At 37.0% G+C, this 288,358-nt stretch overlaps 4 protein-coding genes across 7 annotated transcripts; 1 reads left to right on the top strand and 3 right to left on the bottom strand.

Moving 5' to 3' along the window:
• The first annotated feature begins 101,951 nt into the window (after window positions 1–101,951).
• Window positions 101,952–229,131, top strand: LOC5577382. 4 transcript variants are annotated; one of them, XM_021850581.1, is made up of 8 exons: window positions 101,952–102,427; window positions 189,991–191,965; window positions 192,479–193,053; window positions 193,243–193,333; window positions 207,282–207,506; window positions 216,036–216,556; window positions 219,339–219,505; window positions 225,413–229,131. In XM_021850581.1, the coding sequence occupies exons 2-8, from the start codon at window positions 190,018–190,020 to the stop codon at window positions 227,694–227,696; spliced, it is 5,811 nt and encodes a 1,936-aa protein (XP_021706273.1). In that variant the 5' UTR covers window positions 101,952–102,427; window positions 189,991–190,017; the 3' UTR covers window positions 227,697–229,131. The 4 variants fall into 4 exon arrangements, with proteins under 4 accessions (XP_021706273.1, XP_021706270.1, XP_021706272.1 ...); XM_021850578.1 differs by having other exon boundaries at window positions 189,991–193,053; XM_021850580.1 differs by lacking the exon at window positions 101,952–102,427 and adding an exon at window positions 189,594–189,710 and having other exon boundaries at window positions 189,991–193,053.
• On the bottom strand, window positions 124,955–126,593 carry LOC5579019 (DNA ligase 1). Its single transcript, XM_001664150.2, has 2 exons — window positions 126,074–126,593; window positions 124,955–126,011 (listed from the first exon to the last, which is right to left on the bottom strand). Exons 1-2 carry the CDS (start codon window positions 126,486–126,488, stop codon window positions 125,602–125,604), a joined length of 825 nt encoding a protein of 274 aa, XP_001664200.2. The 5' UTR covers window positions 126,489–126,593; the 3' UTR covers window positions 124,955–125,601.
• LOC110678136 lies at window positions 126,572–128,211 on the bottom strand. The gene is made up of 3 exons (XM_021850744.1): window positions 127,356–128,211; window positions 126,641–127,291; window positions 126,572–126,585 (listed from the first exon to the last, which is right to left on the bottom strand). Exons 1-3 carry the CDS (start codon window positions 127,603–127,605, stop codon window positions 126,572–126,574), a joined length of 915 nt encoding a protein of 304 aa, XP_021706436.1. The 5' UTR covers window positions 127,606–128,211.
• A 20,278-nt stretch (window positions 229,132–249,409) lies between the features above and the next one.
• On the bottom strand, window positions 249,410–285,704 carry LOC5577381 (ATP-binding cassette sub-family B member 10, mitochondrial). The gene is made up of 7 exons (XM_001656414.2): window positions 285,168–285,704; window positions 284,898–285,104; window positions 251,045–251,529; window positions 250,567–250,985; window positions 250,152–250,251; window positions 249,869–250,093; window positions 249,410–249,806 (listed from the first exon to the last, which is right to left on the bottom strand). The coding sequence occupies exons 1-7, from the start codon at window positions 285,541–285,543 to the stop codon at window positions 249,537–249,539; spliced, it is 2,082 nt and encodes a 693-aa protein (XP_001656464.2). The 5' UTR covers window positions 285,544–285,704; the 3' UTR covers window positions 249,410–249,536.
• Window positions 285,705–288,358: the final 2,654 nt, after the last annotated feature.

Raw genomic sequence — 288,358 nt, 5'->3', positions numbered from 1 at the left:
GAAAAATAGTAAAAATTTACATATTCTCCAAAATTACACTTTAAATAATCTCCAAAAAAATTAAATTTGTTCACCTTAAACTGGCTAGACGCGTTCATTTTACTATCACTATAATCATAATTATCAAATTTATGAAATTATTTAACATTTCGAGGATATTCGAATTTTTTTATGGAAATATCGATTTAGAGAGGTAAACTTGCATCTGAAACTGAAACAGATCGCATCGAGCTAGGGTACATCGAGGTATCGACTTACAAAGGGATCAAAGTATGCTAAATTGAAGGGACCGTCCATTTCATCGAGTAAAGGGAAATATCGAGACACAGAATATCGAGTAAGGGAGAGTTGACTGTATATGATATGATGATGATGATGTAAATACTGGAATAAAAATAATATTTTATATTACAATCAAATATGACCCAGCATTTCATCGCTGCACCATATATGGTGTACAGGTATGTTTCGTTTTTGTCACGCTCCATTTCTGTCACGTTCCGATTTCTTCAACAAATTATTCCGTTTTTATCAACACAAAAATATTGAATATTTTTTATTTTTTTGAATGTTTAGAATATAGTCTGAAGACTTATTTTGAAGCAAGCCAAATGTTTTCAAATGTCTCAGGGTTGAATTTTCGACATAATGTTAGTGTTGAGCACATTTTTCGTAGGGGTCAAGTCCTTTACCATTCAATGAGGATTGCCCTTCTCGACAGGTATTCAAACAGAGTGTTCAAGCTTGACTAGGGCTGCTAGAAAATATTGAAACATCCTTTAACACTTGTCCGCCTAAGATATTCGTCACTTACACGGACGACGAAGCCTCAAAATCAGTTGGAACGCTAAATTCAACCCACTATATCTCGGCTGTCCTAAGTCCGATTTACAATATTTTGGCACCTACAGAAATGTATGGGCTTCTAGATTCATGTCAGAATAGATTTTTGGGAATTACTGTTTGATTTGTAGTACAAAACACCGGAGCAAGTCCCAAAAAAATCGAAAGTTTGCCAATGCCTGTACACAACTTGAAATTTTTCGCGATAACCTCTAGATTTTTTTATTCTATGATGATTTTATTAGCGTAACCAAACAATTGACATTGAATTTTTGATTGTTAGCCATTCAAAGAACTACAATATATTCACAAAACTGCGTAGAATACAGAAAAAATACATTTCAACTATAACTTGAAATTTATCGCGATGACCCAAACATTTTATGATCTTCAAATATACTCATATTTAAAACCATCAAATTCGCAGAACACTGATAATAAATTTCTGTAGCAAAATCTACAATATTTTCACAAAATAGTGATAAATACAGAAAAATACAGATTTGCTACAGTAATTTTATATTTATCGCAATGACTCATCAATTTTATAATTTTAAACTCTTTGTATGTTCATGAAAAACAAATTTGCTGAACATCGTTGATTGCTGTTTGTACAAAAAACTACAATACTTTTACAAAATCTTGTATAATACAGAAAATTCTTAAATTTCTTCTGCAATTGATTGCCTTCTAGATCAATTATAAGATCTGAAGTATTTTAAGTTATAAAAATAAATATATTCACAGAACATTTTTGATGTTTTTCAAAGAACTACAACAGTTTCACAAAACTATGAATAATACAAAGAATCTACGATCCTAACAACAGTTTGAAATTTATTGGAATGACCCATGGATTTTGGGATTTTAAAATATTCTCATATTTAGGCTTATCAAGTTTACACAACATAATCGATGACATTTTATTGAAAGAACTACAAATTAAAAACTACCGAAAAGCTAAACATTACATATAATTTGCAATTGGATTAGATGGACAAATTGATGTGAAGATTTGCGAAAAAGTTACACGTCTTCTCAGTGAGAATCGAACTCACGACTCCCCGATCTCTAGTTGGGGCGCGTTAACCACTACGCCATGAGAGGACTCATGAACGCAGAAGTTAACCTGAATTCGATTTCAGCTCAATAATCACGTGGTCCTCTTTCGCAAAGTGCACCTCTTTCGGAAGAATTAGATGCCCAATTCTTCCGAAAGAGGTGCACTTTGCGAAAGAGGACCACGTGATTATTGAGCTGAAATCGAATTCAGGTTAACTTCTGCGTTCATGAGTCCTCTCATGGCGTAGTGGTTAACGCGCCCCAACTAGAGATCGGGGAGTCGTGAGTTCGATTCTCACTGAGAAGACGTGTAACTTTTTCGCAAATCTTCACATCAATTTGTCCATCTAATCCAATTGCAAATTATATGTAATGTTTAGCTTTTCGGTAGTTGTTAAACTTCCACTCGGCTGGTTGGCCGTAAACCACGATTCATAATTAAAACAAGTACAAATTAAGGATGGTACACAAATTATGTCACGCTAAATTTTAACTTTTTAGACCCAGAATCAGAAATCAGAAGATTTCAAAATATTCTACCGGTGAATTTTTTCCCATACCTTTTGTATGGGCTGAAATGTGTAGGAAAACGTGATTTTTGTTGATTTTTATAGGCTGTATATGAAAAAAACAGCTAAAACAAGGAAAAAAATCAAAATTTCACCGATGGAATATTCTAAAACTTTCTGATTCTGAAAACATAACCCAATTATTAAAAAATAGCAGGATAAATAACGAAATTCTAATTATGTAATGCTTTTTATCCAGTGTGTTTGTCACGAAATCTGTTTATCGTGAGCGGAAATAGGAACACTTAGATGCAGTAACAATTTCAATTAAATATTTTTTATTATTTTTTTTTTCAAATAATTTCTATATTAACGCTGATCATCTATACATGGAGCTACATTGTGACATAAAACTAGTATTGATCGACTCAATAGTTATTTTAAAATGAACCTTCGAACACCTTACTTTCCTTAAATGTGCGGAATATGGTGCACAGATGGTACTCTTTTTCTTTTCCCTGCAATAAGGAAAACTATGGTGATTGTAAGCAGTACGATGTGGTTAAACAATAAAATATCTGTAAGTTTTCCATAGCAATAGAAAAAGAAAGTTTTTTACTGTATTCAACATTCTATTGTAGTTCTTTTAAGAATAAAATGATAGTATTTTGAAGCAGATTTTTTAAGATGTGTCTTGTTCAAACATTTATTAAGGTTAAGCTGGTTGAATCGATTCTTACTGTTTAACTTACTTCATGGTAGATAAAAGTATATGTCATCAGTACAAAATAAAAATGGATTAGAAAAACTAGCATGAAAATGGTTTTTCAATCAAGCCCTAGCTGAAGCAGTGATTAGGGATACTGCATATGTGAAATATTAATCTTTATATTTTTATTCTTATTTTTAGTTATAGGTTTTTAGAAAGATAGCATCAAAATTGTTATTGTTTTTTTTTATGAAAAAGTTTTGAACCATAAAATATAGGTCATTGCGAAAATTATTAAATTACAAAAGAGTTCTTAATTTTGAATAAATTATTTAATAAAAATATTTTAGTTCTTTGAACGTACCAATTTTCATTTATATTTTTTCTCCGGAACATGAAAATGGTTTGAATTAAAAAATCAATGCGTCATCGCAAAGAATATCAAACTACACTAGATACGAGAAAATTTATAATTTGTAAAATTCTTGGGTAATAGCGATTATTTTAAACTATAGCTGAAACTGTTTTTTTTTCTGCCATATGCTACGCAGTTCAATGGATATATTGTAATTCGTTAAATGTGCAAATTCCAATGAAAAATGTTTGGTAATATAAATTCGAACTTCATTGTTCGATAAGTTTTAAGTTATGTACAAACAAACGCTAAATTTAGTTTTTTAGACTAGCTCCAGTGTTTGTAGTACTACAAATCAAACAATAGATTCCAAGCACATTTCTATAAGGTACACCGGGGCAAATTGAAACGGCTGGAGTAAGATGAAATGATAAGGTATCGTGAAACATAATTTTGGTGAGAAATTTAATTACAGAAACACTAAGTTAAAAAATGGAGCAATCTTTTAGGGAAGAAAAATCTGCTTAAATTTAATGGCATCATATTCAAAACTCAAATTCATCACTGGGCTACTGGGTGTTTCGTGTTGTCCGTTGCCTAATGTTAGTGATCATTCAGTCTATGCAGCCTATGTGCTGAAGACGGTGTGAATTGTCTTTTTAAAACTGGGGAATTTCATCTTGCCCCACCCGGTTCAACTTGCCCCGGTTTACTTTAACCACACATGAATCTACAAATAAGGACAAACTAGGGTTGAAGCGATCCACTTTTTTTTTTAACACCGTCATCCAGGTAAGTAAAATATCATTCATTGCGTTATAATAAGTAAATTAAAAAGTAATGTCATTGCGACAATAATGGGTTAGCTACAATGTGTAGTTTAAAACCACAAAATCTATGGGTCGTTACGGTAAATATGAAGTAAGATTGTTGAAGGTATTTTTTCTGTATTATTTACAATTTTTTGAAAATGGTTGGAGAAACTATGAAATTTGCTCAGTTAATTTATGGTTTATAATATGAAAAAATAAAATAAAATCATGAAATTGATAACTCTTTGCAATAATAATTATATTGCAAAGGAAATCTGATATATTTCTGTTATAATAGATAATAATATATAGATATGATTTGAGCAAATATTATCAATCTTTGAGTCAATAAAATTTGTATACAGTATAAGCTCGTTATAACGACAACTTTTATAGCGTCAAAAGCTCTCTAGCGCGACCATTTTTGGTCCCTTGAAACATATTTTAATGCTATAACCATTCCCTATAACGACTTTTCTCTATTAAGACGGTCCCTTGCTATGACGTTAAAGTGTGATCCAAAAGGATATGGTCTTCTTCTTCTTTCTGGCATTAAGTCCCCAGTGGAACAGAGCCTCCTTCTCAGCTTAGTGTTCTTATGAGCACTTCCACAGTTATTAACTGAGAGCTTTCTTTGCCTAAGCTGTCATTTTCGCATTCGTATATCGTGTGGCAGGTGCGATGATACTCTATGCCCAGGGAAGTCAAGGAAATTTCCTTTGCGAAAAGATCCTGGACCGACCGGGACACCTTCAGCATGGTTTTGCTTTGTAGCCGCGCACTCTAACCACTCGGCTAAGGAAGGCCCCCATTATGGACTGGAGACAATCAGTGAATTGCAGTTGGCCTACAAAACGTCGAAAGGTGGGAATTGGAAGGGAACGAAATGATCTTGAAAGAATTATTCTCTTCCGAAAAATAAATAATTCGATTTTTTTTCTTTTCGATCTGTTATTTTTTTCGACGGTTTGGCATTCAACGTTTGTTGTTTTTTGATACGTTCTGTCAATTTATATATGAATCTGAAAAATTTTAAACCGTGGAGATTAAAAGCCAATGCGGCAATTTCAAAATTAATGGAGAAATACGTTTATTTGTATATCTAACAATTGAAGCATCTTTAAATTTATAAGATCTAGAGGCAATCAATAACTTGCAGAAGAAGTAATTATACAAGATTTTGTGAAAGTATTGTAGTTCTTTGAACAAACAGCTATCAACGATGTTCAGAAAATTTGTTTCTCATGGACATACAAAGAGTTTAAAATTATAAAACTGATGAGTCATTGCGATAAATATAGAATTACTATTGAAAATTTGTATTTTCCTGTATTTTTCACTATTTTGTGAAAATATTGTAGATTTTGCTACAGAAATTTAATGTCAGTGTTCTGCAAATTTGATGGCCTTAAATATGAGTATATTTGAAGATCATAAAATGTTTGGGTCATCGCGATAAATTTGAAGTTATAGTTGAAAATATATTTTTTTCTACGCAGTTTTGTGAATATATTGTAGTTTTTTGAATGGCTAACAATCAAAAATTCATTGCCAATTGTTTGGTTACACTAATACGATCATCATACAATAAAAAAATCTAGAGGTTATCGCGATAAATTTCAAGTTATTCACAAATAACTGCTGGTTAGAATTTTTTAGGACTTGCTCCGGTGTTTTAAGCAGAGCCGTAGCGTGGCCTCATGGCGCCCTTGGCGAACAACCTTTTGAGCGCCCCTTGTTCATAGCAAAGTTTACAATGTTTTCCTTTATCTCTTTTTTAACGGATTCTCTGCTGAAGGCATGTTCATCTAAGCAAAACATTGTATAAGTTAATGTTAAAAATTTCAGAAAAACATCAGATTTTGAAAGTCTATGGAGACTTAATGATAAAGCTAAGACTAAGAATTAGATAATCTAGAGAACCAGACAACCGTTTAATCAAATGATGACCAATCGATCAAGTTTCGAAAGGTTGAAGTTTTGAAGTATAGCTTTAAAACATTTTATCCTTTAATAAATAGCTAATAAAATTACCGTTTATATGGTCAGAAGTGAATTCGTAACAACTATTGTATTTTTATCATCGTTAAAATTTCGGTAAAACTTTTTTCCTTAAATAAATTATTGTAGATATTGCCAAACCATTTATTTTTCATAAGTATAATACATTTGGTCAATGTTCCAATTTATATGTTCAATAAATCACTTAATGTAATTTATTATCGACATTTTGTTGACATGAAAAAAAAACTACAAGAATATTTTCAATGAATTTCAACTTCTTGAAGAATGAACAATGAAAAAATTAATTCTAAATTAATTCCAAGATTTTGATTTTCATGAAAGTTGTTCAAAGAATTCTCGCGAAACATTATTAAAGGACCTATGTACAAATGAGAGGCTCTCTTTGTTTAGTTTCTCTTTGATCAAAAACTGAGTCACATTAACCTCTTCTGTTGCGTTTTTTGCATGAAACGCTAGTCAAAGAAATTGCTTTTCTATCTGTAGTGAAAAACTTCCCAAAAGCTTTAGAATTCCAATGTTATAATCGAAAGAGAGCGAGAGAAGAGAGAATCTCTCATTTGTACATAGGTCCTTTAGTAATGTTTCGCGAGAATTTGTGTAAAAAATATGAATGTTTTATATTCTACGAAACACTCATATTATCTAAATATTTCATTAAAAGTAGAAGCATGGAATTGAACAAAAAGTTTTGAAACTAATCAGTAAAACCTTTTTAAAATGTTAAAGAATTTAACTCTGATTACTAGAAAATTCTTGTTGAAACATTTTTATAAATTCGAACTGTTATCAGTAAAGCATTTGTTTGGAGAAACTTAAAATAATGATTGTTGTTACGAATAATAACCAACTTTATGTTCTTTCAATGGTAAACAATTCTCTAAAAATTATATTTACGATTTGTTTATAATTGTGCTCAGTATTTCATCTAAATTTTGGCTAAGACTATATGAGAATTTTGTACAAGTTCCATGAGAACACCGTCTAGTAATACTAAAACATCTTGTTTAAATTTATTATTTTTTCATTAGGGTTATGGATTATTTGACATGACTTTCAATGGGAAATGCGTCTCGGATTGTATGAAATTCAAGACAAGACTTCTGTGGCGTCCGCTGTATTAGCTTCGATTTGCCTGTTTTCTATACACTAATTTTTGACACAGGCACCATAAACTGATTTACAAATAATTGTCATGTAGAACTATTTAAGGAAATCTTTAATACATTTGAAATGATTTATCTGAAAATTCCTTTCAATTAAAGAATCTTTCAACATCTTGTGGGATGTTTACAATATATTATGTTATAATCGATTCAGAAATTGTAATGTTTATGTTTTCAAACATTGAATTTAAAGATGTTTTTCTTGTATATTGTGTATGTATTTCCAAAACATTGACCGTCCCGCATTTTGGCGCCCCCCTGATCGCTTGCGCCCTTGGCGGGCGCCAACCTGGCCAACCGCACGCTACGGCACTGGTTTTAAGTACTTCAAATCAAACAGTATTTCCCAAAAATATTTCAAAAATCTGACATGAATCTAGAAGCCCATACAGCTTGGTCATTGTGAAAAGCGGCGCGTTTACCGCTACGGCTATCTGGGCCTTTTTTTTATGATGCATAAATATTCAAGTTTTCTTCGAAAAAACTATCAAAGTTACCCCGTTTTACGGTACATGTAAACTTTAAAACGTCATATCCTTATAACAGCACGAAAAAAGTGCTTTTCTATGGAAAATAAGACATGCCTCGATATTTACCAATTTTTCAATAGTTTAGTCATGAAAATCAATAGTTTTCATTATTGGAGTAGATTCGTAGAAAGATTTCCAATCGATTGGTGCAAGAATCTCGAAAATCTAACCGGGCGTTAGTATGTTATTAACAGTCAAAATCTAACCACTTTTCGTGACGCGAGCGATTTTCGTTTTTCGAAATTGTACCGTAATCCGGGGTAACATTGATCAGTTTTTCGGATATTTCTTGATTTTTTCATTTGAAAATGCAAATGTCGCAAGTTTTATATTTTTAATACAAGTACTAGCACCCACCGCTCGTGACTGTGTACTGTATTTTGGTTTTCAAAAGATTTAAATCAGTTTAAATAATTGTTTTAAGTGATTTTTTGATTTAGTCGATATGGGGTAACATTGATCACCCATGTTAACAACGTTCGGTAATATTGAAAATGTCGTTGCTTACTTAAATCATGGCCCCTGAAGCCGAATAAAAAGATCAAACTCTTACAAGTCATTTACTTTTTGAGTTATTTCAAAAATAAAAACACTTTGAACCGCGGAATACGCCTAAATGTAGGCAATTTACTAAGGAAATTCTGCATTCTTGATAGTAGTTCGTTAATGTTGCTTAATTGAATAAACTTATGAAAGATTCGACAACGGAATCGTTTTCGGCGATGTCACTTTTAGTAACAATCGCATTTTCCTTACTCATACCATTTGCAGACCTCATGTGGGACATGAATCTTCGGTAGTGGGGGGGGGGGTTGTAGGTGGTCTAAAAAGTCGAAATTTAGCGTGACATAATTTGTGTACCATCCCTAATCAATTTTTTGTAGTAACAAAAGTATTATAAACTTCATTGATTCGCAAACATTAGCATCTAAAACATATATAAGGTACAGTGGGGTAAATGGATCATTCGTCAATATTAAGCATACATACTTGAAAATGTTGAATGTTTTCGCACCATTGCTTCGTTTTAGGTTATATTCTTACGCCCCCATTGATAATATTTAAATACTGGTACCGTAATCCGGGGTAATATTGATCATTTTTTTTTTTTAATATTTTTTAAATATTTCGTTTGAAAATGCAAATGTTGCAAATTTTATATTTTTAAAACAAGTACTGCCACCCATAGCTCGTGGCTACATACACTCCCGTGCATAAGTTTGGGTTCACCCCCTAAAAAACATACAAAAGTGTTCTGTCCATATCTCTGTGAATATACGTCCAATTGAAACTCTCTAAGCCGCATTCGAAAGGCAAAGAGTTATTCTTACTTCGTATGTATTTTTCCAAAAACAGTTTTTGAATTTTGTATACTCAATTTTTACTTAAGGTTGTGACATTTTTCAAAAAACACACTGAAAAATCATATCTAATTTTCTCAGCATTGGATCGACCAAAATTTTTAATCAAAGTGTCATTAGAAACGTAATCTTATATTCTTTGAAGAGCACTCACGAAATTTTTGCGGAAAAATCTGATAACTATTAAAAATCAATGAAACAGTCATTCAAGTCATCGTGCAAAAGTTTGGGTTCACCCCTCAGTATGGTGTATCGTGCAAAAGTTTGGGTTTACCTGAACATACTTTAACCATGAAAAATCTGTGAAATCTCAAACCAATCATTATTCGCGCTCGAAAAAGCTTTAAACTGTTAAAATCGGTTGAAAAATGGCAGAGATATTGACAAAAATGATGTGCATGCGGCTCAGGTGAACCCAAACTTTGCACAATTTGCATCATATTGAGGGGTGAACCCAAACTTTTGCACGATGACTTGACTGACTGTTTCATTGATTTTGAATACTTTCCAGATTTTTCCGCCAAAATTTCGTGGGGTCTCTTCAAAGAATATGAGATAACGATTCTAATGACACATCGATTTAAAATTTTGGTCGATGCAAAGCTGAGGAAATTAGATATGATTTTTTTTTTTCTTTCATTGGCACCCAGCTTTTTCATAGAAAAAAAAGAAGATTCGGTTGCACTCTTTCTTATAATTTCTCATGGTACAAATCATTTTAGAGACAAATTTTTCTTGGTGTAAGAATAAATACCCTTTTTATATATTGCATTGAAATATGAAATGAAAAACATACTGGATATTCATATGTTCAGTGTTTTTGGATTGAATAAAAAAAGTGTTCCCAGAAACGTCCAACATTTATTATACAAATTTTCTGAAAATTATTGCAGTCATTTTATGAATAAAAGATAAATCAGTATGTAATCCCCCAACTACGTCACAAGGCTATGCATATTTACACTGCTATTATAAATTGGAATATAGTAAATCATTCCTAATAGTTTTGGGATATAGATATTTAAGAAACGTACAGCACTTAATTTCATAAAATATTGAAATCACATATCAGGGGGGCGATTCCAGATAAATGTTGGCCTCAAGGGGGCGAAAGTTAAAAAAGTTTGGGAAGCACTGATCTAACAGATAGCAACTCTGACATCACTGCGCTCAACGATCGCGATGATTGTGCACACATGATAGACGGGTCCCGACGCATCCCGACGCATCGCACGTGGAGCTTTTCAATTATTTTGGGTGGTCCAAATTGATAAACACTTGGTATGGTTTTATACTTCGTAGAGATGGTTTCTGTAAGTTGAGAGAATCGAAAAACGAACAACGTATGAGTTTCAAGTTTCTATGCTTTTTCAACCTTTCCGCACTGAAAATTAATACAACAGAAAAAAAGTTGGATGTTTTAGACTATAAACACAGGTATGTCTTAGTGTGCGGTGGCGGCGTCGGTTCGCAACAAGTGAAAACCATCGCCATAGGGTGATGTGCTAGTATCCATCGCATTAAGCATTGATCAGTGACAACTGCAATTTTCCCAGTATTGCAGTTAATGATGCTGATACAAACCGATGCCAAACAATTCTTTCTCAAAACGGCTTTAGCATTGTACAATAACATTTTGATAAATCTTGATCTCTTTTTGGAAATAATGCAAAGAAAATGCATCTTACCGTATTCTCAGTCCGTCGTATCGTTTTCAACTCCGTCGCAATCAGTTTCCAGATTCGTCTCACAACTTACGGCTCACTGTGTGTATTGAGTGGTTAAAACACAACATATCAACGCTATAATAAAATGTTTTACTAGACTATATAGATCTACGGGCATCTCCCTCCATTCCTTCAGCATGATGGAATATACTAATTTCCTTTAAAATTAATTGTTCGTCATCAAAATTCAGCCCGAACATATGAACAAAATTCCTTTTGACCGTACAATTATGGCATTTGCTCACAGTACAGCAAAAACAACACAATCAAAGGAATCGTATTTTTACGTCGAGCGTCACACACACATTGATGCACACAAGCTTTTTTTTCTCAGTACGACGGATTGAACTTTGTTTACATTCTTAATTATACGCGGCGGTTGAGGAAATTTCGTAAATTTTGGTGATTTATTGAAGTTTTACGGCGTGTGATTGGAATGAAATCCTTCAGTGAAGAAGTACGAAGGTTTTCCATAGTGAAAATAAGTGCCCGGCGAAGTAAGTCACCCACGGGGGCGGGAAGAAACTTGTGTTGGAAAGTGGTGTGGCTCAGTCGATCGCTAAGCATTTCTCCCAAATCGTGTTCGTCCATGCGATTTCAGTAAAAAAGTGCAAAGTGGATGATTGAACTGAAGTTATTTACCAAAATACAGTAAATTTATTGCATTTTTGGTGTACAAGTGTACAAACCATAACAGCTTTCACAAAATTACACCTGGATAATGAATCTATGTTGCAGTTTGAATATCCGCCGTAGTGGAACATTTAAAATTTGATACGACGAATAGTAGCGCTTACGACGAAGAAGAACAAAACCCTAATAGTTTTGAGTGATGCGGTTGATAAAACTTTATAAATATTAAAATCCCGGTGGTAATGTGTTCCTTGTTGGGAAGTGAATAAAAGATTTGTCTAGTGAAAGTGTAGTGAACGCAATATGGAATCCAAAACACAAATGCTTGCCGCTGAATTGCAATCGAAAAGGTAAGCACCTTCTATTTACAAGTGTAGTTGTGTGAGGCAATGGAATGCGGCATAAAATCGGAGATTTTTTTTGAGAATATAAATCTCATGTATATTGTCGCTAAATTGATAATGCTGTATCTGAAAGTGTTGATTAAATATTGAAATACCACCTGAAGCATTTTTCTTCGCAGAAATTATCCATTAAATCAGGTGATCAGCAGTTACATTTCGTCGATGTTGCAAATACCAATACTATCATAACAATATGTTAATGATTTTGGAAGAAGCCATTTTGTGATGACGCACCAAAAGGCCTTAAGCTGATATGGGGTAACATTGATCACCTATGTAAACAACATTCGTTAATATTGAAAATGTCGTTACTTACTTAAATCATGACCCCTGAAGCCGAATATGAAGGCCAAATGCTTACAAGTCATTTACTTTTTGAGTTATTTTAAGATTAAAAACACCTCCAGCCACGGAATACGCCTAAATGTAGGCAATTTCCTTAGGGAATTTTATATTATTAACAGTAATTCGGTAATGTTGCCTAATTGAGCATACTCTTGAAAGTTTTGACAACGGAATCGTTTTCGGCGATGCCATTTTTAGTAGGAACCGCATTTTCCTTGCTCATATCGTTTGCACAACTTATGTGAGACATGAATCTTCGGTAGTGTTATCCTTAATCATTAAAATCATTGTTTCGAAAAGTTTCCAACTTTACGCATAAGGTAAACGCAATTTCCGCAAAAATCTTCGCTTTCATTAGATTATGAATATGAGAATGATTTGGAAATGTTCCATCAATAAATGATAATGCGAACTTTTTACGAGATGAATCATTCCGATCAATTTTACCCCGCTGATCAATGATACCCCGGATTACGGTACTACACGTACACAAGCAAACTAGTTAACTGCAAAAATTAATTACAGTCAACCCTCCATGAGTCGATATATACTCATAGAAATATCGAGTCATGGAACAGGAACCTTATGGAAAGCTGTTTCAAGGAACTATCAAAGTAAGCATGAAATTTGGTTTCTAGTATGGTTTCATCAGTCGATATGGAGTCATGGTACATCTACTCATGGAGGTTTAACTGTAATTTGAAACTCCATTGTATCTCTGTTCGACTAAACCGAAGTTTAGTTTTAAGTCATTTTTATTTTATTTGTTTGAAATCAGCCCTAAAACCCATTGTCGTTTTGTAAACCCAAAATCATTGCCCGTTTTCCCCACTTTCCATGTTAGTTTGTAAATCAGCCAGAATGACAGTAGGGGAACTGGGGGTAATATGCCCATAGGGTGCATAACGCGCCACCCTCAATTTGGACGAACGATGTGTTTTGGAATGCTTTTTTTCACCCTAGATCATAGAAAATGGATAAAAATGCTTCTATTAATGTACTTTTATGTGTTTTTCTCAAGAACATCGTTAAAAACGTATAAAAACGTTTTTCGCTGTTTTCGTTGCAATTTTGTGCGATTTTCAGGGTCATTTTTTAGGTCGATAAACAACTAAAATTTTGAAACTATCGCCGAGAGCCAATTTGTGCACTGTCAAAAAATATGTTAAATTTGTCCTAAAAAAGCTTATCGAAGGACCTAAACTTAAATCAACTCTGGGGGCAAAACGCCCACCCCTATTTCATAACACCAAAACAGCCGTTTGAATTCAAATTCTACCAAACGAGAGAGAAAGAGAGAGCGAGACAGCACTAACACACGGCGCACAGTAAAAGCCAAAAGAACAAAAGGATTTATGGCACGTACAGCGGCTCATGCAAAGATTGTAGCTATATAAGTAAAACAACCAACGCAATCAGTATCAGTATTTTTGTGAATTTAAGATCAAGTTATAAATCGCCAATCAAGAATAAATCGCCGAATAAAGTTGAAGCCAGCAGTTTATCTTCCTTCCACCGGAGAAAAGCATCCAGTTCCTGTTCTCCACTGCCAAGTCGAGCCGATCGCTGATGCTGCCGAAACCACCGATTACAATACAATACAATACAGTCCACCGTTTGTAACTGGCAAGTTGCGTTGGTCCGTTCGTTCCGGTCAACTAATTGATCCCTCCCGTGGTAGTCAATTGTGGATACGGTTCGATTGCACGCAGACAGCCAATTGTCCAGCAGTAATCGAATTCCGCCGCTTCTGGAACAGCAACAAGGGGTTTAATAGTAGTGTTTGTCCCCTCGATTCAATCCACGGTCAGACCATTCCGGTAATCTGCTGTGGACACCGTTTCGACTGCACACGGACAACCTACTAGCCCTGGCCGGTTGTTATTAGCCAGTCGCTGGAACCGATTGCGCACCCGCAACCTGTTTTGCCACTTTGTGCACCGCACAATCTCTGTCTAAAATCGAATACTATTAGATTTTTCGACACAACTCTGCATGCATTTTCAGTTCTAATTGAAAGAATAACAAAAAAATAATGTGATTTTTCTAAATAAATACCGTAAAACGGGGTAACTTTGATAGTTTTTTCGAAGAAAACTTGAATATTTATGCATGCTGTTTCAAAGAATAATACTTTATATTTTTAAAACAAGTACTGGCATCCTAGCTATCGATTGCAGTCGATAGATTTCCAAAAGATTTATTATGAATGGATATATAATTTTTCATATGATCGAAAGTTGGTTTTCTGTTTTGGGGTAACTTTGATAATGGAGTAGGAATCGAACAAAATTGAATGAATAACGAACATTTGTAGGGCATTGCATACCTCTAGGCGTTTAACGTTGTATGGAAATTTCTGACTTAGATTACAAAAATGGTCCCAGTTTGTGAAAATGCCATTCGCTAAGAGATTTGAGACCGTATTCAAGTTCTATGATAACTAGGCTATCAAAGATAAGTGGCCAACTATTCAAAACTACGTCAAATAGTGATCGTAGAACAGATTGTTTGTAAGCGTTTCGAAAATGATAAAATTGTGTCAATTTTTAATATTCTTATAAAAAGCCTCAAATGCACTTGATTGCAATGAAAATAGCTTTGACATGAAGTGTCATACTAATACTTTTTACTTTTGCATTCGTTTTGCTTAACTGATTAGCAGAAACTTCGTTATTTCGTTCAATATGTTGTGGGTCTCGCACTATCAAAGTTACCCGCATTATCAAAGTTACCCCGTTTTACGGTACAGATATATTGTACATGGTACACTTACCCCTACTTTGTAATCGGATTGGGTAAGTGGATCAAGTATTTTTATCATTTATTGGCAGACTTCTTACAAGAATTTTAATAAGTTTTAATATCCGCATATATTGTTTTCCTTTAACTTTTTTCATTCCCAGCTTAAATTTGTCAAATTGACCATAGAAAATTTGAAGTAATCTACTTAAAATTTTGTTTAACCTTTCTGGTATAAAAAATATATAAAAGAATATAAATTTCAAAATTTACACGATACTCTTCTTGGTTTATCTAAGCTGACTTGCACGACAAATACAAACAAGTGTATATTAGGCAATGAAAGCTCTTATTTGATCTGTTAAGTGTTCAAAAGAACACTTAGCTGTGAGGCATGCCTTCCCAGTTGGTATGTAATGCTATCATTTTAATATTCCATAACACATCTATTGACAATCTGACCGAAAGCAAGACTATAACTTTTAAGGATTTATCGCAAAATCATACTTATTAATTGCAGTCTCAATCAAACTCCATTACGAACCTATACGAATGAACAATTGAATGGTTCCTCACAGCCCCCAAATGTCAATACTATGCATGTATTTGACGAAGATGTGTATTTTCTTGTTAAAGTGGCATTTTATATACAGGTTTGTAAAATATTTTGTCTAAGAAAATTATTCCGTTTTTGTCACGGTTTCGTTTTTTTCAACTGAAAATCGCCGACAGTGTTGAAAAAGCGGAACATACCTGTATATATTTTTTATGTTAATGAAAGCACCTTATACACAGAATCCATTTTCTGCAAGCTTTGGTTAAGGTTATCAAAGAAATATTTTGGATCAAATTCAAGTTTTATTTGCTCATTGTCGCCTTGCTTGATTTTAAATATCCATAATATTGCATTGCAATGATACTTCCCTTTTTTTTTAAGTTTTTCAGAAGATCAATAAAATTTATTCAGATTGTGTTCAGCGTAAGCAGATGGAAGAGCAGTTAAGGGACGCTTTGTTTCTGTAATCCAGTCAAAAAGGAACTCGAGCACGAGCTCAACCCTCTTGATGCATTTCAAAGAAACTACAGAATTAAACTTAAACTTAATATGTTGACACTACTAATATCCTTTCAAGAATTGTGTTTGAAGCGGCATCGAATAACCCGCAAGTTGTTCAAACATGTGCCACAAAATTCGTTCTAAAAATGATAGTTCATATGACCCGTCAGAAAGAACTACGAAGAAATTATGATGCTAATAACGCTGGAGGAGAGTCACTAATTCCCCAGAAATTGAAAAGAACCATCGATGGACAACCTATCCATTTAACGGAAGATGCTGATGCAAAATCTAAAATTTTGATTTTTTGGACGACGTTTCAAAACATACAGCGGCTTCAAGCAGCCAAGTTCTGGCTGGTCTGTGGGACTTCTACATCAGCACCGTAGTAGTTTGCTCAACCCTTCTGTATCCATGCTCCTGTAGAGCAAGTTCTTCTTCTTCTTTTTCTTTCTGGCATTACGTCCCCACTGGGACAGAGCCTGCTTCTCAGCATAGTGTTCTAATGAGCACTTCCACAGTTATTAACCGAGAACTTACTGTGCCAATGACCATTTTTGCATGCGTATATCGTGTGGCAGGTACGAAGATACTCTATGCCCTGGAAAGTCGAGAAAATTTCCAACCCGAAAAGATCCTCGACCGGTGGGATTCGAACCCACGACCCTCAGCTTGGTCTTGCTGAATAGCTGCGCGTTTACCGCTACGGCTATCTGGGCCCCTGTAGAGCAAGTAATTAATCTGAATATCTCATGGAAAATCCTGCAAATGGTGTTTTTTTGCTGCGTACGTAGAAACAAGAAATCTATTCGGAAGCTTTTGAGGCGTTTTCTGATATTTCCGCCAAGAAGAGTACCATGCTTTTGAAACTGAAATGTGCTGTATTGAATTACGAAATAGCTGTCATAAATGCGGTGAGAGATGTGCCCAAAGTCTAATTCGCTAGCTTTTGGCCTACAAATGATTAATCAAATGATGTAAGTAACCATGTTTATTGCTATCAAAAAATAGCAAGCTTTCACTTTCCTGCCGACTAAACGAGCTTAGGCCAGCTTTGCCAAATTCATTTGCAAAATTTATTGATTATTTTTGGACAACTTACATCTTCGATAAAAATAGGAACGGACGGCTAACGCCAAGCTTATGGTCTAACTACAAACCAGTGATGAAAGGTATTCCACGGTCCATCAATTTTCTAGAAGCGTGGTCCATTTTGGAAGGTTGGAAGGTCTATTTTGGAAGGTTGCAATCACCTACGTTCCATAGGCCAATATATGAGTTGAGAAAGAAAAAGCGTGAAATTGAAGCCAAAATTCTAAACAACTGATCGGGGCCTGCCTGGAGATAATGCAATCGCCGAAAATGGATCGAAACATTTTCAAGCATTTCAACGCTGCTGTTTTCAACAACAGAATTTTTTTAGAGGAATGTCATTTTGTCTAGTTGCAAAAACAAAATCAACATGAAATAATTAATTGCACAAAAACATATAACACTGAATTGAAACATGATTTCAATTTAAGCTAATAATATCATCTATAATAAACTTTATACCTACTGATTAAAAAATGTTTCCGCTTCAATTTTGCTTATTGGGCCAAAGTCCTAGTTTATTGTGTAGACAGTGCATGCGAAAGTGAGAACCGAGCAAAAAATCATTTAAACTAATGTTTGATATAGTTCATTATTTATTTATAGAAAGAAAATCAAATATATTCATTTACAGTGACTCAATTTCATTTTCGTACGGGGTACTGTTTCCATATCAAGTTGGTATAGAACTATTAAATAGTGCATGGACTTCGATATACTTTATTCATAACGAAGGACATAGGTGTCATCTATTGTTTGGCAATGACAAACTGTTTTCATTTGCTCAAATCTTTGGATTAATGGAAAAGTATTGAGTTTGTGTCTTAGTTGACCTAATTCCATATTCGTGCACCTAACAAAAAATAAATCTACAACATTCAAAACTAATTTTTAATCGACTAGATGATTGCTTAAGTTCATCGTTGTGTTGTTCAGATGTAGTAGATTACATTTGGAAAATTTATTAGCGGACATATTTGAAACTTAGGTAAATTTAAGAAAAATACCACTTTTCCCATGGTTTTTGTTAAAATATTCGGTAAATCGAACAATAACTTACATTTTTTTTCAACATCACTTCCTTAAGAATGATTACTGCAAATATTGCACAAGTCTCAAAAAATTATAATCAGTTTTAGAGTAGCTAGGAATCGATATCGACAACTTATACTTTTGGATCTTAGGTAATACAACATTTATAACAAATCCAAAACCAAAATTTTTAGTCAATTTTTCTCAGTTTGGCTCCTAAATGGATATAAATAATCCATAGTTAATATTCCTATAAAAAAATGCGTACCGTAAAACGGGGTAACTTTGATAATGCGGGTAACTTTGATAGTGCGAGACCCACAACATATTAAACGAAATAACGAAGTTTCTGTTAATCAGTTAAGCAAAACGAATGCAAAAGTAAAGAGTATTAGTATGACACTTCATGTCAAAGCTATTTTCATTGGAATCAAGTGCATTTGAGGCTTTTTATACGAATATTAAAAATTGACACAATTTTAGCATTTTCGAAACGCTTTCAAACAATCTGTTCTACGATCACTATTTGATGTAGTTTTGAATAGTTGGCCACTTATCTTTGACAGCCTAGTTATCATAGAACTTAAATACGGTCTCAAATCTCTTGACGAATAGCATTTTCACAAAATGGGATCATTTTTGTAATCTAAGTCAGAAATTTCCATATAACGTTAAACGCCTAGAGGTATGCAATGCCCTACAAATGTTCGTTATTCATTCAATTTTGTTCGATTTATACTCCATTATCAAAGTTACCCCAAAGCAGAAAACCGACTTTCGATTATATGAAAAATTATATATCCATTCGTAATAAACCTTTTGGACATCTATCGACTGCAATCGATAGCTAGGATGCCAGTACTTGTTTTAAAAATATAAATTATTATTCTTTGAAACAGCATGCATAAATATTCAAGTTTTCTTCGAAAAAACTATCAAAGTTACCCCGTTTTACGGTAATTATCATTTTTCAGAACAAAATATGATTAAAACACATGGTGGCGCTGTACAAAACAAAACTACCTCCCTGGCACTACAAAATATAGTGTTTTTGGGAATACACCTAAAAACTTTAAGGATACATCCCTATGGGGTTGTACGAACTGGTGACGTAGGACCACGATGGTTAATTTAACTGAATTTGATGTCGTTCTTGTTGCTCGTTTTGACTTCATACTGTTTTCAGTGCTCGAAACTTTCGTAAATATTTATGCATATAACGATTTGCAGTCAAGTGTACGTTTTATCATGTCCTAAATATACATTATCTTTATCCGATAAATTCGTCACATTTATCAATGAAAATGTGAAATTTCACTTCAGGTTGTATGATCATTTTGACATTATATTAGTAACCTCCTATGAAATATATGGTAGCATTGGAAAGAACAGTAGTGGTTGAGGCATGTTCAGCATGCTGAAGCAAAATCTAAGTAATTCTAATTAAAGAATATTTAACAGCAATGTGTCTATAGGAAGTTATTCGAGGATTATAATGAAGGCTTCAGTCATCGCTTTGTTGATCTTATGGTTTGAGAGAAATATTATTCATTGCTTGGCAATGTGATAAATAAAGTCGGAAATATTACTCTGTTAACTCTCTTACACACATTTGGTGACCTTGAAAAGAGCCAAAGGCTTTGTTAGCTCGGATTCTGTCATAGATGAATCGCACTACAGGATGTTATCAGTTGATTGCCATGGTTAAACGAAGAATCGCCAACGCAAGTGTAGAAATTTGTATAAGTTCTCTGCTTAAGACGAACCAGTTGAATGTTTCGTGGTGTGGATGGCACACATTAGCAACAGGTATTAGATCACACGGCTGAAGTCGAAATCTGAAAACGTAGCAAGTTTGAAATTTTGAGCGATACCACAAGCCGGACGCTCGATTTGTCTACAAATAGTAGTAATGATGCCTAACGGGCTTGATTCTTGACTGCACCATAGATGAGTTTATCACGAGCCGAAATCTCATAAACCAGATGCTGATCAACAGCTCAGCAGGCTTCTGGCTACGAGGTGCTCCTCGCTAAGCAGGTTCGGAGGAGCTCTTACCAGCTCGAAAGCGAAAATGAAATGAAACCGAATCCGGCGAAGGAATCATGCTTTAAACTCTTAGATTAGCAGATGATGCTCCTCCCATTCGTGCTCTTCTCTTCTAGTCGACCAATCTGGAAAATGGGTTTGTGCCAATAATGTGTTGGGCTTAGAATTACTTGAAAATTGCGAAAAATGATAATGCGTGAGAAATTGATCAAACATGAATAGTTCGAATGCTTGACATTTACTAAATATTCTCTAGTTAGCTATTGATAATCAATAGTTTTCTTTAGTATGAAAATGAATTTCTGATTAATGGGTGCCAAAATGATGAAAATTGTTCAATCAGAATTTCTCTTGAAAACCATTCTAAATATGTCGCAATTTTGTTACATGTGATAATTTTCATAATCGAAGTGCTCCCATAAAATATGGCAAATCAAAGACACTGTTGGAAATGCCACTCTAGTTTACAATCGTTGTGAAATGTTGAGCACTCACCCCGACGGCACTGCAGCAGCGTCCAAGAATAATCTCAAATTGTCGTGCCATCAATTATTCATAACAAATTAAATTTTGTACGAAGCTGCGAGATTAATTGAGGAATATAAGATGTAGTAAGGTCGGAAATATTATTCCTTCAACTCTTTTCCACAAATTTGATGGCCCTGACAAGGGCCGATGGCTTTCTCAGCCTCGATACGGTCAGATAAATAGCACTACGGGATTGATCAGTTGATTGCCATGGTCCGTGGATGGCGCACGACAGCAACGGGTATTGGATCCCCGGGCACGAGTCGAAATCTGGAAACGATGCTCACTCTTGAAATCTTGAGCGATTTCACTAGTCCGACGTTTGATTAGCAGCAGCTCCTCGGATCAGAAACTCTGGGGGCTTCTGGTATCTGGTTCCAAACGGGCTTCATTCATGACCACCGATGCTAAATTTATCACGAGTCAAAATCTGGGAGCGCGGATAAATTTACGACGGCAATGACGATGGCTTGGAGCGCCCAAGCCATCGTCATTGCCGCCGCAAATCGATCTTGCGTCTTCCTCTTCCGACGACACCAATTGGACTGTGACGCGGGTGCAAAAGCAAAGCGAGAATGACTCGCCCGACCGTGTTCACAGTCCGACCACAAAAAGAAGACTGAGGGAAGAAGCAGGGACCCGTTTGCTTTTATAGTGGGAAGCGATACCGTCGAAAAATGCTCGAACGTGATTGGTTGGATAAGAAAGGGGTCGACATTTATCAAATTTTCAATAGTTAAACAACAAAATTCACTTATCGGATATATTACTAACGATGCGTAGATACATTTCTGATCGAATGATACTAAAATCGTAATAATTGGTTCATAAACAACGGAGTTATTAACGTTCAAAATCTCCCCTAATTTCGTTACATGTCTCATTTTCCGTACTTTTAAAGTGCACCCCAATATAGAAAACAAAGACGTAGTCCTACGTCAAAATTCCCGGTTATTTACGAAAAAGTGTCGATATCTATAGAAATCTCAAACGATGTCCACCCCACAGATGTGGATCAGTGGGATAGTAGGATCCCTATTATGGCACGCTATGTCTGAACCAGACGATTATACAAACCGAATGTACATCGGATTTTTTCTCGCTAGAGATCAGTATTTGATCTATATTTTCATTATCAGAAGGTTTTAAAATATTCTATCGGTGAAGCTGCAATGCATCGGTGCATTGAAAGCTTGATTTTCATGGGATTTAGTATGAAAAATGGCTAAAAAGTGGAAAAAATCAAAATTTCACCGATGGAATATTTTAAAACTTTCCGATTATGAAAATATAACTCAAATACTAAACTCTAAAGAGAAAAAATCCGATGTACATTCGATTTTTATAATCGTCTGGTTCTATGTCTGATGGATCTAATCGACTCATATTATGGATCAAAACACTATAACAGCAATTTATCTGCGAAGTAAACGAATGGTGTTCTAGTGGAAGCATACGTTTCGGCGTTTGTTTCGGAATCGTCTTATCTTTGATTCATAACTGTGGTATAGTTTTCAATGCCCCACAGTTATGAATCAACGCTTCTGGAAATACGTTTGACGTTTGATTTTCTACGGACGGAAAAAATATGCTAAGCATATTATAATTGATTGCGATGCTGTACAGACGTATGGTTCACGTAGGTAAAATGTGTTCTGCGTGATTGCAACTCTATTTGATGAATAAATCCCGTTTTGATCCATCTCTGATCCATATCTGTGTGCTATCCATAACTGTGGGTTGACTGTACTACCATGTATAATTAAAAAAAATTATAGAATAAAAATTATTGCCGTAACCGCAACACAAACGTTTTTTTTTTTTAATGTTGAAAACAATAGGATATAACAACAGAAAAGGATATCAATGCTCTCTGCTTATTCAAGTTATTTTGTAATTTTATTATAAAATCAATAAATTGCAAAATAGGGTGCTATTTTGAATATAATTTGAATATTAATTCAAAGATAATTGAATATTGCGATAACATCAATTATGTGGAAGTATGTACCGCGTAGTTTAGGGTACTTCATTGTAAAACGAAGTTCGTAGTTCAAGTTATTTTACAGACACGTTCACAATTAACCTTTACCTATTGTTTAGAATGAAAATATGGTTTACATTGATGAAAAATATCATTTAAGAAGAATTTTGAAGTGCAATAATTTTATGAACTCAAAGGGGATAAAAACTGTTTATGATATCTGTAAACTGTATACATTTTAACCAAGTTTCTATGAGAGCTCATGAATATAATTAATAGATTGAATCCAATGACAAAAATAAACGTTATTGTTCGAATTGCAAAAATCATTGGAAATTTGTCATTTCTCATAATTTTACCAAAATTTCAAATATGTCCGCAAAAATATTGTCCAAATGTATGTACTTCACTAGATCTGAACATCATAATAAAGCACATCAGCAATCAAATAGAGCTTATAAATTTAGTTTTGAATGTAGTACGTTTGAATTTTGCTAGTTGTACGAATATGGAATTGGGTGAATTTTAGACATAAATTCAATACTTTTCCATTAGTCCAAAAATGAATGTCAATGAAAACATTTTGTGATTGGCAAATAATAGATGACACCTATTGCCTTCAATGTGAATAAATTATTTTAAACTCAATACATCATTTAATAGTTTTTTTACTAACTTGATATGAGAACAGTATCTTGTACTAATATGAAATTGGGCCACTGTATACTGCTTCTACTGGCAACTGCTCCTAGAACGGTTTCTTCTCGTTCGATATTACGGGTGAAATAACTTACACCAGTGCTGCATTTCTGTCCGGTTCAATTCCTTTAGGATCCTTGTTTTACTTCAAACATTTCTTGAAGTTGAAGTCCACACTTTGAACCATCTTTTGTTGCTTCTTCGAAAGCAACGTGCATCGTTGAAACGTATTTCCCTCTGGCGGAAATCAACTATGCTGGAGCTCCCAGCTTCCTTTTTCTTTAACGATCTGACGAATATCATCGATGTATGGCCGTGGTCTCAATTTGTTCAACGCATACTGCGAAACCTCGAAAATACTTCTGAAAAAAAAATCAGGCTTCATGTTTTGTATTTCAACATTTTTCTTCGCTTTCAAAAGGACTTCCGTAAAATCCGAAAAAGTAACGGGTGGCGTTTGCTTCATTTGTTTTTCGACGGTAGCTATCAGATGCCATGAAAGTATGCCTAGATTCGAAATATTTCAAAACAAATTTCTCAACGTTTACAATTTCCGTATTCCATAATAGCATTGAATGGAGGAACATATTCCAGTTTTAGTTTTGCGCGGCACAATTATCTAGCCACAGGATGATCCCCTTCTTATCGCCAAACCGCTCACCTACTTGATGGAAGCAACTCAACATATCGTTGGATTATCGGCACTGGTCGATTCATCTTTTATTTAGTTAACATCTAGACAGATAACACTGAATCTGATTCTTGTCTGTAAAAACCAGGAGACAGCTGACTGGCTAAAAAGCATAGCCTCTACAATATCCGTCGTTGAAGATGTAGAGCTTACTGCTTTAGACGAGAAAAAGATTCCACGTCCTGAGATTATAATTGGATTTTTCCCAGTGAGTGCAGAAGACAGTACAGATGATATTCTGGAACTCCTGGAGAGTCAAAATGAAGGTCTGAATACGGATGAATGGCGAATCAAAGAGCGCAACATCATTAATCAGTTACATGTTGAGTTGATTTTTACCGTGGATGGAGCCTCGCTGGACGCAATCAAAAAGTGTGAATTCACTCTTGATTACAAGTTCGGAACAGCTCCACTCCGTCGTAAAATCCCTCCAAAAATAAAAATACCAAACCAAGGAGTTAATAACGACTTGGTTTCACCATCTGATAATTTGAATAATCGCAGAGTACTAGAGGAGCAGCAAACTACTCTGATTGGTTCTGGGGTTATTAGACATACGGCGACTTCAATTGAAAACCTGAAGACTACTGGTGATTCAAGCAGTGCTTCAAACCGCGATATCCAAAATATGCCAGGACTTAGTGGGATTAGGGATGCAAGCTTTAAAGGCGCACGTCTCAAACAAATCCTTGAAGGAACTAGCAACAGACTAGTGCGAAAAAATGATACTGCACCACAATCACCAGGATCTAATGGTACAATGGAGTCTAAACGAAATGTCAAACAAACGAGAATACTTCCCGTTAAGGATAAAAATCCTTTACACAAAAACAAGTACATTTCTAAATACATGAAAAATCTGGGTGATCGCGTAACCAACACAGAGGGAGGAAAACCACCTCGGGAAAGCGATACTACAATGAAACGTGAAAATGGCCAACATTAACCTAAATAAATCATGTAATATCCAAAACAGCAACCAAAACAATCATAGTTCTATCACAAATACCAACCCAAGTAATATTAATAGACAGAATAGGTTCATAAAATTCATTCAGATATATTTACATCATGCGAAGGGAGCAACAGCTGTACTTCAAAAAAACTTTGTACATAATAAAATGGATATCGCGCTCATTCAGGAACCGTGGGCTTATGACAAAAAAGTGTTGGGAATACCGACCTCTGCTGGTCAACTTATTTATGATGAAAATCAAATAGTTCAAAGAGCAGCTATTTTAATAAGTAACCGAATAAAGTTTTTACCAATTACGCAGTTCATTAGTAAAGATATTGCTGTTGTTTTGATGGAGGTTCCAACCACGCGAGGAATAGCAGAAATGCATGTTGCATCTGCGTATTTTCCTGGAGATTTGGAAGCGATTCCTCCTCCTGATGATGTCAATTTCGTTTCATATTGTAAGAAAAATAATAAACCGTTTATTTTAGGATGTGACGCAAACGCTCACCACACAGTATGGAACAGCTCTGACATCAACTATAGAGGTGAGTGTCTCTTAGAATATATAATAACTAATAATATTGATATTTGTAATCGAGGATGTGAACCGACCTTTTCTACTTCAACCAGAAAGCAAGTGTTGGATCTGACTCTATGTAGTACTAACATATCGGAAAATGTTAAGAATTGGCATGTATCTAATGAAACATCTCTGTCTGATCACAGACATATTTTATTTCAGTATCAAACAAATGAAATATTTACAAATGAATTTCGAAATCCCCGGAAGACAAACTGGGATTTATATTACCAAAATTTCTAAATGAATTTCACATTTCTGATGAAAAATTTAACTCCATAACAGAGCTAGAAAAAGCTTCTGTACAAGTATCAAATTTAATGCAGCATGCTTTTCAAGCAAGCTGTCCAACTACTGTACGTTCTACTAGTAGAGATGTGACGTGGTGGAATGACAACTTAGAAGCATTAAGGAAAAAACTAGAAAGTTATTCAATAGAGCAAAAAGAACCATGAAGTGGGAAAATTATAAAATTGCTCTAACAGAATATAATAAAGAGATAAGAAGATCAAAACGAATGGACTGGAGGCGTACATGTGAAAGCATTGAGAACACTCCTGTTGTCGCAAGACTACAAAAAGTCCTTTCAAAATATCATGTTAATGGCTTAGGAACGGTTAGAAAAAGTAACGACTGCCTTACTTCTAATGGACTTGAAACTTTAGAAGTAATGATGCAGACGCACTTTCCTTGTTCTACAGTTATGAATTACGATGAAAATGCTACAGAAGACAATACTAGTAACGAATTATCTAGGATGACTTTTCTGAGCGAAATTCATGATGGTGAGGATAACTTAGACTTACTACCAATCTTAAATATGGCTGCTCAAAAAGCTGATGAAATTTTTACAAAAAAAAAAAACAAAGTAGAATGGGCCATTAATTCATTCGATCCATTCAAATCTCCTGGTAAGGATGGAATATATCCTGCATTTTTACAAAAAAAGCAATGGAGTACTGACTTCAGCTCTTTCGAATATGTTTAAAGCAAGTATAGTTTTCGGTTATATTCCAAAGTCATGGCGTCAAGTGCGTGTTGTGTTTATTACGAAGGCTAACAAAAAAGATAAAACTTCTCCAAAATCGTTCAGACCCATAAGTCTATCATCAATAATGCTGAAAATTATTGAAAAGCTTATTGATCACTACATTAAAACAGCTTACTTAAAACAAAATCCTATAAGCATTCATCAGTTTGCTTATCAATCTGGAAAATCTACTACAACTGCGTTACACGCACTTGTTTCAAAAATAGAAAAAACATTTGAAGCAAAGGAAGTTTTGCTTGCAACTTCTCTTGATATAGAAGGAGCTTTGGATAATGCATCACATAAATCCATGACGAGGGCAATGATAAAACATGGTTTTGACATATGCATCGTAAAATGGATTAGTGAAATGTTATCAAAACGCGAAATAACAGCCGCCCTCGGTAGCGTATCTATATCCGTAAAAGCTGTAAAGGGGTGTCCACAAGGAGGCGTATTATCGCCTCTTCTGTGGTCGTTAGTGGTAGATGAACTACTGATAAACCTAGAATCACAAGGATTCGAAATAATAGGATTTGCTGATGATATTGTTATAATAGTCCGAGGTAAATACGATTCTGTCATCAGCAACAGAATGCAGCGAGCCTTAGACTACACGATTCAATGGTGTATTACAGAAGGATTAGACATAAATCCTCAAAAACGCATATTATTCCATTTATCAAAAGAAGAAAATTGGTTATTTCTGGACTTCATATGAAAGGAACTTTAATGACACTTTCTACAGAAGTTAAGTACCTAGGAATTATTTTAGATTGTTAATTAAACTGGAATTCACACCTGAAACAAATCATAGATAAAGCAACAAATGCGCTATGGTTAAGTAAACGTACTTTTGGTAATAAATGGGGTCTGAGGCCGATCATGATTCACTGGATATATACGACCATCATTAGACCCAGAATAACATATGCTTCTTTAGTGTGGTGGACCAAAACTAAGGAAAAATGCGCCATACAGAAGTTAGCAAAACTTCAAAGACTAGCAACAATGTGTACAACAGGCGCCATGCGCAGCGCACCCACAAAAGCTTTAGATGCGATTTTAAATCTTCTTCCACAACATCAGTTCATTCAATTAGAAGCCGAAAAAAGTGCTCTTCGATTTCAACAATGGAAACCTCTTCTTAGTGGTGACATCGAAGGACATTTAAGCATCTTAAATTATATCAAAATTAATCCATTAGTTACAGTCAACGCAGACTGGATGGAAATACAATTCAATTTCAACCGTATGTTCAATGTGGTAGAATCAGATCGTACTGCTTGGACCATGGGAGGACCACAAATTCGATCAGGATCTTTAATTTTTTACACCGATGGTTCAAAACAAAATGGTCAAGTAGGAGCTGGTGTAACAGGCCCTGGTGTTAACCTTTCAGTTTCAATGGGTAGATGGTCAACCGTCTTCCAGGCAGAAATACAAGCGATTTTGGAATGTGCTTCATTTTGCTTAGAAAGGAAATATAAACATTCTAACATATGTATATTCTCTGATAGTCAGGCAGCTTTGTCTGCTTTGAAATTGTATACGTGCACGTCAAAACTTGTATGGGAATGCTTCCTCTTGCTCCAACAACTTTGTATTAATAATACGGTAAATCTTTACTGGGTTCCTGGACATTGTGGAATCGATGGCAATGAAAAGGCTGATGAATTAGCCAGGATTGGATCAACCGAAAAATTTCTAGGTCCAGAGCCATTTTGTGGAGTTTCAACATGCTCCATAAAAATGGAACTAAGGAACTGGAAACAGTCGATGGTGATTACAAACTGGAATAAAACTGCTGTGGCTCGACAGTCAAAACAGTTCATAACGCCGCATACTTCGAATACACAAAAGTTATTATTTTTGTCAAAAAAAGACCTGTGCACATACACAGGACTGATTACAGGGAATTGTTCAGCCAAATATCACCTAAGACTGATGGGAAAGGTTGAAGATGATATTTGTCGTTTTTGTCAAGAGAGTTGTGAAACCTCTGAACATTTATTATGTAGTTGTGATGCTCTTTTTCAAAGAAGAGTAAAGTTTTTTGACAAGGGAGATATACAGCCCTTTGAAATATGGTCTCTGCCTCCCGGTAAGGTTGTGCGTTTCATACGTCACATTATACCTAACTGAAATGATACCTAAGTCATGCGCTGATAATTACTTTTATAGTAATTTATCACTTTGACAAGGTACATTACAAAGGGTTGTGTATCACAAAAGATCAATCAGTGGTCGCAGTGATAATATACCCAACAAACAAAAAAAAAAAACACTGAATCAACAATTTCACGCCACAATACTCGGTTCGTGGCCGCATCTCTCCATACTCGGTTCTGCCCCACACTCGCCAAATCGATACGCACTTGATCCGCCCACCTAGCTCGCTGCGCTCCATGCCTTCTTGTACCAACCGGAACCGAAGCGCACACCATCTTTACAGGATTGCTGTCCGGCATTCTTGCAACGTACCCTTCCAGCTTAGGCCACCTTATGGATACTGGGTTCGCCGTTGAGTTGGGCTAGCCCGTGGTTTATTCTTCGCCGCCACACACCGTTTTCCTGCACACCGCCGAACATCGTCCTAAGCATCTGACGTTCGAAGATGCTACCGGTCTTATGAGCGTTTTGTACATGATACATTTGGTGCGGGCGTGAATCTTTTTTGACCGCAGCTTCTTGTGGAGGCCATAGTAGGCCCGACTTCCACTGATGATGCGCCTCCGTATTTCACGGCTAACGTTATTGTCAGACGTCAGCAAGGATCCAATGTAGACGAACTCGTCGACCACTTCGAACATATCCCCGTCTATCGTAGCACTGCTACCTAGGCGAGCCCAGTCGCGCTTGGCCCCACCAGCTAGCATGTACATTGTCTTGGTCGCATGCACCAGCAGTCCAACTTTTGCTGCCTCGCGTTTCAGGTGGGTGTACAGGTCTGCCAGCTTTTCAAATGTTCGGCAAACGATGTATCATCATATCATATCATCCGCAAAGCAAACAAATTGACTGGATCTCGTAAAAATCGTACCCCGGCTGTTAATCCCGGCTCTCTGCAAAACGCATTCTAGCGCAATATTGAACAACAGGCATGAAAGTCCATCACGTAGTCCCCGGTGGGATACAAACGAACTGGAGTGTTCGCCTGATACCTTCACATAATTTTGCACACCTTCTGTTGCCAAAGGGTAGGGCGCCTGGTCGGGAACTGAGCTTCTTTAAGCAAATCAAGTTAACTCCGCAAATTGGTGGATAAGCTAAAGCTAAAAATACAGTTTTATTAGATCAATGTCTTCATGACTCATTTACCTCGCATTACAATTTTTCAGTGCAACCACTATCTGTGTCCTATCTTCCACTCAGCAAACATCTACTGGCATCGGCTTCGCCGGATCTTCTCAGTGTTAACTGTGATAAATTTAGACACTAGATTAATACATTTGCAAACACATTTCAACAGTTACTTACTTCTTTTATATAAACTATATAATCTAAACTATAAATCCCGATGAAGCGCTGTGACGGCTTTAGGGAATCCTTTCAACTTTCGTCTTCTTATGCTCTCTCTTATGAGAACTTTTACACTGAATCAATTTACAGTTCGCAATTCCAGTTAGCAGTTTCTCTGAAGTATTTGAATTAAATCTAAATGCAAAATACTATCGCAACATTCTCCCCCCCGTAACACAATTATTTCAAAGAATGTGTTACAAACTCTCCGCGATTATTTTGCTTTTCATTATCTCCTCGTGAATTTCCATAATAATACCAGCCTAAAGAACATTTACAAGCAATCATTTCATTATTTTTCGCTACATGAACTATCGATGGTACAACTAGTTGCGCATCTGACAAACCTATCAGTAAACGTGGTTTGGCACTTGCGTACCTAAACGGCGGTAAGTCTTTCAAGGAATCATCGAACAATAATGCTGAATTGAAATTTTGAATTGGTAAATCAAGGTTTTCCACTGTAAACACATCCCGCAATGAAAACCGTTTCGTGTGGTTTACCCCAGAAATTCCTACAGTCAAGGTCTTTGTCGTGTTAGTGTTTACTGTACCATCTATCCATTTTAGAGTCAGTGAATCAGGTTTCCCATCTATCTCGAGTTCTTCTGCAACCTGCGCCTCTAGCATGGTCCGCGACGACCCTTCGTCGATAAAAGCGAACGTATCAATTTGCTTGGACTTCCCATATAAGGTCACTGGGATGTATTTTAGCAAGGTACGATTGCAACTACCAACATCAATGGTACATCCACTTGTATGAGCTGTATCATTCGCTGAATGAAGCAATGGATGATGTTTCAATCGACATTCATTCACTCCGCAGTTCTTAACCGTTTTGCATGGCCACGGCAAGTGTCGATTCAAGCAACAGGGACATATCTTTAACTGGTTAACAAGCTCCCAACGTTTACTCACTGGCATATTAGCAACTACCGTACAACTAGAAACGCGGTGGTTGCTTTCTCCGCACACATAGCAGCATTTCCTCTTTTCCCGTCGGCTGTTGTTGCGATACGATCGGCTTGATCCTCTATCGTCATCACTATCGTCGCTGTGTTCATCTCGATCATCGTTCTGGTCCAGTACTATGGTGGATGTAACCAAACTCGCTGCTTCCACCAATTCAGACATGAATTTGCTAAACGTGGCTATAGTACTACTATCGTGATCTCGTTTATGAGCGGCCCATTGCAGCTTTAAATGTGTTGGAAGTTTGTTTATCATCTCCTGGAGGAGACACGGATTGTTTAGGTGTGATTTTAGTCCAGCAGCGATCATATGATCCGACAAGTTTTGAACGGCTAAGCCGTATGTGATCAACGAGTTCAGATCATCATCTCTCGGTGCTGGAGTATCACGCAGTTTGGAGATCAAAGTGGATATCAACAACTCGGGCCTTCCATACAACAATTTTAAAGTCTCGATGACTTGAGGCACGCATTCAGGGAGCAGTAGTTTACTATCAACGGCTCGTCGAGCAGAACCACGAAGACATCGCTGCAGTCTCATAAGGTTCTCTACATTGGTGAATTTGCATGCTTTCGTAGAGTTGTTGTAGCAGCTAATGAAAACGGGCCATTCTTCAGGTTTGCCCGTGAATATTGGTAAATCTGATGGGATGACCTGGCGAGCAAACATCTTTTGTAATCCGGACTCCAATACGCTACCGTTTTGAGTTATGTTCGTTTCGTCATCGGTAGATTCGCCTACATCGGATGCAAACAGCTGATTTACGATCGGATTAGTTGGTGTAGGTGACTTTTCAATTTGTGCTCTCAATGCGTTAAGGTGCTTCTGCAGACGATCAAATCGCTTATCGATAGCTTCTCTCTCAGATGATAGCGCGTCTTGTAGTCGTTGTAAACCTGAAGCTATTGGATTGCCTTGGGTTGATGACACACACTCGTTACATTTCCAATCGGATTTAGGTGAGGAATCGACCATGCCCAGACACTCGTGATGATAGTGATTCTCACATAGTGAGCAGGTTAGGCATCTCACTAATAAAGCTGGTGACTTGCATTTTTCACATTGGACCTCCATTTGGTCGGATATTATTGAAAAATTCTTTAGTGTTGCCAAAGGGTAGGGCGCCTGGTCGGGAACTGAGCTTCTTTAAGCAAATCAAGTTAACTCCGCAAATTGGTGGATAAGCTAAAGCTAAAAATACAGTTTTATTAGATCAATGTCTTCATGACTCATTTACCTCGCATTACAATTTTTCAGTGCAACCACTATCTGTGTCCTATCTTCCACTCAGCAAACATCTACTGGCATCGGCTTCGCCGGATCTTCTCAGTGTTAACTGTGATAAATTTAGACACTAGATTAATACATTTGCAAACACATTTCAACAGTTACTTACTTCTTTTATATAAACTATATAATCTAAACTATAAATCCCGATGAAGCGCTGTGACGGCTTTAGGGAATCCTTTCAACTTTCGTCTTCTTATGCTCTCTCTTATGAGAACTTTTACACTGAATCAATTTACAGTTCGCAATTCCAGTTAGCAGTTTCTCTGAAGTATTTGAATTAAATCTAAATGCAAAATACTATCGCAACACCTTCCATTGTCGCTCTTATCAGTCTCGTGAGCTTCTCGGGAAAACTGTTCTCGTCCATGATTTCCCACGCGGTCGATCCTGTCGTATGCCGCCTTGAAATCGATGAAAAGGTGATGCGTTGGGACCTGGTATTCACGACATTTTTGGAGGATTTGTCGTACGGTAAAGATCCGGTCCGTTGTCGATCGGCCGTCAACGAAGCCGGCTTGATAACTTCCCACGAACTCGTTTACTACAGGTGACAGACGACGGAAGATGATCTGGGATAATACTTTGTAGGCCGCATTTAGAATGGTGATCGCTCGAAAGTCGTCTTTCTCGTAGATGGGGTTTATTACCCCTTCCTTCCACTCCTCCGGTAGCTGTTCTGTTTCTCAGATTGTGCCTATCAGCCGGTGCAGACAAATGGCCAGCCTCTCCGGACCCATCTTTATAAGTTCAGCTCCGATACCATCCTTACCAGCAGCTTAATTGTTCTTGCGCTGGTGAATGACATCCTTAACCTCCCTCAAAGTGGGGGCTGGTTGGTTTTCATCCTCCGCAGTACTGACGAAGGCATTTCCCCCGTTGTCCCGTCCTTCATTGCTTGTGCTCCCAGCGTCATTCAGATGCTCGTCGAAGTGCTGCTTCCACCTTTCACCTCACGCTCGTTCGTCAAAATGCTCCTGTCCTTATCCCTGCACATCTTGGCTCGCGGCACGAAGCCGTTGCGGGATGCGTTGAGCTTCTGATAGAACTTACGCGTTTCTTGAGACCGGCACAGTTGTTCCATCTCCTCGCACTCCGTCTCCTCCAGGCGGCGTTTTTTCTCCCGAAAGAGGCGGGTCTGCTGTTGCCGTTGCCTGTTCCACGTTCTGCCGGGTTCCTTGCTGCAGCATGACCGCCCAAGTTGCATTCTTCTCCTCCAAAACCTCCTGGCACTCCTCGTCGAACCAATCGTTCCGTCGACTCCGTCCCACGTACCCGACGTTGCTCTCTACTGCATCGTTGATGTCTGCTTTTACTGTTCTCCAGTAGTCCTCAAGAGGGGCTTCATCCAGCTCACCCTCTTCCGGTATTGCAGCCTCGAGGTGCTGCGCGTATGCCGCTGCGACATCCGCACAGTGGGACGAAACTGAAAATTGACGGTCAAAACCTCTTAGAGGCGTTTTAGCCCATAGGTGTCTTCGAGACATTGTTTTGAAATAGCATCCCGAGCAATAATAAAAAAATATTTTTAAATTAGATTGAAAAGGGCACCCGAGCAAAAAACATTTTTTTGAAAATTTTTTGTTTGAGCGATCATTACTTCAGCAAAGTTTTAGTTATTTTTATTTTCAACATTTTTGCTGAACATACTTGATATTTTTGACTTCGTTTTCACGGTTAAATTTTTAAATTTAACCTATTTCACCATAAATATCAGTTTTTTTTACCATTTCTATGCTCAATGTGAAATTTATGACCATGACATGTTCTACAAGATTTTATATATTACAAAAATACACAACTTTGCCAAATATACCAAAGCTGTGAAATCATCACATCAAAAGATATAATGAAATTATGTTAAAATTTATAAAATTTTTGACCATTTTTCTAAGCAAGTTTCTCCTGAATCGGCACTTTTCGGCAGCATTATTTAGTACCGTAAAATGGGGTGTTAAGAACCCATGGGGTGTTGAGGGATTGAACTTCAAACCCAACTTTGACAAATCGCAGCATCGATCCTAAGTAAAATTTGTGGATTCTGGTTCGCGTTACATATTCGTTAAAGTTGTAGAATATTATGTAAGTGATCCCATGCAAATGTGAAATTCTATCTGGTTACTGGATTTCGAAAACAAATTACATTGCATACATTCGATTTTTTAAGGGTAAAAAGATTCATCTGAAAAATGATGAAATAATATTAAGAAAATTTTCTGACATATATACAAACACTGTAAAATCGATAGTTAACAAAATTTAAGCAAAATCTCCACGATATTTGAGCAGGATTTAGAGTATTGGCTTTTTAAGTGGTAAAAAGTCGTTTTTTCGAATACGTGGGGTGTTAAGGAATTTATTTTTTTTGTGTTCGTTTCAAGATAAAAAATCTCCCACATGATACATTTTTTTACATAACATAACTCAGATGGGATTCGATTAGAAATTATATCAGTAGACTCTGAGAACGATCAGCTCTATCAATACAACCAAACCTCTTGAATAGAAAAGCAGCCACACATACTTTAAGTACTGCGCTCCTGCAGTTGAATGTCATCGTTATCTTCAGTATATTTCATTCGCTAGCCTAGCTGGAGTATCGCCATAGTTGCTATTGTTACACCCAGATACGAAAACAGTTACTCAACGTAAAACACCGCTCTTCACCAATCAGCTTAAAAATACCGTTATTATCCTAGAGGAGCAAACCATCTGAAAATTTAAAAGTATGATATTGATCCGACTTTTTCACTTGTTGCCAATATGTGTTGTTTCAATCATATTTATTGTTTTTATCAGATGCCGCGAGTTTGGAAGAAAAAGACTGGAACACAACAAAGGAACAGAGTTGACAAAAAAACAGCTACAACGTGCACTTGAAGCTGTTCGGAAGGGAATGACGCAAGTTGAGGCATGTAAAACGTTCGGCATCGGTAAGACTGTTTTGAACCGAAGAATAGTCAAACCAAACACCGGCGAACATTCCGGGCCGATATCAGCGATTTCTCCTGAATTGGAAAAGCTCCTAGCAAGACGGCTTGTTACATGTGCTGACTGGGGTTATCCATTCGAAAAGAAAGAAATTCAAAAGATTATCGCCGATTATTTGAAAAACAATCAAATTGTAATTTCTCAGTTCATCAATAACACACCAGGTATCGACTATGTCCGTGGGTTTGTAAATCGGCACAAAGACTTGTCATACCGTATCGCAAACAATATCAAGCGAGCAAGAGCAGCTGTTGGCTATGATTGTTTGAAAACTTTTTTTTTGAGAATATCAAAAATGAATTGGTCGATGTTCCGGCTCAAAACATTTTCAACTAGGGCGTCTGTACCAGTGATAGTGGCAATAGTAACGGGTTGAGGAATAAAAAATCGCCAAAAAATAACGGAAACTCGTTTTTTATATCTGAATACGTCATTCGAAAGCTTTTTTATTATATTTCACGTAAAAAATAATCTTAGAATGATAAAATCATTAAATCTATCAAAAAAGCATTTCCTCCATTACTGGAACACGTTCCAGTAATAGTGGTATTTGCTAACTTTTGTTCCTTTGGTTTACATTGATTTCCCATTGAGACTCACTATTATAGGAACGCCCCACTATAACTGGTGCAAAGGAGCAAAAAAGTTAAGGATTTTAATTGGTTTCTACTATTTCCTTACTATTTCACAAGATTTTTTTTCACACATTCATATCATTTTGACAATGTCCATGTTAGAAAAATACACATAAAAATAAAAATTGGCTATAACACACTTAAAACGGCACTACCACTATTATTGGTACACACACTATGACTGGATCAGACACCCTACGACGAAACCAATTTCACAGACGATCCCGGTTTGAAGAAAGTCGTTTGCCGAAGAACTTCTAAATATACTGAACGCGTCATGAATACAACAAAAACATCAACATCAGTCATGTTTGCTGCAAGCGCTACTGGTCATTTATTGCCGCCAGGGGCGGTCCATTAATTACGTAAGGGGTTATGGGGGGAGCGGGGGTTTGAGTTTTCTTACGCGCCACACAAATTATTTTTAATTTTCATACAAAAAATCTTACCATGGGGGGTGGGGGGTCGAAAAAACGTCAAAATTGTCTTACGTAATTAATGTACCGCCCCTTACGTTGTTTACAAAGCCTCTCATTTGTACAACACTTGGGTTGTAGGTGGCCCCAAGGAGGCTCGGTACAACTGTTCAAAAAGTGGTTGGTTCGATAGCGTTTCGTTTAACGATTGGCTAGAAACTATCATCGTTCCGAATCTTCGAAGACTTGAAGGTATTCAAAAAACATAATTTCAATTATTTGAGCAATATATTCAATTCTATTATATTTTAACAGGCAAAAAATACATTATTGGCGATAACTTAGCGGCGCACGTGTCGGTAAAAGCGGTTGAAATTTGTGAAAAGTATGATATCCATTTCATTTTTTTGCCATCCAACTCGACGCATTTGTTACAACCACTCGATGTCGCAGTTTTCGCTTCTTTTAAGAAAAGTTGGCGTTGTGTTCTTGAAGAGTGGAAACATGGCGAAGGTCAAAATAAGCCATCTATTCCAAAAGGAAGATTCCCAACGTTGATGAATCAAATGCTACAGAAAATAGGTGATGAGCGAATGAGAGACAATATACAAAGTGGTTTTCGAAAATGTGGTATATTTCCATTCGACCCATCTGTTGTGTATGCTAGACTGCCCCCAGGATCATGCAGCACAACAGTGAATGAAGACTCCATAAACGATACACTAATTAATTATTTGAGAACTGTCCGTTTTTCTACACAAAACACTAGCAGTCGAAAAAAGAAATTGAACGTCGCACCAGGAAAGAGTGTGAGCCGAGAAGATATTCTGGGTAGTCAACAAGAACTTTCTCCTCAACCCGGGCCATCCCATATAGGTATTCAATCAACGAACGATTCTGCGCGTGAATTTTCACAGTCTGTAGCGTCTAATATAGACTTTCAACGTAAACGTCGAGGCCGTCCGAGGAAACAAACAACAGCATCATCAGCAGACATTCAAAACCCATCGCATGAAACTTCTAGCCAAATTGAGGTTTGTAAAACTACTAATCGAGTACACGGCCGTTCGAAAACGCAACCATCCACACATCCGGTGGTCCCTCGACGCAGAAATGCCAGACGAAGTTGCCGTACCGATCCGATCGTCGAATCGGATGACAGTGAGCCATTTCCTGCTTCGAATACGGATTAAGTTAGTTTTTGTTTGACATTTATTACGGTGCTTTAAGGACCTTTTCTTTAATAAATGTTTGTTTATTTCATACTGAAAACATTATAACTTTATTCAATTTTCCTTAAATCCCTTAACACCCCATTTTGGGTTTCTGGCAAAAATAGCATATTTTGATTAATATGGACGAATACTGTAAGAAAATCATAGAAAATATTTTCTGTAGCCAAAGTAGCCGTCAAGAGAATGGCTGGTCTCTCTTTTGCTGTTGTTGATACTCAACGGAAAACTTTGAAAATTGGAGTTGAATTTTTTTTATGCCTTAACACCCTATTTTACGGTATACTTTGATGCCTTATTATATCAGTTAAAGCCAAATGGCAACAGAATAATCGAACAGAATGAAGGCTTATTAATATCAACCATTTTTTTGACAGGCATGGCATTTTATTTTGACATCGGATAATTTTTTGATCTTTTGTATGCTCACAGTGCTCAAGTTTATTGATTAACTTGGGATATTCTGTTATCACAATTAATAAAATCATGCGTATGAAGGAAATGCATGGAATCTAATCGATTATACGACAATTTGCACAGATTCATGAAGGTGCTGTAATTTGGCAAGATTTGTCGTGTAATTTTGAGATTAGTCTGGTATTCTCGTTATGTGTATAATTACATGATGATCGTACATCAAAGAATTTTCTGGGTGGTTTTCGGTCTTTGTTAACGTCGACGAATTTTTGAACTTTAGCTTAAAACCTATGAAGATATCTTGAGATTACAGCTATCAAACTAGGAACCACATTTTTCCTAGCACCAGTACTGAGATTGTGGTAAACTTGCGGTATAATTTTGAGGCTCTCCGTGTGTTTTCTTAACGGCATGCTGAATTCCGGAAATGTTAAGTGTTTCTGTGATATTCTCGTTATTTCGGTGGGGTTTCTGATAGTATCCTTGGAATTTCTAGAATGTAGATTTTTTATGGGAATTGTAGGAACTCTGATGGTTGTTAAAATTCAATGAGGATCTCCCCTAAAACACCAGGGCGCACTTTGAAATTATGAAAATACTTATCGATCCGACAAAAAAAAAATTGGGGTGGGTAATATCTTTTACATTACCGCGGGGTTGACGTAGAACTACGATGATTAATAATTTGATTTGTCATGTGTATGAATTTGTAAGTGTACTAGTTTTGTGTTGTTATTGATCGGATGAAGTTTTCAGAAGTTAACTCTTTTTGGACTCATTTTGGTAGTCCTAAAAGCACCATTTGTCGTTCTGTGGTTCCGAGAACCAGTGTTTGGTGTTCCAGGAATAATGCCAGATGATTGAATTTGTTTGTTTGGTCGTTGCTTCCTTGTGTTGCTTGGTTGGGTGATCGGTTTCTGGCTCCAGCTGTAGTTCGCCAAACTCCTCCAGTAGATTAGATGTTTGATAGCTCGGGTGCTTCGATCGTTAGAATCGATAGAATCGGTCCAGTGCTTTGGTTTGTAGCAATATCCATTGCATGAGCATTTAGGCTCTGTACATTGATACTCATCAATATGCAGGACTGGCCGCTATGATCCAGTATTTCACGCAGTTCGTCTCAAAGCGTCACTAATCGATGATTGGTGACGCTGCAGCTCATTCCTCAAGTCAACCCTCTTGGGAGAATTGCTGCCTTTGGCATGATGGAACTTAAACATATTGGAAGAGTTTGTCAAAAATAGTCCTTGCAGTGAAGTAACCCGCGACAAACAAACATATACCAATTGCTGATCCTGGCTTTTGTCATAGTCGTACACGACCTCGGGGAAAGTTCCACCTTGCGACTTATGAACAGTAAAAGCACAGGCACTAACCATCGTGAACTGAATGCGTTTGCAGTTGATTATGCCGCACAGTTTGAAAGTAAAATAAAAATTCTCTATACAGGAGTGAAATTGGAATTTCAAAACCAAGAGCCTTACGTTGGCATGAAATATTTTGAACTCTTTTAACTGTTTGCTGGTTTAACGAAATTCCTTGAATGGCACCGCAATCGAAAGACAAGACATCAAAGGGTCATGTCGTCTACTTACTGAATCCCACATACCTGTCCAAATAGTTTAATTACTGTTTTAAAATAGAACGTTGATTTCAAGCAAATTTATAAATAGGGGTGCTAGAGAAAATTTGACGTCATTTGCTTTCCATTCTCCACTTGGATCGCATCTCAGCAGGCGACAGATCGGCTTGCTCTGACCGGGCGTGCTTCTCAGGCACAGACATCGATAGCGAAGGACCTCCCCGTTTGTCTTGCTTCGCTCAAATCAAACTGTCGAGCGAGCGAGAGAAGATGCCGTCCAAAGCCAAAGTCATCACCGCTGCCACCGCCAAGAAGAAGAAGAAGAAGAAGAGGAAGCAGTCCACAGGTGAATTTGCGGTCGAACTGTGAACACGGTCGGGCAAGTCATTCTCGCTTTGTGCTTCACCGCTTGTTTGCGTTCACCCAGCCATCGTCATTGCCGCCATCATCAGATTTCGACTTAAGCTCGGTGATCCACTACCTGTTACTGTTGTGCGCCATCCACGCCACGAAACTTTCGGTTCGTCGTATAAGCAAATATGCTCAAATTTATACATTTGAGTTGAGGATTCCCCGTTTGACCATGGCAATCAACTGATAACATCCCGCAGTGTCATTTATCTGTAAGAGCATCAAAGCTAACAAAGCCATCGGCCCTTTTCAGGGCCATTAAATTAGTGGAAAAGAGTTAAAAGAGAAATATTTCCGACATTATATATGACTTCTTATATTCCTAAATCAATTTCACAGGTACATACAAAATTCATAAAAGGGTTTATTGGATGATATTTACTGATTTATCTATAATGATCTAAATATCGCGGTATACTACAATTTGGTTCACATAATTTACCCCACATAATTACATGAATTTGAGAATTTACCGCTGCAGCGCCGTCGGACCGTAATAACATCATACTACTCAGCATTGTATGGTAGAAATACAGCATCGTTGATTTATTATATAATGGGGGAATATTTCCTAAATTCTCGAGTATGGATATTGGAAAATGCATTAAAATTGCTACAGATTTTAAATACTGTTCAACAAACTGTTTCCTGACCCATTGTAATGAGCAACTATTGATCTGAAACTTTTCTACATGTTAATCTATTGCAAATGTCATAGTATATAAATCAGAACACATTGAACATTGATCAGAAATATTTAAAATTTGCACGAAACCAAAACATGCGTGATTTTAATTAATTGTAAGCTATTAAAATAATGTTTTTACTGTCCATACGAACGCGCATGTGAATTTTCCAAGGTATGTAAATCTCTGACCAAGACATCAACTTCATGTATCTTATCCAAGATTGGTCAATCAGAAGAAGGCGAAGAATACGAAAGGGAGGAGCATATTCTGCAATTCAAATTATGTAAAACATACTATCTTCGACAGATTCGGTTCATTTAAGGGACGAATGACCTTCGGATTAAAATCCCTCTGTAACAACTGGATTCGGTTCATTTCATTTACACTTTCGAGCTAGTAAGAACTTCTCGTGATAAACCAAAAGTATTTAAAATTTGTCGCAATTTTAATACATTTTCCAATTTCCGTACTCGAGATTTTTGGAAGCGGGGGCCATGACTGGTCCTGGCTGGAAATATTCGTGGGGAGAAACTCGACCCTTTGCTGCAAGAATTTCATTAACAACTCTTTGGTAAAGCATACATTTTCCGAGGAAAAGTCTGCTAAAAGTGAACTTTTTCAAAACAACTCTTATTGATTGGAATATTTATCAACAACTCTTTGTTAAGTAAAATCATCCTAAATAACTCTTTGCTCCATCGCCAAACCAAACCATTTAATTGAATTCATCAAGTACAAGAATATGAATGGTAAGGAGAGGCAGATGATGTATATTTCGCTGGCGTTACTTTCCAACAGGTCGCCGGTTGGCGCTGACTACTAATCCGACCACTGAATGATTTTCAGTTGTTGCTTTCGCTTCGTTGCTCTCTGGTTCCGTCGTTACTCGCACACTGCTGTGGCTTTCACGCGCTCTTCTTTGCTGCTCCGCTGCTTGATCCGTTCGTTATGCCGTTCGATTTGTGAATGAGCTGGGAGCAGAACAACCAGTGGTTTTATTTGCTCGAGCTTCTTTCATCGATGGCGAGTGGTGGGGTTCTCGCTTAGTTGTTTCGTCACTCCGTTCGCTACTCGCACGCGATTGGTTATTGCTTTCGCGCTATTTTCGTTGATGATTCTTCGCTGAGAAAAAAAACTGCAACTCTTTTGATTTTTCATGCAAAATAACCAACTTCAATAAACCATATCTCAGTTATTTATGAACCGATTTGAATGAAATTTTCACAGAATATCAGACATAACTTAAATTTTAACATATATTTTCGAGTGATTTTTCCAATCACACGTTGAAAAGCAGTAACGGTTTGACTAAAGTGAATTTTTTGACGATTTTTTATAATTGACATAACTAAACAGCAAAGTTGTAGATTTTGACGAGATGAATAAGTTTGCTGAAGACAGTTTTTGTGTAAAGCTACCAAAATTTAAGATAAAAAGTTTTGAATTTTTCGTCGAAAATTATAGTTTTGTCAAACCGTTATTACTTAAAATCTTGTAATTGGAAAAATTATTCAAAAATATATGTTAAAACTCAAGTTACATATGATGTTCTGTGAATGTTTCATTCGACAATATTTCCATAAATAACTGAGATCTAACTTACCAAAGTTAATCATTTTGTATGGAAAATCGAAAAAGTTGCAAATGCATGTGAATAAGTTGGGGCCTTCCTTAGCCGAGTGGTTAGAGTCCGCGGCTACAAAGCAAAGCCATGCTGAAGATGTCTGGGTTCGATTCCCGGTCGGTCCAGGATCTTTTCGGGTTGGAAATTTTCTTGACTTTCTCTGGGCATAGAGTATAATTGTACCTGCCACATGATATACGATTGCAAAAATGGAAACTTTGGCAAAGAAAGCTCTCAGTTAATAACTGTGGAAGTATCATAAGAACACTAAGCTGAGAAGCAGGCTCTGTCCCAGTGAGGACGTTAATGCCAAGAAGAAAAAGTAAGAGGTTGTTTCCGAGATACGACCGCCAAGTTGACGTTGGATAACGTAGGCTTCTTCTATTTCCTGATTTAGGACCGTCACGAACTTATGAAAGATTTCTAGGTACTGACAAAAAATCTGATCAATTTTCAAACTATTTGTTGCATGTCAATTCTGATCTATTATGGACATTGAGTGTTATTATTTGGTTGGTTCGGTTAACACTTCAACACCGATAGAACCGGTCGATGGAAGATGAAGCATGAGCGGTATCTTTTGCTCTCCAAACAAATATACCGGTTGAACGTTAGGATTAATGATCCACTAAGATTGGTTGCTTTAGTGGATTCCGAAGCCAGTTTGAGGTTGAGGCTCTTGTCCATGAAGTCCGCTAACTCTGTGTTCTCCTCTTTGCTCAAATCGATGTTGAAGTTACCTGTCACGATGAATGGCATAACACGGTCTCCCGTGTCACCTTAAGACCGATCTGCGATTCCAGAGCGCGACCGTCATGGCCCTGAAGGAAGCGAGCGTGGCCTAACTGGTTGGTTTGTTTGAGGATACCAACCTGTTCGCGATCCACGCCAATCGTGTCACCATCATGCCGAAGGCGCTTAAATTGCATTGAAGCACAATTTCAAACAACAACCCTTTACAGGGCCACAATTGAATAATTAATATTTAGTTATCAATTGTAATTTCAAATGATAAGTTTTCAACGGAGATAAATGGCAAACAAAGTTTTATCTAGGTTCCCGTCGCTCGGGTCGGACTGCGGTAACATTTTTGCAGTCTTCTCTGTGTGTGTATTTCGATTCGATCGACAATTTCTTACCAAATCAAAACGTCAACAAAGCTGTTGCTGATAAGTTTTAGCTCTTTGTTCGCCAAGTTGATACTGATCGCTCTAGCATGCGACGACGACAACGGCATCATTCAATCATCACAAAATGCGAGGCAAACCGTGATGGATTCTTAATTCAAGTGCCGTTCGCGAATTACCTGACCGCGCGCGCAAAATGGGAATTTTATTTCTTGACACTGTGATTCTCGAGAAGCATTATTTAGCCGTGATAAATGATTGCATGCAAATTACTGACCAAAATCTGAATCAATCACATCCAATCACCAGTAATGTCACTCTTAACGGTAGAAAATTCTCACAACTCTTTCAAAATGAAATGGTCGTCCTGAAAAGGACGGTTGGGGCTAGTCACCGTCGATCGAACTGGGTTGTCAATCCATTGTAAGACAGAAACACACCAAAAGATTACCGAAAACGATTAAATCGAAATGCAGTCGGTAATTTTGTACTTCGTTGTTTTCGTTGGTTTGCTCACTCCTCCGACGGCAATTTTCAAGGTTTCTAGACGAGTTCTCCACGAATTTGATGGTGTAGCTGGATGCCCATGGCCATGATGAGCGATTTCACGGAACCTGCAGCATTCAGCTTGGGTTGGGAATAAACAACAGCAGAAGCAGCGGCAGCGACGAATGTGTAAAATTTATTCCGATAGGAGTCCTTCTCCAATTACTGGTCGACGATTGACTGATGTGCGCGGGGCTCATTGAATCTTGGTTGGCTTCGACTGAACACGACAGAATAAAGAGGAGTAAGAAGAAGACCGAAAGGGGCGTTTCCCTTTGCATGACGAAAGTGGCTAAGATATCGAGCAATGATGTCTGTGCTAGGAATACACAAGAAAAATGTGCTTTTCTATGGAAAATAAGACATGCCTTGATATTTATCGATTTTTTAATAGTTTATTCATGAAAATCAATAGTTTTAATTATTGGAGTCGATTCGTAGAAAGATTTGCAATATGCAATGGTTAGCTATTGATAATCAATAGTTTTCTTTTGTATGAAGGAAAATTTCTGATCCATGGGTGCCAAAATGATGAAAATTGTTCAATGGGAATTTCTTTTCAGAAGCATTCTAAATATGTCGCAATTTTGTTACATATGTTCTCATAAAATATGGCAAGTATAAGAAGCTGTTGGAAATGCCACTCTATTTTACAATCGTTGTGAAATGTTGTGACGGCACTGCAGCAGCGTCCACGAATACAGTATCAAATTGTCGTGCCATCAATTATTCCTGACAAATTAAATTTTGTATGAAGCTGTGAGATTGATTGAGAGATATAAGATGTAATAAGGTCGAAAATATTATTCTTTCAACTCTTTTCAACACATTTGATGGCCCTGAAAAGCGCCGATTTGCTTATACGACGAACCAGTCAAATGACGTGACGTGGATGGCGCACAAGAGCAATGGATTGTTGATTACCGGGCATAAGTCGAAATCTGCAAACGATGCTCACTTTTAAAATCTTGAACGATTTCACAAGTCCGACGCTCGATTAGAAGCAACTCAGAGGGCCTGTGGTATTTCGTTCCTAGCGGGCTTGCTTCTTGACCACCGATGCTGAATTCAAAGTCGAAGTCTGCAAGCGCGGATAAATTTGCGGCAGCGATGACGACGGCTTGGACGCTTTTCCGAGAGGCAGTAGTTCGCCGCTCGGAGAAGCGCCCCAGCCATCGTCATCACCGCCGCAAATCAACCTTGCGTCTTCCTCTTCCGACGACACAAATTGAACTGTGAAGCGGGTGCAAAGGCAAAGCTAAAATAACTCGCCCGACCGTTTTCACAGTCTGATGGCAAAAAGAAGACTGAGGGAAGAAGCAGGATCGGTGCGCTTTTATAGTGAGAAGCGGAACCCAAAAATGTGCTTGAACGTGATTGGTTAGATAAGAAAGGGGTCAACATTTTACGATTTTTCAATAGTTTGTTGCCAATAATCAATAGTGTCCTCCATTTGAGTCGACGCGTAGATAAATTTCCGATCGATTGATGTATAAATATTGAAAATCTATCGACAAATGGCTGAGTTATTAGCGGTCAAAACCTGACCATTTTTCGTTACATGCTCAATTTTTCGTTTTTCTGAATTGTACCCCCATATGTTGCCGAAGAACGTTATCCAACGTCAAAAAAAGAAGAAGAAGAATAAGAAGATGTGAATAAGTTCTCAGTTTATTCGACAAACCAGCTAAATATTTCATGGGTACACAACAGCAACAGGTTAGCGGATCACAGGGATTTAGTTGAAATCTGGAAACGTAGCTCAATAGTGAGCGATTTCACAAACCGGATTCTGGATTAACAGCTCAGCAGGCTTCTAGCAGCGAGGTACTTCTTGCTAAGCAAGTTCGGAGGAGCTCTTACTAGCTCGAAAGCGGAAATGGAATGAAACTGAATCCAACGAAGGCAGCATGTTTTATAACCTTGGAATAGCAGATGATGCTCTTCCCTTTTGTGCTCTTTCTGATCGCCCAGTCTGGGAAATGGGTATGTGCCAATAATGTGTTGGGCTTGGAATTACTTGAAAATTGTGGAGAATACTAATACGTGAGAAATTGGTCGAACATGAATTGTTGGAATGATTGGCATTCCCTAAATATTCAATACGAGCTATTGATAATAAATAGTTTTCTTTATTATGACGGTAAATTTCTGATTCATGGGTGCCAAAATTATTACAATTGTTCAATGAGAATGTCTTTTCAAAAGCATTCTAAACATGTCGCAATTTTGTTACATGGGATAATTTTCCTAATCAAAATGTTCCCATCAAATATGGAACATAAAAGGCGCTGTTGGAAAAGCCACTCTATTTTACAATCGTTGAGCACTCACCCCGACGGCACTGCAGCAGCGTCCGCGAGTACAATCTCAAATGGTTGAGTCATAAATTATTCATGACAAATGAAATTTTGTATGAAGCCGTGTGAAATTGATTTAGGAATATTGGATGTCATATATAAAGTCGGAAATATTTCTCTTTTAACTCTTTTCCACAAATTTGATGGCTCTGAAAAGAACCAATGGCTTTGTTAGCTTCGATGTTGTTACGGATAAATAACACTGCTCGGACCAGCAAATTTCAGGGGGCTTCTGGTATTTGCTCCTATCGGGATTGCTTCTTGACCACCAATGATGATTTCATCACGAGTCGAAATTTTGATGCGCGGGTCAACAGCTCCTCAGCCGATAATTTGCGGCGGCGATGACGATGGCTGGGCGAACGCAAACAAGCGGTGAACCACAAAGCGAGAATGACTCGCCCGACCGTGTTTACAGTTCGACCGCAAATTCACCTGTGGACTGCTTCCTCTTCTTCTTCTAGGCGGCGGCAGCGGTGATGGCTTTAGCTTCGGACTGCATCTTCTCTCGCTCGCTCGACAGTTTGATTTGAGCGAAGCAAGGCAAACGGGGGGGGCCCTCGCTATCGATGTCTGTGCCTGAGAAGCACGCCCGGTCAGAGCAAGCCGATCTGTCGCCTGCTGAGATGCGAGCCAATCGGAGAGCGAAAAGCAAATGACGTCAAATTTTCTCTAGCCACCCCTATTTATAGATTTGCTTGAAATCAACGTTCTATTTTAAAACAGTTATTAAACTATTTGGACAAGTATGTGGGATTCAGTAAGTAAACGACATGAAGCTTTGATGTCTTATCTTTCGATTGAGGTGCTAATCAAGAAATTTCGTTAAGCCAGCGAAAAGTTATAAACGTTTAAAATATTTCATGCCAGCGTAACGCTCTTGGTTTTGAAATTCCAATTTCACTCCTGTATAGAGAAGAAAGACGTACTTCTACGTCAAAAAACATTGGAACCTAGAATATATTTACCGACATTCAAAAGGTTTATAATTCTTCTTCTTCTTCTTTCTGGTGTTACGTTCCCACAGGGACAGAGCCTGCTTCTCAGCTTAGTGTTCTTATGAGCACTTCCACAGTTATTAACTGAGAGCTTACTATGCCAATGACCATTTTTGCATGCGTATATCGTGTGGCAGGTACGAAGATACTCTATGCCCTGGGAAGTCGAGAAAATTTCCAACCCGAAAAGACCCTCGACCGGTGGGATTCGAAGCCACGACCCTCATCTTGGTCTTGCTGAATAGCTGCGTGTTTACCGCTACGGCTATTTGGGCCCGTCTGGGTTTATAATTAAGCTTTGCTTTGAAATTCCAACGGAACTGGAAATCAACGGAATCTTAAAGGTTTTTACAATAATTCCAAAGATTGCTTTCAGAATTCCAAATATTCACACAATAATTCACAGGAATCCCACCGAAATCTCACAGATTTTTACAGAAATACCGTCTCAAAGATACCAACAGAATTCCAAAAGATTAATAACTGTTGCACTCTTAAAAATAATGAAAATTACAGTGGACGTTATTCTGGTTATGACTAAATGACACATGATGTAAGTGATGGAACGACACAAAACGTGTTCTTGAACAAAAAAATAATTTTACATGTTAAAGGACACGGAAACGATGGAACTGTGATCGACATTTTCCGAATCTGACACTAACTTATATACAATTCTACACAAATTAACGTCGTTCTTCTCGTTTCTTTTATGTGCATCCCAAAAGACGATAATCACATTTTTTGTAGTGTGTACATCATTTTTAAACTTTAATTTAAAAAATCCAAATTTCAACCTTGACATTTTTTATCATGCTTGACGTTCACTGAGTCGATAAAAATGCTACCGGGGCTCAACTTTTCAACACTGAGGTTGTTCCTATCTGACATTTCGGAAGGCATACGGCAAACAAAATTTGTGTGCATACCAAAGCGTGTGACAAAATCTTAAAAATCAGAAAAAATAGTTTTTTGGACGTAAAATTGGTACTGAAATTGGGACACGGCTTTGGGATTATTTTGTTGTATGGTTTCTTGGAAAAATATAGGAAACATATTTTTTTTCAACGACTCTAGAATTAACTTTGGGGAAGAACTCCTGTAGGATTTGTGGGTAATGTAGAAGTAATAACTGGACAAATCGCCGAAAGAACCACTGAAAACACATCTGAAGGGAATCTTGGACAATCGCTAGAAGTTCTTCAGAGTAATCTCTAGGAAAATTACTGGAGGTAGTAGCGTTGGTGTGGTCTAGGATTTTCTGGATCATTCTGAAGAAATTCCTCTAAACATAAGGCACCAGAAAGTATACTGCATCCCGTGGAGAAATGGCTTAACCAACGTGCGAAGTTAGATTTTTGACGAACTTCGCCGCGTCACGACTCGCTTTGCTATAGTGCGCATCTATGCCCCCTTGTTTTTTTTTTATTATAGACCTTTTAATCCCTTGTGTCTTGTACACAACCCCCACTGATTTTTTTAAGTATTTTACTTTGAAATCCGAAACTCTGAAAAAGCCTCCAAGCCAAATGACAGATCTCCCTCAAAACCATAACGTAATTGAATACCGTTATCCGAGGTAACATTGATCAGTTTTAGGGATATTTCTTGAATTTTTCATTTGAAAATGCAAATGTCGCAAGTTTTATATTTTAAATACAAGTACTAGCACCCACCGCTCGTGACTGTGTACTGTATTTTGGTTTTCAAAAGATTTAAATCAGTTTAAATAAATGTTTTAAGTGATTTTTTGATTTAGTCGGTATGGGGTAACATTGATCACCCATGTTAACAACGTTCGGTAATATTGAAAATGTCGTTGCTTACTTAAATCATGGCCCCTGAAGCCGAAAAAATAGATCAAACTCTTACAAATCATTTACTTTTTGAGTTATTTCAAAAATAAAAACACTTTGAACCGCGGAATACGCCTAAATGTAGGCAATTTACTAAGGAAATTCTGCATTCTTGATAGTAGTTCGTTAATGTTGCTTAATTGAATAAACTTATGAAAGATTCGACAACGGAATCGTTTTCGGCGATGTCACTTTTAGTAACAATCGCATTTTCCTTACTCATACCATTTGCAGACCTCATGTGGGACATGAATCTTCGGTAGTGCTATACATATTGACAAAAATCAATGTTTCAAAAAGTTGACAAATTTACGCATAAACGAAATGTAATTTTCGAAAAAACCTCGATTTTCATTAGCTTATGAATGTTAGAAAAAGAAGCACCATTCCAGCTTTGATAATATTCCATCAATAAATAGTAATTCGAACCTTTTACTAGAAGGGTCATACCGATCAATGTTTCCCCGCTGATCAATGTTACCCCGGATTACGGTACTCACAATCACAGCATCAAACATCCTATCGAAGTTGTGTCCATAGTAGTCCTGCGTCAACCCCGCGGTAATGTAACAGACATTACAATAGAAATATTAGTAGTAGAACGCTAGTGGCGCTGTTGTTACAAAACTGATTTATCTAATTATTAGCTTTAACTGTAATTTTTCATTAATTGATCGATCCCACGCAACAGAGAATGTTTTGTTTTGGCCTTTGACACTTTGAGGGCCGGTGCTCACGCTGTCACATCGCATCAAACTAGATGTTGGTCACACGAACAGCAGCGACATTAGCATTCTTAGGTTAATGCTTCTACTGACATTACCCACCCCATTTTTTATTCTCAAACCTGCCTGGCTGTACAACCATTTCGCCACGTGTAACATGTCTCACTCACTCACTTTTCCGAATTACTATCGGTTGAGAAAATTTGCTGATGCGATACTTCGCATGGGTCGGTGCTATAGCATTCTAAAATTTCCAAAATTTTGACATTTAACAGCACTGCCCATAACTGCATATTTGTAACATTAGACAAAAGTAGGCATTGAGTAAATGGAATACCAAGTGTGCATTTTAAGGCAGTATGGGATGACACTGAAATTTGTAAAAATTACCAGAAACTCAAAATTGCTTATTTAAGGCTGATATTTTGTACAACTCATATCGCATACCTGTTGAATAGTCAGAAAATAATTCTGATAGAAATTAAATGCTATTACATTACGAGGCTCATTTACAATCTCAATGTTACTGTTTTGCGGTTATAATTACCAATGTGACAAAACAACTTGGTATTTTTTTCGAATTTTATAGAACAATCTTACAGATTTCAGTAAGTTGATCGAAAGTATTTATCATTTGATGACTCTCCATGGTATTAAGGTGAAACTCCTTTGAATCCACTAATAACTGTATAAAAGTAGTGGTACACAAAAAATATTCTCCTATTTGTTGGTAATAGTGAAATTATAATTGATAAGACGTTGTTGCCAGTAATCGCTACTTCAATTTGAGTCTTCTCCCATTCGACTAAATAAGATTGCTTGATGTCGTACGTAACCATCAACGTATCTGACAACCCTGCAAGCGAGCAGCCGGCGTAAAATTAGAAAAATAAAAAAAGCGAAATGCTGTGATCAAGTGATTGTTTTTAGCACGGTTTGGTGAAATTTTAAGTTGTTTTCATCAGAAATCAACCAGTAATTGTTCAATTGTTTAATTACCAAGTAGTGAAAGTAAACTGTGTTGAAGGTTCTACGTTTAGCGAAAGTGGTAAAATTCGGCGAAAAGTGTTCTTCGTTCGCAGGCGGATAAGTGTAAACAATTGTAGCAAAGTTAAACGTCCGTGATGAAAATTAGCACGGTTCAAGAAGTTTCTACCAGCTACTAGTCTTAAAACTACGGAAATCGTAAGGTAATAGTGTTCTGATGTCTCGTTAGCAATTTGGGAGTGGACTTAGTGTAGGTAAGTGAAATATTTTGAGAAATAATGTGGACTTTCAGAAATGTGTTTGTATATGTGAGGAAGCTATTATCACTGCCATGACAGGGATTCCTTCCTATATGTCCTTAACTCCAATTTGTCAAAAATGTCGAATGTGACTGTTATGCAGTTATGGGCAGAGCACTGATAGGGAGAGAAAAATAACTCAAAAGTAAGTTAAAAGATATTATGGGTTTTCCGTTTTCTCCGTGTATTATCCAATTCATGGAACACGGGGACGGAATTGAACTCAATTTTGGGTTGTTTCAACGCAACTCCGTAGTTGAGCCCAATAACTCAATTTTGGCTAAATTTCCAAGGTCCCCACTAGGTAGTTTGGCCTTAATTCCATTAGAAAAATATACTCAATTTTGGGTTGATTTAACGCAAAATTGAGTTCTTTCGACCCAAACATAAGAAAAGTTGCATTTACCCAAATTCGGCTTATTGGGCCAAAGTACTCCCATTGGGTAGATGCAGCTCTCTCTATTTTTGACAACATTCGTGTGGGAGAAAGAAAAACCCGAGAGATTTTGGGTTGAAACTATAATTGATATTTAATTTTGGGTAAAGTAAACTCAAAAATTGGGTAAACATGTTTCTCCGTGAATATTCTGGGGCGTTTTAAAAGTTGACAAAATTAAACACTACAGCAGCATTTGAGGCTGTTATTTCAGATTATAACATTACAACAGCATTATGGACACGTGCTCGACATAGTATGGGCAATGCATAAATTTAAGTGATTTTACGGTCAATAATATCAAGCGCTTTAAAAGATTATAGGGTAATTTTCGGCTTCGGCACCATTCGACTATTATCATATTTTAGGACACCATCGGCGTTTTCATTCGATTGGAGACAAAGCCTAAGGCCGGAGCATAATAGCCCATTTTACAAGACGTTTTTGAACAGCTGATTGTTTATTTTATGAATGAAATTCTGACAGGAGGCGGTGTCGTAGCGTGTGAAAGTAACAGCAATATCATCAGTGTTGTCGTTTCGTAAAATGAACTATGGATCCGGTTGATGTTCCGGTTTTTTGACAGCTATTTCAAATGAATGGAAACATACGCGCCAACGCACAATGCTTCCGGAATGAGCTTACGGTATGGTACTAATCTGTACTAAACGCAAACTCCACCCTATAGTCGTCCGGAAGATTTCACAAATTTCAAAGCTAGCGCTTGACATTGCGGAAAGCGGGAAATTATGTTTCTTTTTGTTTACAGATTTACAGTGCAAATTTGGTGTTGTCGGATTGCTGACGTGCGTCGGTCCTGTTTAAAAGGTAATAAAGTTTATTTATGAAATTACTAACATGAATTTACCAAAGCGATAATTTATCCCTGGGTTAATTTTGTGTTTACTATCATTTCACAGGTATCATCACCTCGGTCTCGGCGCAAGAATGGACATCAACGAAACACAAAGTATTGTGAGTAAAATATTTTTTGATTATCCTAATAAAGTTTTCACTTCTTGCAAAAAAGAACGAAAAGAAGCCGGTTTTTGATTGCCTTTCAATTTTATCCCATCACCCCCACCACCACTAGTTCTCCACAACAATATTGTCGGCGCGGTAAAAAGTTAGAAGGATCCTCACCGAAGTTGGATTTTTCTCCGAACCTAGGCGAAATACCTAACTTCGGAAGTGATGCATTCGATTCACATCTGGATGCGATCGAATGCGTCCTGTAGAGATTGATTTTATATAGCAAGATATGTTTTAATTGAGTACTTAGCAACGATGAATAAACAAGCTAATTGAGGATTCCTACTCTTACCGTACTGGTGAACGGTCACACAGAAATACTGTATTTCATTCCGGAGAATTGGCCCGGATCTTGATCCCTAAGAATTACCCTTGAACCCTACAATCTGGCGACGAGATGAAAGCGGAAGGTATTTTATTTGGTTTTATTACATTAACATTACCGGTTTATTGAATTAATTCAAAATGTCGTTTTCGATGAAACAGTGAAAAATGAAGGTTCTGCCATTTGTGGTAGCGATTAAAATTTCAAGTCAGAAAATGGAGTTTCTACCTTTTTGGTAGCGATCGGATTATGCATTCAAAGTGGAGTTTCTACTATTTAAGTAGCGTTCGGATTTAGGATCCATAGAATAGAGTTTCTACCATTTCGGTAGCGATCGATTTAGAGCTCGAATTAAGAACGGAGATTCCACCTTGATGGTGGCGATAAAATCTTATATACTCGGAGTATCTGCACCTGAAACTCCGGAACCAATGGTAAGAAAAGAGATGCCTTCAGCGCCTTGGGAAGATGTTGCAGTTGATTTCCTTGGTCCATTGCCAGATGGTTTATATTTATTAGTAGTAGTTGATTATTATAGTCGCTATGTTGAAGTAAAGGAGATTATATATATCAATGTCCAAGATGTAATAGAAGAATTAAGCGTCATTTTTGGTCGTTATGGGCTTCCAGTATCTCTCAGAGCCGATAATGGACCCCAGTTGAGCGAGAACTGCAATGAATTGAAAATATTTTGTTTGGAGAATGGAATTAAATTGGTCAATACCATACCATATTGGCCTCAACAAAATGGAGAAGTGGAACGGCAAAATAGAACAATACTTAAAAGATTGCGGATTGCCCAGGAATCAGGAATAAGTTGGAGGAAGGAATTGAGTCAGAATTTGCTTGTATATCATTCAACTAATCATCCCACGACTGGAAAATCACCAACCGAGTTGATGTTTGGAAGACGTATCCGAAGTAAGTTACCACAAGTTCCAGTATACCACTCAAATGATGAAGAAGTTAGAGATATGGATCGATTACAAAAGGAAAAAGGAAGAGAATACAGTGATAAGAAACGGAAAGCAAATCACAGTAAGATTGAAGTTGGCGATGAAGAATGAAGAAAAATAATAAATTGGATACAGACTATATCAACGAGGAATTTGTTGTGGTGCGGAAAGAGGAAGCAGACTGCACATTGAAATCCATCAAAACCGGAAGAAAATATAGGCGTAATGTTGCTCATCTTAAGAAAATAGAAAAAAAAACTACAAGTAATGAGGGATCTGTGTCACAGTATGGCAATGAAGAAGGCGAAAGTAATGTAAATAATAACGAAGCACTAACAGAACAGAATAGAACAAACAGAACACACAAGGAGCCACATCATTTCAAAGACTATGTACTATATTAACATTATAATTAATTTTTAAATATAATGAATTTTGAACGTAACATAATTTCTATAAAAAAACAAGGAAGGATTGTAGAGATTGATTTTATATAGCAAGCTATGTTTTAATTGAGTACCGTAATCCGGGGTAACATTGATCAGCGGGGAAACATTGATAGGTATGACCCTTCTAGTAAAAGGTTCGAATTACTATTTATTGATGGAATATTATCAAAGCTGGAATGGTGCTTCTCTTTCTAACATTCATAAGCTAATGAAAATTGAGGTTTTTGCGCAAATTACATCTCGTTCATGCATAAATTTGACAACTTTTTGAAACATTGATTTTTGTCAATATGTATAGCACTACCGAAGATTCATGTCCCACATGAGGTCTGCAAATGGTATGAGTAAGGAAAATGCGACTGTTACTAAAAGTGGCATCGCCGAAAACGATTCCGTTGTCGAATCTTTCATAAGTTTATTCAATTAAGCAACATTAACGAACTACTATCAAGAATGCAGAATTTCCTTTGTAAATTGCCTACATTTAGACGTATTCCGCGGTTCAAAGTGTTTTTATTTTTGAAATAACTCAAAAAGTAAATGACTTGTAAGAGTTTGATCTATTTATTCGGCTTCAGGGGCCATGATTTAAGTAAGCAACGACATTTTCAATATTACCGAACGTTGTTAACATGGGTGATCAATGTTACCCCATATCGACTAAATCAAAAAATCACTTAAAACATTTATTTAAACTTATTTAAATCTTTTGAAACCCAAAATACAGTACACAGTCTCGAGCGGTGGGTGCTAGTACTTGTATTAAAAATATAAAACTTGCGACATTTGCATTTTCAAATGAAAAATTCAAGAAATATCCCAACAACGATGAATAAACAAGCTAAGTGAGGATTCCTACTCCTACCCTGAGAGAGACTCGCGAAGAGGAAAAATATCAACGTCATATGCAGCCCAGATTCCCCTCTCACGAAACGTCAAATGCAGCCCACCGTTTTTATGGCTGAAAAAGTGAAAAGTATTTTGTTCAAAGTAAACTGTTATTAAAAACCTCAGTCGGCGGAGCAGTTTTTTCCAAAGTTGCTGATAAATCTAAGCAGAAGATTAATTATTTCTAATGTCTGCTACGTTTGCTGGCATGAAATTTCACTCAAATAGCTATTTATGATTCGATGTGATGCAAACTCAAACATTTTTTGCTGAGAGGTTCATGTGAGGATTTGAACAACATGCGCATAGGTAATTGGTATAAACACAAAGTGGAATAAGAAAAAAACTCAGCAATCACAGAAAAAAAAGACCGTCTTCGCGAGTCTCGTCTCAGCTCCTACCGTACTGGTGAACGGTCACACAGAAATACTGTCTTTCATTCCGGAAAATTGGCCCGGATCTTGATCCCTAAGAATTACCCTTGAACCCTACACGTCCGAAGTAGGGTTTCTTACATGGATTACGAGAAAAATTCAACTTCGTCGAAATGCATTTTCTAACAATCATTGACCGAACTTACAATAGTTCTCTCACGACTAAGGTAGCGGCGATCTTGCCACTGGATGCACCCACGATGATGGTCCCAGTGTTGTAACTTCCGGTTAATTGGGTAGCGCTAACATGCCTGGTAGCTGCCAGCAACAGCCTTCACAGCAGGAGCTGCCTAGTGGCCATCGAATGCCGAAACACAAACTGCTTTATCCGAAGCAAAATGCAGTGATGGTGAAGTCGTCAGCAAAGCAGCTACGCGAGCGTGACGAAATCATGACCGTGCATTCCTAGGCATACTCAGATCATTTTTAAGGAAAATTTAGTTTGACAGCAGTCTGGCTGCTTGTTGATTTGCAATTCGCATCCCCCAGGTTATTTCTAACAAATTAGTGCCTTTGCTATTTCAAGCAAATTAATGCCATTAATGCCTTTTTAGCAAAAAAAATGTCCTAAAATTCAATATGTCTAGACGCCGCTGAGATAGAATTGATCTTTTTACCGCGAAAGAAAGATCATTTTATGGGCAAAACGATAGGGTGGTGAGAATTCACGGCACGTGATATTTTCGTATGGTTTTGACCTGGGAGGGAGGCACCGATACTACACATAAGAGACCATATAAGACACATATAAGACACCGTTATTTTGAACTGCAAGATAACTCCAGTATGCCAACAACAATCAAGGCAGGCTTCGAGAAAATCGGTAGTTTCCTTTTGTTGTGCACCTTCGATCTTTCCTGACAAACATGAAAAAAGGGCCACAGTTTTCTATGCACTAAATATTCATTTTCATTGGAAAAAGTAGAACGATGCGTTTTTCAATGCTTCATGTTCAATCAGATTAAATGGTGCTCACGTGACATTACTTGCATAATGTGCATGAATTGATTTTTATTCGATTTTTATCACTTTTGAAGAAATACGAAAATGTGTTTTAATCAGTTACGTGCTTTTTTCATGTTAGTCCAATGTTTGAGATCTGGGCTCACAGTGACAGTTCGTGACAGCGGAATCTCGGCTCACTATGACGTACAGAAATTTTGTATTGGTTTCTCCCTCCCAGGTTTTGACCAATTAAAGGTCATTTCACCCTATTTTAAATGGAATAGATATGTTCATAAATCAATATCTCTGGATTCCGCTGGGATAGAATCAATCTTTTTGCAGCAAAAGATAGATTTTTTTCATTGGCAAAACGATAATGATGTGAGTATTCATGACACGTGTAGTCCAGAAATACTGGTTTATGAATATATATTACAAAAAAAAGGGTTAAATGACCATCAATTGATCAAAACTATACGAATCAAAATCGTTTTGATCATGGAAAAATCTTTCTTTTGCTGTAAATAAATCTTTTCTATCCCAGCGGAATATATAGTTATTGATTTATGAAACTTAATCCCGTTTTTGGCAACAAAGTAGAAATTTTCAGTTGCCAAAAACTGAACCATGCCAAAATCAGAACCCATTTTTTAAACTTTAAACTTTAACAGTTTCCTATAGTATTGCACTATGCTATAATTCTATAGCCCCGTAATGTTAATTGTGACATACGTTCTACATAAGTTTAATCGCTTAAATGTGTGTAGTTGACCTGCTGTTTAAATAACTTGAGCAAAAGAAACGAAAATACTTACTAAAATTTGCTTATTTTAGTGGTGTTCAAAAATGTTGCCAAAAACGGATCCATTTTGTTGCTAAATCGGGGGGTACCAAAAACGGAGCATGCCATAAACGGAATCCCACTGTATTTCCAATGAAAATAAGGTAATCTAGCGGAATCTGGAGCGGAATTAATTAATTTAGAAATATATCATTTCCATTGAAAATAGGGTAAAAAACACCATTAATTGATCTAAATCGTAGGAAAAATACACGTGCCGTGAATGGTTACCTCACTTTCGTTTTGGCTTAGGAAAGATCTTTCTTTTGCGGTATAAAGATCATCCTAAGATATTGAATTTCGAGACATTTTTCTATAATACACTCCATTGTGTTATTGGGACACAAGTCGGCCTTTTTTTGATTGCAGAATGTTTCATATTAAATAGTAACCTAAAAGTACTCAGGAGCCCTCGAAGTTCTAATCTGAATATAGATATTGTTCTTTACTGAAGTCTATAACTTTGTCAAAAAATATAACAAGATTTTCCTCTATGAATTACTTAAGGATTCCTCTACGATTTTTGTTTTTTTTTTACGAATTAAGGAGTTTTTGTTAGGAATTACTCCAAAGACTCGGAGTTTTTCTAGACATTTATGCGCTATTTCTTTTTTAATAATTTCCTCATATTTCTGCAATAAATTCAACTGAAGATTTCTGCAGAATATTATTTTAGATTTGTCTCCAAGTGTATTCAGGAACTGCAACACTATCGGCCTAATTACTCATCTTCTTCATCAACGTTTATGTTTGGAATTCCTGCTTTACAAGAACTTACTACAAACGGGGTTCATTCAAAGAGCCTTTAGTATTTACCGCAGTTCCAGAAAGCTTTATGATTTTTTTTTTCTGGGTTTCTTACTAGGAAACCCATCATAGTTCTTCTAGAAGTTATTCTGTTATTCTCTGCAATATGACAATGGTACATATAATAGTGTACCTTAGAGAACACTAGTAAAATATACTTTAAAAATAATGATATGTGATTTCAAAGAACCAGTCAATAGATTTCAACTAATTCCATCCTTAAAATTTATGAGAATCTCAAATCATTCCAAATTTCCCTTCAAAAGTCCGACACTAATGCGCCCTTCTGGTATAGTGTCATAAAAACACAAACAATCAAACAACCCTTCAAAAACCCTTGCACTAATAATAGGAACAACGTTTCTGTAGCGGAGGTATGTTTTTGCATGACCTTCAAAGTTTTGGTGCATGTTTGGAATTTGGATTCCAAGCACCTTAGGCGCAATCCATTAAATTATTAAGCCTCCAGTATGGGTACTGATGTATCCCATTTTAACTGATTTTTTAGGAATCGCCTGTATTTTAACTAAAGAAAGGGTTATTGACGTCTTAGGCAGCTAGTGTATTTACGGTTGATATTTGTTTTTTCTCGGTCAAATTATCTGAAATTTGCTTTAGAAATTTATAAATATATATATCGCTGATCAATGATACCCCGGATTACGGTACCATAACATTCTGTCCTCTTCGTTTGAAGCAGTCTGGACTAGGGTTCGCTGGTAGATCTTTACCCCATAACGCACCGCGAAAAGGTGATCTACCCGCGTTATGGGCAAAACAAAAACACTGTCAGATTAATAAATAAACCTGTACCGTAAAATGGGGTGAAGCTGATCACTTTTGAGAGGTACTGATCATGATCAATAAGATCTGATAGGATGCATGTATTTTATCCAAAATATTTTTTAAACCAGTACTGCTTGAAAGTTTATCGAATGATGTAAAAGGAATTTCGACAAAATGGTATAATATTAACAAAAATATTTTTTAGAAATCAAAAAGTGAAGTTTTCCTGTTTTTCCATGGTACAGTCACCCCACAGTTATGGATCAACTAAGGATCATTTTTCAGAACAAACTTTGATTAAAAAACAAATTTACCTCCCTGGCACTGCAGAATATAGTTGTTTTGAGAATTCACATCAAAATTCCCGGTTATTTACGAAAAAGTGTCGATTTCAATAGAAATGTCAAACGAAGTCCACTCCACAGATGTGGGGAGTGGGAGTGGACTATCCCTATTATGGATCAAATCGACTCATAATATGGACATTATAACAGCAATTTATCTGCGAGGTAAACGAATGGTATTATAGTGAAAGCATACGTTTTGGCGTTTGTTTCGTAATCGTCTTTGATTCATAACTGTGGTATAGTTTTCAATGCCCCATAGTTATGAATCAACGCTTCTGGGAATACGTTTGACATTTTATTTCCTACGGACGGAAAAATATGCTCAAGCATATTATAATTGATTGCGATGCTGTACAGATGTATGGTTCACGTAGGTAAACTGTGTTCTGTGTAATTGCAACTCTATTTGATGAGATATTTCCGTTTTAAGGTGAAGATGCATCGAAGCCAAACCTTAAATTTTCAAGAGCGCAAATCTAGAGAATTAGACAACGATTTGAGCTAAAAATATAATTGATTGGTCACACGCTAGTGGTGACCAATCGATTAAGTTTTCAGCTTAAACGGTTGTTTAGTTCTCTAGTGCCAAGGACTGAAAATCTCACAAATAAAGATAACTAACTAACTAGTTCTCTAGATTTGAGGTTTGGCTTCGATGCATCTTCACCTTAATCCAACTCTGATCCATATCCGTGTGCTATCCATAACTGTGGGATGACTGTATAATTATTTTCAATGTCAATCCAAATCTAGGAAAATCAAGAACAGCAATCCGACAATGCGAAAACATGTATTTTATTTTTTAGTTTCAAATAAATGGTTTCAAGGTTCATCTAAAAATGTAAGGAGCATTGCATCCAAAATAAGCTATTATTGCTCGAATCGATAGTAAGTATCCATTCTTTTGGTCTAGGTAGACCAATTTCTTATTGGTTGTTTCCTTATTGGTCCTTCTCTTTCAGTTGACTGATATATAAAATGTGTGCCCATTAGTGCCATTTAGGTGATCTCCGAAGTAATACGTTTCCAGGCGGGTGTCCAAATAGCCGTAGCGGTAAGCGCGGAGCTATTTAGCAAGACCAAGCTGAGGTTCGTGGATTCGATTCCCACCGGTCGAGGATCTTTTCGTCAAGGCGCGTTTAATTCACTACAGAGTAAAATGCACACACCTGCTTTTCGTAAAGGAAATTTTATCGACTTCTCTGGGCATAGAGTATCTTCGTACCTGTCACACGATATACAAATGCACAAATGGTCAATTGGCATTGTAAGCTATCATTTAATAACTGTGGAAGTGCTAATAACAACATTGAGCTGCTCTGTCCCAGTTGGGACGTAATGCTATATAATAGAAGCCATTTCCAGGCGAAAAGGTCTCATTTAGTTCTTCAACTTTGTCGAAGACACCAACTTAATAAATAATAATAAATGAAAAACTTCGATTTTTTTGGATGTATGCCACTCTATTACTAATTTATGATAATTTATGGTAATTGCATTTTGATAGCATGCCATAAAACAGAATATATAGCAATGTTGAAAGATGTTTTTCAATTCCACTCAATATAGACGAAGATATTATAATTGTTTTCATTTCATGCTTTTACTACAGGTGCTTAAATTTACTTTTGATATAGACGTGTGTAATCTGAGTTAGACTTCATTAGCTAGACGTCAATCAATGAACTTCTTAGCATTTGTTTGCCCCTAATCCCCTTATATCACAAAAAAATAGATTGAAGCACTAATCATGCAAGACTAAATCCATGTTTTGCCCACATTTACTTTAAACTTATAATACCTATTTTTTATTTTTGATCTAAATATCATCTTTCAACAATGTACAATGTACAATCGATTTGAACACGTTTTGAGCAACGATTTATTTCTATTCGCGAATTTATAAATTTTGGGTTTTGGGTTTACTTATTTTTATTTTTGAACATCCCTATCATTTTCTATATACATTACTTTTGAAAATATGATTTTTTTTTTTATTTTCTGAAACATTTTTTATTTTCGGTGTATCTGACGAAAAAACAGTTTTGAAGTAAATTTAATTCAATCAAGCTCTACTTCTGTGATAGGTTGGTTGTAGAAAAATATAAAATACAATCCAACCTCTTTTTACGACGGTTCTTTTAACGACCACTTTTTAACGACCGTTTTTATAAATGATCAATATCTTAATCTTAATCGTTTCCATACAAATATTCAAAAATTTCCAAGAGATTGGAACATGTTTCGATCTCAATGATAATGATACATTTTTATGACACACGATGCAAAAATCTACAGTGGGACTGACATGCGTTTACTTTTCATTATGGGACAATTCGACTTGGTATTTTTTTTTCCTAATTTTACTGAACATAAAGTGATTTCCCGTTAGTGCAGCTGAAAGATCATTAGAAGATATAATGAAAACTGATATAAACTCAATTTTGACCAAAATGCAGATGGGGCTGGCTTGCGATTCACGGCAGTAAACTTCAGTCAATATTTTCAGTAATTAACTTTTAGCATGATCTACAATACCTTCAATGATCTTATATCGTTTCTTGTGTTCTAAAGTTTGTATGACTCTCCTAATGTTTAAAGCAAATTGCTTTAAAATTATGACTTAAATGTTTATCATACTTCCATTCATAAGTGATATAGAGAATTTGAAAAAAATCATAGCAAACTCGTAATTAGTCAAGCTAAGTCTTGATTTCTGTTAGCTTACTTCATCAGAATGTGATTTGGTATAATAACCATATTATTTTGAAAAAGTTCATTATCTGTTTATTTCATCTAAAAAATTGTATTGTTAAATTTGTACTTCCATTTCAACCGAAATGCTAATTTTATTGATAATTCGATAAATCCCGGGATTTCCCGGGACAAGCATAGATTTTTACCCCGAATCCCGGGACGAGTTAAAAGGCCGGGAAATGGACACTCTAGAAGCACCATATGAGGCAACGGATGCGTGCAACGCCCAGTGGTACAGTCGACATACGTTCCTGACGAAAAGCTTTCCGACTAAAGCGGATATCAAGCCCACACTTCTTGGAGCGATGCGGCTAAATGCTTGGTGACAAAAACCGGCCACGAAGCCTACATAAAAGAAAGTACCGTAATTTCGGGTGAAATTGATCATTTTTCATGGTTTTTCAAGTCTGTTTTCTATAATGTTAACAATCCCAAACAACTAAATGCAGGAAAACAAGTACGAAGGTGAGCCTTATCGACTTATGTACCGAAATTTTCTAACAAATGTCATTCTAGTATTAACAAATACCTCTAAAATAAAAAAAATCAGAGGATCTCATTTCGGGGTGAAATTGACTACTTGTCAATGCCATTATTGTTAGTTTCCAAAACAACTCTATATGATAAATTTGAGCTCTCTGAATCCGAATATGCTTGTAAAATTCTTATCAATGCAATATTTATATAAATAACGAATAATAATAAATTTCAAGAATTACGCGGAAAACGCCTAAATGTATGCAATTTCCTAAGGAATTCAATGATATCTAACAGAAATTCAATTATTTCAACCATATGAGCTAATTGGTACGAGTTTTGGTGATGAAATCTGGTTTGGGGATATATCTCAAGCATCCTCACAAACTTTCAGGTTTATACCATGTTCAAATCCTTGCTTATAAATAGATGTTCATAGGTGTTTGTCAATACTGCACCGTGCAAGATTTTGAAATTTTACGTTATTTTCATAGTAATAAACATTCTTTAACGCATATATCACAACACACAATTCGACAATAATTACGACAAGCAACGTTCATTTACTGCAGCTTACATTGATATTTGTGCTCCATTACGAATAAATGAAATCGAGTGATACGATGATCAATTTCACCCTTATGATCAATTACACCCGATTTTACGGTAACAAATAATGAGGTAATTAACGTACATTCCATGAAATAAAAATTAAAAACATTCCGGAGCGGAGAACCATGTCCATTAAAAAGCGTTCAAATTTTCAAAGTCGTTTATCTGAAAACGTCGATTCTCTAGCTATCTATTAGCATTAAGGGGACAAATATTACCCCACATTTTAGGGTCTGATTGTGCTCATTGGATTGTGTAATGGATAAATTTATGAAGTCATCTTTTACGATGATTTTTTGAAATAACCTTCAGAAAAAATACACTGATTTCTCCGTTGAATCGTGGGTAAATTCTTTGGATTATTCACTTCACAAGGTATTCTCGGAGGAATCCATTAAGGAATACCTGGAGAAACTCAAGAAAGTATCCTGCAGGTATTCCTGGTTTAATATCTTGAGGAATCTCTGAAGTATTTATTGGAGCAACTCCTGAAGGAAATTCAAAAGGAGTCAGTGAAAGACGTTTTGGATAAAACGTTGAAGGAATTACTTTAGAAAATCCTAAAACAATTTCTGGAGAAACTCCTCATAAACTTCCAGAAGGAAAAGAAAAAATGTCTATAAAAATGTACATAGAAACCTAGCGACATTCTTTTAGACGACTCTTCAAAAATTTATTTGTTACCGTAAAATCGGGTGTAATTGATCAGAAGGGTGAAATTGATCATCGTATCACTCGATTTCATTTATTCGTAATGGAGCACAAATATCAATGTAAGCTGCAGTAAATGAACGTTGCTTGTCGTAATTATTGTCGAATTGTGTGTTGTGATATATGCGTTAAAGAATGTTTATTACTATGAAAATAACGTAAAATTTCAAAATCTTGCACGGTGCAGTATTGACAAACACCTATGAACATCTATTTATAAGCAAGGATTTGAACATGGTATAAACCTGAAAGTTTGTGAGGATGCTTGAGATATATCCCCAAACCAGATTTCATCACCAAAACTCGTACCAATTAGCTCATATGGTTGAAATAATTGAATTTCTGTTAGATATCATTGAATTCCTTAGGAAATTGCATACATTTAGGCGTTTTCCGCGTAATTCTTGAAATTTATTATTATTCGTTATTTATATAAATATTGCCTTGATAAGAATTTTACAAGCATATTCGGATTCAGAGAGCTCAAATTTATCATATAGAGTTGTTTTGGAAACTAACAATAATGGCATTGACAAGTAGTCAATTTCACCCCGAAATGAGATCCTCTGATTTTTTTTATTTTAGAGGTATTTGTTAATACTAGAATGACATTTGTTAGAAAATTTCGGTACATAAGTCGATAAGGCTCACCTTCGTACTTGTTTTCCTGCATTTAGTTGTTTGGGATTGTTAACATTATAGAAAACAGACTTGAAAAACCATGAAAAATGATCAATTTCACCCGAAATTACGGTACTTTCTTTTATGTAGGCTTCGTGGCCGGTTTTTGTCACCAAGCATTTAGCCGCATCGCTCCAAGAAGTGTGGGCTTGATATCCGCTTTAGTCGGAAAGCTTTTCGTCAGGAACGTATGTCGACTGTACCACTGGGCGTTGCACGCATCCGTTGCCTCATATGGTGCTTCTAGAGTGTCCATTTCCCGGCCTTTTAACTCGTCCCGGGATTCGGGGTAAAAATCTATGCTTGTCCCGGGAAATCCCGGGATTTATCGAATTATCAATAAAATTAGCATTTCGGTTGAAATGGAAGTACAAATTTACCAATACAATTTTTTAGATGAAATAAACAGATAATGAACTTTTTCAAAATAATATGGTTATTATACCAAATCACATTCTGATGAAGTAAGCTAACAGAAATCAAGACTTAGCTTGACTAATTACGAGTTTGCTATGATTTTTTTTTCAAATTCTCTATATCACTTATGAATGGAAGTATGATAAACATTTAAGTCATAATTTTAAATCAATTTGCTTTAAACATTAGGAGAGTCATACAAACTTTAGAACACAAGAAACGATATAAGATCATTGAAGGTATTGTAGATCATGCTAAAAGTTAATTACTGAAAATATTGACTGAAGTTTACTGCCGTGAATCGCAAGCCAGCCCCATCTGCATTTTGGTCAAAATTGAGTTTATATCAGTTTTCATTATATCTTCTAATGATCTTTCAGCTGCACTAACGGGAAATCACTTTATGTTCAGTAAAATTAGGAAAAAAAATACCAAGTCGAATTGTCCCATAATGAAAAGTAAACGCATGTCAGTCCCACTGTAGATTTTTGCATCGTGTGTCATAAAAATGTATCATTATCATTGATATCGAAACATGTTCCAATCTCTTGGAAATTTTTGAATATTTGTATGGAAACGATTAAGATTAAGATATTGATCATTTATAAAAACGGTCGTTAAAAAGTGGTCGTTAAAAGAACCGTCGTAAAAAGAGGTTGGATTGTATTTTATATTTTTCTACAACCAACCTATCACAGAAGTAGAGCTTGATTGAATTAAATTTACTTCAAAACTCTTTTTTCGTCAGATACACCGAAAATAAAAAATGTTTCAGAAAATAAAAAAAAAATAATCATATTTTCAAAAGTAATGTATATAGAAAATGATAGGGATGTTCAAAAATAAAAATAAGTAAAACCAAAACCCAAAATTTATAAATTCGCGAATAGAAATAAATCGTTGCTCAAAACGTGTTCAAATCGATTGTACATTGTACATTGTTGAAAGATGATATTTAGATCAAAAATAAAAAATAGGTATTATAAGTTTAAAGTAAATGTGGGCAAAACATGGATTTAGTCTTGCATGATTAGTGCTTCAATCTATTTTTTTGTGATATAGGGGGATTAGGGGCAAACAAATGCTAAGAAGTTCATTGATTGACGTCTAGCTAATGAAGTCTAACTCAGATTACACACGTCTATATCAAAAGTGCTTAAATTTACCTGTAGTAAAAGCATGAAATGAAAACAATTATAATATCTTCGTCTATATTGAGTGGAATTGAAAAACATCTTTCAACATTGCTATATATTCTGTTTTATGGCATGCTATCAAAATGCAATTACCATAAATTATCATAAATTAGTAATAGAGTGGCATACATCCAAAAAAATCGAAGTTTTTCATTTATTATTATTTATTAAGTTGGTGTCTTCGACAAAGTTGAAGAACTAAATGAGACCTTTTCGCCTGGAAATGGCTTCTATTATATAGCATTACGTCCCAACTGGGACAGAGCAGCTCAATGTTGTTATTAGCACTTCCACAGTTATTAAATGATAGCTTACAATGCCAATTGACCATTTGTGCATTTGTATATCGTGTGACAGGTACGAAGATACTCTATGCCCAGAGAAGTCGATAAAATTTCCTTTACGAAAAGCAGGTGTGTGCATTTTACTCTGTAGTGAATTAAACGCGCCTTGACGAAAAGATCCTCGACCGGTGGGAATCGAATCCACGAACCTCAGCTTGGTCTTGCTAAATAGCTCCGCGCTTACCGCTACGGCTATTTGGACACCCGCCTGGAAACGTATTACTTCGGAGATCACCTAAATGGCACTAATGGGCACACATTTTATATATCAGTCAACTGAAAGAGAAGGACCAATAAGGAAACAACCAATAAGAAATTGGTCTACCTAGACCAAAAGAATGGATACTTACTATCGATTCGAGCAATAATAGCTTATTTTGGATGCAATGCTCCTTACATTTTTAGATGAACCTTGAAACCATTTATTTGAAACTAAAAAATAAAATACATGTTTTCGCATTGTCGGATTGCTGTTCTTGATTTTCCTAGATTTGGATTGACATTGAAAATAATTATACAGTCATCCCACAGTTATGGATAGCACACGGATATGGATCAGAGTTGGATTAAGGTGAAGATGCATCGAAGCCAAACCTCAAATCTAGAGAACTAGTTAGTTAGTTATCTTTATTTGTGAGATTTTCAGTCCTTGGCACTAGAGAACTAAACAACCGTTTAAGCTGAAAACTTAATCGATTGGTCACCACTAGCGTGTGACCAATCAATTATATTTTTAGCTCAAATCGTTGTCTAATTCTCTAGATTTGCGCTCTTGAAAATTTAAGGTTTGGCTTCGATGCATCTTCACCTTAAAACGGAAATATCTCATCAAATAGAGTTGCAATTACACAGAACACAGTTTACCTACGTGAACCATACATCTGTACAGCATCGCAATCAATTATAATATGCTTGAGCATATTTTTCCGTCCGTAGGAAATAAAATGTCAAACGTATTCCCAGAAGCGTTGATTCATAACTATGGGGCATTGAAAACTATACCACAGTTATGAATCAAAGACGATTACGAAACAAACGCCAAAACGTATGCTTTCACTATAATACCATTCGTTTACCTCGCAGATAAATTGCTGTTATAATGTCCATATTATGAGTCGATTTGATCCATAATAGGGATAGTCCACTCCCACTCCCCACATCTGTGGAGTGGACTTCGTTTGACATTTCTATTGAAATCGACACTTTTTCGTAAATAACCGGGAATTTTGATGTGAATTCTCAAAACAACTATATTCTGCAGTGCCAGGGAGGTAAATTTGTTTTTTAATCAAAGTTTGTTCTGAAAAATGATCCTTAGTTGATCCATAACTGTGGGGTGACTGTACCATGGAAAAACAGGAAAACTTCACTTTTTGATTTCTAAAAAATATTTTTGTTAATATTATACCATTTTGTCGAAATTCCTTTTACATCATTCGATAAACTTTCAAGCAGTACTGGTTTAAAAAATATTTTGGATAAAATACATGCATCCTATCAGATCTTATTGATCATGATCAGTACCTCTCAAAAGTGATCAGCTTCACCCCATTTTACGGTACAGGTTTATTTACTAATCTGACAGTGTTTTTGTTTTGCCCATAACGCGGGTAGATCACCTTTTCGCGGTGCGTTATGGGGTAAAGATCTACCAGCGAACCCTAGTCCAGACTGCTTCAAACGAAGAGGACAGAATGTTATGGTACCGTAATCCGGGGTATCATTGATCAGCGGGGTAACATTGATCGGAATGACTCATCTCGTAAAAAGTTCATATCATCATTTATTGATGGAACATTTCCAAATCATGAATGGTGTTTCTTTTTCTCATATTCATAAGCTAATGAAAGTAAAGATTTTTGCGAAAATTGGGTTTATCCCATGCGTAAATTTGTCAACTTTTCGAAACAATGATTTCAATGGGTAAGGATGACACTACCGAAAATTCATATCTCACATAAGTTCTGCAAACGATATGAGCAAGAAAAATGCGGTTCTTACTTAAAATGGCATCGCTGAAAACGATTCCGTTGTCAAAACTTTCATAAGTATGCTCAATTAGGCAACATTAACGAATTACTGAAAAGAACATATAATTCCCTTAGGAAAATGCCTACCTTTAGGCGTATTCCGTGATTCGAGGTGTTTTTAATTTTAAAATAACTTAAAAAGTAATTGACTTGTAAGCGTTTGGCCTTCACATTCGGCTTCAGGGGTAATGATTTAAGTAAGTAACGACATTTTCAATGTTACCGAACGTTGTCTACATAAGTGATCAAAGTTACCCCATATCAGCTTAATCAAAAAATCACTTTAAACATTTTTTTAAACATGCATAAATCTGTCAATAAAGAAAATGCAGTATATAGTGACGAGCTATGGTTGGCAGTACTTGTATTAAAAATATAAAATTTGCAACATTTGCATTTTCAAATGAAATATTTAAGAAATATTCAAAAAAATGATCAATGTTACCCCGGATTACGGTAATCAAAGGAACACTGTAAGTCCTTGTTACATTTTAAACCTTGTTGAAAGTGGCAAGTCTCTGTTTTCCAGTTTCCGAGAATGATCTTGAGACAAGGAAAAACATGAGTCGAAATCAACAATCTGTTTTCTAATCTTTTATTTATTTAGCACTCTAGTTTGAAGAAGTAAGGACTAGGATTCTGATGCATGGACAATATCGGTGTCATTTCTTGTCTTTATCAAGGGATCCGATTTTGACTAATAAAGCGGCGCATCTGCGAAGAGTGTACCCACCACACTCTTCGAAGGGTACAAAAAGCGGAAACTTTTTGTACCTTTTTTAGAATCTTCTCCTGTGATCAAGTTAGGAATGACAACTGTTAAAAAAAAATACTTTATTACTTCTCGATAGTGACAAAGTAACACGACATGCACTAAACAAAGGACACGGGATATACTACAATATATCAAATATTGGTCGCAGTGGTTTATGATCCGAATAAAAAAAATCTGAAAAAATAGACACTGAAGGATACAAAAAATATTCCAATGATTCATTTTTACAAGTTATCAAAAATTTTGGGCTCTATGAAATTAAAGGCATTTTTGAACAATTATATTTTACCCATTTCTTCATTGAATCACCATAAGTCTTTCGAAGATGAATCATCAACAGATAATCTAGTTAAATAAATTTACACCAAAAAAACATTTTGATTAAAAGAAGATAAAGGGGGGGGGGGGTGTTAAAATCGCAAAATGCTACGTCATTAATGGATGGTCTGTAAAACTAACACCTTAACGGACCTGAGACGAACCAGCTGCAAACTGAAAGTCTCGCAAATAAAGCTAATAATAATAATAATAACCTAAACGGACGACTGGTAGAATATTCTAAAGATGACTGAAAAAAAATGAAAGTTGAAATGTAAATTAGCTTTTAAGTAAAATATATCAACAAACAGAAAAAGATGATTGAATAATTAAAAAAAATCGTCGGAAGAATATTCGACAGAAGAAAATTATATACTTTCCGAGTTGCTTCTGTCCGAACTCTTCAAAATATGTTTGGAACTTTTAAATTGGAATAGACCGAATTTTAATGAAGAAAATGTGTATACGCCAAAATAGATGTATTAAAACTGATGGAATTATTGCTTTGGTCACTTGTTTCATAATTTGTGCACTGAACAATAGTTTATGGTTGAGCTCAAAACCAATGTTTTTGAAAATCAGCATAAAATTTAAAAAAAAAATCATCCATTAAATATTTAAAACCACACATATCTGCGAGATGGATCAAATAGGTTAATCGTCGTGCGTAGTTTGTATAAAAGTTACCCCAAAACTAATTTTACTGTCTTAGTTTTTTCTGTTTTAATGTTTGCTTGGTTCATGAACAAATCGAACTTCGTTTGTATTTCATCTGTCTTTGGGATAAAAATTCTTTGTGTTTTTGCTTCATTAGCCTTTTTTTAGAACGTTCCAATAAATATTATGCCCACATAGTTACGGATCACCCATAGTTATTGATCACTTTGCCGTTCAACGTAAAACATATTTTCTCTATTTGTTTCTAATACCGTCGGACGGGGCTACTTTTGATTCCAGGGGCTACTTTGGACAATCACCTTTTGTATTTATTAGCAGCGTAAATATTAATCTGAGCAATTTTGTGTCTTCAGCACTTTTATTAACCAATATATGCTCTGCCACTAGGCATGATTTTTTCTTGGAACAACATCAACAATAACAGGATAAACAAGAAAACATTTCAAAAAAGCCCGAATAAATATTCACAAGGTATAAAACATTGGCAATACAAACATTGTTTGAATTTTACCCATGTTTTGGAAACTTATTGGGAGCATCGTCATGTTTCATAAAAATCTTGTGATTTGTTTTGCTTAAAATTGTTGTTTTATTAAAATAATTGATCAAAGGTCTTATTTTTGCGACTTTTATTTTATTATAATGTTCTGGTTTGTGTATTTTACAACATAAAAAAAATAAAATAAATATTTGTAAAAGTGAATAGACATAAAACACATTTATTTCAATACGTACCAATGCCAAATTCACAACATAATCTCTAAAAAACTATTTTTCGTCATATTTTACATGAATTTGTAGTACAGAACAGTTGCATCCTTCAAATGCCTAAATTAAACTACTCATAAGCCAGCTCTAAACTGCTAAGAAGCTTAAAGAATATTACAAAAGCAAACTTACATCTTTACGATCTTGCTAAACTTTACTTCATAGATTGCGTTTTTAATGAAAAGTACTTACTGGTATTAAATTAGTTACCGGTATTAATGTGATCCTTCAACATATCGTTCATATAACAGTAAAAAAAAAGAGTTTTTATACATAACTCATTTATCATCGCAGTACCTAGTAGTTATGTCCCCGAGTAACACACATGTTATAATTGATGCATATTAACTCTTATAAGACAAAATCTAGTCATATAAGAGTTAATATGCATCAATTATAACATGTGTGTTCCTTGGGTCGTTCGTTTATGTCAACATGAAAATCGAGCATTCGTAATTGATAGTTACATTTAAGAGGAAGTTGAAAATTTAAGTTTCATACTGCAAACTGAGAATAGTGAATGGCATGTTTCGTTGAAATTTGTTATTTATGTGTAATTGATTCTAGCTTTGCAATTTTCTACATTAAGTTTATCAATGAAAAACGTTCCATAACATCACAGTGGACGAAAATCTATTGAATCAGTTTGAAAGTTATAAGGAAAAATCATTTCATTAGCAAATTGTGAAAATGTCCAAAGTAGCCCCTTTTTTGTCTTGAACGACACACTTTTTTCGCTATTCAAGCATTTTTGTTATTTCTTGATGGATTTGCCTCATATTTTGCACATTTGTTACGTACATATACAACTTAAATATAGGCAAAAATTTTCAACATCTATCCATAATTCTAAGAGTTACAAATCCTCAAAGTTAAAGAATGTGGAAATAATGTCGAAAGAAGCCCCGTTTGACGGTATATGATATTTGTTATGTTATTCATGACAATCAACTGCAATAATGTTTTTGACAAATGTTGAGTTCTTCTTTGCTGTAGGAACATGGGGGGGGTTGTTCCAAGAATCATCAATGACGCCCCTCTCCCATAATCTATATAAATAAAAATGGAATGGTGTTTGTATGTCACGAAATGGCTTACGAACGGGTCAGCGGATTTGGATAATTCTTTCTCCATTTTGTTCGTCAAGGGTTCCGACGTGTTTGTGTGTATAAAAGTTGCAGGATATTCACCGGGAAAGTCGGAATAACGAGAGTGAACGGAACTGTCATTTTGTATGGGACGATTCGTACTGGTTTTCAACAGCCTACTTGATGACAAGACGAAGTTTGCCGGGACCACTAGTGTTTAATAATAATGAAAATAAATTAAAAACAGCTAGAGTTGATGTTCCTTTAGTAGACAGTCCCCTAAAGTTGCACTAGTGGCTTTTCACAGCCGTTAGGCTATTACTTGTTGCAAAATCTTTTTGACATAAAGGACAGCAGCTATTTATATAAGTACCATTGATACACAGCTCGATTTTGTTCAAAAAATGATCGGAATAAATAGTTTCGCTTAAAATTTAAAACCTTCTGCACCTATAATAAACCTATTGTTCCTATAGTAGCACTACTAAAAGAAACTATTATTTTAACAAAATAGTTGATGAATTAAGAACTTATACCATTTGATTTGAATTTTGCCCACGCCGTGAAGCTAGTGCAAGGAACAGAAATAATAAATAGTGCTACTATTGGCGTATGTGTTCCTGGCACAAGCGATAACAAATACAAAAATATGAGTTTTCCTAGTTTTCATATTTTTTCTACAAAGCCCAGATAAAAAGCTTTCATATGATATAAAAATCATGTCGCTAGCTTTATTTTTAGATTTTATACGAATATTTGTTCTTAGCTATGCGACTATTGGTACATCTACCCTATACGATTCTAACGTGAAGAAAAATCTTCAGAATCAATTAACATGACTCTTATGATTGACAAAACATGTTTACTTCTTTTATTTTGTACAACAATAGTGGGAAAACCTCGCCTATCGCACATAGCATCAGCGTAAAGATTCTGACCTCGGTAAATCGCGCGAAAACCGAAAGATTAACCGTCCGGCTATCGCTCGATTGAATACTGCTATAATCAGCTTGCTGTTGTGTACTACAAGCGCAATTTTTTGACATCTTCTTCTTTCTGGCATTACGTCCCCACTAGGACAGAGACTGCTTCTCAGCTTAGTGTTCTTATTAGCACTTCCACAGTTATTAACTGAGGGCATACTGTGCCAATGACCATTTCTGCATGCGTATATCGTGTGGCAGATACTCTATGCCCTGGGAAGTCGAGAAAATTTCCAACCCGAAAAGATCCTCGACCGGTGGGATTCGAACCCACGACCCTCAGCTTGGTCTTGCTGAATAGCTGCGCGTTTACCGCTACGGCTATCTGGGCCCCAATTTTTTGACATCTCCTTTACATAAAATACCATGTTACACAAAAGTGTGAATATCCTGGAAATTCGATTCCCAAAATTCGTATTTTCTGAGTAATGTAAACTATGATGTTATGAAGGTTTTAGCGTAAAGTAGCATATTCACTGCATTCTAATTTTCCATGGTTTTGAAGGATGCCCTGCTAGATGATTTCACTTATAATAATTCATGAGAAAAATCCATATTGGCAACATTGGCATTGTTCAGCCCGACAAAATGAATTGAAAATTAGGTAAATTGCCAAACGAATTTGTTGGACAATGTGTAGCAGAAATTTTTAGCGAAATCTTCTTCTTCTTGGCACTACGTCCTCACTGGGAGCCTGTTTCTCAGCTTGGTGTTCAATGAGCACTTACACAGTTATTAACTGAGAGCTTTCTTTGCCATTTTCGCATTCGTATATCATATGGCAAGTATGATGATATTCTATGCTCATGAATGTCCAGAAAACTTCCATTACGAAAAGATCATTGACCAACCGGGAATCGAACCCAGACACCTTCAGCATGGCTTTGCTTTGTAGCCGCGGACTCTAACCATTCGGCTAAGGAAGACTTCTTAGCGAAATATAAAGCTTAATTCATAACAGATTTTTAAAGGAATTTCAACCTGGCTAAGTTTTGTCAAAAGGATGGCAGACATTTAAACTGGTGTGATATAGTCGAACAACATCGCTCACAGACTTATATTCAAGCAAGAAATTCTTTCTTTGATTTTGTTTCAAATTATTTTTCAACAACATTTTTCAACAATAATTTCACTAATTTCCAAACAATGCACAGCAAATTTTTTTAACCCCCTTCGATAATCCTTGAAAATATCGAAAAAAATTGTAATCAAATTCCTTAAGGAATATTGAAGGATGACTTCAGAACTTTTTCTACAATTTCTTGGAAATTAATCATATAGTATTATGAGATTTGTTCATATCTACATAACTACATTTTACCGACAAATCGATTCCGGAATATGTTCCTGTATTAAACAAAAATATATAACCCTTCAAAAATTCAAAGTTTTCTTTCGCAATAGGGTCCTAAAGCCCTGTCCCAATTTAAGTGCCAAGTTTAGGACAAAAACACATGTTTACTCAATTTTTTAATGTTTTGCGTTTGTTTTCCGTGTCTCTTTCGAAATGTCAGGAACAACCCCAGTGTTAAAACTATTACCCCTGTGGTATTTCGTCGACTAAGCGAACGTCAAACATGATCAAAAGTTTCAAAGTTCATTTATAGACCCAATTTTCAAATTGAAGTTTGAATATGATATAGCCGTTTTTTGAGCGGGAAAAAATGTAAAAGTAGTTGCAGTAACATGCTCTTTCATATTATTCAATAAAAACAAGATTTCATTAAACATTTTAGGACCCTTTTCCTCCACATATTCGTTGGCTGTGTCAAATTTATGTTTTTGCTACGATATTTCGCTGAAAGTTCTACGATAACGAAAAGTGTTTTTGAAATTGGCCTACAAATCTTCAGAGGAAGTTTGTTCAAAAGTCTCAAGAATATTTTTGATTCCCCTATAAAGAAGTCTGTGGAGAAACATATAGTAAAATAATTGGGAAGGCGAAAACGATTTATTAAGATATATATAAGGAATGTGTAAAGATCTCCCTTAAAACATTTCTTTAGAAATAGTTTTATCAGTTATTGTTAAAATTCATATTCTGAGATTGAATTCTTGCATAATTCCAGGGCATTCCTAGAGGCTTTTTGGAAAAACTTTGACGAATGGATATTCTTGATATACTGGTTCTGATGAAACTTCATGATATTTTTTTGTAAATTCATTAGAGAGCTTATCCTATAATTAACCTCAAGAAAAAAAAATTATAAAATATTCGCTTCAACATTTTGTTGTTTCTCCTTACTTCGCATGACACTTTCTTGATGAACTATGTACAGAAACCTCTCCATACTCCAAAGAGAAACGCTTTAGAGGATCTGAAAAAAAGTTAAATTCTATGTCCATAAGGAACTCCTCAAAAAAATTCAAAGTAATGCAAAAAACTCCTCAATTCAGTAAAATTTTAGATTAAGTATTTTATAATAAGACAACTTTGGCAATGTTTTTGAAAAAATACCACCAATATTTTCGCGTTTTATTTCTACAGTTCTACCAAAATAATTAAAAATAGTCAATCTGATAGCCGTAGTATAATGAAACTTTGGAGTTCATGCAAAACATTTGTTTGAGATGTTAGATACAAATAAAGTTTCAGAAATTTTACGGTGAATACTTGAATCTTTCGTTGTTTTCAAATTCGATTTAACCTGAGTATTTGAACAATTGAATGTATTCCGCTAGAGAATATATAGGAACGTTATAATTTTAAAATAAATCCTAAGGTTGGCATTTTTGAAGAAATTTTCAAATAATATTTTCTGGAGAGTTTTGAAGAAATGCTGGGAGCAGCATTAAACTGATTTTTAGAGAAATCAAAAGATCACAGAGAATTTTCTGAAAAAATGCTAATAATTCGGCAGAGAACTGCTCTGAGAAATCGCTAAAAACATTTTTCAAAATGAATCCTTTTGAATTTCTAGTGTAAATCTTGTGGAATATCATGAGGAATCCTTAGAGAAAAACTTAGAAGAATCATTTGCTGTTTCTGTGCAAGAGGTCCTTTCCGAGAGTTTTTTTGGAAAGAATCTGAAGAGAAACTTTAGGAAGAACCTCAAGCGCAAAGTTGGAAAATCTGAGAAATTTGTGAAAAAAAATCCTTGGTTAGTGATCTTGAAGACAACTTTGGTGATAAACAAATTATAAATGATCAACTCGAGGATTTTTCAAACTAACAATTGGAATTTATACGTTCTTACGAGGACCTTCTTCGAAAATTTTCAGGTGATTTTTTAAGCAATTTGATAGAGATTCTTCGAGAAATTTTCTGTTAAGATGGTTTAGAAAAATAAATAACTACGAATATAACGATGACATTTTTGTGGTAATTTTCACAAGGTGGAAACCTGAAAAGTTCGTGTAATAATCTTAAAGGATATTCCTCGTGAGCTCTATGGAAGAATTCTTGAATGACTTTTTTACGGGATTACACAAAATATGAAAATTGATAATTACAAATATCACTGATGTGCAGCGATGTAAGACACAATCACAAACTTATAAAATGAAATCTATGCAAACTACTTACTAACTAAAATAGTGAAAATCGTGAATATTGCGACCGATATTGCTTCCGTAAAAAAATAATTTACTAATAACCACCCTAGGCCCCCTTCAGATAGAAAAACTAGCGACGCCAATGCTTACAAAATACAGTCAACTCTCCCGAAATTGATATTGAAGGGACCATCGAGTTACAGAACACGAAACCAATGCAACTGCGATCCAAGGGACCATAGAGTTAGCCATGAGAGCCAACTTTCACTATGGTTCTCTAACTTGATATCGAGATACAGAATATCGAGTAAGGGAGAGTTGACTGTATCGTCGTTTTCTGTAAGAAGTGTCAATAACATTTATAAGCTCATACTAGTGATAAAATTCAAATACTATGTCAAAAACATTGCTCACTCGCTTGGATTTAGTATAAATTAAACTTTAGTAAACATTTTTCTTGATCTTTTATTCTAAATACTGAATATTGGCAGTTACAACTAGTGATCCATAATATAAACCAGAAACTGATTGTTTGCCATAATTATGGATCACTTCCAAAAAATGTAAATTTCTGCCATTTTCATCATTTTGGATTTGACATTTTAGGCAATAGCAATAAGAATAAAACACAAACAACATCAAAAGTTGTTAATTGCACATTTAAACAAATACAAACTAGTGAAAAGCTTGATTTAGAGCGAAAGCAGTTCATGTTAGACCTGTGCGCCGAAATAGTTTTGATTGGCGTCGGCGTCATCGGCGTGGGGAAAATTAAACATAACATTTTCATATGGGTCAAACAACAAAAAAGTTTATAAACTCTAATTCCACATATACATGAAAAAATAGAGTTCTGTAAAATTTTCGGACATTTAGGTCAGAAATCAAAGGTTGAATCTTCGGTTAGGTGGTTTATATTTATGGTAAAAATCTTATGAAAAAAAAACTTAAACGATACATCCAACTCTGGAAAATATTAATGCTAAGTTACCGTAATTTCGGGTGAAATTGATCATTTTTCACGGTTTTTCTAGTCTATTTTCTATAATGTTAACAATGCCAAACAACTAAATGCAGGAAAACAAGTACGAAGGTGAGCCTCATCGACTTATGAAGCGAAATTTTCTAACAAATGTCATTTTAGTGTTAACAAATATCTCTAAAATAAAAAATAAGGGATCTCATTTCGGGGTGAAATTGATCACTTGTCAATGCCATTATTGTTAGTTTTCAAAACAACTCTACATGATAAATTTGAGCTCTCTGAATCCGAATATGCTTGTCAAATTCTTAACAATGCAATATTTATATAAATAGCGAACAGGTAAATTTCAACAATTACGCGGAAAACGCCTAAATGTATGCAATTTCCTAAGGAATTCAATGATATCTAACAGAAATTCAATTAATTCAACCATATGAGCTAATTGGTACGAGTTTTGGTAATGAAATCTGGTTTAGAGATATATCTCAAGCACCCTCACAAACTTTCAGGTTTATACCATGTTCAAATCCTTGCTTAGAAATAGAAGTTTATGGGTGTTTGTCAATACTGCACCATGCATGATTTTGAAATTTTACGTTATTTTCATAGTAATAATCATTCTTTAACGCAAAAAAAAAACTTCACAACACACAATTCGACAATAGTTACGACAAACAACGTTCATTTATTGCAGCTTACATTGATATTTATGTTCCATTACGAATAAATAAAATCGTGTGATACGATGATCAATTTCACCCTTCTGATCAATTACACCCGATTTTACGGTACATTACTAAATCATAATATTCAATGAAAAATCGAATTTAGTACTATACCATTTATTTCCACTAGAGTTTGTATCCTTTGACAGATACGCGTATTTTGACGTCAACTGTAAGGCCGTCTTCAGTGTCGTGTAATACCTAAGTAACCATTAGCCCGCTAATTCACCTGTTTGGACTTATAGAGCTGTTATACGGCTAATATAAGGTATATCAGCTGTCTAATAGTCCTATACTAGCACGCAGGGCGAATTAAAGTGCTATTTGATTACTTCGGTAGACTCGACTTGTCGAAGAAGATTTGGCACAAGCGATAGACACAAAATTAGTGCTGTATAGAATTTTAGCTCACGTGGGTTGAACGTTGTCACGAAGCTATAAAAAATTAACGTTGAGTATTTTTGAATCTAGTCTAGCCTATAAAAGGTTAATCCATGGTCGCACTGATAATATACCCAACATAAAAAAGCCTTAAAAATAAATGATGAATATTTATGTATTTCACCATACCTGCTCTTGAAATTGTTCTCCTGTACTGTCATCTGTAATAATCCCTGAAAAAAAAGTACAATACTCTTTGAAAATTCACAAATGCATTTTCATTCTCAATAAAATCTAAAAAAAAACATTCCTGAAGCAAACCCTGAAAGAATACTTGGAGAATCATTGGTGACTGTAATGCCAAACAACGGTCATGGAATAATTCGCAAAGTAATTCCAACGACAGAACATTATTTGATGAAAAATCCTCAGGATATTTCTCAGTTCAATACCCTGATAGCCCTACATGGTTTTCCTCTTCTAGAAACCCTTTAACGATTGATTTGTTCTTAACTAACTCTAGTCATCTTTGTAGCCAACTGATTACTTATGCTTGTTTTGATTCTGTTCATGTCCCTGTTACATTTCAAATATCCCATGAAGCGATTCTCATTTCTATCAGCTTAACTTTCAATTATTTTCGAGCCGACTGGAATATATATGAAACATATATCGATAGTAATCTCGATGGTAACATTTCTTTACAAACAAAACTTGATGTTGACAATGCTCTTGAAACTTTAACAAATTCCATTGTTGAAATTTGAATCCGTGATGATGATCTTAAACTCTTGATCGGTCTTAAATACGCGAGGATAAGGCAACTTCAACGCACTCACGATCCTGTTATATGGCAGGATCTGCAGAAAGAAATTAAAAAACGATTTTCACAATTGAGAAACAAAAATTTTGAAAAAAAAATTTCTCAATTGGACCCCGGCGGTAAGCCCTTTTAGAAATTATCTAAAACTTAGGAAAAAAAAACTCAGAAGCCAATACCGGCATTGAAAGAAGAAAACAAATTATTACTAATTGCGAAAAAGTTCAAAAACTTGCTATGCAATTTAAAAGCGCGCACAAATTTAATTTATGACTTACTAGTCCAATTGAAAATCAAGTTACTCAGAACTTCGAAAATATTCTCAATCAAGTGAACGGAAGAAATGGGAGACTGATTAGGATGAAGTGAGAACTGTTGTTAAAAAATTCAAAAATATGAAAGCTCCTGGCGATGATGGAATTTTCTGCATCCTCATCAAGAAACTTCCAGAAAGTAGCTTATCATCCTTAGTTGATATATTTAACAAATGTTTTCAATTAGCATATTTTCCTGACCAATGAAAAAATGCTAAGGTTGTACCTGAGAGAGACTCGCGAAGAGGAAAAATATCAACGTCATATGCAGCCCAGATTCCCCTCTCACGAAACGTCAAATGCAGCCCACCGTTTTAATGGCTGAAAAACTGAAAAGTATTTTGTTCAAAGTAAACTGTTATTAAAAACCTCAGTCGGCGGAGCAGTTTTTTCCAAAGTTGCTGATAAATCTAAGCAGAAGATTAATTATTTCTAATGTCTGCTACGTGTGCTGGCATGAAATTTCACTCATACGGCTATTTATGATCCGATGTGATGCAAACCCAATCATTTTTTGCTGAGAGGTTCATGTGAGGATTTGAACAGCATGCGCATAATTGGTATAAACACAAAGTGGAATAAGAAAAAACTCAGCAATCACAGAAAAAGAAGACCGTCTTCGCGAGTCTCGTCTCAGGGTTGTACCAATTTTAAAACCAGACCAAAATCCTGCAAAAGCTTCTAGCTATCGTCCAATCAGTTTGCTTTCTCCGACATCAACGAAAATTATTTTTTTGTCAATGAACAGTTTGGGTTCCGCCATGGACATTCGACCACTCATCAACTTCTACGTGTAACAAATTTGATCCGTTCCAACAAATCTGAAGGCAATTCTACTGGTCTTGCTCTTCTAGATATAGAAAAAGCATTCGAAAGTGTTTAACATGAAGGCTTGATTGTAAAATTAAAAAAAAATAATTTTTCAACATACATTGTTAGAATAATTCAAAGTTATCTGTCAAATCGTACACTTCAGGTTAATTATCAAAGTTAGCCAGGGATGTCAAAATCCTTCTTTGCGGATGACACAGGCCTCTCCGCCAAAGAATGTCATCTGTAGTCGATTGCAAAAAAGTTTGGATATTTTTGCTTCCAACTAATAATATTCCCACATAAACCAAAAGCTCTTTATTTGAAACCTTCAAGTAGACATGTTGTCACGATGAGAGGGGTTCCAATAAATTGGTCAGATGAAGCTAAGTATGATGATTTCTAGATAAATCACTAGAGGCACGTATGAAATATTTTTTGGAGGAGATCTCGGTGTTAATTGGATGCAGATACTTCTCTAAAAGCTTTGGAGGGTTTTCGGAAGAATTTTTACGGATATTTATTTGTTTTCCAAACGCGTGGACAAATTCTAGGAATTATTTTGGAATGCTTTAGAATGTTTTCATGAAGATGTATCATAAATACTTCTAGAAGAAGATACGAAGCAATCCTACGAGACGCTCCCCGAAAAATTCATCCTTCAAAATCGGAAGACATATTTTTGGAACAATTCATGAAAAAGTAACTAGAGAAATCACTAAAAAAACATATCGGGGAAATCCTTGAAGAGATTTCTTCGAAAATGTTCCTGAATGCAATGCAATCCGTAGTACAATTCTGTACTACGTAGTAACTCCCTGGTAAACTTCTTGGAGAAACTCCTTGACGCATTTTATGTAAGATGTCCTAGAACAATAACTGAATATTTCCTAGGGGATTTCCGAAATATTTATCGGCGTTAAAATACGGCGTGACGTAAAATCAATCGGCGCCGGAGGCTTTGTCTCTTTATGTTTCTATTACTACAGTTTAATGTAATTGAAAAATCTCAAAAAATAAAAAAATAAAATCAGAGCAGCAGCTTACAAAGAAATTAAATATGCTTGAAAACAATGACAATTATCATACTCGGTAAGTAGGCCTTGACCTGGCTAAAAGGTTTTTTTTCTTCGCTTGTCAATTTTTTTCCCGTTTCAGATTCGAATTTTCCGAGGCTTTGATTTCCGATTTTGACGAGTTGGTTTGTGGATTTTCCCAGTGTTGTTTCTTGAAGAGTTGCTGTTTAAGTATTTGAATTCAAGTTTCCACCTTTTTTTCCGTCCATGGAGTTTGGCTCACTGGAAAACCGTAAGTATAATTTTATTTTATTAATTTTTTTTTGTTTTCTTTTGTTCATCTCACATTTGATCTTGTTGTTATATTGATCTTTTTGATTCCGTTATGGAAACTGATGGGGATGAGGGGGGATCAAAAGAGAATTCTGTGCATTCTACCACCACTTCAATGGCCAAATCTTTTCGAGTGAAGGTTTACCCTTCTAGTTTCTTTGGACCCTTTGTTGTTTATTTCAGGAAAAAAGAGAAACCTATAAATGTGTTGCTTATTTCCTCAGAGATTTATAAAAAGTATAAATCTGTGGAGGAAATTAAAAAAATTTCTCTGGATAAATTAAGAGTAGTTTTTGGATCACGCGATGAAGCGAATGTTCTTTTAGAATCCAGATTATTTTTCAATTCCTATCGTGTGTACGCACCTTGTGATGCATGCGAAATAAACGGAATTATTTATGATGAGTCTTTGAACTGTGATGACATAAGAAATCATGGTTCAGGCTTATTTAAGAACAAGTCCATTCTTCCGGTTAAGATTTTGGATTGTATTTGTTTATTTAAATTATTCATTGAGGGAAACAATTCAAAATATGTACGTTCTAATTGTATCAAGATTACGTTTTCTAGATCTGTACTTCCAGATTATGTAATGGTTGATAATGTTATTTTTCACGTGCGGCTTTATTAAATGTTTGAAATGTGGAGAACTTCACGATTCTTCCACATGTAAAAATCAATCTTAGGTTTGTATTTATTGTAAACATAAACATAATTCTTTAAATGAAGGTGTCGTTTATATTGAGAATCAGTCGAAATTTAATCAAAAAATTAAAAACAAAAACCTTATGTCTTATGCTGAAGCTATGAAATCTTCAGATAACATTGCTTCTCTTAACACTTTTGAAATTTTATCAGATGATGATAGTGATGAATGTCAGGAAAATGTTGATAATTATATTTACAAACCTCCTAGCAAAAGAAAAAGAACCACCAATAAAAAGATCAATAAGCAGAACCAAATTTTTGAAACTCAACCATCTACCTCGTTTTATTTAAATTTCCCCCCTTTGAATAACTCAGCTTCAACAAAAAACATTCCTGGATTTCGTAAAATAGAAGTTGACGCATCCAATAATAATAGCCAAAACTCAAACAATTCGCCGAATGAAAGACCTAAGGAAAATTCTGGTAATTCAATTCTAGACATTTTAGAATAAATAGAAGATTTTTTAGGATTAAATGATTTTTGGAAAAAGTTAATCAAATTGTTTTTACCCATTTTGGCTTCCTTTTTAAATAAGTTGAATTCATTTGGACCCCTAATTTCGTCATTGTTTTCGTCGTAATGGCTTCTATAACCATAAATAGCATGAATATTTTACAATGGAATTGCCGCAGTATCATTCCCAAAATTGATAGATTACAAGTGCTTATTAACCGTCATAATATAGATTTGTTTTGTTCAAATGAAACATGGCTAACCGTCAAAATTCTTTCGCATTCCAAAATTTAATATAATTCGAAAAGATAGGGATTTTTCATATGGAGGAGTACTCCTTTAAATTCACGATGATATTGAATTCAAATATGTAGACTTAGCATTGCATTTGCAAATTGAATACGTTGCTATTTCTATAACAAAAAAAAAAATGCGAGTTTTCTATTATTTGTTTTTATATCCCTCCGAATGCAAGTTTTTCGTTGTCACAAATTAAAAATATTTTAAATGAAATTCCTCCTCCATTTTACATAATAGGTGATTTCAATGCTCATAATTTTGCTTGGGGTAGCGAAAAAACAGATGGAAGAGATTCATTAATTATGGATTCAATTGATGATTTAAACTTACATATTCTTAATGATGGATCTTTTACTAGGATTGTTGTGCCGCTAAATCATCATTCTTGCATTGATTTATCTCTTTGTTCTAATAGTTTGTCGATGAAATCTTCTTGGAAAACTATTGATGATCCTATTGGTAGTGATCATTTACCAATTTTTATTGAAATTCAAAATTCAGGTCGCGGTAATTTATTACGTAATTCTCATGTTCTTGACCTTTGCCAAAATGTTAATAGGACAAAAATTTCGGATCTTGTTTCCTTTTCCTTAATTAATATAATTAATCTGGCTTCTCCTATTGAAAATTACAATAATTTTTCAAAATTACTAATTGATTGTTTGCACAAATCTCAAAATAAAAAAATAGCGAGTCATAACAAAAAAAGCGTCCTTGCTTCTGGTAAGATAATGAATATTCCATAGCTCTAAAAACAAAATCTGATGCTTTTAAAAAATTTCGCAGATCAGGCTCCAGAAATCATTATTTTTTTGTATTGCAAAGCTGAAGCATTGTTCATAAGAATTACTAAATCCAAGAAGGAAAATTATTGGAAAAAATTTGTTCAAAATCTAGATCAAGAAACATCATTATCTACTTTGTGGTCAGTTGCAAGAAATTTAAGAAACTTTGATTCGGCTGTTTCTACTGTTTTGGAATATTCTGAAAAATGGATAGACGAGTTTGCATCTAAAATTTGTCCTGATGTTGTTCCCCAATCCATTAAGTTTAAAAATAGTAGTCAAGATCATTTTCCTGAACTTTGTAGTCCACTTACATTACATTAGCTGAATTTAATTTAGCATTGTCAATTACTAAAAATACTTCTCCGGGAATTGATAATATTAAATTTATTGTTTTGAAAAATTTACCTGATGATGGATTCAATATATAATGATTTCTTATCTCAAAATATAATTCCCTATGAATGGCGTTTCATCAAAGTCATCAGTATGCTTAAACCTGGTGGATATCCATAATTAGCTGATAGTAGGAGACCCATTAGTTTGTTATCATGTTTGCGCAAAATTTTAGAAAGAATGATACTGAATCGTCTAGAATTGTGGGCAGAGAACAATAACGTTTTTTCGTCTTCTCAATTTGGATTTAGAAGAGGTCGTGGTACTCGTGACTGTGTTTCACTTTTGGCTTCACAAATTCAGCTTTCGTTTAATAAAAAACAGGATGTAGTTTCCACTTTTCTTGATGTTTCTGGAGCCTATGATTCTGTACTTATTGAATTACTGTTCGGAAGGATGAATTATCTAAATCTTCCAAATTTAATCTCCAATTTCATTTATAATTTATTTTCTTTTAAAATTATGATTTTTTTTCATAATGGATCCTCAAAATTATCAAGATATAGTTATTTTGGACTTCCACAAGGATTTTGTTTGAGTCCATTTTTATATAACTTGTTGACCAGGGATATTCCATCAATTATTCCAAATGGTTGTTATTTACTTCAGTTTGCCGACGATAATGTTATTTCTATTAGCGGCAAAAATAGAGAAGTCATTAGACATTTTATGCAATGTGCCTTGAATAATATTGATTCATGGGCTCATGAGAATGGATTTTCATTTTCAGTTCAAAAAACTAAATATATCATATTTTCAAGAAAACATTCTAATATAACCATTGATTTGTACCTCATTGTAATTGAAATTGAACAAGTTGATGAGTATAAATATCTTGGTATATAGTTTGATTCTAAATTGACTTGGAACATTCATGTCAAACAAATTCAAAAAACATGTTCGAAAAGAATTAATTTTCTTCGCACAATCACGGGTACTTGGTGGGGTGCAAATCCATCTGATTTAATAACGCTTTATAAAACTACTATCCGTTCAGTTATGGAAATTGGTTGCTTTACTTTTGGAAGTGCTGCACAAACATATTTTGTTAAACTTGAAAAAATACAATTTCGTTGTTTAAGAATTTGTTTGAGACTTATGAATTCAACTCATACTCAATCAACAGAAGTTCTTACTGGTGTTGCTCCACTCAAAATTCGTTTTCAAGAACTAAATTGTAAACTTTCGATGAATTGTTTCTCAACTAATCATTCAATTATCAATATTTTGAAGTCACTATTTGAAATTAAATTTTCGGCTCACTTTTTTAAATTGCAAGCTTTTTGTTCTATTTTCTCAGCAGAATTAATCGCTTTATACTTCGCTTGCACCTTAATAAAGGAGTGTTCGAAGACGAACCAGCCAACGGCTGAAAGTCTCGATAATAAAGATAATATATAATATAATAAAGGAGTGTCCACCAAATATTTACATTGTTTGTTCTGATAGCTTGAGTTGTCTTCATGCTTTGAACACCATTTCTTTCAATTTCAAAACTCATGATATATTATTTATGTTGAAAAAACTTTTATTTGACTTACACTCTCAGGGATTTATCATAAAAATAATATGAATCCCTTCCCATTGTAAAATTTACGGTAATGAGCAGGTTGATTCATTGGCTAAACTTGGTGTTGCTCGAGGGCTAATTTATAACCGTAACATTTTTCCTTCTGAATATTATTCCAAATTAAAACAATATTGCATTAGTAAATGGCAAATGTGTTGGTATTCAAGTGATAAAGGAAGATGGTGTTATTCAATTTGTCCAAAGGTCAGTCTTTTTCCGTGGTTTCAGAATATACCAGGTAGTAGAAATTTTATTTGCTCTTTTTCACGACTGATATCGAATCATTATTCATGTAACAGTCATTTATATCGCATCAATATTAAGGATTCCAATTTGTGTGAGTGTGGAATCTATTATGAAGATATTGATCATATTGTACTTCAATGTTCAAGATACGTTTTACCAAGAGAAAAATTATTTAACAATATAATCAATGTTGGTCATCCAATTCCTGTTTCAATTCGGGATATATTGGGTACAAAGCACTACCCTATACTTAAACTTTTATTTCAATTTTTAATCGATATTTCATATATTGTTTGATACTCGCTTTTTTGTATTTCTTTTTTATTTTCAGATATCAAGATAGCGTTTGGATGCCTAGATGATGCCTAGAACCCCCCTCCCCCTCATCCCATTTTTTAAAGATATCAATGGTCACTCAAGTCCAGATTATGTTGCAGTTTTCGGCTCTGTTATGGTTCGTTTTTGTCATATGAGCCTATAGTTTAAGTTTTTTTTTGTTGTTTTGTAACGTTATAAGAAAAGATAAAAAGGTTTTGTGCCTTTTTGAGAAATAAATTAAATAAATAAATAAATGACAATTATCATAGTGGGATGACCAAAGTGGTTAAACAAAAATTTAAAAAGCGACTCCAAGTATTTTTTAAATGAACCATTCCTAGTTCCCTCCCCTACTGTCCATAAAGGGCGTTTTACCCTTGTTTTCAGTTCCAACTCTTCTATTCTTTACAACAAGAGTTTACTAATCGAATTCCCAATTTGAAACGACACAATTTGTGCGTTTATATTAAATTTGTATGTTTTCTGTGTTGTTTTATTGCATTTAATAGATTGGATTCGACACCAATAGATCCATGACTGTGGGGCCATGGTATTTTGTTTGAAATTGGATGCATTTACCAATTCCATAATTCGAACAAGGTCGACCGCCGAATAGAACATAATATTGTATTGAAAGCCATTTATTTGATAGCTTTTTAGTATACATCAAGCCCATAACATGGGTTTGTTGCAGTTTGTCATTCATTTTATTTAATTAGCATCGCCTCACCAACACGTCATCGCCTAGCAAAGGACTATCATCAGCAGCGCACGTGAACAGTTGGAAAATGTCTCAATCTACGTCACGTTGCCAGCGGGGTTTATTAAGCAACCAGTTGTTGCACTGCTGGTCTTGCCATTCCACTGCGTAGGAGTTGAAGGAGAGACTAAAACATTAGCTTAGCTCTTTTTGATAGAGCCACGTAAACAGAGCGCTTCTCAGCAGCTGAGCTTTTGAATGGAATGTTTACAAACTAGGTACGTAGAGAAGTGTATTCCTGCACGCTTCAGGAATGCTAATCACGATCATCAAGTTCATCTACTGAGAAGCATCTTGCCATCACGATGAGCAATATAGCGGCGCAATAAGCAACGCAAGAATCTTCCGTCTTATGTTTTTCACTCCGGCTGCTACAGCTCCCGATTTCTCGGATATTTCCAATGAATGGCGACTGCTAGCTAGGAACCTACGCAGTATTTCGCCATGAGAGAGCTTTTTGTGTTATTTGTCGATTCGCTGCTTAGCATACATAAAAGAAAACTGGTTTTGGCGTAGAGGCACCATGCATGTGATCAGAATTGTGATACCGCAAAGTGCAAGCCGAGAAGAGAGCGAGTTGGAACTTTGCCTTGGTGGATGATGGCGATACCTTTCTTAGTCGTTTATCATTTTGCTTGGGTTTTAAGTAGTAGGACCACGGCAAGAATCTTGTAGTTAGCGCAGTGAAAGGCATTTGGCGAAGTTTTATTCTCCCTTCCCTTGACCCTATCGTGCATCATCATCATCATCAGCAGTGAAGTGAAGTGAAGTCTGCAGGAGAGAGATGTCGGAGAACGAGCAAAGAGAAAAACTCCGCTTTGGAAACGGATATGGATGGATGATGGGGATCTCTTCGTTTTTCTTTGTAGTATGGGAGGATCTACCAGTAGTTCTTATGTGGGGCACGTTTAGTAGACGGGAAAAAAACTTTTCCTATTTAGGACAAGTCCTCTTTTTTATTTTGCATTTTATTGGCATAAGCCAAGGCTATTTTTAAAACTATAAAAGTGTAATATAAGTTAGTAGTTATCAAGTTTTATATTAGAGAGACGTGCTACATTCATGGTGATAAAAATTACATCAAATGTCAGAAAAATGGGATAATAAAATTGAACAAAAACAAGGCTGGCCAAAAGGTATCGGGCAAAATGAACACTTTCGTGAAATTAAGTTATTATTATTTTTGCATTTCAGTCCTTCAGAAACAGTAATTGTTCTAAAAAATATTCACGGTTTGAAAAGTTCATCTATTTTACAACCAAGGGGAAGGACACTTATGCCTATTACAAAGGGTCCAAGTTTAAAGTCCAACTTTAACAATGCATATTTCCATCATTTTCTCAATGCTTAAAAGTTATTAAAATAGATAGTTTATCCAAAGTTTTTTTTAAACTAAATGTGCTTCCTAGTTTTATCTTTTTACGGATTTGTGGCATAAATTAAAAACATATAATAACAATTAAGGTGATAAATTATGGATTTCTTAATTCATTAAACAATTTTTTGATTACACTATTTTGTATAGGGAGACTTACGGCTTCGGCACCATTCGACTATTATCGGTAACCAATTTTCAAACGCCAAATACACAGAATTTTTCAATCAAATCACACCAATGAAAATAATCATATGATTTTTTGCTCTGTCAGCTTCCCGCTGACGAGATTTCCGAGACAGAACAAACAATTTTGCCAGAGATGTAATCAATTCAAATGAACACGCCTCAAAATGCGACTGATTTGGAGCTGCCGAACAGATTCGCCTGCAACGCTTATGGGAAAGTTACCGAAGAGAATGAAGCTGCCGACAATAGTCACACTGACAAGAGATGTTTGCAGCGTTGTAAAAGACTATCGTTAGATTATTTACAACTTCTTGAAAAACAAATGAATGCGAAATTGGTAAGGCATATCTGTCTGAAAGATTTTACTGTGCATTTAAAGTTGCTATTGAATTATGAATTGAATTTTGTCTGATATTTCTCTAGAACCCAAACTTTTGTACGTTGAATCACTGTTTGATTGATTTTGAATAATTTTCAAATTTTTCCGCAAAAAATTCGTGAGTGCTCTTCAAAGAATATAAGATTACGATTCTAATGAAACCTTGTTTTTAAAATTTTGATCGATCCAATGCTGAGGAAATTGGCTATGTTATTTCAGCGGTAGACCCCGTCGCTAACACCGCATTCAAATACAACATGTACCACAGCGGTGACGATAAAGCTGAACACGGAGTCGGTTTCATAGTGATCGGAAAGCAGATGAAGCGCGTTATTAGGTGGACAGCCTGATCAACGTCTATGCACCGACTAACAACAAACCCGATGACGTGAAGGACGCGTTTTACGAATGTCTCGACAGACCTATGGAGAATGCCCAAAACAAGACGTGAAAATTGTCATCGGCGACGCTAATGCGCAGGTCGGAAGAGATGACTTCTTCCGCCCTATCATGGTACTGAGAGCCTTCACTCTGTTACCAACGACAACGGCCTACGTTTAGTGAACTTTGCTGCCACCAGGGGGATGGCCATCAGTAGCACCTACTACAAGAACTTGGCTAGAAGCTGGATGCTGGTGTCTGGTACCCGTCAGAGCAGAGAGCGGTTCAAGGAAGCAAGGGCAGCCGAAAAATGGACCCATCGCAGAAAGAAAAAGGAGCATGAAAAAGCAGTAATTGCTAAGGCGCAAGAAGCTATGGAACAGAACGACATGCGACGGTTCTATGAATCCGTCAATGGTGTGCGGAGAAAAACAGTGCTGTCTCCCGCCATGTGCAACGACCGTGAAGGAAACTTGCAGACGGATAAAGCAATGGTGGCCATCAGGTGGAAAGAGTACTTCGAGTCATTGTTAAACGGAGATTACGGAAGTGGATCTAGTAGCAGAATCCAAATCGATGACGATGGACAGGCTGTGGAACCTCCAACGCTAGATGAGGTAATGAAAGCTATCAATGGGCTGAAGAACAACAAGGCTGCTGGGAAAGACGAGCTCCCGGCCGAACTTCTCAAACACGGAAGTGAGCAGCTACACGAACTCCTTCACCTTATCATTTCGAGGATATGAGAGGAAGAACAAATGCCTACTACAAGAAAGGGCATCGACTGGAGTGTGCCAATTACCGAGGGATAACACTCCTTAATTCGGCGTACAAACTCATGTCTGGAATTTTGTTCAACAGATTGAGTATGGGACTCCTCATATGGTCTCAATCTGTTAACAGAATTCTAAACATAATTTTGTACGCCGACATTCACGATGCGCGACGCGAGACAAGACATAACACTTATAGTTCTTACAAACCAGATAGCCGTAGCGGTAAACGCGCAGCTATTCAGCATGACCAAGCTGAGGGTCGTGGGTTCGAATCCCACCGGTCGAGGATCTTTTCGGGTTGGAAATTTTCTCGACTTCCCAGGGCATAGAGTATCTTCGTACCTGCCACACGATATACACATGCAAAATGGTCATTGGTCAGTGTTGTTCTTACGTTAGCACAAATCAGACAAATTTTTAGTGAGTTTGTACGCCGAATTAAGGAGTTTTATCCCTCGTATTGTCGGCGAATACCAAGCTGGTTTTCGAGAGGGCCAATCAACGACGGATCAAATGATCACCCTGCGTGAAATCCTAGATAAATTCCGGGAGTACAACTTGCAGACTCATCATCTGTTTGTAGATTTCAAAGCAGCGTACGATTCAGTGAAGAGAAACGAGTTGTGGCAAATTATGTCCGAACATGACTTTCCGGCGAAGCTGATTAGACTGATTCGTGCAAAGCTTGATGGATCGATATCAAGTGCGCGGGTGGTGAGCGAGATTTTGTTATCGTTCGAAACCTTAGATGGATTGAAACAGGGTGACGCTCTTTCTAACTTGCTCTTTAGCCCCTCCAAAAAAATAACCCGTCCAGCCACCAGAAGACGCCGCACGGAGGATCGTGCTTAGGAGAGCACATCCATCCTCCGTCAGTATCAGATGGTGACTGAGACAAACTGACCCACTTCGCAGGCAGCTAGCCTCAAACGACTCAGGAATATGGCAAAACGAACCACCGCAAGAGCAATTGATTTATTTATTTATTTATTTAGTTAACATCTACACAGATAACACTGAATCAACAATTTCACGCCACAATACTCGGTTCGTGGCCGCATCTCTCCATCCTCGGTTCTGCCCCACGCTCGCCAAATCGATACGCACTTGATCCGCCCACCTAGCTCGCTGCGCTCCCCGCCTTCTTGTACCAACCGGATCCGAGGCGAACACCATCTTTGCAGGGTTGCTGTCCGGCATTCTTGCAACATGCCCTGCCCATCGTATCCTTCCAGTTTTGGCCACCTTCTGGATACTGGGTTCGCCGTAGAGTTGGGCGAGCTCGTGGTTCATCCTTCGCCGCCACACACCGTTCTCCTGCACACCGCCGAAGATCGTCCTAAGCACCCGACGTTCGAAGACTCCAAGTGCTTGCAGGTCCTCCTCGAGCATCGTCCACGTTTCATGCCCGTAGAGGACTACCGGCCTTATGAGCGTTTTGTACATGGTACATTTGGTGCGGGCGTGAATCTTTTTCGACCGCAGCTTCTTCTGGAGGCTATAGTAGGCCCGACTTCCACTGATGATGCGCCTCCGTATTTCACGGCTAACGTTATTGTCAGCCGTCAGCAAGGATCCAAGGTAGACGAACTCGTCGACCACCTCGAAAGTATCCCCGTCTATCGTAACACTGCTACCTAGGCGAGCCCTGTCGCGCTCGGCCCCACCAGCTAGCATGTACTTTGTCTTGGCCGCATTCACCACCAGTCCAACTTTTGCTGCCTCGCGTTTCAGGCGGGTGTACAGGTCTGCCACCTTTTCAAATGTTCGGCCGACGATGTCCATATCATCCGCGAAGCAAACAAATTGACTGGATCTCGTAAAAATCGTACCCCGGCTGTTAAGCCCGGCTCTCCGCATAACACCTTCTAGCGCAATGTTGAACAACAGGCACGAAAGTCCATCACCTTGTCGTAGTCCCCGGTGGGATCCAAACGAACTGGAGTGTTCGCCTGAAACCTTCACACAATTTTGCACACCTTCCATCGTCGCTCTTATCAGTCTCGTGAGCTTCCCGGGAAAGCTGTTTTCGTCCATGATTTTCCATAGCTCTACGCGGTCGATACTGTCGTATGCCGCCTTGAAATCGATGAAAAGGTGATGCGTTGGGACCTGGTATTCACGGCATTTTGAGAGCAAGACTATGGCTTATGGAAATCGATTGGACCAACAGCAGAGCACTCTCCTACCTGCTCGGTGTGAGAGCAAAAGAGCAGAAGAGAGTGAAAGCAGATGTAAAAATAGATTAGTTAAAAGTGGTCACAAGCACGGAGTGCCTTATAAAAAAAAAAAAAAATACAAATGCACAGCGGATCCCTAAAATGCATGATCCGGAAATAAAAGTTCTTGGAATCCTTCCAAAGATTTTATTATGAATTAACAGATATCCTCCTAACATTATCTGGAGTCCACTAAGTATCTTGCCAGTAGTATAGCAATCAGCATTCCAAAAGTCCGATACTTACAAAAACTAAAAACTTTGCAAAGGGATTTTCCCAAAAACAATAAACATTAGGTAGTTGTAAAGATGTCCCTAGCAATTGTACGATGAAGATTTTTTCTAGAACCTTATCAAAAGATTTTAAAAAAAATTTGATTTGTTTTCAGTTTTTCTCGAGGGTTCAATAAATGAAGTTCTCGGCAAGAAATTTCCCCAAGAAAGGTGGATACCTAACCAAGCATTACCTCTGCAAGCTACTTTGAATATTTTAAGAAACTTGCCAATGTGCTTCCTAGGAACTGGCTTATGGTCACGACCACAGAGGTAATGCCACTTTTATTTTGATTTTCGTGGAACAAAATGCCAATAAAAATCATGTTTTTCAAACATATTGAAGCACTTAACTTTTTCAAAAATGTATATTTTGGATAAATCTTCTCTATTCGACTCAATGCCTTAAATGCGCATTTTAGCAAGCTATCTCCGCAGGGAGCAGTGAGGAGCGAATTTTATGGTAATTAAGAAATTTTCCGATCATGATTACCAAAACTTTCTTTTTTAAAGGTCTCGTATGTGATTTGAACTTTCCTGTATTTTTGGGTAGTTTGATTTCTCACATTACATATGATCTCACACCAGAAGTCATTGGTAACCAAGTGTGTAGCTCGTTCTTTTTTTATCAAATTGGACAAACATAAAAACTATACCTACTGGGGAATAGAAAAGGATCTTCTCTCCATCGTAACATTGTTAAATAATAATGTGTAAATCCATTAAATTGCTCAGTAACAACAAGCTTCTAGGGCGAGATCATAAATTAAGCGAAATTTTGTTGCTCAACCTAAAACTCTGTTTAGAAAATTGTTTTTTTTTTGCTTTTTTTTTTAATTGAATCTTATTGGCTCGTGTAATAAAATCATCAAAAATTTTCAGAATGCAGAAATTTGCCAAGAATTTTCGCAGAAATCATTCAAATATCACTATCAGTCAAAAATCTCATAAAAATCCTGCTGATCCAGAACATTATGATAATTATTAAGTAAAACCCGGTGAAAATTTTCGAATTTCTTCAATTTTGTTGATAGTTTGCCAATAAATTTATCAAGGCTCCAACCAAGAAGCTGTTCGAAAATATGCTAGAAATTTATCATATATACTTCTGTCATCACTATTCTATTATAGGATAACTATTACACAGCGTAACAAAAATGACATTTTTACGTGTCTCAAGGATCAAATTATGTGTCTCTAGTAGATTTGGGGTCGCTGAATCTGATTCCGATCTCAGAAATATCTCTGCACTCACAATTTTTAGCTACAGGTCGCCAAAGTTGTATAAAACACTGGTTTTATCGATGTTTACATGGAATTTAAGGTATATTTTGTATTCGCCAGCAAGCATGCAAAACAGGACTTAAACTTAAACGGATTTATTAAAATTACGCGATAAAATTTAGATTTAATTGATTTTTTTTCAACATGGTTGCAGTTCCTTCATTTCTCTCATATGGCAAAGTAACACTTTTCTAAATCACCAAAACATAACTTTTGAGCATCGAAAGTATTATGAACTTTGCTGATAAATTATGTTATACACATTCAGTATGAATACCAAGACATATTAAGAAACTAAATTGCTTTACAAGCTGGAAAACTTGCATGCAAGTAAGAAAAGTGATCAACAGCTGCGTCGGGTAAGCAGTCGCTGGATAGAAACGTCATTACATTCAGCAACACAACGAACATTTTACAAAATACATACATTTACAAATACATCTTAGAACATACAGTATCTTTGAGGTTGTTGTGATATACATATTTGAAAATTGTAAATTGACAAAGAAAGTTCGTAGTTATGAATAAATGGAACGCTCATAGAACATTTCGCTGTGGATCAAGCTCTGTCCCATTTCCAGTCCCAGGACTTAACACTTGATGAAAATTACTTGGTAAAAGAAAGGAAAATTTATTTTCAAAATATTGAAAGCTCTAATCCAAAAATATATTATTGCAGCATGATGCAAATATTTGATATATACAAGAGCAGATATTATTTTTAGTTTAAAATGTTAAAGGCTTTAACGTAAAAGGAATCTTCTCACAGCACAACTCAAATGAGCAACACACATAAATACAAAATGAATGTGGAAAAATTTTTGAACGATTCAATCTTAATTTTTATTTTGGGAGCGTGAATCAAAAGAATCGGCTATTATCGAAAGAAGGAAAAATTTGTGATTGAAATAATATTTTTCAAGCATTTCTCGAAACGAGACCATGTGTTTGTAAAAGAAAATATCTCAATAATTACAAGAAAACAGCAAAATATAAAAATGCATAACATTCAGCTTAGCTTTACTATGTATTATCTTACAACAGTTCTAATATGAAGAACAGCCTATTTCTAAAAGAAGGCAAAATTTGGATGCCAAAAAATTATTGCAACATAATAAAACTAATCACATCACATCAAAAATTGCGTTCGAATCATCGGAAAAAATGCAGTAATCAATTTATCTTTTCGCTGATAACTTTATCGGAAATCTTATCGATTGTCGTCCTTACATCAGTTGGAAACAAAAAAAAAAACATCTGAAAAATATAGCTCCAAACAACAGCCTATGTATAAAAGAAGGGGAATTTTTTTTTTTAATTTTAAGTCAACAGTTTGTATACCTATAATTATGATAACATCATATTTAGAAAGGACATATTTGAAAGAAGGGAAAATTTGTGCTAAATATACCAAAAGCTTCAGTACTAAAATTTATTTCAGTATCGCAACTCAAAAAAAAAAAATAACTAACGTCTGAAAAAAGGCTATTTTTTGGATAAATAATAAAACACTATTGGCAATTAGTATCATTTTTGTATCAGTTTACTCCTAAATAAGCTTGATGTCGTCAGAGGGATTCAATAGAAACGTAAGAACAAATGTCATCTTAAGACATCCTTGGTTTCAGACTCATTATGCCAAACGACTTTATAGCAAATAACTTTATGCCAAATGACCATTATGCCAAACGACTTTATAGCAAATGACTTTATGCCAAATGACGTACCACCTATAGCATAACTAATATAATTTGGCTCTGCACTGTTCTATTTCTGGCCTTGTTGTTTACAATATTTGTGAAGGAGTAAAAGAGCAACAATGATTTTTGCGCAGAGCCCCATATATTTTGGACCATCTGGGCCATTTTTCAACAAATTCCCCCATTTTGACTATAAGGCCAACTCATTTTGCTCGTCATTTGGACAGATAGGACGGTTTTGCATTTGCATCAACAGTTCGTACATGATAAAATACACTGAAATTTATTTAATTCAATCGGTTCTTCCATGCCCCCTTTACCATAGGTTACGCACAGAAATTGAAGCCGTCAGAAGTTTTTGAATGTAAAGGAAATATATGAAAGCTTCGTTAAAATACAATTTTTGATTTGTTTTTGTCTACTCCGTGATGCTAGTGCTACTTTAGGAAAATAAATTGAATAATGCTACTATAAGCACATGTGTTCCTATGGTATTCCTATAGTAGAGATATTGCATACAAAAATATGATTTTTCGTAGTTTTTACATTTTTTTCCACAAAACCAAGATAAAAACCTATCAGATGACCTAATAATAATTTTTGATTTGTTTACGAATATTTGTTTTAACTATGCTGCTATTGGTACACCGACGCTATTGTAATTAATTATGGTCTAATCTGCTGGGTTTTCTCAAGATAATAAAGAAGATCCAATAAAAAGAAGTACAGGTCGGACTCGATTATCCGGTGACTCGATTATCCAGGATTCGGTTATTCGTAATTTTAGACTCGTTTTTCCGGAATTTGTTTTTTGATGTTCTTGTTTTTTTTCAATTTTTATTCATACATCTGAGATAATTTAGTATTGCAATATGAATGGTTTCGTAGTTTTGAACGTATTTAAGAAAAGGGAAGTATGAAGAAGTGTTTTTTTGCGTTTGCTGATCAACAAATTTATTTTCTTGTAAAGACCCCTACTGTTCCTAGAAATAATTTCCGGCTACGCCACCGCATCATATAAAAAAAGATAATATTGAAATTCTTTTATCGAAGATGTCTTTCTTTTTCTTAGTGATTCGATAATCCGGAGTGAAATGAAAATCGATACTCCGGATAATCGAGTCCGACCTGTACTGAACATCAAAATATGTGCTTGCATTTTCATCCCACTGTTTAGTGGAAATAAAGCATTGCATAGAAACCACCTAACCCGCGCCGCATCATTCAAGGATTATTGGCCATATCCTTTCGCAGTAGCCATCAAGCTCCATCACTAAACGCATCTTCCGCATTGGTGGCAGTGTCCGCAGCAGGGAAATCAGCACCCCAACACATGCTCAGGCTTGGTATCGCGTGGTTCCTGTTATACACACGGCACCCTTCGATGGTATCGGTGCTCTGTTGCAGGGCTGGTAGCGAGTCGCTTTTTAGGGACGGTCACTATTTTCGTTTTGTCACAAAAAAGTCACTTATGAGCTTGAGCTTGAGCTTGATTGGCCGCCCGTGGTTGCTACTCCAGTGTCGCCAGATCAGCTGTACTTACACAAGGAACCAACCAGATGACAGGCACCCTCAGTGTATAAGTGCTGGTGATCTTTTATTTTTAGGCAACGGCTTTAGGACATTTCGTCGAATGACATTTGGTCGAATGACGTTTGGTCGAATGACATTTAGTCGAAAGTACATTTGTTCGAAAGGATATTTGGTCGAATGGACATTTGGTCGAATTGGTTTGGAACATTTATTTTGTTAGAATTACGTTTAGTTAAACGGAAATTTGGATGAAAGCTTATTTTCAAATGGTTTATTGAAAAATCATACGGTACAATTGACTATTATTTTCTAAGTTTTTTAAAGTTCGTAAGAAAACGTATTCTTCTCAATAATCTGATTCATTAACTTTGTTGAATAAAAATGGGAAATTTATGTAGTCTAATTTTTGAATTTCAAACATCTTTTCATTTATAATTAGAAGTAATTGGTGTTTGTTCAAATTAACTTTTAAGAAGTAGTTTTTTGTTTTTTGTTTTGCTCTAATGAATTTATTATTCTTTGAAAATATCATCATTCTTTGAAAAACTGCTCAACAAGTTATTTTATTACGCAACGATGTGAACATAATGTTTATATTATTTGTTATTCTTTTGAAATGTCATCGTTCTTCGTAATGAACTGTTGATCTTCATCTATTGGAAGCATTCGGAGAATGTGAATTTCGGATCTTGCAGCTTACGGACGTGGATGGATTTTTAAATGCGGAAATCAGAATTAAAAAAGCAGGAAAACCTTTATGGCGAAGTGAATGTTAGGTGTCGATAACTCTACTTATATCCAATTAGCTTATTGTTCCTTCAGCTTAATAACATTCCTCAACCAAATATATGGCTTTGCTGACAGTGTTGATGACCTCGGGTAATTAACAGAGTTTGCAGTAGAAGCTTTGAATTATTAAAAGTGGAAATTGTGCTATATCTATGTATCGGGAAAGGGAAGACGAACTAGCCCTTCACAGCGCGACAGACAGTTTGTCAGTCACGACCAGAGTTAAGAAGAAGAAGGGAAGACGAGTTGACTAATGCGACAAAAAATGCTTTCATTTAAGATCAGCTTATCTCGACTCGCAGAACATCAGAACATGCCTGAATGAAAAAGCAGCATGAAATGTCAGAAACGCAAAAGATTGATCAATATGTTGGGAGAGCGTCCATCAAATTGAATAACAAAACTTTAGTAGTCTTGCATAGATTGTTGGTAAAATGGATGAGTGCCTTTCAATTTTTCAATCACTCTTGTATTAGCGACAAAATACTACTCTCGACGATACCTAGTCAGACTGAACTTAAAATTTTGTAAAATTACTATTTAGATTCAACCACTATCCTTTCCACGAAATGTCGGTTCGACCAAATATCATATGCCTTCTGTTACAACTTAACCTTTTCGATCAAATGTCCATTTGACGAAATGTCCGTTCGACCAAATGTACTTTTGACCAAACGTCATTCGACTAAATGTCATTCGACTAAATGTCATAGATTCTTAGGCAACAATGGTGCCTGCCACGTCAGAATGCAGACCAATGAGGGAAAGGGGAAGGAATTGATGATGCATTCAACTGGCTCTCACGATTGACCGTATATACCACTGCGTCAACGCCAGTTCATGCGGGAAGGGTGGAAGGGTGGGGTAATTTTTATGGCAGAGAGGCTTGCTGGTTTGGTTCGCAGACTGCTCATGTATCAGGCGTAAAGGAAGGCATGCTATAATGATGAACGAATGGAGGCGTAGGGAAACGGTTTATTTCTGTCCATCTCTGGTTCTAGCAAATGCTATGAACTGTAATAGATACATCAACTGTGATATATTAAGAGTGGTAGACAGAAGCAAGTGAAAGATACAACTACAAAGTACGAGGAAAGGGACGGGCCTGGGAATGAACCCTTGACCTTCTGCTTATGAAGCCATTAGACCACCAACCCCGTCTGTCACTAAAAAGCCACTTATGGAATAAAAAGTCATAACAGCCACTTATTTGATCAAATACGTCACTATTGTTTGTCACTATAGTGTCAATATAGTTAACACCTGAGAGAGACTCGCGAAGAGAAAAAATATCAACGTCATATGCAGCCCAGATCCCGCTGTCACGAAACGTCAAATGCAGCCCATCGTTTTTATGGCTGAAAAAGTGAAAAGTATTGTATTCAAAATAAACTACTATTTAAAACCTCAGTCAGCGGAGCAGATTTTCCATAGATGCTGATGAATCTAGATACAAGACTAGTTATTTATAATATCTGCTACGTTTGCTGGCATGAAATTTCACTCAAAATGCCGTTTATGCTTCGGTGTGATGCAAGCGCAATACATTTTTGCTGAGATGGTCATGTGAAAGTTTGAACGGCTTGCGCAAGATTGAAAAATAAAAGAAGACCGTCTCCGCGAGTCTCGTCTCAGATGTTACACGTGTAATTTTGATGTTTTATTTTTGCACGATCAAGCAAATTTCGCTTTAGTTTAAGTAATGTGTAGATTATGGACATTTCGTAAATTTTTCCGCGTGATAATATATGGCTGGAACTTTTGCTCCACTATGGGCCAACATCAGTTTCCAAGAATCAATCTAAAAACTAATACACTTCAAAGCATCCTTATTGAAGACTAACATTACATTTTTACCTACGGATATTAAACGCAATAGGACTGGTCTTCAATAAGTTTGAATATGCTGCTTCTTCTGCTGCACATTTTTGCCGCATGCTTCTCGCAGAAATAAATTAACCAAACATACACTTGAACTTTACGCTGAACTCGTTGATCCAATCTAACTCCAACAATTAAGACAAATATACCGTTTAATTGGTGTAAATCTCAATGAAGTTAGATCTGGTATAAAAGACAAAGCTCAATTCATGATCCGTAATAAAAATAAAATAAGGCTGATACAAACATTAGATTGCTTTTATGTCCGAGACCACTTGGAAGGTACGGTTTTAATGATAGTTGTAGGATCATTATTTTACTTGTTTTTTTTTATTTTAAAAATTGAAAAAAACCTAACTGATGTCAAATAAATGATGAATTCTTATTTTTCTCCACTTCAAAATTTTCGGATTTTCGAAGGGGGGGGGGGGCGACATAAAAGAAAAATTAATATTTGTATCAGCCTAAGTAAACAAGTATGAAGGGAACCTATCGGGAAACTTAAAACTCAACTATATAAAGTAAACAATGATCAACCGAAAAAGTGAGGACCTATACTTCTTTTTCGGTAAGTTTTTGTCAGTCAGAGACCTCCAAAATATATTGGGACATTCGTAGTACAAAAATCCAGTAAAAGTGCACTGACTTCGGTAATCTAAACATTAGTGAAATACTTATGACCAACATTGAATTTAGTTTTACTAGTAGCGTGCAATTCTTCCAACGATTTAACCTACCTCCTCCTATATAAAACGGTTGATGAGGTTGTCCTTGTCGAATTGTTTAATTATGTATCTTCATACCCAAGTTGGCATAGTGGACCTGGCTATTTTAACATTTATAACATATAAAGATGTACTACAAATATTAATGTTAACATTAAAATACTGGAATAATTTCCGGTATTTACGGCATGCTTTTCAACATTGGTACTACCAGCCCTGCCCTGTTGGCCCCTATCCGTGTACACACGCGGTTTCTCTTCGTCGGTACTCTCGCATGTTCCCAATCGCACTCACACCCAGAGCGCAGGAAATGTGGAAACGTCGATTTAATACAAATTTCGCTCGGCAACGTTGGCGTAGTGTTAAATGAGCGTTCTGTTGGTATAGAGATCGCTCTCTGTTGGCTCGCCAGGCCAGGCTTAAATCGTTCGTCGAAGCATTTTTCGTTTCTGTTTTGTTGGACGAATTTCTTCTGTGCGCGACATATTTCGTTTCCAACTAAAAATCGCGGATATTCCTCCGATCTAGTAGCCTTTGATTCCGTTCGTTTGCTCTTTTTCTTATTTCGAAAACTCGTCGCGGGGTTTTGTGCTGACGACGGCGATGAGATTTTTTCTTATATACATGTGCCGTGCGTTGTTTGCATGTACATAAGGCAAGTTTCGACCGAGTTGGAGTCGGAGTCCGTCGGGTCGGGAGAGAGTGTGAGAGACGATCGCGTCGCGGCGGTGGTTTAGGGTGTGAGAGAGAGTGTTACGGGCCCATAACCAAGTACCAAAGCGCAACAACGGCCTGCTGTACCTCTTTAGTAAATAAGAGGGTATATCGGTATGTAAAATTTTCTTGTATATCTAGAGGAAGAAAACAGAATATAAGTGGAGGAAACCCAAATTACTGTTACCCGTTTGCTTGGAAAAGCGCGTGGAAACTAGAAACCAATAGTTTCCGTTCTTATATACCTGACGCGCGGAGTGAAAGGCCTTCTCACTCAATGACACTGATCTATTTGCATAAATATATAGCAATGTATTACTTTTTTGTTTCAACAGGACATTTAATTGATAACGAGACAACGTAAAAGTTATCGATGAGCTTTTTTAATTGGTATTGAAAGTTGATCAATGCATATCTCGTCCATTATGTATCACCAATTATGTTCTACCCCTATCAGTATCCTATTTCCCAGCATTTGTTATGTAATTGTTATCTGTGCCCGTTTCCTTTTGGTATATTTTTCTTGAAAGTTTTATTGCGATTCTTGGTACAGTGCATCCCCGAATTTGGCAACACCCGCTTCTCTTTACCCCCGATTTTGACAATATATTGCAAAATATTTTTAAATGACCATTGAATACCATGTTTTCAGTATGGTAGAACAAGTGTTTTCCATTGATAAATCGACTATTTTAACTCAAGGATTGCTTTTGAAAATGGCCTATTAGTTTTTGCATGCAATTAATTTGAAAAATTCTAGCTCCAAAACTGCTGATTCTTGAGAAAAATGTTCTATGGAAAAGTTGCAGTGAATCTGTTGGGCTACAAGGGTAAATTATCCACTAATAAACATTTCTCGCACAACTTATGATCTCGCCCTAAAAGCCATTGGTAGCCATGTGTGTAGCTTGTTGTTTCTGAGGATTTGAATGGATTTACATGTTTTTTATCAACTCTATGGTGAAGAAACGATCATAATCTACCTGCCAGCGGTATTGGTTTGGATGTTTACACAATCATTTGCTCAGAAACAACGAGCTACATACGTGGTTACCAATGGCTTTTAGGGCGTTATCCCAGATTATGCGAGATTTCATATTTTTTTTTATAAAAAAATAATGTCAAATTACACAAAAACTCCATTTTTAATATGTTTAATTTCTAATAACTTTGTCCCAAACGTCTATTTACTGTTAAGATCCTACCGCGAAAATTAAAAAAAAAAAAACATCAAAACCTAGAATGTTTGGTAAATTAAAAATATAAATTCAATTTTTGAATTTTTCATTCACTATTTATTTAAGAGAAAAATGTTTTATGGATAAGTTATAGTGAATCTTCTGGGCTATTTTTACTCGATAAAATATTTTTTTTTTTCAAAAATAATTTCAAATTACCCAAAAAAAAAAACATTTCAATGTGTTTTAGTTTTCACCATAAAATCTTGATAGCAAACAGATGTTTGGGACAAAGTTTGATGATGGAGACTTCTTAATAACAATGTTTTTCTAAGAACAACTTTTCATCGATTTAAAAATTTTTGGTGGTTGTTAAAATAAATACTTTTTGAAGATAAAACAAAAATCTTGAAATCATTCTGAACCATGATGATTATTATGATCACTTCTCTAGACGTAGCATGTTTAAAGTTATTTCAAGTCTAATGCAAAAATTCTATTATTTAAATAATAAAATATGCTGTTATTCGTGATTATACAACAAGAAAAGTAGTTCAGTAGAGGGAAAAAGGATCTATAGGGGAAGGGGTGGTAAAATGAACACCTTAAGGAAATCATCTTGTTTCTGATAGAAAAACGAGGAATTTGTATAGTTCTATCGCACAACATCAAAAATAGTGATGTAATCTATAGCAGCGACATGGATTCAAACTAAAATGTCTAAATTTTCACATACTTTCATCGCTATCAAAAAGCGATGCAAATGTTCATTTTACCTGCACTATGTGGGTAAAATGAACAGCGGTTGGTGGTAAAATGAACACCACGCAAAAAATGTGAGCAAAACAAATATTTCTGAAAATTTTCATTGCCCCACCAAAAATACATCCATTAATGATTGTAACCCATTCAAAAAGAATTCTAAAGGTATCGGAATTGGCATCATATCATAACGATATTCACCTCACTGGAAAACCTCAAGCCTTCCGAGCTAAAAGTTAAGTCAGTTCTAATTTTCAAACATAGTTTTCTAAAATCTTAGTTTTCGTTGATATTTTCACTCTAATTGACCTTCGTATCAATTCAAACACTCAGATTTATGCTCTAAATCGCCCGTGCGTGATAAAAATTCATCGAAATATGTTTTTTCTCGGCAAAATGCACGGTGTTCATTTTACCACCCCTGTTCATTTTACCACCACTTCCCCTACTCTCAAAAATTATTGCTTTTATGGAGAATTGCGATTAACTAATGAAAACATCAAATTTTAATATTTGATTAATAAGTTTTTGCATTAAACTTGAAATACGGTGCCCGTTCGAATTTTGCACGGCTTGGTTTTGGCAACACGGAAATGCATATACAAACTATGCATCATTGGTCAGTCACCAATCCTGTTAATTCCAACGTTTCTGTGGGCCTTTTTGAGACTTACCATGTTCAAATAAATTTAATTAGTGATCTTTATTACGATAATAAGAGAATCAATAAAATCAACCGTTCGATTTTAACACGTTTCAATTTAGGCAGCATGAAATGTTTTGTCATGGTGTCAAAATCGAACGGGTACTGTAGCTTGAAAATAGCTGTTCCTAAAGAAGTAATAAGAATAATCATTATAGTTTAGAATAATGTCAAGATTCTTAATTTATCTTTAAGACGTACTTATTTCAACCAAACCCAAAATTCTGGAAATCGCTTAAAAGTTGGCTTTTTAAATAAAAATCATGAAAGTTTGTCCCAAACATCTCTTTGCTATCAAGATTCACCCCAAAAATTAGGAAAATATCAAAACTGGGATTTTTGTTCAATTTAAAATTGAACTTTAATTACAAATTTGATTTTGTAATTAATAAAACTGATTAATCGCGAGTTGAAAAGGTTACAACTATGTTGCGTCCTGTGATTGTCATGACAATTTTGCTTTTGATTGTATTCTCTTTCTCTTCATCGTAGTAGGGGCAATGGGGGCAATATGAGCCACCCCGGTTTTGACCTCAAAAACAGTGTTTTAATGTCTAGTGTCATTATGATCTGCTAATAATGCCTCAAATAGCCACCACAATAAAAACCGTAAGAATATTCGTTTGAACACTCAAGATATTTACAAAAATGTACAAATTTGTCCTTCGTCATGGAAAGCTTATAATTTTGGCAGTTTTTAATTAAGCCTATCAGACAATTATATTTATAATTCTGGTTGATTTTAAGAATCCATTGAAACTTCTGATCATAATGAACAGTTCGTGAGCGAAATTAGATTTGTTCGTAAACAAAATTATTGGCAAACAATATATTATTTTCAAGATGAAGGGGCGGGGCAAAATGAACCACCTAGATTTAAGCAGAACAAACGATGTTTTGAACATAAAAATGCATTGCCTAAATATACCAGATTATTTTTTTACTGCATAGTCATCTTTATGCACCATTACAAGTCGAACACTTTGCTAGAAGATACGTTGAACCAAGTATCGCAATTCAGTACTAGTATAACACGGTGTGTTTGCTATGTATTATATATCTTTAAAAAAAAGCCGCTAGAATCAATAATTTCAAGCAAAACTAATACAAGTTCCTTTTCAATAATGCACTCTTCACCACTAACTCTTCTCTATACTGTTTTAAATAAAAATCATTCGATTGCATGAGGTGGCTCATACTGCCCCGTAGGGTGGCTCATAATACCCCATATGGTTGGTGACCACGTAGAAAAACATGGTTTTCCAAAAAGTTCCTGAGATAATTTGCCAGTTGATGTCAACATTAATTATCGACGTAACATGGAAGATAACATTTTATAGTACAAGTCACTTGCATTTAAACCATATTTTTTGCTGTTTTTCTATGCATTCCATGACGTTTTCCTTAGGCGGCCCATATTGCCCCGATCACCCCTATAGCTAAATAACGTGTAAATCCATTCATTTGCTCAGTATCATCAAGCTACACACTTGGTTACCAATAGATTCTAGGGCGAGATCATATATTAGACGAGAGATGATTTATGCGAAAATATGAATCTCTTTAATGTGCAATCACACTAAGCCTAATATTTCCGGATTGATATCGGCGCCATTAATCATTGTTATCTTTAAAAGTTTCATAAAATGCATGGCAACTATTACAAACAATATAAGAAACGTCTGGAAGCCTTATTCATTGCAGCTTTTAACCAAAAATCAAAGACTATGTACATGCTGAGTACATCCACCATCTGTCCAGCAATAAGGGACGAATGACCTTCGGGTTAAAGTCCCTCTCAAACAACAACAACAACCACCATCTGTAAAGCACATTTATTATACACAGTATAAGTATGGTGCTACGCATGGTGTTACTTAGGTGACTCTTGACAGTTTTCAAATATTTCCTGACGAGATGTCAGCAAGCATGGTGTTTATTAGCTTTAAAAATAGACCTTTTGTCCATTCGACGTTTTATCTTTTCGACGTTTTATCTTTCGACATTTTGTCCCTAAATTATTCGAGACATTTTTTGCAGAAAGTCAGCTAACATACAGAGGTATCGACAATGATAATTCTATTCAATTTGTATTTATCAGCATATCTTTTAGCTCAAAGTGAAATGGAGCATGTAGAAAAAAGCATTGAAAACTCGAATTTTGAATTGAATTTTGCTAGACAAAATTTCTTTCAAAATTTTTGACTACCAAGTACCAAGTTGGTTTGACCACATTTAATTTGAACACTTTTTTATTTGTACCCCGCTAATTTGCACATCGTTCAAACAAAAAAAAAAATGATTCAAACGTCATTAAGCTCTTGGAACGGTGTGAAGTAAAATGAAACACTATGATACGAAACGCAGAATCAAAACAAAACAGCCAAATATGTAACAAGAAGTTCAAAATGTTCATGCTTTCAAATTAGCGGGTGAACACATATGGAGCTGTTTTTGTCAAAATTCCAAACAAATGCAGCGACACTAGCACGGATAAAAATTCTGACTGTATTAACGCTGATTTTTTCGTTACATCTATAAGCATAAAGGCGCATTTCTAGAAAATTGAGACAAATTTTACAATTTATTTGTTGAATTTAAAGTTGAATTACGTATGCAGTAAAATCTCTTCGGTGTATTATAGAAGTGCCCGTGAATCTTTGAAGTATGCATCTCACTATTTTCCTCTCCCACTCCACAGCAGTCACAACGAAGCGGCTTGAACAGCTATTGACGAATAAAAGTTAGGTCATGTTTCGGAAAAAAAAATCGGAAAATGAATAAGCTATTTCTGACTTGCTGTCGAAGAAAACGATGTAAAATTTGTCAAGATTTTGATAAAAATATCTTTCCTAAATTTTAATCAAATTTAAGTTTAGAGCTGTCAAATAGAGTTTGCAACATTTATTAGTTAATCTACTGTTGACGGACAGTTCAACCTTATTTAAGCGCCAGAAATTATTCCGAAATATCTGTCTATTATAAATGCGACGGAAATAAGGAGGAGCAATGTTTGTAGATATATCTACAAGGATTATTCCATATTTTTTCTATGAATTCGCATTTCTTCCAATGATTATTGTTAACTATAGTTGTGCAAAAATTTTATCTCCACTTTCCTGCAAAAACTTTTGCTGAAATTATTCCAGAAATACCTAAAAGGAATATCTAATCAATTTCTTCAATAAACTATTATTGAAAATTATTTACAAGAAAAACGGGAAAACATTTTCAGTCATTTCAGTCCATTAGAATTTTATGATCTCATAATTCAGTTGATATGCAAAAAAATACAAAAGCATAACAACATTTCACTTTACATTTGACATTAGTATTTGGCCTCTTATGCTTAATTACTGTGGCGCCTCTACTTGTCACATCGAGAAAATTTACACAGCATTTTGACCCGAAAGAAATGTTTATCCAGTGAAAAAAGTTTCATGAAGATTCATACACATTTACAAAAGTTATCGAAGTTTGAACGCGAAAGACATGTGTAAATTCGGCACTAAAACTTTAAAAACCAAACATAGTCAGGAGAAATTATCTCGAAATTTCTTAAATTTTCAAATTCTGTATCAATATTTTTACCGTAAGATGGATGTACCGCGTAAGTTCAAATATGTTTTTGCAGATAAATTCACCTGTAAATTGATGATTAGGGAAGCTATCTGTCCCGTGAAGTTCTGACCTAACTATACCAGGTGCCACCCGGATAAAAAATACAGTACAAAAACAATATAACGTATTGTAACAGTACCGTTCAGAACATTGGAAATACAATACAGTAAATAACAATAAAATTACAGTAAAATATATTGTTTTGAACAGTTCACTGTATGGTATATGAGGTTTTTCCAATATAATGTATGGGTTGTTAGGTATCGTAACAATACTAATATTGACATTTTCTCATACATTCATTTGAAAATACAATACGATGTATTGCTCATGTGTATTTGAAAGCCCATTGGTGTATTGTTGTACAATACACAAACAATTCAACGAACTGCATTTTAATTGGTGGTGAAAAGTATAGAATTTGTTTTTTGTATGAATTGTCCCCCAACTTACCGGACATTCGTGAAAAAAGTAGCAAAAGAATGTTAACTCCTATAGAAGTGAAAATATTTATCATGGCTACATTCGTCCTTTGAAAAATAATAGCTAATGTCAAGTGTCTTCTACAAAACTATTTATTTTTACAATTTATAAAGTTTTCACCCTATATTTCTTGCTTTTTGAACATGTTTTGTTTTTACTTCTTTCAGTCAACCTGTATAGAAAAAACAACAGTTCTCGATTACTTTTTCAAATCGACGTAAGTAACTTCCATACAGTTTTGAGAAAATAAATTGAGAAGAATCATAACCTGTCTTCTAAAACTGTTTTTAAATGAATCACCTTTTTGACATTTTTTCGCTGTGCACATTGCTTAAATTTTGCATACAATAACCTCGCATTCAAAAACTAGGGAGTTCCTGTCATTCCCCAAAAAAAAATTACTGCAAAATGATAAGCCGATTTATTCAATTACTTTCGACGTTTTTGTACCAGTGTCAAATCGACTCAAATAGTGTTTTGTTTTGATTCGTGTCCCTTTTTCTCTCCATACAGTGGAGCGGCGAAAGTAGTGGTTAGATAGCGAAAGTTGAAAATCTTACTTTCGTCGTTTTGTACAGTTGTGTTCAGAATAATAGTAGTGAAAGCCGATTTTCATCCAAAATGCTCAACTTTGGCATGCTGTAACTTTGTTTCCATATTAGCAATCGGCATGAAAGTTTGGCAGTGAACTACAAATATACTCAATTTCATTATCACAAGGTTTGAACATTTTCACACTACCGGCTAAAAAGTTGAGCACCAGATAAAATCAAAATAATAGTACACAGACAAACAGACGTCACACTCTCACTGCTATCCATCGACCAACTTTTTAACGATCGATTCGAATATATGGTAGGTGGTCAATCGACCACCCGCAGCGCTCGCGTCGTATTTGTTCGTGTTTGACGTTTACACACTACCACCACCTGTTGGTTCATCGGCCACCTACAGTGTTTTTAGCATTGGGCGTACATGTTTTCACGACTATGATTTTGATCGCGATTTGTTCTAAGTGTTACGTCTGTTTCTCTGTGAATAGTAGTTTTAATAATTTAAATATCTGCTGTATTTTGAGTTTTTGAATTTTTCTTTATTCATCGTTTCAACCATGTCCACCCAAGCTATAAATGTATAAACAAGCCAAATTTTTATAAAATTGTTGCTGAACAAAAATTCACAAAAGAAAAACTACTATTATTTTGAGCGATTTCACCTGGTGCTTATCTTTTTAGCCGGTAGTGTGAAATTTTTCAAGTTTTGTGATAATGAAATTGAGTATATTTGTAGTTCACTGCCAAAATTTCATGCCGATTGCTTATAAGGAAACAAAGTTACAGCATGCCAAAGTTGAGCATATTGTATGAAAATCGGCTCTCACTACTATTATTCTGAACACAACTGTAAATCCGGAAAGTAAACGTTCTAAAAGTGAAAAATCAAGTTTGTTTAGAGCAAAATGTGTAGAATTTCGTCTGTGAAACACGTAGAATCGATAAAGTAAGTTTGTATGCTTTTTTGACTTGAGTCTATTTGAATAAGTTTTCGAGAGTTGTTTTACACGAAAATTGGAATTTGGCCAAAATTGTGAGGTATAGAACCAATAAAAAACAATACAGTGTTCTGTTACAATATATTAAATTGTTTTTGAATGGTATACCGGGTACCCCCGTTGGTTTGACCACTTTTAATTTGAACACTTTTTAATCTGTACCCCGCTAATTTGCACATCGTTCAGATTAAAAATGGTTCAAACGTCATTTAGCTCCTTGAATGGTGTAAAGTGAAATGGAACGCAGAATCAAAACAAAACAGCCAAAAGGGTAACCAGTAGTACGATTTTCTGTTGTTCGTAGGGTGACTAGAAGTTCAAATTAAAAATGAATCCCGATGGTTTGCATGAGGTGCCGTTCAAATGAGCGGAGGTGCACGGTATTCACACAAGAATAATGTTGCTTCGACATTCAATTACAATACACTGCATTGCATCCAATACGTTATATTGTACATTAATGGTTTATTCCATTCACTGAATGGTCATTCTTCATCCAGACTTGATGTCATAGAATGATACGGTATGCTTTGTCTGTGGTATTAGCAAAGTACTGTCTGGTTTTGATATTTTCTTGAAAACAATCACAGATAAGGTAGTCAATGGTACTGTGTCTGATATTATGGAAGGAATTAAACAAATTGTTCATAAACTCAACTGAAAAGTTGAGATTTTTTTTAAAATAGTTCTCCGTTGAAACTTTAAGAAAATGATACAAAATTATGTAATTTTTTGTACGTTTTATGAAGAAATCAATCATTTGAAGAAATGATTTTGAAACCCTCTTGATTGATTTCATTTAGTGTGACCAAATTCAAAGTGGAACATGCTTTAGTATCAATCCTATTACATCAATTCATGAAACATATTGATAAGTTTATAAATAACACTGCGGAACAATGTTTCGTCTCAAGCGCTATGATTCCACTATTTACACAATCCAAAATCCATTGCCATTTTTGAGAATATCGTATTACGTGAAGTTTTTGTGAGTTGGCTGTTGTAAATCGACCATTTGCAGATAATTTGTTCTAGCTGTGAAAACGTCGATTTTAGATGAAAAAAGTTTTATGAGTAGTTTAAGGTTAAGATGAATCGAAATCAAACCTCAAATTATCAAGTTATCAAACATCTGCCGAAAAATTATGCGTCATTTATGGACGTTCCCTTATTTTACAATGTTGCGATGGAGGGAAGATCCTCTCCCATAGTGGTGATAATTTTTATCTTTATCCATTAATATGCTCAAACACAACGAGCTACACACTTCGTTACCAATGGTTTTTAGGGCGAGATCATAGATTATACGGAAATTTATTCGTTATCAATTAACAAGAGAATTTTGATCATTTGGGTGAAAAATTGCCAGTCTAGCAAAGGATAAGCTAAATAAAATTCCCTAGTTTGACAACATTCCAAATTTGACAACATGAAATTCGCGCCCGGTTGCCAAAATCGGAAAGGCACTGTATTAGTTTCTCTCCCCCATTCCTTCTCACGTGTATGGGTAAGCTCTTCAGCGGTGGCTGACTAGTGTATCGCAATTCATCGTGCTTATATACCGCACTGAGCCGTCGTGTGTCATGTCATTAAAATGCCTCCATGTACTTACAAGTAGACATGCTTTTTAGTATACACCACCAAACCGACCGAGGAGAACCAACAGGGCCGTGTGATGGCAGGCACTGGCCTGGTCTGAATGTTTTTTTTTTTATTTATTTCGATGTGCCACAGCACCATTCATGGTTGACCGAGAAAATTTTCACTTCCAAATGGTGGCAGCCCTGTTTGTTCTGTGTGTTGTGGCAGGCAGGGACTCCTTGCTTTCGTTGGTAGCCCTGATGCTCGGTTTGCTGAGATGTGCGCTCATGAAGTCGAATCAGAAGCCAAATATTGGAACGGCCGCAGCAATTTAACGCTTCGACGCAGCTTGAATTTTCCTGCGCCATTCTTGGCTTGCGCGGAGCACTTCTTCTGAAAGCGTCTCCTCAACCATAAAAGAGAGCCTCTTGGCAACATCTTAGCTCTTGTATGCTTTCATAATGCTGTTCTGTTGGTAGATGCGTCTAAGCTAGCAAGTTTTGTCAGAACGGGTATCTATATTTTCCCAATTACATTGAACATGTATTGAGGAGCTGTTTTCTTCGTGTTGGGCGCGTGAGAGTCTCGTCCACCGTGTTTTTGTCTCGAGGTCGCTTGCTTGCATGTGGAGCATACTTTATTGTTGTGCGCACTGTCATCTCTTTTTTCTCGTTGCACATTTTACATCCAGGTTGTTTTCATTGCTTTTGTTGCCGATGCAACACAGAAAGCGGCAGATGATCGTGATGCTTCAGACATTGCAGTCTTTGTTAATTTATGTTTTTGTGTGTATGCTTTCCTTTTGCGTTTATGCTTAGTCGGTGTATTTATTCTCAATGGCACAAGGATATTTGACGAACGCCTATGTATATGAGAAATCGTGATACATTTTATCAATATGCATAAGTAAAATTTGCATGAAAATCATAAAAATATACAAACCTAAAGCAATTCACAGTATAATGTAGATTTCGGTGTAGGAAATTGAAAGAAAAATACTTTTGAACATGTTGTTATTTCGAAAAATACTTGCACAAAAATCGATTCTTTTGAATTATTAAAAATAAAGAAAGGTTTCCGAGTGTGGGGCAGCGTGTTCTGGTTGCAAGAATGTTATATACGATGGTTTATGTGAATCTTGCATGAACTTAATGTATTTTTTCAGATTCCCTCGGGTTTGCTAAATTTTTTATCCATATTTCCAGCTGTCACAGGGCTGACATCATATCTCTTTTCAACGACTTGGTCAGTATTTTAAAACTCCCTCAGAAATCCCTCCAGATATTCCTCTAGGGTTTCCTCTAATTCACCCATAACATTTCCCAGCAATTTTTCTAGAGACTACCTCCAATAATTTCTCAGAGATTACTCTGAAACATTTCAAGAGACTATCCCAGGTGTTTTTTCTAGATATTTCCAGTTGCTAATGTAAATCTTCCAAGAAGTTCTTAAAGTCCACAAAGGTTCATTGCAAAACTTTTGAAGATATTCGTTTTGGGATTTCCTCAAAAAACCTTATCAGAATTCCTATGCCTATCTGTTAAAAGAAATGATGTACAGTTACTCCCAAGAATTACGCAAGGAAATATTCGGGGAAATTTATTATGAACTATATCCGGATTTCCTCAATTAATTCGACTTGGAATTCTTCATGAGGTTCCTCCAGGAGCTTCTTTACGAATTTCTCCATCATTTTAAGCATGGATTACTCCTGTAGTTTTTTTTCATCCATTGCTTGAGTGAATTCTCATGTAAAATCTACATGGATTCTTTATTTTAGGTTTTACACCTGTTAATACTACCTGTTAATATGACAGTAATTCCTTCGATCATACAAGAAATTCTTTCAAAAACTCCCGTTAATATACTGCATCTTATATTATCCGGCGTTTCGATAGATCAAGTTTTCTTAGCTATTTATCTAGTTAATCTTCTAGAACTTCGAGAATAGTCCAGTAGTTCTTCCAAGGGTTACTTAAGAGAGCTGTCCAACCTACGGCCTCGACTCAATATTTCAGTTTAATGATCCTTTACATTATGCATATATTTTAAATCTAAATTTACTTGATTTAATGAATGACACGAAGGGATTTAACGTTAAATTAAAATAAATATATATAATGTATTATTTTCAAAATTCGAACACAAAATATAATTTGTATCAAGTTTGAACAAATTTTATAGCAAATCAGCTGAATTAGTCAAACACGGCCTTACTGAATTCATGGCAATGAATTTTGAACAATAATGTGAGAGTTTCACGTACAAACCAGGGATGTGTTCGCATGAAAATTTGGCATATTTCTCACAAAATCTTGGGCAGGATTAATCCTTTTTATACCCGTAACGCGGGTAGATCACCTTTTCGAGGTGCGTTACGGGGTAAGATCTACCAAATTGTACTCTTGCTGTATCTGTTCTTGTGAATACTTATAAGCTACGGTCGGAAGAATATAAGAGAGTAACAAGCCACTAAGTTCCACCTATTTGTCCAAGATGATGAGGAGGTCGAAGTGGAAAAATGGCTCAATCAGCAACTGAGTTTGGTTTCAACGCATGAGACAATTTCTTTCCAAGTTCAAGAGTTTATCTTTCGATATCTAGGAGGGAAACGATTCCGAATCAGTGGAGTAGCAGACCTCTTAACTTCTAAAATAAGCTTTTTGTTTCAAGGAATCTAAATGTCTCATGCGATGAAACCTGTTCACAGTTTCAAAAAACGACATTGAACCTTATAAGTAGAAGCAATAATTTGATACGCTAGAGTACCGATGCATGGTCAAAATCAGTATCATTCAACCAGCTTAGTGGCCGAACCTGATTAAGGGGCGCGCTTTTGAGAGTTTAATGGTTACAAACTGTTTTCGCCAAAAGGTGTATATAGCGGTATCTTTTTCTGAAGAGGCTCTATGCAAAATGGTAAAGAATGATTTTTGTATAAAAAACGACTACTTCATTATTTCTCAATAGTAATGGAGTAGAACCAAAGACACATTAAAGACCTCCATGTCCCCTGCAGTTGCCCAAAATTTTATGGCTCATAAGGTAATCTAGAATGCCGTGAAAAGTGTACTGCGATCTGTCAAACTTGGGTACCTTTTGCACCAAATGCAGTACTAGAAGTGGTACCCATTCTGAGCCCGAGTGGGACGGACCTGGTAGAACGACATGCACTAAACAAAGGACACGGGTATACCACAAAAGATCAAAGAAAACTGGTCGCAGTGGTTCATCTCGAACAGAAACAGAATCCTTTTTAAAAGATTCTTGACATATTTTTTGTAATAATTGGGAAGATTCTCGCAGATTGTTGAACAGGTTTCTTATAAATCTTCAATGAATTTCTTATAATATTTTGAGTTCGAATGTTATAAATTCTTGGAGAGCATCCTCCATTTTTCGGAACAGGATTCTCAATTAATCTTGGGACAGATTCTGAGAATCCAGAAATTGTTATTATTTAACTCGGATAGGATTTTCAGATAATACCAGGCTGAAGACCGACAGAAACTTCTGTGAATATCTGTCAGAACTCTGAGAAGCTTCCTTAGAAAACCCATAACATAATTCGCACAAAGTCTCAAGCACGAGTTTTAAAGAATCACAGGTTCACACAGCACCCAGAGCAGGATGCTGAAAAACAATAATATTTTTAGATGATTTCTTAAGAAACCTTTTCCCTCTGATTGACTTTACGATTTTAGGGGCAGTTTGAAATTGCTGCTAGCTGAAACTCGAGAAGATTTAACTTTAAAGTTTTAATGATAATGATTAGAATCGTATTCCCATTACAAAACTAGATCATTCCTATCATTTTTTCTGCCATGCTTACACCAATCTGACCAGAAAAATATATTTATAATCTCAAGTATCCCTTCTAGAGTTACTCTTGTTATTATCCCATAAATTGTAATTATTAATTTGAAAAAAAAAATGTAGGGGAATCCAAGGGTATTGGTTTAAGTTCCTTTAAGTATATATAACAAGTTTGAGGAGTTCATTGGTGTTTCAGGGTTTTGTTTGTGAAGCGTCCCAATTATTTTTGCGGAAGTTCTCTATAGAATCCTACCGAAACTCCCTAACTTCAAGATTTTCCGGAAATTCATCCAGAAAATCCTGCATTTACTTTTACAGGCATTCATCTCGTTTTTGTCCGCAGATTTTCCTTCTGTTTTTTTTTCATGTTACTCCAAAAATTCATACTGTTTTTTTTTAAGAACTTTTCTAACAAAACTTCAAATAATTCCTACAGCAGTTTTATGACCGGCAAGATCTCTTTGTCTCCACTAGGAATCTTCTGAAAATTAATCATTGTTTCTTATGTTTTAATAACACCAGAATTTTTTCCAGATTTGTCTTAGGGAACGTTTAAGAGATTTTTTACGCTGAAGGATTTTGTAATTCCTCCATGAATTCCATGAATTCTACAAATTTTTCGCATCATAGATTTTTCCGTAAATTCCTCAAAGGAAATTCGTAAAGATTTCATACAGTTTTTTTTTACCTGAACTTCTGCTGATATTCTCAAATCAATTCTGATCAAATGAGATGATGATCGAATGTTATCAGTTTGAAGACATTGAATTTCTTTGCCCGAAAAAAAAGTCACGGTTTGCTAGAGAAAATGCTTGGGCCATTTGCTGGCGTAGAATTATAGCTAGAACCTTTTCTCACGCAACTCCTAGGGTATCATCTCCTAGAAGATACTCCTGATAAATAAGAAAAAGCGATAGCGACGTTAACATTTTTTTGCAAACGAAATTTGATATTGACAATGCTATTGAAACATAAGTGTAGTTGTGATGATAAATTTGAACCTATTGTTCAATATGACGATCTCAAACTCTTATTTCTAAATTTCTAAAGCATTCTCAATCAAGATAAAGTTTTCGACAATTCTTGGGAGACTAATTTGAAAGAAGTGAGAACTATTATTAGAAAATTCAAAATTCTGAAAGCCCCTGGCGATGTTAGATTTTTTTATATCCTCATCAAGTTATTTCCAGAAAGTAGCTTATATTTCATGGTTGATATGTTTAACAAATATTTCCAGTTGGAATATTCTACTAACAAACGGTAAATTGCTAAAGAGCACTGTAGGTGCTGATGAGGATCTCAGCAAGCCGTGCGCGCGGGCAGCTGCATTTTGAATTTTATGTCACGTTAATTTCGGTTCCGCGAATTTTCAAATGTGAATTGTGTGAATAATGTGAAAATTGAATCGCCTGATGGTGCTATTTTAATTACAACTGTTCTTACAAAAGTTTTGTAAAATAGTAGGAGTTTTTTGTTTGTGCGAAAGTTTAATTCAAACATGGCTTGTGACGTTCGGCATGGTAGATTTTTCGTGATTCCGCTAGTGCTTCGGCCGGTACTACGCCACCCGGATGTTTCTTTTTTCGTCAATAAAAAGTGAGATTCGGATAACGGACGCATCATCGGAGTGATTTAACATATAGGCCTTTGTGCGTTCAGCGGTTCAATATGTACCTTATTAAGAGACGAACAACGAGTTGCAGAGGTGTTCCGAATTCGGTGAGTTTGTTCCGGTTTTCAACCAATGTTTTCCACATGTTTGCCAGAACGTCTACCGAACGTATCCTATGGCCATACCCTTCCCATTAACACTCCACAATATCCCGTAACACTTCTGAAAAGACGTAGAGTTCTCTGCATCTTTCTTAAGTAGGCGTTCAATTAACCACTCCTTCCCTTTCCCTAGCATTCGCAAGGACGTGACCAGGACAGTTCTCGACTGTTGGAGGATGCGTCAATCTTGTCTAAGAGTTGGATATTAGTCTCAAATCTCTGACTTTGGACGGGAAGGAGGAAACCCTCATACATTGGTCTAGGACTGTACCACCTACAAATTTGGGCGAATTGCTTAACCCTCTAATACCCAACCCTGCCTTTAGACGGGATACACTTTGGAATTTTGTGTATTTTTTCGTAGCTCGGAAATCAAAATGATTTTATTTTTGGCTTAACCCTTGGCTCATAACACGTATATAAGGAAAGTGTTTCGTGACTTTGGAAACATTTTTGTATTTTAAAAAAACGGTTTTTTTTTGTATTTTTATATAACCTACATATGCCCGGGGTTCATTTAACGTGTAATACAAAAAATCGTACCTTCTATATTTTTCTACAACCAACCTAACACAGAAATAGAGCCTGGTGGTACTTAAATAATTTCAAACCTTTTTTCGTCAATTACACGGAAAATAAAATATGACCCAGAAAAAAAATTAAAAAAAAATATATTATCAAAAGTATTGTGAAAACTTCAATTTTTATAATTGTCAAAAATCAGTAACCAGAAGACGATTCAAGAAAAAATAGAAAAGGATAGGGATGTTCAAAAACAAAAATTATTAAAATCAAATACCAAAATTTATAAATCTGCAATTAAAAATAAATCATTGCCCAAAACGTGTTTAGAACGATTTTAGATAACGAAAAATGATATTTAGATTTAAAATAAAAAATAGAGAGTTAATGCTAATGCTAACAAATGGTAAAATGCTAAGGCGTTTTGAATTTTCTGTCACGTTTACCTCGGTTCCGCGTTTTGAAATTCAGCTTGTGCTTTGAAACAATTCTTTGCGTAATCAAATTTGATGAAATAAAAATCGGTAGTTAAAAAGCTACATTAGTGCAAAAAATGTGAATCGGCAAAAGTGGAATAAATGTGCACCTGCGTGTGATCGATCGTGAGCGTTTTCTGGCATGAGCGAAAGGGGATGGAAGTGCAGTAGATGGAAGCTTTCATGGCGATGACACCTCCACCGTGGCCTTCGATCAACTGAGTGAGACTGTTCTGATTATTATTGTTAATATTTCAAGTTTACATATCAAAACAAATAGGGGAACGTAGTCCAAAATGCCACTTTAAGGATTTGTAGCGCTTTTGCGTGTGTTCGTTGTTATTCACTATCAATTTACATACATAAATTGATGTTTTACGGGATGGGGATCAGAGTAACTTTTGTTTTCGTTTCAGAGAGCGAGTAAGGGCGCTTAAGCCCAGGCTTCAGAGCCAGGACATACGGGAGAAATACCTGTGTCCCATCCTAGGAAAAGGACAAACAACAATGGAGTGCGCATTAACTTTCTTAGCAACGCCACTCCCAACGATTTTGCCTATCTCCCTAAATGGAACGGTTGGTACGGTTGTCCCCGTTTCTTCCCTCACAATATTTCAAAATTTTCTGTCTATCATGTTATTCATTCGTGAATAATCTGATCGTCGGAAATATTTGAATTACCTTCAAACCCCAAGTCTGCACAGTGGGCCTGGCCATTTTAATATTTGTATCAAATCATTGATATGCTGCAAATATTAATGCTGACAAGAAAGTACTGGAAGAAATTTCAGTATTTCCAGGATGCTTTTCAATATTGGCTGTGCAAGTACTTAGAATAGAATAGAATAGAATGCTAACAAATGGTAAAATGCTAAAGTTGTACGAGTTTCAAACCCGGACAAACATTCTGCTGAATCTTCCAGCTCAGTGGTTCCCAACCTTTTTAAAGCTGCGACCCCCTTTGAATTTTAACATACATTTTTGAATAATTTTCCCAACCACGAGTTTAAATGTAATAACTAATGTGTCATTTTCGATGAAAAATTCAAAACTATTTATCTCAAAATCTGATAGCCCTACACAAAAACTGTTTTCAGCAAACTTGTTGATCTCGTCAAAATCTACAACTTTGCTGAAGACACCCTGAAGCTATTCCTTCAATGTGCTTAGCTATGTGAATTAAAAAAAATCGTTATCGGAAATCAAAATGATTTTGTTTTTGGCATACACCTTGACTCATAACAGCATATTAGAAAAGTTTTTTATTACTTTTGAACCTTTTTTGTATTTTTGAAAATTGTTTGAAAAATTGTATTCTTATGTAACCTACAAATGCCTGGGGTTCATTTAACGTGTAATATAAAAAAATCTTTCTTTTATATTTTTCTGCGATCAACCTATGACAGAAGAAGAGCTTGGTGGTATTAAAATAATTTCGAACCTGTTTTTCCGTTAATTGCACGGAAAATAAGAAAAAAATCAGAAAAAAATAAAATTTAATATTTTTAAAAGTACCGTAAAAATATGAATTTTTATTATTGCAAAAAATCAATAACTAGAAGAGGCTTCAAGAAAAAATTAAAAAGGATAGGGATGTTCAAAAATAAAAATTATAAAAATCAAAAACCAAAATTCAAGATTTGCGAATAAAAAACGTGTTTAGAACAATTTTAGATAACTTAAAATGATATGTGTGTGTGTGAGTGTTTTTTTTTATTGTGGGGTATCAAAAAGTTTCAAAAACCTGGCCTGTTAATTATTGGCACTGTGTGGGATTCACTTGCGTGCCTATCCACTAAAACCTAGTCCTCACTTTCGGCGGTAGCCTGGATCCCCCCGGATTCCACTAGATGCGACTTCGTCGGGGGGGCTGTGCATCTGCACTTCTCTTACGCTCTTGACGTTTTCCCGCTCTGTGCTTTTGCACTCTGCGCAGCCTGCCAGTGGTTTGCTCTTGCATGTTGAGCATACTGCCGTTCCATCTTCTTCCGCTTTTCTGTCTCCTTTCATCGTTCATCCCTTCTCGCTTCCTTCTCCTTCTGACTTCCCTCTGCGTCGGAGGTTGTCACCAGTACCGGTTGGGGAGACGTCCGCACTGATGGTGCCCCGACTACCGGCGGCTATCGCAGGAGAGATCTTCGTCTTCTTTCTTCGTCAGGCTGACTCGAGTGCCGAGGTCGGTCAAACGATTCCGGTTGGGATATTATTCTGAATGCGCTTGCTACTCTCATAACCATGAGCCGGAACGTGCTGTTGAGCTTGTCCCGATTGCGCTTGGTTTGCAGTGCTGTACCCCAGGCCGGAACTCCGTATCTCAGTATCGAGGATACTACGCTAGCCAGAAGACGCCTCCTACTGCTTCTCGGACCATGAGCGTTCGGCATGCTCCTTGTGAGTGCGTTGGTCACCCTTGCCGCCTTCTCACATGCATAGTCGACGTGACTGTTGAAATTTAGCCGATCGTCTATCATCACGCCCAGGAGTCTGAGTGACCGCTGTGATGCTATGACATGTCCCCCGACGGTAATATCAACGTGTTGTTCCGCTTTGTGATTGCTGTTTAGTAGCACCTCCGTTTTGTGGTGGGCTATTTTCAGCTTGACAGCATTCATCCAGTTCTCAACTGTACCCATTGCCTCCGTGGTTAGCACTTCTACTTCTTCCAGCGTTTCGCCTATTACAGTTAGGACGACGTCATCAGCGAAGCCGACGATTTGGACGCCCATGGGTAACTCCAATGATAGGACCCCGTCGTACATCCCATTCCACAGCGTCGGACCCATTATGGACCCTTGCGGAACTCCCGCCGTTACTCTTAACTCCTTTCGGCCGGCGTCGGTTGCATACACCAACACCCGATTCTCGAAGTAACTCTGCAGAATTCGGCACAGATAGTCTTGAACCCGCATTCTATGCAGCGCTGTGGCGATGACCTCCCAACTGGCACTATTGAACGCGTTCTTTACGTCTATCGTAACTACGGCGCTATTATTATTTTTTTTTGTAAGTCTGCTTTATTAGTTCTTGATCACATACATATCTTATTATACATATAATTAATATAACTTTTTTTATTTCCTTTTTGTAGTATTTTAGATAACTTAAAATGATATTTAGATCGAAAATAAAAATTTGGGTATTAGAGGGTTAAACTCGTGTTTGGAAACATCACTCAAAAATATTTGTCAAAATTCACGTTATGTCTGATGTTCTGTGAAAATTTCATTCAAATCGGTCCATAAATAACTGAGATCTAGCTTACCAAAGTTGATCATTTTGTATGGAAAATCGAAAAAGTTGCATATGTTTTGTCCAATACTGTATATGAATCAACGGATGTCATTGACATACGCACCCAATTTTTTTCTGTTATCCACCACCGATATGGCAAGAATTCTTTCAAGATCATTCGAACTTCATTGAAAATCTTGACAGGAGTCTATCACGGCTCTAGAACATTTGGTCGAATGACGTTTGGTGGAATGGCATTTGGTCGAAAGTACATTGTGTCGAAGGGACATTTAGTCGAATAAACGTTTGGTCAAATGACCTTAAAACATTATTTTGTTTTATTTTGTACAATATACACACTTAGATTAGATTACTGAGGTCGGTAAAATTTTACTGGGTTTTTGAACTACCGAAAAAGTCAGTAAAATGTAAATTATCGTCATGCATAATTGAATGGCAAATATCGCCAGGTTTTATTTTTCATTGGTAATTGGTATTAAAATATAGCCCACCGCAAAATTTCAAAATAAAAAATCTTGTTCTTCGATTTTTAACATTTTTTATTAGTTTACAAACTTTCTCGGTAGTGAAAAAACCCAGTAATTTTTACCGAACAGATTGGGTGTGTATAGTTTGGTTCAACATATATATTAGACTGGCCCAGCTCAGTATGAGAGAAAACTAAAGTTGTGTAATTCCACGGGGCACCCCCCAGGATTATTCCTTAGGGTTGAAGGAAGATTTCCTGAAAATTTCAGCTCATTTGGTCGTTCCATGAGCTGGCGCAATTGAATTGAAGTTAATATGGGATTTTCAGCTCAAACACATGGGAAACGGCACATCATCTCCTGTTTGGGTCAGCAAAATTGTTGATCGCGTTCAATTGAACCCAGAATGTCAAAAACACTACTTGATACCATAGCGAACAATATTGTAGAAGGTTATATGATGATTAAAATAGAGAAAGTTGGTGTTTTAACTATCTGAAGTTGATTTGCAATATTGCATAGTATTTCTTCAACTTAGCTGGGTGGTAGCCACTAAGCGCATCATAGCCACCTATGACGCTGAGCGAGCTGCGGTGCAAGGTACATGCATATATGTGATTGTACGGAAGTGCTGATCTAAGCCTAACTTTCAACAACTGAAAGGTTTATGAAAATTAGCTTCAATCCAGATACAACCTTCTGCAACTATGTTCATTAGGGTATCAACTAGTGAATTTGTCATTCTGGGCTCAATTGAACGCGATTAACAAGTATACGGAACGAAACAGTGACACAGGGTCAATTTTCAATATATTTGAAACGAATATTCCATACAAACTTCGAATTGAATGCGCCAGCTGGGGGAGCAACCAAATGAGTTGAAATTTTGAGAGAGCTTTTTTCTTACCCTAAGGCACATATCTAGGGGGTGCCCCGTTGAGTTTTACAACTTTTTTTATTTAAGGGCCAGTCTAATATATATTTTACACAATAAGGTACCGCGGGGCAAGTGAGAATACGGGGTAAGTGGGGCGTTTCGTCATAGCTCAACTAGGAAAAGTTTTTCATGGGGGTATTCTTCTAGAAAGTTTAAGATACAATGACAAGAAATGTATTTAGTACTAAACATATTGTTATTTTTATTACCATGTGGTTCATGTAACAGTTGTCAGTTCAGCGCCATTTTCAACTTGCATGACAAATTGTGACACGTTCCACGTCTTGCATTGACTCGCAAAAAATAAATGTGTTTTAAATCGAATTTCCATCAGTATGCTATAATTTTGAGTATTATTACAAGCTGCTAACGATAAACCAGTATTTTGTTTTCATTTCATACGAAATTTTCGATGGTCTATCTTACCCCAGAATATATTTGTACCTGGGGTAAGAGGGACCTATCAAAACAAAAACCAGAATCGAAACTTTTCGTACACGTTTCATACATTATCCTAGAGAGTAGCACTAAAACATTCAAACAAATGATTTTTATCAAAAAAGATCAACCTCAAATTACGTAATTGCATAGGAGGGAGAAAAAAAGTGTTATTATTCTTTATTTTTAAATTTATTTTTTATTTTTGAAATACGACTTCAAAATTGAACAAACACACAGCTGAAATTTGAAATGCATCATGAGAACGATTACTTTTCTATTTTATTTGAACTTTATTTGTTATTTCTACCAAATTAAGTAGAGATGGAAAACAATTCCACCCCATAAGGTGGTTTTCTGCCATGCATATAAATAATAACAAAACATATTTATAATTTCGTCAATTATTGATTGTTTATGTTCTACATTTTTATTAACAACTTATAAATGATATATTTTGAACATGTTTAATACCTCTTTACGCTTTTATTGAGAAATTTTCAGTTAATATTAAATGTGAGGTGACATACTATTAAATAAAGGGTTTCTTCCTAAAACGTAACGTATTTTATGGTTGATCCCTTATGTACATCAAATATGTACTTAAAATTAAAAATCTATGAATTATCAATCCTATTATTGTAATGGTTGACTTACTGATGTGGATTGACGCATGAAACTGGATGTGTCCCACTTGCCCCGCTTAGCGAGGCAAGTGGGACCATTGGCTCATTCTAAAACTTTCTTCCAAGGTTTTCACCATTTCGAAATTATTCGATTAGTTTCATGCACACACCAGCAAATATGTTGCCAAAACGTGATTGTGTTGTTGGATTTGAAAAATATTGACATTTGAAAATTTGATTGAACAATTTGTTTGAACTATCGTTTTTTTCGTTCCCACTTGCCCCGCGGTACCTCAAATGATCATAAGTTTGTTCTAGCCAAACATACACTCTCCACACTATTATGGGTCACTCAAGGAACCATCTCACATTCAAATTGATCGTTTTTCTTGAAAAAGCGTCAACTTCTTTATTTTTTTTTTCACTATCCGATCATTGAAGGTCTATTCTTTCGTTTTAACCACATATATATTCATATTCTTTTCAAAACTTGTTCGGAAAAGCTCAAAAGAACCAAGGTAACCAAAACCACTATTATGGGTCAAAATCAAGTTCGTAACAATTATGGGTCAATCTGTCACATATAATGGGTCACTCTTATAAGAATTAAATGATGAAACTCCTGAAACTCTTACAACGCATTTCTTTTTATTTTGAATAAAGAAACAGGCTTTTGAACAAATGTCCGCATTGAAGAGATACTCTCATTAACAAACAGACATAACAATTAGGTTAAATATTAAAGAACCCCGCATAATCACAGTAAAATATACAGTTTCTTCAATAATTATGTAGATTGAAAACGAACAAATTTATAAGACACAGACATTTGAACAAAACAACCGCATTGAAGAGAATGTGGTCATAGACAAACAGACATAACTCTCTGATCAGCATCAGTGAAACCCATTTAATCACAACAAAAGAAGCAATTTCATTAATAAGTAGGTATGTAATTTAAAAAGAATCAAAAACAAAAACGTTTATTTTCCGAATTCAGTCTCATACATTTTTAACAATCAGCTGTCTGCTTCCTTGTAAGTTAAATCTTTTCTCTTTTCACAATGATATGTTTTAATGAAAAATCAATTTTACTTCAATTTAGCCCGATTTAGGCATCAATGTCCTCTTTTTCTTCTTCTGCCGAGGAGGGTTGTTTTCCTTTTCTTGCTGTTGTTTTTCCTTCTGTAACTTTTTCTCATCTCTTTTCTTCTTTCTGATGCTTTGTTCTTCCTCCTTCTGAATTCGAGCCAGTTTCCGCTTTTCAATCCTTGCTACTTTTGCTTCCTCTTCTTGTTTTCGTTCTTCGTCCTTTTTATCATACCATTTTCGCCATCTATTGCTGGTTGCGACTGATGGTACATGTTCCTTTCTCCTCTGTTTGTCATTTCCATTTCGCTCGTTGACCTTTGGCCAAATGAAAATTCCTTCAAACGGATCATTTGATGCAGCTTCTTCATCTTGGCTCATGTCGTCATTGGGTTGAACAGGTTGTGGATCGTTTATTTCATCTAAAAAAAGAAAAGGTTGTATAAAACGACTAGACCTTTGAGAAAACTGTCAATTGGCTTACCTTCTACAGCATTTTGTTGCACAATAGGTGTGCAAGAGCCATCCTCTCCAATCGTTAACTCCAGAGTAATACTTTGAAATTGCTGAAGAGGTTCTGTGAACATCAAACCTTCAGACTTATCCTTCAGAGACTTCCAGTAGTTGAAGAGTCCCAACTCATCTAGTGAGCCATACCAATAATCGTTTTTCCAGTCCATTGTGAATCTTGTTAGTTGATCCTCGCTGAGGCCCTTTTCAAAGTAATACAGTTGGACCTTGAATGCATCCTGGTCATCCTCCGGTTCAACACTATCCGATGAATTCTCTGCCTCCTGTTGTGCATCGCTCTCAGTGTTTTCCGTAAGAACTTTATTTGCATTTGCAGGCAGTCTACTGAAATCAACTTCATTTACATCCCAAGGAGAAAGACCACACATTTTGAACGCTTTTTTCAAACACTCCTTCGAGTTCGAAAAATTGTCCAGTGAAGTCTTCAGGAGTGAACAGAAATTGACCTTGGTTACTTTAGCGTCACTGCGTCCCAAAAGATGCTGTCGTAGAACTTTATTCCAAATTTGTTTGAATGGACCAAAAAACTGTCTATCCAATGGCTGCAGGATACGCGTAGAGTTGGGATAGAGTGCAATCAACATTATTTCGTGTGCTGTACAGAACTCAGTAAGTTCAATACTGATGTGACTTTTATGTCCATCCACAAACACAACAACGGGAAATTTAATGTGATTATCCAACAGCCATTTATAAAAATCGTTTGTCATGTATTCAAAAAAAGTCTTTGACGTCTGCCAACCTTCATCAGAAACGCCTACAGACCAGCCATTCGGTGTATTTTCAACGATTTCGCGGGTTACTCTTTTTCCCGGATACAGGATCATTGGTGGTGTAAGCGTTCCCTCAGCATTGCTTCCAAAAAGGACAGTGTAATTGTCTTTACTTGAATTGTTGTGGACGAAGTACGAGTTTTCGACATTTGGTCCACAAATCGCGTTGAAGTCCTGCGGAACAAGTTTAAAGCCCGATTCGTCGAAGTTGTAAATTCTTTCCGGCTCGTCAAAGATCGATAGATCAATGCCGTCCTCTTGCAGGGTTTCTTCCACCTCTAGAAACCAGTGACGGATTTGCTGCTCCGTAACGACCGCCCCGGCTTTTGAGAGTTTTGTGACGCGTTTTTTCCTCAAGTCCGGGTGTCTCTCCAAGAAACAACGGGTCCAGTTTCTGCCTATTGGATGTTGTTAAACGAAACACATTTATGTTTGTTATTCAATTAGCTATATTCAACTTACATGGAAAAGTACTGGGGATATTTCTCGTCTTCCGGATTTTTTCTGCATAATCGCTTACAGTGCTGAGTATATCCGACTCACTCAATGGAAATCCAGCTCTTGACATGTAGAGAACCCATGTCTTAATTCGAGCTTCTTCTTCCGCTGTCAAAACTGTTCCAGGACCAGGTTTTTGACCTTTCGGAGGCGTTCGAATGTAACGTTGGACAGTTGAAAACGGAACATGAAACATCTTAGCTGCTCTTCGCATTTTTCCGGTCTTTCGTGCTTCCTCAATAGCTCGTTCCAAATCCTCCGGATGGTACTGCTTCCGAGGGGAAGATTTGCGCTTGGAACCACTAGAAAAATCGTAGTCGACAATCACATTTTAGCATGAAATATGCAGGGTGAAGTTGCACATCATGAGTGACCCATAATAGTGAAAAACTATGTGTTTCATGGCAGTAAAATGGGTCACTTATGTTTTGCTTGAAATTTCGGAAATCTCGCGATAATCATTCGAATTTCTTTATGAAGAATGTGAATCATACCTGTTTTTCGATGTTGAAGCCATTTTTCAGCCGTGAATAAGATAGTTTCACTCTTTAGAGACTAACAAATCTAGAGCACAAACTTTAGAATGTTTACAAATCCAGCATTACTTTGACAGATGAATGGGCGTCTAGCGGCAATCGATTAAAAACGCGCTTATTTCGGTGTTGAAGCATGCGTGTGACGTATTCAATGCTACATAATAAATTTGTTTACGTATGAAACATAATTATATTGATAAATAGTTTATAATATAATAGCTTTTGACGATTAAAGTTAATAGTGACTAATAATAGTGTGTGACCCATAATAGTGTGATGAGTGTACTTTTCATCAGAAATTAATGACGAATCTATTTTTTTTTTACCAAAGCTTCATAACGTGGTTAGCATGCGTGTATTAGTGTCTGTATAGGATTGATTATTCTTGTAAATGTACTCAATTTTCATTCAATTTTCGATCGGAAGACGTTTTATTTAAAAAAAAAAAATGCAGAAGTTCAAAAGTAATTTTTCTAGAGTTCGACGTTGGAAACATAATTCTTTATTTTTTCAAAATATCATCATTATTTGCAAAAATGTCTGCTTAACCTATGCGTACCCAACGTCTGTTTTTGAGGATTTTCAAATCTTCAATCAGCTGTTAAAAAGTCATTTTTCAACCGATTTTCTTGAAACCAATGGCATGCGATCCAGATTTGTCTAAATTTGCAAGGGCCGCAAAACGGAACCGGTTCACCTAATGGTTCCGGAGTTATTCCGGATTCCGTTGGGGTCAGAACCTGTCGAAATACGAATTTTCAAACAATTTAACTTCTTCACTCGTGCTATTCGATATGTTTATACATAAAACACTATCAATATATATAATCATATACAAATAAGTGTTAATGACCTCTTTGGACACGACAATCCGTTTACTTGTGCCAGATATGTTCCGGAAGTCCTGGGGGAGGTGGTCATTCCCACAATGTTATCAGAACCATTCGTGCGACACCTCAATCTTCATGATTTGTCATATAATGAGTGGAAATGGATATAAGAAAGTTCAACGACCATTCGGGATTGACCTGGTCACACCGGACATGTTCCGAACACCCTGGCGGAAGTGGTCAATTCCACAATGCTGTATAAGCCGTTCGTACGACATATCAAACTTCATGATTTGTGGAAACAATAACGAAAATAAATGTTCTGGACATCCATGACCATTCTGGACCGGGTTACACCGGACATATTCCGGATACCTCGAGGGAAATGGCCATTTTCTAAGTTTTCCAAAACAATTCGTGCAACACGTCAAACTTCCAGATTTGTCAAATAATGAGTGGAAATGGTCCTTTGATAGTTCAACGACCATTCAGGATTGACCTGGCCACACCAGATATGTTCCGTACGGCCTGGCGGAAAAGGCCAATTCCACAATACTGTTTATGCGACATATCAAATTTAATTTTTGCGGCATTTTACACCGGTTTCAGGACCAATCAGGACGGGTTTCTTTGTATATAATCTGATTGCTTCAAGAGAAGTGGTCATAAGCTGAGTTTTTCCAAAACCATTCGTGTGTACCTCATTTCGTTTAGATGAAATTGGAAACATTTCAGATGGTTTGTGACCATACCGAACAAAATCTGGATATCCCGAGTAGCGCACAATGTTTCCTTGAATCATGGATAAAATGTTCGCTTGTAATAGTCAAACTTTGTTCTCTTTCTATGGGAAACTAAAAAACAAGAAACAGCTCCTATCGAATGAATTTTCTAGAAGAACGAAAGAGAAAGAATATCGCTGTGAAGTGACCTATTAGGCATTTCACGGCGAAATTCTCTCTCTTTCGCTCTTCAACCAAACTTAAAAACAATGGTGCCAGTACCTGTCAAAACCTGAAAACAACGGTGCCAGTACCAGTCAACTTTGACAGGTATTGGTACCGTTGTTTTCAAATTTCCCATAGGAGAGAAAGAGAAACATTTTTTGATGACGTCACCGTGCAGTGGGCAATAGCTCATTTCACGGCGAAATTCTCTCTCTTTTGCTCTTTAACAAAACTTGAAAACAACGGTGCCAGAACCTGTCACAGTTGATTTCTCAAAGGAGAGAAAGAGAGCGATTTTCTGGTGACATCACCGTGCAATTAGGCATTTCACGGTGAAATTCTCTCTCCTTCGCTCTTCAATAAAACTTGAAAACAATGGTGCTGGCACCGTTGTTTTCAGCAAGGCGGGTTCACTTTACTAAGGTGACTCATTATGCACACTTTGTGGAGAAAACCAGACAGGGTAGGTGAGGAAGGGCTTGCCGTTTTGTTTACAAACATCTTAGATAGAATTTAGAGATTGACTCCTGATTGGTTGGAGAAGGAGTGTTGTCAAGAATTATTGGAATCTTTAGAGTTTACATTCCCAGGAATATTTCCCGGGAATTGAGATTTCCCGGGAAATGACTTTCTGTTTCCCAGGATTCCCGTATTTCCCGGGATTTTCATATTTCTCATATTTCTATAAATCTATTTTCAAACAAAAACCATCGCACAATTTACTTTTCATATAATTCTAACCAATGGACTCACTACATCAATAGTTATATTTCGATGCTTATTTTTGTTTTATTTTTCGTAATGAAATAGTTGTTCATAAAATGAATATCGTTTTTGGCGAAAGAATATTTGCTATATAAAATAAAGGAACTTTCGATGGATCTTTGCTATGAATTTCTTCTACTTAGCATTACGTCCTCACTGGGACACAGCCTGCTTCTCAGCTTAGTGTTCTTATGAGCACTTCCACAGTTATTAACTGAGAGATTTCTTTACCAAACTTGCCATTTTCGCATTCGTATCTCGTGCGGCAGGTACGATTATACTTTATGCCCAGGGAAGTCAAGGAAATTTCCATTACGAAACGATCCTGGACCGTCCGGGAATCGAACCCAGACACCTTCAGCATGGCTTTGCTTGGTACCCGCGGACTCTAACCACTCGGCTAAGGAAGGCTCCAACTGAACTGAGTAGGCTTATAAAAGTTTCATGGATTTACTGGTATCAAATACATACATATAGGGTCGATGTACCAAATACATGTTGAATTTTGAAGCCGCATAACTAAGAACAAATATTCGTTTAAAATCGAAAAATAAAGCCAGTGTCATTATTTTTACGTCATTTGAAAGCTTTTTACCTCGGTTTTGTGAAAAAAAAACATAAAAAATACGAAATCTCATTTTTTTTGTATTTATTATCGCTTGTGTCACTACAGGTATACATGTGCCTTTGATACAAAGCAAAAAACAAATCAAAACCGTATTTTTACAACACTTCTATATTTTTCCTTCAAAGTGTGGATTGAAAAAGAAAATTCCATCAAATTTGCTTTATTTTCACGTTTTTCAGAATTTCCCGGGTACCCTGGATTTCCCGGGAAATTGTAATTGTATTTCCCGTTTCCCGGGAAATCCAATCCCGGGAAATTTGGAAACTCTAATAATCTGGTCGCACCTGCTCCTTGTGTGCTCTACTTATTTCTTTCTTTTTTTACAATTTCGTCCACATTGATGGCAGCACAGTTAACTTCAGTTTCAGCATCATCCGAGCCAGACAGTAATGACTTCAGATTGTGTTGTCAAGAATTATTTTGAAACGGTTCAACCTGTGCGTAGTGGACTCTATTTTTATCTCTCTTTTTACAATTTTGTCCACACTAATTTCTGAAAATTTCTTTTGGCCATTTCCACTCATTATTTGACGAATCGTGGGTTTTCAGTTGTTGTACGAATTGTTTCGGAAAAACTTAGAAAATTGACATTTCCCTCGAGGTATCCGGAATATGTCCGATGTACCCCGGTCCAGAATGGTCATGGATGTCCAGAACATTTATTTTCGTTATTGTTTCCACAAATCATGAAGTTTGATATGTCGCACGAACGGCTTATACAGCATTGTGGAATTGACCACTTCCGCCAGGGTGTTCGGAACATGTCCGGTGTGACCAGGTCAATCCCGAATGGTCGTTGAACTTTCTTATAACCATTTCCACTCATTATATGACAAATCATGAAGATTGAGGTGTCGCACGAATGGTTCTGATAACATTGTGGGAATGACCACCTCCCTCAGGACTTCCGGAACATATCTGGCACAAGTAAACGGATTGTCGTGTCCAAAGAGGTCATTAACACTTATTTGTATATGATTATATATATTGATAGTGTTTTATGTATAAACATATCGAATAGCACGAGTAAAGAAGTTAAATTGTTTGAAAATTCGTATTTCGACAGGTTCTGACCCCAACGCAATCCGGAATAACTCCGGAACCATTAGGTGAACCGGTTCCGTTTTGCGGCCCTTGCAAATTTAGACAAATCTGGATCGCATGCCATTGGTTTCATGAAAATCGGTTGAAAAATGACTTTTTAACAGTTGACTGAAGATTTGAAAATCCTCAAAAACAGACGTTGGGTACGCATAGGTTAACATCTTTGTTGCTCAATTATTGCAATATTAAACATTATTGTGTTACTATTCATTAAAAATGTCTTCGTTCTTTATATTTGTTGATCTTTATCCTATGGCAACTGCGAGTGTGCCCCCTACAGGTCCGCGGACCACCGGTTGGGAAACCATGCTCTAGCTATCGTCCAATAAGTATTCATTCTTGTATCAGTAAACTTTCTTAAACAATTCATTATATGATGGCCTACATCAACGAAAATTCAATTTTCTCCAATGAACATTTCGTATTCCGACGTGGGCATTCGACCACTCATCAACTTTTACGTGTAACAAATTTGATTCGTTCGGAAGGCTATTCTACTGGTCTTGCTCTTCTAGATACAGAAAAAGCATTCGACAGTGTTTGGAATGAAGGCTTGATAGCAAAATATATATAAAAAAACTAATTTTACAACATACATAGTTAGAACACTTCAAAGTTATCTATAAAATCGTACACTTCAGCTTAATTATCAGAACTCAATGTCTGAAAGCCTTCATGTAAGAGCATTTTGGGAATACAATACGTTACCCCAGGAATGCCAAAAGTCTTTGTTTGCGGGTGACACAAGCCTCTCCGCCAAAAGACGAAGCCTGCGGATCATCTGTAGTAGATTGCAAAAAAGTTTGAATACTTTTTTCCTCATACTTGCAAGAATGGAAGTTTTCTAAACTAAATAATTTAAGTTTCAAAAATAACATTGAGAGCATTCAAGCCAAATGTAACAAATATATAAATTGTCTTTATCCACTTATTAACAGAAAATCGAAACTTTGTCTTAAGAACAAGCTTTTGATCTTCAAACAAATGTTCAGTAATACCAGTTATAATACAAGAAAGAAAGCTCTGAAAATTATTCTGAAGTTTCTTCTCTGGTATTGTACTAAGTTACATAGAATATTAATAATTTTAGATGAACATCGTTGCAATCTTCTATTACCACTATGGATACGTTATACACGGTGTCTTTTTCATGTAACTTTATAACAAAAAAATTGGCATGTCTCAAATTTTAACCAATGAAAGACAAGACCTTCCTCTTTCATTTGCTGCTAAAATGAAAATAATCCATCGGGGGGTCTAGTGCAATTTTTTTTTTGAGATTTTGTTATTTGTGATATGATTTTAAATGCACCGTGAATTAATAAATTTTGGTGAGGTGAACTGTTGAAACGGATTTAGATGAAAATGTAGCAAAAATCTAGTGTCAATATCTTGTAGATTATATTCTAGTCAGCTCTAGATCTAAAAATTTACAGGCCGAGGCCGAAATTTAAATTTTCGAGTTGCATCTCTTTTGCTTTCATCCATTGTTGAAATTTACATTGCTTTTAAAACTAAGTATGTCAAACAACCTGTTTTCATCTTTTATTTGTAACTCAAAAGCAATATTCATCCTTCGAGGTCGAAAGGATAATAAGTCGAAAGATAAAAGGTAGACAAGACAAATGGTCGAAAATGCAAAAGGTCAAAAGGACCAAAAATTGAAAGGGATTTGCATTAAGGGAAATTATATAATTTTTGAAAGAAGATTTTTGACCTTTTATCCCCTTTTTATTCCTCCTCGAACTTTTGCCCTTTCGATCTTATGTCATAGATTCTAGAAAATTAACAAGTTCTTCTTCTTCTTTGTGGCATTACGTTCCCACTGGAACAGAGCCTGCTTCTCAGCTTAGTATTTTTATGAGCACTTCCACAGTTATTAACTGAGAGCTTACTGTGCCAATGACCATTTTTGCATGCGTATATCGTAGGGCAGGTACGAAGATACTCTATGCCCTGGGAAGTCAAGAAAATTTCCAACCCGAAAAGATCCTCGACCGGTGGGATTCGAACCCACGACCCTCAGCTTGACAAGTTCATATTTGTGCCAATGACAGACGCAATATAATATTTCATAAATCCAATATTCTAACCCAATTGCAATAGCAATGCAATGTTGACACTATTGTCCATGTGTTTGTTGTGAGAATTGACAGAACATTGCTTTTGTTTGCAATGGTAAAACCAACAGAATTGCTGACAAATATTCTAGGATTAGCAGCCAGTCTAGGGCTGAAATTCTCTTAAATAAAGATAAGAATATTAATAATAATGCTGACGAATATACACTTCCTTTTTAAATTGATGGTAGGAAAAGTGCAAATGAATTCATACAAACATAGAAAGGTTTTATTCGTAACAAATCTATCTGTGAAAGATTGATCGTGTGATCGTAATATTTTGCTTAGAAATCTCAATAAGTGCTGTAATGTTCAGTTTTAGCATAGTTTTATTAGAGTTGCACGGAATTCTATAGTAATTCATAAAACAAATACATTAAACCAGCTTTGAAAATGTTACTCAGTAACTTTACGATTTTGCTAGCTTTATACGAAATCATACGAAGCTTTAACAAAAATATCAGGTGAATCATAAAAGTCTCCGATTACACCAAAAAAGAGCTATGAACAGTGATCTTTAGTGCATACAGACTTGGTTGCTATTTATATCCAGCAGATCTCAAGAACTATGTTTCGTATAGCTTTCTTGTGTTCAAAACTTCTAAAAGCGCCAGCTCGAACGACTTTTGATGCTAATCTTCCATCGAAAGACGTTCGAGTTGGCGCTATAATTGAATTAGAAGAATCATAGGGATTCAAAATCATGAAGTTTGAGCCGTCACATGCCTAGTTTTGGTGCTAAAATTTAGTGGTCCCATATTACGGGTTTTCCGGTGGTCATTTCGGTACCCAGAAGGACCAGAATATCCATCAATTCATTCTTTTGGCAAAATACATTCAAACATAATCAATCGTTATGAGTTGGACACAAGTCATTTGGTTTTTTTGGCATCAATCCGAGTAATTTCATCGAATTGTCCAGATTGGGTACCTTCCGGGTCTCCAGGAACCGGTTCTGCATGGACCATACTGTACCGAGTTTTTCAAGGGATGTGCACCGGTAAATGGTTCTTTATTACAGAGAAATTTTATGTCAAAATATCCATCAACCGAATAGTACCAATGTGAATTACATACACAAAACTACGATGGAAACTTACTTTTCGGATGTTCCGGGTTTCCGGAACCGGGTATGAATAACTAAATGATTTGAAAATCTCTATTTACAGTCCACGTAAATACCTATTCAACAATATGAGTACGGTTCAGATTACTTGTTTAGTTACGAAACTACAGGTTGTCAAAGTAAGGGTATCTAAAGGGATTTTTTTTCCGATGTGGCAGGTTCCCGGTGGACACAGTGACGCAATTCCGGATCTCCGGTTGGTTTTCCGAAAATCAACATGTGTACCTTTCATTTCAGCCCAACAGAAATAAATTCGGTCAACACACTGATTTTTCGAGCTCTTGGAGTTTTTGGGTCAAAAACGACCCTAAGTCACAATTTGTAACTTTTATTTATGGAAGCTCCCTAAGGGGCCATTCAAAACTTTTGTCTCCGAAAAAATAAATGTTCCCACAAAAAATACCTAATTGTCAGAAAACGTCAAATTGCAAGGTTAAAATAATCAAAAGTTACAATGATTTGAATTTTGAAATGGGTCGAAAAAGACCTAGTAAGGACTTACTAAGGTTAAGTTATATACCAAACTCGGTAAAAAAATTAAAAAAAATTGTTCTAGACCCCCCGACCGATTATTTTCGTTTTGGTCGCAAATGAAAGGGGAAAATCATGGCTTTCTTGTGTCAAAATTTCAGACATGCCGAAATTTTTGTTTTGAAATTGCTCTACAAAACACACCGTGTATACATCTAGGTTAAGTGAATTGAAAGCGTTTTTTCTCTTATAAGCAGGTGAATTCAACTCATCTGTGAAAATTCTGAACTGAAACGGTAAATGAAATGCAGTAATTTGATAACATAAATGTTTATAAATGTTTAATTTGGTTTTATCAAATTAGGATGACAGTGTTTCCTAGTACAAAACACCTAGATTTAAGGAATTAATGTAATATTTGAAATGATACTAATAACGATATTTATAAAATAACTCTGTGTTGGTTTTATAATCAAATTTAATTCAAATTTGGCATCTAAAATAATAGTAAACCCAAAATAGTAAATTGTTTAAAAAACGATAAGGCTAGGACCACTAAAACATTAAAATATTAGAGTTTTTAGGCAACTTTTTTGATGTTTTATGTTGTCGCGGATTGGTGATTCCAGTCGCGGATAAGATTTTGAAGTTTTTGTAACATCCCTGAAAATCTACAGAGCCATCTTCCTGATGTTCACTATCGTCATCGAGGATGAGAACTGGTCAAAAATGTGGATTTCAAGTTGATTGTTGAATAACTCAGTAATTTTACTTGAAATATTATTTCCTGTATGACATGGGTAATGCATTCGCAAATGTTGAAAGAATATTTGAATTTTTTTTCAACAGCGTTTGTTATGCATTAGGAACAAAACTGAACTGTTACTTCAATAGAGCCTAACTGACATGAGCAATTTCTCTTCATCGATCCTCTCTTTTGCTAATAATTTCGCTAAATTTTATGAATCTATAATGTTTCGTGTTATAGTGATCCTTCATCAAGCAGCACAAAAATATGTTACGAAATGATAGTCAGGTTTCTGCAATAACGCAAGAGCAACGATGAAGATAAATCGATGAATGCAGATAAGCTCTTATGAAAAAACAAAACAGAATTGCCCTTTATTGAAGTTTGATACTACTTACAAATAATAATGAATGTAATGGACATTGATATAAACTTTTAAGATACTGTTAGTATTTCTGAAAGTTTGATGTGCTATGACATCCACAATTATCGCTTACCGCATGCTCAGCGATTTTCTAGGCTTTGCATTGTAATTTTCGAGAACTTTCTCCGTGTTACTAAACATTGCCGCATAATCAAACACCATCCATAACACAGTTTCATTTTTGTGTTTAAAATAACTGATCAATCACGAATTGAAAAGGTTGCAACAATGTTGCCTCCTGTGATTGACAAATTGATCCTGTGAACTGACAATTTGATCTGCTTAGCAAGAGTCCTAAATTCTCATCCTCATTTGAAAAAAATAATCGGAATCTCTCTCATAGCTTTTGATGTATTTAAAAATATTATTATTTGAGTTTTGTTATAAATAAAACATTGATTTTCTTTATATTTTTAATTGTTTAGATATTTTACTAAGATTTTATTTTCCCCATGTCTCTCTACAACTGATCTGTTGTTAATCGAATTCAACTTTTGCTGAACTGCTTTCTATTTGCGTCGTAGCTTGACTAGTCCGCCGCACAGCACATCCATTTGCGAAAAAATGTTGTGCTTCTGGTGCTGTTCGTAATGCTGGTTTCTGCCATGATGATGACGGGGACGTCTGACCGACCGGCATGCCGTGCGAGAGAGTGAGAGATTAATGGAACACTTTTATTTCTCCACCGGGCGCACTCTTTGGTGATAATCGCTACCAATCCAAAGCCGACGAAACGACACTCAACTACCTACACGGGATTGGAACAGGAAAGAGTGGAATTTGCATGAATGAAGCGCTCTGTTTATGATGAAAAGAGATAAATTTTAATTCTATTATGTGTGGTACGCGTTGATTTCTATATTCTAAGTATGCAAAATCAAACCCGACAGTTCTCGGTGAGTGAGTACATAGGAAAAAAAGAATACGTGCAGTGGCAATTGGGTGCCCACACTCACTGTGGAAAATAAAATTACTAGAAGGGGTCTCGAAATGTACCGTTGCGGCTTGCGAGTGGCAAATACTGGAGACCAGACATTACCATCCATTAGATCGTTCAAATTTACTCCATGGCATTCAAAATAATGATAAAAATATTATAGGGGAAGCTTATCTTCAATAGTACACTTTCGGTTTATCGAGAGCTGGTAGCAAGTCTCTTTTTAGGGACTTGTAGGCGAATTCCGGCCCGTATTTTCTTCGAAGGAAAGAAAATTTTCTTGCTGGTATGATATGGAAGAAAATTTCTTCTCTTCGAAAAAAATGTTCACCGGAATTCACCTATTGGTAACTATTTTAGTGCAAGGCTCTAAAAAATCTTTTTTTATTTTTCTGCTTGCAGTGAATACAGGAGCAAAATGTTTTGAGCCTCCAGAAAAATCTCTTGAGATTCGCACGCGATTTTTCCATACGTTCTTCAAAAAACTCTCTCCAACTCAGAGATTTCTTCTCCTTAAATTTCTTTTGGAACGCTTTCTGGAATCCCTCCTAAATTATCTCCCAGGTGCTATCCCAAGATTTCCTCTAGTTTTCCATTAATTTTTCATCCGATTTTTAAAATTGTGATTCTAGGAGGTCTTTCAAAGATTTCTACAGGTGTTCCTTTAATGAAATGCACATAGGTTTATTCTGAAGTTTTCAACGATATTCCTTTGACGATTTTATCAAAAAAAAAAAAAAATCACACCAGATTCCTTCAGGATGTATTACGTCGAATTTCTTGATTATTCTTCCAGCAATATTATAACGGATTCCTTGAAGCATTCATCCATAGTTTCTTCAAAGAATTCCTCCAGGAATTATTCCAGATTATTTATCAAGAACACTCCCATACACTCCTCAATAAATTAATTCGACCTGTAGGATATCATCCAAAAATAGGATTGATTATTTTTTCAATAATTGTCATTGCTAAACAATCCTAAAAAACATCCTCAAAAATCCAGGGTTCTTTCAGAGACCCTTGAAGGCGTTAATCAGTAGAAAACCATTTCACCTGAAATAACCTCGGGATTTTCTTCAGAAATTTCTCCAATACTTTCTGGAAATTAATCCGTCTGTTTCCTTTAAACATCCCTAGAAGAATACCTGAACAAATTCATTTAAGACTTGAAAAAAGTTATTCCTGAAGGTATCGGTAAAAGTTGATATTTTAAAGAAATCCTGAACCTTTTTCTTGTGGAAAACTCCAGGAACTCCCAGGAGGCATCTTTGGACGAAATACTGCTTGAAATTTTAAAGAAGTCTTGAATAAAAATCTTGAAGGCAATACTGGGGAACATGATACCTTACAAATAATAAAAAAAAAACACTAGATTAGATCGGCATTAAAATCTACCGACGATTTCTAGATATGATATATAGATATAGTATCCGTTCTATTTTGGTAACATGTCAAAATTTTTCATGTTTCAAAAATCAAATGGCGTAATATTTTAGATTTTTTTTAAAGAGCAATATTAGTAGTACAAATTAGCGAAAAGGTAAAGGATTTTTTAGTACTTTTGTTTATTTGAAAGCTAAGATTTTATATAACTTATTCGTTTTATTTTCAAAAGGACATTAATTACATTCAAAAATTGGTCAACATACAAAATACGTAAGCAATAAATCAATAAAATTAGTACTGACACAACCACTATTGATGGCTTAGCCATAGTACGATGGCCCTATTTTATAAATCGAAAAATCGTAATCAATAGCATGGTCCTTTTTAAAATAAAATGAATTGGCTACAGTGTTACTGTCAATCAAATCAAGCATACGCATTTCAGAAGTCACTCGTCGACTCCCACAGTAATCCAGTCATATAGAGTGACAACTGTCGAAAACTTGAATGGCAGAGCCTTGTGGAGCGATTTTTTTTTTCATTCGCCAGCAACTCCTGTCGAGTTATTTTGATCCACTCGAACTATAAAAAAGGCTCCTAAATTTAAATTTGGTTGTGCTGTTGCATAGCTCACAAGCTGTGTCTGATCTGTACTGTCCTAGCCTGGCATGACAAAAATCGTTACAATAAGCTGGGAATGGCAGAAAATAAATGTCAATTATCAGTGTGCATCGTACCCTCGTGCTGTGCGTACACATTTTTTCTGCTTTCGGAAATATTTAAAACTTTCAAAATACAATCAAAACGTTGGGCGTAGAAGAAATATTTTAGTTCTGATTGCCGTTGAGACTGAAAGCCGCTAATAAAACAACAAAACAGTAGGCACTTCTCACAAAACAGTACTTTTCAGTACCGTCGTTGGGGGTGAGAATGGGTCAAAAAGGCATATGTTCGATTTGTTTATTGAATAACTATCGAAAATTAGCTCCAATAAACTTCAAATTTGGTGTGCATGTACTTTGATGGTACATTAACAACTGTTCAAATAATTAAAGAAAAATATTTATTCACAGCGGCACTACAAGTGAATGAAAAATCACCCCATGACATTGGGTCACTGTTATTGAAATAACTTGTTTTTGAGAATATGATTGCAAAACCATTCACAGCTGAAAAATATTGTTGTAATACGATGCAAACAAGACGAAAAGATGTCTAAGATGTTTCACAAGTATGATAAACCCACTTAAAAGAAAAATTATACAAAAAATTTGAAGATCTATGTGAGAAAATATGAGACCCAACATTTATAATCAATTTTACATACATTTTCTTGATTTTTTCCCTCAAATTATCTTCAAAGTCTCATCCCCATTGCCATAAAGCCTATTCAGTTTTCCCAAAGGTGTACTGAAACAGTGATTATTTTAAACCTTCGCAAATAGTTAAATTTCGGTGCGACATTCCTCGATCAATACATTTCAGGCAGATGTTCAAAAGACAATTTACACCGTCTTCAGCACATAGGCTGCACAGACTGAACGATTACTAACATTAGGCAACGGACAACATGAAACACCCAGTAGCCCAGCGATGAATTTTTCGTTTGACGAAAAGTTTTCACCGACTGGAGCGGGAATCGAACCCACACCCCGTGGCACAATACGCCTAGACGACTGACGCCGCTAACCGATGTTGACGTCATAATCCCGAAATTTCAACGATCCAACTAATTTTTATTTTCATTTGTACTTATTTTTTATTTTTACTTTTCTATAATATGAAAACACGAATAAATAATTAAATAAAAAAATTCATTTGATAAAATTTTACGATGTTGCTGCACACGAAACACAGTTGCTGGTTTGAGAAGGGCAAAATGCGATGCATTGTTATTCGATGCACGGAATCCTCAAGTAGACTTGTTTGATGTTTCAGAAATGCTGTGTTTAAGAAGAATAAACACATTAATTAAGAATATGAGAACACCCGGCACCGTAAAATGTCAAAAAAGTGGTCTTGCAATTTCATTTACTATCGTTCTTGCTTGACCCAATCTCACCCCCATTTTCAATGTTTTAGACACTTAACCGAAAACAAATATTTTTTGTGGAAAAATCAATTAGATTCCGGAATATACGTGTGAACTGTAGTGAAAAGACTTTCAACCTTCTACTAATACTACGATAAACTTTAAAGTACATGTGCTATATTGTGCACAGGAGAAATGTAATGTTGTAAATTTTATCTAGTTTCAACATACAAGTTTATTGATATAGTGAACAAAAACTACTAATTCTAAAAATGTATATTGTGATGAATTATGTGTAATAATATGTTCCCTAACATATGATTTGATAATTCTAGTGATATCAGCGTTATTAGCTGAAATATTTCATAAATCATAATTTTTCGTTTTGACCCAATGTCACCGCCTAGACCCATTGTCACCTCCATCGACGGTACTAAATATTGTTCTACTATTGATCCCTTATTGATCCTTGTTTGGAACCGTGCCTTCAATTTTTCGTTTGACCCGTTAGCGAAAGCTAGCGATGGTAATCATTCTTGGACACCGTCTTTTTTCATTTATTCACTAAACACGCATTGAAGCAATGCAGTTAGTGCGCCTTACGAACATTGGATTACTTATACTACAGAAGAAACAAATTACCGATGTAAAAAAATATTGTATTATTATTATTATCTTTATTAGGGAGATTTTCAGCCCAGGGCGCAAAAAAAAATTGTAAACCTCGGCGAGAAAAAGCGGAATAGAGATGAACTAGCCTTCGGCTAAAAATATCATTAAACATGTGGGTTATAAAACTGACACTGAACGTGGCAAAAATGGAAGAAAGGACGTTTTTCTGGAATGCACGCTTTCTTCCAAGGGTGAAATAGGTAATGTTGATAATTGCATCGAAATGAGCAATCAGTTCGATGCTTCAGACAAATTTTCCGAACATCAAATAGTCGCGGGGAAACAAAAAGTGCCGTTCTCATTTTTACCAAATCAGTCCCGCAGGAATAGTCGAAAACGTTCTCTTGATTGAGAGTGCTCTTTAAATCCTGAGTAACTTGATTTTCAATACCGTTTTGATTCATATTACGGACAGCTTCAAATTCCGGGCACTCTACTTTGTATGGGAAACATTTCACACGAAATGTTTCAATTTTTGTCATTCGAAAGTTCTCACTTTCAGAGCTCATTTTAATAATCATTTTTAACCGATATCTATCAAAATATATAATGCCGAACTGCCTTAGACGTCTATTTCGTGGTTTGACGATTTCAATTGGTTATACGATTTTTCTACCTATGCTTTAAATGAGCTGTCCGGAATTTCAATCAAAATGTCCGGAATATAAGGCAAAAGTGAGGAAGCGTCCGGAATAAAATCATGAAGAGTCCACACCAGGGCCGTACATTTTCATTTCATTGAAAGCATTTTCAGTCCCCAACTGACTGACTCAAGCTTGCCTTTCAGTTGAAACTCTACTGTTTCGTTTCAATCCGACGAACCTTTCCTTTCATCGCAGCAAGCGTAGTCTCTCATCTCTTTCGTGCTGCTTGTGCGTCGCGCGTCATAAATCGGAGCCTCACCGCAGCGAGCTGGTCTTTCAATCGGTAGTCTCTAACTGTAGGAGCTGTTTAATTCAAATGAACGACGTGGTGGCCCGCATAGTTTCTCTATCTTAATTAATTACTCAACAAGTTACATAATTACATTGCAAAAATAGGTAAAATGCAATTTGAAACATTTTGATAAATTTCAACGAAATTAAATGAAACGAAATTCTTACTCTTTCATTTCACCTTTCTTGTTCGTTGTTTTCAATTCGGATAACGAAACGAATGAATGTGGAACGAAGAACGAAGCGACGCAGTTGTTCGTCACCATCGATACGACACAACCAAGCCTTCGTGTTTCACAAAATGCTTTCGAAAATGCACAGCCCTGGTCCACACATTTCTATTTATTCAAAATGATTCATGTTGCGGAATCAAAATCTTCACCCACCATTCGAAAGCTAAGTGTTTTGGAGGCTTGATAACGCGGAGGAATCATACAGAATGATTTATTTTGTATGCTTTCTGATTAATAGTACTTCACTGGGGTCTTAAGTGTCCGTAATATGAATCAAAACGGTAAGTCCTAAATTGGAATTGTGCGTGTTTTCAAACTGCATAGCAAGTTTTTGAGCTTTTTCGCAATTAGTTAGTAATTATTCGTTTCCCCTTGCAATGCCGGATTAAGACTTTGAAGTTATTTTCATAATTTCCAGAATTTCCAAATTTTATTTAATTTCCGGAAGGGCTTAAAGCCAGTGCCCAATTGAGAAATTTTATTTCAAATATTGGGAAAAACGTTTTTTTTAATTTTCTTCTCACGTTTCTAAGACAGACCGAGTGTTTAAAATCATCGTCTGTAATCATGGGTTCGAATTTCACTTTATATTTGTGTGTTGCAATGCCTCTTATTTCATGAATGGAATTTGTTAAAGTTTCGAGAGCATTTGTTTGTAAAGAAATGTTAACATCGAGATTATTATCGATTCATGTCTTATATCTGTTCAAGTCGGCTCATAAATAATTGAAAGTGGAGCTGATAGGATTGAGTATCGCTTCATGGGATATCTATTTGAAATGTAACAAGAACATGATCAGAATCAAAGTTAGCGTGAGTAGTCACCTGGCTAAATGGTGACTAGAGCCGAATAAGACCAAATCAATCATAGAAGGATTACCATGTGCCTCGATGTGCAATGATTGCAATTTATATGTGTACTTCAACAAACAAGCTGTTCTACGTTAGTTTATACTACTAGAATACAATGAATTACTAAAACATGAAATACACTCAGGAAAATTACACCAAATAAAAAAAAAGTGCATGAGAATATATTGATCACGGTGTAAATGATGCGTCCTAAGACACTTTTCCTCATATCTGACTAAAAACAACACAGCGAGTGTACAATTAACAGATATTATTGGTTTGCAAAATATATTAACCATTTGATAAACATCAAGATGCTTAGAATTTGCCGAACACTGAATATTGATACTTGGCCAGGCAATTGGTGCTGTTTTCTAGATAAAATTCATTTTCCGCCCTCAAACTGACTGAAAATGGGGTCCTGAAGTTTTGATTAAATTCTCCTATTATATGATAATACGAAATAACGTTATAATCTGTTTTGTTGTGTACTTGTATTAATACAAAGCATTATAAAATTGAGTAGACGTGTATTTCTGACGCCAGCTCAAGCGTTTGGTACAAACATCGAGATAGGGCTTTAGGACCTTATTAATTGAGGTACAGTTTTCATAAAAAAACCCGTTCGAAAAATCGCTACTCATTTTTTTTTAATGATCAAGTGATTTCCATACCACTTATAGTTGAAATTACGTTCTAGAGATCCTCCCGTCTACTTGCATTATTATAACATGTCAATTGCTTAATAGTTATAATAAACATGAATCGAAGTCACATCTGGATTTATTGAAACTTTCAGGTCGAAGAATCAAATTTTTGGTAGGATCGAGAGTCTTTGTCAGGCCATTTTTTTGTCGGTATTTTTAATTGAGATGATAAAGAATCAAAGCCACTTTGATGACCCTCAATTTGTTCTTGCTGAATAGCTGCGCGTTAAATTTACCGCTACACACTCAATCTGTTCGGTAAAAATAACTGGGTTTTGGAACTACCGAAAAAGTCAGTAAACTAAAAAAAATGTCAGAAATCGAAAAACAGAGATTTTTCATTGAAATTTTGCAGAAAGCTTTCTTTTTATATCAAATATTGATAAAAAATAAAACATGGTGAAATTTGTTTTAATTTACGCGTGGCGACAGTTTTCATTTTACTGACTTTTTCGGTAGTTCCAAAACCCAGTAAAATTTTACCGACCCCAGTAATATAATCTAAGTGTGTATGGTTGTCTGAGAGTTAGTTGGGTTTTATCCTCCGACCTTGACGCTTGCTCCTGCGGGGGCCGGCGATGAGGGCAGGATCAAACATGTCACGCGTCGGTCGAGTGAAAGTGAAAAAGTGGCGTGATCCTTTAGTTGTGTTTGATCCTTCGACCTTAACGCTTGCTCCTGCGGGGGCCGGCGATGAGGGCAGGATCAAACATGTCGCGCATCGGTCGAGTAAAGTGAAAAAGTGCCGCGTTCGATTGGTTCTTTTTGATCTTTCGACGTTGACGCTTGCTCCTGGGCAGTGCGTCAAGAAAGCCCGAGCAGTCGTCAGTTGTTTTCCCTCTCGGGTCGCGCGCCTATTTTCTCTGAATGCTTTTATATAGCCGCGCAAACGTGTGAGGCTGAAAGTGGATTGTTGCTGTTCAAGGATGACGGATCAATTGGTGAGCTCGTTTCATGCTACTATTTCTAATCTATAAAATATATATGACTGCACCTTTAATCGTTACAACGGTGAGACGTAAATATGATTTTTCAACAAACTATGAAAGGTTCGTCACTGTGAGTGTCGACATAAACTCTGATTCATAAATTATTTATGTCTAATTTTTTTTTTCAAAACACCTTTTTCCTTTTACTTTTATTTTTGTAATTAAAAAAAAAATTTGAATGGTTCGACACTACAAGTGTAGACTTGCGAAAGGTTCACTTTATTCAACAAACTTTGTAAGGTTCGTCACGTCAAGTGTCGGCAAAATTTTTCTCTATATAGATATTGGTCATATCAAATGAAAATATTATATTTACATATAAGCATGTTTATATCTCACCAATAATTATTTATCATGGTCTAATCGCTTATCAAAGTGAATTCTGTGACCCAACGATCCTCCACATTAACAAACATCCCTCTCAGTAACCTTTGTGGAGATGCAGAGGCAAACACGGTCTCCAAATTGCAAAGGTTACACACTACCCAAGTAACACAGCTAGTTATATAAGAGTTAAAAATTCCAGTTTTTAACACATTCTGTTGTATTTTTCTAGTGATATTTACTTTATATCTAACACTTGTATAGCTAAAACAGCGCAAAAAATGGCGGCTTATATAACATCTCATAGGTCTGACAACCACTTATAATGACGTACTATTGACGATTTATAAACATACTCTCAACATAATAAAGATGGGAATATAAGCTATAATGAACAGTTGTTATAATTAGGTTATTTTTCAGCATTAAAGACTCACAATTCAAGTGTATATGACGACATACTTCATGTGCTGTAATTGAGCTATTTTAAAGTACAAACCACATATATATGGCACAAGATGACTAGATTATAATACAGGCAAATGCTCTGGTTATTGTGACGTTATTTGAAAGCTATATAACTTGCAAAACACAATCATATTACATATTATCTGCTTGAAATGTCCAATCTGCAAAACGAAGTAACTTACAGAAAAAAAAAACACAACATTGCCTCCAAAAATACATGGCTACCATAACCTGGCAAATGTTTCCAAACTAAAAAATCTAAGATTGTTTTTCATCACGGAGATGAATAAAATTAAAAAGGATGGTGTTCAACGATATTTGAGAAGTTTATTATGCGGATCAAAATTAATGGTGAAACTTTCAATTTCACTTTTCAATAATTCATGGGCCATTATAATAATTTCTAAATGTATAACGAAGCCACCCAAAATTGTGCAGTTTTGTATAATTTTCTTCAATTCTCACGAAAAAATAAGATGGCAGATTTTTAATATGTCTTACAGCGCCGTCCAAAAATATTGGAACGGTTCAATTGTTTTATTAAATTTTTCATACTCAATTGTTTTATATCGCTGTGAATGACGCAATTTATCAAATTGATTCTGATTTCTAATCAATTTATTTTATTTAATATTATCGATATGCAAATTAAATAGATTCCAAGTAAGGTGATTCAAGCTTTCAACCGGTACTGTAAGCCTGATTATTTATTTAGCAAAATGTGAAATGTTTGTGTATGTTGATTCAGATATGAGTTGAAATTACGTTGTAATAACGTCTCCAGAGCATCTTAACTAGAGGATTTAGATTGACTTAAAATAACGTTCATAATACGTCATAAGAACATATTTTGAACATATTATCTAAAAAACCATTTGATTGTTTTCTCAATAATGTTCATAACATCCAAATAACTTAAATATAGCTTCTTGCTTAGTGGATAGATTTTAATCTGTCAAACGTCGAACATTACTCTACAAATGTCAACAATGTGAAAATTGCTGTAATGTTGACAGACCTCACGCAGTAGCTATTTGTTATTTTCGACGATATTCATCAATTTGAGAGCCTATTCGACAACAATAATTTTGGCCCGCACAGAAGAAACCTGCTTTATTTTAACACTAGTGGAATATACATCATTTGGATCATGTGTTTTCTGCTACCAGAACAAATTTTAAATTATGGTGCCGATATACATAAAACACTCTGGACAACCACGGTGTTAAAACCGTGCGTTTATTTTCCAATGTGAATATATCAAAATTCGTTATGTGCATGTGTAAAACACCGAATTCTAGTTGAAGAAGCAAACGCAGTTGGCAGAAGTTTTGTTCACCTAAAAAAAATATTTATTTTGTCAATTCGCAGTACACTCTGAAACCACTGAAACCACCCTTTCAGAAGTTTATAGTATCAAACCGATTGTTTTTTTTTTGTGATAATGAAAAGCAACCGAACTTAGAAAACCACCCGCTAACGATTTCATTACGTTCAATTTTTCTCCACAAGGTTTGATTATGGCATTTTTGTCCCAACTTCAATAGTCGATGTTAGAATGACACACAACATGTATCGACGATGATGGGTATATTGATGTTTGAATCTTGTAAAAAATTCGTTTAAAATGCATAATTACAACATACATTTTATTATGTACGTTTGTAGAGCATCCAATCAACCAAGTCAGGTTGTCATTTTTGCATTTAATGTTTTGGGATGACTTGTTTTCCGATAGCTATTTTATAACATTTATATAACACAAGATGTTATGGTATTCACCATTATAACTCTTATATGACACGATCTGCTATCTGCTATCTGGAAAGATGTTTTCGGTGTTACTTGGGTAACATTCCTTCCCCCAATCCCACCTGACTGCAAGGACGTGGCCGGCGCCGTTATTGACCATGTATAAATAGAGGCACTGAATTATGCACACTGAAGGAGATTATAGCCAATCCTAGCCGATCTTCTAGTTGATTCTTTGTGCATTTTCACTGACTTCGGTCAATCACGGAATAGCAACCATTGATATGTGTAGTCAGTCTAAGCTAAGCTAAGCTAAGTTCCAAAACCCAGTAAAATTTTACCGACCCCAGTAATATAATCTAAGTGTGTATGGTTGTCTGAGCCCTCCATGATTATAACAATAACGCTTACTTAAGTTTCACACACCACTGCAATAATTCTCGAGCAGGAACGAATAGCTCACACCTATCTATGTGTAGGATATTTTGATACTATATCATAATAAGGTATTATTCAAAAGTCCAGTGTGTGGGCCTTCCTTAGCCGAGCGGTTAGAGTCCGCGGCTAATAAGCAAAGCCATGCTGAAGGTGTCTTCGATTCCCGGTCGGTCCAGGATCTTTTTGTAATGGAAATTTCCTTGACTTCCCTGGGCATAGAGTATCATCGTACCTGCCACACGATATATGAATGTGAAAATGGCAACTTTGGCAATGAAAGCTCTCAGTTAATAACTGTGGAAGTGCTCATTGAACACTAAGCTGAGAAGCAGGCTCTGTCCCAGTGAGGAAGTTAATGCCAAGTAGAAGAAGAAGAAGTGTGTGGGCCTGAAAGGGTTCTTCATGCTCAGTGAGTTCCGAACATAACTTTTAGTGGTTTGTACTCACTATGAGTGCCATCGCAGTAGGACTTGTCTCAAACTAGTATTATTGTGGAATTGAAAATATCGTTTAAAACAATTAAAAGTACCTCATTTAGGTATGCGGAAGCTTTTGAGGATTGTACTACTATGCTACTATTGGAAAATTCACATATTGGTTTTTTTATTGCTGTACACTTATATGAAAAGAATAATTCTCTTTGTCTTTGTGTCATCTATGTTCTCACTGGATCCATGCCTGCTACTGACTTTAGTGTTCTTTGAGAATCCTAATTATTTTTTATTCAGAGATTTGTTGTAAAATTTTCCTTTTCGCCTTCGTATGGCAAATGGCAAACAAAGTTCAGGCCTCCCTATCGAAATTCGTCAATGGATGTATCCAGTGTGTTTCTTCAGAAATTCCTTCGTGAATTCGATCTAGAACCCCACCGAGGATGCCTCCAGAATTTCCTCCAATAATTTCTCCATGAAGTCATTTTGAAATTCATGTAAGGGTTTTGTTTATTAACACCTTTATTAACATAGGGCTTCCTGCAAGAATTGCTTTAATAATTCTATAAATTGTTCTATATGGGTTGTTTCAAAGATTGTTCCATTAGTATCTCTAAGTATTCTACTATGTATTCTTTCAAGAATTCCGACAGGAATTCCACTAAATATTCTTTCCAGATAGTAGTTTATAAACATTTTCAAGATTGGTTTCAGAAACGGTCCTAGCGATTCCACTTTGTTATATTATTATAATAATTACCCTAACTTAAGTTTTACACTACTGCAATAATTCTCGAGCAGGTACGAAAAGCTCGCACCTATCTATGTGTAGGATATTTTGGTACTATACCATAATTAGGTATTGTTCAGAAGTCCAGTGTGTGGGCCTGAAAGGGTTCTTCATGCTCAGTGAGTTCCGAACATAACTTTTAGTGGTTTGTACTCACTATGAGTGCCATCGCAGTAGGACTTGTCTCAAACTAGTATTATTGCAGAATTGAAAATATCGTTTAAAACAATTAAATGTAGGGGGAGATCCCCCAGGGCCGGACAGCACCCAATACCGGACAAAGTCGAAACATTGAGAAATCATGGTCCAATCAATATGGTGTATTAGTAGAAAAGAAGGCTATTAGGTAGACTAATGTTTGCGTAGAATAACACATCCTTGAAAAATGCATGCCTTTTTAAAAAAGTAGAAAAATTTGAAAATCGTTAAAAAGTTGACGTATCCCATTAGTTTTGAGCCTATTTAGTAATTATTTTGAATATTAAAAAAAACTTTGGATCCCGCAAGCATGATCGAACATAATCTTAATTTGATGGTATGAATGTATTTTGTACCATAATTGAACTAAATATGGACAAATTACAATTTTTGTTAAGCACCTGCTGTCCCTCAGTTTCGGACAGCTTTATTTGTTACATGATATCTTTGTAATTATTGCATCAGTGTCTCAAAATACTTTCATTTTTCATGGGTTCCGTCGATCATGGTATCAAACATGCAATAAAATTAAGAAGAATGAACATTCAGAACAACATCGTAAAATGTGCTATTTTTCATCATATATGAAAGAGCTTTTTGATAAGCATCTTGCAAGCTAATAAAAACTCAATTTTTTCTTGTAAATGTTGCAAATGCATTGAATTGGTAATTATAAACTATTCCTATAGTGTACACATTCAATGATGTTCAAATTTACAGAATTCGAGGCATTTCCAGATCGTGTCCGGTATTGGGTGCACCTTTTCAAGATCGATCAATTTGGTACTAAAATACATCATCAAAATGCAATGTCAAAATTCATATTTATATTTTCAAATTTATTTTTGTACACTATAAAAATGATAATATTTATCATAAATGAATAACACGAGCCCATAAAATCAATGATTTTCGAATTGTGAATTTAGTGGCTTAAGTGTCCGGTACTGGGGGATCTCCCCCTACCTCATTTAAGTATGCGGAAGCTTTTGAGGATTGTACTACTATGCTACTATTGAAAAATTTCACATATTTTTTTTATTGCTGTACACTTATATGAAAAGAATAATTCTCTTTATCTATGTGCCATCTATGTTCTCACTGGATCCAGACTTTAGTGTTCTTTAAGAATCCTAATTATTTTTTATTCAGAGATTTGTTGTAAAATTTTCCTTTTCGCCTTCGTATGGCATATGGCAAACAAAGTTCAGGTTTCACTATCGAAATTCGTCAATGGATGTATCCAGTGTGTTTCTTCAGAGATTCCTTCGCGGATTCGATCTAGAACCCCTCTGAGGATGCCTCCAGAGTTTCCTTCAATAATTTCTCAATGAAGTCATTTTGAAATTCATGTAAGGGTTTTATTTATTAACACCTTTATTAACATAGGGATTCCTGCAAGAATTGCTTTAATAATTCTATAAATTGTTCTATATGGGTTGTTTCAAAGATTGTTTCATTAGTACCTCCAAGTATTCTACTATGTATTCTTTCAAGAATTCCGACAGGAATTCTACGGAATCGTACGGTCATCTATGGTTATGCTTAATGCTTATGATTAATTTCACTAGTTTTTTTATTACAAGAATTTCTTCAGAGATCCCTCTGAAAACTTCATCCAGAGAATTCTACTATTCGTTCAAAACTTTTCCATAGACCACTTGGAACTTGGACTTGTACAGATTTTTAAGAATTACTTCGAGGTTTTATTCAGAAATTATTCAAGAAGTCTCCAAATAAATTTTTCAAATATTTTGCTATCCATTTTTGAAATTCCTCATAGGGTTCCTCATAGGGTTCCTACATATATAATTGTTTTCAGGATTATAGTAAGTAGCGTTTTTACCAGAGATCTCTCCAATAAAATTTATCAAAACATATCACAATGCTCTAGAAATGCGCATGAACTGTTCTTCATATTAACTTTTTTGAAGATGCCTGAAAGAACTTATCTTCGTATTTCGTTTCGATTTTCTCCATTCCTTCAGGGATTTTTCCAAAAACTTTTTGAGTGCGCTGAAAGCCACCTTATTGTTCTATGAACGTTTCCACAGTTGTTTACCGAGAGATTTTTGCCAAAGTTGCCATTTTATGTAAAGGATCTGGGTAGTTTGAATTACGAAGTGTTAATGAACTATAATTGTTACGTCAGTTTCATCACCGCTTTTGAGATTTTGTAGATGTTTTCATCGGCTTTTTTCGGTGAAATTAAAGTTGAAATTTAGCATTTACCGAACGTTTCGACCTACTTATGGATTCGGTCATCCTCAGCGGTTCCTTAAATATTTATTTCTTTAGCAAATTATAAAATAATCGTTTTAAAAAACTTACATGCTATAGAGCAAATCCTACACCACCATCTACCTGTTTACTTCTGTTTTTATCAATCATTCGTTTTGTGTTGTGAGTATGCTGGTGTTTTGTACATTTTGTTTTCCTACTTTCAACTTATCTATCAGACCATTGTATGCGGACCTGAACTTGATGGAGTCTCTTTGTAAATTAACAGTATTCCCTTCTCCTTTAATTTTAATGTAGAATGTTTCCGCTATTAATCGTGTGTCTGTTCTCGGTATTTCGTTTAGTGATAGGACCAAAATACTAAACGAAATACCGAGAACAGACACACGATTAATAGCGGAAACATTCTACATTAAAATTAAAGGAGAAGGGAATACTGTTAATTTACAAAGAGACTCCATCAAGTTCAGGTCCGCATACAATGGTCTGATAGATAAGTTGAAAGTAGGAAAACAAAATGTACAAAACACCAGCATACTCACAACACAAAACGAATGATTGATAAAAACAGAAGTAAACAGGTAGATGGTGGTGTAGGATTTGCTCTATAGCATGTAAGTTTTTTAAAACGATTATTTTATAATTTGCTAAAGAAATAAATATTAAAGGAACCACTGAGGATGACCGAATCCATAAGTAGGTCGAAACGTTCGGTAAATGCTAAATTTCAACTTTAATTTCACCGAAAAAAGCCGATGAAAACATCTACAAAAAAAAAAAATAATGAACTATAAACACCTCAACTTTGGTAGTGCTTGCTTATAGTATACTATGTTGAGAAATTGTCTTCGTTCTAATAGGAACGCAACACTAAAAAAGGAAAAAGAAACAAAAACACAGAAAAAAATTGTAAGAATGGCTGAAAACGCCTGTTGGGCGAAAAACATAAATTTTTGGAACATTCTCTCATCAAAGAACACTAATACATCTTGAACAATATCAAGGGAAAAATATTCTGCTTCGATATAGCGTAACCTCGAAATAATATATTGAAAATTGAAACGAGTTACGCTATATGTGTTTTTAGAATATGCATAAGATTTTATTTGAGATATTTTACCTCTAGGGCATGGATCTTACCTTATTCAGGTGGTAAGTATTGAAAATTATCTGGTATGGTATACTAGACATAGTTTGGTATTCTACAGCATCTTTTTCTGTTTGGGTAGGCTTACCGCAATAAATTACAAAGCGTCGAATATTATTTGCTTGGTTGAGATATTTTTCTTCTTTGAAAAATTATTCTTCTTCTTGGCATTAACGTCTTCACTGAGACAGAGCTGGCTACTCAGTGTAGTGTTCTTATGAGCACTTCCACAGTTATTAATTGAGAGCTTTCATTGCCAAAGTTGCCATTTTCGCATTCGTATATCGTGTGGCAGGTACGATGATACTCTATGCCCAGGGAAGTCAAGGAAATTTCCATTACGAAAAGATCCTGGACCGACCGGGAATTGAACCCAGACACCTTCAGTATGGTTTTGCTTTGTAGCCGTGGACTCTAACCACTCGGCTAAGGAATGATTGTCGACCTTTTTTGTCTTAGACCTTCTATTTTTTTACCTTCTTATGTCTTTTGGAGATTTCGTTTTCCGATCTTTTGTCATAGATTTCACTATATGCGACTAGAGGGTCCTCTCTCTACTAAAGGTACATGCACCGTACGCTATAGTTGAACGTCAAACATTATTATTATTTGAAACTAATGGACCCGGCAAACTTCGTCTTGCCATCAAGTAGGCTGTTGAAAAACGCTATGGATCGTCCCGTACAAAATGACAGTTCCATATACGCAGGTTTTTTTTTTTCAACTTTCCCGGTGAATATCAGTACCGCGATGTAGGAATGTTCTACTTATGCTTATATATTAAAACAATCATCCACTTGTGATTAATATAAATTGACGATCACATCAATGTGTAGACGTGCGTATTTATGTGTTATTGGACACATAGAAACCATTTTCGTTACGAATCTGTAACATGTAAAGAATGAAAATTTACGCTGTTTCTCTCTACATAGTCTATTTTGAGGAATCTAGGCTTTTTTAGAACTTTTTCCCATACAACGATCACGCAGTGCTGAAATGAAAAAATATCACCTAACGAGTCAACTCCGTTCAATGTTCCCTACGAAAGTTTTCGAGAGATGCGCTTTCTATTTGCTGCTGTACCATTTTTGCGTTCCGATAGAAGGAGTTTCAGCAGTTGTTGGTTGGTGCTTATTATTATTGTCAGTTGCCTGGTTTTTTTTTATTTGGCTGTTGGATGACGATGATGATGACGATGTAGGGGTATGGTACATACGAGTATGTCGTCAACGTGTGCTATTGATCCGATGTTGCTGCCGCCGCGGGTGCAACGTGAAAATAGATTTGTGCAATCACCGTAACGTTTGTGGCATTCGACATTTTTTGTCGATCGTACGTGCCCGAAGCTTATCGATAATGCATTGGTTATTTGCAGTGCTCATCTCTAATTTTGTTATGTATTAAGGACATCAAGATGGAATAACTCATGTATTTTTATACAAAAGTAAAATAAAATTTAGTACAATGCCATTTAATTCCAACCAGAAAATGTATCCTTTGAAATATATATACTCTCAAACGGGGCAATTTGCAACACTTCCAAATTTAAGGCTCTAGAAACGACAGTTCAGAAGTTTTAAATAAATTAAAAGCGTACAAACGTACTCATGTTGCGTACACTAGAGCAGCGAGCTCGATTTGGCGCACGGGGGTCATCTACACCCAATACCTTTAGGGTCGCTGGGGGACCACTTAGCGTCCACGTATGGACTTCAAATTTTTACCTGATTTTTTTCTTACCAAAACGAGCACTTTACAATGACGAACTTATAACATTTCGCATTTTAGAAAAATAAGGGACGGTTACATAGTTACATAGTTACAATATGAAGTACATATATAATTTCTAAATTCAGTTCAGTTCAGTTGGGATGGACGAACATAAAATGAATCAAATCTGAATTTATCGCATATTCAATAATAATTACAATTGGTTAGAAAACAACAACTTTCTTTTATAACTTGTAAAATCATATTCACATCGCTTGTGGAGTTTTAATATTTTTAATTTGAATTTTGAGGTTTCACTTTTTATTTGATTTTAATTCGGAAGTGCAGTTCTGGTTATGAGAACATTAAAAAAAAACAAGCCTTTCACCACTTGTCAAGTTATTAAAATGCTTTTTTGTTGCAGTGTAGAAGATCATGTTTCCGCAACATAATGGCAAGGCGTACAAACGATATATCCAAGATTAAGCCATCAGTAATCGCTAAGCGAATATGCTGATATTTATTTATGCTACGCAAAGTTGCAAACGAGATTGAAAAATCTTCCTAATCTCACCGACAGAACTGCCAACAGTAGCGATAAGCCCGGCCAAGATTTTTCCGCATATTTGACTTCAAGTTTCATCTTACATAAGACACTTAGAAGAATCATAAATCATGTGATATATCAAGTGTGATGAATTTGCGAAAACTTTACCGTCTCGGTATTGACGGAAGATGATGTCGAAGGGAAGCAACAGTAACCTGTACCTACTACACATTGAATTGCTCTAGAGATTGAGTGTTGAGTTAGATGCACGAACGGTTGAACGACGTTTAGATGAAAAGAAGAAATTAAATTTTAACGTACTGAGTTGGAGCGTCTCTACCAGGAATACAGTGCTAAGCTTATCGGTACCTTCTGATAAGGAAATCACAGATAACAGCTCGCTTCATTTGAACTGTGTAGGATTGTGCCCATGGGAAGGCCTCAGCTAGCGAAAAAGCTCCGGGAAGTATAACGAAATAGGTGTTATTCAAATGTTAGTTCTTACATAAGGGGACAGCAATTTCATTTCTGCTCTGTAGAATTTCCACCGCTCGTTATTGGTTTTTAAGAAAGTCGGATATTACGTCGGATAACTCTTAGGGAGAAATAATTTCTTGGAACGGGATCCTTCAATAAAGTATTTACACAGTCAAAAAGATGTTGTAAATTTCAGTTTAGCGTCAAAAATAAACTGAAATGTCAACGACAAATCGATTATTTTTCAATCGAATGCACTTTAAATTTACACGATCACGTAACATTCAAGCATCTTTAGTTGAAAATTAAACGTGATACCGTAACAATAGATGAATTTGATTAAATTTTACTATACACTTCTGTTTACGCTACATTGAAATTTATATATTTTTATCTGTGTAGAATATGTTTCTGTGTGGATAGACCTATGTGTCATTTTTATGTTTTGAACTAGCTTTTTCACGGGATTGCCGTGCGTTTTCTTATGTTGGAACTTTTCAAAAAACGTCAATCAACTGTTCGAAATAATGTTTGGCGAACTCTTTTAGAGAAGTGCGGCCTCCATTCACCGCGCACATATACAAATTCCTACAGAATATTCATACAATTTTCACAAATTATTTTTTGTCAGCAATATAAAATAAAACTGATGAAATGAAGTAGTTTTTGTCACAAAGCATTTTGAAAAACCTAGTTTACGTAGTCAACATCATGTGAATTCTGTTTGATAATGAGATTTTTCAATACTCTTAGTAAAAACGCCAAATATTCACTTATTTCATTTTAACGATACAGTATGAAATTTTTCAAAATTTCAAAAAGTTTTTACTTTGGATACTTTTATTAAGATGTATTTCATCGTATGAGCAATTAGATTTTAAGCAAATTAATTTTTTTTTATTGTGTTTCAGTCGAAACCCAAATGCACGGTGAATGGATCCTTTTCAATTTATATGGTTCTCATTACCGAGCATTAGTGTAAAAGGCATGACATTATTCGGTAATGTTAGATTTATTGTTAAGTCGTCATTAAACTACTTCATATTTAGTTTTTGAGTGAATATGGAATGATTTGGACACTAAAGTCAAACCTTCTATAACGATTTTAACGGAAAAATTATTATTTACCCAATTTTTAAAGTTTTTATGGTTTTTATTGTAAATGAAGATTTGAATACTCTTAAAAATGAGTGCGCACACTACTAGCAACATAGTTGCTCCATCAACAAAGTTTATTCAAGATACAAAATTAAATCATGACGAAAACTATACGCACGGTGAATGGTGACATAGAACGATACGAGGCGATCTTAACATGACATTTTCGAACATAATTTTTGAGTCATATTTTGTTATGCATCACTAGTTTTAGATGTTTCCTGAATTATTATATAATTGCACGCTACGTAAAGGTATTCTAGTACGCTTCAAATCATTTGGAAAAGTTATATAATTTTTGAAGTTCAAATTTTGCTTAAATGCACGGTGAATGGTAGCTTGACGGTGGTTTTTAACGTTTTGTGTAAAGTGTTTCTGGAATTATCAGCACGTTCTGTTTATATGATAATTGCGAACCATGTTTACTTATAGCAACCTAAAAGGCAAACCCAAATTTCCTAATGAGAAACTTTTTACTTGTCCCACGTAAATAGATAATTGATGGTGTTTTAATTTAGTTATTTTTAGGTCTACGTGGAATTAATTATAAAACTTTTTTTATTTCAGTTTAAAACTGTTATAGAGGACAACTTAGGAAGCGGTACAGAAAATATTTTTTTGCAATTTCTCATCGTAATACATTGTTTTACATCACGCCAACCCGTCATGGAATGGCCTACTTTCCCGCATTGTCGTATGAGTTTATTACCTAACTGAAAAGCGTTTGGTAATGACTCATTACGCAACGCATTTTCGTTGCGTAAAGGTTCATTACAAACACGGAAAGGTGCTCTTAAGATTTATTTAATTATCATTATTAGGACAAAATGGGAATTTCAAGAGAGTTCAATAAGCTGTTCTTCCTACTATGGCTCTGGAATCTTCAGCTGGAAATTCAATAACTTCCTCTGCCGTTATTTGCACTGAACTCAAAACAGACGACGAGTGAAGCACTGTGCGCAAATGTTGGGAGATCAACGCTGTAGGGTAATTTCTCATAATCTAGTCGCTCTTGTTTTTGATACACTCATTCAAATGCTTGAAAGCTTCTTCGTATCTTGCCTTAGCTTTCCTCGGAAGGAGACCAGCCAAAGCCTTTTCTGCTGCCGACTCAATTATTTTGAATAATGATACTATCCAGAAGATGATTTGAAAAATTGTGACAATTGGTCAATACAACCTACTATGATCAGAATTTTTCAAACATGGCTATTAGAGTGATGCAAATTTTGAAATGTTGGCTCCCCTATGCTTAAACGATTTATATTATGGTAAATAGCATCCTCCCAAAGTTTGAAATGATTCGGAAGAAATTTGACTGTGCACAAGCCATTTGAAGTTTATATGGAGATTACTATGGAAAACACCAATCTTTTTGTGTTCAGGTCACTATCTCTTCGACGTAATATTTTATGGAAAAGTGAACAACCTCTGCTCATGTGAAATCCTTTCAGCTACAACTTTGCTGAAGACCACATTTTGATAGGACTTAAGGATAAATTGCTATTCTTAATCAAAAACTGGGTTTGCACTTTGCATGCTTAACAAACTGCTCGGCAGGCAACAGTGGTGCTCTTGGCGGGTAGAATAGATCAAAGTAATCCAGGGTACTATGTTCCACAGAAAAACAGCAGTGTTGCTCTGAAAGTAATTGAATGATCATCTCAGCATGATTTAGACTTTGTTATCACTAATAACAAATTATCCTTACGTCTAATCAAAATGTGGTCTTCGGCAAAGTTATAGCTGGGAAAATTTTACATGAGTAGAGTTTGTTAACTTTTTCATAAATTATTAGTACGAGCAGTTAGAGGACTGAACAGAAAAGGTTTGTCTTTTCCATAGTAATTTTCATAGAAACTTCAAATGGCCTGTGCACAACCAAATCTCTTCCAAATCACTTCAAATTTTGGGAGAATGATTTTCATCATAACATAACATCGTTTAAGCATAGGGGAGCAAAAATTTCAAAATTTGCATCAGTCTAATGGCTATGGACGGCTATGTGCAAATAGTTTTGAAATTACCCCTCAAGTAACCTCTCATGAAATTGCAAAAAATTTGTTTTGCAATTTCTCATCTTAATAGGCTGTTTTTTATCACGTCAATCTGTCATGAAACGGCCTACTACTGATTTAATTGAAATAGCTGCAGATCCGACACCACCAATCGAGGTATTGGCTTATTGATACACGAAATAGCTGAAAATATCGTTCAAATTGCTTCAAAATTCATGAAATACCACCAATACTGCGCAAGCTTTTCTCACTTGCACCAATAGTTGCGGTAAAGTGTTCCTATAATGGAGGATCTCATAAAAAAACAACGGATACCGCAACTATAGGAACACAATAAAAAAAATATCTCAACTAAAGGAACAGTGTACCAACAGTGGAGGTATTTTTTTTCACTGACCTCCTGATGGTAACTGCGATGAAATCAATTTTCTCATTAAGTGAATGGTCGCACACTGGGGCATAATCGAAAAAAAAACGCGGTAACAACCTGTAGTTCTTCGGAATTAAAAGACAGACGTTTGATGTCTTCTGCGAAAATGATCTTTTCAATGAGGGCGATGTTTTGGGATAAAGTCATATTTTTTAGTGTTATTCGCATAAATGACTCAAATGCCATTTCATTCAAATGGCAGTTTAGGTGTATGGTTTCTTCATCAAAGTTGATCGTCATTTTATGCTGAAAATAATTGCTAAAGACGTCAAATTTCCAAGGCCTACTATTTTTGAAATATAGGCGTTTTTTTTAAATGTGCTAAAAACCGAAACTTTTTAAGTTGTGCTTGCATATTTTCAATTAAAATACCATATATCACCTATGATTCTCTCATTATCATCACATAAAGCAGTTATGGTGAAAATTTGATGGTAAAAATAATATTTTGTTTGATTTTTTTAGTAAAATTTTCAAAAAAACAGGGATATTGCGTATAGGCCATTCTTGCGATCGGGCAAGTTCGGGCAGGTGTTTTAATCGCCATCCACTTACGAAAGGTCAGAGCATTCATGTCTAATTTTTTCAAGGATATGATATTCAATATATTTTTCTATGCGAGCTGGAAGTATGCTAAGCTTATAAAGAGGGGGACGGACCTGGTGTAGTGGTTAGAACACACGCTTCTCACGGCGAGGACCTGGGATCGAATCCCATCCCCGAGATAGTCACTTATGACATAGAAGTTATAGTGACGACTTCCTTCGGAAGGGAAGTAAAGCCGTTGGTCCCGAGATGAACTAGCCCAGGGCTAAAAATCTCGTTAATAAAGACAAAAAAAAATTATAAATAGGTTCAAAATTATTTTACATGACAATGTAACAGTTTTCCAATAAAAACAAAAGTTCAACATAATTATTAACATTCTTGCGGTTTACTGGTAGCTAAATGTACGAAAACATTCAAAATATTGAAGTATTTATGCTTAATATGGATAAATAATCTACTTACCCCACTGGTACACTTCCTCCACTATACCTTATGGGTAAAAAATAATGTTGGTTACGCTATGCATTGAAAAAAGGACATTCGTTATATTAATCGAATGGCAATTAAACAAGTTGCCAATTCGCCAAGGGCGAAAAGTCACTTTAATAAAGATAATATTAAAAATAATAATATCCAACAGATGAAATTTCTCTCCCTCCAAAGCGCAGAAATATAAAAAATGTGTATTGACATGAAAAACCTCAATTATAATCCCTCAACTATCAGTCCCAGTATCATGTTCAAGCCCAATTTCCACACTTCGTATCCGCTGTCGTGTCAAGCGGGAAATGGGAAAAACTTCTCCCTTAATCGACCAGGAATTACCTGTTTGCGCTCCATCTTTATTAAAACTTTTCTGCTCTTCCTGTTTTCTCATGCCACTCTCACTCTGGGGGTTGAGTCTGGCCGGTTCGAGACGAAACTGTAAGTGAACCTGTTGAATTAACAAATTGAAAAATGTTATCAAATATTTGCGATGGCTGTATTTCAACAGGACCTCATCCTACTTTCGGTAGCCAACAGGGGGGAAGCTCAGTCGAAAATCCGAGAACAATGGGGGCGATAGAAATCAATCAATTTAATGGTATTTCAAAGAGCGTAACGCTGAATCTACAAAAAAAGCTTTTCTTCTTTGTTTCATTTTCGACGGGATGGGGAAAGCGGCTCTTACGAAGGCGACTGCGAAAAAATGGCATAGTAGCGAATTTATTTGTTTTTTATTCAAATAAGTCTCACAACGCTGTCTTCCTTTGGAAGAATCACTCGTTCTGGGATGTGATCTCGCTAACAAGACAAATATTTTTCCTCCACTTTTCGCACCTCAAATCCTTCCATTTGCATCAACATTTTTATTGGTTTAATTTTTGAACACATTTCTGTAGCATTGGCCACCCTCATTCGCAGCTGTTTGTAATAATTTTCACATAAATTTTCCACTCTGAAAAGCTTAATCACAGCTATACATCTGTACTTCCGTTTGTGGTTGGTTGAATTATGGTGGTCCATAATGTTGCTATACAACTTATAGATATTGAAGTATCATATGAATTCTAGGTTCATAACTTCCTTCAATGTTCCATGAAAGTAAGTTCGAGAACTTTTCTTGGAAATGGCAAAAATTGCGCACTTTCTTCCGAGGGTGAAAAGGATAGTGTTGAAAATTGCATCGAAATGAACAACCAGTTCGATGCTTTAGACAAGTTATACAAACAGCAAATCTATGCATTTTTGAGAAAAGGTAGTAATAGATTTAGTTTTTTTTTTAATTTTCTTATCAGTATTATTACAAACATTACATTCATTTCTTATATCTAGGTGTTCTGCGTTAGACAACACTATCACCCTAGCTTGGTAAAACAAATTTAAGATTTTATTGACATCTTGTTAACAACATACTACATTTTATTTGCCGTAGCAGTTCATATTTTTTACAGGTGAGTTGATTTTACCTGCTTATAAGAGAAAAAAAATAAATTTACTTAACCTAATTTAACCTAAATATATAACGCATTAAACGTGGCAATAGAAGATTACAACGATTTTTGCCTGAAATTGTTATTTTTTTATTTGACAATTGCTCCAATGTTTCAATATTGGATATTCTATGTAACTCATTGGTACTATACCAGAGAGAAAGCTTTAGAATCATGTTTTACATTTTATTTTGAATTATGTGCAGAGCTTTTTTCCTGGTATTACAACAGCTATTCCATATTGGTACAGCATACAACATGGCTGGCCTGAAAATTTGTTTGAATATCAAAAGCTTGTTCTTAAGACAAAGTTTTGATTTTCTATCAATAAGGGGATAGAGACATTTTACATATGTGTTACATTTGGCTTGAATGTCCTCAATGCGATTTTTGAAAGTTAAATTCTTATCTAGCATGAGCCCTAGATACTTAACTTCATCTGACCAATTTATTGGAATCCCTCTCATCGTGACAACATATCTCTTGAAGGTTTCAAATAAAGAGCTTTTGGTTCATATGGGAATATTATTAGTTGAGTTTTGGAAGCATTAGGAGAAATCTTCCATTTAAAGTATATGAAAGTAAGAAGAAAAATATCTAAACTTTCTTGCAATCTACTACAGATGACATGCAGGCTTCGTCCTTTGGCGGAGAAGTCTGTGTCATCCGCAAACAAAGATTTTTGACTTCCCTAAGGTATGTCAGATAAGTCAGATAAGAAAATATTGTATAATATTGGTCCCAAATGAGGAACATCAGCTCTCACAGGAAGTCTTTCAGACCTAAAGTTCTGATAATTTACCTGAAGTGTACGATTTGACAGATAACTTTGAATTATTCTAACAATGTATGTTGGAAAATTAAAGTTTTTAAATTTTACGGTCAAGCCTTCATGCCAAAAACTGTCGAATGCTTCTTCTATGTCTAAAAGAGCAAGACCAGTAGAATAGCCTTCAGATTTGTTGGAACGAATCAAATTTGTTACACGTAAAAGTTGATAAGTGGTCGAATGTCCATGGCGGAATCTGTTCATTGGCAAAAATTGAATTTTCGTTGATGTAGACCTTCATTCTGTTCAAAATGGCCTTTTCAAAAATTTTACTGATGGAGGAAAGAAGGAAGATTGGACGATAGCTGGGAGCTTCTGCAAGATTTTTGTCTGTTTTTTACAATTGACACAAATTTTGCATTTTTCCATTTGTCAGGAAAACATACCAACTGAAAATATTTGTTTAATATATCCACTAAGAATGATAAGTTTATCGATAAGGATGTAAAAAATTCCATCATCGCCAGGGGTTTCATATTTTATTTTTTTATTTTCTTTCAAATCAGTCTCCAAAGAATTCTCGAAAATGTTCTGTAGTTATGTAGTGTACGATATATTGCGTATTAGCTAGGAAATATTCGATAATATCTAAAGCATTGTAATTTAACATCAATAATCTATCGCATGATAATTATCAATTAGCAATTCTGTGACCAATATTGTAAAACATTTTGCCCATCTGACTTTTCCGAGTTATCACAGGAATGTCTAAAATCTTTGTATGCGGATGACACAGGCCTTTCCGCCAAAGGATTAAGCCTGCGTGATATTTGTAGTAGATTGCAAAAAAGGTTTGCATATGTTTCCTGAATACTTGCAAACATGGAATATTTATCTTAATGCTTCCAAAACTCAACTGATAGTTTTGTCACATGAATCAAAATCTCTTTACTTGAAACCTACAAGTCGACATATTGTGAGTTCTTTAAAGTTATAAGAAAATTTCCATAAGCACCACATTGCATCCACTAACACACTATTCCACCGTCCGGTACTGCGTCTAACAAATCTCATCTGGGGTGATTCAACGCGCAATGTTCGCACACCATATTCTATTCTCTATGCCCCGACCTATGCTTTCGCATATTGGGTTGAGAAATGGCTTTTACGCTTCCTCCATCGCAACATCATTGGCGTGGCCGTAAAAAGTAAGCATCATCCCTCAACAACATCCTAGTTGTCGTCGTGTTACTTTCAGTAGAATACATTTACGAGGGGATGCAATGCCTAATGTACCGTGAAGGAAAGTAGGTTCGAAGCAAGCGCAACACGTTCCTGAGTTTCCCCCAAATACAAGCTTTTCTTTCGGACGTTGCTTCATTGAATAACGTTTGTCTTGTTGATCTCATGAAATTGTGGGCATGATTTTGGGTGAAGGTGGATAGCACAAACAAGCTTTCAAATTTATTTTTTATTAAATTGGCCATGTGAACTATTGTTAGCTATGATAGTACTTTTGTACAGAGGAAACACAAAATATCGATACTTTTACGACAGGCATACTTTATACCAACCATAAACTTTTGTTAACAGAAAAATACACACTAAATGTTTTTCGAAAAATTGCCTAATACAGGATTATTTGTAATAGGGGGATATCCCCCAGTACAGGGCAGCACCCCAATAGCTTAGCTTAGCTTGGACTGACTACACATATCAATGGTACACGGTGTGTTTCGTAGAACAAGTTTATTACAAAAAAATAGGTAAGTCTGAAACTTCTCCACAATAAAGTCTAGGTTTCTCGCGTTAATTTGCTGCTAAAACCAAAATAATCGGTCGGGGGGTCCAGAGTAATTTTTTTTTTTTGATTTCGAGAGACTTGCACATATGTTTGAATTTGCCTATCTATGTGTTTATGTACATTAGTGCGGTTCAAAATTAAAAAATGTTTGAGAATTCAATCTCACATATGTTCCTTACTATCTTTACAATAAAAATAGTGTTCTGTGAAATTCGCAGCTTTCTAGGTGGTGATTTAAGGTGGTCCAAAGACAATGTAGGTTTATATGGAAATTACTATGAAGAAATTTTGAGGTATGTTCCAAACACGCTTGTACTGTAATGTAAGTACAAACTTATTATCCCATTGTTAAAACTCTTTCTTAAAACCATAATAAAGAAATTTACTGAAGAGAAAAATTCAATTCGACAGATAGCAGAAGAGGTATTCATGAGTTTGTTTGCTATTATTTAGCTTAACCCCTCTACCGGCAGCTTCATTTTTTCAGCACAAAAATATATTTGAATCGCGATAACTTTTTTGTTTCTCTATATTTTTCCACCACTTTTTCACAACTTCTCAAAAAACTCTTCTACTTTTGGAATCTGTGTCGGTATTGACCATTGGTCAACTGGTTTTAAAAATATTTCGGTGTTCCTTGGGGGACCGACACTTCCCATATAAAATTTCAATATGATGTTTTAAGAAATTTTCAAGATCTCGTTACGGCTAGAGTGGTACCAAAAATATAAAAGCTCATTGCTCAAAAACAGTTACACCGATTTGTTTAATTTCTTCACAATAGACTTTCATCAAAGTTCAGTTTTGAAAAGCGAATAACCGAATATGAGAAAAAATCTGTAGCCAAAGATAATTACGAGAATTATGGCTATGTGTCGGTTCCCCAAGGAATTTTGGAATATCTCCGAATATAGATGACCAATGCTCAAAACCGATACAGATTCTGAAAATAAGAGAGTTTGTTGAGAAGTTGTGGAAATTTTTTTCAAAAATATTGAGAAACAAAAAAGTTATCGCGATTTGAATATTTTGAAAATATGAAGCTGCCGGTAGATGGGTTAATATGGGGTTATAGTACTGCAAACAAGTACAAAAATCCCAAACAAATTTTAGCCACATGATGTTAGTTTCTGATCTTTTCATAAGCACTGTGCCATTAAGAAAATAACATAAAAAATATAAGATTTGAAACTTCTCAAATACCATCCATATTAGCGTATTTTTCAGTACCATGGGGCAAGTATATTACATGCCTTATAACAAGGTTTATCACATGCGAAGCCCTCTTCTAGTTAATTCGAATAACTGAAATTGTGTTGTTTGAAAGGCGGATAAGTCACTTTTGTATCTAGGGGTCATGCACAAATTACGTCACGCTCCAAGGGGGGGGAGGTGGTTAAGCCATGCGTGACAAGCCTTACAAAATTATCGGAGGACTCGAGAAGCGGACAACCGGTAACTCACTGGTCACTCACTGGTGGCGACTAATCAATAAAATATTCAACGCAAAAGGTTGTCAGGTTCTCAAGATACAAATCTACAAACAAGCTCTTAAAAATTCGAGGTTTGATATCGATGCATCTTCACCTATTAAAAATATTTCCTAATAACTTCTTACATCATTATGACCAATTTAAGTACGATTTTCAAGGTTTTTCGTGGACAATAACTAGAATGACGTTTGAGACAGTTTTGCAATTATGCGTATATTATATGTCACATATGCTTATTACAGCTCTTTTGAGCAAGAACAACTTTACCTTCCAAGCCAAGGTTTTCAAATTGTTTAATCTTGCAGTTTGTCCCGTATCTATGTTCAACGCAATGTGTGTCGGTACAAAAACACATATCCATGAATACTTTACACAAAATTGAAAAAAATGTTCTGGACCCCCCGACCGATTATTTTGATTTTGGTCGCAAATGAAAGAGCAGAGTCTAATTGTTTTTAGTTCGAAATTTCAGACTTACCTATTTTTTTGTAATAAAGTTCATCCACAAAGACACCGTGTGGTTGCTATTCCGTGATTGACCGAAGTCAGTGAAAATGCACAAAGAATCAACTACACAGTACCAAAAAATAATGTGATTTACGTCTTTTGGGATGCACATAAAAGAAGCGAGCCGAATGACGTGAATTTGTGTCCAATTTCAAATACGTTAGTGTCTGATTAAGGAAATGTCGATCTCAGTTCCATCGTTTTCGTGTCTTTCGACATGTAAAATTACATTTTTTGTTCAATACATCCTCAAGGACACGTTTTTGTGTCGTTCCATCACTTACATCATGTGTCATTCAGTCATAACCAGAATTACGTCCAGAGTAATTTTCATTATTTTTAAGAGTGTAGAAGTTCGGCTGGGATTGGCCATAATCTTCTTCAGTGTGCATAATTCAGTGCCTCTAATTATACATGATCAATAACGACACCGGCCACGTCCTTGCAGTCAGGTGGGATTGAGGGGAGGAATGTTAGTGTGTAACCTTTGCTATTTAGAGACCGTGTATTCCTCTGCATCTCCACAAAGGTTACTGGGAGGGATGTTTGTTAATGGGGAGGATCGTTGGGTCACAGGATTCACTTTGATAAGCGATTAGTCCATGATAAATAATTATTGGTGAGATATAAACATGCTTATATGTAAATATAATAATTTCATCAATATCTATGTAGAGAAAAATTATGCCGACACTTGAGGTGACGAACCTTTCAAAGTTTGTTGAATAAAGTGAACCTTTCGCAAGTCTACACTTGTAGTGTCGAACCATTCAAAGTTTTTTAATTACAAAAATAAAGGTTAAAAGAAAAAGGAGTTTTGAAAAAAATAGCCATAAATAATTTATGAATCAGAGTTTATGTCGACACTCACAGTGACGAACCTTTCAAAGTTTGTTGAAAAATCATATTAATGCTCTCCGTTGTAGCGATTAAAGGTGCAGTCATACATATTTTATAGATAAGAAATAGTAGCATGAAACGAGCTCACCATCCGTCATCCATGAGGCGCGCGACCCGAGAGGGAAAAAAACTGACGACTGCTCGGGCTTTCTGGACGCACTGCCCAGGAGCAAGCGTCAAGGTCGAAGGATCAAACACAACTCCAGTACTGGGCAGCACCCCAATACAGGACAAAGTCGAAAACCAAAAAATCAAAGTCAATCAAGATAGTGTATAAGCAGAAGTTTTTATGGAAAGTAATGTTTGCGTAGAAGGATGTGTTTGAAATATGCATGCCTTTTTTTAAATAGAGATGTTCGAAAATCGTTGAAAAATAGACGTTTCGCCTTAATTTTGAGCCTATTTAGTAACTATTTTGAATATGGCAAAATAGTTCGGATCACGCAAGCATGACCGAATATAATCATAACTTGAAAGTATCAATATTTTTTGTACCATATTGTAAAATGTGTTATTTTTCATCATATATTAAAAAGGTTTTTGAAGGACATCTGGTCGGCGTTAAGTCAGAGTGGACCAAGTGACATTTTTGATATTTTGAGAAAAATGGGTTTAAAGTCTAACGCTCTGTAATTTTTGAACTCGTTTAAATTTCGGTTCAATATTTTTACACGTCTTTATGTTACTTTCAAACAATATAATGTGAAGTGATAATCATGAAAAATCATAATCCAAACCTCTGATAGAACGATTTTTTGATGGACTATGTGTACTTGGTCCACTCTGACTGAACCAAAGACCACCGTTCAGTGAGCTGGTTCACTCTGACTGAACAATTTCTTGAAAAATAACAATCATTTAATGCTTGCATGGTCAAATTGGGTGCATATCTCTAAGATAAACAGATTATCAAGACCCTTCGACACCAGTATTGTAAATTTTTAAATAACATATATAGTAAATACCAAAATCAGTGGCATTACGATAGCTTGAAAAGTAAGGTTTCGCAGAGTCAGGGCGTTGAAGAAAAAAGAAATTGAAGAAATATTCAAATATGCGTTCAGTCAGAGTGGACCAAGTGAAAATCTTGAGTACCGACCAAAATATGCTGGTCCAATAAGCGGATCGTAGGACATGCCATACATACACCATAGAACTACCGTAAACTTCTATCGGACTCTTAAATTGACTCAAAAAATGCGATAATCAATCATTTTATTGCTTTTCAACACTTGGTCCGCTCTGTCTGCACAGAATTTGTTGCAATTTCTGACCACCCATCCGAATATGGTAAATGGTCAAAAATCAAAATCAAATGCATCGAATCATGTAATATTTATAAATTTCTATTGATGGATAAGTAGAGGAATGATTCGATGTCGAAAAATCTGACAAATCTCCTGAAATGTCTTTCATTTCCTCGCATTCCTAAGCGCGCTGATCATTTTCGCTGTTATGGTAATAAGCACTTGGTCCATTCTGACTCAACACTTTTATCGATTTTTATTGATCATCCAAAGTAAATTTATTACATATCTCTCGCAGTTTACAGCATTTTTCAAATCTGATCAAAGTGTAACGGAGGTAAAATAATTTTGCATCTAATGAGAGAATAATCCAATTTTCTCAAATTTTGTACTTGGTCCCCTCTGACTTAACGGCGACCATCTTGCAAACTAAGTAAAACTCGAATTGTTCTTTGAAGGGCATCTTGTAAATGTATTAAATTGGCTATGAAATATCAGTCCTGAAGAAAAAACATTCAACGATGTACAAATTTACAGAAATCAAGCCATTTTTTCAGATTGTGTCCGGTATTGGGAGTTACCTTTTATGATTGGCTTATTTGGTACTAGAATACATCATCAAAATGTAATGCCAAAATTCTTATTTATATTTTCAAAATTATTTTTGTACGCTACAAAAATGATAATATTTATCATAAATGGGTAACAAGATCATATTAATCCTTCGCTAAATTTGAAGATATTATGTGGATTTTAAACAACTTGCAATTTTTTTTTTCCGCGAGAGTATATAGAGTAAGGTGGGGCAAAAGTTTGACCTTAGTGGTACAAACAAAATTTTCAGAAAAACAATAGCATTTGAAAAGAAATAAATACCACACAGTGGACCTTCAACACTGGCTATATTTTTGCTAAACAAACGTGTGTCAAAATACTCACCCATTTTTAGTTATAACAGTTTCAAAATTGACTATCTAAAACGAACTTTTGCCCCTTCGGTGGGGCAAGAGTTCGAATCTAGTGTGGGGCAAAAGTTTGCTGGTCGAAAATATCGACAATTATATGACAGACATACTTTATACCAGCCATAAACTTATGTTTACAGAAAAATACACACTAAAGTTTCCTCAAAAACTTGGCAAAAACAAGATATATTTTAATATACCTAAAATATCAGTTCTTCGCAAAACCAAGTGAAAACATGAAATTTTGAAAACTTTTTTCGTACGAACAGGCGAATTTTGCTAAATTATGTAGATTTTGGGGCCCAGATAGCCGTAGCGGTAAACGCGCAGCTATTCAGCATGACCATGCTGAGGGTCGTGGGTTCGAATCCCGCTGGTCAAGGATCTTTTCGTAAAGGAAATTTTCTCGATTCCCAGGGCATAGAGTATCTTCGTACCTGCCACACGATATACACATGCAAAAATGGTCAATCGGCAAAGAAAGCTTTCAGTTAATAAGTGTGGAAGTGCTCATAAAAAATCTGAGAAGCAGGCTTTGTCCCAGTTGGGACGTAACGCCAGAAAGAAGAAGATCTTAAATCGAAAAGATCTTAAATCAAAGCCCTGCTGCTTTGATATTTTGCCCCACTATGGGCCAAAAATGGTATCCAAGCATTGATGCAAAAACTAATACACTTCAAAGCATTCTTATGGTAGGCCTAAAAAAATGTCGAATAAAATTTTATCTCAATTTGGTTCCATGCTATGAAAGTACGACCGAAAATTATATTTATCACGTTTAAAAACAAAGAGCCATAACTTATCCAAATCTCAATCGATTTTTATAATATTTAGAGTACAAGTCTCTTATTTGAATTGCATTCGAAATATTTGGCATCAAAATGAAACTGTATTTGTTTTTTTGGAAAATATTTCAAAATTCATAGTTTGAAAACGGCTAAATTTCTTTGGTTAAGAAATTTTCCGACTATTGTTGCTAGAACAACTCAGCGAGTTTCTGTAGTGACCAGGGTTGGGAAAAAATCTGAAATTCACTCTACAGTAGTCAAACAAACGGAAATGTTGCTTGACGACTGGATGTTGCAGCTATGAACGTGGTGTTTTCGGCCGTTGCAGTCTTTGAGAGCAGCAAGAACAGTTTTGCTTCAATATCCGACGGCTTCGGTAATTTATTTTACCTTTTTCAAGGATTAGAAACTACGTTCTCTTGTACATATATGGTAGTGATCTACATTCATTTGTCCATACATGAAATTGGAATGGCGCCCGCTTTGGTACATGTGTGGTGATATTTTTGCCTAGTACTGTAACGTGGGAGGCTTTTTGCTATAAACCTAAACGCTTTAGCTTACGCTTTGTGCTATAATTTCACAGTTTTATCTCGCCTACGCTTTTAACCGTGGCATCTTCTTAGCTGTCCGCGCTAACTTAAGTTAAGGTACCGCGGGGCAAGTGGGAATTAAAAAAACGGTAGTTCAATCAAATGGTTCAATAAAATTTTCAAATGTCAATATTTTTCAAATCTAACAGCACAATCACATTTTGGCAACATATTTTCTGGTGTGTGCATGATATCGATCGAATAATTTCGAAATTGTGGAAACCTGGGAGGAAAGTTTTAGAATGAGCCATTTGACGCAGTTACATCGCTAAACGGGGCAAGTGGGACACATCCAGTTTTATGCGTCATTCCACATCAGTAAGTCAACCATTACAATAAAAGGATTGATAAATCATATATTTTTGATTTCGAGTACATTTTTGATGTACATAAGGGATCAACCATAAAATACGTAACGCTTTAGGAAGAAAAGGTTTATTTAATAGTATGTCACCTCGCATTTAATATTAACTGAAAATACCTCAATAAAAGCGTAAAGAGGAATTAAACATGTTCAAAATATATCATTTATAAGTTGTTAATTACGAATTAGCACATAAACCATCAATAATTGCCGAAATTATAAATATGTTTTGTTATTACTTATATGCATAGTAGAAAACCGCTTAATAGGGTGGAATTGTTTTCCGTCACTACTAAATTTGGTAGAAATAACAAATAAAGTTCAAATAAGATAGAAAAATGATCTTTCTCATGATGCATTTCAAATTTCATCTCTGTGTTTGTTCAATTTTAAAGTCGTATTCCAAAGATAGAAAATAAATAAAAAAACATATAGAAGAATTACACATTTTTTCTCCCTCTTATGCAATTACGTAATTTTAGATTTATCTTTTTTGATAAAAATCATTTGTTTGAATGTTTTAGTGCTACTCTCTAGGAAAATGTATAACACGTCTACGAAAAGTTATGATTCTGGTTTTTGTTTTGATAGTTCCCACTTACCCCGCGTACAAAGATATTTTGGGGTATGTTAGACCATCGAAAATTTCATATGAAATGAAAACAAAATACTGGTTTATCGTAAGCAGCTTGTAATAATAATTGAAGTTGTAGCTTGCTGATGGAAATTCGATTTATAGCACACTTATGTTTTGCGAGTCAATGCAAGACGTGGAACGTGTCGCAAATTATTATGCAAGTTGAAAATGGCGCTGAATTGACAACTGATACATGAACCACATGGTAATAAAAATAACAATATGTTTTGTACTTAATACATTCCTTGTCATTGTATCTTCAACTTTCTAGAAGAATACCCCCATGAAAAACTTTTCCTAAGTGAGCTATGACGAAACGTCCAACTTACCCCAGATTCTCACTTGCCCCGGGGTACCTTAATTAACTTTTCAACTGAAGTTGCGAAAACGAACAGGTGCTCCACGCAACTATTTTGTTACAAAAAGTGCGAGCCTAAATGTCTTATTCTTACTCCTCTTGGTCCCTGACGTTACGTCCTTGCTGGAACAATGCCTGCTTTTCAGCTTAGTAGACTACAAAAAACAGGTTATCAAATAGACATATTATTCTGTAATGCTATTTTGATACCATAACTATTCTTCGACATATATTTGAATTCAGGAACAGTACTCATTCTTTCAATAAATAAAAACCTACCAGAATCGTAGATTAAAATGAACACATTTTTAAACCATATGCAAGTATATAAAGTTTATAGATTACGCGTTGGGACATTAGCAAATCTTGTGGTGGTATCTACAGTTTTAATGTAATACACAGCCAAAATTGAATTAATTTATAGTGAAAATTTTAAGTTTTGAGCTGAAAATTTCATTGCATTTTCAATGCATATGCACAAACAAACACACGAAACCATCAAGAAATGTCCGTCGACCTCGTATTATTTAATGATCATTTCAAATTTGCTATGTTCAAAACTTCACAGCCAGAGGCGCGTACATTATTTTGATTCGTGTTTCACGTTTCACATTACACACACACCACTTTTAATCTGCAGGTCAGTGCACTGCAGAGTTTCGAAGATATGTCGAAGAATAATTCTGGTACCAATTAAGCATAAATAAGAAAACTCCTATTTAATAACCTGTTTTTATTATTAATTAAGTTCCAGTATGAACGTAATGTCTTTAAAAAGAAGAAGCGTAATCAATTTTCAGCGGTAGTCTCCAAAATCAACAATAGCTAACAGTGTTCAAAATTTATTCTACTATTCAAAACCAAGATGGCGTCAAAATTCAAGATGGTCGCCAGATTTTTTCACTCATACTCTTCAATTAACACGAAATATGAACAACGATTGTTTTTTTAAACGCATTTATCGTGGCAATAGAATATCGATTTTTGTCTTAAATTATTAATATTTTTATTCGTCATTTGTTCCAATGTTTCAACATTGAATATTCTATGGTACTCATGAATACTATACCAGGGAGGGAGTTTAAGAATTTAAAATTTGTTTCTCTGTTGTACAAAAACTGTTGTTTGCATTTATTGCACTCGCCATATACGTCAAAATCGTAGAACATGATTTAGAAAATTATCATTTCATAGAGTAAATACCTTTTCTCACCTAGTTTTGTAGCTTTTTATATGTGTTAAAGAGAAAGAGCAGTTGAATAGCTTCAGATTTGTTGGTAAAGTTATTGAGTGATCGAATGCCCATGTCGGACTCATTGTTTCTTTCAAAATAACTTTATCAAAAATTTTCTAATAGGCGAAAGCAAGTAGATTAGACGATAGCCCGAAGCTTGGGCTAGATTTTTTTCCGGATATAAAATAGGTAAAATATGCCAACTGAAAACATTTGTTGAATACTTATATCAACCAGGAATGGTAAGCTGCTTTCTTATAATTTTATGATAAGGATGTAGGGGGACATGGGGCAAGTGTGCCACCTGGGGCAAGAGCCACCTTTATTTTCACATAGTTTAAATCAGTTTTCTGATGTTTAACTAAGCATAAGTATAAACTACCCAGACAACCAAAATGTATAACGAAATCACCTGGAGGCTTTGTACGTGCAAAATTTCACTTGTAAGATGTCGCGAAAAGGTCTTCTACGTACAAAAGTGGAGGCGATATGCGTGCATATATTATGTGATGATTAATAACATACAATGCGAGTGTATAAATATTCTCCCGAACTAACCTGTTACCTTATGCGACTTAACGTATGATAGCAAATGTTAATTTGACAGCTGCTACGAATTGATTCGACTTACTTTGTACAAGTGTACGGGACAAAACAAAATGTACAAATGAACTCAGAAAAAAGTGTTTTATGCGAGGAAACTCATCAATTTGACGAGTTTATCCACGGTGCTTTTCGGGTTTGATGTAATTAATATGAATAAACGAGTTACAACGTGAACTTTCATGCGATTTCTGGTTGTCTGGGTAAGATCTAAGGGGCTGTCCATTAATTATGTAAGACAATTTTAGCGGTTTTAATACCCCCCCTCCCCCCATAGTAAGATTTTTTTGTATAAAAATTAAAAATAATTTGTATGGCGCGTAAGATATCTCAAACCCTCCCTCCCCCCATAAACCCTTACGTAATTAATGGACGACCCCTAATTGATGTTTGTTCAAATATTACGGTAAAAATATTCACTACGAAAAATAAAAAAAGGCTCTTACGCGACAATTGCGAAATATTATAAGAATGTAAGATTGTAAAATTATGTTTTTGCAATTCCATTGCAAATCAAGAGAATGGACGACATAATGGCTTACTTTTCCTACCGAAAAAACAGTGCTGAAAAGTGCTACTTTTCAGTACTGTTCTGGAAGTTATCAGAATGACGTCGGATTGCATCCATACGTCATTTATTCAATTATTCTGAAATTCAATGACTCAACTAGGTTCTGATTCTACATCCGTATGATAAACCGAATTGAGTTGCATTCGAATTGTAGGTTCGGATTCAGAATCAGAAGCTAGTTGCTAGTTGACTGTGAGGGTTTCTGAGTTTAAATAGGATGTACCTATCGTAGAACATTTAAGTTCGCTACAAAAAAGACGGGATGGGGCGATTCATCCAGTGAACGTAGGGGCAGTAGTTGAATTGGATCCCAATTGGTGGAATCGGAATTTCTTGTTCCTACACGGCTTGTGTAGGATGATTAGCACATGAGACATTATTGTACAACACAGAAGAACATTTCATGCGGCGTCTTATCTTGTCCGTTCACGAATTTGGAATGCCTATAAGTAGATCAGTTTGCTTTCGGGTGATGTGTGAAAATTTGTGACTTTCATGAACACAGCCTACCTGATTGAAAAATATCGAGTCGCTTTAGCGCATGAATGCCATGTGGATTCTCTTGAAATATGATTGTGTTCCTTAAAATGATCTAATTCAGATGGCATTTTTCGTAATTGCAAAAAATGTTTGCAACGCGTTCCTTTTTTCAGCACTCGTCGTATTTATCCAACTCGGCAAGCCTCGTCGGATAAATGCACGACTCGTGCTGAAAAAAAAACATCATTTTGGAACTTGTTGCATAAATAACTATTTACTTCCATTGAAATCAAAACATAATTATTTTTTCACACAGTATTAATGTTTTATGATTATTCAATATGGGACCTTCCTTAGCCGAGTGGTTAGAGTCCGCGGCTACAAAACAAAGCCATGCTGAAGGTGTCTGGGATCGATTCCCGGTCGGTCCAGGATCTTTTCGTAATAGAAATTTCCTTGACTCTTCTGGGCATAGAGTATCATCGTACCTGCCACACGATATACGAATGCGAAAATGGCAACTTTAGCAATGTAAGCTCTCAGTTAATAACTTTGGAAGTACTATAAGAACACTAAGCTGAGAAGCAGGATCTAATCCAGTGAGGACGTAATGCCATGAAGATGAAGAAGACTATTCGATATAGTTGTGGATAAATTTTTTGAAAAAAGTTTTTTTTGCCATTTAATTTTGCTTTTTTAAAAATAGTGTATCTTAAGGGGCAAGAGGACACCGCAATTTCCTCATATAAAACTAAATGAAGTTTTGCTTTTCTTGTCTAATATTGCATGAAATCAATGTTTTCTACTAAAATCTTCTAAAATCAAAATAAACCAGCTAGGTCATTCAAAAAGGTTTCTGAATAGTTTTACTATTCCGATAGCCAAATAGAATAAAAAATAAGAAGAGGTAGTTTCAGAAATCTTGAACCAACACGTATTTCTTATGTTTTATGTTTTATGTTTCGATTACATAATTTAGAACAAGAGGTTAGCTTGCCCTTACACTTCAACAATCTTTTAAATTTGTGCTTATTAGCCGTGATTTGACCCGATATATTTTAGGGTTTCCTTCTTGCCCCTATCCTCCCCTAAACAATTCCATCATCGGCATAAGCTTTCATTTTTACAAAGTATTCGCTTTTTTGATATTTTTAATGCTAATTTTATGACTAATGGATTTGCAATATCTAAATACTTGAGAAGATTTTAATACAGCTCAAGTAAGTTACAATCGTTCCGGAAAATTTACTTACAATGTCAACCATATCCTTCGCGCCTTCTACAAGCATCACGGCATTTCAGTTTAATTGATAGAAAGTAATGATCCTTGACGCCTTAACACAATCACCGTTCTCCCATGATATGGCTGATTGATTCTTTGGGTGGTCACCCAAGAATCGCCGAGGGAAAAGTATCCCCGCCATAACAATTACTAAAATCCCATGTTATCTTAATTAATTTTCACAGCATCTTGACGCGGCAGCCAACGCCGACCCATCTTGGGGCGCGTCAAGTCTGGTTCACCTGGGTAAGCAAGTTGAAGAAAAAAAATATACCGGTTCCCCTCGAGCACCATTTGCAGAGCGCTCTACCACCACCTATACCTAGCTGGCGATCGACACAGGAAAACGTGAGCTATTCTAGCAACTGCCGACGAGGAAATGGGGCAAATGAAGAGAAAGTCATTAAGAGAGAAGCCATCTTCTTTTTTCTCATTAACTGAATGCCCGGTTAATTTAAAATAATGAAATTCAAATCTTTGCTGGCTAAGGGCTGGTTTTCCCCTGTTTAATGGTCACTCCTCGCAAAGGACCCTCCGGAATGTTTATTGTTTGGGGGGAAATTTTCCGCGCGTGGCTCAGATGATGGAGCCTTATAAGAAGACAAAGTAATTTTCCCCACACTTGTGGAAAGTCGGCGTCATCGTTGCTGCTGCTGCTGCGGTGTATAGTTAAATTGTTGCTGACTTTTGCTACCCCTCGCGTAGCAAAAGGAGATTATGAGAGAGATGCATACGCTCAGCGGCAAACAGCATAATCTGTACCAACATCATCCCCTTCACCTGCACGACAAGCCGCCGTATCGTACATATCCCGACAAGAAACAGCAGTAGCAGCATCAAACCGTCGGTCGTCAGCAGCCGGCTTTGTGCTTGCCTTCCCTGATAAAAAGATTATTGGAATACAATAAATTTTGCTGTAACAATACCAAATTTTCCATTTGGGTAACCATATAACGAAACTAAAATTTTTCGATCTGTTAAATTTTCCAATCTTTTCTTCTATTGTATAGTAAGATTGATTTAATTGTAAATGGTAATTTTACAATAAACGCCCCTTGTTATCTTTACATTTCAGACCGAAACAATAAAATGTGTGGTACTGTTATTGGATGGTTTACAAGGCATTTTATGCGCAAATCAATAAAAATGTATTGTTTTTCTATTGTAATTCCATAAACTTTGCTTCATTATTCGTTGTGACAAAAATTCTCGCCCAAAATTACTTGAATACGATTGTAGATTTTCGTTTTTTTTAATCATATTGATATGTGCGATTATTGCTTAAATGCTTTAAAACTGTAGCTCAAAAAACAACAAAACGATTTATTGTAACTACGGGTAGCTAAAAACAGTTTTAATAGCTTTCATATTTTTTTACTCATTTTGACCAAAATAAGCAATTACAAAAACGTTAGCCTATAATTCTCAAAATAATGACTTTAGTCATTGCACTTTTTCATTTCAATACCATAATTTTAATAGTTCTTTCAACTATATCCCCACCCCTAAGAATTCAGAAGTCCATTAAAGGTGACCAAACCTTAAAGGTATCATTCATACTTTGTCTTTAACATTGAAGTTTGGTTGTATTTCCTCCATAAAATAAAATGTTTTGAAAAACAGTAGTAACATAATAGCATTGTGAAACAATTGTGAATTTACAGTAAGAACAATAAATGTTTCAACCTTACTCTATTGTACACCACAAGTTTTATGGTATTTGAACAGGTTCAAGCATCGAGGCATGATTGTAATTTTTATTCGGGTTACGCTACAACAGGGGAAACGACGACACAGATGAGAGGTTTTTTCGCTGTTTTTGGATGTGTTGCTGTTTGTTGCTCATATTCAGAACATTTTCCCTGTTTGCCTATGCACAGCTTTTCTTGCTTTGTGCTGGTCGTGGTCGTCGTTGCACTAGTCGCGAACTCGACTGCAATCGCGTTGGTATGTTATTATGGTAGTAACACAACAGCAAAGCGTCCGCGTCGACATAGGCGTGTGAAGAGCGGGCAAAATTGCATTTTCGATTTGGCTATTGTGAAATATAAAAAAAGCTTAAATTTAAAAATAACATGTAGGAGATTCTGTACAAGCGCCCACCGATGTAAGACGATAAAAAACGGTAAGTTTGACACGAAAATATCGTTTCGCCTAGTACTCTGCTTAACAACCCAGGACACCAAATTGCAATATAGCGGACCAATGTGTTGATAGACGGATGATATAATGCTAATAAGCCTTTAAGTAGCTCCTCATTGGGGTTTTGCCCGAGGCTTGTGGTTACCTAGATACAATATTTGAGTTATTCTGAAGCATTTTTGATGTTTACATTGAATTTTCGTTTAAAACTATTAATAGCAAAGGTTTTTGCTCTCCATTTTTAAATTTGATCTAAATTTGGCATATGCTAACTTAAAGATTCACCCTGGGAAATTTTTATGGCAACATTCTATGCTGCAATAGAAGTATTATTAATTCCTCTATTAACAGCATATTTTTTTCAGCCCAAACTCAACTCTTTGATTTGTGATATGTTTGTACCATTTTTTCACAAGTTCTAAAAAAAATCTTTTATGTTTAGAATTTTGAATTTTGATTATTCTTCTTCTGGATCCGGAGAAATTATGAAATTCCTTCGGAACCGACGAATACCGTAAATTAGGGTGAAAATGGTGATCATTTTGTGTCAAACGATTTTATTTCTTATCAATAAGAGCACCAATATTAATAAAACCTATAGTAAATGTACGTCGTTTGTCTTAACTATTGTCGAATTGTGTGTTGTGAAGTGTTTTGTGTTTAAAAATGTTTATTTCTTTGAAAATAATGTTATATTCTAGAATAATGTTCGGTGTGGTATTAACAGACACCTAAGAACTTTTATTTCTAAACTAGAATTCGGACGTGGCTTCACCCTGCGAGTTTGTGAGGATTCCCAAAATATATCCACAAATCTAAATTTTATTCTTGAAATTTATTTATTTGTTATTTCCGTAAATATTACATAGTTAAGAATTCAGCAAGCATATTCACATTCAGGGATAGTATATGAAGTTGTTTTCAAAACAAGCAATAATCGTTCTAGCAAGTGATCAATTTCACCCCGACATGGGATTCCTTGATTGATTATTTAAAAGATGTTTTTCTGCACTAAAATCACATTCGTAAGAAAATCGCGGCTCATGAGCCAATAAGGCTCACCGTCGTACTTGTTTTCTTGCATTCAGTTACAGGTATGTTCCGTTTGATCAACACGATTGGCCATTGTCAGTTGAAATATTTTACAAATCTGAAAAGAAAATCGAACATCAAGAAATAAGTAGTAGTGATATTTTCTCTTAGGTCGAAATGTCAATAAATATAATATGAAATAATAACATAGACGTACTATGTACCATGCGATCGATCATATTTGTAAAATCCGCGAACGCGAAAGTAGAGCAAACTGACCATTTTTGAAACATTTAACAAGAAACAATTTCTTCTGTTTCTTATCTTCCTCCTCATCTTTCGTCATCTTGTTCATATAGGTTGTACAGGAAAATAAGGTTTGGAAGATTTCACAAGAGATTCTTCCTTCTTTTCATCATGAGCTATTCTTCGAAGTGTTGTTGCTTCTTAAGGACTAGATAATTAGATATTTACGAAATTATGATTATGATTGCAACGATTATCGACAATACATTATATATTATTATATATTAAGGGTTAAGGGTTTGGCACTAAGTATATTGAGATTATATATTATTATATATATTTTATAGTTATATAGTGAATTCCATATTATATAATTAATAGTGGATTCCATATGATTTTTATCTGAATCTTTTCATCATATGCAGTTCTTTAAAGTTTTATGGCTTCTTAAGTATCAGTTCATTAGATAATTACGAAATGTTGATATACGTTGTAACTATTTGTGCCATCGGTTCAATAAAGCGATTAATCCTTCTACTCACAAACTAACCTTTCAGGAGTTCTAAAGCAAATAAGACAGTTTAACATGTGTTTTATAAGAATATCCTGTTTTGGAAGAATGGAGAAATCTTTTTTGCCGATATGCAATTACTCTTTTTTTGAATACTTTTTCATGTAATGCAATTTAAGTGACTCATATCTCTAAAAACCGATTGTGCTACTTTTACCCGAATGTCGCTCCCTCAAAAGTCATTTTTCTTCGAACGCCAGCTACCCGAATGACTCCCCGTAATCCATTCCCCAGAATGATCCGAAATTTGTTTGGATCGTGGTATTTGGACAGATTGTTATATTGTCTCCACTCTGTGCCCTAGCAAACAGCTTAAAATTAAGCGGTACTATTATCAATTTAGTGCTCTTGAAGATATGGATTCCAACAAATTTGGGATGAGAAAGTGCATGGCGTTTCTCAAATTTTCTGGAATTTTAGTCCTATTCCCTCTTCATCCATGTCAGCGTATTGTAGGGGAAGGGATGGTAAAATGAACACCTTAAGGACATCATCTTGTTTCCGATAGAAAAATGAGAAATATGTATAGTTCTATCACACAAGCTCAAAAATAGGGATGTTATCTAGAGCAGCAACACGAATTCAGACTAAAATAGCTGAATTTTCACATATTTTTATCGCTAACAAAAAACGATTGAAATGTTCATTTTACCTGCACTATGCTGGTAAAATGAACAGTTGTTGGTGGTAAAATGAACATAATGCAAAAAACGTGAGCAAAACTAATATTTTTGAAAATTTTAATTGCATTCCCGAAAATATATCCATTAATGATTGTAACCCATTCAAAAAAAAATCTAAAAGTTTCAGATTTGATATCATATCACAACGATATTCACATCACTGAAAAACCTCAAGACCTCCGAGCTAAAAGTTACGTCAGCTCTAATTTTCAAACGGGGTTTTCCAAAATCTTAGTTTTTGTTTATATTTTCACTTCAATTGACCTCCATATCAACCCGAACACTCTGATTTATGCCCTAAATCGTCCGTGCATGATAAAAATTCATAGATTTTTTTTTCTCGGTAAAAGGCACGGTGTTTATTTTACCACCACTTCCCCTATGGAGATTCCTAAATTTTCAATAGATTGCTCTGTTTTGGTGGACCTTTTCTCTATAATCTGTGAAATAATATCGTGTTGGCGTTAAAAAGAGTGCTCAGATAAATGTAATCTGTTTAACTTAAGTAATGGATTTAGTCTAAATCTTTGGTCTAAAGGTAGCCGCTTCTGCTTACGTTACAGAAAATCTTGAGTTCATCACCAGGGTTGTGCTACTTTTCTCCGAATGTCGTCTAAGGTGGTTAACGAACCGGTCATCTGATATGCAGCGATTGATTGATTGATATGCGATTCATTCGTCCTTGACTTTTTTTTTGGAAATATTTGTAAAGTCGAGAAAGATTTCGGAATTGGTAGTCCAATAGCTATCTTTTCTACTTCTTAATGAGAAGGTCATGGTTTCAATGTCGGGCCCGCCTCTTTCGCACATTTGTAACATTCTCCTTAATAGCTATCTTTTTCTACCATAAGTTCCATCTATCGCTACCGCTAGAAGTGAATAAAAATTGACTTAACTTAACGAATATTTCTTGCTTTTCATTGCTTCTAGTTCTTACTAGTTCGCCAACCTATCACGAAATACTATTCTCCCACCTTTTTGAACGGCATCTCTTTTCAGGGAGACGCGTCATTCGAGGAAAAAGGCCATTAATTCAGAAATATTCTTCTTCTTCTTTCTGGCGTTACGTCCCCTGGACAAAGCCTGCTTCTCAGATTAGTGTTCTTATGAGCACTTCCACAGTTATTCACTGAGAGCTTTCTTTGCCGATTGACCATTTTTGCATGTGTATATCGTGTGGCAGGTACGAAGATACTCTTATGCCCTGGGAATCGAGAAAATTTCCTTTACGAAAAGATCCTCCAGCGGGATTCAAACCCACGACCCTCAGCATGGTCATGCTGAATAGCTGCGCGTTTACCGCTACGGCTATCTGGGTCCCCAGAAATATTAAATTTTTTGAATTGTTTTATGATGATTATAACGGAGCGTGACAAAAACGGGATATGACATGTTGGCATTGACAAAATGGGGTCCTAAAATGTTTAATGAAATCTTGTTATTATTTAACAACACGAAAGAGCGTGTTACTGCAACTATTTTAGCAATTTTTCCCGCTCAAATAACCAAATCATATATAAACTTTAATTTAAAAATTGGGTCCATAAATTAATCTTGACACTTTTGATCATGTTTGACGTTCGCATAGTCGACAAAAACACCACAGGGTTTTTAGATTTAACACTGGGGTTGTTCCTATCTGGCATTTCGAAAGGGACACGGAAAGCAAAATACACCCAAGATATGTGATAGAATCTAAAGAACATAGAAACATGTTTGTGGACTTAAACAAACGAAAAACATTTAAAAAATTGAGTAATCGTGTGTTTTTGGCCTAAACTTAAGGGTTTGGCACTAAAATTGGGACAGTGGTTTAGGACCCTGTGGTTAGTTGTGATGCGGGAGTCTTCCAATCTGTTACCTCAGGCGAGAATCTTTTTAATACATGTCATGAACAACCGATACTTGAAGAGCCAAATTCCAGAATCTCTGAACAAAATTCCAACTCAGCGACTCAAAACCTTGGTCGTTACGATGACGTGCTGGTCTATTACCAAAATGCCGGAGGGATGAATAGAGATGTTGACAAGCATCTTCTAGCTACATTCGACGAGTGCTACGATGTCATCGTCTTGGTAGAAACGTGGCTCGATTCTCGAACCCTTTCGGGGCAGAATATGAAGTTTTCCGTTGCGACCGTGGGCCTTTGAATAGTCGCAAATCAACGGGTGGCGGCGTTCTTGCTGCAATCAAGCGGAAATATAAACCAAGCGTCATCAACAGCGATGAATGGGTTACCATCGAACAAATATGAGTGATCTTCCAGCTCTCAAATCGGAAGGTGTTCCTGTGCGCAGTTTACGTGCCTCCCGATCGAACACGCGTCGTGGCACTGATCGAACTTCATTCCCGATCGATTATGTCAGTGATCGATATGGCAGATGCGACCGACGAAATCGTCATCTTTGGAGATTTCAACTTGCCTGGGGTATCCTAGCAATCGTCTGACAATGGTTTCCTACACCCGAATCCCGACCGTTCCACGTTGCATATCGGAGCTTCAAGACTTCTCGACAGCTACAGCTCTGCCGCGTTGCGACAAATTAATTACACAACGAATGAAAATGGTCGCTCTCTAGATTTATGTTTCGTCAGTGCACAAAATACCGCTCCATCAATCTCAGTCGCTCCATCGCCTCAAACAAGTATACCTTTGGTCCTCATTCTAAACGATTCGAAAGTACGTGAATTGAAGTCGGTTGATCCGATTTCCTACGACTTTCGTAACGCAGACCATAATCGCATTATCGAATTCCGTCCTGCGATAGATTGGGACCTTGTACTCGATGGTCGTGACGTCAATTACGCTGCCCTAACTCTCTCACATATACTAGGACATGTCATTGAGCGCCATACGCCTAAAATATGTCGAGAACTTCGTATGCTCAAGACAGCAAAGAAATCTGCTCTACCCGAGCAACAAACATGTTTTAATTGTGTATTATCAACTAATATATGACTAATTTTGGTTATGTATCAGTTGATAATACACAATTATAACATGTGTGTTGCTGGGGTAAGGAAATACAGTCGCCTCTCCACTTCTCGATATCGAAGGGACCATCGAGATAGGGAGAGATCGAGACAAGGAACAAATTTTTTATGAATACTAGATTGAAAAACAGTCCGTTGCCAAGAAAGTAATACACAAACAGACGTCATTTTGCGCTCCTTATTTGTTTTGAATCCCGAAACTTTGGTCTAGTAACCTTTGATATTGGTCATATCGACATACGGAGAGAAAATTGAGAACAACGAATCAACAGAAACATATCGAGATATCGAGATAAGGAGGATATCGAGATATGGAGAGTGAAAATGTATGCAGACTGAAGGTACTTATGAAACCATCGACATAGGGAGAGATATCGAGATGTAGAACATCGAGATGTGGAGAGTCAACTGTATTCTAAACACCACACAGTCTCGCTGCAGGAACACTACAGAAAACTAAATTCCGTCTACAAAGTAAGCAGTAGAAATAGTTTCAGACGATACCAGCAGAATCTTCAGCGCAACTTAAAGGCAAACCCGAAATTCTTCTGGCAGTATGTAAAATCAGCGGAAAGAAGCCGGTTACCCTTCAACCATGACGTTAAACGGCGAAGTAACCAGTGAGCCTCGAAGTATTTATCAGTTTTTTGCCGACAAGTTCTCGAGCACTTTTAGTAACGAATTTGTTTCCGAAGAACAAATTATCCAAGCCGCGCGCAATATTCCACTTCTGGCAGGTGACAGCTTCATAGCTCAAATCATCGACCAATACCAGCCGGGGCTGAATTCCGTCTGTTTTTGTAAAAAGGTATATCGAAAATCTTTTAGTTCCTCTCCGTCACGTATTTAATGTGTCTCTGTCAAGCGGAGACTTCCCATCCGTATGGAAAATCGCCGTCATGTTCCCTGTTTATAAGAAAGGTGAGCGGAGGGATGTGAACAACTACCATGGAGTCACGTCTCTGGGCGCAATTTCCAAGTTGTTCGAACTCGTCGTTATGGACCCATTGCTCTCGCATTGCAAACAGTACCTTAGCGACGCCCAGCATGGGTTCATCTCCGGAAGATCGACCGCTTCGAATCTTCTTTGTCTGACGTCACATATCACCGAAAGTCTCACCGGCCGCAAGCTAACCGTAACAGTTGAAGACATTCTTCTTCTTTCTGGCATTACGTCCCCACTGGAACAGAGCCTGCTTCTCAGCTTAGTGTTCTTAAGAGCACTTCCACAGTTACTAACTGAGAGCTTACTGTGCCAATTACCATTTTTGCATGCGTATATCGTGTGGCAAGTACGAAGATACTCTATGCCCTGGGAAGTCGAGAAAATTTCCAACCCGAAAAGATCCTCGACCGGTGGGATTCGAACCCACGACCCTCAGCATGGTCTTGCTGATTTAGCCACTTCCGGCATACCGCAGGGTAGTCATCTAGGCCCGTTGATTTTTCTGCTGTATTTTAACGACGTCAATTACGCACTCAAAGGCCCTCGTTTAATCCTGACCTGAAGATCTATCGTAGGCAGGGTTGGTAACCATCGGTTTCGTCACTGACCGATGACGAAAAATTGAGAAAAATATTCAGTGCGTAAAAGATCGTCATTTTCTTTGTGTTCAATGACTGGCAAGGAGACCACGACGAAACAAAGCCGAAAAAAATCCACGAGTAATATTTTTCGTCACTCTTCCCGTCACCCCTCCGCACTGAACCAACATAAGCTTCTAATCGTCACCGAGCGCACAATTACAGACAAAGAGAGTCTGAGCTACAAACTACTAGTCAACAAGGTGTCTTGTGTTAGCAATTGGGCAAGTGCTTTCTAATAAGTTGTGTTAGCCCTGTCGGTAGGCGCGTGCTAACGATAGTCTAAAGGATTTTTGTTCAACTCCGGAAGCGCGCAGATTTTTTTTTTGCGAGTTCCTTTTTTGGTCGGCCTTTCAATTGGCACCGATTAGTTGTCTGCCTTTCCATTCAAGCTGAACATGTTCAACGAAAACACATACAGAGAGAAACGGCAAAGATTTTTCGTCGCGACGAGGTGCTTGGTTGCTGGTAGTTGGGCGTCTAAGTTTGCGCTGAGCTGAGGTAGTGACGAAAACTTTTTATTTTTCGTCACCGTCACTGATAGTCTGTCGAATCCGGCGACTAATAACAACCCTGATCGTAGGATTCGCTCCGAGGCCGATGCAAGAAACCTTCAGCAGGATATCGACACCTTCATGAACTGGTGTACCTTGAATTGCATGACAGCGAATCCAAGCAAATGCTCCACAATTACGTTTGCTCGGATTCGGCAGCCAATTGTTTTCAACTATAACCTTCGAGGCAACGAAATTGAACGTGTAGACCATGTTAAAGATCTTGGCGTGTTGACCCCCAGCTAACTTTCAAGCGACATGTGGCTTATACAGTGGAAAAGGCCTCCAGAACCTTGGGATTTATTTTTCGTATCGCCAAGGACTTCACCAATATGGATTGCCTAAAGTCGCTGTACTGTTCGCTCGTTCGTTCGACGCTAGAGTACTGCTCTGTCGTTTGGAATCCGTATTGCCAAAATGGTACGGCAAGGATCTAATCTGTTCAGTTACGTTTTATACGTTTTGCTCTTCGTCGACTTCCATGGCGAGACCCGGTTCCGGTTACCGAGTTATGAAAGTAGGTGCCAGTTTATTCACATGGAAACTCTCCAGGTGCGCCGTAACATCGCCAGAGCAATGTTTGTAACCGACACGCTACAAGGAAGGATCGACTGTTCGACTATTTTGAGGACGATTGATCTAAAGGTTCGTCCCAGAGCGCTACGTAACAACTCACTGCTGAGATTGCAATTTCGACGCACAAACTATGGCCGCAATTTCGTCAATAGAGCAACTTCTTGTTTCGATTTTAATTTGTCCCGTGCTACAATCTGTCGTAACCTTTCTGTATTTTTTTCAAGAAGAATGGACGAATAACGATTTTATGTTATTTTTGTGTTGCGCACCATGACTTTTGTTAAATTTAAGATAATTCTATCACCCTTGGGGCATAAATCGTCTGTTGGTGTAAGATAATAAATAAATATGAAAATTTATCCATTATATGATTTTTAGAAACCGATACAATTTTTAATTTTTAAACAATCCTATGTAAATATTACACTCAAAACAGTTTACTAACCGAAGTTCCAATTTAAAACAATTCAATTCGTGCTTTTAAATTACAATTTTACGTTTTACATGTCGTATTTATTGAATTTTACAGGTTGGACTCAAATAAAAAAAGTACAGTGATACCTCCATGAGTCGATGTTCCATAACTCGATATCGACTCATGGAGCCATACTAGAAACAAAATTTCATGGTTACTATGATGGTCCCTGGAAACTGCTTTCCAAAGGATTTCTGTTCCATGACTCGATATTTCCATGAGTCGATGGTCCCTTCTATATCGACTCATGGAGGTTTCACTGTATATGAAGTAAAGCGTTTTAAAAAGAGTTGGAAAAGCGCTGCTGTCATGCGGGAAAAATGCGAGAATTTCAAAACTGATTCCCAGTGGTCACCCTGAATGCTAACGAAGTATTCAGCATTCAATCCTATTTGATGGTTACCGAATCAAATTCGCCTCAATGACCAATTTTACCCCGACTGACGGTACCGATAGAAACCGTACCAGTGTCAACTTGGGCTACCCTATATACAATAGGGCGCTTGCAGCAAATAAAAGTGTGCCCAACGGCCCTATTCGATTTTGCTGGGTAAACGGTATGAAACGAAAAATATGTTACTAACTTTTCCGTTAGGCACGCTAAACAAATGATTCCAACTGCCCATGAGAGTTGAAATAGAAACTCAACAGTCCAATTTTCCGGTTCCAGTTTGCTCCCACAACAGCTGCGCAAAATTTCAGCTCAATCGGTGAAACTATATTTAGCCGTTCAATGTTTGTTTGGGATTTACTATGGCAATACTTACTTTTACTCAGAAAAATCACAAGGGGTCAGCTTAATAGCCTCTATAAAAAATCCAATTGTCAATTAATTTTCCCATAGCAAATCCCATACAAAGTGTGAACGGTTGACGCTTAAATAGAGTTTCACCGATCGACCTGAAATTGTGCACGGTTGTTATGGAACCCAAACGGAACTGGGACGCGAAACTGTAATTTGTCCCACACTACTGATCATACAAGATGGGAACGAAACTAACACGAAGCCAGTTGTCACATCTCGTCTCAGCATAACAGTAAAAAACGGATGGAGACGCATGGTTGCGCACGCCACATTGAATAAAAGTTCTTACACTTTGAATAAGAAGAGGGCTAAGCACCCCTGTGTACGTCACCGACTCTTCGATGCAAGAAAGGAGTGCATTCAGTGGGAAAAAGCATGAGAGCATAAAGCGGTCCAGTGAGCAAGCAAGCAAGCAACATCGAGCGCAACATAAGCGCTCTGCATGCGTCGCCAATGTTGGGTATTAATGTTGGCTGCGAGCGATCGCCGCCGCCTATGATGATGTGCCAAAGTCAGCAATAATGTATTGTAGGTATAGCAACAGCCTGCTTCTCCATCCATCTACCGGTGCTGTGTGGGGTGTGTTATGACGCGGCGACTGTGCAGAGATGTGAGTGCAAACGCCTACTTTATGCTCTAGCCATGTGCGTGTGTTGCTTATGCTCGATTATGGATGTGTACGTGTGACTTATGTTTATGCTAGATAGAAATTCATATGTCCGATGTACAACATCGCCAGGCCAATAGGTAGAAGAGAGAGTGAGTGTGAGAAACAAGCCGGGGAAAACACACAAAGAGCGTTGGGAACTGCCGGAGGTTGAAGTCTCGTTCGAATCGCTCCGATGGTTCAGTAGCGATCGAGTGGTGTGAGTGTGCGTTCAGATGACGGTCGGATCGGTGTAGAGAACTTCGAGAGCAGGAAAATAAGTACTGCCAACTTTTAAATTTATAATTTGCCAATAGGTGAGATCTGTGGCTCCTGCCTGAAGTGGTGTTCTTGGCTTTAGAGGGGCATATGTTGTTTGTTTGTTATGCGACCGTGAAACGAAACTCTTTTCGGAAGGATAAGTGAGAATTTAGTTAGAAGCTATCGACGATATTCTGATTATGGTTTCCTGTCACTACAGTGCATTGTATGTTTATAAGTTCATTAAGTCTCTCTTTCTCCCTTGCCTTATAGTGTTCGTAGAGTGTGATACTGATTGGTATGTTTTCCGTTCTCTCTTTTTTACGTTTTCCACAGATCTAGTGGCTAGCTGTGCTTCTCAAAATGGCAACCCGTGAAAAGAAGCCCAGATCGGTGAATTCGGACTCTCCCACCCCTTCCCTCGGCGGTGGAAGCGACTCAGCCCCCTCGACCCCAACCAGCAAAGGTAAAGGCAGTCGCGCATCCTTGAGCAGGCAAAAGTCCAAGCAACTTCTGATCCCAAATGAGGACTCGGTTCAATCGACTGATGATATCGCTGATCCACCAGCAAGCGAATCTGCAGCAAATACCAGTGGTTCAAGCAGCAACAGATCCACTAGCGGTAGCAGAACTACTCGTGCCACGACTAATGAACCCACAGAATCTGCTTCCAGTACAAAAGAGAAAGAAAAAGATAAAGATGAAGCAAAGGACTCAAAGACAGTTACACGACAAAATATTACCAAAAAGAAGAAACCTACAGCCGAGGAAAGCGACAAATCCAAGACCTCTGTAACAGCTATTAAGAAAACTGCGATTTTGAAACGTAAAACTAGGCCAATTGTAGGCAAACCTGTATTGGGGAAGAAAGTAATCGCACGAAAACAAGTAAACGCCAAAGGCAAAAAGGAAGTGACCGTGACCCTGAAAGAGGATGACAACAAAAACAAAAATCTGCGCAACGGAAAACCTCGCGCTACCGATAGTCCTGTTTCAAAAAAGAAGCCGGTCCCTCCAAAGGATAAAGCTGTTAAAGAAACTTCTGTAGATACGGTAACTGTCAAGCAGGAACGTCGTCGGTCAGATTCCGTATCTAAATGTTCCGATGTGACCGATGTTAGCACAACTCTTGATACCTCGTCTGCCAAGGATGAGGACGATAAAAAGGACGACACCAGCCTATCGGAAATCAAGCGGGAACTCCTGGAAGAGAGTGAAACCAAGTCCAAAATTTTGGACAAAATGGCAGAAGCTTTCAACGAGCGGAAGACCCCTACCATCCTGCCATCCAAGGACGAAAAAACGGTTCGCCGAAGTGCTCGACAGCGCAAAAGCACACCCAAAGAGAAGGAAGAGTTTGCCACCCCGTCGAAAGTGAAGGTACCCGTCGATATCAAATCGGAGCCAATGGACACGGATGAGTCCGAATCCGCTCCGTTGACCATCGACACCGAAGTCCCGAAAAAGGAGACGCCCAGTAGCGAGTTGGAAAAGGATTCGTCCCTCAGTCCGGAACTAGTTAGTGAAGGTGTGTCGGAAATTAGTGTTAAGGAATTCTACAGTGAGCCGGCTTTCCTGGAAAATAATCTTGGAATTGAAAAGGATCCCAAATTGGGGGAAATTGTGCAAGTGCAAGAGAAGATTAAATTGGATAAGGGAAGTGATAGTGAGGCAACGTCTGCCACTGCCGCTTCTAACGGCAACACATCGGTGAAAGAAGAAATTCCACAAGTGGTAGTAAAAGAAGAGAAGAAAGAAGAAGTAGAAGTTCAAGCTCAAGATGATGGAAAGATGAAAATTGATTTGCCACACAGTGAAATTCTGGGTGTGGAAAAATTGAAGGAAATTATCGGTGTTGTAGATGCAAGTAAACAAGTGCAAAGCAATGTTGTTCTTCCCCCTGTGGTTGTGATTCCGAAGGAAGAAGGCTCTGGTAATGAATCGCCTCTTTCTGATCGGTCGAATGATAAGGATGTGTTGTTGAGTATCATTAACAAAGTGGAAAGCAGCTTGAAGAAAAGTGATTCGCGATCCGACTCAGAAGGAGAGCGAACGGGTAAATCGAAAGCAAAAAGCTCCGCCAAGGAACCGAAGCCGAAAGCTCGAAACGCAAAAGACAAGTGTAAAGAAGATGAAAAAGCTAAAGAAGAAAAATTACGCCAAGAAAAGCTACGTGTTGAAGAAAAAGTGCGCGAGGAAAAGCTTCGTGCTGAACGCCTGAAGCAAGAAGAAGAGAAGAAAATAGTGGAAGAGAAGATCAAACAAGAGCAAGAGGCGAAAAAAGTTATTCCAGCAGTGCCGGAAGTATCGAGTAAGCCGACCAGTCCTAAAACTATCGAAGAAGTTGTTTCGGTGATGGAAAAAGTTCTCCCCACAAAGACAGTGACGACGCTGAGTCTCACTTCAGCAGATTCACATTTGGTTTTGTCGGTGACTTCGTCAGAGTCCACCGATTTAGTCGAAAGTAAACAACCAGAACCTCTGAAACTTGATCAAATTGTTTCAAATGCGATAACTTTAGAAAATCTTCCTGCCATCACCCTTCTGAAAAAAGATCCCAATCAGGTCAAAGACGAGAAAAAGCATGAAGCTGCACATGTCAAAGCTGAGCTAGAAATTTTACCCTTAAAAGAAGTGGCTCTGGCTAAGGAAGAAATCTCCAAAACTAAAGGTTCTGAATCACCTTTGCAAATTATTTCCAAGAGCGAAAATGCTGCAGCGGCCGTTTCAATAACGACCGTTACGGCCGAAGGCAACAAATCTCCACTTAGCATTATCGCAATACAGACTGATAAAGGTTCTGACAAATCTGCTATTTTCGAAGAAATTCCAGAAGAAGCAAGGAAAGCTACAGATATAGAAGCGGTTAAGAACCGTGATCTTGTACAAACCGATGTTTCACACACAAATGATATCAAGACTGTCGTAAATGATACGCATAGCGTAACAAACGAGCTTCCAAGCTTACCTGATCCAGCTAAGGAGTCCACCAGTTTAGCGCACTCAACGGTCGATACGTCTGAAGACGTGGCCAAACAGAAGGAGTCTCATTTCAAGCATCTGGGACTGCTAACGCTACAGGCTGCTAGTGAGGAAAAACAGCGCCGCAAGGAGTTGGTCCTCCACAAACCGATGGGTTCTTCGGTGAGCTCTGCTGTGAGCACCTGTTCCAGTACCTCTTCCACGAGTTCCAAGAGTGGCAGCGGTTCTAAATCAACCAGAAATTCCGAATCTACCGGAACCCTAAAAACTGTGATAAAACTCAATCGAGGTGAAAAGCGTAAACCACGGCTGCCACTGAAGATGACCCTGCAAAAGGGAAAAGGCAAAGGCGCTGAAAAGGATGCCAATGGTGGCGAAGGAAATGGGGAGACAGCCTTTTACATCATCCAGAGTGAGGTGAGTTCCTAGACGCATAGAAGATTTTCTGCTATTTTTTCCGTTTTCTTCGCATCCACTCCCACTAGCTAGAAAAGCATTACCTCGTTATTGTACAGTAATAAAGTGGGATGCTGCACACCTGTTGCTCGCTCTTTGTTCGACTGTTTCCCGGGTAGCTCATGAATTGCCCTTTTTTCTTGCTTTCAGGCTGATCATCAGAATCAATCGATGACCGACCCGACAGCTCAGGGAACAGCGGCACTCGGAAGGAAAGCACACAGCCGCTCCCACACCACCGGTAAGTACCATGTTGTGTCAAGTCTAACATTTGGAAATCTTTGGGGTTTGTTTCCTTGTTGAACATTGGGCGTTAGGTGTGGAGACAATTAAATTGGATAGCCAACTCATTAGGGGACGATCGTCTATTATGTAGTTATGTCACGCTTGTACTAATATTAAAAAATCATTAGAAGAATGGTGCACGCCATCACTTAAGATTATTCGACCATTTCTCAAATATAACAAACATTTTTTCGGCTGTTACAGTAAGTCATGCAATATAATGCTTTTCCGATAGATTTTCCGAACATTGCTGTTAAAACGCACCCATCCATCGACCAAAAACGCTCTATTGGGTTTAAAAATAAGCAACCATGCGTTTCCATTGATTTGTTCTTAATCGAAGGAGGCGCATCGCGCATATCTGTGCCGAAAATTATGTTGGCGAATAAATAATTGTCGAGACAGATATGCGCATGGTTTGCTTAAAATTATATGCTTTGTTTAATTTCATCACTTTTGAGATTTTAATTGTTGATGGTTGCAACCCAATTAGGTATGTGAATTGTTCAAATGGTTCAGATTCAAGCGGGAAAACCATGATTTTTTGTTTATGCGGCATGGATGTATAAGCTACCATGCGTCTCCTTAGTTCCTTATCTCCGTAAAAGAGAACGAAGGAACGCGGTTTACCTTAGGGGTCGTCCAGAAACCACGTATTTATTATTGGGGAGGGGGGAGTCTGGCTAATGACCACGGCCCAAACAAATTTTGAATTTTTTGTAAGGGGTTGTCCATTAATTACGTAAGACAATTTTAGCGGTTTTTCAACCCCCCCTCCTCCCCTCATGGTAAGATTTTTTGTATGAAAACCAAAAAAAAAATAGTATGGCGCGTAAGAAATCTTCCACCCCCCCTCCCCCCATAAACACTTACGTAATTAATGGACCACCCCTAAGAAGAAATGACCACAAGGGGAAGGAGGGGGCGTCTAAAATTCGGGAAAATTGTCCACGTGGTTAATGGACAACCCCTCATTCAAAGCTCAAAGCGGATAATCTTTACTTTTTGGGGCAAGTGTTTCACTTATTTGGTAATATGAACGCGTTGAAGTTAAATCTATTAAAATGTAAATTTTAGCAAAGAAATTGAAAAAAATCACACTCGTACCGTAATTTGGTGCTGATCTAGTCGAATATAACATACGCCGCAAGGGACCGTCCATAAATGACGTAGCATTTTTGGCCCATTTTCGACATCCCTTTCCCCATAGTAGCCTAGTTTCCCATACTAAATACATGATTCGTAGCAATGTCGTAGACTTCCCTCTCCCCCTTAAATGCTACGTCATTTATAGACGGTCCCGAATCGTATGTTCTATTATAAAGAAATAACAATTTTGGGCATATTTTGTCACTTGTATATAGTTCAACATGTGATAAAGCTTGTTATGAAGTAAATTCTTCTTTTTGGCATTATGTCCGCACTGGGACTTTAGTGAATTTTTTTTTTTACACACTTAGAATAAAATGCCGAAACTCGGCTTTCGGAAACCGAGATCCGCACAGGCGAGCGCTGGGGCTCACATAGCCGTAGCGGTATACGCGCAGCTATTCAGCATGACCATGCTGAGGGTCGTGGGTGCGAATCCCGCTGGTCGAGGATCTTTTCGTAAAGGAAATTTTCTCGATTCCCAGGGCATAGAGTATCTTCGTACCTGCCACACGATTATACACATGCAAAAATGGTCAATCGGCAAAGAAAGCTCTCAGTTAATAACTGTGGAAGTGCTCATAAAAGAACACTAATCTGAGAAGCAGGCTTTGTCCCAGTTGGGACGTAACACCAGATAGAAGAAGAACAGGCGAGCGCTCGGCAGTCATCTTTTAGCTGATTAACTCGGTTTCTGTGAAAGAATTTAGCTACCGTGTTAAACTGAGAATATCGGCATCTCACAAACTGAAATCTCAGTAAAAATGAACAACAATCTTCATTGAGGCACTTTTGGCAGCAGAATATATTCTTAATTTATTTAATTTACATTTGTGTTTTTAAGCAATGCTAACTTTGGGCTGCCCATAAATCATAATTGAAAATAATTATTGACATGTCCTTAAAATTCTACTAATTATTCCATAATTACTTCCCGGCAGAAAACGAACGACATTGTATACTAAATTACATAAAAAACAACAATTTTGAGCATACTTACAGAAGAGTCCGTACAATCTAACTTCCTTCAGACTTATAATTTCAGGCACTTGGTTAATTGGTCGGGGTTCTGCTAAACCGCACCAAGTACCAACATCATTAATTTGAGATATTTAACTTTAAAATTCACTCACCTGCGATTAGATCGCGAATGACTCTTTTCAAAATTTTTCCGCTCACAAATGACTAAGAGGTTCCAATAAGTAAGTCAAGACAGAATATTCAAGAAAATCATCATATATTTTCCATGTAATTAGAATTATTTTCAAATTAAAATACACTTAGTTCACTCTGGCTGAACAAAAATGGAAAAAAATGGTTTTCAGTTCGGTTTGGCTGAATGTGTTTCATGATTTTCAGCAATACAAGAAAAAAAAAATGAAGACATATGGTTTGTATCATCGCCATGCATGTTTCAAATGTTTATACACTACGAATGAGAAGGATTTGGAATTTTCCATGGAACTGGGCAACAATGTAATGCTGGGGACCTATTTGAATAATAAATTGGTACAAGGCATCCTAAACGTATTCTATCTCTCTCTCTCATGGTGGATTACCTATTTTAATAGAAATAATGTTAAATCAAAGTCCACACGCGATCAAAGATTCAAAAGAGACAGCAATGATGTAGTTAAAAAATTTGATGATCGAACAAAATCATTTTTTTTTAATTTCTTTATTGGTATCATTCCAAACATAACATTCATTTCTTATATCTAGGTGTTCTGTGTTATTAGACAACACTATCATCCTAATTTGGTAAAACAAATTTAAGATTTAATTAACATTTTGTTAACAACATATTACATTTCATTTGCCGTAGCAGTTCAGTTTTTTTACAGGTGAGTTGATTTCACCTGCTTATAAGAGAAAAAAAACGTTTTTAATATACTTAACCTAACTTAACCTAAACATATAACGCATTAATCGTGGCAATAGAAGATTGTAACGATTTTTGCCTGTAATTATTAATGATTGTATTTGACATTTGTTCCAATGTTTCAACATTGGATATTCTATGTAACTCATTGGTACTATACCAGGGAGGAAGCCTCAGAATCATTTTCAAAATTTTATTTTGAATTCTCTGCAGAGCTTTCTTCCTGGTACTACAACAGCTAGTCCATATTTGTACAGCATACAACATGGCTGGCCTGAAAATTTGTTTGAATATCAAAAGCTTGTTCTTAAGACAAGGTTTTGATTTTCTATTAATAATGGGATAGAGACATTTTACATATTTATTACATTTGGCTTGAATGCCCTCAATGTGATTTTTGAAAGTTAAATTCTTATCTAGCATGAGCCCTAAATACTTAACTTCATCTGACCAATTTATTGGAACCCCTCTCATCGTGACAACATGTCTACTTGAAGGTTTCAAATAAAGAGCTTTTGGTTTATGTGGGAATATTATTAGTTGAGTTTTGGAAGCATTAGGAGAAATCTTCCATTTTTGCAAGTATGAAGAAAAAATATCCAAACTTTTTTGCAATCGACTACAGATGACACGCAGGCTTCGTCCTTTGGCGGAGAGGCCTGTGTCATCCGCAAACAAAGATTTTTGACATCCCTGAGGTAACTCAGGTAAGTCAGATGTGAAAATATTGTATAATATTGGTCCCAAAATGCTGCCTTGAGGAACACCAGCTCTTACAGGAAGTCTTTCAGATCTGGAGTTCTGATAATTAACCTGAAGTGTACTATTTGACAGATAACTTTGAATTATTCTAACAATGTAAGTTGGAAAATTAAAGTTTTTTAATTTTACAATCAAACCTTCATGCCAAACACTGTCGAATGCTTTTTCTATGTCTAGAAGAGCAAGACCAGTAGAATAGCCTTCAGATTTGTTGGAACGGATCAAATTTGTTACACGTAAAAGTTGATGAGTGGTCGAATGTCCATGGCGGAATCCGAACTGTTCATTGGCGAAAATTGAATTTTCGTTGATGTGGGCCATCATTCTGTTCAAAATAACCTTTTCAAAAAGTTTACTGATGGAGGAAAGCAAACTGATTGGACGATAGCTAGAAGCTTCTGCAGGATTTTAGTCTGGTTTTAAAATTGGAACAACCTTAGCATTTTTCCATTTGTCAGGAAAATATGCTAATTGAAAACATTTGTTAAATGTATCAACTAAAAATGATAAGCTACTTTCTGGAAGTTTCTTGATGAGGATTTAGAAAATTCCATCATCGCCAGGAGCTTTCATATTTTTGAATTTTTTAATAATAGTTCTCACTTCTTCCAAATCAGTTTCCCAGGCATTTTCGAAAAGTTCTCTTGATTGAGAATATTTTCGAACTCCTGAGTAACTTCATTTTCAATTGGACTAGTACCGTGAAGGCCCCTAACTCTGCGCAGCTCCTAACTCTGCGCTTTTTCACCGAAATCCACCAAAATCTGGTAAAACACTGACATTTTTGTTCAAAATTTATTTTTCATATATTGCTACAATAGTAATAAAAAAGCAAACGAAGAATTTTCTTGACAAATTTACCTTTGTTACTTCAATAAAAAATAAACTAGCTTTAAAAATATTGAAAAACTTCCAAATTGACTGCCCGTTAGCAAAAATGCTAAGGGAGTACCTCATCACTTAAGTCATTTGAAGCAAATTAAAGAGAATATATTTTCGATTTTTAGTACGTAGGCTCTAGTTTATTTATCGATCAATCATCACTGATAAAGTGCAACTTATTTTCTCTCCATTTTCTTATTCTTCTTAAGTGCGCATAGTAAGGAACCATTTTTCAACTATGTTCCTTACTATGCGCAGCAGTTATAAAACCTTATTTTCAACATACAATCAACACTCCAGAGGTCGATATTGAAGGGAACCATCGACTTGTCGACACCATCGAGATATGGAATAGAAATGCTTTGGAAAATTGTTTTTGGGGACCATCATGGTAAGGGAAGATTAAAAAATGACCTCCATCATATTTAAAGGATTTCTACACACCGATCCCTCAATCCTCTGTCGCGATTTTTACAGTACCTAATGCATGCATTGTCACATTTTCATAGACTCCACCTTCCCGTGAACGATGGACGTAATTTTTAAATGCTCCCTAACCATGCAATAAAACAATTTTGATTTTTTGTATAGTTTCATGAGTCAATATCGAGTAATGGGACATCGAGGTTTAATCGCATTTGCAACATAGAAACGCCAATAAAGGGCTGTTATTGATCTGCAATAGGAATCGTTCATTACTTACGTCACGCTTATACAGAGCGGCGATACTTTTCGATTGAGTGATGAACACTACATTAAGAATGGATATACCCTTACGCTTAAACTATTCTTCGTATTTAGTAGAAATGTTCGGGTTTCACCAGCGCCAGGTTCTTATTTATTTTCTTCAAACCCGGATCCGACCCGAATCGAAACAATAATTTGATACCAAACCCGGACCCGAACCGAACCAAAGAAATTTATTGTTTTATATTTGCTAGTGAAAATACATAAACAGTCAAAGCTTATTTTCCCTTACACGCCAAGGGTGAACGCAAAAAAGACATAGTTTGTAGCCTTTTTGTATCTTGGTTTAGGTTTTAGAAAACTAAGTTAATTACATGTTTTGGAAATCATATGATGATTTCAATTGTTTTGAGAGTTGCACTTAATGGTAATCAATTGAATTATAGATAAAATTCACTTCACTTAGTAAACTTGTGTTAGAGACATTCCACGCTCCACTGGGGACGTAAAGGCGTATGAAGCAAGAAAATGAAGAGAAATTCGAAGTTTAAATGCTAGTAATGCTATTAGTAAAACACTTCAACTGTTCTAAAGAATTTATCGAGTGCGCAGAGTTAGGAACCTAAATGCGCAGAATAAGGAGCATTGCAAAAATCAGTGCGCAGAGTTAGGAACACGAACACCCTTGAGAAAAATTAAAAATTTGCAATAAAAATCATTACTTAGTGAAGCTTTTATATTTTTTCCTTATACATAAGATCAATAAGTATTTGCTTCCAAAATTTCAGAATATTGTTTTTTGTTTTCAATTAATTACAGCTGTTTGAAATTTGAAAAGCTTTAAGTGCGCAGAGTATGGGGCCTTCACGGTAAGTCCTAAATTAAAATTGTGCGCACTTTCAAACTGCATAGCAAGTTTTTGAGCTTTTTCGCAATTAGTTAGTAATAATTTGTTTTCCTCTTTCAATGCCGGTATTGGCTTCTGAGGTGTTTTCAAGATTTTAGATAATTTCCAAAAGGGCTTAGAGCCAGGGTCCAATTGAGAAATTTTATTTTCAAAATGTTTGTTTCTTAATTGAGCAAAACGTTTCTTGATTTCTTTCTGCAAATCCTGCCATATAATGTTCATAGCAGGATCGCGAGTGCGTTGAAATTGCCTTCTCCTCACGTTTTTAAGACGGATCAAGATCATCGTCTATAATCACGGATTCAAATTTTATTTCACATTTTGGAATTGCAATGCTCCGGGCTTCAACAATGGAATTTGTTAAAGTTTCAAGAGCATTGTCAATATCAAGTTTAGTTTCTAAAGAAATGTTAACATCAAGATTAGAGTCAACATACGTACAGTCGGCTCGTAAATAATTGAAAGTGGAGCTGATAGGATTGAGAATCGCTTCTTGGGATATTTGAAATGTAACAGGGACATGATCAGAATCAAAATCAGCATGAGTAATCAGTTGGCTACAAAGATGACTAGAGTCGGTTAAGACCAAATCAATCGTAGATGGATTTCTAGAAGAGGAAAAACATGTGGGGCTATCAGGGTATTGAATTGAGAAATATCCTGAAGAGCAGTCATCAAATAAAATTCTGCCGTTGGAATTACTTTGAGAATTATTCCATGACCGATGTTTGGCATTAAAGTCACCAATGACAAATTTTTTTGACTTATTGCGAGTCAATTTACGCAAGTCAGTTTGGAGCAAATTAACTTTCTGCCCAGAGTATTGAAAAGGCAAATAGGCAGCTATGAAAGTATATTTACCAATCTGTGTTTCCACAGAAACACCTAAAGTTTCAAAAACTTTAGTTTCAAATGATGAAAACAGTTGATGTTTTATACGCCTATGAATGATGATTGCAACTCCCCCACATGCCCCATCAAGTCGATCATTACGATAAACAAAAAAGTTAGGATCTTTTTTGAGTTTAGATCCAGGTTTTAAATACGTTTCGGTAATAACTGCTATATGCACGTTATTAAAAAAAAAAAACGTAAGAAAATTAAACAGCTCGTCCTCTTTACCATTCAGAGAACGAGCATTCCAATTTAAAATATTTAAATTATTATTTGGATCCATTAGAAAAACGTAATCCAATAACAATTTGATTTGTAAATTTTACACCAACTTGGACTGCTTCAGTCATAGTGGTTGCTTTGAACATTGCATCAATCATTAGATTCAATTGTTCAGTTAGAAAATTAAAATCAGAGGCAGACATGTCATGTGATTTCCCATTAGAATTTCCGGTAGACGAAGAAGCGGAGTTACCTGTGGCGGTAGGGTTTTTTCCATTTGATTTGAAACAAGTAGATTGGGTACCCATGGATCGAACAGGGGAGGAGTTCGAATTTCCTGCTACGATATCGGCAAAGGATTTACCGTGGGTAGATACATTCGAAATTGAAAGATTCGAACGGCTACCCGACGGATTAAAATTAGTTTGTGAATGAGCATGATTATGATCTTCCTGATGGGTATGATTCATGATCAAGCGATCGTTAAATGAAAAATGAGCATTGTTCGATACTCTACCAGGCAAATTCCGGAAACGACCGTTATCGTAATGGATATTATCTTTCATCTGCCTGGCACGAGCCTCAATGACTCTTTTGCGTGAAGGACAATTCCAAAAATTGGACTTATGGTTAGCCCCGCAATTACAGCATATGCATTTGGTGGAATCTTCCTTCACTGGACAGACGTCCTTGGCGTGAGATGAACCTCCGCAAATCATGCATTTAGCATCCATGCGACAATATTTTGTACCATGACCCCACTTTTGGCACCGACGGCACTGAGTGGGGTTCTGGTAATTTCCTCCAGGTTTCTGGAAATGTTCCCATGTCACACGGACATCGAACATAAGTTTTGCTTTTTCTAAAGCTTTAATATTATTTAGTTCTTTTTTGTTAAAGTGAACTAAATAATATTCTTGAGAAAGCCCTTTCCGAACAATGCCAGATTGGGTTCTCTTTTTCATAATGATTACTTGGACTGGGGAAAATCCAAGTATATCATTTATTCCATTTTTGATCTCTTCAGGTGATTTATAGTCACATGAGAGACCTTTCAAGACAACTTTGAACAAACGTTCAGTTTTGTCGTCATAAATAAAAAAATTGTGCTTCTTCTCTTCAAGATGTCTGAGAAGAAGTTCACGATCTTTAAGAGTTTCCGGCAAAACGCGACAGTCTCCTTTCTTTGCGATTTGGAAGGAAACCTTGATTCCCCTAATGGAGTTCAAGATCTCCTGCCTAAATCCCCCAAATTCGGAACATTTGACCACGATAGGCGGCACTCTTTGCTTCCTCACTTGAATCAAAGAGCCTGGGCTAGAGGCTGCTTCGATTTGGTGTTCGGAAAATTTGTCTAGAGCATCGAACTGATTGCTCATTTCGATACAATTATTCATTTCACCCTTGGAAGAAAGTTCGCATTCCGGGGAAACGTCCTTTCTTCCATTCTTGCCACGTGTAGTGACAGTTTTAAAACCCACTTTTTGGAAGGAAGTTGTGAATTCAGAGATTCACCCTTCCTTTTGTTTGATACCATGTATAGTTAATAAACGAAAGAAGACGTGACCTTCGAGAGGTTTTTTCCCAAGACGGTGTCCAAGAAGGATTACCACCGCTAGCTTTCGCCAACGGGTCCAACGAAAAATCGAAGGCACGGGTCGAAACAAGGATAGTAAAGGGATCAATTGTAGAAAAAATAGTACTGAAAAGTACTGTTTTAGTAGCACTGAAAAGTACCGTTTTTAATTTTAGCACTGAAAAGTACTGTTTTTGTAGCACTGAAAAGTACTGTTTTATTGCTTTAGGTAGTTTTTAAGAAAACTTCCAAGAGCAGAGAGAATTCGTGTACGCACAGCACGAAGGTACGATGCGCACTGAATAAAATCATTAATTTGTTCTGCCAGAGCGCACCAAGTTACTTGTATTTAGAGAACCTTGGCTGAACAAGAACGATTATTTACGTGGCATGGATACCAGGACTGGCACGAAATCCATTATTCACCTCCGATGGTATGAAATTCTCATTGTTTGTAAAACTGCTTCTGATTCATAGTTCAAAAACAGTCACAATAAGCTGAAAGTTGATTGATTTTTATGACTGTCTGCTGTCTGCTAGAGGCAACGTAAAAAAAATATTAGTCGAGATTCGAACTCGTGTCCTTCGAGTGGTGATCGGGCGTGCTAGCTCTCGATCGTTTCGAACTGTTGAATTGAGAGCTAAAAACTAGAAACAACTTATGCGTACTTTGATCAATGAGGCTTGATGGTGAAAACGTCATTTTCTGAACAGCTAAAGCGCACCATGTGCTACCAACTCATTCAAACAACATCAAATTAAAATGTCTTGTTATTTCATTACGGCTCCTGCATGGATCCATCAACATATTATATAACAAGCAAAGGCTAGCGTTTAGTGCATGTTGATACCTTTTCTTCATACAAAAACACGATGTTCATATAAATGGTGCTTGGTGCGGTGTGGCTGAACAAAATTTGAATGAAAATACATCAGCACCACCGAAACAATAGTTTATTTTACATAGCCGTTCGCTTACATTACATGCTAAAATCCGATGGTGTTGGTCCTGTATGTTGTCCGGAATGGCCAGTTTGCAATGTTTTAGGAACAATTTAAAAAAAAAAAGGTTTTGAATCAGAACATTAAATTACCTCCAATGTCAAGCTTAGGTTTATGGTTCGCTCTGGTTGGCTACAATTTCAGTTTCACATATCCTGCCAGAGAAAAAATTTGAATTTACACAGCGAGGGATGATTTAAATTATTCGATATTTGTAATGTGGAAAGGTTATGATAATCTGAAACCTTTTGTGTAATTAACTCATTTTTGGAAAAATTGGCGCTTGGTGCGGTTTGGCAGAACCCCGACCAATTGTAGAAACTTATCCACGATATTTTTACTACTTTTCTACGTATACACAAATGGCAGATGGTAAAACAAAATACTGAAAATCTCGGTAAACTTAGATGGAAACCGATATATCAGCATTCGAGCCAACTGAGTTTGGTGAAAACGTTATTAACGTTGGTGCTCGGATTACAATATTGCTGATATACGGGTAAAATGTAGAACTAACCAAGATTTCAGTTTCAGAAGTTGCCGAATCTCGGTTAAAATTATTTTTAGATGGGTTTTCAGCAAAATGGGCTGAAGCCGAGTTGACGCAGCAACAATAATGCCGAGCTTGCGAACAAAATTTAAGTGTGTATGAAGAAAAAAAGTAAGGTTGAAAATTGAAATACTTTAAATAGGGTAATAGGGAACAAAAAGGGCATATCTAGACATGTAAATGGAAATGGAATGCTGTTTGTATGTCACGAGGCTTGAGAACGGGACGACTGATTTGAATTATTCTTTCACTTTTGTTTTCTTTAGGGTCTCCGACGTGTTTGAGTGGAAAAATATTTTTGGGAAATCCTTCAAGAAAGCAAATTTGACATTACCTTTTTTAAAGCTTTTTCAACAATTTGTCATTCCATACCAATTGTACGAGAGACAAAAAATACAAGGCAGTCTTCTACGAATATTATTTTTTTCTTATTGGACGGAAAAATACCGTTGAAAAGTTTGAAACAAAATTTTTGGTGTATTCAATTGAAAAACCAATCGAAGGGTCACGTTCAGGCTCCTCAATTAAAAACCAGGAAAATTCTGACAATTATACCGGGAAAACCGGGAAAAAAGCGGGAATTTCGAAATGAACATTTGGTGGCCACCCTGATGTTGTATGCTGTGCGAATATGGACTAGCTGTTGTAATACCAGGAAGAAAGCTCTGCAGAGAATTCAGAATAAAATTTTGAAAATGATTCTGAAGATTCCTCCCTTGTATAGTACCAATGAGTTACATAGAATATCCAATGTTGCAACATTGGAACAAATGTCAAATAAAATACCGTCAAGCCATTCACTGTGCATTTAAGAAAAAATGCACTTCAAAATATTATATAACTTTTTCAAATAACACTGCGGAACACGTTTTTGTCTCAAGTATGAAAATACCGCTATTTACTCAATTAAGGAGTGCTGAATCCATCTCCGTTTTTAAAACTGAAATCAACTCACCTTTAAAAAATCTGAACTGCTACCGCAAATGAAATGTAATATGTTGTTAACAAAATGTTAATAAAATCTTATTTTTTTTACCAAATTGGGATGATAGTGTTGTCTAATAACACAGAACTCCTAGATATAAGAAATGTAATGTTTGGAATGATACTAATACAAATATGTACTTCATACTCATCTCAACGATAAGTTCATTCCTCCTCCATTCTAGGTGAATCACTTCCCCTAGCATATGAAAAAGTCAAATTTGTTTTTATTAAAAAATATTTTTTCAAATTCAAATTTACAAAACTTTCGCAGAACTTAATTCTGGTTGCGCTACTGGTTTAGTGAGCACTTAAATTTTAAACAAAAACGTTTTGAAAGTAGTAGAATTATAGTCTAGCGAAGTATCTTTGTATCTTTGAACAATTCTTCTTCTTTCTGGCGTTACGTCCCCACTGGGACAGAGCCTGCTTCTCAGCTTAGTGTTCTCATGAGCACTTCCACAGTTATTCACTGAGAGCTTACTATGCCAATGACCAAGATACTCTATGCCCTGGGAAGTCGAGAAAATTTCCAACCCGAAAAGATCCTCGACCGGTGGGATTCGAACCCACGACCCTCAGCTTGGTTATTCTGAATAGCTGCGCGTTTACCGCTACGGCTATCTAATAATAGCATTTGAAAAACTACCCGTATACAAGTGCAAGTAAATATAGAACACTAAACATAAAAGGCTGCATCCATACATAAGATAGGGGAAGTGGTGGTAAAATGAACAGAGGTGGTAAAATGAACACCGTGCCTTTTACCGATAAAAACAAATTTCAATGAATTTTTATCACGCACGGACGATTTAGAGCATATATCTGAGTGTTCGGATTGATATGGAGGTCAATTGAAGTAAAAATGTCAACGAAAATTCAGATTTTAGAAAACCACGTTTGAAAATTGCAGCCGACGTAACTTTTGGCTCGGAGGTCTTGAGGTTTTTCAGTGATGGGAATATCGTTGTGATGTGATGTCAAATGTGAAACTTTTACATTTCTTTTCTAATGGGTTACAATCATTTATAGATATATTTTAGGGAATGTAGCAAAAATTTGGTAAAAATATTAGTTTTGCTCACGTTTTTTGTTTGATGTTCATTTTACCACCAACAGCTGTTAAGTGAAGAAGCCATATGTGTTAAAATTCACGTTATTAAAGAAAAAAAAAATACCAACAGCTGTTCATATTACTCACATAGTACAGGTAAAATGAACATTTCAATTGTTTTTTGCTAGCGTTAAAATATGTGAAAATTTAGCTATTTTGGTCTGAATTCGTGTTCCTGCTTTAGCTAACATCCTTGTTTTTGATCTTGTGCGATAAAACTATACAAATTCCTCGTTTTTTTACCAGAAACAAGATGATATCCTTAAGGTGTTCATTTTACCACCCCTTCCCCTACTTCAAAGGATTCTAACTTTTAACGAAATTTGTCTAATAAAAGCGATGAACGCAGCAAATCTATTCCAAATGAATCACGTACACCGTGATTCGTTTATTGATTTAAAACATTCTCACAAACGCAATCACGTCACGTAATCGGCAGGTTTCCCAATTTTTTGCTTTTTCTCTTGTGACACAAATTGAGAGATGTCGCAGAAAAAGAAAAAAAAAAACAAGAAGCCACCTGTCACCAGCCTTAGCCTATGACACCGTGTCGATGTCGGTTCAATTGCTTTCCATCATCAGAAACGATACGAAATGGTGTAGAAAGCTTAATTTCCTATCAATATATTGAATTTATGGGGATTTTATAAGCCGGCCTTCTTTAGGTTTTTTTTTCGCTAGCTTAAGGTAACACCAACCTTTTGTCTCATTCAAATAATTATCTTCAAAACTTTGCAAAAGCAACTCTCAAGTTTTAGTGGATCGATGAAGCTGAGAATTTATTAGGTTGTGCACTACATATATATAATCATATTGATACATTTTTAAATCGATATATGGGGCGAAATTTGAAATTTGCCTTCTCAAATGGATAGGGTAGTGTCTGATGATTACAATTCTCGTGCGGCCTTAACGATCGTTTCCATTTGCTCACTTGTTCCATTTTTTGTTCTGCAGCCAAGTAGATTTTTGCTTTGTCCTTGAAGGGGGAGGAGGCTGTGTCGCTATGAGTAGAGCTATCGAAGCTGGACTAGATTCTCGTAGCGGAAAATAAAGGGGGTGAATAATAATGAGTGGGCCGCTAATGTTGGGGTTTGAAATTAATGACGCAACGAAATCGCTAGAGGGCGGCGCGTTTTTGGGGATGAAACACGGTGATGATTTGTTGATTCTTTATCTAACGTAGACACCCAACGCCCTACCTTGTTCTGATTCAAGAACCGAAAAAGTGTTTTAAATTAATTTCTTTAATTGTTTCACTTAAAATTTGTTTCCGTTTTTTTCTCGTTTCAGATTGTGTCGTTGTACCTGAGGTCGTGGCAGAATCGGCCGTCGTGAAGGAAGTGGTTCAGCAGGCGGTATTGGTTATCCCAGAGAAGGCTTCCTCCTTCAATGTTCACCCCGAACGGCTATGCCAGGATCAGTGTTTCTACTGTGGGGGCAAATTTGGCCTCTACGATACTCCGTGTCACATTGCGGCTATGAAATCCAGCGAACGACAGCAAAATATCCTAGCAAGTGAGTATGCATTTCTATTAGATTTTTTATCAATTATATACTGGATAATCAAAACATGACCGGGGTGTTGTTGAAATAGTTCTCAGAAAAATATCATCTAGTAATACGTTTGAACATCCATTGAACAACTTTTTTCTTGTCTTATATAGAAATACCGTAACAACAGTGCACAAGCAGTTTTGGTAAATTCACACTCAAATCTCAATCATTGAGCTCAGTTCTACGAGTGCAAAATCATTTGAGATCTACTTCGCAAAACTCACGTACGAGATTTTGATGCAAAATGACTTACTCACGCTCACGCCAACAAAAAATTGTTCAATCAGAAATTCCATTGGAAATCTGTCAAAATCCAATGTTATTGTTTACATCAGAAATGTTTGAGAATAAGTGCTATGAGTGAGAAAGCTGTGGAATTTCAAAGCCAATGATTCAAACGGATGTGCTAACCTCATGCTTGATTTTTTGGCTGTTAGGTTGCGTGAGCTATTCTGCCCATAACTGCAAAACAGTCACATTCGACATTTTTGACGAAATGGAGTTAATGCCATGGAGAGTCATCAAATGATCAACTTACTAAAATCTGTGAGATTGTTCTAGAAAATTCGAAACAAATACCAAGTTGTTTTGTCACATTGGTAATTATAACCGCATAACAGTCACATTGAGATTTCAAATGGGTCTCGTAAGGTGATAGCAATGAAATTTCTATCAGAATTATTTTCTGACAATTCATCTAGTATGCAATATGAGTTGTACAAAATATCAGTCTCAAATAACCACTTTTGAGATCCTGGTAATTTTTAGAAAATTTAGTTTCCTCCCATACTGCCATAAAATGCACACTTGGTATTTTATTTACTCAATGCCTACTTTTGTCGAATGTTACAAATATGCGGTTATTGGCAGTATTAGACTGGCCCTTAAACAAAAAATGTTGTAAAACTTAACTGGGCACCCCTTAGATATGTGCCTTAGGATAAGAAAAAAGCTCTCTCAAAATTTCATCTCATTTGGTTGCTTCCCGAGCTGGCGCATTCAACTCGAAGTTTGTATGGAATATTCGTTTCAAATATATTTAAAATTGACCCTCTGCCACTGTTTCGTTCCGTACACAAGTTAATCGCGTTCAATATTTTCGAACTCCTGAGTAACTTGATTTTCAATTGGACTTGTAAGTCCTAAATTAAAATTGTGCGCTAATAACTTTCAAACTGCATAGCAAGTTTTTGAGCTTTTTCGTAATTAGTTAGTAATAATTTGTTTTCCTCTTTCAACGCCGGTATTGGCTTCTGAGGTTTTTTCAAGATTTTAGATAATTTCCAATTGGATATGGTCCAATTGAGAAATTTTATTTCCAAAATTTTTGTTTCTTAATTCCCTGGGCTTGGAATTATATTTTCCAGGGAGCGATGAATTTTGATAATTGATCGCTGTTGTTAGTAGTTTTGATTAGATGTTGGGTGAATTTCAAAGCAATGGCAACCTCTTTATTACAAAATTTAGATTTTATCTTCTGACCTAAAGTCTCTGGTTAAACTACTGTACTATGCAGTTGGGCTGCACTACGCTATCACTAATCAAAATTACTTTCACTTCGGGAAAATATAATTTCAAACTGGCGAGAAGATTACAGACTGAGGGTGGGTTAGGAGCACAATCAGACCCTTGAATGTGCAATGTGGGGTAGTAATTGGGAATGCCATTGACGGTTTGTAATCTTCTACGAGGTTTTCGAAAACCAACAGGGCGCGTGCACCGGGTTGCGGATAGGAGCAAAGGGAGATCAATAGCATCTACCTAAAATAATAGAGCAAAAAGCCGTTCCATGATTAGGTAATGTTTAGCGATCTTCTATGGTGTTCTAGTACTATAAAATTCTTTACTCACTGGGAATTCTGGCCTTGATAATATCAATAGTGATAAAAACATAAAATAATATCTAATATTTAATAAGTACAATGTAGCTTCAATGTAGTAATAAATGAAATAAAATCAATTTTCTATACTTGACAAGGTTTTGAAGACAATCAATGAGTGAAAGAACTACCTATTAGAAAAGCCACATCAGCTAAGGCTATGCATATACAAATGTTGGTCATAGGGTCATGGCGAGCATTCGGTATGTATGTCTATGACTGATTCTTATCTAATAGGGGCACTAGAAGACCACGCGGACAATTTCGAAACAAATTATTTTTATACATCGGTCTTACGATCCGAAAGGCTCAGCTATGCTGCAAAGTTTTTGTAAGCTATTCATTACTACTGTTTAATTGTTTATAATTCTAACAAAACTACATAATTAACTCATTACTAATCACTGTTCCTATATTCTCTTTTTCTCTCCTTCTTATCTGTTGCATGATTATGAGCATCACTAATATAATGCATGAGCATGCACAATAAGAATAATTTCAGGATTGAAAGCAGTACATGGATACCTGGATAGAATAGCTTCGAAAAGGATGGTCAAAATAGAATATTTCTGGTCAGGGAAGTATCATCATCAAGGGTATGTAAATTTTTTCCATTATTAACTAATAGATTACACAAACAAATGAACTAATAATATCAAATATTTTTTATATAAATCAGCATCGTCAATTAGTGCAAAAACAGATAAAGTTTGTAAAGTTATCACCATCGATTGAATTGCGCTCTTTATAGTAATGTTCAATCAGTATCAAAATCTCCTAAAGCGTCGCATCGTGCCATCAGCAGCCCTTTGCATCATTCTCATATTGTTATTATTTGGTTGTTTATAAAATTTCTAGAAAACGATCAGCATACTCTTCCTTACTTGTACAATGGCCGATCTATCTGAAATTTTAATAAGTCAAATCATCTTTCTGAAATTTTAATAAGTCAAATCAAACTTCAAAACTCAAATTAAATTGCTTTCAGCACATTTACATTTTGCAGCATTAATCGCATTACTGTGTCAAGTCTTCTCCAATGCCCTATACCCTACCCCAACCCTTCTTATCCTTTCCGATGGTGTTCAAGTGGTCCGCATAGACTATTACACGGCCATTACCTATCCCTTCCCCCGGCTTTGGACTGACTTGCGCTCTCATTGCCCCACCAAACGCTGCAAAATGAAAATGAAAATTTTTGTTTCTTAATTGAGCAAAACGTTTCTTGATTTCTTTCCGCAAATCCTGCCATATAATTTTCATAGCAGGATCGCGAGTGCGTTGAAATTGCCTTCTTCTCACGTTTTTAAGACGGATCAAGAGTTTAAGATCATCGTCTTTAATCACGGATTCAAATTTTACTTCACATTTTGGAATTGCAATACTCCTGGCTTCAACAATGGAATTTTTTAAAGTTTCAAGAGCATTGTCAATATCAAGTTTAGTTTCTAAAGAAATGTTAACATCAAGACTAGAGTCAAAATACGTTTCATATATATTCCAGTCGGCTCGTAAATAATTGAAAGTGGAGCTGATAGGATTGAGAATCGCTTCGTGGGATATTTGAAATGTAACAGGGACATGATCAGAATCAAAATCAGAATGAGTAACTAATTGGCTACAAAGATGACTAGAGTCGGTTAAGACCAAGTCAATCGTAGATGGATTTCTAGAAGAGGAAAAACATGTAGGGCTATCAGGGTATTGAATTGAGAAATATCCTGAAGAGCATTTATCAAATAAAATTCTGCCGTTGGAATTACTTTGAGAATTATTTCATGACCGATGTTTGGCATTAAAGTCACCAATGACAAAAAAATTTGACTTATTGCGAGTCAATTTACGCAAGTCAGTTTGGAGCAAATTAACTTGCTGTCCAGAGCATTGAAAAGGCAAATAAGCAGCTATGAAAGTATATTTACCAGACTGTGTTTCAACAGAAACACCTAAAGTTTCAAAAACTTTAGTTTCAAATGACGAAAACAGTTGATGTTTTTTACGCATATGAATGATGATTGCAACTCCCCCACATGCCCCATCAAGTCGATTGTTACGATAAACAAAAAAGTTAGGATCTCTTTTGAGTTTAGATCCAGATTTTAAATAAGTTTCGGTAATAACTGCTATATGCACGTTATTAACTGTAAGAAAATTAAACAGCTCGTCCTCTTTACCATTCAGAGAACGAGCATTCCTATTCAAAATATTTAAATTATTATTTGGATCCATTAGGAAAACGTAATCCAATAACAATTTGATTTGTAAATTTTATACCAACTTGGGCTGCTTCAGTCATAGTGGTGGCTTTGAACATTGCATCAATCATTAGATTCAATTGTTCAGTTAGAAAATTAAAATCTGAGGCAGACATATCACTTTAAGTGGGTACATTTGATGATTTCCCATTAGAATTTTTGGTAGACGAAGAAGCTGAGTAGGAGTTACCTGTAGCGGTAGGGGTTTTTCCATTTGATTTGAAACAAGTAGAATGGGTACTCATGCAACGACTAGGGGAGGAGTTCAAATTATTTGCTACGATATCGGCAAAGGATTTACCGTGGGTAGATACATTCGAAATTGAAAGATTCGAACGGCTACCCGACGGATTAAAATTAGTTTGTGAATGAGCATGATTATGATCTTCCTGATGGGTATGATTCCTAATCAAGCTATCGTTAACTGAAAAATGAGCACTGTTCGATACTCTACCAGGCAAATTCCGGAAATGACCGTTATCGTAACGGATATTATCTTTCATCTGCCTGGCACGAGCCTCAATGACTCTTTTGCGTGAAGGCCAATTCCAAAAATTTGACCTCTGATTAGCCCCACAATTACAGCATATGAACTTGGTGGTATCTTCCTTCACTGGACAGACGTCCTTGGCGTGAGAAGAACCTCCACAAATCATGCATTTAGCATCTATGCGACAATTTTTTGTACCATGACCCCACTTTTGGCACCGACGGCACTGAGTGGGGTTCTGGTAGTTTCCTCCAGGTTTCTGGAAATGTTCCCATGTCACACGGACATCGAACATAAGTTTTGCTTTTTCTAAAACTTTGATATTACAGTGAAACCTCCATGAGTCGATATTGAAGGGACCATCGACTCATGGAAATATCGAGTCATGGAACAGCAATTCTTTGGAAAGCTGCTTCTAGGGACCATCATAGTAACCATAAAATTATGTTTTTAGTATGGTTCCATGAGTCGATATCGAGTCATGGAACATCGACTCATGGAGGTATCACTGTATTTAGTTCTTTTTTGTTAAAGTGAACTAAATAATATTCTTGAGAAAGCCCTTTCCGAACAATGCCAGATTGAGTTCTCTTTTTCATAATGATTACTTGGACTGGAGACCTTACTAGACGACTTTGAACAAACGCTCAGTTTTGTCGTCATAAGTAAAAAAAATGTGCTTCTTCTCTTCAAGATGTTTGAGAAGAAGTTCGCGATCTTTAAGAGTTTCCGGCAAAACGCGACAGTCTCCTTTCTTTGCGATTTGGAAGGAAACCATGATTCCCCTAATGGAGTTCAAGATCTCCTGCCTAAATCCCCCAAATTCGGAACAACTGACCACGATTGGCGGCACTTTTTGCTTCCTCATTTGAATCAAAGAGCCTGGGCTAGAGGCTGCTTCGATTTGATGTTCGGAAAATTTGTCTAGAGAATTTCGATGCAATCATTCATTTCATCCTTGGAAGAAAGTTCGCATTCCGGGGAAACGTCCTTTCTTCCAATCTTGCCACGTTTAGTAACTGTTTTAAATCCCACTTTTTTGGAAGGAAGTTGTGAATTCAGAGATTCACCCTTCCTTTTGTTTGTTGTTGATACCATGTTTAATGAATAAACGAAAGCAGACGTGACCTTCGAGAGGTTTTTTCCCAAGACGGTGTCCAAGAAGGATTACCACCGCTAGCTTTCGCCAACGGGTCCAACGAAAAATCGAAGGCACGGGTCCAAACAAGGATCGTAAAGGGATCAATAGTAGAAAAAATAGTACTGAAAAGTACTGTTTTAGTAGCACTGAAAAGTACTGTTTTTGTAGCACTAAAAAGTAATGTTTTATTGCTTTAGGTAGTTTTTAAGAAAACTTCCAAGAGCAGAGAGAATTCGTGTACGCACAGCACGAAGGTACAATGCGCACTGAATACATCTGAACCTGTTTTTTCTCTTTCTCTACAAGCGTATCCTAGTTTTCCATGTTTAAAATAGTGAAAACCTGCTTTACTGCATTGCGATCGATTGCAATAAATTCCAATAAAATCGATTCCAAATCAAGGAGTAGGGGAAAAGCACAAATTTTCGAGCCAGCTCTTGTTTTCGACCCATTCATATGATTTTGGTCTACTTTGTATGAAAATCCGAATATTGGCACAGAATACTTGTAGGTCGATAATTAGTGCTTTTCCCCTATATGCAACAAAACGTAATATTGGACAGTAAATTTGTAAACTCAGCTCTTTTCATTCCATGTAATTTTACAAAAAAGGCTCAACAGCTACAATTCTTACACTTCATTGTATTTATCAGCTTAATCAGCTTCAAGTATTATTTTTGAGTCTTTAATATTACCTGCAACAGCTAGATTTTTGTTACTGAGTCGAACGCGACCTAGAAATCAATGTGCATTCGTGTCAGACTAAAGATAATCAAGAGTAGTACCAGATGTACAAAGAAGCCAATTTCATTAAGCATAATAAATACGGCAGACTTTAGTGGGCTGGTCACTTCTCGCTAAACATTACTAAAGGACAAATGAGAGATTCTCTCCTTTCTCGCTTTTTTTCGATTATAATAGTGGAATACTAAATTTAGGCCCAGAGGTTCAGAATGACCTCAGGAATCGAGCGCTGTGCTCAGATTTATTGGACATTTTTTATGATAACGGTCTATTGGGGCACCGTATATTTGCGACAGGAATGCAACGACCGCTTGATGCACGCAGCTGACTACGGGTTCCGGTAACATCGCATATTGGATTGATTAATGCTGTTAGATCCCTAATTATTCAAACATTTATATAGTATTCTTTAATGAAATAAGTATTCACGTCTACGTTGTCAATTTTTTCCTAATAAAAATGTGGTATTTCGGAGGAAAAATCCAGTGCACCGAATCTACAAATCTTCGGTGAACGTTTACCGAATATTCGGTAGTTTTGACAGCTGAAGTCCAAAACGCAAATTATCGAACGATCAGTAATCTATTCGTTTACCGAATCGTTTACCGATCATTCAGCTGTTGAGATTTCGGTAATGAGATTACCGAATTCGATTATTTGAGCTAAGTGTGTAACCTAACTTAACCTTAATATACAGGGAGGGAGCGTCAGAATCATTTTCAAAATTTTATTTTGAATCTTCTGCAGAACTTTCTTCCTGTTATTTAAAAAGGTTGTCCATATTGGTAGAGCATACAACATGGCTGCCTGAAAATTTGTTTGAAGATCAAAAGTTTGTTGTTAAGACAAAATCTTGATTTTCTGTTAATAAGTGGATACAGACATTTCATATATTTGTTACATTTGGCTTTGGCATTTGGCTACCCACAATGTGATTTTTGAAAGTTGAAGTTTTATCTAGTATGAGTCCTAGACTCATCTGACCAATTTATTGGAATCCCTCTCATCGTGACAATATGTCTACAGAATCGCTAAATCATTTTCCTTCATGTTTGACGATTGGCATGACGTTTCACAATGACGCTTTCTGCAGATGCAACAACATGGAGTATTTTCTGGAAGCATACTCCCATACCTCTGGTTAAATTCTTGAAAAAAAAACGTGAATAATAATAATCCCTTCATTCAAACTGCTAAATCACAATTGAAAAATAGCGTATTCAAGGTAAGTCAGAAACTGATTATCACGCGACAAGGTTTAATTTGTCACGAGTTTGCGCGGCTAAACTCGTTCCACATCAGTTATGGTGTACCGCAATGTATTAAATCACCATGCGTCTCCGACTCGTCTTCAATGGAAAACGCATATAAATAAGCTTAAAACTGTTTAGGAATAAACCCAACAAAATTTCATAACGTCAAAAATGGCCATTTTCAACACTCACCCACCCCATCATGACGAATTTTGTGTGGTTTGTGACATCTTGAAGACACCCACCCATCTTCTTCAGCGTTATGAAATATGTGAATGGGCCCTTACATATTATTATCTCACTGAAAACGATGAACTAATAAACCGATAGCAAAATTAATTCAATCTTCAAAATCAAAATGTTTCTTCTTCTTCTTGGCATTACGTCCTCACTATGACAGAGCCAGCTTCTCAGCTTAGTGTTCTTATGAGCACTTCCCTAATTATTAACAGAGAGCTTACTTTGCCAAAGTTGCCATTTTCGCAATCGTATATAATGTGGAAGGTACGATGATATTCTATGCCCAGGGAAGTCAAGGAAATTTCCAATACGAAAAGATCCTGGACCGACCGGGAATCGAACCCAGACACCTTCAGTATGACTTTGCTTTATAGTCACGCATTGTAACCACTCGGCTCAGGAAGGCGCCACATAAATTTCTTATATTCAACAAATCTAACTGAAACATCGAAGTCTAATATTCCTTATTTTCTCTTATTCCTTGCAGGTGAGGTCAAAATCAAGATTGACAGCTGTTTATGCGATGCTTGCTTCCGGCACGTGGATCGAAAAGCCAACTGTCCATCTTACAGGAAAAAGACGGAGGCAAAATCGCTCTCATCGCTGGCCAAAATCCAGAGCAGTGTCAGTGCGTTCCACGATGATAAGCAGTCCCAGGAGGACATTGCTACGTCTATAAGTGCACCAAGTCTGGATAATTCTCAATCTTCGGCGGAGGAATCAACGCAGCCAGCTTCACGGGAATTAGACGTTGTCGAGGAAAAGATTCAAGGGCACTGCCATGTGCGAGATTGCGGGGCTGGTGCTTCCCACACGATTCGTCGCAAGTGGCTACTGAAGATGAAGAAAACGATTAGCAAAATTCTTGAGATTAACCTAGAGCCAACCAATTCGGTGTCGAACTTAATACCGATCTGCGACGGGCATTATGAGCTGATTAGCCACCTGATGATTTGCGCCATGTGCAAGCGGCGACTGCCTAAGAACCACATTTACTACATTGTCAATGTAAGTACCGTTTCGCCACAAAAGGGCACGAACAAGTGTCGCACTTGACCGGCGGAAGAAGGAGGCAATAAATTTTCCAACTTTCCCAACTTCTTCCTGCGGTCAGAGCGAATTTACAGTGCCTTTCTTCCATCCAACGTTACAGTGGGATAAATGGACCCAAAACGGCGCCTAATTAGTGCGGCTGATTGCGATTCTCGAAAATCTTTATATTCCATGGAACAATATCAAGGTATCGAAGGATGATAGATTTATTCACTGGAATCATGTATTCACTGTCGTGCAAAAGTTTCCCGACCAGTGGATTACAACAGAGTTGTAACAGATTTTGTTACTCAGTTAGCGTAATCATAACACAACTTCCTCTACACTACCACCATAATTTAAAGAAAAATATTACTCATTATGTTTCAAATCAAACAAAAATAGAACTAATTTTGTATTTTTCCAAATCTGAATTATAACAAAATTTGTTATAAGCAATTGCTCTCAAATTTGTATAACAAATTGTGTTATAATTATATTTTAAATTGAAACAAATTTGAAGCAGCCTTTGTTATTATAACTGATTTAGTTTCAATTGTGTTATAATGTCCTCCATCAACTCCCTGGCCAAGAACACAGGGTTTGACGGTGCCAAAGTAGAAGGTGCACCGTAATAATACCCGTCTGTGAAACATATCACCTTACCAATACTTTGGCACACCTCTAACGGTTCATGATTTATCATGAAACGGCTGCATTCAGGCGGAGGATCTGTTAATATGTTTCGGCATATTATCAGGTCCTCTTCGAACGGAGGGACCGCCAGGGCTCATTAGTTACTTATAAACCAGTGCTGGTTGTTGATGGTACAGTTCGTTTACACAATCCTTTGTACTAATCAGTAATGGTGGTTAAGTTTCGAAGCCAACGTGTGTTCAATCGTTTTATAATGCAACATAAGAATGTGTGTTTAGTAAAACTCTGCGTTACTCGTGGTTATAAAATTAGTGATTGTGAAAGTGCTAATAATGTTGTTCGAAAAAAAGCATAGTGATGAAAATTTGAAAATGGAATCAGAAGAGATTGTGATAGTTTTGTAAATATACAAATAATAATTATATGAACCCTACTAGTTTAACAATGGCCATAATATATTTCGCAATAATTTCTCTGGAGATAAACACTATGGCCTAGTTCTTCACACATGTATGATAAAAGTGTTTATAATGATAGCGAGTGCAGAAGAATGGATCGAAGTATTTTTTTTATTGTAACTTTCTTGATCGTTGTGCTAAATCGTAGTTAGAATAGTAATGACTCTACAGCAACATAAACAATAAACAATTTAAATTGAATATCTTTTAATTACTTAGTAATGATAACAGATGGTAAATGATAATAACGAATTTATATGAAAATGGTGTGATGTAATTTTGATGAAAATTTGTAGTTGTGATAGTGAAAAGTGATATACCTAATGGATAATATATCTGAAGTGTTTCACGTTGTTGATGAGTGATATTCGGTGGTATACGTGTTAGTGTCGATAGTGAGTGATGAAATAAAATGGAGAATGAGGACCTTATAATAAAACTATTTCGTTCTTCACTTTAACCACTCTAGTAGCATTTCGGGCCTTATCATAGTTTGATAGTAGTCTGAACTACTAGACTGCAAAACTACGGCAAGGGCTGATTGCTGCTAGAGTACACAGTGACCATTTGAGCAACATTGCTTAGGAACGTCTGTGTGATGAACGCAATAGAGGCTTATAAAAGCAAATGCTGGGAAGGAGCTTAGGGCAGATTAAGAGTGCCAGTACTACCCCTATCGCTACCGACAAAAAAAAAGTGTTATAATGTCCTCCATCAACTCAATGTGCCTCTAACAAAAATGAAACAAAATTTGTTTTTTTGTAGCAAATCTTGATATACTCGTGCTACAATTTTGTTGTAATCCACTGGTCGGGTTGGATTCACCCCCTAGAAATATACAAAAATGTTTCGTCCATACCTCCATATATCGTTGAGACCGTCCCACAGTTAACGCTAGGTTTTTCAAAATGCATACAATTTTGCTCGTTAGGAAGCTTTCATCGAGTTAGTAAAGAAACTGCATTCTGTTGGTCAAATTGATAGGCTCCTCGGTAGTAAAACCGCTTTTGAGGACCCCCCGATTTTCGACGATTCTCTTCTCACTAAAACTGCCATATTCCAGGAATTTATTTTATTTCTTTTTTACAATAACATGTTTTTGAAATAAAGGAAACTTCAAGCGTGTGGTAGAATAAGGGCTTAAGTAACATAATCTTTTTTTTTTGTCTTTATATATGTGAATTTAAACACATTCGGCTAGTTCTTCACTCAGTAACATAATCGATTTCTCTTCATCGATCCACTCTTCAATGAATAATGTTGACAAGATGGAACTTTGTTGGAAATTTTTCACCTGCGTCCTGAAGTGAATAACTGCTAACAAACTTTAATCTTGTCTCCTTTATTCGTTGTGTACGTTACTTTCACGGCATACACAGTTAAATATTGTGCACCGTGATTACTTTATTCATGTTACTTACGCCCTCATTCTAGCACACGCTTGACATATGAGCTTATTTTGCGAAAATCAAAAAAATTAGCGGCCATATTGAATTAATGTTTTTGCAATCAGCCGCATGAATTAGGAGCCGTTTTGGGTCCTTATTTCCCCACTGTGCAACGCAAAGCTGGGGGAGGGAGAGTAAAAACAATCAAAATGTAGGTGCCAACTAACCAACTTGTTCGTTCTTTTTCTCCAACAGGAAATTCCACAATTGGAGCGACTCATCCAGGAGCAGGGAATAGCAATGAAGCTCGGCAATTCGACGCTGGTCGTGTGTAAATTATGCAGATACTATGCAAATTTGCTGCTCAAACCGCCGGATGCCAAGTCGCAGAAAGCTCAGTTCATCAAGAACTACAACAGAAGGTAAGTTCTGCAATTGCCATCACACCACGGATGGTTATTGTCGGGGTTTGAAATAGGGAAGCGTAAACGTTTGTGGCGATGTTAGAGTTAATAATGTTGAAAACTTTTAGATGGGAACGCTCGTGATTGTTGCAAAGTTTAAGCCGTTTAGTCAATTACCAATGCCATCATAAACATGGTCTTGCGTTTATCTCTACTACTAAGTAGGCCTCTTGATTTTGCAAACCCAGTAAAGTAAAAAAGCATGATCCACTCAAAAAAGCTCTAGTCATTTCTCCAGGAATACCACCAGAAGTTTCACCAGAGATTAGCAAAAGAATTTTTAAAGTTTTTTCTTGTAAATATTTGGTCCAGGACTCCTCTAATCATTCCTCCCTTCGAAAGCTTCAGCATTCTTTTTTTAAATTCACCGTCAATTACGCCAGGAAGCCCTTTAAACTTTATTCCAAAAATTCTCAAAATAGAAGTACAGATATTTCTTCCGATATTTCTCAGAATATTCATCAATAAATTACTACGAGAAATACAGCATTTCTTCTGAAAACTCATATATGGAGCACTTTTCTCCAAAATACAAACAAAATTCAAGTAATTCTCTACCCATTCCATTACGAACTCTAGGACTTCTATTGGAATTCTCAAAATTGTAATAATTAATCGCTCCCTTTGAAACATCTTCAAGTATCCGCTTGGTGATGGAAAGCACTTGCCTCTAACTGCTCCGAGGAGCATGATGTGGAACTCAATAATTTCTCAGGAATACCTCTAAGGTTTCGGTTAAACATTGTAGAGATTCTAATTTATAATAATGCTAGAAATTTTCTTGACGATTCGAACAGAATTCTTCCAGAAGTTCCTAAGACCTTCTCCAACAATACATCCAACGATTTCTTCTTAAAAGGTTCTACGGAAATCTAAAAAATATATTCATTTTTCAGGAACTTCTCAAATGTTTTTCTATGATATTTTTTATGAAGAGTAACTACAAATTTTCGTCCATGAATCAGCCGATATTCACATTCAATTATTATTAGCATATCAATTCTACTGGATTTTTTTTAGAAATCTTTCAAGAAACCAATAAGAATTTTCTCTGAGAACTTCTGAAAAAAATGTTGTTTATAATTTCATGATGCATGTCACTTAGTACACCATGTGACCGATCTTGTATTGATTCCATGTAAAAATATGAAGGCCATGGTCACAGCTACAATCCAGACTGATGAACCCCATAAGGACTGTTCATTTCATAAAGTGGACACTTTGTTTATGCTATATCTTTTTTATTTATTGATAAAAGGTTTTCTGTATATCGTTGACCTATTATTCTAAAATGCTATGAAAATATAAAATCTTTGAAAATGCTTTTGGTTGAAGAGCTAAATAGTTTTTCCAAAAACTCTTAAAAAAAGCTGTCCGTCAAAGTTTAACATTATTTTTCGCAAAACAAAAATCCTTATTTTTATGAACAAATTGTATGTTTGTATCCTTTACTATTCTACTAAAGGTAAAGCTTTAAAAATATCAATTATATTCCACCATTCTATGACACTAGGTAACTTTAGTGATTTACCCATTTATGGCTAAATTTGCTGATACACCATCCTTTCACTCCCAGCAAAAGAGAAAAGTAAAAAGCGTGTTCAAAACTAGTTTGGATTACTAAAGAAACTATATTAGTATAAACGAAAGCTAAATCGTGAGATTAAACTACAGTCTTAGGTATAAATTTTACTGTTTATGGTAGTTTTACTAAAAAGTCTCATACTTTTAAAATCATGTACGCATATTTATCGATCTACAGCAAATTGTAAACAGTTTTCTCCGAATTTTTCAATTGGTAATCTCAGAATAACATATTATGAAAATAATATGTGGAAAATAAAATCGATTTTATTACAGCAGTGTTGCCAATTTTGATGATTGTCAATGTACTTTGATAGGTCTTCTAAGAATAAAACAATTGTGTTTCTGTTGTGCTTTGAATGTGACGTGGGGACTTACTAAGTAATTCTATGAAGGCGGAAGTTATTTTTCATATTAATACTATATTAGGACTTCCGTCAGAACGTACTTTTACAAAAAAAATTCTACTCATATCAATTCCCATCAAATTTAAAAAAAATTTCTTTAAAAATATACGGGAAAATTGATTTTATTGATTTTTTTCCATCAGGCTTCTGATTGATGATGCTTTCGAAGAACAAGCCTTTTTTGAAAATAGAAAATATAAATTATCGAATTTTCCAGCCAATTTCTTACAATCATTGATTTTGATAACCTCAAAAAATCGACCGATCTAATCGTTGTTCCATATTCGTGTGAAATTTAATTATTTTGGAGAATTTTTATTATCACAACATTGTACAATACTAGTCGAACGATGTGCAAAAAACCGATTGAAATTTCATTGATAAATAAGAAAGATACAGCATGCACAAGGTGTCCACTTTATAAAATGAACAGTCCTTATTAGAATTTATTTCATATTCAATTTAACGCCTCCAACTTTTCTCTCTCCCGCTAACCTAATACCGTTTTGTCTCAAATTCCAAACATGACTCATATTTCGAACAGTGGCGATTTCAAAGATAAAAATTTATGTTTCCACAACTTTTGAATCGAGAGGGCTTGAATTATAGAAGAAGTGGTTATCATGTGAAAAAATTTGAGTGGATTTCTTGAAAAACCGGTATAAAAAGTCGAGTGTTCGGAATCATTTTTGGATTTTGTGATTAAAATGATAGTTCAGTAGTAGCGCTGTTGAATGTTGTTCAACACAGTTGGAAAAATCTTGCTACAAATGGAACTATATTTACGATGGAAAGTGTTCTTAGTAAGCTTTGTGAGCACCTCAACACTTTTAACTCCATATCCCAGTAGGGATCATTCTTCTTGTTCACCTGGCTTCGATTCTGGCTTGCTGCAAGTTTTGAACCATGATATAGTAATTTTTACTGTCGAAATGGTACCATGGTAAAATTGAATGCACAAAATATTTGAAATAAATGCAAATTTAGTCTGCACAAATCAAGTGGCGTTGTGTATTTAATTTAACCCTCTAATATAGTATTTTCAACTGCAACGCTGTTTTCAGTGTTGGATCCAAGGGTGGCGATTATGTCTGATTGGTGTGTTATGGCCTAGAAAATGGCTGCTGCCTCTGCCGTGAACACGGAACACTACGCACCAACCGATTTCAACTAAGTGACTTGGAACCGTCGGTATATCGAATGTTCAAGATTGTGTATTTTGTACGGACACGGTTGAGAAAATGCTCCTGAATCTCATCTTGATATAATAATTCTCCATCTATTTCGGTAGCGCTCAGATTCCGGAGGATCCATGATCCCGATTACCGATCGAAGGATCTTGTTGGCTTCAGTTAACAAAGGGGTCTCCGAACCATCAACGCTAGTTTTTTTTTAAGTAACTAGCAACTCTGCTGCCCGGTACCGTGGCGGCTTTGAAGCGAAAAGCGAGTGCTCCAGCCTCAACGCATGCCGAATCCGCAGGTGTCCTTACAGCATTGCTGTATGTAGATGCGAGTACCGAGACTACCTCGGCAAAGTTTCTACATGTTGCTTCTAGTCCGTAGAATAGCCTATTACAGATGACGGCCTCCGCCACCCAGTAGTGTGACTTTCGGTCGCTTTTCGACCTTTTACCCGATACAGCCTTCAGCAAATTTAATCGAGTATTGCAGACATTTTTGATGTTGTTTTAATGTGACCAAAAAGTGAGTTTGCGGTCAAAAGTAACTCCCAATATTTTCCAAAAGTTCTTGAGCAGGATCGGGCTGCCGTGAACCATCACTGGCTGCTTTGGCGACTTGTCAAGGCATACGTGAAGTTTTGCACACTTGTTGACGAAGATGTCAAAAGCTTTGACATCTTCGACTCAAACCAACGTTACTGCCCCATCTAGCGACCGCGTTTACTGCAGCTTGTAGTTTACATCTCATTATTTTAGGCATAGACGAGTATGTATAACCCTTTTGGCAGTACCTCGAAAAACCCGTTCATCCTGATTAGGAATAGGGTCACGCTCACGGCAATTACGGAGCCTTGTGGCACTCCGGTTTCTACGCTAGTTTCTTGGGAGCAGTGGTTCCCGATAATAACCTGGAAGCTACGATTCGACAGAAAAAAAATACGAATTGTGCGAGATTTCAAGAGATCCCCCAATCCACCAAGCGTCTTAAAATTTCCGGCGTCCAAGCTCTGTTATAGGCTTTGGCAAAATAGTGTGGCGATTTTCACGGGTTCTCGTTTTTCCATGGCTCTGTCAAGAGTGTCATTAAACGCGGCAAACTATGTATCCGTTACGAAACCCGGCCGAAAAGCATGTTGCCGGTTATCTAGCAGTCTTTTTTCCTCAATGAATTCGGTAAGTCCTCTATTGACCTTTCGTTCCATAACCGTGGGTAAACAGCTGGTTAAAGCAATCGACCGATAATCACTCTTGTCTATGTTTATTCCGAAAGCTTTCACAAATTCTGGTGGATCGTAAGAAACCTGCTGGATATCGGTTGAAGGAAAATAGATCACCGAAATAGTCCGCTTCTGCATTGGCGACTGCAACTAGGTCTCGGCTGATCGATCCGTCTATCGTCAGGCCCATTTCTTTGGACCGTCTTTTGCCCTGGATTGCGTTGACTCGTTTCCATAATTCAGCTGAAGATAGCTGGTCGTTCATTTCGTCTAGGAAGTTCTCTTTGGCCTCTCGGATCGGTATTTTGACATTTGAGATTCTCAAATCTATGCTTATTCATAGTCGGTGCCCTATCTGGATACTCGACCGAGATACGCCTGGCTGCCCTGATGGCCTTTCTTCTCGCTTTCACTGCAGCTTTAGTTGTATCAATCTACCAATGTAATGCTCGACGGTCGGGGGTCGCACTTGTTCTCGGGATGGTGGCGAGGGATACATAAAAAAGAAGTTTGGTGAGCTCTTCCATAGTAGTTGACTTGGAGGAATACTAACTGTTTTCGATATTTTACTGGAAGGAGATCCAGTCGGCCTGTTCATAGAGCCATCGGAGTCGTCTGGATATTTCGGGTAGTGAGTCCGCTAGAGTGATCCATATTGGGAGATGGTCGCTTCCCGAAAAGTCGTCATCGATGACCCAGAGTAGCCGGTGGTTGATAATGCTTCGGGAGGCTAAGGACACAACGATTGCAGATTCAATCGGACAAAAGTAATAGATTCGTCGTTGAGTATGCATAGACTTCTTTCAGCTGCTATTTCGCTATAGTCAAAACCCTGACATTGTTGCTTCTACTACCTCAAGGTGCCTCCTAGCACCAGTATCGGTCCCGTGATGTCATCCAAGGCCTCATTAACGAGAACGAGACAATTGTGACTGGGAAGGGCCAAGCTATTCTGGCGGCTACGGTTGGAAACTCCGCGTCTATGTCTATTGTGTCATAGGGTATCTCGGATGAGACACTCATAGCAACGGAATGGTAGAACTTTCGGCCGACGTGGGTTGTCCAAGCGTACTTTTTGCCCAGTGTCTTGTTCGTGGCCGTGGGAGAGATGTTATGTGGCCCTTGGAGTGCGTTGAGGGGGGGGGGGGTTTCTCTGTAACTAAATTCTGGTGACATTTCTGTAGGGATTATAGAAAGAATACCTGGAAAATCTTTAAAAGAGTTAATAGAAAAAAAAAACTGTCAAGGTTTTCTGACAAAAAATGAATTTTTGAAAAAAAACGTTTTTTTCTGGTAAAATATCTGGAGAAATTAAAAAAAACTAATGTTGGGGATATATGTAAAATGAAAGGCTCTATAATGCTAAAGCTAACTTTGAATGTCAATAAATAGCTGTACAAAATTAATTGTTGAGCAAAACAGAATCAAATTTGCAATCTATCTCATTCTAATATTCTTTCTTCAATCTTTACAGACTGCTCCAATTCTACGAACGCGAAAATGAGCTCCAGGAATTGGCATTGTCGGCAATGGAACCGACGCGAATCGTGACAAATCCGGACATTATCATCTCAGACGGCGAAGACGACACCGTCGAAATAGTGCCCGTTGGCGATTCCGTGTCCTTGCAGCGCCGAAGTCACCATTCTCGGAAGTCCACCGATCTCACTATAGTGGACAACAGTTCTGCCCAGGTGGGCGAACTCGAAGAAGTAACAATCACACCTGCCCCCAAAATCCACAACACTGCCAACGTAAGTGGCAATAGTTCCATCATCCTTGATAACGATGTTTCTATCGAACAGCAGCCCGCATCGGCTGAGAAACGTCGCAAGGATGAAAGTCTAGATATGGCCAAGGCATTGAAGGCCAATCCCAATATTTCGATGCGTGAGTTATTCCCGGGAGAGGAAGAGCTGGGCATCCATATCAATATCCCATTCAATAACGCCTCGACGAGGACACCCGAAGGATGGACCAAAGTGAATACTACATTGCAGTATGACGACTCGACCCGTGCTCTGTGGGAAGATCTACAGCAGCCTTACGGTAACCAGTCGAGCTTTCTCAGGCATCTGGTGCTCTTGGAAAAGTATTTCCGCAATGGTGATTTGATCCTTTCTCCCCAAGCTAAGAATAATGCTGCCACATACTCTGAAGCCGTTCAGAATCGGCTCCGGTCATTCGACAACGTTCCAACTCCCCCTCCTGCGACTGTGATTGACAAAAGTAGTATCCTTCAGCAGTTGGGAAATGCTCCTATAACAATTACCCAAACGGCAAAGGCAAGAACAAAGTCGTCAACGGAACCTGTCAGCTTACTCAAATCCAACAACCCTCACTTACTCGGAGGAACATCCTCTTCTGGAGAGGCATCCTTGAAACGGAAACTGTCAGTCGACGCCAAACCAAAGGCCACAACTGCCAAGGCCGATGTTGCTCCGGGAAGTAAAATCATAAAGTTAGACGAAACTATAGTTGTACCTGGAGGCAAGGCTTCGGTCCTTGTGCCACCTGAGCTGATTAGTATAAATTCGAAACAAAATGTAACAATTACCACAATACCTCCCGGTAAGTCCCCGTCTGCACCAGTTCAAGGCCCTCAACAGCCACAGCCGCAGCAATCCCTCCTACAACCTCAGCAATCTTTGTTACAACCGCAATCTCAGAACAAGAAATCACCCGGATCTGCTGGCATGCGTGAGATTATCAAACTTCCGGATCAGCTTACGGAAGCCGAACGACGTGAAACTTCAAAACCTTGGCGCCCCACGTTGATCCCGATTACGCCTGGAAGTGCCGAAACCATCAAAGCTGGTCCCCTATACCAAACCGCCGATGGACGCCGACTACCGAAGTTGGTCCAGGTCATGTCCGGAGGAAAGCCGTACCATATTTCGATACACGACTACAATCGCATGTGCATTTTGCGGCGAGAGAAGCTACTTCAGCAACGGCAAGACCTCATGCAACACCAATATCAGCAGCAGCAAAAACGCCTTCAGCAGCAGTCACCACCAAATCAGCCCAATTCGAATGCCACCGCTACCAAAACCTCTGGAGCAGGGAAGTCACTACTCGACACCAACGCCCTGAGTGCAGCAAAGATGGCCCAAATCCCGAATCAAATCTTGGAGCAGAACTCCCTCATTCCCATAGGGAACAATAGTAGCAACGCAAGCAGTGGTATCAACAGTAACAGCAACGCCATCAACAAATCCAACGGCCCTAGCAGTGAACTGCAGCAATTGATAAAGCTACGTAAACCTGGCAGCAGTAACAGCTTGATACCTCCAGTGACCAGCGGTCCAACCTATTTCAAGAATACTTTACCCCTCAGCACGGCTACTAGCAAATCGATCTCTTTACCGAATGCGCCCAGTATGCTATCGATGGCAGGAGCAAGTCAGCAATCCGGCGCCAGCAACACCACCTCCCCTCCGGTTGTACCTTCTGGACCCTCGCAGCTTGACCAACTCATCAAGAGCAACAATTCCTTCCTGAACAGTTTCCTCACCCAGTCCCAGCTTAACGCAATGGTTGTAGCAGCGACGGCAATGGCCAATTCCGCCAACGCCAACTCCAACTCGGTGCTGACTGGCGGAGGAAGCGGCGGAACCAGCGGGGGATCCATCCTCATGGACAATTCGGCCGCCCAGCTGCTATCCAAAATACCAAAATCCCTAACTGTGATACCACAACAGAAACAAAGATCCTTGTCACGTGTCTCCTCGAATGAGGACCAAAACAGTGCCTAAGCGAAAGTAATCAATGATACAACAGAAAACTCACACATAAAATGCACACTTTAAGCGTTTAAAACATAAAAAACATTACAAATCAACTCAAAATATGTGAGAAAGGTTTTTCCAATTTTTAGGAATTAGAATTTTGTAAAATCGCATCAAACAAATACGAGAAAAAATGAATTGTTAACTTATCGAATTGTATAGAAAGCAGAACAAATCAAATGAATAAGACCATTCAACAGTAAACAGGCTTGAGAATTTATCGAACCAATTGCTCTAGTCACTTTGGCTTGTCTTTACACAAAACACAAATGCAGGCATTACTCTTTCCAGAACTGAGTTTTTGTTCTCTATAGATTTGATTGACTGCAAACTTGGTACTACTCAGTTGACGAACACGACACGACGACTAACAACGAGGAGAACATTCCAGCGCGGGTAAGGAAACCTTTGAACCATTTTGGGAAGGGGTCACGCGGAAAAGGATGCGACTTTCGAACGCCATTTTGGTGTTCAAATCCTTTCTTCCTGACCTGCGTGATAGAAATGACGATAGGAAGACACCAACTTACAATGCCTATGAAACGACTTCGACAACCTCCAAGGCTTCTAGCTGGAATACCTTGTCCTTCAAGCAGATGGCACGTGTGGCACATTGCCGCTCATCATCATTCTCGCTTTACGGAAGGTAAATAATTCCGATCAGAGCCGTTGAACAGAAACAGAAGTGGGAATCTGTTAAAAAGAATCACACTATTTAATCAAGGACTTTTTGCCGCTAATGCAAACGTTTTAGTTATTAGTTCCACGGAATTACAATTTAACAAATCTATCATTAAACATTAATTGGTATCATTTGCAAAAAAAGAAACATAATTTATAGGAACGCAAGTATGTTATATCTATGGTGAAAATAATACATAAATGTACTACACTCCCAGAAAAACTCACTCAACTCACTCATAAAGGACAGGAACTGCACACAGTAGCAGTTGATTAGCACCGTCTTCATACTAGGAATAAGTTGCAGTAAAGTAGGATAAGTTCTTCTTGCTTCTATTTTTCCAGCCTAACGTGCATACATTTATGTCAACCCGCACTATTCACTGGGTGGCACGACCTAACTTTGGTATATTTAATTACTGTTAAATTATTACTGCGCAATGAGCAATTATTTCTACCAACGTATATTTGCTTTGATCAGCTCTACATAATACATATTCCTTTCTCTGATGATTTATGATACTGCAACAACAGCGACTAGTTTTATAAGTGTGAACCACAATTGGATCATGTAACGATGCACTTATCCACACAGTAAGGTAAGGAAAGGACCCGTCAGTCGGTAAAAGTAACACATTTGAAGACATAACGCCGTTGAAAAGTTGAAACGAAGAGATACGATAAAACAAAAGAAAAGAAAAAGTAAAGTTACAAAAAAAAAGAGAAACATGAAAGAGCAAACATATGATAAAGTTGACTATTATTTAAAATTTTAGGAATCAGAGAATAAGAAAACATATTTTATCACCCCCTATCAATTATCATCTGAAAATGAGCAAAAAAGGAATAAACCATAGGCGTATGCTTTGAATGAAAGTGTATAAATTTGAAATAAAATTTAAAGTATTGCCACAAAAAAAAACTAGGATTTTTAATTGCTGCATGACTGATGACAATTGGCTGCCTTGTCCTGGAGAGTTTACTTCCAAATTAGGGAAAGTGTATCAGTTATGGCCATAGTGGTTCCCTATTTGGTCATATGTGAAATTTTATTAACTTTCACATTTCGAAGCTCTTTGAACATCAAGATGTATCTTAAATCAAACTACTACAACACACAAAAGTTTTCAAAAATTGAAGACATTAAAGTAATCACGTATGGCGAAATAGGGAACCGCTATGTTCATAACTGGTACACCTACCCTATTTACATTTTTTTGTTCGTTATTGATTAATACTAGTATACTTCGAACGGTCTGACACTGAGTCATTAGATGCTCTGTTATATGAAAAATCTTGTGGCCATAACTTGTACATTACTAAATTACTAAAATAACGATTAAATAGCGTAGCTGAAGCTCGTGGGTTCGAATCCCACGATCATTTCGGGTTGAAAATTTACTATTTCCCAGGACAAAGGGTATTTTGCCACACACTATACCTACGATACATATCATGTGCCAGCATGACACCACTTGGAATGCGATGTGCAGAGGGATATATAGCAGATATATAGCCGCTGCAAAGTAGATGGCGTGGAGTTTAAGACAAGAGAGCTCCGGACCGCGAGTAGGTTAGATCCTCCGCAGGGGACCAGACCAAGCAGAGCGGACATACCATAATTTCGGTAATGGGTGATCGAAGTACCTGGAAACCAGAAGTCATCAGCCACCCGGAATAGCAGGACCGACCTCGGCACTTATCCGACAAACAATAACTTTCTAATACCCAACACCGCCTTTAGACGTGGTAGGTTCATTTTCATGTATTTAGTTAACATCTAAACAGATAACACTGAATCAACAATTTCACGCCACAATACTCGGTTCTGCCGCACGCTCGCCAAATGGATACGCACTTGATCCGCCCACCTAGCTCGCTGCGCTCCACGCCTTCTTGTACCAACCGGATCCGACGCGAACACCATCCTTGCAGGGTTGCTGTTCGGCATTCTTGCAACATGCCCTGCCCATCGTATCCTTCGAGCTTTGGCCACCTTCTGGATACTGGGTTCGCCGTAGAGTTGAGCAAGCTCGTGATTCATGCTTCGCCGCCACACACCGTTATCCTGCACACCGCCAAAGATCGTCCTAAGCACCCGACGTTTGAAGACTCGCAGCACCTACTTCCAGCACAGCCTCCCGTATCGATACACCTGGAGATCACCACTGTAGACGGAATCACAAATCGACCACGTTGATCGATGGACGGCAGTTCTCCGATATTACCGACGTCAGAACCTATCGTGGCGCTAACATTGACTCTGATCACTATCTAGTGATGGTGAAACTGCGCCAAAAAATATCCGTAATCAACAATGTACGGTATAACCTAGCGCGACTGGCCCAACCGAACGTCGTTGCCACATACGCGCAGCATCTCGAGATAGCGTCGCCGGAAGAAAGCGAGTTTGACGAAGCCCCTCTTGAGGACTGCTGGAGCAACATAAAAGCAGCCATCAACAACGCAGCCCAGAGCATCGTCGGGTAGTGTAAAGGATGACATATAACGATTGGTTCGACGAAGAATGCAGGCAGGTTTTGGAGGATGCAGCGCGGGCTGCAATGCTGTAGCAAGGAACGCGACAAAACGTGGAGCGATTAAAAAAAAAACGAAAAAAGCGCCGCCTGGAAGAAACGGAATGTGAAGAAATGGAATGGCTGCATCGTTCACAAGAAACGCGAAAGTTCTACGAGAAGCTTAACGCATCCCGAAAAGGCTTCATGCCGCGAGCCGAAATGTGTAGGGATAAGGACGAAAGCAACTTGACGGACGGACGTGAGGTGCTTGAAAGGTGGAAGCAGCACTACGATGAACACCTAAATGGCACGGAGAACACCCCGAGTAGCACACATGTTATAATTGAGGCAGAATAACTCTTATATGATCAGATCTGGTTATATAAGAGTTATTCTACCTCAATTATGACATGTGTGCTACTAGGGACAGGCGCCGAGGGCCACGACAGCGGAGGAAGTGACTACGTCAGCACGGCGGATGAAGAAGCTGCGGTCGAGAAAGATTCACCCCGCACCAAATGTACCATGTACAAAACGCTTATAAGACCGGTGGTCCTCTATGGACATAAAGCATGGACCATGCTGGAAGAGGATCTGCAAGCACTTGGAGTGTTCGAACGAAGGGTGCTTAGGACGATCTTTGGCGGAGTGCAGGAGAACGGTATGTGGTGGCGGAGAATGAACCACGAGCTCGCTAGGCTCTACGGCGAACCCAGTATCCAGAAGGTTGCGAAAGCCGGAATGCTGCGCTGGGCAGGGCATGTTGCAAGACTACCGGACAACAATCCTGCAAAGATGGTGTTCACGTCGAATCCGGTTGGCACAAGAAGGCGGGGAGCACAGCGAGCGAGGTGGCTTGATCAGGTACAACAAGATCTGGAGAACGTGGGCCAAAATCGAAGTTGGAGAGCCATGGACCGAGTAAATTGGCGTAACATCGTAAACGAGGTTTTATGAAATTAATTGATGTAACACCAACTAAATAATAATGGATTAAGTGTAAAATTTATCTGCTTGGCAGAATGTATCAACTTTTTTAGGTCGGAAATCATGGGAAACAAATACAAATGATGAATTTGCTGAGAGAGCTCTGAGGTCATTAATGTGGGAAAGCTTGACCATGTTGAGAAGAAGGATCTATTCCGATTGGGTTGTAAGGCCAAACACAAAAGCAAGCATAAGAGTAATTCTGTGCGAAAAATCATGATATTTAGGCCGTCAAACGACAACTGCACAAGAGGTCTCAATCGTGGCCATTCAAAGCCCTATCGGAACCTCTCACCGAGTGCCTGAAAATGATCAGAACCAATTTATAATTCATTACATGGTATTTATTCACATCTGGGTAGAAAATCATGAATTTTGAGCTGTCGAAAGGTATCAGTTTTCGGCAAGGTTTATTTCCCCCATAATTTCCATTATGAAATACCCTAGGTACTCCAATAACTATGGACCTATGTTCGAAACCTTCACCGAATTGAAAATTGTCAATCAAAAATATAACTCGTTTATGATTTTTTCTGGAAATTTAATGTAAATCGATCGAAGGATGGCGAAGTAACAGAATTTTGAAACTTCGATGTCGTCACCCAGTACTGTAAAGACTAGTAAAGGACAATCCGGCTTTATCGCATGTGATTCTTGATGATATTCTCACAAGGCTGCATCCATAAATTACGTAGCATTTTATTGGCCAATCTTGAAAACTCCCCTTCCTTATCGTAGCCTATTTTTCCATCCATACCTAATACATTGCTCGTCCAAAATCGACCCCCCCCCCTCTAAAAAAAAAATATTATCAATCGATAGTCAAGACAAATGTTATTAATATACAGATCTGTAAATTAAAAATCACACAGGCATCTTTTATAGAGTAAGGTGGGGCAAAAGTTCGACCTTAGTGGTATAATCAAAGTTTCCAGGAAAACAATATCAGTTAAAACAAAACAAATACCATACAGTGAACCTTCAACATATTGGCTATAATTTTGCTGAACAAAGTTGTGTCAAAATATTTACCCATTTTTATTTATAACTGTTTCAAAATTGATTGTCTTATTCGAACTTTTGCCCCACCGGTGGGGCAAGAGTTCGAATCTAGTGTGGGGCAAAAGTTCGCTGGCTGAAACACAAAATATCGCTCTTTTTATGATAGACATACGTTACACCAGCCGTAAACTTAAGTTTGACGAAAAATACACACTAAATTTTCATCAAAAAATTGCCCAAAACCGGGTTAGTTGTAATATACTCAAAAATAGCAGTTTTTCGCAAAACTAAGTGGAAATGTAAAATTTTGGTGACTGTTTTCACACGATCAGACAAATTTAACTAAATTTGAAGATAATATGTGGATTTTAAGCAATTTGCAAATTTTTCCGTGATTTTATACATGGGTCGAACTTTTGCCCCGCTGATTCGAACTTTTGCCCCACTATGGGCCAAAACTTGTTTTCAAGCATTTATGTGAAAACTAATACACCTCAAAGCAACCTTATGATAGGCCTAGAAACGCCCTTACATAAAATATTGAATAAGATTTTATCTTCAATTGGTTCCATGCAATGAAAGTTTGACCAAAAATTACAATATTCACGTCGAAAAACAACAAAAAGCCATAACTTTTCCAAATCTCAATCGATTTTTATGATATTTGGATTGAAAGTCTTGAATAGCATTCGAACCACCATGACATTTATAAGATTTGTTTTGAATTGAGCTAGAAATCTTAAAAAGAAACTCTTACCCCACTCGAACTTTTGCCCCCCTTTACTCTATATGATCATTATTTTACTGACAGGAAATAGTAATCATTCTGTATCTGGTAAGTTTTCTCCATACACATATTGTGGAGTTCAGAATCGTTGTTGGCAAGCGGGAGCCCCACGAAGAACCTTTCATTTCATTTTGACGTTACTATGGACCTATGCACGAGTTCATTATCTGACGTTTTAGCGGTGCCCTGTTATTTATGTGACCATGGAAACGAGTGAATTTGGCACCGCTCAAACGTCAAATTAGTGAACTCGTGCAAAGGTCCATAGGAGTGAGGTATCGAAGTTGTGTCATGCTAACTAGATCGTTTGATGTCCGATCCGATGCTATATTCTCAGAGTTCTTTCAACAGGCATTTGATTATCAGCCATCATAACAGGGTTGGAAGACAAGATCTATGACAATGTTCATTCAGTACCACACACATATCAAACCCGTTTTCGATTCCGCTCATTTTTTTACAGTGGCTTCTGGGATCCACATGAACAAACATGCTGAGACATTCGTAAATGATGATAAAAAATATAGTAAAACCATTAGCGTAACTTGATCTCAAACCTAGAGGGGGCTTGACCCATTCGATCAAAAGAATCACTTAAGCAAGATGCGAACCTAACATGAGAGTTAAAATTATCTAGGGGGGCTTGAACTTGTCTAGGGGGTGCTTAGACTCCCCGTATTTACGCCTATGAGTAAAACCTGAGACGAGACTCGCGAAGGCGGTCTTCTTTTTCTGTGATTGCTGAGTTTTTTTCTTATTCCACTTTGTGTTTATACCAATTATGCGCATGCTGTTCAAATCCTCACATGAACCTCTCAGCCAAAAATGATCGAGTTTGCATCACATCGAATCATAAATAGCCGTTTGAGTGAAATTTCATGCCAGCAAACGTAGCAGACATTAGAAATAATTAATCTTCTGCTTAGATTTATCAACAACTTTGGAAAAAAACTGCTCCGCCGACTGAGGTTTTTGATAACAGTTTACTTTGAACACAATACTTTTCACTTTTTCAGCCATAAAAACGGTGGGCTGCATTTGACGTTTCGTGAGAGGGGAATTTGGGCAGCTTATGACGTTGATATTTTTCCTCTTCGCGAGTCTCTCTCAGAGTAAAACCATACCTGAAAATTCTGAAAGATTAATTCGCCGCTTGTGTCATATGCATATATGTTTCCGAAATGATTTTTAGGCCACCTTGAAATCTTAAACAAAAAAGCTGCTATTATCACACAACTCTATTTTAATCGAAAGGATTAGGGTCGGTGTTCCCTTATATAAACCCCCCTATAGTCGCACTAGTGGCTTTTTACGGCCGTTTTGCTTTAAGTCTTCGCAACATATTTTTTGATATTAAGGTCAGGAGCTATTACTCTAAATGCCATTGATACACAGCTCGATTTTGTTCAAAAAATGATCTAAATAAATAGTTTTGCTTAAAATTTGAGCTCCCTTGTACCCATAGTTAACCTATTGTTCCTATAGTAGCACTACTAAGAGAAAGCATTTTCTATTAAACAATCTAATTGATGAGTTAAGAACTTTTTTACGTCAATCGAAAGCTTTTGATTCATACTTTGAAGGAAAAATATAAAAGTTTTGTAAAAATACGATTTTAATTTGTATTTTGCCTAGGCCGTGAAGCTAGGTCTACTATAGGAACAGAAATTAGAAATAGTGCTACTATAGGCACATGTGTTTCTACAGTAGCACAAGCGATAATAAATACAAAAATATGAGTTTTTTAGTTTTCAAATCAAACCAAAAAAATCTTTCAAATCATGTAAAAATAATGCCGCTGGCTTTATTTTTCTATTTTATACGAATATTTGTTCTTAGCTATGCGGCTATTGGTACATCGACCCTAATAGATTAGATTTTCAAACTTTTTTTTTTTGTTTAGTAAAACCAACTTAGTAATCATAAATTCTCAAATTTTGCATTCCATAGATATGGAATACAAAATTTGAGAATTTTTATCGCATTTCTCTACAATATACATCCGATCAGTACGATTTTCTCACATTCTAGGATAGGCCAGAGCAAAGGATCCGATATCGCTTATTCAGGAAACACAATGAAAGCAACGGACACTGAATGAAGAAGTTATCCTTCCGAAACAGCTGTTATGTAAATAAATGTTATGTCCTCATCTGTTTCGAGCCTTGTCTGCTTTCGCTGAATGAGGCTGGGCCAGCGAAACGCTTTTCCCGCTACTTTAGTTCAATGGAGATGGGAAGATTTTTGGTTGGCAACATGTGCTGCATGGATGGTGATGATTGCCCTTTTATCTGATGTAGTCTGCGCTTGCCATCTTCAGCGTCAGGGATGATGAAAAAACATAACGACGCAATAAAAAGTTTTAAATTAGATAACATTGTCAGCGAAACGGAGTAAGGCATGCCAAAACTGTGAAAGTTAATTTTAATGAACTCGATAGAACCTTCTTTAATAAAGTTATAGCTAAGTAACTTTTAACATGATTTTTCCCGCAGAAACTAAGTTTTTAAAGGGGCATGGGGGTTGGTTTTAGAGGTAGATAGATAGATAGATAAAGATTTGCCTTTTGCATTTTTCTTCAACATAGGAAGAATTTCCCAGTTATTATTTTATTTAGTTAGCCCATATTCGCATAACAGTCTAATGTCGACTTTTGATCGATTTGCGTTTTTTGCACAAATCAACTCAACATCGTCAGAAGCTCGATAAAAACTGCTAAAAAAGAAGCCTTTGTTCGAAACTTATACTAATTTCTTAAGGGGCGTATTACACCTTTTTACCTTACTAGTTGTTCACTGATGTGTAGCGAAGTAAAGGGAAATCAATTATACAGTGAAATTTCCATAAGTCGATGTTGTATGTCTTAATATCGACTTATGGAACCATACTAGAAACAAATTTTCATGGTAACTATGATGAATGGCTCAAACAGATTTCCAAAGCATTTCTGTTCCATGACTCGAAGGAGGTTTGACTGTATTTAAAGTACACTTGCTTACGGCATTGTAAATGTCATGTATTCGCGTGATATCGAAATAGTAGTTTACGGAACAAGTTGCAGAATGATAATTTTTACAGCACGAATCGTAAATTTATCCTACGAGGCTTGCCGAGGAGAATAATTACGACGAGTGCTGTAAAAATCGAGTTCTGCAACGAGTTACGTACAATATTTTTTGCAATTTCGTAGAAGACCACTTGAGGGTATCAGAAATTATATCGGAATGCATTCACCATTGTTTTACAATTTCTGAAAAAATGTTGTGTTATGATTCATTACACAACTCATAACAGTTGGGTAATGAAAAAACGTTGCGTAATGAATCATTACAGCACTGGTTTCAGTTGTGTAATGATTATTATCGCACTGCATACTTAAGTGCAGGAAAGTAGTCCGTTTCATGACAGATTGGCGTGATGAAAAACGGCCTATTACGATGAGAAATTGCAAAAATATTTTTTTTTGCAATTCCGTTGTAAATCAGCCTACTCTTTATTAGGAGAATGGGCAACATAACGGCCTACTTTTCCTACCGAAAGAAGTGTTACTTTTCAGTACTAATATCAGTATCGAAAAGTAGCACTTTTCAGTACTGTTTTGGGAATTATCAAAATGACAACGGATTACATCCATACGTTATTTATTCAATCATTCTGAATTTCTCAATGCCTTAGACAACTAGATTCTGATTTTACATCCATATAATGAATTGATTTGAGTCGGATTCAAATTGTAGATTCGGATTTAGAATCAGATGCTACACGCAAAAAAAATTGTGCGGTAAAAACTACCATTTTAGGGGGTTAACTTGAGCGCTCGCACCGGAAATTTTCAGCAGACCAGAAATGCGCTTGATTTTACCATGTCTGTTGTCGAAATCAGATTATTGTAAATTCTTTCTTTCAAGTGTACCAGTAATGTGATGGGATGTACCATAAACATAGTAATTTGGTCTGAAATTCCATGGTAGTTTCAAGAATGGGCATAGTCAGCTACAATAGTAATTTTTACCACAGTATTTTACCCGTGTAGTTGACTGTGAGCGAATCTTAGTTGAAATAGGATGTATCTATAGGAGAATGGTAATGGAAAGTTCACTACAAAAAATACTGGGGCGATTCGTCCCTTGAACGTAGGGGCTGTTGTTGAATTAGTCCCAAAATGATCGGAACCAAGGTATCTAAAAGGGAGATAATACCATGTGTCATATTGCTGAACCCGCCATATTGGAAAAGCATACGACAGCTGGCCACTTTGTTTTCATGGAATAATCCAGCATGCCATGAAATCTAGTCTGCTTTTTTCTCTTCACAGTTTGTTTTGTTTGGTGCACGAACTGAAACGTCATGAATACTTGCGAATGGAGGTAAAATATTGTAAAGATATCAGAAATCATTTGGAAGCTTTCTAGGATAATATGGTTTTTCATAGGAAGCATAGTAAAGTCAAGAGTATACTGCACGATCTATTGACAACAAGGTGAATGGTCGTCTGACGTATTTCTGCAGATATTAATCATGAGTATTCGTAATTTTTCAGGATACCCTCAATTGGATAACCGGAAAAACTAGAATGTTGGCAAGTTTCTGACGCAATTGCAAAAGTGCAATGCCAAAAATGATCCGATCAATTAAGTACTGTTTAGTTTGTTCCATTGCTTCAACAATAGAACTAATTTGTTTCAATCTTAGTCCTTCATCGTTAGTCTTGCAGCGTTTCATCCAGTTTTAGAATTTTTATCGAGACAAATAAAAAAAGAGCTGCAACAACGCTTTGCATGAATAAATTGAAATTTCCCCTTATTGTACACAGAAAACTTCATTATAATAAACTTCAATTGTGGCTCTTGCTGCTTGGCGGAATGCGTTTTAAGTTCCATATTGCTTGCTTTTTCTATGATTACCGACCATCGTATCACAGGAAGGTCACAGGAAGATAATCACAATTGGTTTCTCCATCCACCGTTCGGAAATCGATGAAAAACCACACTGCGGTTTTTGGTGTTGGCAACCGTATTCTCGCAATCTCTATCTGCAAAAAAATATGTCGTCTAGAATAGAATTATGTGATTTCATCTTAGAGACAATGAAACTTTATCCAGCTTGCCTTCGCAAGCCTTTACTATGGCACACGCTACGATCTTGAATATTATAAACATCTCTATGGATACGAAAGGAACTTATGGAGGGCAAAATACAAAAACATATCGACCAGCTCGCTGACTCGCCGGCTGTCACTTTTTACCCCCTCTCGGTTTACCGCTCCCCGCTTCCAGTGACTGCTTAGTTTGCTGTACCTGTACCTTCAATATACCTTGATCGGAACTTCATGTTTCTACATGGTTTGTGCAGGAAAATTGGCATATGACAAACAACTGTACAGTACAGTAGAAGCACAGACAAACAGACGTAACACTTAGAACAAATCCCGATTAAAATCATAGTCACGATGACATGTACGCCCAATGCTAAAATTAGTGTGTTTGGCCGATGGACCAACAGATGGCGGTAGTGTGTAAACGTCAAACGCGAACAATAACGATGCGAGCGCTGTGGGTGGTGGATTGGCCACCTACCATATATTTGAATCGGTCGTTAAAAAGGTGGTCGATGGACTTCGGTGAGAGTGTGACGTCTGTTTGTCTGTGGTAGAAGATTTCATGCGGCATCTTACCTTGTCCTTTCACGAATTCAGAATATAAGTAGATTAGTTTGACTTCGGATGATGCGTGAAAATTTGTGTCTGGCATGTCTATGGTCATGCTACTGCATCACAGCCTACCTGATTGAAAAATATCGAATCGCTCGCATGTGAATTCTCTTTAAATATGATTGTGTTCTTAAAAATGATCTAACTCAAACGGTATTTTTCGTATTTGCAAAAATATTGTATGTAACGCGTTGCAAAACTCGATTTTTTCAGCACTCGTCGAATTTATCCAACTCGGCAAGCCTCGTCGGATAAATGTACGACTCTTAAGGGGGTCTGTGGCCTTGAGGTTACGCTTTCGCTTCATAAGCGGAAGGTCATGGGTTCGATTCCCAGCCCCTCCACAAAAAAAAACCCGTTCAGCCACCAGAAGACGCCTCACGGAGGACCGTGCTTTGGGGAGCACATCCATCCTCCGTCAGTATCAGATGGTGACTGAGACAAACTGACCCTCTTCGCAGGCAGCTAGCCTCACTAACAGCAGAGCTCTCTCCTACCTGCTCGGTGTGAGAGTAAAAGAGTAGGAGAGAGTGCAGATGTAAATATAGATAAGTTGAAAATAGATCTGTATCTGTATCTGTTTATACAAATATTAATCTTCTTCTATGTTCGTAACCATTTGGGTAGTATGAGGGGGGATAAAAATAAATGAGAAAAAAAAATAAAATAAAGCTTATTCTAAATTTTTTTTATTCAAATTTTGTATACCTACTTCAAATGATTCTTTGCTGGTACTCAGGAATATTGAACTATAACTAATTTTTTGCGTTTTTAAACTGGTAAAATCGTCTTGAGGAGTACTTGCTTGGAAGTGTGCAAAATAGAATAAAAATCAAAGCGAAAGCAAGATTTCCATGTCAAACCCATCAGCGATTATCGTCTTCTTCATCTGTGTAGTGTCTTAGTGGGACACGTTCTGAATTGGGTCCTAAAATGTTTAATGAATAATGAAAATTTTCCAGCTCAAATAACGGCGATAACATTTTTAAACTTCAATTTTAAAAATGGTTTCGAATATGAACCTTGACACTTGTGATCTTGTTTGACATTCACTTTTTCGACAAAAATGCCACAGGGCATATAGTTTGAACACTGGGGTTGTTCCTATCTGACATTTCGGAAGGGACACGTAAAACAAAATATACCCAACATTTGAGTTCAAACCAAAAGGTGTGACAAAATCATAAAAAAATGTTTTTTGTACTTAAACCAATGAAAATCAATTAAAAATTTAGTAAAAATGTGTTTCTGCCCTAAACTTAAGCGTTTGGTACTAAAATTGAGACAGGAAGATAAAAATACAGACCAGCTCGAAGAGCAGGGCTCATTCGTGTTTTGGATAACAAACTTGAAAGTTATGTTTTTTTATAATTTCCTCTAGAAGAAGTTTTCCCCACAGTTTCCAGATATTTCAATCTGCTTATTGGGAAATACAGAAAGACTTTGACTTTGAGACTCGGCATCATCCCACGAGCCCCTGTGTTTTAGAGCTACGGTCAAGGCTTACAGAAGTTGCCTGAAAAATTTGTAAAAATATAACAGATTCGCAAGTTTCGTCCTTAATCAGTTGTTCTGGAACATCTCAAATCATTTCTATCGGATTCCATTTCCGCGTTATGTAAAAGCTGATCTTCTGTGTCTCTCATTACTGGGACTCATGACTCTAAAAGCATTCCACATCATGACGTGTGTTTTGAAAAATCATTCAACCCGATGATTTTTTTTTATCTGGTGATTCATCCATGGAAATACAGTGTTGAACTATCCGTATCTCGATATCGAGCTATAGAATGTGTAGTAAATGTGGGTTTTCATGGATACCTCGATGGTCCCTTGAATCAAAGTTACCCTGATTATGTGTTCTTAAACACGATATTTCCCTATCTCGATATACGCCTAAACATCGAGGAGAGTTGACTGTACTATAATAACAATTTTTTATGGCCAAAGAACATAAATAGCAAATGAAACAACCAGTGCTTTAATAACAATGAGTGGCTGTCGAACGAGCCGATGAACATAATGGGACTGGTATGCAATTATATTGGTATATTATATTGTATAAATTCGCATAACAGTCTCGCCACGATTTTTGTGCATTTTTAGGCAAATTTTCAACTTGAATTCAAAAGAAATTTATTGGGATTTTTCGTGTACTCAACAAATAGTGATATAACACATTTTAGGTCAAATAGAGACTCAAAAAGAAAGAAATAGTTTCCACATTTCAATCGTATTTTTCTCAGTTTGTCGATTTCTAACATGGGACTCTTGTGCAAAGATGGGCATTATATGATACATAACAAATAAAATGCACGTACTTAATCTTGTATTTTTTGTTGTTGTTTCTGTGTTTTTTACAGGATTTTGACAGTAAGTTGCAAAAAATAGTAAATATAATATTTACGGAGCGTAATTTTTCTGTTCAAGTGTGTGGAATAAAAGTGTTGATACCGTAATCTGGGGTAACATTGATCATTTTTTCGGATTAGAACATGCAATAGAACACGCCGTTGATTTTTGCTATCGCAAAACCGTCATTTGAGATAGAGACTACTTCTTGGATTGGGTATCGTCCTGTCGTCCCAATAGCTGCTAGCTGTTGAGACATATCCGCCATCCAGTTCCCGTTGTTAGCTGGTATGCGGTATGGGTCCGATAGTAACACCACGTCAGTTTTGGTTTCCGAGACTGACTGCCAAAGCAGCTGCTGGGCTGCATCACAGTGGTTTAAATTTAACTGTGTTACGTCCGTTTTGGCTGCTTTAATACACCGCCAGAACCCGTGGAACTGAAGGTGCCGAAGTCTACCCAGACGGAACCCTTCGTTTTCGCGGGCAGCCCCAAAAGCGTGGAAGCGAATGCTTACAGCAAGCAATCGCAGAAGCGCGCGAGGCAGCCGTCAGGGGAGGAGCTACCCGGCGGCGCTCGTAAGGCCAGGCGGATACTGACCCCGAAAACTGGCAGAAGTGCCGGAAAATCGGACCCCAGCCAGGCGTCCCGGAAAGCCGAGAAGGGTGGGCCCGAAAAGGCTGGCCCCTCACGGAGTGATGGGAACAGGGGGTTGCGACCTTTGAGAGGTCCTCCATCACCACAGGTCAGGGCGGAGCAGGGGGGGGACGCCCCCTGGACAACCGTAGTGAGGAAGAAGAAGAAGAAGAAACAGGAGAAACAGGAGCGCAGGGATACCAGACCTAAGAAAGGTAGGAGGGTAGGTGCCAAGCGCGAAAAGGGTGATGCGATCATCATCAAGACGGAAGAGTCCAAGTACTCGGAAGTCCTGAAGGCGATGCGCAGTGACGCGAAGCTTGCGGATCTAGGAGCCGACGTACGCAGTGTCAGACGCACTCGTACAGGTGAAATGATCCTCGAGCTTAAGCGCGACAAGGAGCGCAAGGGCGCCGCCTACAAAAGTTTGGCGGAAGAGGTCCTTGGCGCTGGTGTTGAAGTGAGGGCTCTGACGCAGTCAGTGACTCTGAAGGTGATGAACCTTGACGAGATCACTAACGCAGAAGAGCTCGTCACGGCACTGCGGCAACAGTGCGAAGTGCAGGTGCCCACCACCGCCGTTCAGCTACGGAAAGGTCCGGCAGGTACTCAGGTGGCCTTAGTACACCTACCTGTGGCAGACGCAAATAAGTCCGCTAAGGTAGGTAAGATCAAGGTTGGTTGGTCAGTATGTTCACTGAACATACATGAGCAACCAGTGATCTGCTTTAGGTGCAGGGAACCTGGACACAAGTCCTGGGGCTGTAAAGGCCCTGATAGGACTAAGTTGTGCAGGCGTTGTGGTGAGGAAGGTCATAAGGCACTAGGCTGCAAGAACCCTCCCAAGTGCTTGATTTGTTCCGGCAAGTCCGTGAACAACAATCACCCAACGGGAGGCTCAAGGTGCCCGACCTTCAAACGAGCCATCAACGAAAAATCACAGTGCAGGTAACGCAGCTGAACCTGAACCACTGTGACGCAGCTCAGCAACTGCTGTACCAGTCAGTTGCTGAGTGGGGGACGGACATCGCCATCATATCGGACCCATACCGAGTACCCGCCGGCAACGGCAACTGGGTCGTGGATGGATCCGGAAAAATGGCGGCGATATGGACAACGGGTAAATACCCTGTCCAGCAGTTGGTGTCTACTACCTACGAGGGCTTCGTGATCGCCAAAGTAAACGGGGTCCTCTTCTGTAGCTGCTATGCGCCTCCGAGTTGGTCGACCGAGCGGTTCACGCAGATGCTGGACTGTATGACGACCGCGCTGACAGGGCGAAGGCCAGTTGTAATAGCGGGTGACTTCAATGCCTGGGCCGTGGAATGGGGAAGCCGTAACACGAACCAGCGAGGTCAAATCCTGCTAGAGGCACTGGCCGTGCTAGATGTCGATCTGGCTAATGTTGGTGCCAAAAGTACCTTCAGCCGTAACGGAGCGGAGTCGATTATCGACGTTACTTTTTGTAGTCCTGGCCTAACGAGTAGTTCGAACTGGAGGGTAGACGATGGCTACACTCACAGCGACCACCTGGCGGTTCGCTACAGTATCGACTACAACAACAGCAGGCAGCGGGTTGAGGAAGCGGCTAGGTCAAGGCCAAGCCCTCGTAGGTGGAAGACATCGTACTTCAATGATGAAGTACTTAGGGAGGCGCTCCGCCGTGAGCGTAACCTACTCGGCCTAAGCGGGGACGAACTGGTAGCGGTGCTTACGCGTGCATGCGATGCGACCATGCCTAGAAAAGTCCACCCTAGGAATGGGAGACCACCGACATACTGGTGGACTCAAGCTATTGCGAACCTGCGCCGTGCCTGCCTACGGGCCAGGAGACGGATGCAGCGAGCACGTACCGAGCAGGAGCGTGAAGAACGACGGGCGGTGTTCACCGCTGCCAAAGTCGCGCTGAAGTCTGAGATAAGGGCAAGCAAAAAGGCCTGCTTCGAGGGACTCTGTCAGAGTGCCAACGCGAACCCGTGGGGTGATGCCTACAGGATCGTAATGGCGAAGACAAGAGGTGCAATTGCTCCTACGGAGCAGTCTCCACAGATGCTGGAGGGGATCATCGAGGGGCTCTTCCCGCGCCACAACCCTAGCCCATGGCCTCCTTTTGTAGGACAGCCGGGGATTGGGGCTGGTGATGAGGATAGAGTAACTGATGAGGAACTTGTAGGGATTGCAAAATCCCTAAGCATGGGGAAGGCACCAGGTCCGGACGGAGTTCCAAACCTGGCCCTCAAAGTCGCAATCTTGGAGGCTCCCGGTATGTTCAGATCTGCTATGCAGATATGCCTGGACGAGGGAGTATTTCCAGATGCGTGGAAGAGGCAGAGCCTGGTACTATTGCCAAAGGCGGGGAAACCACCCGGTGACCCGTCGGCGTATAGACCAATTTGCTTGATTGACACGGTGGGGAAAGTGCTCGAGAAGATCATCCTCAACAGACTGTCGTGGTACACCGAGGGTGTAAATGATCTCTCAGGCAACCAGTTCGGCTTCCGGAAAGGGAGGTCCACTGTAGACGCTATTCTGGCGGTTAAGAAAACCGCTGAGATAGCACTCCAGCGTAAGAGGAGGGGTATTCGCTACTGCGCAGTAGTGACTCTGGATGTAAGGAATGCATTTAATAGTGCCAGTTGGGCGGCTATTGCTGATGCGCTCCTGCGTCTGGGGATACCCGAGTACCTGTACAAGATTCTCGGAAGTTACTTCCAGAATCGGGTATTAGTCTATGACACAGAGGTGGGTCGGAAGTGCTTTCACATAACCTCAGGAGTCCCGCAAGGTTCCATCCTGGGTCCGGTGTTATGGAATGTCATGTACGACGAGGTGTTGAGATTAAAATTCCCGGCGGGTGTGGTCATCGTTGGCTTTGCCGACGATATTACGCTGGAGGTCTACGGTGAATCGATCGAAGAAGTGGAATTGACTGCAGCCCACTCGATCGCAATTGTGGAGGAGTGGATGAGCTCCAGGAAACTGGAATTGGCTCACCACAAAACGGAGGCTGTTGTTGTCAACAACCGAAAGTCGGCGCAGCAAGCGGTGATCAGTGTAGGCGACTGCACAATCACTTCGAAGCGCTCCGTCAAACACTTGGGGGTGATGATCGACGACAAGCTTACCTTCGGTAGCCATGTCGATTATGCCTGCAAGAGAGCCTCCACAGCTATTGTGGCACTGTCCCGGATGATGTCCAATAGCTCTGCGGTGTACGCCAGCAAGCGTAAGCTTCTGGCCAGTGTCGCCTCGTCCATACTGAGGTATGGTGGCCCGGCTTGGGGCACGGCTTTGAGTACCGATAGCTACCGTAGCAAGCTAGAGAGTACTTATAGGCTAATGTGCCTGAGGGTTGCGAGCGCGTACCGTACCGTGTCACACGATGCACTTTGTGTCATCACCGGTATGATGCCTATTGGTATCCTTATCATGGAAGACATAGAGTGCTTCGAAATGCGCGGCACAAGAGGCATACGCAGGACTGCCAGACTGGCCTCCATGGTCAAATGGCAGCGTGCGTGGGACAGTTCCATCAAGGGAGTGTGGACTCACAGGTTGATTCCGAGGTTAGATATCTGGGTCAATAGGCGCCATGGGGAACTAACATTCCACCTAACACAGGTCCTTTCGGGTCATGGATGCTTTAGACAATATCTACACCGTTTCGGTCATGCGGGTTCTCCCGAATGTCCAGTTTGTGCAGGTTTAGAGGAAACGGCGGAACACGTTTTGTTCGTGTGCCCGCGTTTCCGCACAATGCGTGACCGCATGTTTGCCACATGCGGTCGGGACACGACTCCGGACAATTTGGTCCAGAGGATGTGTGCAGACGAGTTTGGCTGGAATGCCGTTTCATCGGCTATCACCCACATCGTCTCGGAACTCCAAAGGAGGTGGCGTGTGGACTCGAGGAGTGACTAGTGCAGACGCTAATCAACAGGTGGTCCAAGGGTTCGCAGTCGGCCACGTAGGTCATACCGGTGCCCTACGGTCGAAATCGACCCTTACAGCGATTAAGTGGCCGCGGGGAGAACATCCTGGTAGCGCTGCTGTCGTGGCGCCGGCCTACTGGGTGGATACGAGCCTCTGGTTGTTCGGGGCAGGTGGAGGCCCCTTCGTCAGCAATCCCAGCTGGTGCTAGCTGATAGGGCCTGAGCCTTCAGTAGGTCAAATTGCGAAGCCCGCAGTATCAGTTCTTGATACCTGCGGTGCAGCTGGGCGCGGGCTTAGTGGTCGACCCTGCCCGCCTTCAGCGGACAATGGGAGGTGAGGACCACCCGGGAAGCTGGCAATGCGCCAGCATGCTACCTTGGTGGACCCCCATAAGCGTGTCATCGATGTTCGTTGCTGCATGGCTACGCAGCTAACCTGGAGGATGCGATGTGCAATAGCCCCTCTCCGAAGCAATGCCTTCTTGGTGGTCCCGGAGAGACGAAGGGTTTGGCGGCAATGGAAATGGTTTAGTGGGTCGGGGGTGTAGTCCTGTTTACTGCTTGTACGTAGTAAATGGTCCCCAACCCCACACTCCCGGACCTCGGTCCGGAGTCTGTTGAGCAGATTATCCCCCCATTGCTTAGAAGAAAAAAAAAAAAAAAAAATACACCGCTTGTGCCCGGACATTTGGGTCCGCCCGTTAAGTGCCCGTTGTCTGCTCTGTTGACACATATTAGGCACTTAGCGATTTGCTTACAATCGCTTGCCCTATGGCCTTCGGTACCGCATTTTCTGCACATCTTACTTCTGTCGAGACCATTGCAATTCCACGACTCATGGCCCTTCCCGAAACACTTGAAGCAAACTTCAGGAGGCTGTTGTATGCTCAGCCGGCAAACCGACCAGCCTACCTTGAGTATGCCCAAGTTCTTCGCTTTATTGGCCTCTGCGACTGGCAGCCTGATCGCCGCCACCTGGGTGCCCTGCGGGCCCCCTTCTAAGGTAGATGGCCTTACTGGCTACGTCAATGTCACACTGCTCTTTGAGAGCAGCCGAGACCTCCGCTGCGTCGGTGACCTCATCCAGATTTTTACACTGGAGAGTCGCTTCAGCAGTAAGGGATCTTACATCAACCTCGTCGCCAACCAAGTACTTCTTGTGCCAGTTGCTTATTGACTGCACCCTTTTCATTGGCGTCCTTCTTTAAAACTAGGATCATTTCACCAATCCTAGTCCGCCTTATGCCCAATGGCGATAACTTCTCCGTGCTTCGCATCACCTTCAGAACCTCGGCGTACTTCGCTTCCTCCGTTTTGATAACGAGGGCTTCGCCTAAATTCCTACTTTTCGCTGTTTTCGGTTTAGCCAGGTCCGTCCTACTCGGGCTCAGATTGGGTACCATTTCTAGTACTGCATTTGGTCCCTCGGTAGTGCAAAAGGTACCCAAGTTTGACAGATTGCAGTACACTTTGAACGCCATTCTAGATTACCTTATGAGCCATAACATTTTGGGCAACTGCAAGGGACATGGGGGTCTTTAATTTGTCTTTGGTTTAGCGCTCTCCTCGGGCTCCGTTTTCGGTTTCCTCTTTTTTTTTTTTTCGTATTTCCAACTCGTATCCGGGTTGTTGTTGTCTTGAGCCCGTGGTTCCGTGGCACTGCCTGGTTCAGGTTATCCCGTGGCTCCTTTTTCTTGGCTTTGACTTGGTGTTGACCCCTCCTTTGTTGCCATGTCCTCTTGATTGCGGGGCTTCGCTCTGGAGGACGGCCGCGTAGGTCACTTTTAGCTTAGCAACCATACGTCTTTTCGCCACATATTCATCCTCGGAAAATCTCCTCTTTAGCATCGCATAACATCATCATATATATTCGCGTTGCCTGTGAAGGAAAACACTTCGATCTGACACGACTTAGTGTCTCCTTTGCCTTCTACCTTGCCTTTCTCGTAGTCCTGTTTTGCAGCTAGGACTGATTGTCGCAATTTCAGTAGACTTGTTTTCAACTCTTTGCTGATATGCTTTTGCTCTTAACAAACTCGATGATGACATCAAGTTGCTGAGTAGCTACCTGCATTTTAGGGAGGTACTTCCTATTGCGATCCATGGCCTCGATTAGTTTCGGGCCATCGGTCACCTCACATGTTGCACTGGTCAGTGCCTGCCGTCGTCACAGTATCTAGGCTTTTGCCCACACTGTTTTCACTAAATTTGATGTTGATCGCCTCATTCCTTGGCGGGAACCTTAACCGGTTACTGATAGGTCCAGTAGCTTCTCCTTCACATTCCGCTAGTTGTTTGTTTTTGTTGATCATCTCTTATGGGTCCCTCTAAGAACCGCTATCCATCTCCGCCGGAATAGTCGCCTTTATGATCCCATGGCTATCTATGCAAGCAAAGAGGCCATGCTAGGGTTGACATAGACCTTTATGGGGTACTATGTTCAGAGCCGGATCGGCGCAGGTCAGGTAATGGCAACTGAGCCTACTCCAGCCCAGTTGGAACAACCAGGCGATGGATTTGGAACGTCTGCCACGGTTTTACGGGACGGGGCAGCCTGCGCAGGACTCATAATAAAATTTTGAAAATGGTTCTGATCCTTCCTCCCTGGTATAGTGCTAACAAGTTGGAGAGAGTTAAATAAGTTAATTGAAAACGTTTTTATTTTATTTTTAACAGGTGAAATCAACTCAACTGTAAAAAAATCGAACACAACACAACACAACAATATTTTTTGAATGATTTTTAGAAACCTGATTTTAAGTTGGAATCAGACCCTAAAAGGTGAAGATGTAACGAAGCTACGCTTCAATTTTTTCAAGAGCACAAGTCTAGAGCACCTGAAAGGCTGTCTTTCAAGTTGAAAACTTCATCGATTGGTTTCTCGCTGGTGATGATCAAATTTTCAGAGTGGACGGCTGCTTGGTTCTCTAGATGTGTGCTGTTTAGAATTCGAGGTGTGGCATCGTTGCATCTCTATATCAAGTCAGTCTGGACTGATACTGCAACAGACAACGGCATAAGAAGAACTCCGATCTAAGGACTGATTGCTTTCGGCGTAAATTATATCATTACAATGTAGTTAATCACATTATAATCTTGCTTTCATCATCTCAAAAAATTACAACTTTTTCTCTACCATACACCTCATACTTTCAAATAAAGTATATAAATAAGTCAAACAACGAATCTGAAAATATATACCTACGTCGACGATGCAAAAGCTTGTCGTTGCACTAATTCTTTAAACAGTCCACCCTCCTTCACCATCAACTGTTCGTAATTGCCATGCTCGACTACCATCCCATCCTGCAGTACGGCAATGTTGGTGGCGTTTCGTATCGTGCTCAACCGGTGAGCTATCGTCAGTACGGTTCGATTTCTGGTCAGACTCTCCAAGGCATTCTGGATGAGTTCTTCAGAGACGGCGTCGAGTGCGCTGGTCGCTTCGTCCAGGATCAAGATTTTGGGATTCTGTGGGAAATTGAAAGTGGTTGAATTCACGTTGAAATGAGTAAATATAGTGTTTAACTAACTCGTATGATTGCTCTTGCAATAGCGACACGTTGCTTTTGTCCTCCACTGAGCATAATGCCTCGCTGGCCGACACGAGTGTTCAAACCGTCAGGAAAGTCCTTGGCGAATTCGTACACATGTGCCTCTCGTATAACACGATCGAACTCTGCTTCAGAAATTTTGTCGCCTAGGTTCAGCCCATAGAGAATATTTTCGCGAATTGTCCCACTAAACAGAACGGGTTCCTTGTAAAATAAGAAATTATTTAATAAATGGTACTGAGAAGTAACATGAAATGCAAACCTGGTTTACAGCTCCAATATGCTGGCGAAGCGACATTGGATTTAGATCCTTCAGATCACGAGCATCTAGTGAAATAACACCATTCTGAGGGTCGTATAATCTACAATAAAAAACAGTTTATCCAAATTGGATTCTTGATTTTGATAAACGATCATCCAGCCCCAGCGACCTAGTGAAGTCAAGGACTAAGTGACTTGAAATTTTAGAGAAAAATAAGAAGGAACTAACATAAGGGTATGTTATTATAAGAAGGGGGTTTAGGAAAACGTTACAAAATTATCAAAGTTTCCATACACATAGGAGGCAGGGTTGTTAGAAATTGTTAAAAAAATGCGTGGCGTTTTTTATGGACGCTCTTTTACTAGATGTTGGAGTAGACCAAAAGGATGCTGGACGGTCCATTTCGGTTACTTACCTTAACAATAAAGAGGCGAGCGTCGATTTCCCCGAACCGCTTCGTCCAACGACGGCAGTGGAGGTTCCTGGTTCTATTTTCAGGTTAAGATTTTGCAATACAGTGGCATGCGGTCGGGAAGGATAATTAAAACTAACGTTATCAAACACGATCTCTCCGTAAGGAGGCTCCTTCAGCACGAGACCCCCTTCCACCGGAATTGTGTGCTTCCGGTCTATGATTTCCCACAGCCTGGTAGCCGAACCGACACCCTTGTTCAGTTCGGTGTAGAAATTACTTAAACCTCCTATGGATATGGCAGTGTATCCGGCGTACAGAATGAAAGACGTTAGAGCTCCGACAGTCATCTCGCTATTGCTCACCATTGTTCCGCCGTAGTAAAGCACCGACAGGATTATGATGTTCCCCGAAAGACCAGTCTGCAGAAGGGAGGAAAATATAAACATCTATTTGAAGCAATTGCAATTGTTCAATTTACCATCCCATAGAAAGTAGCACGAGCCTTTGTTTCCCGATATCCAATATTGAGGGCATCCATCAGTTGCTCAGAAAACATTTGATTCTCATACTTCTCCTTGCAGAACATTTTGACTGTTTTGATGTTGCCCAAACGTTCCTCGCCGATCTTCATGATGTCGGCATACTTATCCATGACCTCTTTGGTAATGTTACGCACAAACCGACCGTAGAATACGGCCATTCCGGCCACACATGGAACGATGCACATGCCGACCAGCGCCAAATGTGGCGAAGTGTAAACCATCATTCCCGTTCCGGCCATAATCATCGCCGTCGATCGAAGCCCGTCCGAAAGATTCATGCTGAGCGAGTTTCCCACCTGATACGTGTCGGAAGATAACCGATTCACCAGCTCTCCCGTTCCTTTCTGGTCGAACCAGCCCGCTTCCTGGTTCAGCATGGAACTGTACACTTTTGCCCGAATGTCACGTGTTATACGTAGAGCTGTGAATTATGTTTTTATGTTTTTATTAGTATCTATCATTTCAAACATTATAATAATTACTTTGTGTTCACTACAGTTGTGTTCATATTTTCAAATGCTCCACTTTGACATAATGGTGTTTATTTCCATATAATAATAATAATAATCCATTTATTTATCTTTTGATATGAGCAATTTTTCGACCCTTATTATATATTTCAAATATTTAAAGTGAAAAAATAAACTATAGAAGGACGATCTAGAGGTAAAATAAAAAAAGTAGGATAAATAGGACTAAGGCAGCGTCCATTTATTACGTAACGCTAAAATTGGAAATTTTTGACCCCCTCCCCCCTCCGTAACGATTTTTGTATGAAAAATTTCTAATTTTTGTACGAACCGTAACGCTTGAGCCTACTCCCCCCTCCCCCTAGAGCGTTACGTAATTTGTGGATGCCGCCTAAACGTTTAAATTTTTTTCCGAAAAATTTGAAAATAAATTTCTTTTTTATTCACTTTTAATTTTGTTGTTCCTTATTTAATTTCTAGGAAATCTAGGGGGTCGGTGTCAGACCCTGAAAGCCAACCGTAAAAATACATCAGCACATGAACGTCAACGACAGAATACACACCATAAGAAGCGATCCATTAATTACGTAAGATAATTTTCAGGGTTTTTCAACTCCCCTCCCCCCATGGTAAGATTTTTTGTATGAAAATTAAAAATAAATTGTATGGCGCGTAAGAAATACCAAACTCCCCCTCCCCCCATAAACCCTTACATAATTAATGGACAGCCCCTAACAATCGGCAGACGGAAATGGTCTAGCGGTTGGTAACTCGGTACGTGAAACTGCAAATCTCTCAACGATTGTAAAATTCAGCGCCCACCGGCTGACGAACGAGAACGGCCTGCCATTCGTAGCGCCTGTATCTAGCACAGTCTCCCGTAACGATACACCTGGGGATCACCTCAGCAGACAGAATCGCAAGTCGATGATCGGTGGACGTAGACGTCAGAACCTATCGTAGCGCTAACATTGACGTCGACCACAACCTGGTGATGGTAAAACTGCTCCCAAAACTATTCGTCATCAACCAGATATCGCCAAAGCGTACGCGCAGCATCGTGAGCAGGGATGAGAAAAGTACTGGAGCAAACATTTACCGCCTCTACATTTACATCTTTCTACACGACCATCAAAATCCAAAGCAAACCATGACGGTTCAAAACAAAAAATGTCACGGCTCTTCAAAAAATGTAATCTTCTTCTTCCTAACGTTTTTCAACCCCGAATGCGAAATGACGGAAACGACTCGAGCACAGTGGTGACACGATTTTTGCGGTTTTCGGGGTTTTGCATTTTTGCTCGTTAAAGGCAGTATGAAATTGAACTTGTTTATATGTATCGTAACGGAATGATTGTGGTCTTTCTGTTGGAGCTAATAGATTTCAATTAGTTGAAAACACAAGCGAAATATTAGCGATTGAATGATTTAACACTTTTTTCAATCATTCAGCTTGGAATGGCTGCCCGAAAATGGTCATAGTGGAGAGACAAAAACAGTCAAGCAGTGTGTGAGCCGTTGGCAGCGCAACGCCTGATGGTATTGATGCTGCTGCTGCTTTGTGTTTTGGTGGAATGGCAGAATCGATGAACTGTGGTGAATTGTGGTCACAATTCCCAAGACTGATCGTGAGACAGCGTTGCCGGATGAGGGCGAGCTCGATACGGCCCCTTTTGAGGACTGCAGGAGGACAGTCAAAGCAGCCATTAATGGCGCTACCGAAAGCATTGTTAAATAAATACGTGAAACAAAGTTCAAGAAACTATTGGTTCGACGAGGAGTAGGGGAAAAGACGGAACGTGGCTGCAAAACGTGGAGCGATACAGACAAACGGAAACAGTAAACCCGCCTATTATGGGATGATAAGAAGAGGAGAAGGAATTGCTGTACCGTTATCAAGAAACGCGGAAGTTCTATCAGAAGCTCAACGCATCCCACAAAGGCTTCATGCCGCGAGCTGAAATATGCTGTGATAAGGGTGGGAGCATCTTGACGGTCAGACGCGAGGTAATCGAAAGGTGGAAGCAGCACTACGACGAACACCTGAATGACGTAGAGAACACAGGCACAGAAGATCAGGACAGCGATAGTGTCAGCACAGCGGACAGTGGAAACTAACGAGCTCCCAAGATGGGGGCAGTTAAGGATGCGATTACTTAAACAGCTCAAGAACAACAATGCCGCTGGCAAGGATGGTATCGAAACCGAACTCATTAAGAAGGGACCGGAGTGATTGGCCGCTTGTCTACATCGGCTGATAGTCAGAATCTAGGAAACGGAACGGCTACCGGAGGAGCTGCCCTATCTATAAAAAGGGCGACAAACTGGAGTATGCAAACTATCATTCAATCACTATCCTAAACGCCGCCTACAAAGTGCTATCCCATATTATATTCCGTCGTTTATCACCTATAGCAATCAAGTTCGTGGGAACTTATCAAGCAGGTTTCATCGACGGCAGCTCGACAACGAATCAGACCTTTTCCGTGCTGCAAATCCATCAGAAATGCTGCGAGATCCTGGCAGGGATAGGGTGCGTCTCTAATATCTTTCGGTGCTATACGCGCTGCTGCGAGACCGAACCTTAAATTCGAAAGAGACGTGCACGAGTAATTATTATTTTTTTACTTGAATTCATTTCAAATATGTGAGTGCCAAACTCTCAAACGATGAACATAATTCATTAGCACCGTATGTTTCTGACCTAACCAATTATATTAAGATCCACAACTATAGATTTTGTAGAGCACTTATTAAGCTTGTCTGCCTTCAAAGCATATCTTGCTGAAATTTTACTAGAGTGAATTTTTGTGCTGATACGAAAGAGACTGGAGGAGTAGAGATTGTGCTTCGCTTTGTCCCGCACAAAACCAAATTGTCTCCTGCACCTTACTTTAAGTTTACTCGCACAGAGTGGGAGACGCACAATTAATTTCGGAGTAGTCCGCATGTTTTTTTGCACAGCACTGAATTTTCAGACATCCTTTTGTACCAGATCCCTACGCACCTATTAATCAATTTCAAGACAGCATACGACAGTATAGACCGTTTAGAGCTATGGAAGATCATGGTCAAGAACAGCTCACAAGATTGATTAAAGCAACGGTGAACAGTGTGCAAAATTGCGTGAAGATCCCGAACACTCCATTTTGTTCTTATCTCGCCGGGGACTACGACAGGGTGAGGGACTTTTGTGACTGCTGTTCAATATTGCGCTTGAAAGTGACATGCGGAAAGCGGGACTAAAAAGTCGAGGCACGAATTTCAAGAGTTCCGGACAATTTGTCTGATTCACGGACGACATGAATATTATTGGAAGAAAGCTTGAAACGGTGTCAGATTTGTTCACCTGCCCGAAACGCGAAGCAACCAGAAGAGTCAGACTGGTTGTGAATACGGGCCATTACATCTTGTTGGTATTACAATTTCCAACACGAGATTTGTCCTTTATCTAATTACACTGCGGAACACGTTTTTGTCTCAAGCATCAAAATACCACTATTTATTTAATTAAGGGTTGATGAATCCAATTCCGTTTCCAAAAATATCGTAGCACGTCTAGTTTTTGAGATATTGGCTGTTGAAAATGCGAAATTTGACCATTTCAGGCTTGTATGGAAAGTTATTTGTTTAATTTGCCTCAGAACTCAAACTGCATGTGTTCAACAATACTTATCAACAAAGTTTATAAAACTTTCGATGCTCAAAAGTTAATTTTTGATGGTTCAGAAATGTGTTGTTTTTTTTTTCATATAGAAGAAACGAGGAATTTTGTATGGAAACTGCCAGCATGTTGAAAAAATCGATTTATTCTAAATTTTATCGTGCAATTTCAACCAAATTATATCAGAAATGAAAGTTAAAGTCCTATTTTGCAAGCTTGGTAGATTATATCACAAGGAAGCTTGATAAATCATACTAAAAATTTCATGTAACCATCAATGAAATCAGTGTTTTATACAACTTTGGTGACCTGTAGCTAAAAACTGTGACGTGCTGGAACATTTCTGATAACGGCATCAGATTCAGCAACCTAAAATCTACCAGAGACATATAATTTGATGCTTGAGACACACAAAAATGCCATTTTTGTTACGCTGTCTTATCAGATATTCTTACGAAAGTTTTACGTGCAAAGTGATTGTCGGCATCACAATTTTTAACGTTTTCATCAATGAGTTTTTCTTGTTTTATCATCAGCTGTTCTTTAGCGATATACTTTTGAAATAGTTTTCAGTATAATATCAGTTAACATTTTCATCTGAGATTTTTCGAACCATAGTTTAGTCCCTTTCCAGAATATGTTGAACGCGCATTGCCTCAAGCAATATAAAAATAATTATGCATTACCATCAAATAATATAATGTTTTGAAGGATGGCGGGAGAGGTATCTAACATTAACATGTGAAAATGAAATCAATATCAGCATTATCATCAGGGAAGATTCAAATATGACGTATATTAATTGTTCATTAAGACACATTTTTTTTTTTTTTTTTTTTTTTTTTTTTTTTTTTTTTTTTTTTTTGTTGGGATTTGAACCACTGCGACCCTTAATTGATCTATTGTGGTATACCCCTGTTTACTATCGCAACGTGCTCAGTACGGAGAGTTACCATTCAGGATAACTGCCGTTATCTGATGATGCGAGTTATCCCAATCCGGAATGACCTTTAAAATAAATTTTACTACTAGATTAGGGTTCTGTAACCAAATTTCAGAAGGATTTAGAATGCCCTTGTTGAAATATTTTTTCCTACTTGCAAATAATGCTGGACAGTCACAAAGCAGATGTTGAGAGGTCTCTTTTTCACAGCCACAAAACCGACAGACATCAATTTGACTTCGACTTATCTTTTTCAAATGATATCTTGCCGGACAGTGTCCCGTAAGCAGCCCAATAAATATTCTTAGTGATTTTTTATTTAAATTCAAGATTTTTTCCGTTATTTGTTTGTTTGGAGTTATGAAGAGTTTGGATTGCCTTAAATTTTTATAGCTTTCCAATTAAACTGAATCATATTGTCCTTCCATTGTTTTAATTCCAATTGTGTTACACATTTAGATATTCCACAGAAAGGTTCTGGTCCTACATACTGAGAACTTGCGCCTTGTCTGGCAAGTAAATCGGCTTTCTCGTTTCCTTCAATCCCACAATGGCCTGGCACCCAGTACAGATGGACCTGGTTTTTCATAGCCAATTGCTTAAGAATTGTTATACATTCCCAAACCAATTTTGATTGGCATGTGAAACATTTTAATGCATTCAGAGCCGCCTGACTATCTGAAAATATGCAAATCCTTGCATGTCTGTAGTTTCTTTTCAAACATATATATGCACATTCTAAGATGGCGTATACTTCTGCAAAGAAGACGGTTGTCCATCTTCCCATAGGTATTGAAACATGAATCCCCGGGCCTATAATACCAGCTCCGGCGCTATCATTCATTTTGGAACCATCTGTGTAAAAAATAATCGATCCTGGTGAAATAATAGGCCCTCCTGATTCCCATATTTGGCGATTCGTATTAATCACTTCATATGGTTTATCTAGGTTCAGGATTTTTTCCATCCAGTCTTCGATCATCTGTACTGTTTTATCAATACGAAAATCTTTCAGTATACTAAGATGCCCAGAAAGATTGCCTTCTAGAAAAATGGTAGTTCTTCGCAGCCTTAGCGCACTCCTTTCAGCTTCCATTTGCACGTATTGATGTAATGGAAGCTTATAAAGAACTGCCTCTAAGGCTTTTAATGGTGTACTGTGCATTGCTCCTGTTATAGCCATACAGACCAAACGTTGAAATTTCGCTAACTTTTGTTGGGATGTAATTTGATTTGTTTTAGGCCACCAAACAAATGAGGCATAAACAATTCTGGGTCTTACAATAACCGTGTAAATCCAATGAATCATTTTAGGTTTGAGTCCCCATTTTTTACCAAATGTTTTCTTACTCACCCAGAGAGCATTCGTGGCTTTACTTATGACCTGCTCTAAGTGTAAGCTCCAGTTTAGTTTATCATCTAGAATGACCCCTAGATACTTTACACTGGATGAATATTGTAAAATTGATCCATTAATTATCAAGCTTTTGAGTGTAATTTTCCTTTTACGAGTAAATGGAACTAAAACTGTTTTTGATGGGTTTATATTTAGCCCTTCGTTTTGGCACCACTCAATAGTGCAGTTTAGTGCAGATTGCATTCTATCTGTGATGATATTATCAAACTTTCCACGTACTATTATGGCTATATCATCAGCAAATCCTATAACTTCGAAGCCTATTTCTACTAGTTTATTGAGAATGTCATCAACAACAAGGGACCATAATAAAGGCGACAATACACCTCCTTGAGGACAACCCTTAGTAGTCCTTATCGTTATCGATGATTCCCCCAATTCGGAAGACACTTCTCTACTTTTCAGCATTTTCATTATCCAAACTCTAACGCTGGGGTCAAAGTTTCTTTTATCCATTGATTTTTTTATAGATTTGTAAGTCGTATTATCAAAAGCACCTTCCACATCAAGAAATGCAACGAGAGCAATTTCTTTTTTGTCAAGAGTACTTTCTATTTTTGTAACTAAATTGTGTAAAGCTGTGACAGTAGATTTATATGGTTGATAAGCAAATTGAAACCTATTAAGAGGAATTGTGCGCAAATATTCTGTTTTAATATATTCATCTATAATCTTTTCCATGATTTTAAGCATGGTAGATGTAAGACTTATCGGTCTAAAAGATTTTGGATTTGTTTTGTCCTTTTTTCCGGCCTTAGGAATAAAGACAACACGAACTTGAGTCCATATCTTTGGTATGTGACCAAACGTTAGACTAGCTTTGAAAATATTTGTTAGATAATCAATCAGTGCTTCTCCACCCTTCTGTAGAAGTGCAGGAAAAATTCCGTCCTTCCCAGGCGATTTGAACGGTTCAAAGGAGTTTATTGCCCATTCAACTTTAGATCGCGTGAAGATGGTATTAGGTATGGATGAATTGCTTATAGTCCCGGTTGGCCTACAACTCTCATCAATATGAGCACCCCGTTCATCTTCACTTGACGCTAAATATGATCCTGGGAAATGCGTCTCCATCATTATTTTAAGAGTTTCCTGTGTATCAACAGTGAATTTACCGTTTGTTTTCCGTACAGTTCCCAAACCATTTGAATGGTATTTAGAAAGCACTTTTTGCAGTTTCGCTACATCTGGAGTTTTCTCCATGTTTTCACAATAAGACCTCCAGGTTCGCCTTTTTGATTTTCGTATTTCTTTATTGTACATCGTAAGGACCTTCTTGTATTGATCCCATTGCCCAGAAACTTTCGCATGGTTAAAAAGTTGCCGAGATTTTTTCCTTAAATTGTTTAAGGTTTTATTCCACCAAGGAACATCCCTGCTTGTTAGTTCTTCTTTGACTGGACAGCTTGCATCATATGCCTGTAATATTTTTTCAGTTATATTTTCTGCAATTCTGTCCAGTTGTTCTGTAGATTCGATTACGTTATCCGAGGTTATATTTTCAAATTGCACTTTTGACGCATATCGCTCCCAGTTGGTATTCCTAGGATTCTTGAAAGCTATTTTGATTAATGCACCAGCAATGTACTCAAAAACAATGTGTTTATGGTCAGATAATGATTCGTAATCTGAAACATGCCAGTTTTTTATGTTTGTTGAAAGTATAGGACTACACATTGTTAAGTCCAATACTTCTTGTCTAACTTTTGTTACAAATGTCGGTTGATCTCCTTTATTACATAAATCCATATTATTTGAAGATATGTATTCAAAAAGGTCTTCACCTCTTTTGTTAATGTTGGTGCTTCCCCATATTGTGTGATGGGAATTCGCATCGCATCCGATTATGAAGTATTTATTGTGCATTTTACAGTAATTTACGAAATCTGCCAGTTCGGGTGGAGGTACTGTATCCCCATCTCCAGGGAAATAAGCAGAAGCTATATAGGCTTCTGTTTTCCCCCGGGATGTAGGAATCTCCAACCGAATCACAACTATATCTTTGGTAATGAATTGTGTTATAGGTACGAATTTGATTCCCCCTTTTATTAAAATTGCTGTTCGCGGTTTTGAACTATTTTCGTCATAAATTAGTTTTCCTATCAGACTATTGATTCCAAGAACTCGGCTTTTATGAGCCCAGGGCTCTTGTATCAATGCCACGCTAAAGTTTTCTTTCTTGAATCTTTGACAAAGGACTCCGGTTGCTCCTTTGGCATGGTGAAGGTTTATTTGAATAAATTTGATGTTATTCATTTTGTTTTTACTTTTATTAGATATATTCAATTTTAAAAAACGTCTATGGTCTTTTAATGATCCAGAGGGTTTTGTTTCTTTTTAGATTTTGCTGAATTCCGGTCCTTTGATAGCCCAGAACAATTCCGTTCCTTCGAAAGCTCAGACACATTCCGGTCCTTTGGCGGCCCAGAAATAGTCCGATCTTTCGAAGGTCCAGATATATTCCGGTCCTTTTTTGCCCCAGAGAAGTTCCGATCCCTTGAAGGCTCAGAGACGTCATGGTACTTTGAAGTCCCAGGACAGTTCTGGTTCTTTGGTGGCCCAGTTTCATTTTTGTCCGTCGCTAGCCCAGGAGTATTCCGGTCCTTTGAACCCTCTGAGGAATTTGGGTCCGTATGTGTTCTGGAGTACTGCTGGTCTTTTGAATGCCCAGAGCACTTCCTAGTCACTGGATGCCCAAAATAACTCGAGGATTTCGAGGTCCCTGGATGGTTCTGGGCTTCTGGGATCCCTTGAGGAATTTGGTCCTTAGGAAGTCCAGTATTTTGATTGGTCTGTTGATGGTATTTAGAGGACTTTAACTCCGGCAACTTGCCGTCTGTCGCGCATGTCGCCGGGACATGAAGATTCCCAGAACATACGCTACTTACCAGCTCTTGCCCTTTGGGATCGTCACTCGATTTAGCCAGACACATAGTCAGATGAATTGACATACAATACAATACAATATCGTTTTTCGGGATTTCTAGACCCCCATCGCCCCCCTCCGTGACATTTGGTTCAATACCTAAAACATGCGCTGTCACACTTTCGTTAAACCCTACCCCGCCGTAAATGATGGACGTCTCATTACATAATGACACCTCAGTTCGAAAAGCCATCCTCACAAAATCAAGTAATAGCTGTTGATTAAAAGAAGAACATGATATCAAATAACGAAGAAAAATCAAGTACCTAGTATATTATATTCACGTTAGCGGCTTCTAGGCTAGTACCGTTGTTATATTATCATGGAGTAAAGTATATTTTAAAGTTTCTTCCTACTGAGGAGCAGTTTTCTATTTCCAGATCTTTAGATTCTTTTTGTCATATGTGTTAGCGGCAAATTGATAGACAATGACCTCCAACGAACAAGAGAAGACGTTCTTAACCTCAACTTATTATTCTATAACATATATGGTGTTCATTTGGCGGAACTGATAATGGTAGGTATTCGGGAAAATGTTATAGGATCCTGTCACGATAGATGACGGTACCTTCGAGGTGGTTGATGAGTTTGTCTATCTCGGGTCCATGCTGACGGCTGACAGAGTGCTTCGTGAAGCCCAAGCAGGACAGTTTGGTTTTGCGTCGTCCGATAGATTTTGTTCACGGTTTCGCGTATGTTTTCGTCGCCGGAGATTTTTTTCCTGTTTCGGAGCATTTTGCTGGGTAGTGCTTCGTGACGCCCAAGCTGGACGGTTCGGTTTTGCGTCGTCCGATAGATTTTGCACACAATTTCACGCGTGTTTTCGTCTCCGAAGATTTTTTTTTCTGTTTTGGAACGTCTTGCTGGGTAGGTATTTGGGAAGGCACAAGCAAGACGGTTTGTTTTCGGGACGCCAAGAAGTTTTGCTGTCAGTGTCAGTTTTGTGTTCAGTCGAGGATGGATTACCAACTGGTGAGTTCGTTTCATGCTTGTTATAACACATATTTTCTTGAAAGCTTATTTTTTAAGTAATATTAAAACAAACTTTGTATGGTTCGTCACTATAAGTGTTATTCCTGTTTCATATAATTTAAAATATTTACATGTAATTTTCAGTTTTCGTCATTAATAAAAACATCTTTTGAATTGTTCGACATTATAGATGTTGACGTATTTTTTAAAGCTTCTACCAAAAACTTTTAGAGACAAAAATACAAAACTAGCTTTAAATATAAGTCGTATATTTCCCCTTTGCCCATCGCATCATCGACCAGAGGTGACTCCCAGATCTTTTCCTCCCTCACTAATAAACACCCTTCCCGTGGTGATTGTGGAGATGCAGAGGTATTCTCGGTCTCTAGAAGCAACAATCATTACACCCTAACATTCCTTCCCCATCCCAACTGACTGTAAGGACTTGGCCGGCGCCGTTATTGATCAATAATATTAGATCTGCTAAAAATGCACTTCGAGAGTAAGCGGAAACTCCCATCCCTTATTCATTTGGATCGTAGTGCAATTCTTACCAGTTCCGATCAATCACTGAGTAGCAACCATTGACATGTACAGTCAGTCTATGCTATGCTGCTATGCTATGCTATGCTCGGGTCCTTGCTGACGGCTGACAATAACGTAAGTCGAGAAATACGAAGGCGCATCATCAGTGTAAGTTGTGCCTGCTATAGGTTCCAGAAAAATTGTGGCCAAGAGAAATTCACACCGCATCAAATGCACGATGTACAAAACGCTCATAAAAACCGTAATCCTCTACGGGCATGAAACGTGGACTATGCTCGAACGCCGGATGTTAAGGACTATCTGCGGCGGCGTGCAAAAGAACGGTATGTGGCGACAAAGAATGAACCACGAGCTCGCCCAACTCTATGGCCAACCAAGTATCCAGAAGGTGGGCAAAGCTGGAAGGATACGCTGGGCAGTGCACATTGCAAGAATGCCGGTAAATATGAAGTTTGCTTCGAATCCGATCGGACCAGGTGCAGCAAGGCCTTGAGTGGGGGACCGAAATCCGTATAGGCTCAAAATACGTCCACTTCATACAAATAGTAGGCGTTTTGTATGAAGTGGACGGATTTCGATCCCTCATGGTAACGATCCAACGTCCCCCTTGGTTTTACTAAATTATATCTATGAATCTAAGAACACCACCAAACATCCCAATCAACATTGGTTGCTGAATAACAGCTTATTCAGCTAAAATGCTGTTTACAGAGCTCATTTCAGTTGAATAAACTGTTATTCAGCTATCAATGTTACTTGGGATTTATCTGAAGATGTTTAAGAGAAAATATAATATAATGTTTTTTTTTTTTCAGGAATATCAAAGAATATCTGAAGTAAGTATTATAGTTACTTTAGTAAATTCCGAAAGAGCGAAATTGATTATGTAAACTTGAACGCCTTCATAGACCTTTCTTTAATCCAATCACCATGTATTCTTTTGATTCGAGTGGTGATGTCGACATGGCGCTGATAGTATATCTCCCAACTGTCCGGACAGGATTTCTCTTGAAGAGCCGCCATGGAATACACTTCAAATCGTCCACCACACTCAACAGAACAGTAGGCTAAGCGCAAAATCTAGGGTAAGTTCATCATACTGCCATGCTACGCCTACTTGTCCCAAGTTCTAGGTAGGTGCGGTCCGCACCGGTCCCCGAGTTCATAGGGGGCCCCCTATTGGTGAAAAGAATTTCATTTAATAATATGAATTTGATTTCTAGAAAACTAACACGTTAACAAGTAGATAAAAATTCAGTTTGAAAATGACCTTGATCGGCAATGTGTAGGGGCCCCATGATCAATGGTATACCGTAAAATGGGGCGAATAGAAACACTCCCCGACATGTTTGAATGTGTACAACTTAAACCGTGTAGATAAAAACCATTTTTATTACTTTCAAATTTGGGTCCCGTCTTCCTTAGCTGAGATCCCAATTGCCGTTAAAAAACAAAAATTATTTCGTACAAATATTTGTAAAAATGTTGTATGTTTCTATTCACCCCGCAATGTGGCGAATAGAAACACTGTTCAGTAAATATCAATATTTTTTTCATTTAAATGGAAAAATAAACACTTGTTCGAGTGCATCTTAAAGAAATATCATAACGAATTCACCTAGTGAAGAAAAAAAATGAAATTATTAAAAACAATTTCAATTTTTGATCATGTTGCAAATCGTCAAAAATGGCGGATGTTTCAAGCTATCAAAAATGGTTGAGATTACAATATTTTCTTCTTATTTTGTTTAAGCAAAATGTAGCAAAATTTATGATTTGAAAATAGTCTGTCAATACTCTGTTACTATTGAACTAATGGACAAAAAAAAATTTTTTCAGTAGGTTTTTTAAGTTTATCTTTACATAATAGACGCATTTCTACCTGTAGGTCACTTTGTTTCTATTCGCCCCACTTTTTCTATTTACGGTAGTGATTATAGTAGGCTAAATACATATTCAAAATTCATTCTCGATAAATCGGTTTTATTTTGTAATTCAGGCGGATCTACTTAAATATGCCTCCAAATGTTACAGACTATATTCTTAAACAAGCCGATTTTCATTTCAATAACCAAAATGACCGCTATGAAATACATGGGTTACGCATCGACTTTTCCAAATTTTATTTTATTAGACGGAATTTTATTTAGAAAAGACAATGGCAAAAATCTATTGGTAGTTCCCAAAAATATGATTGATAATATATTAAGGATTTGCCATGATAATCGTGGACATATAGGAATAGGAAAAAAACTATAGTAGAAATAAAAAAGAATTTTTGGTTTTCATATATGAGGAAGTATGTAAAGAAGCATATCAAAAACTGCTTGTCGTGTATCTTTTACAACCCAGTTGGAAAAAGGAATGATTTTTCAAAATAGTGGGAAAAGAAAATACTCCGTTCAATACAGTACATTTAGATCATTATGGGCCTATAAAAATCCAGCCTAATAATAAATTTAAATATATTTTAATTATGACTGACGCGTTTACTAAATTTACTAAGCTTTATCCAACTAAAACAACTAATACAGATGAAATACTTTTGCATTTAGGAAATTACATGAATTACTACAGCAAACCTGTTAGAATTATCACTGATTGTGGAACCGGATTTACATCGACAAAATTTCAAGATTTTTTAAATTCAAATTGTATTCAACATATAAAAACTGCAATCCGAACTCCACAAGCAAATGGACAGGTAGAAATAATGAACAAAACTTTAACACCCATGTTGGCAAAATTGTGTAATGAGACTAGTTATAAATGGGACATATTAATGCCAAAAATAGAATAGGTATTTAACAACAATTATAATAAATCAATAAATAATTATCCTAGTATTTTGTTATTTGTGAAAATGCAAAGAGACTTGAATGATGAGATAAAAATCAAATATTTCTGAAATAAGAGCAAAAGCTCAACAAAATAATTTAAAACTTTAAAGTTATAATCAAAAAATGACTGATAGAAAGCGTACAAAAATAACCATATACAAAGAAGGGGATTCCGTTGTATTAAAAACAATTGATTCACACAAATTATCTCCAAAGTTCAAAGGCCCATATAAAATTTCTAAAATATTGCCAAACGATCGATATGTTGAAGTTGATATTGAAGGTTTTCAAATTTTGAATGTTCCTTTAAACGCGGTTTGTTTACCACAAAATATGCGGAAATGGATTGATGATGATAGCTCAAATATTGATTGTCTCGATGAGGACATCGAGAATGTCAGGATGGCCGAGTTGTAATAGGCTATGGTGAATGATTTTATAATTAAGCAGGCTATGACTATGACAATTGACAAACTAAGACTATTATTGAATAAACAATGAAAAGAGTACATCATTTTCTTAATTTTCCCTACAATGTCGCTATTTGCTGAGTGCACGAATGAACCTAATAGGGAGTCGATGCCGGTTATGGACCCTTTGCGTATTATGGACCCCCTACAGAAAAACATAAAATTAACACTCAAAGCAACCTTATTCCTATGAAAATCCACCGGGGGAACCTCGATTGCATTGTTAGTCAGCAGTTTCAGGCAAAATATTTGGTTTGAGGCGCATAAATACAGATATTTGAACAGTTTTGTAAATGAAACCACACAAGAGGGTCCATAATACGCATTTCCAGGTGGGTCCATAATAGGCACGTCGGCAGCGAGCCGGATTACATGGGAATCAAATGGAGGGTCCATAATACGCAACGTCAAATTTGTAAACAATGGACCCCAGGAGGGTCCATAATAGGCATTCAGACAACAGTTTTCCAAATGTATATTTCTCTGGGAAAATCGTATGATTTTGTATGTTGCATGGGTGTACTGTGAAGTAAAGACATTGAACTTGTTATTGGACTATACAAAACGTATATCTGCCTGATATATAATTGCGGAAAGGCGTCGAGAATGAATTTCAGCTACTAAGGGGTCCATTACTAGCATTGACACCCTAAATTTCTTTTGAACTCAAGTTGAAAATTTGCCTAAAAATGCACAAAAATCGTAGCGAGACTGTTATGCGAATATATACAACATAACATGCCAATATATTTGCATACCAGTCCCATTGTGTTCGTCGGCTCGTTCGTCAGCTACTAAAACACTGGTTGTTATTAAAACACTGGTTATTTCATTTTTTGCTATTTATGTTCTTTGGCCGTAAAAAAATAGTTATTATAGTAGGTATAGCCAACTCTCCGTAAACTCGATGTTAAGGCGACTATCGAGTTAGGGAAATATTGTGTTAAAGAACGCAAAATGTTTCAGAACAACTGATTCAGAACGAAACATGCTAATCTGTGATATGATAGATCCAGAATGACGAAACAAATTTTACAGGCAACTTCTGTAAGCCTTGATCGTAGATCAAAAATACAGTGGCTCGTTTTATTTGTTTTGTTCCTCATTTATGTTTATTACCCTCGTACCACCCATTAATGTACCATAATAAAAAACAATACAAAATTGTGTGTGATATCAACTAATTTAAAAATATTTCCGAAACAACGCGAATACATAAAATTTACAATGCCGTAAGCAAGTGTGTTTTAAATACCTCCATGAGTCGATGGAGTCATGGAACAGAAATGCTTTGGAAAGCTGTTTGAGCGGATCATCATAGGTGTCATGAAATTTTGTTTCTAGTATCGTTCCTTGAGTCGATATCAAGACATAGAACATCGACTCATGGAGGTTTCACTGTGTAATTGATTTCCCTTTACTTCGTTACACATCAGTAAATAACTAGTAGTACTAGAAGGGGTACCCATTCTGAGCTCAACCACTATGTCTTTAAACGGACTTTGATGTGACTGTTATGCGAATATTTTCAAGATGGGACAACACAAGTGGGTCGACATGGGACTGTTATGCGAATAATAGTCGTTTGGCATAATAGTTGCTTGGCATAATAGTCGTTTGGCATAATGGTCGTTTGACATAATTTGAAAAAGGAAGATACTGCAATGGTATAGTAATATGCGGGAATATAAGATGCGTCATAAAATACCATGTTCCTTTTTTTCCAAATGACATTGAAGAACTTGGGCGTTGGATACATTTTTATTAAAAATGCGCTATAATTTCCCGGACATAATGACCTCGGTAGTCATGTATGATGCAATTCCAAAAGAGCTTCATTGGATATTGGTTTCCTTGAAAAATAAAGATAAGAACGATGTCTTATCAATAAGGGATGGTACACAAATTATGTCACGCTAAATTTCAACTGTTTTGACCCCCTCCCCCCCCTTTGTCACACTTTTTGTATGAGTCCTCCGAAAATTTTGCATGGCTTTTCACGCTTGGCTCGACCCCCTCCCCCACCTTGGAGCGTGACGTAATTTGTGCATGACCCCTAACTGACAACGGAATATACGATCGTGAGCAGTTTATCCACACCCCTTTGCTTAATGGAAGGAATTTGATCAAACTCAATGTTTTTCACAATTATGCCAAACGGCTATTATGCCAAATGGCGATTATGTCAAACGATCGTTATGTCAAATGGCATTATGCCAAACAGCTATTATGCCAAACGACTGTATGCCAAACGGGGTAGATCCGCCTGGGACACGGTTATATGAATAATTTAGATTCTCGCTCCAGTCCACTTTTTGGATTGCATTTGGGTCCCATAACAACTGTGCAAAATTTTAGCTCGATCGGAGAAACTATATTTTAGCACCAGCCGTTCAATGTTTGTATGGGATTTACTAGGGGAAAACTTACTTTTGCGAAGAAAATTCTCCAGAGGTCGCCCATTGATCTCTATAAAAATTCTGAACGCAGAAGTTGATAGGTATTTTTACGATGAACAACATTGTCGAAGACCGCAAAGTAATCCGATGCTTGTGAAAAAAGTTATTAAGGTGATTATAGAACGAAGCCACCTCTCAAGTCTTGAGAAGCAAACAGCGCTCCGCGTTTCATCGTTGACTGATTGTTGCGCTGTGCAAGCTGATATTGACGTCTTGGTGAGATGGTGCATGCTAAATGGAATGGAAGTGAATGTTCAAAAATGTTGCGTCATCACTTTTAGCCGAAAGAGGAATGCGATTGACTTCGGCTACAGAATGTCGGCAACTAATATCACCAGAGTCAACACCGTAAAGGACCTCGGGGTTCTATTGGACAGCACATAGCTGCAACAACATGCCTTTGCGGTACTTGGATTTATCAAACGCAACACTCAGGCAGAGATTTTGAAATTCCCGCTTTTTTCCCGGTATATTTTAGATACTTTTCCCGATTTTTGATCCATTCTTTTCAAAGATTATATCAAAAATCGTTTCAATGCAACATTTTTTTTTGAAATCGGTTTATATTTGTTTAGTCATAGTCAAATTCATACAATCAATAGTTTCATTATTGGAACTATAAGTTGACTATTACACGGATAAAAATTTGATTCCCAAATCATGATTTACAAGTCAAGAAATTCATAATTTGAATAGCTCATGATACCATTACCACAAATCATGGTTCCTGGAGTCATAATCATGATTCCTCATATGCGTAACATCCAGAGTAACAACACTAAACGGGGTGCACCGCATCAAATGCACGATGTACAAAACGCTCATAAAAACCGTAATCCTCTACGGGCATGAAACGTGGACTATGCTCGAACGCCGGATGTTAAGGACTATCTGCGGCGGCGTGCAAAAGAACGGTATGTGGCGACAAAGAATGAACCACGAGCTCGCCCAACTCTATGGCCAACCAAGTATCCAGAAGGTGGGCAAAGCTGGAAGGATACGCTGGGCAGTGCACATTGCAAGAATGCCGGTAAATATGAAGTTTGCTTCGAATCCGATCGGACCAGGTGCAGCAAGGCCTTGAGTGGGGGACCGAAATCCGTATAGGCTCAAAATACGTCCACTTCATACAAATAGTAGGCGTTTTGTATGAAGTGGACGGATTTCGATCCCTCATGGTAACGATCCAACGTCCCCCTTGGTTTTACTAAATTATATCTATGAATCTAAGAACACCACCAAACATCCCAATCAACATTGGTTGCTGAATAACAGCTTATTCAGCTAAAATGCTGTTTACAGAGCTCATTTCAGTTGAATAAACTGTTATTCAGCTATCAATGTTACTTGGGATTTATCTGAAGATGTTTAAGAGAAAATATAATATAATGTTTTTTTTTTCAGGAATATCAAAGAATATCTGAAGTAAGTATTATAGTTACTTTAGTAAATTCCGAAAGAGCGAAATTGATTATGTAAACTTGAACGCCTTCATAGACCTTTCTTTAATCCAATCACCATGTATTCTTTTGATTCGAGTGGTGATGTCGACATGGCGCTGATAGTATATCTCCCAACTGTCCGGACAGGATTTCTCTTGAAGAGCCGCCATGGAATACACTTCAAATCGTCCACCACACTCAACAGAACAGTAGGCTAAGCGCAAAATCTAGGGTAAGTTCATCATACTGCCATGCTACGCCTACTTGTCCCAAGTTCTAGGTAGGTGCGGTCCGCACCGGGCCCCGAGTTCATAGGGGGCCCCCTATTGGTGAAAAGAATTTCATTTAATAATATGAATTTGATTTCTAGAAAACTAACACGTTAACAAGTAGATAAAAATTCAGTTTGAAAATGACCTTGATCGGCAATGTGTAGGGGCCCCATGATCAATGGTATACCGTAAAATGGGGCGAATAGAAACACTCCCCGACATGTTTGAATGTGTACAACTTAAACCGTGTAGATAAAAACCATTTTTATTACTTTCAAATTTGGGTCCCGTCTTCCTTAGCTGAGATCCCAATTGCCGTTAAAAAACAAAAATTATTTCGTACAAATATTTGTAAAAATGTTGTATGTTTCTATTCACCCCGCAATGTGGCGAATAGAAACACTGTTCAGTAAATATCAATATTTTTTTCATTTAAATGGAAAAATAAACACTTGTTCGAGTGCATCTTAAAGAAATATCATAACGAATTCACCTAGTGAAGAAAAAAAATGAAATTATTAAAAACAATTTCAATTTTTGATCATGTTGCAAATCGTCAAAAATGGCGGATGTTTCAAGCTATCAAAAATGGTTGAGATTACAATATTTTCTTCTTATTTTGTTTAAGCAAAATGTAGCAAAATTTATGATTTGAAAATAGTCTGTCAATACTCTGTTACTATTGAACTAATGGACAAAAAAAAATTTTTTCAGTAGGTTTTTTAAGTTTATCTTTACATAATAGACGCATTTCTACCTGTAGGTCACTTTGTTTCTATTCGCCCCACTTTTTCTATTTACGGTAGTGATTATAGTAGGCTAAATACATATTCAAAATTCATTCTCGATAAATCGGTTTTATTTTGTAATTCAGGCGGATCTACTTAAATATGCCTCCAAATGTTACAGACTATATTCTTAAACAAGCCGATTTTCATTTCAATAACCAAAACGACCGCTATGAAATACATGGGTTACGCATCGACTTTTCCAAATTTTATTTTATTAGACGGAATTTTATTTAGAAAAGACAATGGCAAAAATCTATTGGTAGTTCCCAAAAATATGATTGATAATATATTAAGGATTTGCCATGATAATCGTGGACATATAGGAATAGGAAAAAAACTATAGTAGAAATAAAAAAGAATTTTTGGTTTTCATATATGAGGAAGTATGTAAAGAAGCATATCAAAAACTGCTTGTCGTGTATCTTTTACAACCCAGTTGGAAAAAGGAATGATTTTTCAAAATAGTGGGAAAAGAAAATACTCCGTTCAATACAGTACATTTAGATCATTATGGGCCTATAAAAATCCAGCCTAATAATAAATTTAAATATATTTTAATTATGACTGACGCGTTTACTAAATTTACTAAGCTTTATCCAACTAAAACAACTAATACAGATGAAATACTTTTGCATTTAGGAAATTACATGAATTACTACAGCAAACCTGTTAGAATTATCACCAGGCGTTGCAGAATTCGCTCTCATTTGAGAATGAAGCACGATCAAAGCAAGCAAAGAAAAACATCCCATCTGTTGCGGTCCACGATCGTCATTGTATCGCAAGGTGTAACAAGTCTGATAAATGGAAGCAGCGAGCGAGAGCCCCAACGAGAGAGCGATGATAAAATCCATTGTTCTCGCTTGTTTACCGTTGGGGATAGGTGTTTTTCTTTACTGGCACGATAAACAATCCACGAACTTCCAATAACAACAGTGTCCCCCAGGCTTGGAGCATGTTTAGAGGGGTTTTATCATGCACTAGTATCCCCCCAATCTGATCAAACTTGTAGCAGTATACGATAAACAGTCTCTCATAATGTGCAGCATGTTATGATAGTTACAGAGAGCGATACGTGAGCGATTCTCTCAATTTTCTCAGGATTCAATCCCTGATTATCACTGATTGTGGAACCGGATTTACATCGACAAAATTTCAAGATTTTTTAAATTCAAATTGTATTCAACATATAAAAACTGCAATCCGAACTCCACAAGCAAATGGACAGGTAGAAATAATGAACAAAACTTTAACACCCATGTTGGCAAAATTGTGTAATGAGACTAGTTATAAATGGGACATATTAATGCCAAAAATAGAATAGGTATTTAACAACAATTATAATAAATCAATAAATAATTATCCTAGTATTTTGTTATTTGTGAAAATGCAAAGAGACTTGAATGATGAGATAAAAATCAAATATTTCTGAAATAAGAGCAAAAGCTCAACAAAATAATTTAAAACTTTAAAGTTATAATCAAAAAATGACTGATAGAAAGCGTACAAAAATAACCATATACAAAGAAGGGGATTCCGTTGTATTAAAAACAATTGATTCACACAAATTATCTCCAAAGTTCAAAGGCCCATATAAAATTTCTAAAATATTGCCAAACGATCGATATGTTGAAGTTGATATTGAAGGGTTTCAAATTTTGAATGTTCCTTTAAACGCGGTTTGTTTACCACAAAATATGCGGAAATGGATTGATGATGATAGCTCAAATATTGATTGTCTCGATGAGGACATCGAGAATGTCAGGATGGCCGAGTTGTAATAGGCTATGGTGAATGATTTTATAATTAAGCAGGCTATGACTATGACAATTGACAAACTAAGACTATTATTGAATAAACAATGAAAAGAGTACATCATTTTCTTAATTTTCCCTACAATGTCGCTATTTGCTGAGTGCACGAATGAACCTAATAGGGAGTCGATGCCGGTTATGGACCCTTTGCGTATTATGGACCCCCTACAGAAAAACATAAAATTAACACTCAAAGCAACCTTATTCCTATGAAAATCCACCGGGGGAACCTCGATTGCATTGTTAGTCAGCAGTTTCAGGCAAAATATTTGGTTTGAGGCGCATAAATACAGATATTTGAACAGTTTTGTAAATGAAACCACACAAGAGGGTCCATAATACGCATTTCCAGGTGGGTCCATAATAGGCACGTCGGCAGCGAGCCGGATTACATGGGAATCAAATGGAGGGTCCATAATACGCAACGTCAAATTTGTAAACAATGGACCCCAGGAGGGTCCATAATAGGCATTCAGACAACAGTTTTCCAAATGTATATTTCTCTGGGAAAATCGTATGATTTTGTATGTTGCATGGGTGTACTGTGAAGTAAAGACATTGAACTTGTTATTGGACTATACAAAACGTATATCTGCCTGATATATAATTGCGGAAAGGCGTCGAGAATGAATTTCAGCTACTAAGGGGTCCATTACTAGCATTGACACCCTAAATTTCTTTTGAACTCAAGTTGAAAATTTGCCTAAAAATGCACAAAAATCGTAGCGAGACTGTTATGCGAATATATACAACATAACATGCCAATATATTTGCATACCAGTCCCATTGTGTTCGTCGGCTCGTTCGTCAGCTACTAAAACACTGGTTGTTATTAAAACACTGGTTATTTCATTTTTTGCTATTTATGTTCTTTGGCCGTAAAAAAATAGTTATTATAGTAGGTATAGCCAACTCTCCGTAAACTCGATGTTAAGGCGACTATCGAGTTAGGGAAATATTGTGTTAAAGAACGCAAAATGTTTCAGAACAACTGATTCAGAACGAAACATGCTAATCTGTGATATGATAGATCCAGAATGACGAAACAAATTTTACAGGCAACTTCTGTAAGCCTTGATCGTAGATCAAAAATACAGTGGCTCGTTTTATTTGTTTTGTTCCTCATTTATGTTTATTACCCTCGTACCACCCATTAATGTACCATAATAAAAAACAATACAAAATTGTGTGTGATATCAACTAATTTAAAAATATTTCCGAAACAACGCGAATACATAAAATTTACAATGCCGTAAGCAAGTGTGTTTTAAATACCTCCATGAGTCGATATCTGAAAACATCGAGTCATGGAACAGAAATGCTTTGGAAAGCTGTTTGAGCGGATCATCATAGGTGTCATGAAATTTTGTTTCTAGTATCGTTCCTTGAGTCGATATCAAGACATAGAACATCGACTCATGGAGGTTTCACTGTGTAATTGATTTCCCTTTACTTCGTTACACATCAGTAAATAACTAGTAGTACTAGAAGGGGTACCCATTCTGAGCTCAACCACTATGTCTTTAAACGGACTTTGATGTGACTGTTATGCGAATATTTTCAAGATGGGACAACACAAGTGGGTTTTGTTTTTGTACAAGTTAGGAACAAAGGCTACTTTTTTAGCTGTTTTTATCGAGCTTCTGACGATGTTGAGTTGAATTATGCAGAAAACGCAAATCGGTGAAAAGTCGACATGGGACTGTTATGCGAATATGGGCAGTACAGTCGTTTGGCATAATAGTCGTTTGGCATAATAGTTGCTTGGCATAATAGTCGTTTGGCATAATGGTCGTTTGACATAATTTGAAAAAGGAAGATACTGCAATGGTATAGTAATATGCGGGAATATAAGATGCGTCATAAAATACCATGTTCCTTTTTTTCCAAATGACATTGAAGAACTTGGGCGTTGGATACATTTTTATTAAAAATGCGCTATAATTTCCCGGACATAATGACCTCGGTAGTCATGTATGATGCAATTCCAAAAGAGCTTCATTGGATATTGGTTTCCTTGAAAAATAAAGATAAGAACGATGTCTTATCAATAAGGGATGGTACACAAATTATGTCACGCTAAATTTCAACTGTTTTGACCCCCTCCCCCCCCTTTGTCACACTTTTTGTATGAGTCCTCCGAAAATTTTGCATGGCTTTTCACGCTTGGCTCGACCCCCTCCCCCACCTTGGAGCGTGACGTAATTTGTGCATGACCCCTAACTGACAACGGAATATACGATCGTGAGCAGTTTATCCACACCCCTTTGCTTAATGGAAGGAATTTGATCAAACTCAATGTTTTTCACAATTATGCCAAACGGCTATTATGCCAAATGGCGATTATGTCAAACGATCGTTATGTCAAATGGCATTATGCCAAACAGCTATTATGCCAAACGACTGTATGCCAAACGGGGTAGATCCGCCTGGGACACGGTTATATGAATAATTTAGATTCTCGCTCCAGTCCACTTTTTGGATTGCATTTGGGTCCCATAACAACTGTGCAAAATTTTAGCTCGATCGGAGAAACTATATTTTAGCACCAGCCGTTCAATGTTTGTATGGGATTTACTAGGGGAAAACTTACTTTTGCGAAGAAAATTCTCCAGAGGTCGCCCATTGATCTCTATAAAAATTCTGAACGCAGAAGTTGATAGGTATTTTTACGATGAACAACATTGTCGAAGACCGCAAAGTAATCCGATGCTTGTGAAAAAAGTTATTAAGGTGATTATAGAACGAAGCCACCTCTCAAGTCTTGAGAAGCAAACAGCGCTCCGCGTTTCATCGTTGACTGATTGTTGCGCTGTGCAAGCTGATATTGACGTCTTGGTGAGATGGTGCATGCTAAATGGAATGGAAGTGAATGTTCAAAAATGTTGCGTCATCACTTTTAGCCGAAAGAGGAATGCGATTGACTTCGGCTACAGAATGTCGGCAACTAATATCACCAGAGTCAACACCGTAAAGGACCTCGGGGTTCTATTGGACAGCACATAGCTGCAACAACATGCCTTTGCGGTACTTGGATTTATCAAACGCAACACTCAGGCAGAGATTTTGAAATTCCCGCTTTTTTCCCGGTATATTTTAGATACTTTTCCCGATTTTTGATCCATTCTTTTCAAAGATTATATCAAAAATCGTTTCAATGCAACATTTTTTTTTGAAATCGGTTTATATTTGTTTAGTCATAGTCAAATTCATACAATCAATAGTTTCATTATTGGAACTATAAGTTGACTATTACACGGATAAAAATTTGATTCCCAAATCATGATTTACAAGTCAAGAAATTCATAATTTGAATAGCTCATGATACCATTACCACAAATCATGGTTCCTGGAGTCATAATCATGATTCCTCATATGCGTAACATCCAGAGTAACAACACTAAACGGGGTGCACTGTATCATTTCATTTGTTTCGATCTCCTCTATTTCAAAATGTTAAAGTGGTAGTGTTGTATGATACGGGATTCTAAATCAGAAGGTTCTCGGTTCGCACTTCGCTTGGCTTTTTTTTTACTTTGTTATGTTTACTTGTTATGGTGATCATAAACGGATGCGCAGCTCATGATTTTGGGCTTGTGATTCATGATTCCGAGCAATCCACAACAAAAGTCATAATCTTGTTTTTGGATTCTGATTGCTACTCGTGTAGATTGTTCTAATCTATATAGAAAATTCAACAGAATCGATTTGTCTCGCGTTCGTCGAAAATCAATGGAACTATCTATCATGGGAAAGAGATGGTTAATTGAGCTAATAAAACAGATCCTACTTTTGACACGACAGGGGTTTAATTTAAATGCTATTTGTACCATATTTACCAACAATATGCCCTTTAAGCCAAACTTCAAATTTTTCAAGTTCATGTTTTAAGATCTAGAGAACCTGACAACCGTTCGCGTTGAACATTTGATGGATTGGTTGCATTCTGATGATGATAAAACGATTAAAATTTCAGCTCAGAGCTCTGTTTGGTTCTCTAGACTCGTGCTCTTGAAATTTAGAGGTTTGGCTTTGGTTTATAATCATCTTAAGTGCATCCTTATGCTAAATTTCAGATAATTTGGCCGACAAAAGCCGCAAGTGCCTAAATAAATCATCAAGGTGTGCTCAAGTAGTTCTTTACCGTAATTGAAAATATATCAACTGTTATCCTTTGAATATTCTTCATAAAAATAAGAAGTTCTCTAAAGCAAATAAGTTCAAGGTATGGATGAAGCAAGGCCACACATGTAGAAACACACACATAGGGCTCATTCACAATATTAATAACACCGAAAATTATCATTTTTTTTTTATCATTATCAATTATCCACCCACCCTCTCGTAATGCTTTTTGTATACACATTTTAAATGAGCTGTAACAGCTTCAACGTTATTAAAATCGAATCGTAAATAAGCCCTTATTCAAAACTTTGCCGATAAGATAACTAGTGACATATTGCAAGCTTACATAAATAAAGGCATGTTTTCAAGATTATTTGTTATATTCAGCAATTACAGAAGAGTGCTAAACCAATCTGTAACGTGGAGTAAAAAAAGGTAGAGAAAAGTTCAAAAAATATTAGCCCTGACAGTGCGAAAACAAAAAATCAAAATAATATTTCGAAACATTACCAAGAAAAGAGTGGAACATTTTAAAGAAATATGGTGTAGTAGAAATTAAATCATTAATGTTTGAAAAATATTTGTTCAAAATTGCGGATGCCTCATGGCAATATCATTAAACACAACTACATCCTATAACTTATTTTGGAGCTTGGTTTGTAGATTACAGCTTGAAGATGATCGTACAAAACGATTTTCCTGGTGATCTTTTCAAATTCCTGGTTTTTTCCGGTGGATTCAGATTCCCGTCTTTTTCCCGCTTTTCCCGTTTTCCCGGTTCGGTGGCCACCCTGCTCAGGAGTTTGAAGATGTCTACTGCCTGAAGTCTCTCTACTGCTCGTTAGTACGAAGTATTCTGGAATACGGCGTACTTGTTTGGGCGCCATACCATACCACCCAATCCAACCAGATTGAACAAATTCAGCGCAACTTTATTCGTTACGCGCTCCGTCGGCTACCATGGACTGATCCAGTTCGACTTCCACCGTACGAGCATCGACGCGCCGTGGTCCATCTAGAAACTTTGGCTTGCAGGAGGGTTTTGCTTCAGCGCTTCTTCGTGTTTGACATCTTAAGTAACAACGTATAGACTGCTCAGTGCTGTTGAACAACATCAACAAACTACTCGACAAGCTGATTTTCTCCGGTTCCCTGTGCATCGTACTTTGTTTGGACAGAACAATCCGTTCTATGTTTGTTATCGTCGTTTTAACGAAGTATCTGACAGATTTGATTTTAATATGTCTAAGTTAACATTCAAAAGAAGTATTAGTTCATAAGTGTCAGTCTGTGCGACTTGTTCGAAGACATGTACCGTGAAGGCCCCATACTCTGCGCACTTAAAGCTTTTCAAATTTCAAACAGCTGTAATTAATTGAAAAAACAATATTCTGAAATTTTGGAAGCAAATACTTATTGATCTTATGTATAAGGAAAAAATATAAAAGCTTCACTAAGTAATGATTTTTATTGCAAATTTTTAATTTTTCTCAAGGGTGTTCGTGTTCCTAACTCTGCGCACTGATTTTTGCAATGCTCCTTATTCTGCGCATTTAGGTTCCTAACTCTGCGCACTCGATAAATTCTTTAGAACAGTTGAAGTGTTTTACTAATAGCATTACTAGCATTTAAACTTCGAATTTCTCTTCATTTTCTTGCTTCATACGCCTTTACGTCCCCAGTGGAGCGTGGAATGTCTCTAACACAAGTTTACTAAGTGAAGTGAATTTTATCTATAATTCAATTGATTACCATTAAGTGCAACTCTCAAAACAATTGAAATCATCATATGATTTCCAAAACATGTAATTAACTTAGTTTTCTAAAACCTAAACCAAGATACAAAAAGGCTACAAACTATGTCTTTTTTGCGTTCACCCTTGGCGTGTAAGGGAAAATAAGCTTTGACTGTTTATGTATTTTCACTAGCAAATATAAAACAATAAATTTCTTTGGTTCGGTTCGGGTCCGGGTTTGGTATCAAATTATTGTTTCGATTCGGGTCGGATCCGGGTTTGAAGAAAATAAATAAGAACCTGGCGCTGGTGAAACCCGAACATTTCTACTAAATACGAAGAATAGTTTAAGCGTAAGGGTATATCCATTCTTAATGTAGTGTTCATCACTCAATCGAAAAGTATCGCCGCTCTGTATAAGCGTGACGTAAGTAATGAACGATTCCTATTGCAGATCAATAACAGCCCTTTATTGGCGTTTCTATGTTGCAAATGCGATTAAACCTCGATGTCCCATTACTCGATATTGACTCATGAAACTATACAAAAAATCAAAATTGTTTTATTGCATGGTTAGGGAGCATTTAAAAATTACGTCCATCGTTCACGGGAAGGTGGAGTCTATGAAAATGTGACAATGCATGCGTTAGGTACTGTAAAAATCGCGACAGAGGATTGAGGGATCGGTGTGTAGAAATCCTTTAAATATGATGGAGGTCATTTTTTAATCTTCCCTTACCATGATGGTCCCCAAAAACAATTTTCCAAAGCATTTCTATTCCATATCTCGATGGTGTCGACAAGTCGATGGTTCCCTTCAATATCGACCTCTGGAGTGTTGATTGTATGTTGAAAATAAGGTTTTATAACTGCTGCGCATAGTAAGGAACATAGTTGAAAAATGGTTCCTTACTATGCGCACTTAAGAAGAATAAGAAAATGGAGAGAAAATAAGTTGCACTTTATCAGTGATGATTGATCGATAAATAAACTAGAGCCTACGTACTAAAAATCGAAAATATATTCTCTTTAATTTGCTTCAAATGACTTAAGTGATGAGGTACTCCCTTAGCATTTTTGCTAACGGGCAGTCAATTTGGAAGTTTTTCAATATTTTTAAAGCTAGTTTATTTTTTATTGAAGTAACAAAGGTAAATTTGTCAAGAAAATTCTTCGTTTGCTTTTTTATTACTATTGTAGCAATATATGAAAAATAAATTTTGAACAAAAATGTCAGTGTTTTACCAGATTTTGGTGGATTTCGGTGAAAAAGCGCAGAGTTAGGAGCTGCGCAGAGTTAGGGGCCTTCACGGTAATAAATAAATAAATAAATGTATCTCATTGGTCACCACCAGCAAGCAAGCAATTTTATTGGTTTTCAACGCGAACTGTATCCAGATTGTCTCGTCTTGTGCACTTGAAAATTCAAAGTTTGGCTTCGTTTTATAATCACCTTAAGCATAGACTATTCGGAAATTTTGCCCTATTTTGTTATTATTGTTATTCCTTTGCGTGTTAATCAACGTCGCCTTGCCAAAAGGTTTTCATTGAATAACTTTTTTACAAGTGTCGGATTGTTTCGCGGTCTTCGGCAATATTCTTGATCGTAAAATTACCTATCGAGGTCTGTGTTCAGAATTTTTATAGAGGTCAATGGGCGACCTCTGGCGATTTTTCTTTGCAAAAGTAAGTTTTCCCATAGTAAATCCCATACAAACTTTGAACGGCTGGCGCTAAAATATAGCTTCTCCGATCGAGCTGAAATTTTGCACAGTTTTTATATAATGCAATTCAAAAAGTGTACTGAAGCGAGAATCTAAATTTAGTCCCACACTAGTGAACGTATCTATTAGCACGATCGCTTCTCGGTCGTAGATCAGCTGGTCCGCAAAGAGCGATAATTGATTTATATAGGCAGAAGTAAATATACCGCCGCGAGAACTAGACCTCGTTCGTTTTATTTAAAAAAAATAATTTTCTGTTCGCGTAATAAAGTTCGTTGTGATTGAAGTCCGTCGCGAGTTTTTGTAGTGTCCGAAAACCGTGATTACATTGCGCGCGAACATGTGTAGTACGTCGTTTCTGAGCAAATGAAAGAATGGACATCCAAACCATAACCCTTGGTAGATTGATATCAAATCATCTTCTTCATAGCGTTGGCCAATGGACCAATACACGAGTTCACTATTTGACGTTTTAGCGGTGCCGTGTTATTTACGTGACCATGGAAACGATTGAATTCGGCACCGCTCAAACGTCAAATTAGTGAACTCGTGCATTGGTCCATAACGTGTAGCAGGGTGTCTACTACCTGGAAAAACCTGGAAAACCTGGAATTATCAGGGAATTTATTTCAACCTGGAAAAAACCTGGAATTCTCAGGGAATTTCGGCTACACTCAGGGAAATTATTTTGAAGCACCATATACATGGTAAAATATGTCGTTTTTGTGACATCAAATCTTCTCAACCAGAAAATTTTTGGCTGCGCCGCTATCAAAACGCTAAATGATATGTTTAGTCCTTTTAACGATTGTTATATATTCAGCATAAAATATGTTTAGACAAGGAAGCAGAACTTAAGATTGCCATGTTGGTAAAGGCAAGTACAGTTCCAGTTGAGTGTCGTACATGAGCTTATGAAACATAGTTTGAGACATTCCAATTTTTTTCAATTTATTTTTTTGCCTTTTGTACAATAATAATAAACTTTGTATGAAGAGAGCAAAATTTACAAAAGGTAAAAAAAGAGTATATTTTCTAGAGTTGCTCACTATTATGCAAGTCTCTATTGATGTAATTATGTAATTAATGAATCTGCTTGCAGTGAATTCTGGTGCAAAACTTTAGCCTCAAGAGAAACCATCAGAGACTATTACGCGACTTTTCCACAAGTTCTTAATGATATTTTTATCAGATCCCGAAGAATGCTAGAATTCTAGTATTTTCTCCAGAAGGCTACCAGCTATTTTTCATTGCATGCTTCGAAAAATTTCTTCAGAATTTGGTCTAGAAAATACATAAAGATTACCCTGAATAAAAAATCTTGCCGATTATTCCAAGATTTCCTCCAGATGTTTTTGCAATAATTTTTTCGATTTGATTTCTTCAGTTGTTACTTCTAGAAGATTTAACACAGATCCTACAGGAGCTCTTCTGCAAAGGTTTATTACTGAGTTTTTAATAAATATCGTTTGGTCATTTTTTCAAGAAACCCAACAATTATTTCTATGTCGATTTTTTTTAATTTATGGCGTAGTTTACGTCATGCGGTCGTGTCTTGTACACAACCTCCTCTGATTTTTTTAATTCATCCTAGATTACTCTAAAAATTCGCTCGAAAAATCCTTCAGGCATTGTTCGATGAAATCTTTTATAAACTTTTCTAAGAATTCCTTGATAAATTTGAACGTTAATTTCTCATTAAGCTCCTTCAGAACTTTCTCACGGCATTTTCCCAGCTTCCCATCAAAATATTATTATTGCGTTGAACCGTATTGCGTATTTATATTCAACATTTCTCTGAAAGAAATCAAATAATATTTCCAAATCCCCATGTATTCTTCAAAACTTTATTCAAGTTAATATAGTTAATACCAGTAATATTACAACAATTATTACAGTTGTTGCTGCGATCATTCATTGATAATTTTTGCATGGATTCTGTCCGAATTTCATCAAAGAGTCTTGTAGAACATTATTCAGAGGTTGTATTTTTTCGTTATCTTAGTAATTTATCAAGAAATTTCTAGGAAGAATATTATAAACAATATAGGAGTTGTTTTAGAGATCCTTGTAGAAATTTATCAAGGCATAGCTAGAACTCACACAAGTTTCATCTGAGGTTACTCTAAGATTATCTTTCGATATTCTTCGCAAATATTTTTAACAATTTTCTCCACAACAATCTGAAAAATTTCCTTGACATTTCGCTCGAGACATCCCTATATGAATGACTGGGAAAAAAAAAAATCTTTAGAGAATTCCTTGAGTATTAAAAATAAATAAAGGAGGAAGTCCTAGGGATATCAATGGAATATTTTTTTGAGAAAATTAATTTGGAGGGATTCTTGATGGAGGAATTTCTGTGAAAAATTCCAGATAGCATTTCTGAAGGTATTTTAAAATTTGATAAATCTCAAAACAATCTCCTGAAGAGATCTTCGGTAATATTTGAATGAAATCTATAGTAAAACGAGCAGTAATACTTGTAAGGTCACGAGGAATTAAAAAAAAAGCTTTAGAAACAATCTTATAAAAATGTCTGTTCTACTTAGGAATCAAACTCTCATGTCGTGGTTCTTGTTAGGTGTCCTTTTGTATCCGTTTTGGTTTATATTTTTTTTCAAGCAAGAGGTCTCAAAAATTCTTATTTTGAGAACAATTAGTCCTGATTTCCCCAAGATATCATCTAGGAAACAATATCAAATTCTCCCAGATAAATATTCTGGGTACGTCGCTGATGTTCAAAAATCTGAATTCCATTTTAAGGAAATAACTATTTTTTCTTAAGATTGAATAATTCTTTTTTATATCTGACTTAATCATAAAGGCACTTTCAGATCATTTGATAAACATTCTTGTTTTTCGTGGAAATTAAATAAAAATCATCAAAATTTTTATTTTTTTTCCTTATCTTGTCTACACGTTTAGAACAAATCAGATTGTTTTTTTTTATTGAAGGAAAAAATGAAATTCATTGTTAGATATTAGGTTAAGTACCATGTTTGGACAATTTTTTTAGCCTTCTAAAATTAACTATTCGTCAATCATTTATGTTTGAAGAATTTCATATATCTGGAATTATTTTTTGAATCCTGGTAAAACCTGGAAATATCAGGGAATTTCATTTTTGTAAATGAGTAGACACCCTGGTGTAGGGGAAGTGGTGGTTAAATGAACAGGGGAGGTAAAATGAACACCGTGCCTTTTACCGAGAAAAAACAAATGTCGATGAATTTTTATCACGCACGGACGATTTAGAGCATAAATCTGCGTGTGCGAGTTGATACTCAGGGCAATTGAAGTAAAAATATCAACGAAAACTAAGATTTTAGAAAACCACGTTTGAAAATTAGAACTGACATAACTTTTAGCTCGGAAGACTTGAGGTTTTTCAGTGAGGTGAATATCGTTATAATATGATATTAAATTTAATACCTTTAGATTTCTTTTTGAATGGGTTACAATCATTAATGGATGTATTTTCGGTGGGGCAATGAAAATTTTCAGAAATATTTGTTTTGCTCACGTTTTTTGCGTGGTGTTCATTTTACCACCAATCGCTGTTCATTTTACCCACATAGTGCAGGTAAAATGAACATTTGCATCGCTTTTTGATAGCGATGAAAATATGTGAAAATTTAGTTATTTTAGTCTGAATTCATGTCGCTGCTATAGATAACATCCCTATTTTCGATGTTGTGCGATAGAACTATACAAATTCCTCGTTTTTCTATCAGAAACAAGATGATTTCCTTAAGGTGTTCATTTTACCACCCCTTCCCCTAAAAATGAAGTGCCTATTTCCATCAGAAACCGTTTTCCTTTCATCTCCGCCCATGTCCGTCGGAGACTACTATTTTATTTCATCTATATTTCTTTATATTTCTATTTTGTTTAGCACTTACAAGGTATAATTTCAAATTATCTCGTCTCTACCGACTGTGTCAATGTAGTAACTTGATGGTCGCTTTTCTCGAAGCGTCTTTGCGAGCCAATAACTGACAGAATGTTGTTTCTATGCTCCTATTTTTCAAAGCCTGTGTTGGTTGCGCCACATCAAGACCCGTCCAACTCTACATGCCCCAATGTGTCCAGCGTTGAAGGTAGTATCACGCCACACCTAATGCCTGTCCAGAGGACTGACGCCACGCTGATGACAGAGACAGCTAGGTACCGAAATCGGTGCGAACGAAAACAATAGGAGTATGATGTGCCATTGGTTTACCACTGAGTTTACTGCCTGTGAAAAGTATTATAAGAATTTCTAAAAAATCCACTGAATTCGTCGCTTTAAGCAAATAATCATAGTTAGTTAAATTAGTGCTAATGCCACTGCAGGTATTGATAGTATTGCTATGCTTAATATGACTAGTGGTTTAATATGATCATGCCTAATATTTACAGCAACGCTTGCGAAATCTATATGAGTTGAACCATTATTGATCCCAGTATATAGCACATCTTTATGAATGGTGAGGTTAAAAGCTGTTATGTAAAATCCTTCATGCATTAAGTCCGTTATCTATTGTTGCAGCTAAGTTATTATAATAATCATCCGTTATAACGTTAAATCTCTTGAATTTGAACCTTATAAAATTGTGACCTTGAACGGTAAGATGAATGATAATCGTAGTTCATTCACTTAATTTATAAATTAACAGTTTGGCCATTCAGTTTCACAGCCTGCCAATTGTTAAACGTTCGCAATCGATCAAATAATCAGTCCTGTATCACTACTTATCAAAGGTGAGCAATCCATTGTGTAGCTCAATTAAGTTGCAGCAAAATCTATTCTAAATTACCCGCAGATAGACTGTTAAGCAGAAACGGATACAACGAAAAATCATAGTTGTGTGGTAGCGAACACTACAGTAAGGCCTACATTACAAAAATATGTTAGTGGATTCTAATAATGTATCATCCTCCAGGAATTTTGTAATTACCAACCAATAAATTTACAAAATCGACACCCTACCGCTCAACAGCCTGCTTACAATTCTATGTTGCCTGAATAGACAATAATTGTTCAATCACACTACATTACTTCCTCACATTGAAGTTCGCGAATAAAATTCAGAGGTTGTAGCCAGGATGCTTAAAGTAGTTTCAAAAATTCCTAAAGCAGATAGGTATTGAGTACGATGCGCACTGACCATTTAATATTAGGTTGGTACTTACAGGCATTACTAAAAAGATAAACTCGTCCGAAGTTGGCCAATCCACCTAGCAGAAATACACCTGCCAGCAACATACAAAACTGGTCCAGTTTCTCCTTGGCTATTCCAGACTCTCCGGATGTCGCGTAGATAACGTCCAGTACTTTTCCCAACCCAAAGGGAACGGCCATCGTGATTGCCGAAGAAAGCACCAAACAGCTGACACCGCCTGGAAGGAAACAACACTCTTTATATCATGCAACTTCCGGCACAAAATTTCCCATTTACTCACCTGCAATGTTCCATCGTTCCGGTTTGGCAAATTCCAGCAATCGTTTCACATCGGTTGATTTCAGCTTAACCTTCGGAGGTTTCTCAACAGGTGTCAAATTGGCCCCGCTTCCGACAGCGGAAGCCGCATTGGATGTACTGCTGCTACTCCATCGACTCAAACGCATCCAATCCGTCGCACTGTTGCGAAATAGGCCGGGGGAACAGCGGAATCTGCTTCGGCACTCCGGAACGCCGCTCCACGAGAATTGTCTTTGCGAACAAAATGACCAATCATTATGACGTAACGATGACCCAGCAGTAAACCTAGGGGAACTCTTCCGATAGAGGGCCGATCTGCTGCACTTGGTGCCGGTTCGTAACAGGTTGACAATCATTGTTGTTGGTGCAGTGATTTCCAAAACGGCAAGAACTCACAGATGCATTTCTACAGCGGATCTAAAGAACGTGCACTGAACAGAACGAAGATGACGGATCGACTGCAATTTCGTTTTCAGCTGTTTTGGTTGTGGGGTGAAATGTTTTGGTTTTTAAACTTTCGCGTGAGAGAGAAACCCGATGATTAGTGAGAGAGGTAGCGCTTGGAATAGTTCATACAAGATTGTGTTCGACTGGCGTTAAGATTATTTTTATTATTGTCGAAATCAGGTTGGTTATTTAAGTAACAAGTTGTAAAACGATTTATAAATTTATCCAACGAGGCTTGTCAAGTTTGATAATTAATTCGATTATTTTTTATAGATGAGAGGAGATGAATGAAGATCTTATCTTCTCGTAGCATTGTGAAATAACGTGTGAATAAATTCGTTTTCTAAGTAATAACAAGCTTCGCACTGTAGAATCAGAAGCTTGTTAACTAAGTCAAAGGCTCCCAAACTTTTTAGAATCATTGCGCCGTTACTAGTAATTATGCTAAAACAATTCTTAATTGAAATATTTTTTGAGACGGTAGTTCATCTCTTGAGTTTCTAGACGATAATTTGAGCTTCGTGAACAATTTTGTGTGAATTGTTCAAAGAGTAGAATGTACATATCCACACAGAAAAGCTTATGATAACAGCAAACAGACATACGTCGAGCTTTGGGTGGGTAAAGAAGAAAAGTCATCCCGAAGGATAGGAAGCTTTAGAAAAAAAAAGCTTTTTAAGTAGTGAAATACAGTGCGATTCCGGTATTTAATACAAGGGAAGGCGAATTTATTTCATGTTGCTAAATTTGAGATGCTGTTTGCTAATCTGCCGTAAACTGACAGAGTTGCGTGAGTGCTTTTCTATTTTTTGGCCTATTTTGTCTACATGGCAGACGTGAATATTTTTGTATAATGGGGTTACAAGAACGATAATGCTCATCAATCATTGAGGATTAATTTACACGATTACTAAATCGTATTTGTTTGATAGTTAAAAATTAGGCTGACCATAACGTTATAGCATAGCATAGCATAGTATAGACTGACTGTAAATGTCAGTGGTTGCTACTCCGTGATTGATCGGAACTGGTAAGAATTGCACTACGATCCAAATGAATAAGGGATGGGAGTTTCCGCTTACTCTCGAAGTGCAATTTTAGCAGATCTAATATTATTGATCAATAACGGCGCCGGCCAAGTCCTTACAGTCAGTTGGGATGGGGAAGGAATGTTAGGGTGTAATGATTGTTGCTTCTAGAGACCGAGAATACCTCTGCATCTCCACAATCACCACGGGAAGGGTGTTTATTAGTGAGGGAGGAAAAGATCTGGGAGTCACCTCTGGTCGGTGATGCGATCCATGGACAAGGGGGAAATATACGACTTATATTTAAAGCAGGGCTGGTAGCAAAAAGTGGTACCGAAAAAAGTTGTTTTAGTGACCAGATTTGAGAAATAAGTGACTAAAAAGTGACTTTCGATTCTCGAAAAAGTGACTAAAAGTGACTTGAAAATCAAACCATAATCAGTTTTATTTCAATTCTATTATACTGTTTTACGATCAATATCCAATATGATAGGGAATATTCAATATGATCTATTACAGGTAGTATAGGTCTAGTGGAGTATCATATTTGGACATTTTTATTGTACTTCCAAAATTTCAAGATATTGCCTAAATTTTTTGCAAACAGGAAAATTAACATTTAGGTACGTAAACAATCCTTTTTTAGAAGATTTTCATTCTATTCAAAATTGTATGTCTTTTATATCATTTAAGTAATTATTTTTTCAAAATTTCAATAAGAATTTGGAAAATTTGTGAAAACAAATTTTTTATCATTTGGAAATGTACATCCAAACTCGCATAAAAAATACATCTTAAAAACAGCTAAAATTGAATTCAATTTAAACTGTGTAGCTCCCAAAACTTTTCTATGACTTCAAGTCGATAAGAATTTAAGATTCAGTTTAGAAACATTATAAGCGTATAGATGAAGTTCCGTCAAATGTAATATTCAGAGAAGAATGCTTTCTATTTAGCTTATTATATTCTTCTTTAACGCTTCTACCAAGTAAGGTCAATAGCGTCGGTCATTCAAAGTTGATTTTCTATAATGATAAAAATCAGGTAAAAGGAAAGGAATGGGGTTTAAATGTTGCACTTTTTTATTAAATTTAGGGGAGGGATTATTAGAGTATGTTTAAAACTACTAATTGAACTTTAACACTTCACTTTTTGCAAAAAATAAAAATACTAATTACTAGTGATTTTAGTATTTTATTTTATTATTTTTTTCTGGAGAAAATGAAGTGATAAAGGTCAATTAGTAGTTTTAATGTTAATGTACAAGAGTTTATGTGGACACTTTCAGTGACGAACTGTTCATATTTCGATAAACCAATTCATTTAAGTAACCTGTCCACCGTTGTCATGAAAAAATGCATATCAGAATGAATATATTGTATATTTAAAATAAAAGCATGGAACGAGCTCACCAAATTGATCATCCATCCCTGATTGAACAGGTGTTTATTCAGCATGCTCATTTCACAAAAGTAAAATATCACTCCGGCGACGCGAAAACCTGAACTCGTTTACACTCAGAGCGCGTGCAAACAAAAACGAGAAAAAAAAATTCGGCGACGCGACGACAAAAAAAAGTTACGCAAGCCCTCAAGAGCACAAAACTAGAGAACCAGACAGCGGTTCAAGCTGAAAACCTGATCGATAGATCATTACTCATCAAGCTCTCAGCCCGATCCGCTGTCCGCCTCTCCTG

This window comes from Aedes aegypti, chromosome 3, assembly GCF_002204515.2.
Source record: "Aedes aegypti strain LVP_AGWG chromosome 3, AaegL5.0 Primary Assembly, whole genome shotgun sequence".
NCBI classification, from domain to species: Eukaryota; Metazoa; Arthropoda; class Insecta; order Diptera; family Culicidae; genus Aedes; species Aedes aegypti.
The sequence above is the reverse complement of the archived record's forward strand: the minus strand, read 5'-3'. Positions and strand labels throughout refer to the sequence as shown.

Bases quoted from the DNA above. Each gene is read 5' to 3' on its own strand.
- LOC5577381 (XM_001656414.2), bottom strand. From the start codon at position 285,543: ATGATTGTCAACCTGTTACGAACCGGCACCAAGTGCAGCAGATCGGCC. The intron at 250,252-250,566 runs GTAAGTAACCGA...TTTTTATTGTAG, and splicing joins CTCGCCTCTTTATTGTTAAG to ATTATACGACCCTCAGAATG. The intron at 250,094-250,151 runs GTTTGCATTTCA...TTATTTTACAAG, and splicing joins ATATTGGAGCTGTAAACCAG to GAACCCGTTCTGTTTAGTGG.
- LOC5579019 (XM_001664150.2), bottom strand. From the start codon at position 126,488: ATGTGTGGTCTTTCTCCTTGGGATGTAAATGAAGTTGATTTCAGTAGA. The intron at 126,012-126,073 runs GTAAGCCAATTG...TTCTTTTTTTAG, and splicing joins GCAACAAAATGCTGTAGAAG to ATGAAATAAACGATCCACAA.
- LOC110678136 (XM_021850744.1), bottom strand. From the start codon at position 127,605: ATGCGAAGAGCAGCTAAGATGTTTCATGTTCCGTTTTCAACTGTCCAA. The intron at 127,292-127,355 runs GTAAGTTGAATA...AACATCCAATAG, and splicing joins TATCCCCAGTACTTTTCCAT to GCAGAAACTGGACCCGTTGT.
- LOC5577382 (XM_021850578.1), top strand. From the start codon at position 190,018: ATGGCAACCCGTGAAAAGAAGCCCAGATCGGTGAATTCGGACTCTCCC. The intron at 193,334-207,281 runs GTAAGTACCATG...TTCTCGTTTCAG, and splicing joins CAGCCGCTCCCACACCACCG to ATTGTGTCGTTGTACCTGAG. The intron at 216,557-219,338 runs GTAAGTACCGTT...TTTCTCCAACAG, and splicing joins ACATTTACTACATTGTCAAT to GAAATTCCACAATTGGAGCG.